General features: G+C 42.3%; 2 protein-coding genes and 1 non-coding gene across 3 annotated transcripts; 1 reads left to right on the forward strand and 2 right to left on the reverse strand.

Annotated features, from left to right (window-relative positions):
- The first annotated feature begins 74826 nt into the window (after window positions 1–74826).
- Window positions 74827–170891, forward strand: LOC149276094 (E3 ubiquitin-protein ligase MID2-like). The gene is made up of 9 exons (XM_089503896.1): window positions 74827–75486; window positions 115869–115964; window positions 124580–124687; window positions 126579–126727; window positions 129555–129682; window positions 131776–131919; window positions 145021–145182; window positions 148406–148613; window positions 170483–170891. Exons 1-9 carry the CDS (start codon window positions 74827–74829, stop codon window positions 170889–170891), a joined length of 2064 nt encoding a protein of 687 aa, XP_089360022.1.
- Window positions 93015–93144, reverse strand: LOC149276095 (small nucleolar RNA SNORA35). The gene has a single exon (XR_016279357.1). It is a non-coding gene; the product is annotated as a small nucleolar RNA SNORA35 (small nucleolar RNA).
- Window positions 170892–278883: 107992 nt separating the features above from the next.
- Window positions 278884–283318, reverse strand: LOC149276096 (uncharacterized). Its single transcript, XM_089503905.1, has 3 exons — window positions 282184–283318; window positions 280674–280877; window positions 278884–279041 (listed from the first exon to the last, which is right to left on the reverse strand). The coding sequence occupies exons 1-3, from the start codon at window positions 283316–283318 to the stop codon at window positions 278884–278886; spliced, it is 1497 nt and encodes a 498-aa protein (XP_089360031.1).
- Window positions 283319–288358: the final 5040 nt, after the last annotated feature.

Consider the following 288358-nt stretch of genomic DNA (forward strand, 5'->3'; position numbering starts at 1 on the left):
GGTATTATTAGCTCTTTTTAGCAATAATTTGCGGTATGGTGCGTAATAGACGACACTCTTCCACCCCTTCGGGGCCTGGGGAAGGTACCGGGTCCTCTGCGGCCTCCCTTCGGGAGTATTTTCGCACCCCGGCGGTGCTGGCCTCGCAGGCGCTTGGAGACCACGTGGAGACTTCGCCCGAGGATTCCCGTGATTCCGAGGACAGACATGATGACACGGGAATACCAGCGGTACCTACCTGTTCGGCGGATGTTCGCCAGCTTTTTTCCTCGGCTCCGTGGAAGGCGGACTTCAGCACGTTGCTGTCGGAGCTGAAACACACTGTGACCGATGCTGTGGCGGGCCTTCGTGCTGACCTTGAGGGTTTAGACCGTCGTCTTTCGCTCCGGGAGGAGGAATCCGCTCAGCAGGCTCAGAGGATATCTGCCTTGGAGTCCGCTTCTGCCCACCATGCCTACTATTTGGCCGAGTATCGGAGGAGATTGGAGGACCTTGATAATAGGGGCCGACGCCATAATGTGCGCATTCGGGGCCTTCCTGAGGAGACTACACATGCTCCTGAGGATGTGGGAGGTCTGGTGGTCCGTCTATTCAACAGCCTCTTGGGAAGACCTCCCGAAACTGTGATTTCTTTGGACCGTGCCCACAGGGCCCTGCGACCTAGGGGTTCCCCGACGGCACCACCGCGGGATATCATCTGTTGTGTTACAGATTTCCAGCTGAAAGAGCTGATCATGCGACGTGCGAGGGAGGTGGGATCCTGGAATTATAATGGCTCTACGGTCGCCCTGTTTCAGGACCTCTCTGATATTATGCTCCAGAATCGTAGGGTGCTGCGCCCTCTTACAACCGAGCTCCGGAGCCGTGGCATTCCCTATCATTGGGGATTTCCCTTTAGCCTGAATGTGCGCTCTGGTGGTTCTACTTACTCGCTCCGCTTCCATCGGGAGTTGTCGTCGTTCCTCCGAGATCTTCACCTACCTGCACTTCGGCTCCCAGATTGGAACTTACCTGCTGTCCCGGCGTCGTTCCGTGCTGGTGGTACACTGTGGTTCTGCTGTTCTGGAACTTCCAGTGTATCCTCTTCCAGCTGACGCCCTGGGTGTTTTTTTTGTTTGGAGGGTGGGGATTGGTTTTTCCCCCTCCTCGCTGTTTCTTTGTTTGTTCAGTTGTGTCTATTCCCTTTCATTGTCTTCGTCTCCCTCTCCTGGTCGTTGTCTCTCCCTCCCTCCCCTTCCTTGTTTGTCTGTCTCTTTGTCTGGTTGTCGGTTTGCTGTGTCCCTTCTCCCCTGTATATCTTGTTTTTGTCTTCGTTTTCCTGTGTCTGTCTCTCTTTCTCCCCCCCTTCTCCCCCCCCCTTTTTTGTATTTTTTTTTTTTTTTTTTTTGTTCTCCTCCTCTCCCTTTTCCCTTCTCTTTTTCCCTTGGGGGTTCTGATTTGAGCTTTAGGGGACGATCTCCCTCCCATTGCTCTCGCCCTATATTATGGCTTCTCGACCTGCCGATCTTGTTGTGCTCTCGATCAATGCCAAGGGGCTTAATGTCCCTGAGAAACGTTCCATTCTGCTTAGAGATTTAAAGCGTCAGCGTGCTTCGGTTGCGTTTATTCAGGAGACTCATTTTAGGGGCGGATTTTATCCTCATTTGAGGTCACGAGATTACCCTGTTGCCTATTTCAGTAACAATCCACAATCTAAATCGAAAGGGGTAGCTATTTTGTTTGCTACTCATGTCCCGCTTGCTGATGTCACCCATTTAGCGGATTCGGAGGGGAGATTCCTCTTTGTGAAGGGAAGATTAGCTGATACCTGGTACACGTTTGCTAATGTCTATGTTCCTAATACTGGACAGCACTTGTGGCTTTCTAGGACGTTTCGAGCCCTGCGCCGCTTTCAGGAAGGGCTGCTCATTTTCGGTGGGGATATTAATGTAGCTCTATCTCCTCGCTTGGATACGTCCGCGGGGGTGTCTCAGACCCCCTCTCATGTCTTGAAGCGTATCCATTCTTTGCTCACGTCCGAGCAATTGGTGGATTGTTGGAGAGCTCTTCACCCTTCTGATAAGGATTTCAGCTTTTACTCTGCTCCGCACAACAGGTATTCTCGCATTGACTGTCTGTTCGTTACTCACTATACCCTTCCTCTCCTGCTTGCTTCTGCCTATGGTCCCATTACGTGGTCTGACCATGCTCCCCTGTCTTTGACGCTGAAATCTCCCCTGTCTCGACCTACCCAGAGCTCTTGGCGATTGAACGAGTCTCTGCTCACTGATACCCTTGCCTCGGAGGATACTGCCGAGACTTTACGCAATTATTTTTTGTCCAATGTGACTCCCGATCTGCCTCTTCCTACAATCTGGGAAGCTCATAAATGTGTTGTCCGTGGTCAGCTTATTAAATTGGGGGCTGCTAGGAAAAGAGCTCATGCTCAAAAGCTTAGCGATCTATATTTGCAGATAGAGAGTTTGGAGAGGGTACATAAGGACACGATGATAGCTGCTGATTTTGCGCGTCTACTTGCGCTTCGCGCGGAACTCGCTGATATTCTTAATGCCCAAGCACAGAGGTCTTTTGTTCGTCTTAAGGCCCTTTTCTATGAACACGGGAACAAGCCGGGGAAATATTTAGCCCGCGCTTTGCGCAAGAGGAGGCAACTCTCCTATGTATCCAGGATTCGCTCCGCTGGGGGTGTCTTGCGATACCTGCCGTCTGAAATAGCGCACGACTTTGTAGCCTTCTATTCTAACCTCTACAACCACTCCCCTACACACGACTCTTCTGGTGATTCGGAGACTCGTCGATTGGCTATTGCTCGCTATTTATCCCGTTTTTTACCTCGTCGTCTGCCCAAATCAGACTCTGCGCAGTTGGAGGTGCTGATCTCTCTGGACGAGTTGTCTAGGGCGATCAAGCTTTCTAAATCGGGGAAATGTCCGGGTCCCGATGGTCTTTCTCTGGCTTATTATAAAAAGTTTTTTGATATTTTGGGTCCCCATTTGGTCTCTGTGTTTAATTCTATTCTGAAGGGGGAATGCTTCCATCCCCATACTTTGGCAGCCACGGTAGCTGTGGTCCCAAAGGAGGGGAGGGATGTTGATCTTTGCGGTAGCTACAGGCCTATCTCCCTGTTGAATGTGGATATAAAACTGTTTTCCAAAATACTGGCTTTGCGACTGGGTAGATTCCTCCCGGCTTTGATCCATCCTGATCAGTCAGGCTTTGTGCCTGGTAGGGAATGCAGGGATGGGACTATCCGTGCGATAAATCTCATCCACTTGGTTCAGCGTTCTGGGTTCCGGTCTATTTTGCTTTCTACAGATGCCGAGAAAGCTTTTGACCGGCTTGACGGGATGTTTATGCTCGCGGTGCTTCGGGAGGTAGGTCTTGGTCCTAATATGATGGGTTGGGTCTCTGCTCTGTACTCTCGACCTTCTGCCAGGGTTCGTATTAACGGTGCTCTTTCCCCCTCGTTCCCTATCTCCAACGGCACTAGGCAGGGTTGCCCGCTTTCCCCACTGCTCTTTGTCCTTTCCCTGGAACCCTTTTTAGAGGCGGTGCGTCTTAACCCGGATATTTCAGGGGTTGTATGTGGTGGTATACAGCATAAGACGGTGGCTTTTGCGGAAGACATGTTATTTGCGCTTACGACTCCCCGCGTCTCGCTTCCCGTGCTCCTCGAGGAATTTCGGCTTTATGGTAGTCTCTCTAATTTAAAAATTAACATTTAACATTGAACATTTCCTTGCCTAGAGCGGAGGTGGAATCTTTGACCTCCTCCTTCCCATTCCGTTGGTGCGCTCAGGCTCTGCGACACCTGGGGGTCTGGGTTGACTGCGGACCTCTCTCTTTTGTATCGGTTTAATTTCCCTCCGCTGCTTGATGCGATTCGCACAGACCTTCGCACATGGGGATCCTTGGTTATCTCTTGGGTTGGTAGGGTTAATGCCCTTAAAATGAATGTTCTTCCCCGCATATTATATCTTTTGCAGGCCTTACCTATAGTTCTACCGAGGACCTTTTTCTCGGTGGTGCGCTCGTTGTTCCTGTCCTTTATTTGGGCTAAGAAATCCCCTAGATTGGCCATGGCGTTATTGCAGAGACCTAAAGTGCAGGGTGGTCTGGGGCTGCCTTGCATCCGTACTTATTATTTTGCTTGCCATCTCTTGCGGTCTTTAGAATGGACGTTCCGCCCTTCACATAAGTTGTGGATACCTTTGGAGGCGGGCTCTTGTCTGGTGCCGATCCAGGCACTTACCTGGTTGGCTCCATGGGTGGCTCGGCGGCAGGTCGAGGGCAATCCCTTTGTGTTGGCCACCTTGCGAGTCTTACACGCTGTTTCTCGCAAGGGTCGGACGCTGACTTACCCTTCCCCATGACTCCTCTTCGTGGTAATCCGGACTTCCCCCGGGTGTTTCTGGAGGTGCTTTTTTGGGGTCCCCGTCACATGAGTCTCCTGCGCTGGGCTCCTTTATGCAGGGGCATAAACTTCGGCCCCTATCTGTCCTTCTCCCTGGGGTTACCCCTACAGCTCTTCAGGTTCTCCAGTACCTGCAGCTGAGAGATTATGTTGCTTCCATTCCGCAGAAACATCACCTTGTTAGGGACCTTACCCCCTTTGAGGCTTTGCACTCGAGAGATGACCTGCCTCCCCACGGCATTTCTTTGTTGTATCAGCTACTGTTGTGCGTCAATGATTCCTCTCTGCCAGCGTATGTGGGTAAATGGGAAACAGAACTTGCTATCTCGCTTACTGTGGAGCAGTGGGGTAAGATATTTGCCTTGACACATGGCTGTTCCCTCGGCTCTAGGTCCCAGGAGATGTCCTTCAAATTTTTATCGCGCTGGTATCGCACACCGGTTAGGTTACATGCTATGTTCCCAGAGAGCTCTAATAAGTGCTGGAGATGTGGGCGATCGCTGGGGACAGTGCTTCATGTCTGGTGGGAATGTCCTCTACTTGTTCCTTTTTGGGACGCTATCCGTGGTCTCCTTCCCCGTTTCACGGATTCCCCGCCTCCTTTCGCCCCCGCTAACTATTTACTACACCTTACTTCTCAACCCATTTCCGTGTATCGGCGCTCGGTAGTTCGACATCTGCTGAATGAAGCTAAAGCTCTGATTCCCCTCCATTGGGGTGAGTCATCTCCGCCCGCCATACGGGAATGGGTGATGCGGGTTGAACATGTTCGTGAAATGGAAGAGCTAGTGGCCAGGTCCGAGGGTCTTAGTGAGCGACACTGTCGCACCTGGTTTTACTGGTCCCAGTTCCTGGCGGATCCCTCCTCTAGGCTGCTGTTTGGCTGATGTTCTCTTTCTTAGTCTCAGAGCTGCTCTCTCTTGCGTCATTCTTGAGAGTTATGCTGTTATGTTTCATGTCATTCTTCTGCGCATTGTATTACGCATTTCCCTGCTGTGCAGGGATTTTTGTGATCTCTTATTGCTCTCATCAGAGATGTACACCCCCCCCTTTTTTTTTTTTTTTTGTTCCCTCATTTTTCCCTTCTGTATTGTATATTTGTTGTAAAACAATAAACTTTGATTTATTAAAAAAAAAAAAAAGAATAGGCAGTTAATAAGAGGCAGAATGAAAGATCATGCTCGATCTGTATTTGCTTGACTAAACATATGTAACCCCTCTATATGTCTAAGTATGTATGTTATTTATTCTTGTAATCCTTTTTATCTTTTTTGTATTTTGTTAATAAAAGAAAATAAATCCAAAGTCTTGTAAAATAAAATAAAAAAATAAAATGTTTTTTTTTAACCACAACATCCGGTACTTGTAACTGTGAGGCCATAGTTACATAGACATGCGTCCATCAAGTTCAGCCTTTACCATAGCTGTTAATTTATTGCTGTTGATCCAAAAGAAGGCAAAAAACCCAGTTGTGGCTCTTTCCAATATTACACAAACTAGGGGAAAAAAAATTTCTCGCCCCCAGAATGGCAGTCAGATCTCTCCTTGGGTCAAGAACCTGTTTCCCCATAATTTAAAAATTATATCCCTGAATATTATGTTTTTGCAAGTATTCATCCAGTTGTTGATAAAACTACCTCTGCAGGGAGAGCATTCCACATCCTTATTGTCCTTACTGTAAAAAAAAACCTTTCCTTTGCCTTAGACTATATCTCCTCTCTTCCAGTTTAAATGCGTGTCCACGTATCCTATGCATAGTCCTGTTCATGAATAGATTTCCACACAATGATTTGTATTGGCCCCGAATATATTTATATAATGCTATCATATCGCCTTCTGAGGCGCCGTTTTTCTAAAGTTAACAGATTTAAATTAATTAACATTTCTTCATAACTAAAGTGTTGCATTCCATCGGGTGCCTCTGCTATAATATCCTTCTTTAGTAGAGGTACCCAAAATTGCATAGCATGTTCAAGGTCTGGTCTTACCATTGATTTAGAAAGAGACAAAATTATATTTTTATCCCGCGAATTGAAGCCCCCTTTTTTTTCAAATAAAATTTTATTGAGATCCGAGATTGTAGCACAATATTGTTAGAACATTGCCATACAGCATTAGAAAAACAGTGCATCATAGCATATGACACAGATTAGAAGTATAGATATATAAAGTAACACGTATTTCATGAAGCCCCTTTTTTATGACAATACCTTACTGGCCTTAGCAACTGCTGACTGACGTTGCACATTGTTTCCTAGTTTGTTGTCTAACAATTCCCAAATCTTTCTCATATGTTGTTATCCCTAATTCACTACCACTTAGGGTGTAAGTTGCTTGTGCATTCCTTACCCCGAAGTGCATAACTTTGCATTTATCTATATTAAACTTCATCTGCCATTTGTGTGCCCAGTCCCCCTGTCTATCTAAATCCATCTGCAGCTGTCACATACCTGGCTGCCGGTGCCTCTGGGTCCTCGGACCGGCAGCCGCCGAGGAGAAGAGGGAGACCTCCCACCGTGCCGCGGCAGCCGCAACCACAGCGGAGAAGAGGGAGACCCCACGCCTTACCGCAGCAGCTGCAACAGCCGCGGAAAAGAGGGAGACCTCCTGCCTCGGCACAGCAGCCTCAGCCGCCACGGAGAAGGGGGAGACCTCCCGTCTTACCGCAGCAGCCGCAAGCGCCGAGGAAGAGAGGGAGACCTCCCGCCTCTGCGAGACAGCCTCCGCCGCCGCGAGGAAGGGGAAGACCTCGCAACTCCACACGTCAGCCGTCCACTGCTGGAGCCAGGTCCGGTCCTGCTGCGTGCACGCGGTCCTCTACCGCTCCTTTTAGGATTTTACGATCTTGCCAATCCCAGGATGGCCGCGAACCGGAAGTGACATAACGGCACTTTGAATTTTTGGTGGGAATTCGTTAATTGATGCCTGGACTTCCTCTGCCTATTTAAGAACCTCAGAAACCTTCCAGCTTTGCCTTCTGATGGTTGTACCTATCTTGCATAGTGTCTTCTCAGTACGCGTTCCCGTTGATTTCCCGTTACCGACCCGGCTTGTTCCTGTTTCCGATTTCCTGGAGTTTGACTCTGGCTTTCCTCACGACGATCCTGACTTCTGGCTTCCTGACCTCGGCTTACCCTGCAACGATCCTGACTTCTGGCTTCCTGACCTTGGCTTGCTCATTGGCTATTCTGTACTGGACTTTGGTGTTCTGTCTATTGAACTTGCATACGCTGCTCTACCTGATTACAGGTTCTACTTTACGCTGTGCGTGACAGAATCAGAAGGCCAATATGAGACCTGCATCGGTAGGACAGCAGAGCTCCACGGAGGATTGTTTGGATGGGATGGATCACCGTCTGGATCAGTTTGCCCAAGCTCTCCAGACGTTGTTGCAACGCACCGACCCAGCGCTACAAGGTCCTCCGGCAACTGCGGTTCATCCACCACCGCCTGCACCTATTCATTCTGTGCCCGCTCATCTACCTCCCCCCCAACGTTATGATGGCGAGCCAGCAGCATGCAGAGGGTTCCTGAACCAGTGCGAGATACATTTTGAACTTTCGCCTTCCCTACTGAACGGGCTAAGGTGGGCTATGTAATTTCGTTACTAACGGGCAAAGCACTGGCTTGGGCCTCTCCACTATGGGAAAGAAATGCTCCTCCATTTCGGTCCTACTCGGAATTCGTCTCAAGTCTGCGTTCGGTGTTTGACGTTCCTGGAAGGAGGAGTACGGCATCCGCATCCCTGTTCTCTATCCGCCAAGGTTCCCGTTCTCTTCAGGAGTATTCCATCGAATGCCGCACCCTGATGGCGGAGGTCAACTGGACCAATGAGGCTCTAGTCGCCGCATTCCTGAATGGACTATCTGAATCCCTCAAGGATGAGATCGCGGCTAGAGACCTTCCTACGGACCTGGATGCGGTAATACAGTACGTCTCCCAGGTGGACTTGCGTCTTCCTGAAAGACAAGCTCAATGTGAGAGCCTGAGACGACAGGAGAGGGGAGTGAGGGACACTGTACGTCATTTTTCCCAAGTTCCGTCCTCATCCACTTTGTCAGATTCTGCGGAGGAACCTATGCAGCTGGGGACAGCTAGACTCTCTGAGCATGAGAAGAGCAGGAGGAGAAGAGAAGGATTATGCCTGTATTGTGGTCTGTCGGGGCATTTTCTCAAGAACTGTTCTAAGAGGCCGGGAAACGCCCGCACCTAGGTAGGCTGAGGGGACCTACTATAGGTGTGATTAGACCATCCCCTGAAACCAAGATCACCCGCATGACTGTTCCTAGTCTGCTCTAGGTGTTCCGTGAACACCATGGCCTTTCTGGATTCCGGAGCCGCCGGCAACTTTATTGACTCTGAGTTTTGTAGCCGGTTTCTGGTCCCCACCCTCCCCCTACCCAATCCGTTATGCGTGGAGGCTATCGACGGGAGGCCTCTTCTTCAAGAGCACATAACTCTTCACATGACTCCACTTACCCTCTCTGTGGGAGTGGTTCACAGCGAACTGTTGCAGCTGTTGCTCATCCGTTCCCCATCTGTTCCGATTATATTGGGGTATCCTTGGCTGCGTAGTCACAACCCCTCTATTGACTGGCGTACCAACCAAATTACGGCTTGGAGCAGTTCCTGCAAGGATCATTGCCTTTCACCCCTGAGGACTACGTCAGTGACACTGAACTCCATCGGGACTTCGCTTCTGCCTGAGCCGTATCGGTGTTTCGCGGACGTTTTCGACAAGAAGGAGGCGGAGAAACTACTTCCGCACCGACCATATGACTGTCCCATCGATCTGCTGGTACCATGCCACCCAGAGGTCGGGTTTATCCGCTCTCTGTTCCTGAAACTAAAGCCATGGAGTCGTATATTGAGGAGAATCTTCATCTGGGATTTATTCGCTGATCTACGTCGCAGGAGCAGGATTTTTTTTTGTAAGGAAGAAGAATGGAGAGCTTCGCCCATGCATCGACTACAGGGGCCTTAACAGAATTACAAGACGTAACACGTACCCCATTCCATTGATCTCTGAACTGTTTGACCGTTTGCGCGGAGCTACCATCTATACCAAGCTGGATCTTCGGGGGGCCTACAACCTTGTTAGAATTCGTGCCGACGATGAGTGGAAGACGGCTTTTAATACACGGTCGGGACATTACGAGTATACAGTGATGCCTTTCGGGTTATGCAATGCGCCAGCTGTTTTCCAGGAGTTCATCAACGACTGTCTCAGAGACTTCCTGCAACAGTTTGTCGTGGTGTATTTAGATGACATTTTGATTTATTCTTTGGATCTCTCGACTCATCGCACGCAGGTAGCTAAAGTGCTACACCGACTACGGCAACATGGGCTCTACGCCAAGCTGGAGAAATGTGATTTTGAGGTCCGCAAGGTCATGTTTTTGGGGTATGTCATTTCCCCAGAGGGATTTGAGATGGACCCTTCCAAAGTACAGGCTGTCAAGGACTGGCCGCAGCCTGTGGGTCTGAAACCGTTACAACGCTTTCTGGGGTTTGCCAACTATCAGAGACTATTCTAAGATTGCTGCTCCTCTGACGGCCCTGACCAAGAAAGGGGCCAATACCATCGAATGGCCACCCGCTGCCATCTCCGCTTTTGACCAGTTGAGGGAGAGGTTTACTACTGCTCCGGTATTGCGACATCCGGATCCCCTTTTACCGTTTGTCCTGGAGGTGGATGCATCAGAGACGGGCGTGGGGGCTGTCCTATCCCAGAGGGCCTCGTATAGTGGGCCACTACACCCGTGTGGTTTTTTCTCCAGGAGATTTTCTTCTGCGGAGAAAAATTATGACATCGGCAACAAGGAACTGTTGGCGGTTATACTTGCCCTGGAGGAGTGGCGACATCTGCTGGAGGGGGTACAAGTTCCTACCTTGATCTTAACGGATCATAAGAACCTACAGTACATCGAGACCACAAAATGTCTCCATCCTCGGCAAGCAAGATGGTCCTTGTTCCTGTCACGATTTCCCTTTGTTTTGACCTACCGTCCAGGATCCAAGAATATCAAAGCTGATGCTCTCTCACGCATGCACACGTTTCCTGAAGAGGAGTGTCACGAACCCGAGGCGATCGATCCTGCGACCAAGGTCATGGCTGCTATCCGACTTACCTGTCGTACTCCCCTGTTGGATCGTATTGCCAGTATGCAGACTCAAGCTCCGGTGTCTCTACCTGTTGGCAAGTTGTTTGTTCCTGTTCGTTTCCGGTCTCGAGTCCTCCGTCTTTCTCATGGTTCCAGGATGGCGGGACATCCGGGAATTACACGCACTAAGGACACTCCTGTACCAAGTGTGCAGCTAACAAGTCTTCCAAGAGACTGCCTGCTGGCCTGTTGCATCCTCTGCCTCTTCCTTTGACTCCGTGGACGCACATAGCCATGGACTTTATTGTGGACTTACCGAACTCCAGAGGTCATACTGTTATCCTTATGGTTGTTGATCGCTTTTCCAAGATGGCTCATATGATCCCGTTGAAAAAATTGCCCTCTGCTGCCATGTTGGCCGAAGTTTTTATACGCGAGATCGTCCGTCTCCATGGATTACCCACCGAGATTGTCTCCGACCGAGGTTCACAATTCGTAGCACGCTTCTGGCGTGAATTCACTAAGGCCTTGGGTATTACTCTGGCATTCTCGTCCGCGTATCATCCACAGTCCAACGGAGCAGCGGAGAGGGCTAATCAACACTTGGAACAGTATTTACGCCTGTTTGTCAATAACCACCAGGACAATTGGGTTAATCTGCTACCTTTCGCTGAGTTTGCCCGTAACAACTCCGTACAGGAGTCCACAGGAGTGTCGTCTTTCTTCTGTTTGTATGGTCTGCATCCACAGTCCTTTCCCGAAACGTTTCCTGCCTCTGCGGTTCCTGAATTACAGGAGAGATTGGCTACCATACGGTCCACGTGGTCTTCAGTACTAGAGGCATTTCAATAGGCGGGCAGGCGTCAGGAGCATTAGGCAAACAAAAGACGCTCCAGTGCTCCTGCGTATTTGCCTGGAGAGAGGGTCTGGTTGTCTACCCGGTATCTCAACCTCAGGGTTCCTTCCATGAAATTGGCTCCACGTTTTATTGGTCCTTTTCCTATCATTCGCCGGATCAATCCAGTAGTTTACGAACTTCTCTTACCTCGTACCCTTCGGATTCCTCGAGTCTTTCACGTCTCGCTTCTGAAGCCTCTGGTGTGCAATCGTTTTACTACCACAAGACCTCCTGCTGCGGGGACTTCTGGTGCAGATAAGGGCTGCAACTAACGATTATTTTAATAATCGATTAGTTGGCCGATTATTTTTTCTATTAATCGGATAAAAAAATGTAATTTTTTTTCAATTTAAAATAATGTAATAAAAAACGTACAATTTACACTTTCATCTCTTTATCACAATGGCCTCTCTCTATTCACCTTCTTATTTTACTGACATAATAATAAAAGCTACAAGAACCCAAACACAGTGTTTCTCAAACTAGGTTTTAATACAAAGTTATTAGTAAATATTAATTCATATGTTAACTATTTTTCATATTTAATAAAAACTATGAGAAAAAAGCCTTGTTTAAATTTTTTTTATTTACCAAACTGCCCCCGGTTATGCACATCTGACCCCCAGCTTGCCACTCTGCCCCCATATATGCCTTATACCTCTTATATGCCAGTGATATGCAACTGAGCCCCCTGATATACCTTTTACCCCCAGATATGTTTTATGCCCCCCTGATATGCCTAATATCGATATGCCTTATACCTCCTATATGCCACTGAGCCCCCTGATATACCTTTTACCCCAGATATGTTTTATGCCCCCCTGATATGCCTAATATCGATATGCCTTATACCCCCTTTATGCCCTGAAATTCATAATACCCCCCATACACCACTATAACTCACCCATACACCACTCTGGCTCCTCCCCCTCCCATACACCACTCTGACTCCTCCCCCTCCCATACACCACTCTGGCTCCTCCCCTCCCATACACCACTCTGGCTCCTCCCCCTCCCATATACCACTTTGGCTCCTCCCCTCCCATACAGCACTTTGGCTCCTCCCATACACCACATTGGCTCCTCCCCTCCCATACTCCACTCTGCCTCCTCCCCCTCCCATACATCACTTTGCCTCCTCCCCCTCCCATATACCACTTTGCCCCCTCCCATACACCACTCTGCCTCCTCCCCCTCCCATACATCACTTTGGCTCCTCCCCCTCCCATACATCACTTTGCCTCCTCCCCCCTCCCATACTCCACTCTGCCTCCTCCCCCCTCCCATACTCCACTCTGCCTCCTGTCAGCCACGGAGGTTCACAAGACACCAGGGAGCCGGGTAGAGAGAAAGAGTGCTGTATGGGATGGGGAGGAGCCAGAGTGGTGTATGGGAGGGTGGCTCCCATACACCCCTCTGGCACCTCCCCCTCCCATACACCGCTCTGCTTCTCTACCTGGCTCCGTTACTAACAGGAAGGTGAGTAACGGAGGCTGTCTGTGCGATGCAGACCCCCACCGGCTGACAGGATGATCCTCTGTCAGCCGGTGGGGGTCTAAACGATGCGCACAGACAGCCTCCGTTACTGCCCTTCACTTACGCTGAGGCTTCTATGAAGTCAGTAACGGAGCCGGGTAGAGAGGCAGAGTGATGTATGGGAGGGGGGAGGAGTCAGAGGGGTGTATGGGAGGGGGAGAGAGACGGAAGGGAGAGACCCGGCCGACAGTGAGGGGAATCCAGGTCCCCTGCAGCGTTGCGGGGGATCTGGATTCTAGTGTTATAATCCGATCTCTGTTTGAGGTCGGATTATAATTTTTATAATCGATAATGAAAATCGTTGACAACGATTTTCATTATCGATTTTATCGATTAGTTGTTTCAGCCCTAGTGCAGATCCACTTCGGCGTTGTCCTCAGATGATTCTGGCCACTCGCAGACAACAAGGGAGCGTGCAGTATCTGATCCACTGGAGAGGACTTGGTCCGGAGAGTCGTTCCTGGTTACCCGCTGCTCGTCAAAACGCTCCTCGTCTGGTATGGGTCTTCCTCGCCAGGAGACGTGTTGGTCTTGCCAAGGGTCGTCCGGTGGCCGCCCCTTCGAGGGGGGGTACTGTCACATACCTGGCTGCCGGTGCCTCTGGGTCCTCGGACGGGCAGCCGCCGAGGAGAAGAGGGAGACCTCCCACCGTGCCGCGGCAGCCGCAACCACCGCGGAGAAGAGGGAGACCCCCGCCTTACCGCAGCAGCTGCAACCGCCGCGAAAAAGAGGGAGACCTTCCGCCTCGGCACAGCAGCCTCAGCCGCCACGGAGAAGACCTCCCGCCTTACCGCAGCAGCCGCAACCGCCGAGGAGGAGAGGGAGACCTCCCGCCTCTGCGAGACAGCCTCCGCCGCCGCGAGGAAGGGGAAGACCTCGCAACTCCATACGTCAGCCGTCCACTGCTGGAGCCAGGTCCAGTCCTGCTGCGTGCACGCGGTCCTCTGCACGCCACCTAGTGGCGCCAGCCGGTACTACCGCTCCTTTTAGGATTTTACGATCTCGCCAATCCCAAGATGGCCGCGAACCGGAAGTGACGTAACGGCACTTTGAATTTTTGGCGGGAATTCATTAATTGATGCCTGGACTTCCTCTGCCTATTTAAGAACCTCAGAAACCTTCCAGCTTTGCCTTCTGATGGTTGTACCTATCTTGCATAGTGTCTTCTCAGTACGCGTTCCCGTTGATTTCCCGTTACCGACCCGGCTTGTTCCTGTTTCCGATTTCCTGGCGTTTGACTCTGGCTTTCCTCACGACGATCCTGACTTCTGGCTTCCTGACCTCGGCTTACCCTGCAACGATCCTGACTTCTGGCTTCCTGACCTTGGCTTGCTCATTGGCTATTCTGTACTGGACTTTGGTGTTCTGTCTATTGAACTTGCATACGCTGCTCTACCTGATTACAGGTTCTACTTTACGCTGTGCATGACAGCAGCAAAGTAATATCCTGCTCACATTGTATTAATTTACAGAGTTTAGTGTCATCTGCAAACATGGAAACATGAAGGTCATTTATAAATAAATTGAATAAAAATTAGTCCCCAGAACAGAACCCTGATGGACACCACTTACTACTTTTGTCCAGCTTGAAATGTACTATGTATAACAACTCTCTGTGCTCTATAACTAAGTCAATGTTCAACCCAAGAATAAGAATTTGCATCTAGACCAATTTCTTTCAGTTTGAATACTAACCTATTGTGTGGAACGGTGTCAAACGCCTTGGCAAAATCCAAGTAGATTACATCCACTGCAACACTCTGATCTACGCTTCTACTTACTTCTTCGTAGAATGTTGTTAATAACACCGTTCTTCCCAATGAATTCCTGAATATTATCCATTAATAGCCCTTCAAATCCTTTCCCAGCCACAGAAGTTAAGTTCCCAGGTCTGTAATTTTCAGGCAAAGAGTTTGAACCCTTTTTGAATATAGGAACCACATCTGCCTTCCTCTAATCCTCTGGTACAAATCCTGAAAGAAAAGAATCCCGGAAGATTAGAAACAGAGGTTCACTTATTTCCAGACTTGGCTCCTTAAGTACTCATGGGTGAATACCGACAGGCCCCCGGAGCTTTGTTGATATTAACTTCCTTCAGTTGCTGCAGCATCTTGTCCTGAGTCATCCAATCAAAATTTGTCTGCAAATGTTTTGCAATAGTCATTTGCATATCCATCGCCATTGGTTCCTCCTTAATATATACGGAGGAAAAATAGTTACTTAAAGTTTCTGCATTTTCCTGGTCCTCGTTAACAAACACTCCTATCCCTGTTTTTAGTGTACCTACACTTTCATTTTTTGTTTTTTTAAGAATTCATGTACTTAAAATAACTTTTGGGGCTGGTTTTGCTCTCTTTGGCTATCACTCTCGTTTTCTAGTTTAGCCAATCTAATCACATTTTTGAATGCATTATTGGCTTCCTTATATCATAAATAGAATGCCTCTGATTTGTCTGATGTAAATGCTTTAAAAGCCTTTTTCTTATTTTTAATTTCTTGGTTTACTAAACAACATTGGGTTCAATCTTATCTTATTGAAATTGGCCTTTTTTTTTAATTTTTTTTATTTTTTATTTATTTTTTGCTCGGCTAATGGCCTCACGGCCTCATTATGATATCATATTCTTTTGTATAATTTGAATATGATACTCTTTAACCGTGGTAGGGGGTTATTACCACGGGATACAGATGGACATTCTATAATTATTATAGTGAGACATGATTTTTTATTTTTAATTATATGTAACGTTTATGGTCTAAATGTTTATTGTGTGTTATTTGAGATGAGTAAGGAAGGAATCCCTAAGAACCAAAGAAATAAGGAATATGGTTAAGATTATATCTATAAATACCCAGGGTCTAAACTCTCCCAATAAGCGTTCAATGTTATTTGACTACATTAGAAAGGAAAAGGCTCAGATTGTGTTTTTACAGGAAACACATTGGAAACAGTTTGATTCTAAGAGATTTATCCCTAAGAAATTTAGCCACGTGTTTTCCTCTTCGCTAGAGACTGATAAGAAAAGAGGGGTGGCACTCCTCATTAGTGATGAGCTAGACATAAAGATTATTTACCATGAAGCAGATGCAGAAGCCAGAGTTTTAATAGTGATAGCCGAGATTCAAGGTGAAATATATACTCTGATAAACGTATACGCCCCCAATGGTTCTTCTAACTTATTCTTTAATAATCTTTTTCGGAAAATAGATAGATTAAAACAAGGTAACTTACTTTTGGTAGGGGATTTTAACCGTATAATGGATCCGATATTGGATAAAAAAATCTCTACAGGGAAGCTTCTAGATAAAAATATAAAATCACAGGCGGCTCAATTTAAGAAACTCATTAGAAGCTATGGACTTTCGGACCTCTGGCGGATATACCATCCCGAGGAGAAGGATTTTACATGTTTTTCTAAAACTTTTCTCTCTTATTCTAGAATCGATTTATTCTTAGGGGATGATGAAATGATTAGGAAAGTGAAAAAGGTGCTGATTCAGGAGATAACTTGGTCAGACCATAACGCGATAGTCCTTGATATCATTCCCCAAATTTTTAAGAAAAGGATAAATTGGCGTCTAAATGAAAATATATTACTTAAAAAGGAGAATAGAGAGTATATAGCGAAAATATCGGAGAATTATTTTCTTGAAAATGAGAGGGAAGAAGTCACCTCCTCTGTTATTTGGTGCGCATATAAATGCATAATTAGGGGACATATAATTAAACTTGGTTCTATTCTAAAAAAAGCTAGAGGGGAATCCTTAGCAGATCTTTATTTGAAATATTATAGACTCTCATATGAAAATAAACTTTTACCAACTTATGATAAAACTGAACAATTAAGTAAGATTCAAAATAAAATTAATGAGTTACTTATTGAGGAAAAGAATAAAAATTTATATTACTTAAAAACTAAATGGTATTATAAAAACAATAGAGCAGACACTTTATTGTCAAATAAATTAAAAGGTAAGAAACAATCTAATAGAATTAACAGGATTAGATCTAATGGAGAGTTATGTCTTACCCCTGAGAAAATTGGTGCTGCTTTTAATAATTACTATAAAAGTCTTTATAATTTAACAAGTAAAGAACAAAGTCATCCTCAGGACTATTTCCTAAATAGGAAACTCCCTAAAATCTCAGAAAAGCAATTAAGGTCTATTAATAGACCTATCAACATAGTAGAAGTTAAAAATGTGATAAAGGAATTACAAATTAATAAAACGCCTGGACCTGATGGATTCAGTAATAAATTCTATAAAATATACAAAGATCTCCTGGCAGTTAAACTTACAAAAACTTTTAATGAGGCAATAGAAAAGGGGATTTTTCCTCCGGATATGTTAAGAACTAATATAATTCCTATTTTAAAACCTAATAAAAACCCGGAGACCCTCTCCAACTATAGACCAATTTCGCTATTAAACAGTGATATTAAAATCTATGCGGCTATATTAGCAAAAAGATTAAAAGAAGTGATAGTGGATCTTATTCATAGAGATCAATCAGGTTTTGTACCAGGTAGATCATCTAAAAATAATATTAGGAGAGTTATAGATATCTTAGATGTCTCCCAACGACTAGGTAACCCCATTCTGGCCCTGTCATTGGACGCCGAAAAGGCTTTTGACAGGGTCAGATGGGATTTCTTAGGGAATACATTACAGGCATTTGGCTTTGATGGCAATATATTTCAAGCTATTATGGCCCTTTATACCTGTCCTTCTGCTAGGACGATTGGCCCAGGCATAGATGCAGAATGGTTCGAAATTAAGAACGGTACGAGACAGGGCTGCCCTTTATCACCGTTGCTATATATACTGACAATTGAGCCTCTTGCCTGTGATATTCGGGAAAATTGTGACATACACGGTTTTAGACTGGAAACATTGGAGTGTAAGATTACTCTATATGCGGATGATATCTTAGTTTTTATAGACCAACCAAGAAAGTCACTACCCGCGTTAATTAAAGTAATTGGAAATTATTCAAAATATTCAAATTATAAATTGAATCTTGAAAAAACTACTGCGCTTCCATGTAATATGAGTCAGGTGGAAATAAAGTTCCTTTTAGACAACTTCAATCTTTCATGGGCTAAAGATAGTTTAGAATATCTAGGTATTAAGATAACTCAGGATCCGACTAAAGTTATACAGACAAATTTTTTACCTCTTTTGAAATCTACAAATAAATCTTTAAAAGACTGGATGAAAAAAGAAATATCTTGGATAGGTAGAATTAATACAATTAGATCCTATATACTACCTAAATGGACTTACCTTTTCCAAATGCTACCATTAAAGATCCCTAAAATTTGGTTAGGAATGGTACAAACGGCTTTTAATAAGTTTATTTGGTATGGTAAGAAGCCAAGATTGAGTCTGTCACTCCTATCTAGGAAGACAAATAATGGGGGACTTGGAGTACCAGATATTAAGGATTACTATGAAGCCTGTATGACTATGCATGTGATGTCTGCTCAAATTAAAGATATAAATGAGGAAGTTTGGTATAAGATTGAGGAAATAACAACAGGTTTGAAAACCTTAGCGCTAGCCCCATGGTATATTCGAGAACCAGTTGATAAGTCTCAGGAGGCTATAGGATCATTGGTGGTTACAAATACCTTAGAGGTATGGAAAAAAGTTAGGAAGAAATTAACTTTATATAAGTTTATTGGGGATTTCCTTCCTCTGGAATTTTTAGAGTCCTCCATGGAGAATATGAGTTTGCATATATGGAAACAGGCGGGCATTCGGGATATCCACGACCTCTGTCTGAATGATAAAGTAAAACCCTTTTCTCAGATACAACAGGATTACCTACTTTCTTCCAAAGAGATTTTTCCTTATCTTAGAATTAAAGGGTTTCTTTTGAATTATTGTATATTAAGCAGTGGAGAAAAGTGGGCCCTTCTTAATGTCTTACATAATGCGACAAATACTAAGGGAATGATTTCCAAGTGTTTAAACCTTATTAAAATTGATTATGAACATAAGCCAGTAAAGATAATTAAGACTTGGGAGAGAGAACTGGATAGAACTATCTCTTGGGACAGCTGGAAATCCACAATTCAACAGCTCAATAGCGAGATTCATTGCTTAAATATAAGGGAAAATTTTTATAAAATTTATTATAGGTGGTATCTTGTACCAACAAAGCTAGTTAAAATGTATCCACAGGCTAAAGGCGCTTGTTGGAGGTGTGAGAAAGATACTGGCAACTTTATGCATATTTGGTGGACATGCCAACGTATAGAGATTCTTTGGAAAGAGATATATAATTGGATTAAACAACTAACGGGTGTATACTTACCTTTCATACCCGATTGTTTCCTTTTACATTTAGACTGGCCGAAAACTACTAGATTATATAGAAGTTTAATAATCCATATTCTTGCATCTACCAAATTACATATAGCTAAAAACTGGAAAAATAAAAAACTGCCTAATTGGGAAGAGATTAAATCAACTACAATCTATCACTGTAAAATGGAATTGGGTATAACTAAATTAAATGGATTTAACCTTATAAAAATAAAAAAATGGGAAAAATTACTAAATATTTTAGAAGCTTGAATAAGAGTGATTTTGGGGCTTCCTCCCTCCTTATTTCATCTCAGAAAATGTAATACATATATCTTATACATTTTATGATCGATTTTTTTGTGTCTGTCTTTGTTTATGTTTTTGTCTTGTTCTGTTTATTCAATTGCAAAATTATCTTTGCTTTGTCTATTACATATATATATGTATTTCCTACTTGTTGTTAAAATCCAAATAAAAATTAATATTTAAAAAATAAAAAAAAAAGAAATTGGCCTTTTTAAAATTATGTTTTAGTATTCCCCATGTCCAATTTCTATTTTGGGTTTATTTCAAAAGACACCATATTGTGATCACTGTTACCCAAGTGTTTCCCTACTTGAATGTTTGACAATAGATCAACATTGTTTGTTAAAACAAGATCCAGACAAGAATCCTTTCTAGTTGGTGCTTGTACCAGTTGCGACATGAAGGTGTCATTTAACAGGTTGAAAAACCTGAATCCCCTTGCAGAACTACTAGACCCTCTGTCCTAATTTATGTCCGGGTAATTAAAATCTCCAATAATTAACGTGTTACCCAGATGTGTAGCTTTCTCAATTTGCTCTAACAGCTGTTCTTCCTCATCAGTATTAACATTAGGTGGTTTATAACATATCCCAACCAGTAGTTGATTTCCTTTTTTGATAGCTACGCATAAAGCTTCCACATTTTCCTTGTCACATTCAAGTTGCTTAATATTAGACTTTTGCTCATTGTTAACATACAAGCATACTCCACCTCCCTTCCTGCTTTTCCTTTCCTTCCTAGATAACATGTAACCATTAAAGTTAACTTCCCAGCCATACGTCTCATCCCACCATGTTTCCGTTATGCCCATTATGTCATATTGCTTAGTGTGTGCTAATGCCTCTAGTTACCCCATTTTTGTTGTTTAGGCTACTTGCATTAGCAAGCATACATTTAATATGTACACTAGTTTAAAATCCCCTCCAACCTTCTAGCCTCCCTGTCCCCCAGCAGAGCAGACCCTTTTCTGTTTAGGTGTAATCCATCACTGCTATAAAGATTGTACCCAAGCGCCAAATCAGCACAGTGCTCTAAAAAGCCAAAACACTCCTTCCTACACCATGACTTTAGCCATGCATTAACCTCCCTAATCTCCCGCTGCCTTTCTACTGTTTCTATTTCTGAAAATACTACCTTGGAGGTCCTTTTCTTCAGTTTACCTCCTAATTCCCTGAAATCATTCTTTAGGACCTTTCATTTTCCATTGACTTTGTCATTGGTACTGTCACCCGCTCCCGTGGATCCGCTGTCCCCCGTCGTCCTGCGTCCGTCCGTCCGGCTCCCGGCTCGCCGCTACACTTACCTCGTGGCGAGGTCAGGAGGAAGCGTCGGCCGGGTGTTCGGCATTGCGGTTGTGCTCCCCCTGCTGGACACGCGCGTTACTGCAGCTAGGTTTAGCTGACGTAAGCGTTGGGGGCGTGGTGGCTACCGGCGCCAAATGTAAAAATCCGGAAGCCCTGGCTCGTCTGACTCTGCGTTTGTTTTGCTCTCCTCCTACACTATTTCGGTGGAGATCTCTCCAGCTGTACCCAGAGACTATCTACCTCTCCATATCTACCTACTCCAGGGCCTCCTCACTGTTGGGATCATCGAATACCTGGGGGTTGCATCTCTGTGCACTCCTCCAGGAGAAGAACTTCCGCGGTGAGTGCTCTGGCTTGTGGTAGACATCACACCAGGGACATGGATCCCTCTGAGTACGGCAAGGTCCTCTCTGCCCAGGGGCAGGCGATTCAAGCTCACGAAGCACGCTTCACTAGCCTTGAGGACAAAATGGATCAGCTATCCCATGCTCTGCAAATCCTGTTGTCCCGGTCAGACCCTAACCCTACAGCTGCTTCCTCCACGTCTGCTGCTCAATCTTCGGTTTCAAGTCCTCCTGTGTCTGCTGACTCCCCTTCTGTTTCCATGAAACTACCTCCTCCAAGTCGATATGCAGGGGACCCTATGTCTTGTCGTGGCTTTTTGAACCAGTGCTCTATACAATTTGAGCTCTCTCCTCACATGTTTTCCTCCGAAAAGGCCAAAGTAGGATACATTATCTCCCTTCTGTCTGGCAAAGCTTTGGCATGGGCCTCTCCATTGTGGGAAAAGAATTCCCCACTTATCTACAATTGCGCGGCCTTCATCTCCACCTTTCGGAAGACGTTTGATGTTCCAGGGAAGGTGGCCACGGCCTCTCTTTCATTGCTGCATGTTTCTCAGGGCTATAAGACGGTGGCAGAATATGCCATCGAATTCAAGACTCTTGCTGCCGAGGTGAACTGGTCTCCGGAGGCGCTTATCGCAGCGTTCTACGATGGTTTATCGGAACGATTGAAAGATGAATTATCCACCAAAGATCTCCCTGTGGATTTTGAGGAATTCGTGGCTTTGGCCCTAAAGATTGACACACGCTTCCAGGAGAGACAGTCCCAAAAGACTAAAAGATGGACCAAATCATCGTATGAATCTCCTCGTACCTTCTCCAGCTCTAGTCCAAGTCCCCCCGTGGATGAACCTATGGAAGTGGGTGCTACTAAACTCACGTCTGAAGAAAGGTCTCGCAGGAGATCTTTGGCTCTTTGTTTCTACTGCGGACAGAAGGGTCACTTTGTCAGACTGTGTCCCTCGAGGCCGGGAAACTTCCGCACCTAGGCGCAGTTAAGGAGCCTGTCCTGGGTGAGCATTTTTCTGCTCCTCCGATTCCTGATGACCGATTCCTTATTTCTATTTCCGTGGGATGGAGCGGTCACCAGATTTGTACCACAGCTATGATTGACTCTGGGTCTGCTGGTTCATTCATCGATTCCAGCTTCGTTAAGCAATACCATGTTCCCTGTGCCCCTCTCGGTTCTCCCATTGCCATCTCTGCCATAGATGGTTTCCCGTTACACCCCGCTGCCGTCACTTTGCCTCTCCTGCTGCACGTTGGATTACTTCACCAAGAGACTATTTCCCTTATGGTCATCTCATCACCTAAGTGCCCCATTATCCTGGGGCTCCCGTGGTTGCGATTGCATAATCCTTCCATTCATTGGAGACTTAAAGATATCACAGCCTGGGGATTGCACTGCCAGAAGAATTGCCTCCTAAAACCTTCCCGTACCAAGGCTAACCTAGCCTCTGTCGCTGTTGCGCCGTTGCCTGCCTACTGTCTGGATTACGCAGATGTTTTTGATAAAAACAAAGCGGAGGTTCTTCCTCCCCATCGTCCCTATGACTGCCACATCGAATTATTTCCTGGTACCATGCCACCCTTGGGAAGAACGTATCCGCTGTCTCTTCCGGAATCTAAGGCTCTGGAAGCATATATCCAAGACAATCTTCAAAGGGGTTTCATTCGTAAATCCACCTCTCCGGCTGGTGCTGGGTTCTTTTTTGTTACTAAGAAAGATGGCAGTTTACGTCCTTGCATTGACTATAGGGGGCTCAATAATATTACTGTCAAAAACAAGTATCCCCTTCCTCTTATTCCTGAACTGTTTGACCGTTTGAGAGACTCTGTAATATTTACTAAATTAGACCTGAGAGGTGCTTATAACCTTATTCGCATTAGGGAGGGGGATGAATGGAAGACGGCCTTCAATACACGCATGGGACATTATGAATATACTGTTATGCCTTTTGGACTATGTAACACTCCCGCAGTTTTTCAAGAATTGATAAATGACATTTTTCGTGACATTGCACTTCAATTTGTTATTGTTTATCTTGACGACATATTGATTCACTCGCCGGATCTCGAAACTTATCAGAAGCACATCCGTATAGTCCTTCAGCATCTTCGGCAGAATAACTTATATGCTAAACTCGAGAAATGTCAATTTGCAGTTCCACGCATCTCATTTCTGGGATACATTATTTCTGCTTCAGGGTTCGAGATGGATCCAGCTAAACTCTCAGCCATAGCAGAATGGCCCCAACCGGTGGCCTTAAAACCTCTACAACGTTTTCTGGGTTTTGCAAACTATTACAGAAAATTCATAAAAAAATTTTCCAAGATCGTCGCTCCCCTTACCGCCCTTACCAAGAAAGGGGCCAATTGTAAAATTTGGTCCGAAGATGCCGAACGGGCGTTTTCTCTCCTGAAACAGGCATTTTCCTCTGCTCCTGTGTTAGTACACCCAGACGTCACTAAACCCTTTATTATCGAAGTCGATGCCTCCGAGATCGGGGTTGGGGCTGTACTTTCACAACGCAAAGAATTTCACAGTTGTCTACAGCCCTGCGCCTATTTTTCCCGGAAATTCTCCCCTACCGAAGCTAATTATGACGTCGGTAACCGGGAGTTGCTTGGTATTATTTGGGCTCTACAAGAATGGCGACATCTTCTCGAGGGGGCTCGTAATCCCATCACTAGGCTCACTGATCATAGGAACCTGGAATATCTCAGCACGGCCAAACGCCTAAACCCTAGACAAGCCCGATGGACTCTGTTCTTGTCTAGGTTTAATTTTCTTATCTCCTACAGACCGGGATCAAAAAATGTTAAGGCCGACGCACTTTCCAGACAGTTTATTTCTACCTCTGAGGACAATCCGGCTCCTGAACCCATTATCCCTCCAGCTCGTATAATTTCTGCTATTACCACGCAACTCGATTCTTCATTGACGAAACGCATATTGAAGGCTCAGTCTCGTTCTCCGGTTCACAGTGCTTGGCCCATGGGTACTCTATTTGTACCTGAATCCGAAAGGCGTAAAGTGCTATACTGGGCTCATTCATCACTTACTGCTGGACATCCCAATGCTCGGCGCACAGCAGACATCATCTCTAGGGACTTTTGGTGGCCTGAGCTTCGATCCGACTGTCATGATTTTGTAATCACGTGTCTTCAATGTACTACTGCCAAAGCTTCTCACTCCCGTCCTGCTGGATTGTTACTGCCTCTGCCTGTTCCTGTTCGTCCTTGGTCCCATATCGCTATGGATTTTATGGTGGACTTACCTGTTTCTGAAGGTTGTACCGTTATTTTTGTCGTCGTTGATAGGTTTTCGAAGATGGCACATTTCATCCCTTTGCCCAAACTCCCCTCTGCACCCAAATTGGTACCTGTTTTTGTACGAGAAATCGTTAGACTACATGGTCTCCCGACGCAGATTGTGTCTGATAGAGGAGTTCAGTTCACTGCCACCTTCTGGAGAACATTCTGTAAAGCACTAGGGATTTCTCTAGCCCTCTCATCTGCTTACCATCCTCAAACTAATGGGTGCACCGAGAGAACCAATCAATCCCTAGAACAGATCCTTCGCAGTTTTATTGGAGACCATCACTCCGACTGGGCCAGATTGCTCCCGTGGGCTGAATTTGCGAGAAATAATGTCACGCATGAAGCCTCTAAAGTTTCTCCTTTTTTTTGCAACTATGGCTTTCACCCTGCCACCTTGCCCTCAGTGTTTCCAGAGACTCCTATTCCCGCTGTTGATCATTATTTACTTCAACTCCCTTCCATTTGGGCCAAGGCACGGCAATGTTTATCTACAGCGTCTGAAACCTATAAACGCCAGGTCAATGGGCATCGTCGGTTGGGTCCGTCTTATATGGCAGGAGATCGTGTCTGGCTTTCCACAAAGAACATCAAGCTCAAAGTCGCCTCCTCCAAACTGGCTCCTCGTTTTATTGGTCCGATTCGTGTTCTTCGGAGAATTAATCCTGTTGCTTATGAACTTCAACTTCCCGCTAGTCTTCGCATTCCTAGAGTTTTTCATGTATCCTTACTAAAGCCCCTAGTTTGCAATCGCTATGCCAAGAGTATCCCGCATCCTCGTCCGGTATTAATTGATACTCACCTTGAATATGAGATCCAATCGATCCTGGATTCTCGTAGATTCCGGAATACTATTCCAGAGGAAAGGTCTTGGGTATCCGTCAGGGACATTCACGCTCCTCGCCTTTTACTGAATTTCCACAAGAAATTTCCTGATAAGCCAGTTAACTTTCGGCCTTCAGCCGGCCCTCGAGAAGGGGGTAATGTCACCCGCTCCCCTGGATCCGCTGTCCCCCATCGTCCTGCGTCCGTCCGTCCGGCTCCCGGCTCGCCGCTACACTTACCTCGTGGCGAGGTCAGGAGGAAGCGTCGGCCGGGTGTTCGGCATTGCGGTCGTGCTCCCCCTGCTGGACACACGCGTTACTGCAGCTAGGTTTAGCCGCAGCTGCCGCGTTTTGGCAGGTAGGGGGCGCGCGTGATGTCAGCGTTGGGGGCGTGGTGGCTACCGGCGCCAAATTTAAAAATCCGGAAGCCCTGTTACCGGTACCCTGGTGTGGTCTTTTGCTGGTTACCTGTCTAGTGCGTTCTATGAGTTATCTGACCCTTTGGCTTGTCCTGACTACCCTCTGCTCTGCGATTTGGCTGTGTTTGTTCCTCTACGTGTATGACCTGGATCGTCTGACTACCCGTCTTGGATCTGACCCACCTTCTGGCTGACTACCCGTCCTGTGTATGACCTGGATCGTCTGACTACCCGCTTTGGTTCTGACCCACCTTCTGGCTGACTACCCGTCCCGTGTATGACCCCTGGCTCGTCTGACTCTGCGTTTGTTTTGCTCTCCTCCTACACTATTTCGGTGGAGATCTCTCCAGCTGTACCCAGAGACTATCTACCTCTCCATATCTACCTACTCCAGGGCCTCCTCACTGTTGGGATCATCGAATACCTGGGGGTTGCGTCTCTGCGCACTCCTCCAGGAGAAGAACTTCCGCGGTGAGTGCTCTGGCTTGTGGTAGACGTGACAGGTACCAATATGGACCATGACAGCCGGGTCTTCCCCAGCCCCTCCCAATAATCCATCCACTCTGTCAGCAACATGCCGGACCTGAGGACCCGGGAGACAGCAAACTGTCCGGTTGAGCAGATCAGAGCGGCAGATTACCCTATGTACTCTCTTAATTATAGAGTCCCCTACCACCACAACCTGTCTAGCCTTTCTTATACTCTCAACCCCACCTCCAGGGATGATGATCAAATCAGTGTTCATCTTTGAAATCTGCTTTTTAACATTTGGGGTTAAATGTCCTCTGAATGCATCAAGAACATGAGAAAGTGATCATCAGAAAGGAGCCATGTGTTGTACTGCCTTCTTAAATGGTTTGTTAACCGCAACATCCAGTACTTGTAGCTGTAAGGTCATACCTCCAGGGAAATCAGTGTTCATCTTTGAAATCAGCTTTTTAACACTTGGGTTTAAATGTCCTCTGAAAGCGTCAATGCATTTTTTGTAATGGATATCTTGTTGTCTTCACCAAACAACTTTAAGCCAGTCTATAACTTTCTTCCATCCACCCCTTTTCTTGAACTTTGACTATCACTCCTAATGGCACTGTTTTTTTTGGCATGGTTTTCCTTTTCAGGATAACGTATGGCGGAAGCTTTGTTCCATCTGCTAGTGTTGCCAGCATAACGGTTATTCACAATTTTTTATTGCTAGTAGATTTTATGAGAACTGACTTCTCTCCCTTCTGCACTGTAACATTGCTTGGCATGTCAAAGAACGCCGGTGTTTGATCTGCATTACAGATTTGACTGAGGGAATACTCATGATTTTTCCTAAGTATTTTTTAAAGTCATTTTGTAGTGTTTGTGATAAAGTTGTGCGTCGACTCAAAGCTAAACCATTTCATAGCATCATCCTTCTACACCATCCCGTGCTGGCTGATAAAAAGTTCGCTCTGACAACCCACTTGTTACTGCTTTCTTCCTCTGGCAAGGGAACTCCGCCGCTGTGGTCTATGGGGTTCACGGGGGTCGAGATTACTTCTTGTAGTAGTTGGTCCAGGAGAGAGGTCTGAGTGTTGATTTTTTGGCAGAACCTTCTGAGGAAAGTTGCCAAGTCCTTGCGTGTGGGTGTGAGGGTTCCTCATCATCATTTGTTTCAAATCTCTGGGGATGGGTCAGTTCCTGATGAATCAAGGCAGGTCATTTTTTGGTCTCATTGCTTCCCAGAACCTTCCAGACCCTTGTTGAGATGAATGTCACGTAGAACAACCCTCTCATGAAGGACTGGACTCACAGTTTCTGCCACGGAGAAGCCTCTTGCTTCCTGGACTAACTTCTTGCTGAAGGTATTGACGTCTAGGTCTGGTCTGCGGACTTCATCTGCTTCAACCAGTGCTCTAGGGCTAGTGGGACCCCACAACATTCCCACTGCTGGGTTCCTCCCTTTGTTTGTAGGTGCTACCATCTTTCTTGATTGTTGATCTTTGCTGCGCTGGGAAAGGGTGGGGCTTTGCAAATTTGCTTGTGATGTGAACGCTGTCACAGTCTCGGGTCCCGAGAAGTGAGGCCGAGGCCTTACGTCGTCCAATTGTCACAGACCCGAGGATAATCTTAGCCAAAAGACTGAGAAGCAATGATTTGAATAGTATTTTTGTTGCAGTGAAACTCCCTCTTTCTTTAAAATAACCCTTATAGTATCTGTTATAAAAACAGGTCTGTATTTTATGGATCTTACTGTAATTATTGAATAACATTTACTGTATGAATATATATATATATATATATATATACACACACTATTATGCTATCAATAACCTCTAACTATTGAGTTAAAGAATGGTACAACAATATCGTAAAATAGACATTGCTATTCTGAATGAGTTACAGAGAAATGTAGTTGAAACCCAAAAGGCTTCATAGAACAAAACATCACATAAACACAGTGATAACAGTGTGCAATGATGGTATCCATGTGAGGAGAAATCGAAAGGGATAATCCATACATCCAACCAAATGATAATGTCATCGACAATGTTCCATCTAATTTTTCTTAGTTGGCGTGCGCATAAAATTTCTCTTGTGCAAAAATTTTCACAGAGCAAAAATATCCGCGCCGCATAACGTTTCCAAAAAATTATAATTTTTTTCTTTTTTTGGTAAAAACTGTTGTGCGCACAATTTTTGGACGTGTGCGCTCTCTAAAAAAGCTATGTGCGTGCGCACAAGCGCACAGCTTAGAGGGAACACTGGTCATGGATAAGAAAGGTATAGAAAGGGATACCTTGAGGCATATAAATGAAAAGATGTAACAAAAACGTAAAAATAACATGGACTAATTTCTGTGACCCGGTGTTGGACAGGGATACGTATCAAGACGGTTAAATTGGAATGTAGAGGTGTAAAATAAAAATATGCATGGATGAGATCTGTGAGCATAGGGGAATTATCCAAGTTCCATGCTAAAATTGAGATTAGGTGAAGAAATAACAGTGTTGGGTCTCTAAGGTGGAGACATAGGATCTCCAGTGGAACCATCTCAACTCATTCGTATGACCTAAGTCCTTGGCAGACCATGAGGGGGTTTCCATGTGGTAAATGAATTGCACATGATTGAACCACGCTGACATAGGAGGATTAGCGATTAGGGTCAGGGGAGGATTGTAATGGCTGCATTAAGTAAATGGTAAGTGATAGACTTTTTATATGATTTGTAGGGAATATCATTATGGTGAAGAAAAAAAGAGGCCGGGGATGCCCCGAAATCTTCGTTAGCCACCTCACAAATAACCCTTGACTACTGCATCCCCCAGGTCTTATGACTGGGCAGGTTCACCAAATGTGAAACAATGAGCCCGGATGAGAGTCACACCTCCAACACATAGGCGAAAGGTGAGGCAAAAATCTATTGAGGTCTAAGGGTACCCTATACCATTGTGTGATAACAATAAATCTAGTTTCCTGGACTCTGCTAGAAATTGTTCCCTTATGAGCTATTAGAAGGATTTTCTCCCAATCTTCCAATGAGAATGAGTCAATCCCAGGTCTCTCTCCCAGAGACTAAAATAATAAAGTTTGGAAATGGACGACTGAGAAAGTTGAAGGGTGTATAGTCTGGAAAGTAAATGAGGGGATTCCACTGTCTTGAGGCACAATCTCTCGAACTGAGTGACCTAAGACCTCCCTCCATGACTCCAGAAGTGGAAAGAAAATGTTTAATTTGGTGGTATAGAAAACTGATTTGAAAGGAATTAATCGCAGAGCCCGTTATCTCTGGCAGAGTTCTGAGTTACGTGGCACATTCATCTGCAAAGGTATTAGGGGGCAAGAAGGCCAAAAGACGTTCTGGAGAGTGACCAGGTGTAAAATTTGGGTGACCAGATATGGGGAACAATGGGTTGGGTGAGCACGAGACCACACCTTCTTTTAAAACTTTCTTAGAAGCTTTCAATGTTGGGGCTATCAAAGGGTGTGCTAGATAGGTGACACACTGCATGGGATGAGAGATCCATGGAAGAACAGTGATAGGGCAAGTAAGAAACGCTGCTTCCATAGAGAACTACTGTTTTTTAGGTCCAATAGACCACTCTATAATGCGACGTAGATGTGCGGCTGTGCAATATAACTCCAAATTAGGCAGGCCCGTACCCCCCGAGGTTTAGGCCTTGTTAAATAAGAGGACAGTCTCGCGGATTTACCCTTCCATATATAGCGAAGAAATGCACTATGGCATTTACGAAAGTATGTTCTTGGAAGCAGAATAGATAACGTTTGGAATTAGTATAGAAAACGTGTCAAAACATTCATTTTTATGACACTGATTCTGCCAAACCAAGAAACATGTGGGTATGCCCATTTGTGTAAATCAGATAGAAGGGAGCTTAATAGTGGATCAAAATTTAAACTTCTCAATCTAGAGAGATCTACGGGGATGAGGAGGCCCAAATATTTGATATGATCATCCTTCCACTTGAAAGGCAGTTTGGTCTGAATCTGCCGGGACAAGGTCGCTGAGAAATGGAAACCCATCACCTCAGATTTTGTTAAGGTAATCTTGTAGTTAGATAAGGAATAAAAGCAAGTTCAGACATCATCTGGGAGAGAGACCGAAACGGGTCAGTGAGGGTCACCACCACATCTGCAAATATTGACAAAACGTGGGGGTGCTTGTTAATCTCTGTGACGGGAACGACCTGTACCTCAGAGAGAAGGGGCTGCCTTACCACTGTGGCTAGCCGAAGCTGAGCTGCACCATGGGGCTATTGTCCTGAAAAGGACAATAAGGGATCATAGCAGAGGACTCATCTCTTCAGGAACCTCGGCGGCACTGTAGTATATGGAAGTATAACAATATCGCGCTCTACCGTCCTGATAAGGGCAGCTCCGAGGCTTACCTCAATAACAAGACAGGACTCGTAGTGAGGTAACACAGGGACTATTTATTTGGGAAACACACAGGCTTATATACAGATTAGGTGAGAAACAAACCATAAATCATGTCCACATCTTCTTGCCCTGCCCAGACAGTCACACTTACGCTACCGAGCCCCGCAATGTCCGTACAGCTTTAAAACGTCGTTTTTGGGGTGATCCCGAAGGCACGGCGGCAATCTCGGGGTCCTGAGGATATCCTGTCAAAAAAGCGACGCAATCGGTTGAAGAGACCCCGAGCGACCTGCGAGGTAGCCGTACGCACGTTCCGTAACCGTGCCGGCTAACCCCCGCTCTCCTGGAAGTCCCGTCAGTCAGGAATCTAAAGGCGGCTCCCTCCCCGAGCCACCCCTGGTCCGTACCCCCACCACCCGAAGGGTTATCTCCATACAATAGTGCTGTGGTCGAGCTGATGGTGTCCGGGCTACGAGGTGTTAAAGTGGGTGGGCAGGACATAGCAATAATCAAACATATACTGGGATATACAGAATTCAGACAATAACTACCACGGATGGCACCGATTTACCCGGGGCCGTCACAATCTCACCCCCTTTAATATCTGGGTTATTGGGGACAGCGCTTGCAAAGGGTTGAACTACGAGTAGGAATAAGAGGGGTGAGAGGGGACATCCCTGATGCTTGCCATTAGAGAGGGGCACCCGATCAGACTTGATTCCATTCAAAGCTCTATACATATAGAGCTTTGACACAAGTCAAGAATTTAGGACCGAAGACAGTTAACTTTAAACAAAAAAGGCCATGTGACACGTCGAATGCCTTCTCGGCATCCATAGAAGCAACTACAGTTGGAATCTTGTTATGTTGAGCATGGGAAATGATGTTAATTAATTTAATAGTGTTGTCCCTCACTTCTCTTCCAGGGACAAACCCAACCTGATCAGGGTGGATCATATTGGGGAGTTAAGGCTGGAGGAGATTCACAAGGACTTCCACAAAGAGTTTTTCTTCTACTTTAATTAAAGAAATTGGGCAGAAGCTACTACACAAGTTCAAATTTTTACCATGTTTGGGGATGACTACAATAGCTTTAAGTGATTGAGGGTCAAACGGAGTTCCCTGGGCTATGGCGTTAAACTGATGGACCATCTGTGGACCAAGAATAGAAAGGAATTTCTTATAGTAAGCGACAGTAAAACCATCGGGCCCGGGCATTTTCCTGCGGGGGAGTTCTTAACTGCATGTTCTATTTCAGACAAGGAGATAGGACTATATAAAAGTTTGCTGTCCTCTTCAGTCAAAGTTCTGTTAAGGTTTTTACGGAAATACTCGTCAGTGATCCACTCTGTATCTGGGCAGGATCCTGATGTGGGAGGCAAATTATATAAAGAGGAGTGATATTGCTGTAACATTCTGCAATCTTGTCCGACTGAAAATGCAACTTATTGTTGTGATCTCTAATGCGCAGAAGATAACTTTGTGCTCTCTTCGCACGTAGGGCTCTGGCTAATAGTTTGCCGGGTTTGTCTCCGAATACATAAAACTGATGTATCATCAGTAAAAAGTTACGCTTGGTGTCTAATAGAGATGCCAATCTAGATATAAGAGTCGATCGCAACTGTAACTCAAATAACCACTCATTACAACCACGGTATCCAGAATACAATCTCTGAATACACAACAGCAGAAGACCACACAGTGCCATTCCTGTCAGCTACGAACAGGAAACTGGGCTACAATTCGCCCAGGCTCTTCAAAATTGGACAATAAAAGACTGGAATAACGTTGCCTGGTCTGATGAGTCTCGACACCAGCTGCGACAATCAGATGGCAGGATCAGACTTTGGCGTTAACAACATGAAAGCATGGATCTATTCTGTCTTGTATCAAAGGTTCAGGCTGGTGGTGTAATGGTGTGGGGGACATTTTCTTGGCACACATTGGGCCCCTTAGTACCAATTGAGCATCGTTTAAACGCGACAGCCTACCTGAGTATTGTTGCTGATATGTCTATTCCTTTATGACTGCAGTGTACCCATGTTCTGATAGCTACTTCCAGCAGGATAATGCACCATGTCGCAAAGCTCACATTATCTTAAACTGGTTTCTTGAACATGACAATGAGTTCACAATGGCCTCCACAGTCACCAGATCTAAATCCAATAGAGCACCTTTGGGATGTGGTGGAAGATTTTAAGTAGATAAAGTGCAGCGCTTAATAATTTATAACAAATATATCATAAGTGAATAAATGAGATGTGAAGTGCAATCTTCAATAAAATTAATATATCTGGTGTTACATTGAAACAATAATGTGAATAAAGTGTAATTGAAAAATAAAAAATATATACTTAAATTCATTTGTCTCACCGAAGACATCCACAAAACTGAAAAATGTTTATTAAAGTTTAATGGGATCTCATAGTAACATAAGGTTGAAAAAAGACCAAAGTCCATCAAGTTCAACCTATATACCTATTGTGTGCCTACTGTCTTGATCCAGAGGAAGGCAAAAAACCCGTATGAAGCAGATGCCAATTGCCCCATACCAGGTGGAAAATTCCTTCCCGACTCCAACTATGGCAATCAGATTAAATCCCTGGATCAACATTCTGTCCCTATTAATCTAATATCCATAATTTGTAATATTATTGCTTTCAAGAAACACGCCCAGGCTCCTTTTGAACTCTTTTGTTGAGTTTACAGCTGATTGTGGTATCCACAACCTCTAATTGAATAAATACACAAAAACATATGTAAATACAGGAAAAATAAATCTAAATTGCATAATTTCCAATAAATAAGGTAAATGCTTCCAGATGTATGATTTTAGACCCTAAAATTGAAACAGAAAAAAATTGTATCAGGATAATTAAGCAATAAATAAATAGAGATAAACAGGAAATAATAATAATAAAAAAATATAAGAAACTAAACCCTAATAAATGTAAATAATATATTATTTTTATTTAACACAAGACAAAACATATATATACATACATACATACAGATACAGAGACATAAGAATACGACAGTATATAAGTGTTGGATAATTAAGATCATTCTTCTGAAAACCTATACATACAGCGCATTAAGACCTTCAAAAAGGTCATCTACACTATCTTATTATCTTATTACCCCAATAGCCAAGTGGTCTGTTATGGATCTAATCTAGCTCTACTCTATGGTAATAAGTCTGATATTCCATTACAGAAATGTGTTTCCCATTGCTTTAATGTTTCTTCTGCAACTTGCTCATGTTTACCTGCTAATAAACCTTTTTTCCATTTGTAATTGATATTGTACTTGAGTTTTATAAATTGTCCAATGGGGAAGTTCTTGTTTTTTCCAATTGCGCGCTATTAAAAGTTTTGCTGCCATCAATATATGTAGTGCTAAGTAGTTTTGAATGTGGTTCATGTTTGTCCATGAAGATAAATGAAAGAGAAAAGTTCCAGCAGTATATTGAGCTCCTCTGATTTCTAATATGTCTAACACCATTCTCCAAAAATCTTTTAATTTTACACAATTCCGCCATATATGATCATATGATCCCTTCTCTAACCTACATCTCCAACATACACTAGAGGCTTGGGGATACATTTTGTTCATTGAGATTTAGGCAGTGAATGTTTTTCTTGAGATTATTTAGCGTTTTATACCATTCTTCCTGGTTAAATTCATGTCCTATCTCTTTTTGCCATTTCAAGAGAGCTTTGGGTTTACCGTTTGATGGGTCCTCCTCTTCAAGTACTTCGCTTTTAATAATTTTTTTGACATTTATCTCTTTCTCAAATAGTGATATCAGCTTGAGTTTCTTTTCATTATGGGCCCTAAGTTCCACATTTATAAAGTTCTTAACTCGTAAATATGTATATAAATCATTTAGAGGGAGGGAGAATTCCTCTACTAAAAGGGCAAAAGGTTTGATTAAATCTCCTTTAATCAGCTGATTAAATTTGCTTAATCCTCTTTCAAGCCATTTACTTATGTCTAAATCCATGATGTTCAGTTCAAGTGATTTTAAAGAAGTATTTGGCAGTATAAAACAACCTAGCTTATTATCCTTCCTGAAAGATTTCCAAAATTTCAATAAATTATTCAAAATTAAGTTATCTATTTTTATATTTTTGTGGTTAGAGCATAAGTAGCTAAAATCATTAAAGTTTAAGCGTGAGGACTCAATTTTATACCACGTCTCTTCAGCTGATGTTTCTATCAGCCACCTTGAAAGATGTACAATCATTGTTGCATCATGGTATTTTTTAATTTTTGGTAGGGCTATCCCACCTCGATTCAATTTCTCTCAGCCAGCTATTTGGAAAGTGAAAAGGGATCAATCTAAACAGGTATATCCATTTTGGTAATATGTACGACTTAACGCTATTTAATCTACCCCACCATGAGATCTCTAGATTAGACCAGGAGTTTAAAGTTTCTAGTGTGTGTGCCAATAAGGATTTGAAATTTGTCTCTATTAACTTTTCTGGGTTTGTTGTAATTTTTATCCCTAGATATGGTACCTCTTTGTTTACCCATGTAAAACAATATTTGTTTCTTAATTCCTGCTTCAGAGTTCCAGATGAATTGGAAAGTATTGCACAAGTTTTAGCAACATTGAGTTTATAATTAGAGGTTTCACCATATAAGTGAATTTCTTTCAGTAGATGTTCTGCTGAATTAATCGGATCCGTTACCGTGATCACTATGTCGGCAGCGTATAAGGATATTTTCCCCCCTAAACCCTTATTTAGACATCCTTTAATTAATGGTTGGTCTCTTATTTTTTGGGCTAGGGGTTCCAAAGTAAGCACATATAATAGGGGAGATAACGGACAACCTTGCCTTGTGCCATTTCTAACTGGAAACCAAGGAGAAGATATCCCTGCACCAATGATTCTTGCAGAGGGTAGAATATATAATGTAAAAATTTCTCCAGTAAACCCATATTTCTCTAGATCGCCTTCATAAATTTCCAATTGACCCTATCGAAAGCCTTTTCTGCATCCAGGAATAGGGTCAGGATGGTTTTATTCCCCCTTTTATTTATATCCTGGATATGTACAAGGCGTCTAACATTGCTACTAGAGGATCTTCCTGTCACAAAGCCTACTTGATCATTGTTGACTAAATAAGGTATATCTTTAAATCTGTTTGCCAGCAGCGTCGAATACATTTTTGTATCTGTTTTTATCAGTGAGATATGTCTATAATTGGGTATCTGGGCCGGGTCTTTATCTTGTTTTAATATAGGGACTATATTTGCTTGCATCATTTCTACTGGAAATTGAGCTTGTTTCCCTATCGAGTTAAAAACCAAACAGAGCTTTTGGGCCAATCTCTCTTTTAACATTTTAAAGAATAAATTTGTAAAGCCATCTGGGCCAGGGGCAACATTATTTTTCAACTTGTCAATTGCTATTTGAACTTCCTCTAGCTTGAATAGTTGTTCTATATGTTCTTTAGAGAGGTTGGGCAGCTTAATTTCCTTTAGATAATTTTGTATAAATGACGTTTCTGTCTGATCTGGGATATTGTATAGATCATGGTAATATCTCCCAAAAGCAGCTCCTATGTCTTGTGGTTTGTAATGTGTTTTATCATTCTCCACTATTTTATAAATTCTACGAGTAGCTGCTTTCTTTTTTAATTTTGATGTGAGGAGTTAAAGGCAATTTGAAAAAATTGAAAAGATCAAAATCCTGGTTTAGTCCCATAGGATATAACGTATTGCTCTAACATGTTCATAAGTTCTTTTATGCACTAGTCTCACTGTCCTCCCATGTGCATTAGTGTGAAATGTTATTAATTCTTTTATATTGTATTGTCTGCCTGTTTTAAAACTCTTAAATGTTCTAATAGACACCCTACCAATGGGATTAGTCTCTTGGCAAGAGGTACATTGTCCACATATGTAGAACTCTATATTATTATGTATAAGTGTATTGCTTTTGTGTTGGGATTTTGTGAAACTGGAGGTCAAGTTTATGCTTAAACTTGGAGCTCCCCTGTATATTACTTTGGAAATTTTAGGAAGAACGGAAGGTTTGCATCATGGATGTGCAGCCGACAAATCTGCAGCAACTGTGAAGCCATCATGTCCATGTGGACCAAAATCTCTGAGGTATGTTTCCAGCACCTTGTAGAAAGTATGCCACGTAGAATGAAGGCAATTCTGAAGGCAAAAGGGGGTCCAACCCGGTACTAGCAAGGTGTAACTAATAAAGTAGGAGAACTAAAATAGATAGTAGGAGATGGGGAATGATCTATTTAATAAATTATGATCTGCTTTAGATATGTAAGGGTTAACTTTGTTACCAGAAGGATGAGTATCACCAATTGTAGCTAACGCTATGCACTTTGAGGAAGCCACAAGGCGAAATGCATTGTGCTCTTGGAGAATGAAAGATCATGTGAGACGCTGTGCGTGTCACATCACGAACCACCGCTCAATACCTGGAAGCAACTACTTTCATCACGAAACCACTCTACAAGGTTGTTTTTACTGTATTATCGGATAAAGGCTTGAAGATACCCTGGTATTCAGCTATTCGCCAATGAGGACTGACCCTTTATTAAGTGCGATTCGTGAGATTGGAGACATGCTCACGCAATGTTGGGTGAGAAGGCCTGGCTAGCAATCAGCATTCTAATTCCTCCCAAAGGTGTTAAGTGGGGTTAAGGCCAGTGCTCTGTGGAGGCTACTTGAGTTCCTCCACACCAGACTGATCAACCATGCCTTTTTGTGCACAGGGGCACAGTCATGATGGAATAAGAAAGAAGCATACAATCATATAAAATATCTTTGTATGGTATAAGATTAATATTACCCTTTCCTGAAACTAAAGGCCTAGCCCAAACCCTGAAAAAACAGCCCTGGATAGTTATCCCTCCACCAAATGTTACAGTAAGCACTATGCATTCCGGTAGGTAGCTTTCTCCTGTCGTCTGCCAAACCCAGATTTGTCCTTCAAACTTCCAGAGAGTGATGTGTGATTCATCACTCCACAGAACACATTCCCACACCTCCAGAGCCCAGTGGTAATGTGCTTTATCCACTTCAGCCAATGCTTGGCACTGTGCACAGTGATTTTGTGCAGCTGCTTGGCTATAGAAACCCAGTTCATGAAGCTTCCGAAGCCCAGTGATTGTGCTGATGTTGCTTCCAGAGGTAGTTTAGAAGCGAGTGATGCTACAGAGGAAATGTTATGCTTATGCAGTACACCCTTCAGCACTTAGTGACCCCACTCTGATTGTTTGTGGTCTAGTGCTCCGTGGCTGAGCTGTTGTTACTGGTAAATGCTTCCACTTCACAAAAATGGCCCTTACATTGGACAGGGGCAGTCCTATTAGGGCAAAAATGTCACAAACGGACTTGTGGCATCCTATGACTATTTAAAGTTCCTCGGTATTACCCGTTTTACTGCCATTGTTTGCATATATGCTTGCAATAGGTGTGGCTGAAACACATAACTATTCTTTACCCTTAGGAGTTATTTGTTTTCATTTACATCATTGTTTGACCTCTCAGCTTTGACCTCTGGCTTGTTTTCTGGATATCTTCTGTCAAGAGAAAAGAAGGAGATTCTGTACCCGGTAATACCAGCACTGCATAACAGTGGCCCCTCCATGGAGTCCCATTTTTGGGAGATTATAGGGACTGCAATTTTACATTCACTTGTAGGGGTTAAATTATTACATTTTGCGTTTTCAACCTGTGATTTAGATTTTTATGTGTATTAAAATGAAAACCTTTTCTCTCTTGCAAATAATTAGCTATTACTATGAGGAAATGGTTTGCGGGAGACATTGTATGCTGCTGACCTGATTCCAGGATGGAAAGTATTTGAAATTCGCTTTGAAGTAATCTGTTAGGAGGCAGCCTTTTTCCTACAGCACAAAGTCTCTTTGTCCTTGTAATCTTTGGTCAGCAACAACAGACAGGGGTATCGTATATAGCAACAGAAGACTACATCCTATACATGGGCTTTAAACCTAAACAGGATTATATACTAACAAGACTCAACGCACAAGAATGTCAGCATTTTACAGAGACAACACAGGAACACAGGACATGTTATTCATCCTTGTATCCAGGACACAGTTAACTTAAAAGAAAACTTTTATACCACACATGTTTTGTGTGGTATAACTGTGCAGTCAGTAGGGTGCCCAGTGTTGTGTACTTAGCTGGCAAGTGGTAGGTGAAGCCGCTTGAACCTGAAGTTTTCCATAGGTATCATTGGTTCCGGGTTCCTCCCTAGCCGTTGTTGCCGGGTTTCCCTCTGTTAAAAGGGGTAGCCATGTCAGTCCAAACCAGTGATCTTGCAGGAAATGGGAAACAAATGGGATTCTTGAGACCATCCGCATAGAAAAAACATACCAAGTAGGTATACAGGAGCACACACACACAACTTTTTTAGGGACAAAACCAAGTCTTCTATACACAGCAGAATAGATGAACCATAGATCAAAGTTTAAAGAGAGGTGCAGACAGGCTCTACTGTCACACATGCCTGTACCTGGAGCTACTGTTGAAGAGGAGTCTCCACTGCTTCATATCTCTGAACCTTGGGCTGCGCTGGGGTGAAGGCTCCAATGCCTTGCATCCCTGCATTTGTAGCTGCCCCTGGGGAGGGAGTTCCACAACATCACAACCCTGAACCTAAAAAGGAAAATCTCGATGAGGCTGCACCAAGCACCAGGTAAAAACAGTGGATAGACATTGAGAATCCAAATGGTACTGACAAATCTGTCAGAGTGTAAGAAATGAAGGTTGCCTTTAAAATGTGATACTACATGTTTTGGGGAAGATTTGGGTTTCTGTAAGGTGAGATATCTGATTTTACAATGTAAGGTCATTTGCATAGTGATGCATTACAATGGGTTTGGAACAAAGGCTCCAACATAGATGGGATACCCCACAAGAGGTCAGACAACTGAAACCAATGTATATTAACATAGCTGTGTGTATTTTTGCATAGACTATCTGTCTCCTCCATAATTGGGTCATACAGGAAATCTCTGGGAAGAGAGGTTGGGTGAACAACTTTCTGGGAGGTACAAGGAATTCTGGGATGACTAGTTAGGGGCTGCAATAGTCAGAAGATTCTGAGAAAGAAGAGCGCAGTAAACAGAAGTGTTCCAGGTCAGGAGACTCAGAACAAAGCTGCGCATGATGACATCCGGGAGAAGCCTGTGAGCTGAGAGGTTTTCCAAGAATTTGTTTAAGTATCCCTTTTGTTTTGTATTATTATCAAATGTTTTCTGTATGTTATATGTTTTATCACCTGTAACAGTGACCTAATTCAATATCAATATAATTTTTTCTATACGCTTGTATTTGTGCTTTATTCGTCACACATTCCCTAAAAGAATATCCCTGTAAGAGGGTCATAATTTCTTACAAGAGTGAGCCCTTAATGCCGCAACTGATAAGGACCAGGACAGAGGAGACACCTGAGGCAGAAACCAAAGGATGAACCACTGGCCATGGCCAACAACAGAAAGAGAGAGCAGTTGGAGTCTAAAACAGCTAAAATCCCAAAAAGGAAATCCTTTACTACGGCAGTGAAGGAGGCAGGTAATGAGGTCTCCTGATCTACCTAGTATTTCAATATATTATACATTAAGGGGAGTTCAGACTATAATGTAAAGTCCCCAAGGACAACAATTTTAGTTCAGATGGTGCTGAACATTTTGAGGCTGGTAATATAGAACAGGAAATAGACAAGTGATGTATAAATTGTTGTGTACAAGAATGCCATATCCCACATAGCCAGTGCTAAGAAAAGTATGAAAAAGACTGTGCACATGGACCATATGTATGGTCTGGCTATAATGAAAATAGATCTGCAGGGGTAACCATTCCTTTTAAGGGTAACATTCTTATTGATTTTACGCAGTTTTATTTGTCAGTGCTTTTATTGATGATTTTAAGTGGCCTTTTTGAAACATTTACAAGTCTCCTGATAGGAAACAAAGGGAGAAGTTGCTACTACTTTTTATGAAAGATACTTATCCCTTGAGTCTAGCAGGTGATTTTAATTGTGTATTTAAAGGACAAATATGTTTTGGCACATATGTCAGTCAAACTAAAGATAAAACATCTAATGTGTTAAAAAACATGGTGATGGATTTCAAGCTGACAGATGTGTTTGAAGAGTGTAACAGGGACAAGTCTGAGATTGAAGGAACCACCTGGATAGGGAAGTAGTGTACATCTAGGGTAGACATCTGCTTTTGCTCCCAGAGTTTACAGCCACTAAATTATGGTCATAACATTATGACCATGGACAGGTGAAGTGAATAACACTGATAATCTTGTTATCATGGCACCTGGCAGTGGGTGGGATATATTAGGCAGCACGTAAAAATTTTGTCTTTAAAGTTGATGTGTTACAAGGAAAAATGGGCAAGCGTAAGGATCTGAGCGACTTTGACAAGGGCCAATTTGTGATGGCTAGACGACTAGGTCAGAGCATCTCCAAAACTGCGGCTCTTGTGTGGTGTTCCCGGTCTGTACCTATCAGAAGCGGTCCAAGGAAGGTGTGATAAGATGCAGGGTGTTGTCACTGATAGCGTGTACATCCCCCCCTAGGTTTTGTAGAGAGTGGTATGATATGTAGCCCCAGGGTGAGTATTTGTTGTGTCACATAAGTATATATGGGCCCCTGGGGTGGAGCATACGGAGAGTAAGGTGGGCCGGTGCTCCACCCCGCAGTTTACATACACCTGGAGTGAAACAGAATCCAGGCCAGGAGTTCAGACTGACTCCAAAGCACTGGTCAGCTGCAGTGACTGCAATAAAACCTTGCCTGATGGATGGAAGAGGGGAGTTTTGCTTGAGGGCTGAAAGCAGCAAGCATTGCTATGCAACAAAGCAACAGTCTAAAAGGATGGTGAGGCCTGCGTTTTGTTTAGTTTAGACCCTGATTAGTAAGGGACATCTATGTTAGTAAAAGCTCAGATGAGCTAGGATTTTGTTTGCAGAGATTTTGTGATTTATGCATATGTTACTGAATGCTGACGTAAATTATACAATAAACTGTGGCTTATCATTAACTCACCAAGACTGTGCCTTTTTGAAACGACATGGTACCCTGTGTAGGTGCAGGATCACAAAAGAAAAGCGATGAACCGGCAACAGTCATGGCCAATGCTCAGCGATGCACGTGGGAGTGAAGGCTGGCCCATGTGGTCTAATCCAACAGACGAGCTTCTGTAGCTCAAATGCTGGAAAGGCGTAGCCGCAGACCAGTCAGGGTGCCCATGCTGACCCTTCTCCACCCACAATGGGCACGTGAGCCACGTAGCTAAGGGAAAATAAATTATTTTTAACTGTGTAAAAGGAGAACACTAATAAAAAGAGACATTATTAGTGAAATTGAAGGCTTAACAGCTATCCAAGGGATTTAAAAAATATGTACCATATTTGCTCGATTATAAGACGAGGTTTTTTTCAGAGCAAATGCTCTGAAAAATACCCCTCGTCTTATAATCGGGGTCGTCTTATAATCAGACCTCAAAGTCTGACTATGAGACGACTGTCTCAACCCCCCCGTCCCACTTACCGGTACTTCAGAGTCCCCGGGAAACTCTGATCTCTGACAGCCGGGGAATGTCTGCTCGATGCACGCAGACAACCCCCGCTGCTAGCCACGCCTCCTTCCGGCTGCAGCGTGAGTCTACACGCTGCCCCAGCTACATGACAAGAGACTCAGAAGTACCGGTAAGTGGGGCGGGGGGGGGAGTGTTAAATGGGGCCATAAGGCATTTCTGGAGGCAGGGTGCTCTGTGAAATGCCTTTTAACCCCCTTAATGCCACTCTGCCTCCAGAAATACCTTTTTAACCCTCTATACGCCACTCTGCCTCCTGAAATGCCTTAAACCTCCCTATATGCCACTCTTCCCCATAATATGCCTTTTAACCCTCTAAGTGCCAGAGTGGCATATAGGGTTAAAAGGCATATCATGGAGCACAGTGGCATATAGGGTTAAAAGGCATATCATGGGGCACAGTGGCATTTATAGGGTTAAAAGGCATATCATGGGGCACAGTGGCATATAGGGGGTATAAGGCAGATGTGCATAACTGGGGGGCAGGTTGGGAAATAGAAGGAAATAAAACCAAAATATTTTTCCCAATCATAGCTTTTATTAAAAAAAATTGTTTAAATGAATTAACATTTACTGGTAAAACTTTTTTCCTATAGGGTCGGCTTATATTCAGGCTTTTTCTTTTTTTTCTAAATAATATTCCTTAATATTAAGATTTGGGGGGTCGTCTTATAATCAGGGTCGAGCAAATACGGTATTTTATTTGGATTTCTTAGCTGGGTGTTGCAACGCCAGGAGGACCCGGTCCAGATTCCAAACGGCAACACAAAAACCGATAGTTGCTCCAGCCGACACCAGTATCACACAAGGATATCCATGCATGTATAAAAAAAAATTATTTATTGAGTGTCCGTGGACAATAAAATCAAAAGGAACAACAGAACGTGAACACAAACAAAAAGGCTAAACCGCTTGACGAGTTTTGCAAAAACTGTGCTTAGTTATAAGCTGACTCTCTCTGGAGAATCGCTTGGGATTGGGAACAGCACTCTCAGTATTGCTGCTAAACCTTTGGAGCCTGTCCCTCCCTCCCTTTTCTTAGTCCTAGGAGGAGGATCAATTTCAAGTTGTATGTTGTGTGTTGTATTTAACAGTAGGGGACTGGGGGAAATAGTTTATTAATGAAATTGAGAAAAATATGAATTGAAAAAAACAGAAAGAAAAGGAAAAAAATGGAAACCCCAAAAATTTGGAGGAAGTTTTTCTCTTCAGTGCTACTGATGAAAAACTATGCACAACTGCACTGTGCTGTCATGTGCAGCCTGCCAAAGTGCTGAAGTTATTTAACAGTTGTTTAACTTAAGCCACTAAATGGTGTTATTAACACAAGTTTAACTATTATAATACACTAACTACTAGCAATATTTATTTTAAATTTACACAGGCCTAAGAGCAAGATTGATCTATCAGTCTTTTTCTTCTACTACTAGGCTAAAGCTTTTTGCAGGCTATATTTCCTTCCTATTCTAAGTCTACCCCTAGGCAAGGACAGACACTCCCAAGCCCACTATGCTAAAGTGAGGTTATCTATATATTATATTTAATTAATATTATTAATTTATATAATATAGATTATAAATTTTAATTATACTATGGGTTTAAACCACTAACTTTAAATCAGATACGGAAGCAGACCGATATAGTTGTACTACTGCTAAGTCTACAAATATTAGCTATTTTTTTTTTTCTTTCTTACTACTAGTACTACAGCTACCTTAAAGCTTTGCTTAGTACAGTTGTTGTCACACAGTCAATCTTTCTTCAAAAAAAAAAAAAAGAAAAGAAAATGTAACAGCAAAACAGTTAGCTTCACTGCTTACTGAACAGCACTTATGTGGCTGGACTCACTAGCCCAACTAGTTCACTTCACTGATGGACTGAGGTGAGCACAACAAATGAAATGTAATAATTATTAATTAATATTAAGAAGAAAAATTTACTTTGTCTCTTGCTGTTGCTAACACAAAGCACAAACTAAAGCACTGTAGCACCACTAGTAAGATTAGCTTAACTTTAAAATGTAAAAATGATAAACTAAATTAATAATAATTAGGGATTTCTTATGTTAATATAATTAATAATTATCAACTTCTAGTTTAAGCTTAAGGGTAGTAGTGGACTGATTAATCTTTATGTGGGATAAATTCTACCTGACAGAATGGCTCAAGTACACTAAGCTAAAATATAACAGGTAATTTAGCTAAAATTATTATAATATTATTAATTAGAATTATTAACACACTAGTAGTCGTCTACTATGTGTCACGTTACAACGGGTATTGGAGACACCGGAAACAGGCAGGATCCAAGGAAACATTAAGTTCAGAAGAGCCGAGGACAGGATAAACGGTAAACACGAAGATCAGGAATGTATAAACGCAGTCTGTGGAAACTAGCACAAGGCATAGAAGACCATCAGAAGGCAAGGTTACTACAGTTTGAACTCCCGAACTGCAGGCATATATGAAGGGAGATTACGCCACACTCATGATGGCCGCGATTCCCAGATACCGGAAGTGAGGTCATGGCGGTTTGGCGGGAGATTCGAACTTCCCCTGCGGTTTCCTATTTAAACATCCTCAGTTCAACCAGACCTTGCCTTCTGATGGTTGTCTAAGCCTTGTGCTAGTACCCAGATAGCGTTTTGATTCTGTTTTCTCGTGTATGATCCCGGCTTGTCTGACTTCTTTGATTTCCTGTTACCTGACCTCGGCTACGTTTACGTTTATCCTGTTCTCCTGAATCCTGACCTCGGCTACGTTATATGACTATCCTGCTCTCTGGAATCCTGACCTCGGCTTGTCTGACCTGTTCTGTCCTGGAGTCCTACCTGACCACGGTGTCTCCTAAACTACTTGTACGTGACACTATTAAATTATATTTTTAATTACCAACAGTTCAGCTTAACTAACTAACCTTTTGACTGACTGACCTGAACTAAAATTACAAAATTAAGTTTTAAAAATGAATTTAAAAAACTAAGGGAAGACAGCAGGCAAGCAGTAGGCAGTGGGCACGGTCAGCCCAGGGCCAGGGCACTGCAGTGCCAGTGAGGCGCTGTGTGCAGCAAACTGTCAGCTCAACAGCACTAACACAGTTTCACAGACTTACTGGGAAAAAAATCCTACTTCAGTAAAGTACACTGTTAGAAATGGCAGGCTGAGGCTATTACCAGTCTCACACAGAACAATCTCTCCTCTCTCTGTAATCAATCCAGCACGGCAGTGTTGCAAAAGCAGTCACAGCGAAAATGAATAGATCTCATGCAAACTCTGCCCTTAAAGGCTGTTTCCTATTTTTAAAAAAAAGCAGCACAGACATTGGACGAGCCCTCAGCATGATGTCAGAAGAGTGAGCTGATTAGAAAAACGAAGATCAACTCACTTAATCAATGTCTTTCCTCTTCTTTGAAAAATCGCACTATTCATGTTTTGCTGTTTATGCCAGGCAGGTAAACAGCAACACACAAACCATTGTTAGGGACAAAACCAAATCTTTTATACACACCAAAACTATAGGAAGGTGATTAAATGATGGATAACAATGTAAATTAGGCTTTGGAACATATTAACTAATAAACAAGTGGATTTATACAAAAAACTAACATCATGGCACATCCTTGGGGTGGGGATAAGGTGGATCATGGCAGGATTGCCTCCTCCCTCCAGGCTGGAGGGTGACCAATTGTACCGCTGGCAACGGGGAAGGAACCCAGTATGCAGAAGATGGTGGTGAATAAACAGCTTTATTGGGAAGCAGGACTGAAGCCACTAGACAAGAAGGCTACAGCAAATCAAAGTCCAGAAGTACTCTGTTTAGTCACCCAGGCTTTAAGGAGAACAGGAACACTATGTAGTAGATCAGGCCCACTGATCAACAGGTAACCAGGTAGAACAAGGGGCGCCGTTTAGTATACCAGGCCCACAAAGGTACAGGTATGTCAGGTAGAGTAATGAGCACCGTGTAGTAAACCAGGCCCACTAATGAACAGGTACACCAAGTAGAATAATGAGCAACGTGTAGTTGACCAGACCCACAGGGTATAGGTATGCCAGGCAGCAGTGCGGGATACAGCAGTAGCAAGACAGCAGTTGAAATAACTAGATAATATCTGCTCACAGCAGTGAGCTCAGCATACACGATAACCGAGCACTGAATAGAAGTCAATGCTCGGTTTTAAACCTCCCGCTCTCTCTCGCCCCGCCCCCGGTTAGTGACATCACGCACTGTGAGTCCTTTCGTCGCCATGGAGGCAGGGGATAAGAGGGGGGCGTGGTGAGCGCGCCCGCCCTCTGTTCCCCTCCCGGCGAACGAAGAGGACACACAGAGGAGGAGCCTTCGTGAGGATTCACGATCCATGGTTTCAGGGGTGGCGTGTGGAACACAGGGTGCACCTTCAGAGAAGGGGGCAGCCGCAATTCTACAGCCACTGGAGAGAAGACTCGAGTCACTGTGTATGGTCTGACGAATTTGGGTCCCAGTTTCTTAGAGGGGCAACGCAACTTGAGGTGTCTGGTGGACAGCCAGACCTTGTCACCTGGACTGTAAGAGGGACCAACAGAACAAAGAGCTGGTCTTCATGGTAATAGAACCCGTCTTTCTGGTACATGTCAGAGGTTACGGACGGGGTCCAAGCAGAGGTACGGAGGGCTTCCCATAAGGGTTGTGTGAGTGTTAGGAAGTGTCCCGAAGACAACACCGTGTCTTGTTCCTGGGGATGTGACGTCAGTGTTTCGAACATGCGAGAAAGGGAGTCGGCTTTGATATTGCGGGAACTGGTGTTGTGGTCTGTACGCAATGTGGAGATGAAATCATGAAAAGAACAAAGACCATCTGGCGAGCCTGGGTTGAAGACACCTAGCTCCCTGAAGAACTCCAGGTTTTTGTGGTCCGTATAGATGGTGATGAGGAGTACCTTCCAATAAATGGTGCCACTCTTCCAACGCCAATTTCATAGCCAACAGCTCTTTCTCGCCCACGTTATAGTTTAGTTCAGCAGGGTTTAACGTACGGGAGAAGAAAGCAACAGGATGTAGTTGATTATCATGGTCATCCCTCTGGGATAATACGGCTCCTACTGCGGAGTCGGATGCATCTACATCGAGAACGTACGGTCTGTGTGGTACTGGGAGCATCAAAATAGGGGCTGTGGTGAATCTCTCTTTCAAGATAGGTTGGATAACCTTGGAGAAATTCCTGATGAATTTTCTATAGAAATTTGCCCAACGAACTGTTGGACACCTTTCCTGTCCGTAGGGGGTGGCTGTCATGATTGTCAAGTAGTCTTGACCGTGACAATGGCCACTGCAGGATGGTTGTCACCTTCTTGGGGTCCATCTCGACCTTTGTAGGAGAGAGGATAAAACCGAGGAAGTCCATTGATTCAGTCTCGAACACACATTTTTCGGGCTTAGCATATAATCCATTTTCCCTGAGACGCATCAGCACTTTGGTGACCTGTGCAGTGTGAGTGAAGGGGAGTAGACCAGTATGTCATCAAGGTAAACAACGACGAAGTTGTCCAACATGTCTATAAACACATCGCTCATGAAATGTTGGAAGGTTGCTGGAGCGTTGCACAGGCCATAGGGCATCACTAGATATTCAAAATGTCTATAGCGTGATCGAAACGCTCTTCTCCATTCATGCCCCTCCTTGATGCGGACAGGATTGTAGTCAATTTTAGTGAACACGGTAGCCGAGTGAAGGCGTTCCATCAGTTCTGAAATGAGAGGCAAAAGGTACCGTTTTTCACTGTTATGTTGTTCAGTGCTCTATAGTCGACACAAGGGCGCAAACCACCATCTTTTTTGGACACAAAGAAGATGCCTGCGCCTGCCGGGGACGTGAAAGGCCGTATGAAACCTTTGGCCAGGTTCTCATCTATATAGTCTTTTAATGTGGCCAGTTCTGGTTCCGACATAGGGTAGATTCGGCCAAAAGGAATAGGAGCACCTGGGTGTAGATCGATGGGACAGTCATATTCCCTGTGTGGTGGTAGTTGATTAGCGCCTTTCTTTTCAAAGACATCCGAGAAGCGGCTATAGTGAAGCGGTATCTGCGTCTTCGGGAGAGAACAGTAATCATGCGCAACATTAATGGACAAGGAGGATGTTTTAGGGTAACGAGAAGTTTTATTCTGTGGAAACTGGACGGACCCCGTCCTCCAATGAACAACTGGGTTGTGCTTCCTTAACCAGGGCAACCCCAAAATAACAGGAAATAAGGGTGAGGGGACCACGTCAAAAACAATACTTTCAGCATGGTTGGGTTTCATAGACATGTGCAGGGGTTCAGTCTCTGGTGATGGGTCCGGTCTTCAGGGGACGCCCGTCGACCAGGTGAATGGAAACGGGTGTTGCCTTGTCACGGATGGACATGTGCAAATGCTGTGCAAGTGCGGTATCCAGTACGTTGCGGCTTGCCCCGGAGTCAATCATCGTTGAGAGGGTGGTGGAGTCTCCCTTCCACTGTAACGAAATGGGAAGAGACACATGATTAGGGCGCTGCAGAGTGTGTTGTTTGTGCGAGGACAGGTGCTGGGTGGGTCGCTTACCCCTGGATGCTCGTGCCTTGCTGCGGCATTTCTTTGCATAGCGGCCTTTGTGACCACAATAGAGGCATAAGTCAAGAGTCCTGCAACGGTCCCTCTCCGCCACTGGTAACGGACCCCTAATGAGGCCTATTTGCATAGGTTCTTCTGCTGTGTCTTTTGGAGCGGGTTTAACGGTTTGTCGTACCGTGGACCAAGTGGACGGGGAAGCAGCATGGCTCTCATCCTTTCTCTCTCGTAGCCTCCGGTCTATTTGAATAGTCAGTCCTCCACTGACTCAGGGATGTGGGTGCGTGCTAGTTCATCTCTGAGTGCATCTGATAAGCCCAACCGGAACTGGTCGTGGAGCGCCGATTCAATCCACATGGTTTCCATGGACACTCTCCTAAAGTCAGCAATGTATTCTTCCACTGGCCTTTTCCCTTGTCTCAAAGCCCTTAACGTGCTTGTGGCAGAGGAGACCTTGTAGGGATCATCATAGAGTGAGTCCATAGCATGGCGGAAAGAATCCCGGGTCTCTAGAACTGGACTGTTGCTATGTAGCAAGTGATGTGCCCAGAGCTGTGGTTCGTCCGACAGCAATAAAATTACAGTGTGCATTTTGATGTAGTCGGATGAGTAAATCCTTGGTTTCAATCTGAACATGATTTGACACGAAGTATCAAATGTATTTCTGACGTTCTCCTGTGAATTTGTCAGGCAGGGGTATTGGTGGTTCAGGGGCGGTGGCCTGTTGGTTTCCCCCTGCAGCCATCTCAGGAGGTGCTTGGTAGAGCTCATCATGGACTGGTGGTGGTTCCACAGGGTTCCAAGCATCTTGAATTTAGGAAGCCTCAGTTGTTTCCCTCTCTTCATGTAATTTCAGCAAGACTTTTGAGATCATTGTCATACCATCTCTTGGTATGGTTGAGGTTGTCATGTTGCACTATACATTTGGGCCAATCAGATGCCGCCCTGATAGTATTGCATGATGGATAAAATCTGCCTGTACTTCTCAGCATTGAGGAGACCATTAGTTCTCACCAAATATCAAACTCCATTTGCAGAAATGCAGCCCCCAAACATGCAAGTATTGTACAGCCCTTCGGTGAACAAACTACCTTCTTGTACAACCAGATATTTAAAATTTTGACTTATCAGTCCAGAGCACCTTCTGACATTTTTCTGCACCCCAGTTCCTCTATTTTCGTGAATAGTTGAGTCGATTTGCCTTGTTTCTGAAGTGAGTTTGGTTGCTCCTCATCCAGTTTTTTCCTCCTACACAACTGTTACTGTTTCAGTTAATGATTGTATGTCAACCTACCTGTTTGGTATAGTTGTTCAATCATACACCTAACTATATGCCTACAAAATCCCTGACTTTGTACAAGTGTACCTGGAAGATTTGATGCTGTTCTGGACAATATTTGATAACACCAAATATTCATACACCTATAGAAAGAATTTCTCTTCTTGTTGCAGGTTTTTGGGTCCCTCACATAGGTATTATAGAATGAGTGCCACGTATCTTTTTCAGCATATCTGTAAAACATATTTTTGTGTAGCTGGTTGCTAAGGTGTTGGGTCATATTTTTCCTGTGAGAAGCTAGACCATTTTTTCTACTTTTGCAAACTAGTAATAGTTGAGTGACAACTATTCATAATGAGACATCCTTACGCCACATGCCCGGGGCAAGAAGCACAATATGTTGCTGGTCACATAAGAAAAAAATTTATGGTACAGGTCCGGCGAGTGACCCAACACGGACCTGCAATCACCATGATCTCAGGTGTTGTTGAGAGCCCCAGGGACAGCTGCTTTGGATGCAGGCCTGGCCCAAGACATTGTGCTACCTTGGTCCAAGGATGAAGTGCTGCCCTCCACATACATGTTTTTTTTAAATAAAAGTGAATTAAAGTCATGCAAATAAATTAAATCAAACAGTATTCTCTTATCTCATCTCTCCTCCTTTTTATCTTTATTTCTCTTTTTCTCCTTTTTTTCATTCTCTCCCCTTTCTCCCAATCTCTCTCCTTTCTCCTCATTTTTCATTATCTCTCTCCTTTCTCTATATATCATGTCTCCTTTCCTCCATCTCTGATCCTTCTCATTGTGACGGAACCCTCCATCACTGGGGCCACTGGAGAGCCCTGACTGCCAGCCTCCTCCCTATTGACTATGGGCCCTGGGTTTGTAAAGACTTCTGTGGCTACCCCCAGCAGTATATCATCCCATCACTAGTTGAGGGGATTATCTCCGGCAGATTGCCAGGATCTGCCACCAGGGAGTGACTGCCATTGTTTTAATTTAATATCAGACCCCTCCACCCCATGGTGCATTATTATGTTATATAAATCAGTCCCCCCCATTGTATTGTTAATCCTGTTACTGCCCCTGTTGTCTCTGAGAGGCAGATTAAGGGGGCGGTTTGTATCCCAATATCTTGTTTTATGTAAATGTGTGTTTTGCTGGATATATCCACCCCTGTGTGTCTATAATAAATCAGTCTTCGTTTGGTTTTACCCTACACTCGGCTAGTGACTGGGGAACTGGGGAAAGTGTGTTGTCCCAGGCTAAGGGAGCACAAGTCAGCGGAGGTAGCCGGTCAGACTAGCCAGATCCGTGACACTCATCATCTCACTCTCTCTCCCGTTGCTCCCCATCGCTCCTCTTTCTCATTATCTCCCCCTTCTTTTTTTTTCTTCCCTTTCTCTCTACGCCTCATGATCTCTCCCCATATATTTGTTTTTATCTTGCCATATTGGGCCTTACACACCAAATCTGCCATATGAGCATAAAAACCTATGTGCAGCATGTGCAGTCTGTCATATGCAACCAGGGGATGGATTAACAATGGGATATGTGGGATAAAATTGGGTATCTTGCCACCAGGACCCCCCACTTGCTGCTTACTTGTTACAGTATGTGTATTATGTATGTGTCTACACTGCACCAAATGCATACAGTAGTTATTGTGCTGGGTAATGTGGAAGCCCACATGGGGGCACACCTGGTGCATGGGGGCTCTCTCCTGCTGCAGGTGTATTTGCAGAGACACAGACTGTGGTGTTTAAACCAAATATAAAAATATAACACAAAGGTTCGTCTACATTTAACAGATATTTAATAAGAGACAGAAACACAGTAACATACAATAAATGAGTGACAGCCCAACATACAATGCAACACTTTCCAAGACTAACCTGCAACCTAAAGGTCCAACATAACCCAGCACACCACCGATTACCCCATCCATGCAGGATGGTGGGCAGAGAGAAACTGAACTAAGATTTTTCATTCCACAGGCATATTGAATCACTGTAGGTGTGCCCTCGTTAACATATCAAAAGACATGTAATACAGGAAGAGTTCAACTGGCTAAAACATTGACAACAATACTTATGTCACCACATTCCCCCACTTTATTTTCTCCTGTGTTGCACATTTTCTAAGTATCCCCCCTCTAATGCAGAAAGCCTAGTGGGAGCGAAAAACCCTTTGGGTAAAAATTCAGCCCACCGTCCCTCCGGAATAAATTCCCTCAGCGACGTAAGTTTTTCTGCAATTGACCTAGGACTGTCACTTTACATTAAAACATGCATATATCAACAAATTTACATTACAATCTTAAATACTTCCCCCTACCCAAATGCAAGAAAACCCAGTGGGAGCAAAAAAAAACCTTCTAGGTAAAAATTCAGCCCACCGTCCCTCCGGAATAAATTCCCTCAGCGACATGAGTTTTCCTGCAATGTATTTTACAATACCCATGACCCACAAATTACAGTACATTTATTATACAAAGCATAGGCATAAATTAAATGAAGTGATGGTAATGAAGTGGTGGTCCAGGATTATAGCTGTAAGCTCTTTCATGGTTCTATGGATTTAAAAGAATAAAAGAAATATTAAAATCAAAAAGTTATATTGTCTTTTTGGCAATCCCTCTTTTGGCCATCGAAATAAACTATTGCCAGAACACATTCTCCTCAGTTTTTCCAGTAACTAATTACTTTATGTTGGGATGAACATGTATTTCAGCATCCCACTCGCCCCCTTTAAAAAAACTTTTAACATTTAACCTAAACCATGATTTTCTTCTCTTTACAATAATACAATTTGATACAGTGTATACTTATCCACTGGTCCATCACCACTGTCTCTTAAGCTCTGAGATGTCCTGTAAGATCAAAAAATAATTGTTGTGGGGTAGGGTGGGGTTGATGGCAGGGTTAGTGTCTAGGTTGAGACCCAAAGAGAAGTTGATCTGCTGGGTTTGTTCTGTCTTGTGGAGATTGTTCTTCAGAATATCCTTCACAACCAGGCAATACTTCACTCATATAACTTTGTGACCCTGAGCTGGAGGAACAATCAGATAATCCATCGTCTAAGTCAGATGCAGGAACTGCCAATAATTCTGACTTCTTATGCTCTTCTTCCTGTTTCTTGATCCCCCTTCTTAACTCCCTAGCCTGTTCTCCCAATGTTTCTACACCACCCCTCATTCTCTCAGTTTGTTGTCTTGGTTCCCTATAGTTATTCACCCCTTCTTTCCTCCTCCAATTATCATTTTGCCTAGTGCTGTTTTCCCGAGGATCCCCCCATTTCTGATTTCTCCAGTTACCCTCTCTATCTCTTTTAGTGTCCCAGTTATTATCTTGCCAATAGTAGTTGTACCTTTGTGGCTCATCCCATCTGTTTCCCTAAATGATTACCTATCCTTCTTTTGGTATTCCAATTATAACTTCCCCAGTATCTAATGTCTTTCTCTGGCTCTTCCCATCTCAGATTTTTAAACTTATCTTCCTTTTCATTTCTCCTCCAGTTACCAGTCTCCCTGATTCTTCCATTATTATTACAGTCTCCAAATCTCTGGTTTCTCCAATTATTTCCTAATTTCCTCCTCCAATTCTGACTAAATCTATGTCTGTTTCCCTGAAGCTCCTCCCATTGCCGATTTCTCCAATTATTCTCCTTGCATGTCAAATCTCTAGGTTCTCTTTGAAACCGTCTCACTGCTGAGACAACAAACACATGTTCAGTGTGAAGATGATCAATCCACCACTTGTCTGCTCTAGTTAGCAGCAGTTCTAGGTCTGTGGGCCTTTGGTCAAACAGCCTCACAAACTCCTGACATTCATGGGGTAGAGCATCCAACACTCTGGATATATGTGCTGGTGAACCCAACACCATTGGCTGCTGTGGCTGGCGTAGTGTAGACCAGAATAATATTCGCTGAGCTACCTCTCTAGGACCATCTGTTTGTTTCATTGTAATATTAGCCAATTCTTTTTCTACACTGAGTAAATAGAATTGTTTTGCTGCAATTCTTCCTGCCTGTTTAGACACACTGTCATTAAATCCCAGTAAAAGACTAGCTATGGGGCCCATAGCATACTCTAACAGCTCCGTCCATTCCTCTAATTTAAGGCCTCCTTTACTAGCTCTTTCTGCTCCCCTCTGAAACCAATGTGTAAAATTGTTAAAACCATTGGTTGGCATGTTTCCCCACCATTTTTGGAAACTATCCTTCTCAGCCATAGACAAAGGACGTGTCTGAGTAGAAAAACCTATTGGCATTTGTTGCACATTAAAATTTTCTGAGACAATTATTGGGGCTTGTGGAAGATTAAGTTTTGGGCTATTATGTAAATCTTCCCTTGGGTTTTCAGGTTTTATTTTATTCTTATACTCCATTACCATGTTCTGGAGTTCAGTGATTTTAACCAAATATGTATCCCTCTGTTCCTCTATGTCTTTTAAATCCTTTTGTAAGTTATCCACGATAGTGGTGGTCTTTAAGGCAGCTATCATAATGCAGTCCTTTTTATTTTGTGCTTCCTCCATTTTGCCTGCTAATTCCATATTCTCTTTTTTTAATTTCTGTACCATGTCTGCCAAACCTCCAATTGTAGACAGTACAGATTGTGCAATTAAACTTTTTCTTTTCTTAGCACTTAGCTTTACTTTAATAATGTTTGTTAAAACATCCATAAATCCTTCATATTTCCCACAGTTTGAATCTATTGGTTCTGGGAGCATGTATGGACCATTATGCTTTTGAATATAATTTCTAAAATAATTGTGCACTTCTACAGAAAAATAGTTAGCACCTGGGAATGCCATTGTAAAACTGTTAATCTTCAAAAACAAATTCAAACCCCCTTTAAATAGTGCAGACAATGGTAACAATGCTTATATGTTAACTAAGGCGAATACAGAAAAGTTCCCCTTTGATGGCTTATCCTGAAATGAGAAACAAAGAAAATGGTGAGAAAACCAAACAAAACCCCACACACACACATAATTCAATTCACCATGAGGCAAAGGGTTTTTGTATTCAACTAGGCCTCACACATGCACCAGGCCTACCTCACGATCAATGGCAAAGATATTAAAACTGGTGTATAAAGAAAAAATTACAAATATTATGCACAAATGTAAGAACGAAATAAAACCATTTGCAATAAAGATGTTGAAGATATCTCCACCGTGAGGGATACTGTCTTACTATCACCAGGCCTCATACACAAATCAGGCCAAGATTTCAAACAAACAAGAAACCTTGAAACACCAAGATTATGCACAATATATATATATATATATTGAAATCAGTAATTCCACCCCTGTCTTGTAAAAATGCTGCACTGCAGTTGCGCTGTGCACTAAAAATGCAATTTAGTCACTGGCCTCATAAATATCTGCTGTAGAAGTCTGATATTCGTGGTCGCCAAATGTGGTGTTTAAACCAAATATAAAAATATAACACAAAGGTTCGTCTACATTTAACAGATATTTAATAAGAGACAGAAACACAGTAACATACAATAAATGAGTGACAGCCCAACATACAATGCAACACTTTCCAAGACTAACCTGCAACCTAAAGGTCCAACATAACCCAGCACACCACCGATTACCCCATCCATGCAGGATGGTGGGCAGAGAGAAACTGAACTAAGATTTTTCATTCCACAGGCATATTGAATCACTGTAGGTGTGCCCTCGTTAACATATCAAAAGACATGTAATACAGGAAGAGTTCAACTGGCTAAAACATTGACAACAATACTTATGTCACCACACAGACTCCATTACGGGCATCAGTGATAGCACAGTCAGCTTCCTGTTTCTTACTTCCTATCATGTGACATGGTCAGTCTGTTACAAGCTTTCTTTTTAGTCAGAGGCAGTCAGCATGGTTTTTTGCTTGTAAAGGAAGAATCATGATTGCTGTATGCATCAACCTGTAGCTACAGGAAAATAGATCCTGGCTCCTACCTGCAGAGTATTTATGTTTGTCACAACCCTGGGTTGTTTTAACTATTGTTTGTGGTTCTTGTTCTCCCTCACGTATTCCCCAGTATATCATATCCCCTTTTTCCCTGAGCAATTGCCCACGGATTTTAAACCCTCATAACCCGGACACCATTGATCCCACCAGAGCGTTTTTTTTTCGTGGAGTTAGCTCACAGATGGTGGGGTACAGACCAGGAGTGGTTTGGAGAGGGAGACTCTGATGGATCCCCAGGCGCTGTGACTTCCAGGAGAGCAGGGGTCAGCTGGCACGGTTACGGAAGACCCGGCCGGCTATATCGCGGTCCATCCCGGGGAAACATTAAACCGCTACAGCTCGGGGTCCCCATAGTGGTACCCCGGGATCACCGCCACTCCCTCAGGATCAACCCAAAACAGCGGATTGGGGTTATACAGACATTGCGGGGCTTGGTGGAAGAGACTCCTAGTTGGATATAAGATCTTATGTTTGTCAGTTGCTCTATGTATATAGCGAGGTGTTCGTTTATATAGATATGTTGCACTGTTATGTATGTATATTTTTACTTGAAGGTCTACTCACCTGTGTCATGCCACTCTCACCCTTCTCTGCTTCCCCCACTGCAGGCCTTGCAAAAGCTCTGTGACCACAGAGTAGGCCGAAGCCACGGCCTATAGTAGTGGGCGTCTACCTGCGTTCTTGATCGCGGTAGCACGTTAGGCCAAAACTGCGGTTATTTGAACATTGAGAGACAGAATAACAACAACAAAATCCAGAATAACACATTTTTAAATAAATTATAAATTGATTTGATCCCCCTATCAATCAGCAAGATATCTGGCTCCCAGGTGTCTTTTATACAGGTAACAAACTGAGACTAGGAGCACTCCCTTTAAGAGAGTGCTCCTAATCTCAGCTCGTTACCTGTATAAAAGACACCTGTCCACAGAAGCAATCAATCAATTAGATTCCAAATTCTCCACCATGGCCAAGACCAAGGATGTCAGGGACAAGATTATAGACCTACACAAGGCTGGAATGGGCTACAAGACCATAGCCAAGCAGCTTGGTGAAAAGGTGACAACAGTTGGTGCGATTATTCGCAAATGGAAGAAACACAAAATAACTGTCAATCTCCCTCGGTCTGGGGCTCCATGCAAGATCTCACCTCATGGAGTTTCAATGATTATGAGAACTGTGAAAAATCAGCCCAGAACTACACGGGAGGATCTTGTCAATGATCTCAAGGCAGCTGGGACCATAGTCACCAAGAAAGCAATTGGTAACACACTACGCCGTGAAGGACTGAAATCCTGCATTGCCCACAAGGTCCCCCTGCTCAAGAAAGCACATGTTCAGGCCCAGTCTGAAGTTTGCCAATGAACATCTGAATGATTCAGAGGAGAACTCTGGAGGAGGAATGCTGCCTATGACCCCAAGAACACCATCCCCATCGTCAAACATGGAGGTGGAAACATTATGCTTTGGGGGTGTTTTTCTGCTGAGTAACAGGACAACTTCACCATATAAAAAGGGACCATCAAATCTTGGGTGAGTACCTCTTTCCCTCAGCCAGGGCATTGAAATGGGTCGTAGATGGGTATTCTAGCATGACAATGACCCAAACACACGGCCAAGGCAACAAAGGAGTGGCTAAAGAAGAAGCACATTAAGGTCCTGGGGTGGCCTAGCCAGTCTCCAGACCTTAATCCCATAGAAAATCCGTGGAGGGAGCTGAATGTTCGAGTTCCCAAACGTCAGCCTCGAAAACGTAATGACTTGGAGAGGATCTGCAAAGAGGAGTGGGACAAAATCCCTCCCGAGATGTGTGCAAACCTGGTGCCCAGCTACAAGAAACATCTAACATCTGTGATTGCCAACAAGGGTTTTGCCACCAAGTACTAAGTGATGTTTCGCAAAGGGGTCAAATACTTATTTCACTGAGTGAAATGCAAATCAATTTATAACTTATTTGAAATGCGTTATTCTGTCTCTCACTGTTCAAATAAACCTACCATTAAAATTATAGACTGATCATATCTTTGTCAGTGGGCAAACGTACAAAATCAGCAGGGGATCAAATACTTTACTGTATCCACCAATAATGTTCACACACAGAAACAGTGAACCAGGTGCTGTGGAATAACTCCTCTCTGGCAACCAATCCAGTGAGGAGCTTGTTCAGCACAGGGGAGGAATAGACTGTGAGACTGTGACCACTTTACTCCACTGTTCCAGAACTTTAATTCCTGTAAGTCCTTGGATCACAAATTCCTGTTCTTCTCTGCTCCCTTGCTACAGACCCCCCATTGGATTCTCCGTTATTTGACCTTTGTTTCTCCTGTTGGACGATCCCGCTTGTCTGTTTCCTGACCCTAGCTTGGACTACCGTTTTCTCTGATAGCCACCGGTGATCTGACCTATTGGACTGTTCCTGACATTGTTGTGGACTATCCTATGCTCCAAACCCAATCCTGACACCCCGTGTTTGAAAATGTTGTATATTGGACATTGAAGGAGGCTTATTTGGTGGCGGTAAACCTTTTGGTAAGTATATTCATTTTTATTCACAAAATAATGTGAAAATAATATACAAAATGGACAATTAAACATTAAACCCTACTGGTACAGACAGAGAAGATGGCCCTGCCCTTGTGAGCTTAAAATCTATTTCTGGCTTCGGATGTTTGCTATCAGACCGCTTATGGAGGTTAAAGTAGCCGAAAGAGAGGAAGGCCATGAAATCAACATATTTTCTGCTTTACCTCTCTTCTTTATCTTAACATTAATGTGACTTTTAGGGCTATAAAACAAACTTATATACATATAACCAGTGTCTTGGAGCTTACCACCACAAAGGACATGTTGCAAAACTTTGTGCCATCAGCAAAAATACTTACCTTACCATAAAGACCTTCTGCAAGAATATTATAAAAAAAATATTAAAGAGAACAGGTCTAAGCAGGGGCGTACCTAGAGTATTTGGCACCCGGGGAGGATCCTATATGTGGCACCTCTCCTGTAAAAAGGAAGGCATGATTGACAACCAACTGTATGCCAATGAAGTGAAATGGTGTTATGATGCCGAGATCCAATGGGCAAAGCCTCTCTATACAATACCTTAAAATGGTCTCAAACATTAATGGAGATTCTTCTCTGCAGAGCACATGGCAAACTAGTTAGGACATTTGGTCACCTTCCACTCCCTCCCCCAGTGCAATGTCCTTTCCCTTTTCTATCACCTTGGTCTCTAAGGGTCACTGGAGAAGATGGGTTACCAGGGGAGTGTCCAGCAGAAGGAGGACTTATTGTGTTTATAAAGTCCTGCCATCTCTCTCTCTCTCTCTCTCTCTCTCTCTGAGTCTGCGTGGAGATGATCACAAGGGAGTGGTAATTGTATCACGTGTTTACAGGCTTATCCTGCTGTTTCTTTGTTATTTCCATTCAATCAATGAATATATAGTTTGGTAACAGCATAAACTAACTTATAGTAATTTGTATATGTATTGTTAGTTTGTTTAGCCTCTCTTAATAAATATTGTTAATTGCAGAAAACAAGGAGTGTGGACTCTAACTTTACACTCGATAGTTAGTGGTTATTGATAGCATAACAGTGTATATATATATATTCATACAGTAAATGTTATTCAATAATTACAGTAAGATTCATAAAATACAAACACGTTTTTCTTATTTATAACATTTGGCGAGCCAGCCAGGAGCGATTTAGTTTGAGTATATTTATAAGTGCATAATTTATAACATCTCCAAACACAAAAAAATTAATGTTGGCAAGAATATTTATTTCACAAAATGTAAACTGTATGTCAGCTTGAAAAAACTAGAAATCTGAAAAAATGAATTAACTTATAAATAAAGTTTAAATAAATACCATTTACTGAACAGATACGGTACAGCATAACTCCCATTACTATATACTGAGCCAGGCATTGACGGTAGTGCAGCATAATCCCGATCACTATACGATAAGCCAGACTTTGACGTGGTAGGCCTCTGCCCCTAAAACAGCCTGTCTGTGGCACAGCTGCCCCTAAAACAGCATCCCTGTGGCACAGCTGTCCTTAAAACCTGCCTGTGCCACATTTGCCCCTAAAACAACCTGTCTGTGCCACATTTGCCCCTAAAACAACCTGCCTGTGCCACAGCTGCCCAGAAGCAGCCTGGCTTTGCTGCCTCTGCCCCTGAAGCAGCCTGGTTTTGCCACCTCTGCCCCTAAAGCAGCCTGCCAGTGCCAACTCTGCCCCTAAAACAACCTGCCTGTGCCACAGCTGTCCTGAAGCAGCCTGGTTTTGCCACCTCTGCCCTGAAGAAGCCTGCATGTGCCACCTCTGCCCCTCTAAAACGCCTGTCTGTCCCTTTTTTGTCCCTAAACAGGCTGTTTCAGGGGCAGAGGTGGCAGAACCAGGCTGCTTTGCCTCCTTTGCCCCTCTAAACAGCCTGCCTGTCCCATTTCTGCCCCTAAACACTTCATTCATTCACTCTCCTGTGCCTCCTTATCTCTCATGCAGATATCACTGGTCCGGGTACCGTCCCCCTTTAGGTATGCTACTGGGTCAAAGTACAGAACCCTGAGGTACCCTGACGGTAACAAGACCTTTATCTAAATATATTACATTGACTACAATCATTTGTCATTCAGCCACTGCCTAATCTATTCAACAATATTGGAAACCATACTCAGAGATTGCAGTTTATGAATAAGTCTTTTAAGTTGGACAGCGTCAAAAGCCTTACTGAAATCTAGATAAGCAATGTCTACTGCACCACCTTCATATATTATTTATTTACCCAATAAAAAAAATCAAAAAGATTAGTTTGGTATGATCTTCCTGAAGTAAACCCATGTTGTTTCTGATCTTGAAATCCATGTTTAGTTGCTTAACCCCTTCAGTCCCCTATAGACGTACCAATACGTCCATAAAACGCATCTAAAGAAACCCCTATGGACATACCAGTACGTCCTGACCTTCTTGCAGTGGCAGGGCTGGCTTTCTGCTGCCCAATCTCATGTAACAGCTTCTGGTGTGAGAAGGGGATAAATGATAAGGTGAGTTTATTTCACACAGGCAACGTGAAAGACCTGTGTGTGTCGAAACATTGCCTGTGTTAAATACACTCACCTTACCATTTCAGTGCTGAGCCTCTGCTTCTCTATTTTGGATTTAATGTCACGGAGTAGTCAGAAGGAGGGAAGACTGCACTGACTCTCAAAGTCTTCCCCTAATGTACGGTCAGTGTGGCACGTATATTTTTTTTGGTGTGGGAGCGGAGGGAGTGATTGCATGCTAGGGAGCACGGCCAAATGCTTGCCTAGGGTCCATTTTTTCAATATTTTAAAAAATGTTTTTGTTACAAAGATTAGCTGTTTTTTCCTATATTTAATGTATTAAACATACATTATTTTTACCAGTGTTTCAAGTTATATATTACTGTACGTGTTTGCAAAAAAAGAGATGGGGAGAAAGTGGGGCTCTGATGGGGGAAAATGCTGCCCCCCCATGGGTTCCTATGCCCATGATGAAGGGATGGATATGACCCTCTTGAAAGAAAAAAACTAAGTAAGTGGGGTATCTCCGTAATCAGGAGATGCAGCTAAACAATTTTGGCCGGGTTTCTGTGCCGTAACACATACCCTGTGCAAAAAAATCTAAGCAACACAGAAGTGTTGGCGAAAAAAAGTGCAGGAAATAATTTCTGCGGGCACCTTTGACAGTGATTGGTGGCCAAATAGCTGCGTGAAGAGTGCCCAAATATCCCTGATACGATAGTCTTGGTTGTCTGCTTTACAGAAATATATACTTTTGTGGGTATTTTTGGGTTATTTGTTTAAAATTAGAGTTGCAGCCCCATCATACCTAATGTAAAAATTCTACGAATAATGTACACATTATAGTATGTTCCCTATAAGTGCTGGGAAAGTATGGAAATTCTATATAAATTAGGTATTCCTGAAATCAGGACACCTGAATTGATTTGAAGGGGATTTCCCATCACTTTACCTAATTTAGTCAGGATTCAGAGGAAGAATTTATATAAAAAAGCTTTTTCCCTAATTTTCACTAGTTCTTACTAAATTTCTCATCCTAAATTTTCAGCTAATCATCTAACTATGGTATATAAAAAAAGCTCTATATTGAAAAAACAATATATTGTTTACATGGGTACACTATTCGCAGGAAAGGCGAATAATCGCTGAACCGACATACCGCAAAAATGTCAAAATTGCTCCGGACTTTGAGGTACCAAAAACACCTTGGACTGACAATCCTGCGCTTTAACATAGTTTATATTAATTCACCATTACTAAGACTATAGTTACCCGATTCCTCCCTACTACCTTTCTTATCAATGGGCACAACATTCACTAATTGCCAATCTTCTGGGTTAAAAGTTAACTGTTTTGCTAGTATACCACTAAGCTCTTTTAATCTATATAGTCCACATCATGACTTTGTTGCAGTGGCAGGGGCATCACCGTATTGGCCCGAATATAGGCCGCTCTTTTTCCCCCCACTTTAAGTCTTTAAAGTGCGGGTGCGGCCTATATTCGGGGTCTAGCGCCCGACGCCCGGGACATGCAGTTCCGGGCGCCGGGCAGGCAGCAAGGTTAGGATACAGATCCCCCGCAGCGGTGCAGGGGACCTGCATCCTACTCTCTGTTACGCTCAGACAGCCTCCCCTGCCAGCATTTCCCAAGGGGGGAGTGCCGGCACGGGAGATTGTCTAAGCGCAACGTGCAGACGTTCACCGGCAGCGGAGATGCGAGCGCAAACAGCCTCCGCTGCCGGAACGTCTGCACGATGAGCTTTAACAATCTCCCTTGCCGGGAATTCCCACGGGGGGAATCCCGGCAAGGGAGATTTTTAAAGCACATCTTGCAGACGTGCGGGCAGCGGAGGTTGTTTATGCTCGCATCGCCGCTGCCAGTGAACATCTGCGCGAACAATCTTCCTTGCCGGTTCTTCCCACGGCAGAAGTGCCGGCACCGGAAGTTGAATACGCGTTATGCGTAGATGTCCCCCCGCCGGCCCCGCAAGACCCCGTGGAGTCTGCACAGGTAAGTCTGGTGGTGGGGGGGGGCATCTTGGGGACAGAGTGGCAGCATATCTCGGGGGGGTAGAGTGGCAGCATATCTCGGGGGGTACATCTTCGGGACAGAGTGGCAGCATATCTCGGGGGGGGGCAGAAACTTTTTTCTTTAAAAAAGCACCTAACTTTTAGGGTGCGGCCTATATCCGAGCCAATACGGTAATAGCCTGGACTCTCCCCTGCCGGCTGAAGCCAGGATCGCTGGCTTTGTGACGACTTATAATATGAAATGGCATTTCCTTATGGCACCCACCAGAAGTTCACTTTCTAGACCCCACTGGGCTCTCCAATTGTTTACCTTACTGGCTGATTGGAGCTTTGGAGCCCTGCTTGCTGATCACATTGTGATGAGCACAAACAGATCAAGAAGATAAATAAAAAAATATATAAACTTGATTGAATATAGAAAAGGGGAATCATAATTTAACAAACATATTGTAAAAAAGATTTTTGTCCTTTGGTTATGAAAACCCCCAGGACTGAAAGGGTTAATAACTTTGGATGTATCCCAGGCCCAATCAACTTATTTGTCTTTACATTTGTCATTACATCTTCCTAAATCCACATGTATCAAATGACTCATTGGTCATTTTTTCCCAACTGAGGTCCGTTTCTTTCATTTTCATTTGTAAAAACCGAAAAGAAATATTGATTTAGGCCATCAGCTAGACCTACTTTTGTTTTTAATCTAACTAATCCTTGCTTCTCTTTCCTTTTCTTATTTATTTATAATGTTTTTTAATGTTATTATTATTTATTTAATATTATTATTTACTTATAATGTATTTATAATGTTTACAAGAAATAGTGTTTATACCTGTAAAAATGTGTGAACCTTTATTATATATATATATATATATATAATCTCACACATGGACAGTTGAACACTACATATTTCATAAAGGCTATTGAGGCTGACTGTAGTGTTAGCTTCAAAAAGTAGAGGGAACCCTCTCCCCTTTAAACAGATTTGGTTTGACTTCTGTATGTTCCAGAGAGTGGGAAGTAAACCGCACAGCCTGTTAGTCTGAATGTCACCTCCTCCCAGGCAGAGATGTATTGACTCTTTCCCTTCACTCGCAGAGCAGACATCCTGGATCATTCTTGTTTCCTGGCACATAAGCTCATCGCTGATCTTGCTAGATCTGGATATATAACCACCTGAACAATCAGAATACAACCTTGATAACCCAATTATGACCACTGGCTGTTCACTGACTCCTTCAGTCCCTCCTACAATCAATGTAGTCTTTACCTGGTAGGTACTCTGCCTAATATGTTGAGTGATTGTGAGGACCTGTAGTATTGATATTGTATATGCCAGAGCCTCTTACTGTCAGGAGCCCCGATTTTATTATTACACTAAATACCCCCTTTTTCGTAACTGCTCGGAATGTGTGATTTGATATTATTTATAAACAAATGATATCTCTACTGTTCGATCGCAAGCACTGGATAAAGGATTTATGCAGTTATAATCACATCGGCAACACTCAGCCTAAAGCCCCCGACCGTAGAAAGAGCTGCACCTCTGATTAATTCCTGGTACACACCCTGGTTGGTGTTACATATTTTGCAGGACGTTGAGCCGCCCCGAGGGAGTATGCTGCGCTGGGAAAGTTAAGGGTAATTGCTGTACATGTCTGTTTTTGTATGTATTGGTGATTCATATATATGCAAATGGGTTTATGGGTACACCTGCTTTGCAACATCACAGATGGGAGCCTGGAACTGCAGGCTCCTTGGGTCTAAACATGCGATCCCACTACTTGATATAGTAAATAATATGTCTATGTTCATTTACAAAAATACTGTGCAAAAATGAAATCATGACATACACAAGGCTATACATAATTTTATCAACGTGCATGTATTTCATGTGTTTTCTGATTCACACCTGAATTCTAAGCCTCCTCCCTGTATGGAAAAAATTGACAAATGTTGGTTGTGTGTTCTGTCTGGTTAAGGACCTGTGTGTGTGTGTGTGTGTGTGTGTGTATATATATATATATATATATATATATATATATATATATATATATATTACACATTTTACAATTCCTGTATAGCTTATATTATGTTTACTTTTTCTGGGGAAGACTTTCAATACTAGAAAACAGGAACCAAATTTAAATAGTCAATCATTATCATATTTGCAGGATTCTCATGGTCATGGAATAGACTAACCTATTTTTTTAAGGTTCAATCACATAGTATATTGCCTCAGCTATGTAGTGGGCTACGTAGCTGGTAATCATGGATGCTTGTATTTATGATATATAATTAGACATCTACTATCACATTTTATGGGTCCTTATTTCCCAACAAATGTGTAGTACATATTAAGCAAATGGGCAGACTAGATGGGCCCAGTGGTTCTCATCTGCTTTCAAATTAGATGTTTTTGGGTTCAAATAAAATTGTGCAGTAATACAAATTTTTACATTTATAAAATGTATAATATCCAGTATTATTTGAGGAAAATTGAGACCTGTTTATTAATTAAATGCAACATTAGAAAAAAGTCTAGTACAGCTGAATACCTAAACCTTGTATTGTATAGGTTAATTGCTTGATCGTGTTGCATTTTTTTCAGGGAACTTTCTCAAGGAATGCTTAAAGGCAATGTGAGAAAAAAGGTTGCTGTTGTTCACGCCCCAAATTTCTGTCTGAGGATGTTGGTTCCTTCAATAGCAGGATTCGTCTGATATACCAATGGCCATTTTTCCTGTGTAATGGTACTAGCGAGCTTAAAGCTGGAACTTTAAAGTTGAGCTGAAACTCCCAGTAGACAAGCCTTTTATGTCTACAAACATATCAAATCCATCTGACTGCTACAGCCTGTGAAGGCTGAAATATACCTGTGTGGTTGTCACCTTCCTCTCAGCTTGCTTACTTTTGTTTGATCAGGAGGAAGCTCATTTTTGGTGTTTCAGTGGCTGTTAACAAGTATGTTCTGGTGCACCCTTGTCCTCACATGCTTCATGTGTGTTAATAAAACTTTTGTCATATCCTTGCGCTCATATTCAGTCAGTGAGCATTGATGGAGAGGACCCTGCTGGCAGTCTGTCATCTCTACCGGTTACAGGGACTGATCAAGGCAGCGGCTCGCCAGCCCAGTGATATGCCGGGCCTAGATGGCCCCTTCCTTGATTATCTTACACATTAACCCCTTAATGACAAAGGGCAATTGCATTGTTTTCAATGGGTTTAGGGACCGCCCATTGTCCTTAAGTGGTTAATATTACATTCACAATGTCCATGAAGCTAATATTTCAGTTAGTTTCAGTTAGTTAATATTTCTTCTACCTGTAGCCCCCTACATACATATTCAGAAAAATATAGTATACAACAAAGTACATGCGTGGTTTAACATATACAGTACGAATTACCCTTTGTCATATATAGTGTATTTATGGCCGCATTCCAATCCATAAAGTCAGGGCCGGACTGGGACTGAAAAGCAGCCCTGGAAAAATTTGGAGACCAGCCCCATATAGTTTATCTCACGGTGAAGCTCTTATACCCACACGCACCATTTATTCACACCCGAGTCACACTATGTGCCATTCTTTTTATCTCATTATTTGTATTAAAATGCCAGAAAGCAAAAGTGTTAAAAGGCCCTAATAAATGAAATACATTACACATAATAGGATCAAAACATTTACTACTGCGAACATTTTTAGATGAAAGAGTTCCATTTTATTTAGTGGAACAAAGCACTGATCACATTATTCTTCATGATATTCTGGTAAGAAACTTTTATTTCTTTATTAATTCATGTAGACTATTTTTTCCATATTTAATAAAAGCTATGATTGAGACATGTTTGGTTTTTATTTCCTTTCATTTGACAACCTACCCCCGAGTTATGCACCTCTGCCCCCAGGCTTGCCACTCTGCCCCCCTGATATGCCTTCTAACCCCCTATATGCCACTCTGTCCCATGATATGCCTTCTAACCCCCTATATGCCACTCTGCCATATAGGGGGTTAAAAGGCATATCATGGGGCACTCTGCCTCCAGAAAAGCCTTATGCCCCACTATATGCCACTCTGCCTCCCTGATATGCTTTATACCCTCTCTTTATACCCTCACTCTGCATCCAGAAATGCCTTATGCCCCCTATATGCCACTCTGCCTCCCCAATATGCTTTATACCCTCCTATATGCCCCTCTGCCCCATGACATCCCTTTTAACTCCCTTTATGCCACTCTGCCTCCAGATATGCCGTTGACCCCCTATATGTCACTCTGCATCCAAAAATGCCTTATACCCCTATATGCCACTCTGGCATATAGGGGGTTAAAAGGCATATCATGGGACAGAGTGGCATATAGGGGGGTATAAGGCATTTCTGGAGGCAGAGTGGCATAAAGGGGGTTAAAAGGCATATCATGGGGCACTCTGCCTCCAGAAAAGCCTTATACCCCCCCCTATATGCCACTCTGCCTCCCTGATATGCCTCAACCCTCCTATATGCCACTCTGTCCCATGATATGCCTTCTAACCCCCTATATGCCACTCTGCCATATAGGAGGTTAAAAGGCATATCATGGGACATTTTTGTTTACTTTATATGGCAAGCCGATCCAGCTTGCCATATTAAATAAAAAATAATATATGCCACTCTGCCCCATGATATGCCTTCTAACCCCCTAAATGCCACTCTGCCATATAGGGGGTTAAAAGGCATATCATGGGACAGAGTGGCATATAGGGGGTATAAGGCATTTCTGGAGGCAGAGTGGCATGAAGGGGGTTAAAAGGCATATCATGGGGCACTCTGCCTCCAGAAAAGCCTTATGCCCCCTATATGCCACTCTGCCTCCCCGATATGCTTTATACCCTCCTATATGCTCCTCTGCCCCATGATATACCTTTTAACCCCCTTTATGCCACTCTGCCTCCAGATATGCCTTTTGACCCCCTATATGTCACTCTGCATCCAGAAATGCCTTATACCCCTATATGCAACTCTGGCATATAGGGGGTTAAAAGGCATATCATGGGACAGAGTGGCATATAGGGGGGTATAAGGCATTTCTGGAGGCAGAGTGGCATATAGGGGGACACACTTACATACACACACATGCCGATTTTTTTTGTTTTTAACAAATACAAAAAACATTATACAGTACAAAAAATACATTATTTTACTCACCTTCTACTTCTCTTGACTTCCTGGTAGCTGCACACTGTTCTCCTCTATGCTGACAGGATGCCACTGACCTGACATCCGGTGCTGCAGCAGTCTGAGTGCGAGGGGGCGGAGCTTCCACCTCACGCTGCTCCCATCACTATGCAGCCATCAGACTGCTGGGAATGTAATCTAAACGGCCGGTGCGTGCTGATGCCGCCGGCCGGAGCTACTTTAACACTTTTTTTTTTATTTATATGGTAAGCTGGATCGGCTTGCCATATAAAGTAAAAAAAAGTATTAAAGCAGAGCCGGCCGGCGGCATCAGCGCGCATCGGCCGTTCAGATTACATTCCCAGCAGTCTGATGGCCGCATAGTGATGGGAGCAGCGTGAGGGGTGAAAGGTCAGTGCGAGGGGGCGGAGCTTTCCCCCCTCACACTGCTCCCATCACTAGACGGCCATCGCACACGGCTGCTGGGTGCTGATGCCGGCCGGCCGCATCAGCACCCAGCGGCCGCTTTGATTAGATTTCGGGAAGCCTGGGGGGCAATTGCCCCCCTGCCCAGCCCGCCCCTGGCACCGAGGGAGGCGTTCATTGCCATTTGCAGCAGCTCAGCGGCTGTCTTCATGGTAAGTCTGCCGGCCGCCCAGCCCACGGACCTTCCGGCCCACCGGGAAATTTCCCGGTATCCCGGTGGGCCAGTCCGGCCCTGCATAAAGTCAGTAAATACAGCCTAAATTAGTGGGGAGCTAAAAATGTGTTGGACCAATACTAAACTGAATACCCAACACATCAAGGAGACACTCTGTAATCCCTTTAAAACTTATGAGAGCCACCCGGTATGTTGAAAAGTGTTGAGGACGGTGACTTTTACCGCATTATACAGAATTGATCTAAACAGAGCCCATCTGTCAAAAAATTATTTAGCCTTTCTCTGAGACGCATCAATCCAGTCTATCTGAAAAAATGAACTTATCTAGAGAGTGCCATATCCAAGACTGGTGGCTGAGAATGAACCCACCTACAGCATTAGGCCACAGCAGACTGCATAATGAGAAGAGATTTTGCTTTTGCTGTAAGACACGGGCATTCTGACACAAGAACGATACTAAAATGGCCCAGGCAGCAGAAAGTTGAAAATGTAAACCCAATTTTTGAGTCGCAAAGTTAAGCACATCACCCCAAAGGACAAGACCAAAGGAGTCTGCGCCCCCATATTTACACTTTAAACAGTTAGAGTGGCTCTCACCAGTATGAAACCTGAGTTAAGCTCTATGCAAAATTATTTGGAACATCTCACTGTAATGTACAACACTTCTTAATTAACTAACAGACGTTACCTATCTACTTCCAAATGAAGTGTTATAGATTTAGAGATGATAAATGTGGGTGAAGCTCTACAAATGTTCACATGCTGATGTAAAATAATTTTTCCACAACAATACCCTCATTTTTTTTACTACATGAACAAGGTTTATGTTATAGAGATTGAATGAAGGAATATGAAATGTGCTTTAGTAAGGTACTTCAACAATGGTATTACTTTTTTTTATATTACATGATAACCATACATTTTTGGAAGACAAAGTTAAATGAGAAATCCTTTACGTGAAAATAATAAACAGGTGGGTCTGTTTTCAGAAGCCCCACGACCTGTGTGCACAGCATGCCTGCCTTTTCTTGGTTCACATTATTTCTAAGAACATTAATCCAGCCTGTTAGGGGTTGTGTCACTGACATATAGTCCTTTATTGGGACAGTGAATACATGTGGTGAATGATCTCACATTGAATGATTTGCAGGAGAAAGTACCATTTATGGTGTAGGCTGTTTGTTGTAGGGGTATTGTGTCTGTGGTGTATAGAGTGACCGTCATTGTAGTTGATAAGGAGCTCCCTAAACCAGCAGTTTCAAGCAATATAGTGATAGAATTGGTAGTGTTTTACATATGTTTGTAAGAAACATGGGAATAGTAGTAAGAAAAGGTTGATGTGGTCACCATAACCTACATGTGTGATAGTCCCACAAGCGTGTATGTATATGGAGAGGACCAGGTGGCCTAACTCAAGGAAGTACACGGGTATGCTGGGACACATGAGGGAACATAATGTCACACACAGTTTCACACCAAATACAAGGGTAGTGGTGTGATGTGATGTACTGCCCGCTCTCCATGTAGTTCTGCCCACTTCTTGCCCCATGTCTTATAAGAAATGCCTGTATGCATGATTGGCCCCACAACCTCGACCCAGCACAACACCCTCTGCAGCACCTTTATGAGGAGTTCCAGGTTTCTCTAGACCCAGCTGAGATTGTTGCCTGGAACATTAATTTACAAAAATAGTGCACATGCTACAGTATGTAAGTGTAAAAATGGTGTGTTATGGCTATTAATTGTAGGAACATGGTTTAAAACAATAATTTGTATATATAAACAAACACAGCCCTATTTAAGGTTATATTGGATATTGAGGCAGCTGGGGGAGGATTTAAACGACTCTGTAATTCATTCACTAAAGAATGTACGTGCCAATGTGCGTGCAGTAAAATGTACTCCATGGAACATGGACCCCAACATGCATTAAAAATGGGGACTAGTCTGCACCTCATCATGGAGCAAGAAAAGAGTGTTTTGTGCATCAAAAATAGTTGCAATTGTGTTTATATGCACAGCTGTTTGTGTTGCGCCTTTCAATAGAATGAAATGTACAGAGTACAGAAATATTGTATTTCCAAAATGACATCATTAGACCTATAATCTTTCTCTTGAATTAAATGAAAGAAAATCTAATTGACTCACACATGGTTTGAACTAAACATACCAGATTTATCTAATTAAAGCTTAGGACAATTGTCACAAAGCTGGATGACCCTTATGACAGTGTGTAATATATTATTATATATGTGTAATATGTTACTAACAGAATGGGAAGAACTTAAATTCTGTTTGGTATTACTACATAGGCTGTGCGTTCTGACTGGGCAGGAAAACATTTAATTAGTAGTCTTCAAATAAAATATACCAGAATCATGAACATTATTTTTCTTTTGCAGGAGAGCGGGCATACTTCATTAGAGGAAAGGAGCTTAATAACTATATGTGTCTTCAGTACTGCTGACATAATGAGTTCCAAAACAGGTAGGTGTGTGGTAATAGCCACTGCTAATGCTATCAACACATTTTATTTGCAGAACATCGGCAGATTCCTTAGCACTATTACAATGATGGGAGACTATAAAACTAAAAATAACTAATAAATTTACTGCACTCATACAAATTATACATCACTTTTTCAAGTGCAGATAGGGCTTTCTATTGATACCACTTCTACATGTATAGTCCAAAATTTTGTATGAATAATGAAAAATAAAATGAGAAGAGCATCACATTTTATTATAATTTTGCTATGATAATTGTTACTAAAGTAGAGTTGCCTTAAATTTAAGAATTACAATATCTTCATTTTAATTATAGGGCAAATATTAGACAACATACATTGCTGTTTCAAAGTACTTTTTAATCCTGTTATTTTCAGTTAGTAAATAGGTTTGTAAAGGTAATCACAAACAAATAAAACCGTAAATAACCACAAAGTGCATATATCTCGAAGTAGAAAACCCGTTCTTTCACTGAAAGCTTTTGTTATACAACCATTTGGCCACCAGTCTTTGCCAAATCTAGCCATTATTCTTTTTTTCGAAATACACTTTCACGTCGGTTACCATTTGTTGCACAGGTGATGTGCAAGTGTACACAATCACCAAAATTTATTCACCTGCCCCTCCAGATTACAGAAATACTCCACATGTATAGGTTATTGTATAATTTTTGAAAGGCGCACTACATGACAAGCTCACTGCGCAATGGCACACAGCATAGGGCAGGGAAGACACATAGAAAAAAAAGGGTCAATGGCATAATACACTACAGTTTAGAGTATAAAAAAAACCAGGGGCAGCAGGGTGTGCCAGTTCAAAGGTCTTCACAAAGAGTTGGTTCGACCTGGACCACCAAGTCCCATCACCTTCATCAGCAGTATGCCTAAGAGTGATGGTCCTTTTCCCATTTGTGAAAAAAATGTATTTGCTTAGAAAGTGGGTATAGGGTATTTATTATGTAATTTGTGTGTGTCGGTGATTGTGTCACAATGTCTGATCCCCTGCATGACAGCAGGGATCAGACAATGTGTGCAGTGTACCAGCCAGCTGATCTAACTATAGATCAGCTGGTAACATGTTGGAACACTTTTTTTCTTTTTTTTTTTTATACTTTTGGTAGAAGACGGTCATATTAGATTGCGGCAATTTTTTCCCCATATACTTTTTTACCAGTGGAGGTCTGTGCGATGCGCATACACATCCCCCATAGAAGACGGCACATCGCACAGACCATCACCGGCTGCCACCACTACACACCAAGGTATCTGAAGCACGAGGAGAAGTCTAAGGAAGCACTGGTAAGTCGGGGAGGGTAAGAGTGGCATATAGGGGGTTAAAAGGAATATCAGGGAGGCAGAGTGGCAAATACAGGGGTATATGGCATTTTTGGTGGGTAGAGTGGCATATAAGGGTATAAGGCATATCTGGGGTCAGATGTGCATAACTGGGGGCAAGTTGGCAAATAAAAGGAAATAAAAAATTCATTTTTTCATAAAATATGAAAAAATATTTTACAAGTGAATTAATATTTACTAGCAAAACTTTTTTCCTATAGGGTCTTATATTCAGGCTTTGTCTTTTTTCCTAAATTAATATTCAAATTTTGGGGGGCCGTCTTATAAGCAGCAAATACACCAAGTCTTGCATGATTGTTGAATTGAGTGAGACTTCTGGCATGGGGACCGTCAAGTACTTTATTCGTGACATTCCATGTCGTCATGAAGGGTTTTTGTGCGTATTATTTTATGATGGTATAGAATATCATAAAGGTTTTAAGGAGTTAAGAATACTAGACGTAGTGTAGCTAAAGAAGGAGTTGCATATTATAATATTATACTAATATAGTATATAATAACACAAAAGAATCCAACCACACTTTTCACAAATAACATAATGTTATAGATGTTGTGGCATGTATAAAGGATCTCATCCTCAAAACAGGGGAACTCCTGCAAACTTGTACACCTGACAGAAAAAAGGGGAGTTGTACACAAGCCCTTATATAAAATATATTATTTATTTTACAAGTATTCAATTCATAAAAAAAACATTACATTATATAGACAACAGAGATTATAATAGGAAAATAATCAGAGCATATGGAGGCAATATGGCTATGTATATATAAAGTGTCTTGAGTGCATGTAAACCATCATAAGAATCATAAAGTGCTGAATCATTTAAGTACAATTAAATTTTCCTCTATACAAAGTGCACCTATCTATTCTACAGTCATAATAAGTTTTACATGGTTCAAAATCTTCACTATAAAGTTGGTAAATATATTAGGCACTTATAGAGATTTATAATAAATATTTGAGCAAGTCCAAAAAATCAATAGCTACGAGCAATGTGCTCCTTACCCATATTGCCAACCACTTCCCCAACGCCGTTTCGGTTCTCCTTTTTCAAGTATAGTATATAGTAATATACTAATAAAATAATGCTAGAGTTGAAGATTTACAAACTAATGGATATTTAGGACATAAACATAATTTATTTTGTCCAATTTCAGTTTGGACTAAACCTCATCAACTTCACTAGTCATTATGGAGGCCAGCTTGTGAGCTTCCCAGGGTAGGCTACCTCTCTTCTGGGTGTGCTTTTTTTTTTACAGTGCTATCTGGGGCAGTGCTAGACCCAGTTAGATTTTACTGCAGAAGGACTAGGCATTAGTGGATGGGGAGTTGTGGGTAAAGCTGCCCCTGTCTTGAAATTGAAGAAACTCTGCAAATGCACTGGTATGTGCATAATCCATAGCCATGTACATGTGGAGAGATTTCTTAAATCTGTTCTCACCAATTTAAGGATGAATTGTATAGGGAAGCTCACCTCTTCTAGCAAGAGAAACCTACTGGGTTTGACCATTCATAATGCATTAGTCAGGGAGTTTAACTAACCAGCGATACCGCTAGTTATGATCTTAAGTGAATGTGACTTGTCTAAAAAAACATTGATATTTAAAATGTCTAATGCTTATCATATCTTTAATCATATCATCATGTCCAAGCATCCAAAAGAATTGGAACTGACAACACCTGTTGATTACAATAATCAGGGCTTCTAAACTTGATGCAGGGTCCAAAGTTGAAAATTGGTCTTATTTTACTTTAAAGGTATTGCAGATGAAAAATATAGTAAATAAAATATAGAATTAATATCACTTTATTGTGCAAGAAATCCCCACCACTTTGTCCCTGGTGTTATCTTGACTTGTTGATATAATAATTCTGCTCATCCTGAACCTACTTATACATATGTATTGTTTTCAGTTCTGCAGGATAAAATCCCACGCCAGTCGACATCCTGATGTTTTAACTAAACATGGAAACATTGGAGTCAGAACTAACCTGTCCAATATGCCTGGAATTGTTTGAGGACCCTCTCCTCCTTCCTTGTGCCCACAGCTTATGCTTTAGCTGTGCCCATCGAATACTAGTTAGTGGATGTGCAACCAGTGAAATAGTGGAACCTGTTACAGCTTTCCAGTGTCCAACCTGTAGATATGTCATATCTCTCAACCATCGTGGCTTGGATGGGCTGAAGCGTAACGTTACATTGCAGAACATTATCCATCGTTTTCAAAAGGCTTCTTTGAGTGTACCCACTTCCCCTAGTGACCACCATAAGGAAAAGATATATAAAAGTGTCCCAGTCATGGCTACTGAAAGGATCCCTTGTCAGTTTTGTGAAGCTGACCCACCAAGAGACGCAGTAAAGACATGTATAACATGTGAGGTCTCCTATTGTGACCGGTGTCTGCGTGCAACTCACCCGAACAAGAAACCTTTCACTAGTCATCGGTTAGTGGAGCCTGTGCCAGATGCTCATTTTCGAGGACTAGTTTGTATGGAACATGAGAATGAGAAGGTAAACATGTACTGTACAGCAGATGATCAACTTATCTGTGCCTTATGCAAACTGGTTGGTAGGCACAGAGAACATCAGGTGGCTTCACTGAGTGAACGATTTGAAAAAGTCAAGGTAAGATTATTGAGAAATAATGAAAATATGTTATTACTATTACTTCATAATATTTATTTTATTATTGGATAAAGGCAAACTCTAAACTTTTAGCTGATTACATATGTTCAAATAATAAAATGCCTAGATTATTCCCATTAATCCCAAAATTTGATGCATAAAATATATAAAATGAATTGTCTGGATTAATTATTATTTATTTTTCTTGTAGTGCTCAACCAAATTTTAATATTTGCATAAATACAGCATTCAAAATAGCACATTTAAATTCCCAAATTTGTTGAAATTCTTAACGAATGTATGTCAGCACAGAGATTGTTTTGATTTGTTCATTTAGCCCTTCTGCGGGGAAAGCAGCAGGGTTAGCATCCAAATGTCCCTGGACTCCCTGGTGTCTAGCGGGGGCAGCTGGTGGACATCTGCACGATGCGCATAGACAACCTCTGCAGCTGCTCGCCACTTCTGCCTGCACTTCATCATAGAAGCCCCGGCGGAAGTACCGACCAGCAGCAGCGGAGGTTGTCTGAGCGCATCACAGACGTTCACCGGCTGCCTGTATCCTCCTCTCTGGCAGCCAGTGAATGTCTGTGCGATGCGCAGACAACCTCCGTTGCTGCCGGCACTTCCAAGCCTGGGGATGCATTGGTCTGGGGGGGGGCAGAGTGGCATATGTGTGGGGCATAAAGCATATCAGGGGCAGAGTGGCAAATATTTTTTCATATCATATATTTTTGGGAGACATGGAAGTGACCACACTTCTTCCACCATACAATGGTTGTTAACATGGGGACATAATAATGCAAACGGCTAGGCCGGCTTACAGCTCCCCAGTGGGCAAGTCTGTGATCGTTATTGAGCCAGCGTATTTGGAACCTTGTACCCCTTGTGCACAAAAATGAAATGAGCAGCGGCAAAATCATTACACCTCTCTTGTGCATGTTTGAGTTTCCTGACTGTGTTAACATATATAACTATTGCTGAAAGGCTGTTCCATTTGCACACATTTCTCTCAGTGAAGTAATTTATGGTACAATCTCACATTTAGGCTAAAGCATCCAGCATTTCAGAACTACACATGCACAGTATATATGATTATGGCTGACAAGGAAGAATGGAGTGTAATTGTCACCAGAGCTGCTCTAATTTGAAAATTTAAGTAGGCTTAGTGCCTGGTGGCACTGCTTGAAGCCATTAGGCAGCCACCTTGAAAGTACATGCATTTGTAAATGAAACCCTGTTACAGGGACAGTATAAGAAAACTGACACAACTTGATAAGCTGTTTGTCTTTTACATGTTTTTGTTAAATATTAGAAATGTTAAAGTGCTTATCCTTCATCAACTCCCCAGAAATTAAAGGGACTCTCCAGTGTTCCATGTAGCCTCACCAACGAAGATTATATGTATTCTTCAACCTGTTAAAACAGGGGGAAAAAAAAGACCTTTTATGAGAAGTGCAATGCCCTCGCCCTCTCTGTTATCCCATTTTTGGCAGGAGAGCACTCCTATTAAAATCAGAGATTTCTGGGCATACGCATAGGGGGTCTCATTACCCACGCTCGGAACTTTTGCTGTACCAGCATTGGAGCTTACTGGCAGGGAGAATACCCTATGGATACAGGCAGCAATATATCTCTTTGAAGCCTAGGAGCTTGGGTTGGAAAAGGCAAATTCATATAGGGAGATTCTGCAGAATGCCTCCATGCATTTTCAAGGTGGCCACATGAAATTGTAAATTTAACACTCTCAATGGATTATTACCCAGCAGAATTTCTTTATTTACAGTATCACAAAAGTGAGTACACCCCTCACATTTTTGTAAATATTTTATTATATTTTTTCTTGTGACAACACTGAAGAAATTACACTCTGCTACAATGTAAAGTAGTGAGTGTACAGCCTGTATAACAGTGTAAATGTGCTGTCCCCTTAAAATAACGCAACACACAGCCATTAATGTCTAAACCTTGGCAACTAAAGTGAGTACACCCCTAAGTGGAAATGTCCAAATTGGGCCCAAAATGTCAATATTTTGTGTGGCCACCATTATTTTCCAGCACTGCCTTAACCATCTTGGGCATGTAGTTCCCCAGAACTTCACAGGTTGCCACTGGAGTCCTTTTCCACTCCTCCATGACCACATCACGGAGCTGGTGGATGCTTGAGACCTTGCGCTCCCCCACTTTCCGTTTGAGGATGCCTCACAGATGCTCAATAGGGTCTTGGTGTGTTTGGGGTCGTTATGTTGGAATACTGCCCTGCAGCCCAGTCTTTGAACGGAGGGGGATCATGCTCTGCTTCAGTATGTCAAAGTACATGTTGGCATTCATGGTTCCCTCAATGAACTGTAGCTCCCCAGTGCCGGCAGTACTCATGCAGGCCCAGAACATGACACTCCCACCACCATGCTTGACTGTAGGCAAGACACACTTGTCTTTGTACTCCTCACCTGGTTGCCGCCACACACGCTTGACACCATCTGAACCAAATAAGTTTATCATGGTCTCATCAGACCACAGGACATGGTTCCAGTAATACATGTCCTTAGTCTGCTTGTCTTCAGCAAACTGTTTGCGGGCTTTCTTGTGCATCATCTTTAGACGAGGCTTCCTTCTGGGACGACCAATTTGATGCAGTGTGCGGCGTAGGGTCTGAGCACTGACAGGCTGACCCCCCCCACCCCTTCAACCTCTGCAGCAATGCTGGCAGCACTCATACGTCTCTTTCCCAAAGACAACTTCTGGATATGACGCTGAGCATGTACACTCAACTTCTCTGGTCGACCATGGCAAGGCCTGTTCTGAGTGGAACCTGTCCTGTAAAACCACTGTATGGTCTTACCCACTGTGCTGCAGCTCAGTTTCAGGGTCTTGGCAATCTTCTTATATCTAATGCCATGTTGAATTTCCAGTGACCAGCATGAGAGAGTGTGAGAGCGATAACACCAAATTTAACACACCTGCTCCCCATTCACACCTGAGACCTTGTAACACTAACGAGTCACATGACATCGGGGAAGGGAAATGGCTAATTCGGCCCAATTTGGACATATCCACTTAGGGGTGTACTCGCATTTGTTGCCGAGCTTTAGGCGTTAATGGCTGTGTGCTATTTTGAGGGGGCAGCAAATTTATACTGGTATACAGGCTGTACACTCACTACTTTACACTGTAGCAGAGTGTCATTTCTTCAGTGTAGTCACATGAAAAGATATAAGAAAATATTTACAAAAATGTGAGGTGTGTACTTACTTTTGTGAGATACTGTATATATAATTTATGTATTTCTCTTTAATCAGCAAGCATGGCTCCATAGCCCTGCCTTGCTGATCTCAATGTGTATGATCAACCAGCAGGTAGAGCAATCAGAAATCCCAGCAGGGTCTCTCCCAAAAGCCCCACCTGCAATGCTGGGTTTTATAAATTGGAACATTTATAGAAAAGTTGTAGTATAATTTGTCTTTTGGATATTCTCTTCCATGTTAGACATGTAGGTTTCAAAAAATTAGCTGTGAAAGCTTAGTCCTCTGTTATGTAAAACTTATTATGTAGCAAATACGCTGAATGTTTTTTTGGACACTATATTGCTGATCACACATACAGCCTAATATATGTTCAGGAATCTTGCATTTAGAATGCTAAATATTTTTAAGTGTTTTTCGTTGGCTCCTACAATAATCAGATGGTCTACTGAATATAACTGTCTGCTTTTTAAATATAGAGCATCTGGTAGACCAGTTACAAAGAAGTCATTAAGCAGACATGGCCAAGCTAACCATCTTCTTCCTCTGGCAACTGTGTATATTTGCAGTAGATCCTGATTACATAAATAATATTGTCATGGGGAACTAAGAAATTAAAATCATACATACAGAGATGGCAGTAGCAAAATGGCCATTTTTTTTAGTCACCTTTTAGGACAGTTGTAGTAAATCATAAACTTTATTTAATTTCTTTACTGTTTGCCTGCACTATATCTACTGAAAGCTTATTACTGGTATTTGCTAATGTTCCACTTTCCTGTCTCAATTTTCCTCTCCATATGCATCATGCTGGCGTTGTTGAACAGAAAATGTTTATTTTGTTTTTAGCAGTGGCACCTATTTTGTGAGGATCTTAATTTTAACATCAAAGGCTTACATACATGTTAACACCGTACACTAATGTACACACTTACACCATACGCAAACGCATGCACACTCTGTTATACAGTGACACAAGCTCACACTAACACCATACAATGACGCACACTGTCTACCATCATATACTTACACACACTAACAACACCATAAACACACTCACTCTAACACCATACTCTTACAAAGATAGGGCACCAACAGTGCTGTCAAAATGTTTTCATAATAAGGTCCTTAGAAAAGCCCGCAAAGCTTCACTATATTTTCCAGGTGGCATTTAATAGGTACCAAACCTAAATGCACAGTTATTTAACATAAAATGACTACCTATAATTACTTGCCATGTAAGATTCAGTAGCATAGAGAGGATGTTTTGTATCCCACCTATACATTAAAATAGAAAATGCTGCAGAAACAATAGAACTTTAGGACGATTAATACCATCATATTAGCAAATTTTCAGTGAATTAAATATTGGGATCACTGGGTTAAACTAAAAAGACTAAAGTTAAATTATTTGATGGGGTCCCTCATATGAATATGGGTTGTTTGTAAAATAAAAAACTGTGTGTGTGTGTGTGTATATATTGTTGAAGAATGTGGAAGCTTGGTAATAACGAGTTATCTTTGCATGTAGCTGGGGTTGCCTAAAAAAAATGTTTTCCTAAAAAACCAAAAAACAAACCTGTCATAGTTGGGGACAGGTATGGGTGGAGCCGCTCAATGTTGCATAACCCTTACGTGATTGAGGTTCAGGCTCCTCGGTGCAGGTACTGGGTGCCAGGAGCTCGGTTCTCCTCAAGCATTGTGGATATCCTGAAGCACAGCAGTAGCCCAAAGAGTGGTTTGGATCACATTTGCATTTTAAAACCACACTCATAAATGGATAACCCTCCAAAAACTGTTTGGCTTAGTTCATTGGTAAAAATAAATCTGTTATAATAGAGGGATTTGTTGTCGTGTTGACACCATATCCCTCTTTTTTCCCACTCCATAAAAAGCTTTACATATGTTTTAAAGTTTATTTAAATAAAGTTTATCTGTCTAATTTATATGTTTAAAAGATATGTTCTTACCCCATTTTGTCTAACATACTTAATAAGGCTCCATCTTAATTTTTGTTTGCACTTTATTTGCTTTCCACATGCTCTCACATTCGTTCTTACCCACACTCTCTCACACTCTTACTCACTCTCAAACGCTCTCCCTCTTACGTTCTCTCACTCTCTCAATGTCTCCCTACCTTTGCTGCTGAATGCTTCCGTGTCCCAGTGCTCCAAAGGGTTGATAACCGGCTGGTGGCAACCCTACATGTTGCCTAACCTCCACTTTGTAGCAGTTAAAAGTGAGCTGAAAGTACAGATGACATTTAGAGCAAAAAATCCTACAGTGTTGGCACTCAGATGGTTAAGATTAAACACAAAAGCAAAGACAAGTACATATGGTATGTGTGTATATATATATTTATACCGTAATATATATAATATGTATAATCTGCTTACACAGCAAGTAGAACCACCTGTTTAATAATATACATTGGATCAACACTTGGCAGTACCAGTAGGGTTGCACCTAGTTAACACTGGAATTGTGTTTGGTTTAGAAACCAGGATGTGTTTGCTAGAATTCATGTGAGACAGACAGTTACTGTTGTTGAGTATCTGTACAGGCTGTGCTCTCCCTCTTTATAAACTATTACATTCCTGCATCTCCTACTGTCAAATCTCCTTTTATAGGATGAAATTCATTTTCACTCTTTAGAAACCTCTATGCTTTTCTCCAGATAATAAAGACCTATGAAGGGAAAATAGTCTAGGCCTGTGATTAGTAGTACTTTCGTGTTAATACTGTGTGTTTGTACTTTCTTTGTATAGAAATGATGGAAAGAAAGCAGCCTTACATTTCACTGCATTGTTTACAACCTGATATCAGCCACTGCTGTTGTTAAAACAGAAATTCTGTGCATGTGGTTGTGCAGTATATGAAACCAACCTACAGCAGCACATTAACATGAAATAAAGCACTATTATTGTAGTCTACTATTAGCCAGAAGGCCCAACTTGAATATTAACCAGTTCCCTTCAATGGAGACAACTGTCAACCCAATAAAAGCTATAGTAACATAGTAACATAGTTCATAAGGTTGAAAAAAGACCAAAGTCCATCAAGTTCAACCTATATACATATTGTGTCCCTACTGTGTTGATCCAGAGGAAGGCAAAAAAACCCTTATGAAGCAGATGCCAATTGCCCCATACCAGGGGGAAAATTCCTTCCCGACTCCAAATATGGCAATCAGAATAAATCCCTGGATCAACGTTCTGTCCCTATTAATCTAATATCCATAACTTGTAATATTATTGCTTTCAAGAAACACGTCCAGGCTCCTTTTGAACTCTTTTATTGAGTTTACCATCACCACTTCCTCTGGCAGAGAGTTCCATAATCTCACCGCTCTTACTGTAAAGAACCCCCGTCTGTGCTGGTGTAGAAACCTTCTTTCCTCCAACCGTAGAGGATGTCCCCTTGTTATAGATACAGTCCTGGGTATAAATAGGTCCTGGGAGTGATCTCTGTACTGTCCCCTTATATATTTATACATAGTTATTAAATCCCCCCTAAGCCGTCTTTTTTCCAAACTAAATAACCCTAATTGTGATAATCTTTCTGGGTACTGTAGTCCTCCCATTCCCCTTATTACTCTGGTTGCCCGTCTTTGAACCCTCTCCAGCTCCACTATATCTTTCTTGTACACTGGTGCCCAGTACTGTACACAGTATTCCATGTGTGGTCTGACTAGTGATTTGTACAGTGGTAGAATTATTTCCTTGTCGTGGGCATCTATGCCCCTTTTGATGCACCCCATGATTTTATTTGCCTTAGCAGCAGCTGCCTGACACTGGTCGCTACAGGTAAATTTACTGTTAACTAAAACTCCTAAGTCCTTTTCCATGTCAGTCGTCCCCAGTGTTTTCCCATTTAATACATATTCCCAGCCTGGATTTTTCTTCCCCATGTGCATAACCTTACATTTATCTGTGTTGAACCTCATCTGCCACATCCCAGCCCAAGCCTCCAACCTATGCAGATCCATTTGTAATCGTGCACTGTCCTCTATTGTGTTAACCACGTTACAGAGCTTAGTATCGTCTGCAAAGATTGATACTTTACTATACAATCCCTCTACAAGGTCATTAATATATTAAAAAGAATAGGACCCAAAACTGACCCCTGTGGTACCCCACTAGCAACAGTAACCCACTCAGAGTATGTACCATTAATAACCACCCTCTGTTTCCTATCACTGAGCCAGTTACTTACCCACATACACACATTCTCCCCCAGCCCAAGCATTCTCATTTTATGTACCAGCCTTTTATGTGGCACCGTATCAAATGCTTTGGAAAAATCAAGATATACGACATCCAGCGATTCACCCCGATCCAGTCTTGAGCTCACCTCCTCATAAAAGCTGATCAGGTTAGTTTGACAGGACCGATCCCTTGTAAACCCATGCTGATATGGAGTCATACACTTATTTTCATTGAGATACTCCAAAATAGCATCTCTTAGGAAACCCTCAAACAGTTTACACACAACAGAAGTTAAACTAACAGGCCTATAATTCCCCGGGTCACTTTTTGTCCCCTTTTTGAATATTGGCACAACATTTGCTATGCGCCAGTCCTGGGGAACAGACCCTGTCACTATAGAGTCCTTGAATATTAGAAATAGGGGTCTGTCTATTACATTACTTAACTCCCTTAGAACGCGGGGGTGAATGCCATCTGGACCTGGTGATTTGTCTATTTTGATTTTTTTTAGGCGGCACTGCACTTCTTCCTGGGTTAGACAGGCGACATGTACTGGGGCAGTTATCTCATCCTGCTGTATATTACCTGGCATTTCATTTTCCTCTGTGAATACAGCAGAGAAAAATATATTTAATAGATTAGCTTTTTCCTGATCCCCGTCTATAACTTCTCCCTCATTACTTTTTAAGGGGCCAACGCTTTCATTTTTAACCTTTTTACTATTTATATAGTTAAAGAACATTTTGGGGTTTGTCTTACTCTCTTTGGCAATGAGTCTTTCTGTCTCCACTTTTGCTGCTTTTATCAGATTTTTACATATTTTATTTTTTTCCCGATAGCTTTTTAGTGCTTCTTCACTGCCTTCCTGTTTTAGTAGCTTAAATGCCTTTTTTTTGCCATTTATTACCCCCTTTACATTTTTATTTATCCACATTGGTTTTCTCTTGTTCCTGACTCTTTTATTCCCATACGGTATGTACCTTTCACAGTGAGAATTTAAGATATCCTTAAAAATCTCCCATTGAGTGTCTGTACTCTTGTTTTTGAGGACATTTTCCCAATTTACAGTGTTAAGGGCTTCTCTTAGTTGATCAAACTTTGCCTTCCTAAAGTTCATGGTTCTTGTGGCTCCTCTAAGAGTTCCCTTATTGAAGGACAAGTTATAATGTATCATATTGTGATCACTATTTCCTAGATGCCCCCTGACCTGCACATTAGTTACTCTGTCAGGTCTGTTGGTTAATATTAAGTCCAGTAGGGCGCCCCCTCTGGTCGGGTCCTGTACCATTTGGGACAGATAATTATCCTTACTTATAGTCAGAAACCAGTTTCCTTTATGAGATTCACAGGTCTCTGTTTCCCAGTTTATGTCGGGATAGTTAAAGTCCCCCATAATAACCACCTCATTGTGATTTGCTGCCTTGTTTATTTGCTTTAATAATTGATCTTCTGCTGCTTCCATTATATTTGGTGGCTTATAGCAAACCCCGATCAGTATTTTATTATTTTTCTTTCCATATATTTCTACCCATAATGACTCCACATTATCATTTCCCTCACATATATTCTCCCGCAGTGTGGCCTTTAGGCTGGACTTTACATAAAGGCAAACTCCTCCCCCTTTTCGTTTTTTTCGATCCTTCCTGAATAGACTATAACCCTGTATGTTAACCGCCCAGTCATAGCTATCATCCAACCATGTCTCTGTTATACCCACTATGTCATAGTTTTCTTCAGACATTATTAACTCCAGTTCGTCAGTTTTATTGGTCAGACTTCTGGCATTAGTAAGCATACAATTTAGAGGTGTATGGTTTTTTTCCCTATGAAGCCTATCCCTATTGACTATTCTAACCCCTCCCTCCGCTCCACCCCCAGGTACATTTATAAGCCCCAGCTTTCTATCTACACTATCTTCCCCTTCTATATTGTAGTTTCCCTCCCCCCCTTTACCTAGTTTAAACACTCCTCCACCCTTCTGGCCATCTTCTCCCCGAGCACAGCTGCACCCTCCCCATTGAGGTGCAGCCCGTCCCTACCGTAGAGCCTGTATCCGACAGAGAAGTCGGCCCAGTTCTCCATGAACCCAAACCCCTCCTTCCTACACCAGCTTCTGAGCCACTTGTTTAGCTCCCTAATCTCCCGCTGCCTCTCTGGTGTGGCACGTGGTACAGGTAATATTTCAGAAAATACTACCTTGGAGGTCCTTGCCTTAAGCTTGCTACCTAAGTCCCTGAAATCATTTTTAAGGACACTCCGCCTACCTCTCACTTTGTCATTGGTGCCAATGTGCACCATGACTGCTGGGTCTTCTCCAGCCCCCCCCAGTAATCTGTCAACCCGATCCGCGATGTGCCGAACGCGAGCGCCAGGCAGACAACACACTGTTCGGCGATCCCGGTCTTTGTGACAGATCGCCCTGTCTGTCCCCCTAATAATTGAGTCCCCCACTACCAGCACCTGTCTGGCCTGCCCTGCGCTCCTCCTTCCCTCCTTACTGGAGCAGACACCCCTCTGGTGGTCAGAGGCAGTGACTTGCTGCAGTACTGCTAACTCTGAACTAACATCCCCCTCATCTGCCAACCGGGCAAACTTGTTGGGGTGTGCTAGATCAGGACTAGCCTCCCTGGCGCTTTTCCCCCTACCCCGCCTTCTAACTGTAACCCAGCTAGCTGCCTGACTGTCCTGTACCTCCATCCCGCTATCCTCCCCCACCTCTACCCCCGAGAGAGCTTGCTCAGTGAGCAGCAGACTCCTCTCCAAGTTGTCAATAGATCTCAGTGTTGCCAGTTGCTCCTCTAGACTCAGGATTTGTGCTTCCAAATGAGCAACCCGCACACATCTCGCACAGCAATATGCACCCTCGAAGCGCTGATCAAGGATTGCATACATTGAGCAAGATGTACACCTGACCGCATTGTCAAACATGGAGGACATCTTGGCAATGGGGATAGCTCAAATAACTGGCAAAAACAGACAGTAAGGTGCAATATATATATATATATATATAATTATATGGAATCACAAGGATTTATACTTTACCCTCCTTCTTGCTTTTTAACTCCTTCTTTGCTTGTAACTCCTCACTTAGAGATGTCACTTAGGAGATTCGCCCCAGCTCAGGATTCGCTTGTGTGTCCAAGCTAAATGCAACTGCAAAAGCCAAGCAGCACTCACAGAGACTTAATTACTTAATTAGCAACACACCTGAAATAGCCCTTACCCCTTTTTTGTTGCTTTTTTCAACAAAACTTTACACTGAACACAACACAAACAAACACAGTGCTCCCCCTTGCAATAGTAATGAATATACTCTCCTTCTTTGCTTGTAACTCCTCACTTAGAGATGTCACTTAGGAGATTCGCCCCAGCTCAGGATTCGCTTGTGTGTCCAAGCTAAATGCAACTGCAAAAGCCAAGCAGAACTCACAGAGACTTAATTACTTAATTAGCAACACACCTGAAATAGCCCTTACCCCTTTTTTTTTGCTTTTTTCAACAAAACTTTACACTGAACACAACACAAACAAACACAGTGCTCCCCCTTGCAATAGTAATGAATATACTCTCCTTCTTTGCTTGTAACTCCTCACTTAGAGATGTCACTTAGGAGATTCGCCCCAGCTCAGGATTCGCATGTGTGTCCAAGCTAAATGCAACTGCAAAAGCCAAGCAGAACTCAGAGACTTAATTACTTAATTAGCAACACACCTGAAATAGCCCTTACCCCTTTTTTTTTGCTTTTTTCAACAAAACTTTACACTGAACACAACACAAACAAACACAGTGCTCCCCCTTGCAATAGTAATGAATATACTCTCCTTCTTTGCTTGTAACTCCTCACTTAGAGATGTCACTTAGGAGATTCGCCCCAGCTCAGGATTCGCTTGTGTGTCCAAGCTAAATGCAACTGCAAAAGCCAAGCAGAACTCACAGAGACTTAATTACTTAATTAGCAACACACCTGAAATAGCCCTTACCCCTTTTTTTTTGCTTTTTTCAACAAAACTTTACACTGAACACAACACAAACAAACACAGTGCTCCCCCTTGCAATAGTAATGAATATACTCTCCTTCTTTGCTTGTAACTCCTCACTTAGAGATGTCACTTAGGAGATTCGCCCCAGCTCAGGATTCGCTTGTGTGTCCAAGCTAAATGCAACTGCAAAAGCCAAGCAGAACTCACAGAGACTAAGTATGACAAAGTATTTTTTTTTTTTTAAATATAAACCATTTTCTAAAATGTAATAAATATTAATTGAATGATATGCCTTTTCAGCTGCCCACTGCTCTCCTGTTTCACTGCTGTCAGTACAGACAGCTAACCATTTGCCTTGGGTACTGACTACACGCGCCACATATATTTATACATTAAAATCCCACCAGTAGTGTGGTGCGAGGGCAGCAGAAGAGCGCAAGCGAAATCCAGGGATTTCTCTTCTTTTTTTTAACTCCTTCCTATTCCCACAGCCCCATGTCGCCTTGTGGCAATGGCACAAGGTTTTCATTCCTGGGATTCCAGTGATTTAGTTTTTAACTAAAATTGTTCTTAGTTATAGAGACAAAAAAGACTAACGCCACCACCCCTTTGCCAAGAATGGCGTCACAGAGGGGAAGTGAATCCCAGAAACATCTTAACCAAAAAAGGCTAATTGTAAAAATGATGGAAAAGGTGTCAATTCTTAATGCAGGGCTGGACATTCTAATAGTAGTGGGAGCTAAATGCTGTGAGCTAATGCATTACTACACAGTCTACTCTTGTCTCATGGTCTCAATAGCCTATCCAGTATTGCTACCTAATCTGAACTCTTAGTTAGAGAACTCAGAAGACCCTTTATCCGAGACCAGCCAGTGTATGGGGTTTCAGTACAGAAATAAAACAAACAAAACAGTAATTAACCCCTTAATGACAAAGCCCGTAAATGTACGGGCTCAAAATGCATTGTTTTCAATGGGTTTAGGGACCTCCCATTGTCCTTAAGGGGTTAATGACTTTAAGTCATTAAGTTTTAAGGGCCTAGAAAGCTAATTCAAGATATATAGAGGTAGTAAAGTCATATATGAAAACCGTGCATCCTTTTCTAAATACTATGGAATGATGTTAGAGTTTACATGAAAAATAATCTAACTAGCATGCAATTAGCATTCAATTTAAAACACATGACGTTCCAAATTAAAATGATGGCTACCACAAACCAAGTTGCACTGCCAATTTTAGCCAATAGAAAAGTGTTTAATGGGTTAGATATTATGTCTATTAAAATGAAATTACCGTATGAGAGTTACAATGTAATGAGCTAGCGTCAATGTCACACAAAAGTGAATTAATGTAAGTGACATATTTAATGCATTAAAGATAATGTTCCACAGTGGGATTTCTAAACCCATGAAATATCACTATTTTAGCTTGGGTACTGACATTTTAAACATGACACTAAAATGATTTCAGGACAGAAGCAATGACAGATGTTGAGCTCAGACCTTTCTGTAGTAATATTAATCCACATACTGTAATTGTAGAAATGTTATGTCTCCACTGGGAGCTGTTTAACACCATTGTCCTTATGTATTGAGTAAAGTTCTGCCAGTGCTCTAACTATGATTTACACAAAATTTAATGTATACACAGAAGGAACATGTAGCATGAATAGAATAGTTGTATAACAGAACTGAAATCACTAAATATCACTGGATTAGCTGACCAGCTTTTTAAAGCAATTTCCAGGGACATTTTTTGTGCAATCATATATAACACATTTACATGCATTTTGTTCTAGATTATCCTAATGACCGGAGTAATTTTGTTTTATTCTCTGATCACTTAATCTTAATATGCTTCAATGTAATGTTTCTAATATTCTGTGTTATTGATATATTAACCCCTTAATGTTATTTTTTGCAACCTTTGTGACAATGGTTGTTTTAATATTTGTACGCTGCTCAGATTTGCTGTATTTTTCTTCTCTCTCATTTAGAATACCCACAAAAATTATACATATATTTTTTTTTTCAGGACGGACAAGAAGTTCTTTTTTTCTACCATCAAATCATCTAATTTACTATATAAAATGTATAAAATATGGTAAAAAATTGAAAAAAGGACTTTTACTGAATTTTATTTGAAATATATTTTACTCATCTACAAAGGCTAATGAAAAAACTTCTAAATAGATTCTAATATTTGTTGTGAGTTTACAAATACCAAATGTTTCTTGTTTTTTTATGTATGCAAAAGTAGCATATTGCTATTTCCAAACGGTTATGTTTTTTCCCCCTCAAAACTGTTTATTCTGCCCCTGTGTGTTATTTGGGGTATCTTTGAAGCCGGTTTATTTAATTTAACCAGTTAACCCGTCTTTTTTTAAAACTATACAACCCAGGGTATTTCAAATGCTGGTGTTAACTGTTTCCATGCACTTATTCTACCACCAGCCTTTGTCAGTGTTTGTGGTAGTATTTTTTTGTGTTTTTTTTTTTTTTTTATCATACCCTTTGTACTTCAAGTATAAATTTACATCTCCTAGTATATGTCACTGTCAAACAACCTCACAATATGTGTTCAGCAACATGCCCTGAGTACAGAGACACCACCCATATATATTTTAGCATGAATTTTTAGGTTGTTTGGGAGCTAAAGGAGCACATTTGGGAATTTTGACATTTGGTCATCTTGCCCCATGTGTTAGTTGGGACATTTTTGAAGCCGGCTTATTTAGTTTACCCAATCTAATCATACGTTTTTTTGGAAACTAGGCAACCCAGAGTATTTCAAATGCTACTGTTGTAACTATTTCCATGCACTAATTCTACCATCAGCCTTTGTTTGCGGTAGTATTTTTGTATGTGTTTTCTCCACGCACATTGTACTCAAGGGGTTAAGGGTGATATTCAATAAAGTAAATACAATAGTGTATATTATGTTATATTGTCATATTTGAAATTGATAATGGTAGATTTATCTATGGTATTTGAATACCTATTTCTAAAATATACTTACCAGCTTAATACAGTTTCAGAAGTCACTTTGCAGGGGAAATAGTAAAGGGGGATAGAAGCTTCAATCCAGGTACTGTCCAGGAAAATGGGGACAACCGGTCATTCATTGTGAGACTTTGTTGCTATTTACTGTATGTAACCAAGAAGGACTATGAAAAGAATAGAAATGCAGAGTGGGGTGAAATTGGTCCTGTCTACCTAAGGCCATAAAGCATAAGTTTACATTGACTACTAGATACACAACTTTCAAAACTTTTGCAGCATGTGGCCAGGTATACCCAGCTGTCAGTCGCACAGAAAAGGATGCACGATTCATGATGGTGGCAAGTTGCCAGTCTGGGTCTGCAATAATGTATTTTGTTTACACAATTTATTTGTGGAAAACGTAAACCCTTTTACATCAACCATCCTATGCTCCTAAAAATAGGGTTACCTCAGGGGAACAAAAATGAAACAGTATTATGAGTTTCAAAGATATTTGTTTGAAAGGAAAATGTGGAATATATGATAAGGGTTACTTTAGCCTTTTTAATCCCTTTGTGACAAAGGACATAATGGTAAATGCTCAAAAAACGTTACCTGATGACTAGGGCTGAAACAACGAATCGATAAAATCGATAATAATCGATAACGGAAATCGTTGTCGATGATTTCCGTTATCGATTAATCGAGTGATCGATTCGTTGTTGGAGCACTCGGCTCCTTTTACTTACCTCCGCGAGCGTTCCCCGCTTCCGCTACACGCGCCTTCTTTTAGTTGCGGTTCGCTCTGTGCGAGTGGCTCCGTTCGCACAGAGCGAACCGCTCTGTGCGAGTGGCTCCATTCGCACAGAGCGATTCGCGGGGGTGGGGGTGGGGTTTCAGGGGATGCAGGGCAGAGTGGGGGTGGGGGGGGCAGGCCAGGGTAGGAGACTGAGTGCAGGGCAGGGTGGGGGTGGGGATGCAGGGCAGGGTGTGAGTGTGGGGGCAGGGCAGGAGACTGGGTGCAGGGCAGAGTGGGGGTGGGGGTGCAGGGCAGAGTTGGAGACTGGGTGCAGGGCAGAGTGTGAGTGTGGGTGCAGAGCAGAGTGGGTGCAGGGTGTGAGTGTGGGGGCAGGGCAGAATGTGGGTGCAGGGCAGAGTTGGAGACTGGGTGCAGGGGCACAGTGCAAAGTGCCAGGGCTGGGTGCAAAGTGCCAGGGCTGGGTGCAAAGTGCCAGGGCTGGGTGCAAAGTTCTGGGTGCAAAGTGCCAGGGCTGGGTGCAAAGTGCTGGGTGCAAAGTGCCAGGGCTGGGTGCAAAGTGCCAGGGCTGGGTGCAAAGTGCCAGGGCTGGGTGCAAAGTGCCAGGGCTGGGTGCAAAGTGCCGGGTGCAAAGTGCTGGGTGCAAAGTGCCAGGGCTGGGTGCAAAGTGCCAGGGCTGGGTGCAAAGTGCCAGGGCTGGGTGCAAAGTGCCAGGGCTGGGTGCAAAGTTCTGGGTGCAAAGTGCCAGGGCTGGGTGCAAAGTGCTGGGTGCAAAGTGCCAGGGCTGGGTGCAAAGTGCCGGGTGCAAAGTGCCAGGGCTGGGTGCAAAGTGCCAGGGCTGGGTGCAAAGTTCTGGGTGCAAAGTGCCAGGGCTGGGTGCAAAGTTCTGGGTGCAAAGTGCCAGGGCTGGGGCAAAGTGCCGGGTGCAAAGTGCCGGGTGCAAAGTGCCAGGGGTGGGGCAAAGTGCTGGGTGCAAAGTGCCAGGGCTGGGTGCAAAGTGCCGGGTGCAAAGTGCTGGGTGCAAAGTTTCTTGAACAGTAATAGTCCACCTCTTTTCAGAATGTTTGGGGTTATTTTGTTTCATAAATATTGTGTTTGGGTTTTTGTACTTTGAAAATATTGTTTTTTTATTACATCATAACAAAATAAGAATGTTAATGTAAATTTTAAGTTGTTTTTTAACATCCAGTTCATTAAATTATTTTAAATAAACAAAAAATTTGTGTCACGGAGCTGGCTAGTCCGACCGACTGCCTCCGCTGTCTTGTGCTCCCTTAGCCTGGGACAACACACTTTCCCCGGTTCCCCAGTCACTAGCCGAGACTCAGTGTAGGGTAAAACCAAACGAAGACTGATTTATTTTAGACGCACAGAGCTGGATATATCCAGCAAAACACACATTAACATAAAACAAGATATTGGGACACAAACCGCCCCCTTAATCTGCCTCTCAGAGACAACAGGGGCAGTAACGGGATTAACAATACAATAGGGGGAGACTGATTTATACAACATTAACCCCTTCGTGACAAAGGCTGATTCTATTTTTTGTACCCTTCGTGACAATGGCTGTTTTATCGTTTCTGCGGTGTTTGTGTTTAGCTGTAGTTTTCTCTTAACCCATTTACTAAACCCACACAAGTTATATATTGTTTTTTTCAGGACAAGAAGGGCTTTCTTCAGACACCATAATTTTTTTCATATGATGTAATTTCCTATAATAAAAATAATAAAATATGACGAAAAATTGAAAAAATAAACACATTTTCTCACTTTTATTTGAAAAATCTTTTATTCATCATAAAAAACTACTGAAAAAACCTGCTAAATAGATTCTACTATTTGTCCCGAGTTTAGAAATACCCAATGTTTTTATGTTTTTTTGCTTTCTTCTACACGTTATGGGGCAATAAGTACAAGTAGAGTTTTGCTAATTCAAAACCATTTTTCTCTGAATCTGGTAATTCTGTCTCTATGTGGTATTTGGGGCATCTTTGAAGCCAGCAAATTAAATTTACCCCACCAAACCATATATTTTTGAAAACTAGACACCCCAGGGTATTTTAGATGCTGATAGTTTAACCCTTTCCATGCACAAATCCTACCACCAACCCTTGTCAAAGTTTGTGATAGTAATTGTTTTTGGTGTTTTTTTCACATACTTTGTACTTCAGGTGTGAAATTACAGCTCCTGGTATATGTTGCTGTCACACAACACCCCGATATGTGTTCAGCAACATCTCCTGAGTACATTGATACCCCACATGCATGGGTTTGTCAGATTGTTTGGGGGCAAAAGGGCCACATTTGGAACATGAGCAATTCAAATTCAGTAGGAATTTTACATCTGGGTAAAGAAAAATGCTTGTACCCAACTATCAGTAGGGACAGGTTACAAGAAAGCCTGGCCTATCTCCAAGAAGGGATTTGATCTAGCACCTTAAGTGGTCCCTCATGCCACGGAATGGACACAGGGTTCACTTGACAGTGCAAATAAAAACGCTTAAAAATGGAGGAGCAAATAAAAGCTAAAAAACTGTAAATGTAACAAAAAAAAAAAAAAAAAAATACAAAAATGGAGCAGGAACAAAAAAAAATCAAAAATGGGAAACTGTGTGATACAGCTTGAAGCAGTCACCGACACAGAGTGCAGGTTTTCCAGGGCAATCTGGACAGTAAAATGTGGTGTCCTTTCTTTGCCCCCTGCTGTAGCATACCCTGCATCTCTTTTGGGGATTCTGCTTCTTTGCTGTAGGGGGGATTTTAAAAATAAAATGGGTAGCCCCAATTCTGTTGGTTCCCATCACTACTTGGGGACCAGGTGCATCACGGTACAAGATACCTGAAATTACTTCGAGCTGAAACTGCAAAAAAGACAGCTTCAGCCCAGTGTCTGCTTTTTTGTGCAGCAAAAAAGCGTTATAGGTTGCAATTTGCATTAGGTAAATTGCAACCTTCTTGTACCAGGCCTTTGTCTTCCTCATAATGAGGTAGGGCTGTAGGAGTTGATCTGACAGATCAACTCCACCCATGTGCTTGTTATAGGCCCTGATGCACACTGGCTTTGTAGTGACCCCAGCTCTGCCACGGACAGAAACCTCCACGGTTCTTTCATCGTGGATGGTGCTCAGCATGCACACCTCTTTTCTGTCCCTGAACTTCAATGCCAAAAGCTCCTCTTGGCGTAGAGCTGAGGTCTCCCCCTTTCCTAGCCGGGTTCGTACCAGGTGTTGTGGGAAACCCAAGCGGTTCTTTTTTATAGTACCGCAAGCTACCGTATCGAAACAATACAGCAGCTTGAACAAAGGGACGCTTGTATAGAAGTTATCTACATACAAGTGGTAGCCTTTGTTCATAAGGGGGAATATTAGGTCCCAAACAATCTTGGCACTGGTGCCCAGATGGTCTGGGCAACCTGGAGGGTCAAGGTAGCTATCCTTACCCTCGTATACCCGGAAGGCATGAGTATATCCTGTCTCGCTCTCGCAGAGCTTATACACCTTCACTCCATACCTAGAGCGCTTGGAAGGAATATACTGCTTGAATCCCAACCTTCCTTTATATTTCATCAGGGATTCATCCACGCAGATATCCCTTCCAGGTGTATAAACCTCTGGAAACCTGGCAGCGAGATGGGTAATCAGGGGGCGGATTTTGTAGAGCCTATCAAACTGGGGGTGCTCCTTAGGGGGGCACAGGCTGTTGTCGCTAAAGTGCATGAAACGAAGAATCATTTCATACCTTTGCCTAGTTATAGTTTGGGCATAAATGGGGGTACTAAAGATGGGGCTGGTGCTCCAGTAGGAGCGGATGGAGGGCTTTTTTATAATGCCCATTAACATTGTGAGTGCCCAGAATTTAAGAAATTCTGGCACGTCAATGGGAGTCCATGGCTGTTTTGCCCAAAAAGAATTAGGGCTAGCAGCACGGTGCTGCTGGGCATAAATGTTTGTTTGTGTGACAATGTCTCCCAAGACATCGTCTCCCAAAAAAACCTGCACAAATTGCAGTGGAGTGAATCCTGTAACATCAATATTGATGCCAGGAATTCCAGAAAAAGGAGGGATAGCTGGCTTGTACCTATTAGGCGCTACCCATGCCTCTGGTGCACTGCCACGACTACGTGTGGCAGGCGTCCTAACAGCCACAGATACATCACTAGATGTATCTGTGAACTGACCAACGTCAAAATCTGACGCTGTATCAGTGGCCTCAGAATCTGTGGCCAAAAAGGCATACGCCTCCTCAGCCGTATACCGCTGCATGGTAACAATTGCAGCAAAAATAGTGGGGAAGGAAAGGGTTAATGGCTATAATAAAAACTAAAAAAAACCACTAAAAAAAGTAAAAAAAAATGTAAAAAAAAAAACAAACCCAAAAACAATTGCCACTATGCAAGATCACTGTTTATGCAGTGATCAATGGCAATGAAGGGGTTAATATTATATGGGTGGCTCTTATAAGAGCCTTTGGATCAATATATATATATTTTTTTATTAGAGAATACCTGAAATACCAGAAAACACACCGATCTGTCTCTCTCCCTCACTAGAAACAAGTGAAGGAGGGAGGCAGATCCAATACTGATCAAAGGCAATGTTTAGAAAACATTGCCTTTGATTTAGCAAATCATGATCACTCTTATGAGTGATCTGACCACTAGGGGTGTTATTCACTGGATGTCCATGACATCCAGCAACACCCCCCCCCGATGATGACAGCAGGCTCCGCCCCCCGGCTTCATGGGCGCCGCCATCTTGAAACACCGCGTGTGTTTCGAAGACGCCGGCACCGGGAAGGTAAGTTGAGCATTTAGGAAGCGATCGCGAGTCGCTTCCTTTGCTAAACAGGTGTTGCAAAGATGCCTCGATACTGAGGCATCTTAGCAACACCAGCTAAGCAAAGGAAGCGACTCGCGATCGCTTCCTAAACCCGTTTTTCGGCGGCGGGCGCCGCCATGTTTGAAAGACTTGCAGTCTTTCAAACATGTTTTTTTATTTGCTCCTAGGAGCGATCGGGGGGGGCCGGGAATGTTTTTTTTGGTGTTGCTCAATGCCTCGATGTCGAGGCATTAGAGCAACACCGTTTGAGTGAAAAAATCGATCACGGATCGATTTTTTCACCCGTTTAAAGACGTGCCGGTCCTGGCACGTCAATTGTCATAATCGTCACGATTTTCTGTGACGTGCCCGGACCGGCAATTGTCATCAAGGGGTTAAACATCAAAGAATGGTGGTCACTCCCTGGTGGCAGATCCTGGCTGTCTGCTGGAGATAATCCCCTCAGCCAGTGATGAGATGATACTGCTGGGGGTAGCCACAGAAGTCTTTACAAACCCAGGGCCCATAGTCAATAGGGAGGAGGCTGGCAGTCAGGCTTCTCCAGTTGCCCCAGTGATGGAGGCTTCCGTCACAATTCTCCCCCCTTCGAATTGGACTGACATAGGATGAGACCCCAAACGGGTTGACTCCGTAGTCAGTCAGTTTATTTGGCCCATTAATTCCCTCCCAAAATTGGTGCTCCTGCTGCTGCTGGGGAGATGGGCCGGCTGCGCCATCTCCCGGGTACCGCTGGGGAGTGATGCCGCCTGCATCCCCTCCCTGGTGCTCCTGTTGCCGTTGAGGAGAGAGTTCCGGTTGATCCGGTCCTGGAATTAGGTTCTGCCGCTGGGGAGATGGACCGGCTGTTCCACCTCCCTGTTTCTGCTGGGGGGGCAGGTCGGCCGCTGTATCTCCCTGAATTCCTGCAGCTTTGGTAGGTGCTGGGCAGAGGCCAGCGATGCTCTGCCCTGTTGCCAGCAGTTCAGCTGGGGTTAGGGCATCTTGTGGGTCGGCCTGCCGCTGGGGAGGGAGGGCCGCTTCCTCCGCTCCCGGACATGTGAGCTGCCGCTGGGGAGAAGGGCCGACTGCCGCATCTCCCTGGATCCCTGTAGTGATTGCAGGTGTGGGGCAGAAGCCAGCAGCGCTCTGCCCTGTTGCCAGCTCTTCAGCTGGGACTAAGAGATCTGGGCAGACTGCCCAGCATTCTGAGGACCCAGGTGTGGAGACTGCAGTGTTATCCACCCCTCTTGGGTTAACATCCTCAGACAATAAATCAAATAAATCCTCAGTCTCTGGTTGTGGTGTAAAGTCGCACAGCTCCAGTATTGGATCTGGATTAGCTGCCCAGCATCCCTGTGACTCAAGGGTGGAGACCGCAGTCCCATCCACCCCGCCTGGGTCAACATCCTCAGCTGACCACTCAATCACATCCACAAAATCCACACAATCCCTGGACACTGGGGCATTCTGTTGAACGCGTTCGAACAGTTTTTTATACGCCTTCTCCAGTTCCCGCTCCTGTGTAATTAAAAAGTCTAAATCACCTTTAAGTTCTAGTGCATCTGGGAGGTCCCACTCCCTGAAATCCCGGATGTCCTCAATCCGCCACTCCGCTGTGCTGCCGAAGTCCGGATCCTCCTGAAGACTATCCCATAATAATCTCAGGCCACCGAAGTCATAGCCCTCTGGAGAACATTCTTGCGCAGTTCCCCAATATGCTTGCTCTGTATACCACTGCAGAGCCCTATAGTGATCTTCCAGCTCTACCTCCTGTTGGACCAGCTTGTCCAATTCGGATACCCATTGCTCCTGGGGTTGCTGTCCCAGGAATGACATCCGTAGTTCCCGCTGGTCTCTAATCTTTTGTTCGGAGCTTGGAAGACACTGACCCCGGCATATAACAGCCCTCTGCCATACTGACCGTCGAACCACTTGCCTCAGGTTCTGGTATTGTTCTGTAGGCAGGGCAGTGGTGTAGCAGGAGAGGATGACCCGCAGCAGCCCCTGGAATTCTGATACCACATCCATGTCCTCGTCAAGGCGACCGAAGTCTGCCGTCCTGTCGGTTAATCCCGGTAGAAAGCAAGTGTCCCTCGGACTAAGAAGCAATCCCACCGCTTGCCACCAATGTGACGGGACCGACCTGTACCCCGACTGGGTACGCCCGCCGAACGTTGCTTCCTTCGCCCCATGGCCACCGGGGCACCAGAGACTAACCCCTTCGCTGTCTGTGGCTAGCCGAAACTGAGCTACACAGGGTGGCTATCGTCCTGAAAAGGACAATACGCGATCATAGCAGAGAACACAGCTCTTCAGGAACCTCGGCCGTACTGTAGTATACCGAAGTATAGCAATACAGCACCCTACCGCCCTAATAAGGGCAGCACCGAGGCTTACCTCAATAACAAGACAGGACTCGTAGTGAGGTAAAACAGGAACTCTCTTTATTTGGGAACACAGGGGCATTTAAACAGTACAAGGGATTGAGTTACGTCCAATAGACACACAAGGGAATTGCGTCCAATAGACACAAGGGAATTGCGTCCAATAGACACAAGGGAATTACATCCTGCCCTCCTTTGCATATGACTGAGCATTAGCCCTCAGCCCAGTAGGGGGTCTCTACTGTAGTCTGTGTAAGGAGGGAGGGGCAGGACATGTGGCACCTGGACAGGGTAGCAAACAAGGGGAACAAAAGCACACACCATAATCACAACATATACTGGGAAATGCAGGTATCACAAACAATAATTATTACAGACGGTACCGATTAACCCGGGGCCGTCACAATTTGCATATTGTTTTTTTTATCCGATTAATCGAAAAAATAATCGGCCAACTAATCGATTATTAAAATAATCGTTAGTTGCAGCCCTACTGATGACAAAGGACTTATTACTACGTCTTGATCTGTTTTGGTCCAGCAGTAAGATCTCTCTGTAGATGCATGGGAAATCAGTCTGTCTGATGACAACCCAATCTCTCTGTCAGCAGGAGCCAGCATGGCTTACTCTGACCTGACAGAGGCTGGGCTACTGCATTTAGCATTTAAATGCCCAAACAAAAGTTAATGATGACACTCCAAGAAAATAGTAGTTAGTTTAATATATAGAGAACTTTTATCTGCTTGATCTGTTCCACAGTATGTTCGTGGATACTCCTACCGACATAAGTTCTACCTTTTATGGTTTCTTCTGGAAAGTAGTTGAGGAGAACCAATATTTTTGTATGTGATATTTATCAATCTTGTGATTTATTTATTTTTTATTTTTTTTTTATTTGTGGGTGCTTTTTATTAGGTCATGTTGATTTGAAATATAGAAGCCCTCCTAAATGATGAAAAATGTTCCATTTGGCATTTTTCTCTAGTTAAATTTCTGATGTCGCAGTTTGTATACAACATGTAAATCTCTGCTTCCTGAAGTTAACCTTGCTTCTTGTTGAATCTTTAGGCATATACCCGTCGGTCCTACAGATTATCTAGTCCCATTTATTGGATTATTAACACATTTTTACTTTTCAATGTGTAGAAGCTGTTAAAACAGCTTCTAGAACTGTATTCTGTAAAAATGAATTGCCTCTCAGACTACAATATCACCGCTGTGCTACTTTTCAGTAGCTCCACATGACCTATGGGAGTAATAGTTTGTGTGTATATACATTTACAGATGTTCTAAAGGGAGCCTGCTTTCCCTCAGCATCTGTCTCTGTGCTTTCCTGTTGTGATAGATTGTTCTTATATCCCTCCCTATCTAAGTAATGAGATTTTATTACCACTTTAAATGAGAAATAAAATGGGTGAAAGATCCTGGAAATGTATTACGTTCTGAACCTACTCATTGCATGCATTTTGTTTTTACAATGGCTTGCATTTGAAGAAATATGATGCATTGGATGGGACAGGAGGCAAAGCCTTCTTGCTACCTTGCATCATTAGCATTACAAGGAGGCCGCGTAGGAGCTGCAATGGAGGTCTGTGCTGAAATGCAGAAATAACATAATTTTACATGTTTACATTGCTGTGCTGCATTTTGTAATCGGCCAAACACATCTCCTGCACACAAAATAGCCGGGGGAGGGGGAAATGCACTTGAATAGATTCTCAAAAGCGTATGCAGAAGAAACACCATGAAAATGTAAGGGGGTTATACGGATATTATATTCTTTGAGGTGCATGATGGCTGGAGAGTCCAAATAAATGATTGAACTTATTCTCAGGCTCTAGAATATTACATTTAAAAAAAAAATCTAATTTGAATAACTTGCCATGATGATCACTAAAAAATATTAAATGCTCTAGTTCTGTTTCTGTGTTGCACAGTTGAGGTTCATGTTCATTACAACGTGCTTCTTCTAATGACTCCTTTCAACATCAACAGTCGTACATCCCAATCTAGGACTACTTAAAGTATCAGGAAGACAGTCCTTCATAGACAAAGGAGGATGTCAAAATTTGTCATGGCTTAAATGAGGTGGTGTTAGGGAAATCATTAAATGAGAATAATTGTAGACAATAAATCCTGCCATGGTGTTCAATGCCAGTTAGCTGCCGCAAAGGCCAGTAAGGAGGGAGGAGGATGTCAAAATTTGTCATGGCTTAAATGAGGTGGTGTTAGGGAAATCATTAAATGAGAATAATTGTAGACAATAAATCCTGCCATGGTGTTCAATGCCAGTTAGCTGCCGCAAAGGCCAGTAAGATATTGTCATGTATAAAAAGATGTATTCACTCACTTTAGGAAAATATACCTTTTACCTCCTATATAGGTCAATGGTAAAACATATGCCTTTGTATAAGTTAATGATCTGACCCCCACCTTTAGTATGTAAGTCTGGGCACCTATGAGAGTTTTGCCTTCTTCTGGGCCTATGGGGAGTTTGAACTTGATATACTTGTGTCTTTTATATTATCACAGTAAAACAGGACATTCGCAACTATTCAATTGATAGCCTGTCGCGCTCTACCCAGGCTGCGGAGCTGCATGTCTCTGTTTGTTCATGTCTTGCTGCTGTTCCCCTGTCTTGCTGTGGTCCATTTCTGTCCTGAACCTCTGATTCCTGGATTCTAGTCCTGTTCTTGGCTTCAGCTTCTGTTTCCTTTATAAGGTGTGCCCCACCCATTATGTTTGTCTCAGTCTGTTGTCTACAGGTATGTCTCTCTGATATGTGTTTAGATTCCATGTTTAGTATGTTTAGTACGTCTGTAGGCAGGGTTTAGTGCTTGGACCCACCGAATATTGGAGTACTTTGGCGTAGTGGTGGGCTAAGCGTACTATGGCCATAAGATGTGACGGAATCTCCAATTGTTATCTTATAGTCCTAGGCTAGTCCTCTTTGGTCCTGTGGTTTCTGTGTACTCTTGTCATGTGTAGACTGGTCAGTCTTGTCAACTCTGTGCTTTGTTTTCCTGTCTTGTGTCTTGCCTTGAACCCCTGGTAGAGGGGTGCCCTGTCCTGTTCATGTCAGATCTTGTGTATTCCTTGTCTTGTTCCCTGTCCTTTGTGGTGTCCTGTGTCATGTATGTCTTGTCTGGCTATGTTTCTTGCTTGGTCTCCCTGTCCCTTGCTCGCTCTGTCCCCCTTGCTTGCTATGTTTTAGCTGTTACTCTGCTTAGCTTCCAATCTCCCAGCCTGCAGCATCCTACACATGATTCTAGTGCTATGTTCCATGCCTGCTTCAGGGTGCCTGCAGGATATCACTAAGTTTTGCTTTGTTCTGGACAACATCCGCTGCTATGTCAGGGCCCTAGTATGTGGCTGCACGACCCTAGATGCTCAAAACCCGGGTGAGTGTGGTTACCCTGCACCAGGCCCTGACCAACTCCGCATCTGCAATGGAACTCCTGCATCCCATCATCGGGCGCTGGGCCGTTAGTCGTCTGTATGGACCCCGTCCGTGATCCCTTACATAGCCTTCACTGAAGCTGCTGGAAATTGTACAATGGAATGTGGATTGACTAATCACTCAACTAAAGAGGAAGAATATACTCAGAAAGCCACACAATGTGTTTGTGCAAGAGATTGTGTCAGAGAGATTTTGAATTGAAGTGCTGCCGCTTTAAGAGGAGTGGAACTCGGCTGTAGATCTGTAGTAAACAAATAACGAGTTAGAGGCTTACTAAAAATTTAACACAGTTCATAGCATAGAGTCCTGTGTCTTTAAACCCAGAGCTGTGCAGTGGTGAATATGGAGAAGAATGCTAAATGAAGTAAGTAGCCCAACCAGTAAGAAATAAAAGTAAATAACTTTCATGTCACTGTCACAGTTCAGACAGGTTCAAGGGCAGCCATAGTGTCACAATCAGTATCGTGTCCAGGCCAAAAGAGCACAAACAAATGAGGATAATCAAAACAAAATACAAAGTCGGAATACAATAATCGGTTAACGGAGGTGAGTATAACTCAAAGCCAATAACCTAACAATGTATTTTGAAGAGGTGTCTCATTAAAAACACATTTCCTAGTTAGAGCCATGCATAATGGGAGGTGCTGACCAAACTGATACCACGCACGGCAGAAATTTTAACCATATAAACTCTTAAGGATGAATGGCATGATGAATTATCTAGATATCCAGGAGCACATGGATCAAGGAATGCATTGTGGCCGTATTTAGAAATAAAGCCAGGGTATGGCCATACTCTTCATTAAAACATTAGGCCATACCATCCAGGAGCAGAAAATTTACCCCAAACGATGTTAAAATACTTTTGGATGTGGTTATTCAGGTTTCTCCTTGAAGAGGTCTTCTGTACATGGTGTCACAGAAGCCTCCGTGCCATGGGCTGCTGGAAGAGCCTGAGTGCCAGCCTACTTCCTACAGACGATGGGTCCTGGTATGGAGTGTCACATTTCCCCAAGTACAAGAGACTCTAAAGCCTGTGGAGCTCGGACACAGATTTGCAGCACTTGCATTTTGGGAGGGGGTTTATGTGTGGTGTTACTCTCCATCGGGTCAGGACTTATAAGACAGAGACGTCTATGGCCAGTATTTACACCTGGATCTGATATCCAGCAGGTTTCAGCCAGAAATCAGGGAACCATCCTCCCCGCAGATTACAATAGTGACCCCCTACTGGGCTGAGGTGGGCTGAGTGCAAATACTGAGCCGTGTGTATTGGAGGACCTGATGGAAAACTGTGTATGGCTTGCTGTGTCTATTGTATGTAAATTACCCCTTGTACAGTTTAAATACCCCTGTGTTTCCAAATAAACTGAGTCCTGTTTTTACCTTAACATGAGTGTTGTCTGATGCTTAGGGCGGGCTGCTATGATCCTTTTTTGTCCTTTTCTGACAATAGCCACACTGTGTAGCTAAGCTTCAGCTAGCCACAGTGCCGCCACAGTGCCAACGCAGCTCTGGTGCAGCGACGTCCCCCTTTACACCGCTGGTTCTGTCTGGCGCTGAAGGGGTTAATCGTTGGTGTCCCTGCAGGAGGAAGCAACATTTGGCGGGAGTACCCAGTCGGGGTACAGGTCGTTCCCGTCACACGTGGATAGATCCAGACTTGGACAGGATAGGGGCAACTTAAACCCAGTCAAGATATGAATAGCACTGTTGTTCTACACATTAAATTTAGTTAACCGATGGAGGGTTCTGGACCGTACCTTCTGGTCACACAACACAGCCTCGTGTATATTTAAAAAAACGCTTATAGAATTGCGTTTAACTCTGTAGTGTAATCCTCTGTAAATCCCATATTGGTTTTTTTCCATACATCTGCTACGGAAGAAGATGTTAAACCGTTTTTAGAAATGAGCACCACAGTATGTATGTAAGGTCAAGTTAATAATATTCTATTTAAGCTACAGTTAGGCTGGAGAAATGGTAGGATACTTTAGAACATTACATACAAGGATGTAGTTAAACACTGCAAAAACAGTGGTTTTGATTTTTTCCTAAATATAAATTTAGATTTCTAGCAACAGCCCCTAATTGCATTAATACCCCACATATATTATAAGTGATGGAGGGCCACATTGTTCCCTTGTGTAGTACCATATGTATTTTTTGTTTAATACTTTTGGATTTTGGATACAGTAAAAAGTGTTTTCTTTTTAAATATATTTTTTGTGTGTTAAGAATACATAGTATAAGGGACATTTTATAGTTATTTTATTTATGTATTTATTTGCATTTTTTTCATTGCAGCATGGCTAGAGGAACATATGGCATATCTCTTACATTTGGGGAACCTCACTTAATTACTATGAGATATCTTTGGAAAATTTGCTGGGTTAGGCCATACATAAATCTGGTTACCCTTAGTGTTTTTAATTTGAAGAATACATATATAAATGGATAAAATGAATTTGATTAATACTTCATAGGGGTAAGCAGTGACAATTCCAGGCTAACGAGAGGCACTTGTATATTTGTTTGGGCTACATCTCCCTCTCCGTAATCCCTTGCATTTAGAGCACTAAAACATTGGATACCTCTATGGAATAGAGAGTAAAGCTTTTCCTTCCATGGGCTCTTTGTTTGTATACGGAGGGTGGTACTGTTTTTGAGTTCACTGATCACATTCCATCTTGTATACTTCAGACAGGACCAGCCTGTTAATAAGTTTGAGCAAATGTGCCAACCGATGGGGGTATTCTACTAGTACTGTGATGACAGCCTCTGCAATTAGTGGATACTTTACTGTACACACTTATTTTTATTTGGAACTCCACTTTTCTATCCCTTCCTTTTCATAAAGATGCTTAATTTTCACTACAAGAAAAATGCGACGGGAGTCTCTTCTTTTTTAATCTGTTTTGTCTTTAAACTCCTACTGACCAAGGGTATTCTGTGTACTAAAGATTGATCCCCAGCCTCAAGTTGTACAGATGCCGCTTTTGGTGATGTAGCGGCCTGGCCTCCGGTTATACATATGCTGCATTCCCCTCCGCTCGGGCCTCTAGCTGGTTTCAGTGTATGGGAATGCACACATAAGTGCTGAATGTTAAAATATGCTTGATATAAGGTGCTTATCCATAAAGTGCTATTATTTAACCCCTTCATGACAAAGCCCATACATGTACAGGCATTGTTACGAATGCCCATACATGTAACTGAACAAATAAAAAGCTGAAGAGTTCACAGATGGTTTGTCCCTGCTCCCCCTTCAGGTTAGATACAGGTACTGCATTTAACCATGCAAATCAATAAAGCAGAGCATACAAGATTAGTAAAAAATACTAATACTCAGATGCGTAGCTAGGATATGGCACCTATGGCTGTAACTTGCAAAAAATACTGGCATTTGAAATTCCGATGTGATGTCTAGTTAAAAAAAAATGTATGGTTTAATTGGGGAAAATTGAATTGGCTGGGTTCAAAGATTTCTGACCAGATTTCAAAATGAAAGAAAAAAAAATGCTTACCTCCCTTTGAGCCCCAAACAACCCAACAAACCTATGCATTGTATCACTGTGCTCAAGAGATGTGGAACACATATTGAGATGTTGTTGAGGCATAGGAAGGGCTGTAAATTCATACCTAAAGTACAACGTGTGTGAAAAAAGGCACAAAAAATGATTACCACAAACATTGAGAAAGGCTGGTGGCAGAATTAGTGCATGAAATAGTTAAAATATCACCATTTGAAATACGGTGTCTAGTTTTCAAAAATATATGGTTTGATGGGGGTAACTTGAATTGGCTTGCTTTAAAGACATCCCAAATAGGACAGGGGACAGAAGGACCGGATGTCAGAATTGTAAGTTGAACTACTGCGCATGCCCCAAATGTGGCCCTTTAGCCCCTAAATAACCTGACAAGGCCATGCATAGGTGGTATCACTGTACTCGGGAGATGTTACTGAACACTTATTGGGGTGTTTGGAAGTGACATACCAGGTGCTGAACGCTAAACAGCAACATTGCACACATGTTTTATCATTGAGGTTAAAAAACCTAAATACAAAAAAATGTGAATTCATCCATAAATATAATATTAAAATAAATTAAGTGAACATATAAATAACTTAATTTGGTGAATACATAGAATAAATAAATCAATTGATCCCTAAATTCTCAATAGTGAATTTCCAAATATATATATTTTATAAGAATAAATAATTTAAGTAAATCAATTGATCCCTAAATCAAATAACAAATAAGAATAAATAGACTTTAATAAATACATTGATTAGTCCCTGAATCCTCAATAATGAATAAATAGATCAATTAATCAATTTCTAATAAATAATGAATATCCAATAAATAATTAAATAGATCAATATAAATAAGTCCCAGAATGCATATTCAAAATACGTGTATAAATAGATATCTCCCCAAAAAATTCCATTCAACCAGGTCATTTTCCTGCAGGTTTTTGTATCCTCGCTTGCTGAAATCCGTACGCACAGCTGAGACCATACCTGGGATACAATCTTTGTTCCGAGAATGCATTGCTGTACAGAAATGTTAAGCTCTTTGTACCGATTAAAGCCAGATATGCTTTTCTTCAGTCCATACATGACCATACATTAGTGGGTCAGGGAGGGGATTAAAAGATCTAAGGGTTGGCACAGTGATACTTTTGGTGTCCTGGGATGAGAGAGGACATAACTAGCGCATTTTTACCATTTGTGTTTTTTTTTTATATGTTTATGTGATAAACGGTATCACAGTTCGGATTGCAGCTTCACTATCATTTAAGAGCTGTAGACTCACTTTGTTTTTTCTCAGGACATAACTACGTTCCTTCGTGTGACGTATTTGCCCGCACCGAGAGTAATACCTTCAAACCCACAGGACTCCTACAACCATTACCAGTACCTGAGCAACCATGGGGTGACATCACAGTACATTTTATAGTTGACTGACACAATAACATCATGGTGGTTGTACATCGCTTGACCAAAATGGCCCATTTTATCCCATCTCTCCATTTACCTTCTGTAGCTGAGACTGCTGTTATGAAGTCAATACTTTATGCTACCTTCCATTGCCAAGATAACAGCTCTACGTCTTCTCCTATAATGCCTGATGAGGTTGGGGAATACATAGTTAGGGATTTGAGACAATTCTTCCTTACAGAATCTCAAGATCCTTCAAATTTAGAAGTCGACACTGATGGGCTCTCCTCTTAAGTTCACCCCACAGGTTTTCTGAGTTCAAGTCAGGAGACTGGGATGGCCATAGTAGGACCTTGATTTTGTTGTCAGTAAACCATTTTTGTGTTGATTTTGATGTAGGTTTTGGACCATTGTCCTGCTGAAAGATCCAACCACAGCCCATTTTAAGCTTTCTGACAGATGCTGTTGGATGTTAATTTAATATCTGTTGATATTTGATAGAGTCCATGATGTCATGTATCCTAAAAGAATGTCTAGGTCCCAAAACATTAATTAGCAACCACCATATTTAACCACGGACATGAATTACTTCTATATATGGCTATTTCTCTGTGTACGACAAAAGTTTGGTGCCAAAAAGCTCTGTTTTGGTTTCATGTGACCATAGAACCCATTTGTAGTTCTAGTGGTTTCTGGCAAACTGAAGATGGTTAAGTTGGTTTTTGGATGAGAGTAGAGGCTTTTTTCTTGAAACCCAAACAACTTGTGGACACAGCTAACTTCTGCAATTCTCCAACTGTGATTTTTTTGGGCCTCTCTTACCATTGTGATGAATGACTAAGGAGATTTGGCCCGTGTGTTATCTAGTATTTAAGCCCCTTTCAGTTTGGGAGTTCTAATACATTGAATGTCTGACATAGTGACACATTCTAATGGAGAATTGGAAATGCAAGTAAATGTATTATTGTGCTCAGTGATTCCATTTAAATATAACCATTTAATACATGATTTTATTTATTTTACTGAGAGAAGAGGAAAAATATGGACATACACTGACTACAAAATTAGTTAATTATTGTTGGTTGCACCTTGGAGTGATTGTTTTATAAAAAATATGTGGAGTAGACCATTATCAACCTAACATTCCACAAAAATATTCTGAGTGCGTGTAAAATTACAATCCCAGGAAGGTAGTAGATATGTTTGCAAATTGCTATATGCATTCACATTTTATGATGTTTCTGCATGCTCAGTAAGTAATGCATAGTAGACTTGTGCCTTCGTTTTCGTACAAACTTTATTTTTCATGAAAATTACTGGTTTCGTAACGAAAACGAGGGTGAAACTAATGAAAAATAACAGACTAATGAGAGTTAGCATGAGACAGTGACAGTTTAGCAGAGACTGAGTTTAATGCTCATTGCTCACCTACCATACTGCCAGTTAATTAGGGCTGAAACAACGAATCGATAAAATCGATAACGGAAATCGTTGTCCACGATTTCCGTTATCGATTTAATCGAGTGATCGATTCATTGTTGGAGCACTCGGCTCCTTTTACTTACCTCCGCGAGCGTTCCCCGCTTCTGCTACATGCTCTGCAGTCTCCGCCTTCTTTTAGTTGCGTGACGGATGTGACGCGTTCCGGAGGTAAGTATTCTTCATGTCTGTGCGAATCGCTCTGTGCGAGTGGCTCCATTCGCACAGAGCGGTTCGCGGGGGTGGGGGTGGGGTTTCAGGGGATGCAGGGCAGAGTGGGGGTGGGGATGCAGGGCAGAGTGGGGGTGGGGGGGCAGGCCAGGGTAGGAGACTGAGTGCAGGGCAGAGTGGGGGTGGGGATGCAGGGCAGGGTGTGAGTGTGGGGGCAGGGCAGGAGACTGGGTGCAGGGCAGAGTGGGGGTGGGGATGCAGGGTGTGAGTGTGGGTGCAGGGCAGAGTGGGAGACTGGGTGCAGGGCAGGGTGGGGATGCAGGGCAGGGTGTGAGTGTGGGTGCAGGGCAGAGTGGGGGCAGGGTGTGAGTGTGGGGGCAGGGTGTGAGTGTGGGGGCAGGGCAGAATGTGGGGGCAGGGCTGGGTGCAGGGCAGAGTTGGAGACTGGGTGCAGGGGCACAGTGCAAAGTGCTGGGTGCAAAGTGCCAGGGCTGGGTGCAAAGTGCCAGGGCAAAGTGCTGGGTGCAAAGTGCTGGGTGCAAAGTTCTGGGTGCAAAGTGCCAGGGCTGGGTGCAAAGTGCTGGGTGCAAAGTGCCAGGGCTGGGGCAAAGTGCTGGGTGCAAAGTGCCAGGGCTGGGTGCAAAGTGTTGGGTGCAGAGTGCTGGGTGCAAAGTGCTGAGTGCTGGGTGCAAAGTGCTGGGTGCAAAGTGCCAGGGCTGGGGCAAAGTTTCTTGAACAGTAATAGTCCACCTCTTTTCAGAATGTTTGGGGTTATTTTGTTTCAAAAATATTATATTTGGGTTCTTGTACTTTGAAAATATTGTTTTTTATTACATCATAACAAAATAAGAATGTTAATGTAAATTTTAAGTTGTTTTTTAACATCCAGTTCATTAAATTATTTTAAATAAACGAAAAATTTATCGGCCAACTAATCGATTATTAAAATAATCGTTAGTTGCAGCCCTACAGTTAATGAATAGTTTATTTTAGTGCAGAAAATGTCCTTTTGTAGGATGGATTTGAGAGGCTGTAGTGACTTTTATACTGCAACAGACATTTTTTCCCCTGTTCCTGAGTGGAGTTTAATTAAGACAGTTGCTTGCCCATTTATGCAACTAGCCAAACCTCTAATAAATCCATTTTTTATTATCTCTATTATTCTTCATTGATAAATATTGGTGACAAAACCATGCATTATAATTAGGGCTGCTGCTAACAATTATTTTCATAATCGATTAGTTGGTCGATTATTTTTTCGATTAATCGGATGAAAAAATTTAAATGTTTCATTTATTTAAAATAATTGAATAAAGTAACATAGGATGTTAAAAACAAACAGCAGAATAAAAAAACTTTGATAAAAATGCATTTCTTGTTTTTATTTCCCAACCTGCCCCCCCCAGTTATGCACATTTGAGCCCAGGCATGCCGCACTGCCCTCCCAGACATGCCACACTGCCCTCCCAGACATGACACACTGCCCTCCCAGACATGACACACTGCCTTATATACCCCAGTATGCCTTATACCCCCAGATATGTCACTCCGTCCTCCCCAGGTATGCCGTATACCATAGTGCACTCATAGATTTGCAGACTCGTTCTCAGCAAACTGACACAATACTTTTATAAAGAAATACAGGATTAATCTTCACTGCCCCCAGGATTTAGATTCCCCTTAGTTTGCCCCTCTTTACATGTAACTGCACCTTAAGTTAACCTTATTAAATTAACCCTAAGGACCCCATTAACCATAACTGCCCCTAAATTAATCCTGAAGATCCCGTCAATCACAACTGCCCCTAAATTAATCCTGAAGACCCCGTCAACCACAACTGCCCCTAAATTAACCCTGAAGACCCCGTCAACCACAACTGCCCCTAAATTAACCCTAAACACCTCATCAACCACAACTGCCCCTAAATTAACCCTAAACACCCCATCAACCACAACTGCCCCTAAATTAACCCCAAACACCCCACTAACTATAACTGCCCCTAAATTAACCCTAAACACCCCACTAACTATAACTGCCCCTAAATGAACCCTAAACAACCCATTAACTATAACTGCCCCTAACTTTCAGCAGCCCAAATATTAATTTTATACGCCAGTTAGACGAGTTCTTGAGCCATGTGATCGCTTTAGGAAATGGGCGGGGCTAACTGACACTTTGGCCCCACCCCTTTCTTTATCCCTGTCCCTCCCTGCAATCACTGCCAATTGGCCCCGCCCTTTTCTCCCTGTCCCTCCTTGCAGCCAATCGGCAGTGACTGCAGGGAGGGACTGGAAGAAGGAAGTGGGCGGGCCAATCGGCAGTGACTGCAGGGAGGAATTGTAAGTAGGAACTGCTGCTGTGAGTCAGACTTAAACAGATTATAAAATGAGGGGTATGTTAGGGAGCATTTGCTCTGAAAAAACCCTCATTTTATAATCGATAAAAATCGATTCAACTAATCGATAATGAAATTCGTTGGCAATGATTTTCATAATCTATTTTATCAATTAGTTGTTGCAGCCCTAATTATAATATATAATATTGAGGAAATTGTCCTGCTTCATGGGGCTGCATGGGCCCATGATGTGCCAGCGTCTGCCTGCCCAGGCCCCACACTCTACTACTACTGCTGCACCTCTTTGACTATCCTAACTTTTAAAAATTTCTGTAATGAAAGGGGAGTCCACCCTTTTGGGAATGCCCATGAATGGCATTCCGAATCAAAAAAGACCTTAATTTTTGTCCGAAATTACCAGCTTAAGCGATTTTTGCTCCCTGTGGACATGTCTAATAAATAGGACCAAGCACATGCATTATTACGGGGACCAGTAAACTAGGACATGTTGATGATCGCATTAAGATGTGTACTTTTGTCAGAGACTGGGTCCATACAAACTACTGTAATGACCCAGAGCGCCCAAAGATTGTGTTCAGGAGTTATTGTTAAGTTGGACAGGGCCTGGTGCAGGGCGACTGCACTCTCCCAGTGGGCATCTAGCGTTGTGCAGCCACATACCAGGACCCTGACATAGCAGCAGTCCAGAATGAAACTAAACTAAACTTGGCTGGATTTGGAAATCTGAACAAAACTTGGAGATGTCCAGCAGGCACCCTGGAGCAGGTATGAAACATAGCATTAGAATAACGTGTAGGATGCTGCAGGCTGGGAGTATGGAAGCTAAGCAGAGTAACAGCAGAAATGTAGCAAGCAAGGGGGACAGAGCGAGGAACAAAGAGACCGAGAAAGGAACATAGGAAGACAGGACGTACCTGGTACAGAACACAACTAAGGACAGGGAACAAGGCAAGGAACACAGGGGATGGAGCGTGGAGCTAGAATACTCGGACGCTTCTCCTTTAGGCAAGGATAGGACATCTTAACTGGGGCATGGGGAGAGGAGAGAGGAACCGAAATCCTGAGATGATTGAGGGAAAGGAGGGCAAAGGTTCATAAGAGACAAACATGAATATAGGAACTAGCCTAGGACTATGATAACAATTGGAGATTCCATCACATTATATGGCCATAGTATGCTTAGCCCACCACAATTTTCGGTGGGTCCTAACGCTAAACTCTGCCTACTGAATCACTAATAAGCTGAAACCAAAAATTGAAACTACCGTATTTGCTCGATTATAAGACGAGATTTTTTCCCCAGAGCATTTGCTCTGAAAAATGCCCCTTGTTTTATAATTGGGATCGTCTTATAATCAGACCTCAAATAGGTCTGACTAAGATCCAGATCCCCCGCAGCTCTGCTTATGCCCCCCCAACTTACCGGTGCTTCTGGGACCCCTGGTGTGTAGCCGGGCAGCGTGTAGACGTCTACGCGATTTGCGTAGGCAACTTCCGCTGCAGCCAGAAGGAGGTGTGTTTAGCAGTGGGGGTTGTCTGTGTCCATCGCGCAGACCTTCCCCGGCTGTCAGCGAGGAGAGTTCCGGTGCGGCGGCAGAGTGGCATATAGGGGAGTATAAGGCATTTCTGGGGCAGATGTGCATAACTGGGGGCAAAGTGGCAAATAAAATGAAATAAAAAACAAAAAAATCATTTTTCTCAATCATAGTTTATGTGAATTAATATTTACTAGTAAAACTTTTTTTCCTAAAAGTCTTAAAATATAATATAATATAATAATATAATATTCAAATTTTGGGGGGTTGTCTTATAATTGAGCAAATACGGTATATGTATATATATGCATGTAAGGGACACAGTGTTTGTGTTCTTCTGCTCTTGCTCTACTTTTAGTTAATTCCAGTATCAATTATATTACCAGCACCTGGGGATTTTAGACAATTAATCTGCAATATGTCACTTTTCTTATTCCTGCTGTCTTCATTTTAAGTCTTAAAATCTTAACAGCCATGAATTTGCTTCCTGAAAGCTTTAAACTATTAATAAGGTATCATTTACATTATGGGTAAAGCAGCCTCTCCTTTACGAAACCTTTCCTTTTAGCAGAAATCATATCATTTAATGGGAATTCAATGTCACTTGAATTATTGATGTGTTATATAGTCCACTGTGTTCAGAAATCTCAAAATACTTCCAAATGGATTATCTTTAGCTCTGCTAAGCTCTTTTCTGCCTTTATAAATATTGCATAATGCACAGTGGACAGATAAACAGTGTATAATGTGGCGTGCACTATGCTAAATGACAGCTCAGTTGAAAAGGACCCAATTTTATTTAAATATATTCATACATTTATGCATTTTCAGAAAGTAAACATTTCGGTTTGAGTGATTTTCATTTCACAAGACAGATGTGTACTCTAAGGAGATCGTATAACTAACCTGTTCAATAATGACGTTACCATGCATGTTATTAAATTGGTCTGCTGGTTATTACATCTCTTGCATGTCATTGCATAGCTGTATGGCATATCTATCTCCGCTTTATTAATTCTTTGTACACATGCTTCTATATTGTTTTCCAAGCCATTTGAACCAAGTCTATTATCATGCCTCTCCTTGTCTAACTATTTCCTCACTGTGTATCTCTTCCTCTGTTAATATACTATTTAAAAACATTTGCATTTAATTATTATTATGCACTTAAATATCTTGTCTAAAACAACAGATTTTTTTGTGTCTTTAAAAGTAATTAACAACATTTTGGTAGGTAATAGGCCTCATTTGATAAAATTATATACTGTACTTTACGTTTAATATTTTAACCCTTTGAGTGCTGTGGATTGTGGGGGGATTTTTCCCTCATGGGAGGCCAGGCAGATTTTCATAGGTTTGCTATACTTTATACTATAGGTTTGGTAACAGTTCTATAAACAGTTTATTTAGGAAATATGGTTTTTTTCTCCCATGGAAAGTTAATTTTTATAGATACCTAGTTTTAGGCAAACCATGCAAGATCAATAACAAAGGGGGAACCAATGAAATTGTTGTATTCCACCCCCCATAATTTTGCATAAATTACAAACTAAATAATAAAAGTAATAAACGAAATAATTGTATGTACATTGAACACAGTGCATATAGGTTACATAACAAAACATAGTTTACACATAACAAAGGGTTGAATTCCATAATCATGCTAAAGAAACAAAATAAAATTAGAAAACACATGTCCATGTGTAAAATCTTTTTGAACCTCTACTGCATTAGCGTTTGGAAGCTAGAACGCTCTTTGTTCTCATCATTTTTCTGGATTGTCAGTACATTTGTTGTATATAGATCTATCCATCTAGGTGTGTATTTTTTGCTTTTACAAGTGTATGAGCGAGGACACCTGTGGCACCACAATCCTAGATCTTTGAAAGGTAGCAGATTTCTGCCGGCTTGTTTCCCATGGTAGCAAGCAGCCGTATTTGGATCTTCATTTTACACTTTTTATTGTTAGAGAAGTTGCTGAAAGGTATTTTCAGTACAGAGGAAGCTTCCCCATCTTACAGTAAACGTGAGGCTTTCCTCTTTAATGTAATTCTTCTATGTACTATTAAATTTGAATTAGGAATTCATTTGCAGTGATCGTGAATAGGAGTGCTAAAAATATGAATCATTTGTTGGTGGGGCTGTATAGGACATTACGCTTTCTCTATGGACTATGGCAATATCATTTAATGGCATATGAAATCTATGTCTTTTTGCTCTTGTTCAATTAAGATACTACAGCTATTTTCTTTTTATAATCTGAGTTTTATTGTTGTTTAGTATTAGGTTAGTGGGTGGATTTGAGAATTGTCAGGGGTTTTAGTGGATTTTGTGTTAAGTAGGGAGAAAAAAAAGTAAAAAATAAGTTAATTTCCTTATTGGGAAACTTGGGACCTCTGTGTGCCTGGTGTGAGTAAGAGAGTGAGAGTGTGGGTGTTTTTACATTTTAATGTGGGGGGGGCAAATATAGGATCCACCTTAAGTGCCAGTTAGGTATGCCCCTGCATATGGGTGCTATTTTTGAACAGTCTCTTTATTATTTATTGTGAACCCTGACATTAAATGAGGCCCGTAATTCTTTGTTAGTCTGGGTTTTTTGTGACCTCCTGGTGATAAGGCGATTGATGCTTGTTTGAGGAATTTTCGTAGACCGGTGATTACTGGGAAGGTTTACCACTGTTCCAATTATGCTCCGTACAGTCCTTTTGAACTAAGGATTTATATTCGTTATACATACACTGCATGTATACCTAAATATATATCCTTTTTGTGTCATGACTGGTGGTACGGTTTTATGGGTGACCTTTTTTGCCTGGAGGAGCACCTTAACTCTGTGAACCGGAACAGCTACACATCTTGGAAGGCGGCAACAATGTCCAGGAACATCCCACTAGCCCACCTGGTTTCTGTTACCCTCGGCTGTAGGGTCATGTAACAATGTATCAGAATAGGATGGGGGTTTAGATTCTGTGAAAGATATACCGTATTTGCTCGATTATAAGAAAAGGTTTTTTTCAAATGCTCTGAAAAATACCCCTCGTCTTATAATCGGGGTCGTCTTCTAATCAGACCTCAAATAGGTCTGACTATGAGACAACTAAGTTCCAGATCCCCCGCAGCTGCAGGGGACCTGGATCCTCCTGTCTCCCCCCCCCACACTTACCGGTGCTTCTGAGTCCATGGTGTGTAGCCGGGGCAGCGTGTAGATGTCTACGCGATTTGCGTAGACATCTTACGCTGAAGCCGGAAGGAGCTGTGGCTAGCAGCGGGGGTTGTCTGCGTCCATCGCGCAGACCTTGCCCGGCTGTCAGAGATCAGAGTTCCCCGCACCGGTACCAGTGCGGGGAACTCTGATCTCTGACAGCCGGGGAAGGTCTGCGCAATGGACGCAGACAACCCCCGCTGCTAGCCACACCTCCTACACGCTGCCCCGGCTACATGACAGGGGACTCAGAAGCACTGGTAAGTTTGGGGGGGGGGGCGGGGAGTGATAAATGGGGGGCATAAGGCATTTCTGGAGGCAGAGTGCTCTATGAAATGCCTTTTAACCCCCTTAATGCCACTTTGCCTCCAGAAATGCCTCTTCAACTCTCTATACACCACTCTGCCTCCAGAAATGCCTTAAACCTCCCTATATGCCACTCTGCCCCATAATATGCCTTTTAACCCCCTTAATGCCAGAGTGGCATATAGGGGTATAAGGCCTTTCTGGAGGCAGAGTGGCACATAGGGGGTCAAAAGGCATATCATGGGGCACAGTGGCATTTAGAGGGTTAAAAGGCATATCATGGGGCACAGTGGCATATAGGGGGTATAAGGGGCATAACTGGGGGGGCAGGTTGGAAAATAGAAGGAAATAAAACCAAAATATTTTTCTCAATCATAGCTTTTAGTAAAAAAATTGTTTACATGAATTAACATTTACTGGTAAAACTTTTTTCCTATAGGGTCGTCTTATATTCAGGCTTTTTCTTTTTTTCCTAAATTAATATTCAGATTTGGGGGGTCGTCTTATAATCGAGCAAATACGGTAATACAATTGACCCTCATTCTCTCTTGACTTTCAGCAAACTTTGGAGTCATATCTGTCTAATTTGGTCAAGCACAGCAGTGAACTTGAAACCCAGATGGCCAAACTTATTCAAATCTGCCAACAAGTTGAGGTAAGAGGACATGTTTGGTATCACTTTATTTGTGGTGATATTAAGAAAACATGCACCGAGCTCACGTTACTTACAGAGTATAAACAATAATTGTATTGTTTATGTATTGTAGGAGCAGATTTAGACCCCTCTTCTGTGACATCTGACCAAATCTGACCATAAAAAGTATTGGCTGTATTTTAGTTGTTATGTACCCCCCCCCCTTTGTGAAGAATGCTTTTTCAGATTCACCGTATATCTTACTTTAAGATTTTTTTGTATGTGCTGAAAATATTACTAATTACATGTTTCCTAAGGTCCCCACATGGGAAAACAGAGAATTAATGCTTCCTGTCCAGACGGTTTTTACACATTCTAACTATGTGGTGCATTCAGTACATATTGTGACTTCCAGAATGTTGCTTTATGTACTTTAAGGGACCATTTGCACTCAATGTCGTTTTTTTGAACTTTCCCAATGTTTCATATCATGATCGAAGAGCACTACATTATATCAGCTGGGAACCATCATACAATGCCACACAGAGCATCATAAATAAACACAAAGTTAATTCCACTCATGTAACATAATATTATCTAATAAAACTAAGCACACGCGTCAATATTAATATGTGACAAATACACTCACTGACCACTTTATTAGGTACACCTTGTTAGTACTGGGTTGGATCCTCTTTTGCCTTCACTGTTTGTGGCATACTTTCTACAATGTGCTGGAAACATCACCATATGGTCCAAATGAACATGATGACATCAAGCAGTTGCTGCAGATTTGTTGCCTGCACATCCATGATACGAATCTTCCGTTCCACCACATCCTAAAGGTTCTCTATATGATTGAGATCTGGTGACTGTGGAGGTCATTGGAGTACAGTGAACGCATTGTCATGTTCAAGAAACGAGTTTGAGATTATGTGAGCTTGTGTCCCCCACACCATTACACCACAACCAGCAGCCTGAACCGTTGATACAAGGCAGGATGGATCCATGCTTTCATGTTGTTTACGCCAAAGTCTGACCCTGCCATCTGAATGTCCCAGCTGGAATTGAGACTCATCAGACCAGGCAACATTCTTCCAGTCTTTCATTGTCCAATTTTGGTGAGCCTTAGCTGACAGGAGTGGTCTTCTGCTGCTGTAGCCCATCTGCTTTAAGGTTCGACGTGTTGTGCATTCAGAGATAGTATTCTGCATACCTTGGTTGTAACGAGTGGTTATTTGAGTAACTGTTGCCTTTCTGTCTCTCGAACCTGTCTGCCCATTATCCTCGTCCACACAACTGCCGCTCACTGGATATTTTCTCTTTTTCTGACCATTTTTAAACCCTAGAGATGGTTGTGCGTGAAAATCCCAGTAGATCAGCAGTTTCTGAAATACTCAGACCAGCCCGTCTGGCACCAACAACCATGCCACGTTCACTTAAATCCCCTTTCTTCCCCATTCTGATGTTTGAACTTCAGCAAGTTGTCTTGACCATGCCTGCATGCCTAAATGCATTGAGTTGCTGCCATGCGATTTGCTGATTAGCTATTTGTGTTAACAAGCAATTGAACAGGTGTACCTAATAAAGCGTCCAGTGAGTGTATATCTGCCTTAAATATCACCAGTTCAGACCAAAACAAACCTGTTTCAAGACAGCCTTCAGAAAGAAAAACTGCATTAAAGGAGACCCAGTGATCACTAAAGCAAAGGAGAGGCATATAAAACAGGGTCAATCAGCAGACTAGCGCCCCTGAAAATGGGCAGACTAGATGCTACTTTTCTGCTGTAAAATCCTGCATCTCTCGCGGTCTCTTGCCTTTCATGTTGAAAGGCAACATCTTTTCATGTTGAAAAAATGCTCCTGAACTTTATCAGTGGCTGCTGGGTGTTATTTGTATGCATTCACACCCATTGGGAACACACATTCATGTGCTTCTAAACATTCTCCTCTAGTGACCCGGTACATAATTTAATCTAGCCGTGATCAGTTTGTTCCGCTGACATGCTAGACAGCTAAATCAATTAATACATACAGCAGATTTAAACATTCTACTCTCCAAATAAACGCTCAGCACGTCAGAAAATGTGAAAAGTGGGTATTTATTGCAACACAAGTGGAAACGTTTCAGTTTACCAAGAGCCTTTGTAGTGCAGTGCAGTGTAAGAAAAACAAGTGTTTTTATATGCACAACTACATAGTGATTTTATAAGGATACAATAATTATACATAGGATCAACGTCTCATAATAACACACTATACAATTTTTAACAATGTGGCAAATATTAAAAAAATCACGTATAAATTGAGCAATCTCATAATGAAACATGTTATAGTGGATAAAAAAATGTGTAAAAAAATGTGTAGGAGTGGTTAAACTACACACACATCTAAAACCAAAGCATTTGCAACAGTGTATATCTTATGTATAACTGAAGAATCTTATGTCAATCACATGTTTAACAACTGATAATCTTCATAATACAGTTGTTCCAGTAGGTAACTATATATATACAAATATGATAAGGTAAATATATATTTCCAATAACCTTATCTGAAGAATGCAGGAACAGCTGCATCTTAAGGCAATTGTTTTCATAATCCATACGCGAAAAATCTTTTGTGGAAGAAACCGAAGAAACTAGATTAACATATCATAAATATGAGACTAAATAGAGTTATTTATTCATCCCCTTAGAGGTTAAGCAGTCAAGCGCATAAGTCCACCATGGTTCCCGTTTTTTAAGGAGTTACTCTCTATCCCCTCCTCTAATCCGTCTAGGGATGAAATCAATAATACGGTAGCAAAACCCTGCAAGTGTGTGGCCCTTTTCATGTAAATGTTCTGAAACAGGCAAATCCAATTTTTGGGTTTTAATTGTCGGTTCATGTTAGTAGAAACAATTTTTTTTTTTTGTAGTCTCTCCAACATAGATCAAATCACACAGACAAACTATTATGCTGTTATGGCTTGACAAATACCCTTGGTGAGCTGAAACATTGCCAGTGGTATTGCAATAAATACCTCATTTTCACATTTTCTGGGGTGCTGAGCATTTATTTGTCCTGGGGAATGTTTGCAGCTCCTGCTACAGTACCTAACTTGTAGAGTGCAACCCTACAGTAAAGTATTTTGATTTAAACATGAAGGTTACATAATGAAATATGGTTGTACTACAGAGTCAATATTTTAGCCTTAGTTTCTTACAGATGTAGTTTTCCTTTGACATATAGTTTGTAGGCCACAATCCATAAATGAAAGGCAGCGGAAATAAATCTCAGATATATATATTTTTTTAAAAAAATAGGAGAAATAGAAAATATATTCATACATTAAAACTTATTTTTAATTTTTTAAAAAAAACTTATCGGGGGGACCTCAAAATTCACTTTTTTAGCTGCCCCCGGTCTATTGCTACTGACACCCAGGACTGAGGTCTAGATACTTCTTGATATTTTAGCTCAGGTGCAGAGTTCCAGCACTTAGAAGCTGGTATAGCTTGTTGGAAGAACTTGGTCTGTATTTTTAAGAATTGGAGCTACTAAGCAAATAGCAGCAAGTAAGGAGGAATAGTCATGCACATCATGTATGCATGAAAATAGGCAGTGGCGTCCCCAGGTTTCATATTTAGGGGGGGCACATGGGGGGCCAGGGACCAAAGTAGGGGGGCCAATTATAAAACGGTACATATACACTATATATATATATATATATATATATATATATATATATATATACACACGTTAGACGTGCATTTTTAACTACATAATATGCACTTATCTCTTTGAAGTAAAGACTGTGATTAAAATATGATTTCAAAATAACAGCTAAAGTGACAGTTATTTTTCATTCTTTAATATTAGCCCCTGCTGACAATATATATAAATATTAGACCCTGCTGCAGATATATAGAAATATTACACCCTGCTTCCGATATATATTAATATTAACCCCTGCTGCGGATATATATTAATATTAGCCCCTGCTGCGGATACATACTTATATTATACCCTGCTGCCGATATACATAGAAATTATACCCTGCTGCCAACATATATTAATATTAGCCCCTACTGCCGATATATAGTATTAGTCCCTGCAGCCAATATATATAAATATTAGCCCCTGCAGCCAATATTTATTGATAATAGGCCCTGCAGCCAATATATATTAATATTAGCCCCTGCTGCCGATATATATATAAACATTAGTCCCAGCTTCTGATATATATTAATATTAGCCCCTGCAGCCAATATATATTAATATTAGACCCTGCTGCCAATATATTTGCCACACTGACTGCAGATCAGGGGAAGACAGTGAGAGTCAGTGCAGTGTTCCCTCCTTCTGACTGCACTGTGACATTGAGAGGTCCTCTCCCCTGTAATCATCCCCAGAGTCCCTTTGTCCCCTCATTCACTAAACCATAGCGCTCTTTTACTTACACCCTGTAGTTCAGGTATAGATCAAATAAACAACACATGGAAACAGCACATGCAACTGAATGAGATTAAAAATAACCTTGTATTTGCAGGTATACATAAATAATGTATGGAAACATAGCATTGCAGGTATAAACCAACAGAACACACAAACCCAGCGTTGCAGGTATATATCAACTGGAAATCACATGTACACTCAGCACTGAAGGTTTAGATCAAATAATCAACACATGGAAACAGCACGCCAGGTATTGATCAACTGAATAAGACATGCAAATCCTATATTTGCAGGTAAACATTAATAATGTATGGAAATATAGCCGATACAGATGAACAGAATGACACAAAACCCAGCTTTGCAGATATAAATCAATTGGAAATTACATATACACTCTGCATTAAAGGTATAGATAAAACCCCCTAAATTACAGGCATAGATCACTGGTCACACACCCCAAAGCCAGCCCTGGTGTCCACACTGCCCACATAGAACCTGACCAGCACCTAAGTTACACATTATGTCAACTTTGTCCCCAAGCAGCTGAACGTACGCCGTTTTTGTCCCATAAAGACCTCTCCCTCCCAATCTATCCTATCTACCCCCTCTCCCTCCCAATCTATCCTATCTACCCCCTCTCCCTCCCAATCTATCCTATCTACCCCCTCCCCCTCCCTATCTACCACATCTTCCTCTCTATCTACCACATCTGCCTCCCAATCTATCCTGTGTACCCCCCTCTCCCTCCCAATCTATCCTATCTACCCCCCTCTCCCTCCCAATCAATCCTAACTATCCCCTCTCCCTCCCAATGTATCCCATCCACCCCCATCTCCCTCCCAATCTACCCCCTCTCCCTCCCAATCTATCCCATCTACCCCCCTCTCCCTCCCAATCTACCCCCTCTCCCTCCCAATCTATCCCATCTACCCCCCTCTCCCTCCCAATCTACCCCCTCTCCCTCCCAATCTATCCCATCTACCCCCCTCTCCCTCCCAATCTACCCCCTCTCCCTCCCAATCTATCCCATCTACCCCCCTCTCCCTCCCAATCTATCCTATCTACCCCCTCTCCCTCCCAATCTATCCTATCTACCCCCTCTCCCTCCCAATCTATCCTTATCTACCCCTTCTCACTTCCTATCTACCTCTTCTGACTCTCTAACCCCCTCCTAACTTTCTAACCCCCCCTTTGAAGTTCACTTACCTTGGGCTTGTCCAGCGGTGAGATCGCGAGGTCTCTGTATCCCTAGTTCTGCCGGCTTCACTGCTGGGCGCCGGATATGACGACACTCTCACTCTCTCCTCCGGGTCTATTAAAAAAAAAAAAAGACGCGTTTCAATTGGGGGGGCACACCGGGGGGCACAGCATGATGTAGGGGGGGCCATGGCCCCCTCTGGCCCCCCCCTGCCGACGCCACTGAAAATAGGTTAAGCTCAATAGACCCTTTATACATACATGCATCTTCTTATTTTAATCCGTACACACGATAACATAATATAGGTCTCCTGGAATGTGAAATTAAGGTTTTGTAAAATGTAGCATATTTAAACACTATATGGGAAAAACTGGCACTTCATTTGAATATCTGTTACCTGGTTGCAACAGCAGAAAGCCACCTAAAAAAGTGAAAAATAAATACACAAATTAAAAGAGAATGGGAGAAATGGAGTTATACGCTAGAAGTGGCTAATCTAATCAGCAAGTGAAGAGCTAGTGCATAATTATCTGACGAGTATAATATCCGTTTTCTATCCCTAAACTCCCTTAATTACATCAATAGCAAATACCGTAAGGTAACATAGCAGAAATGCTGTTGATTTAGCCTTAATGCATAAGATGTCTCACTGTGGGCTGCAGTCCTAGAGAGGTGAGACAATTAAGTGGCCTCTTATTGACAAGTAAGCTGACTTGTAAAGTACAATTGATTGGAGTGCATTTTAGAAGCAACAGCAATTTATCAACCAATTCAAAAAGGATTTAGCACTGGACAGTGACCTTTTTTGTGTGTGGGCAAAGAAGTGAAAAGATTTAAATGCCAACACATTGAAAGTGTGATCAGTATGAAAATGCATCGTACATGGATTGGCTTGTTCTAACATAAAATAAACGTTTTGCTGTTTATCAGTTTTGCATTGATCCGTAAGCACACCGTGCATGTGATATACTGTCTGCAGTGGCCCCTCTAATGGCCCCTTTCCCGCTGCTGTCGTTACTGGTGTTGAACAGTGGTGCTATAGGGGCTGCTGCTCCCTAAACTACCACCCTAGGCCAGAATACACCACTGGAAGTCAGCATTACTCAGGGCCACCATCAGAAATCTTGGGGTGCAATACAGGGTTAAAGCTTTGGCCTCCATGCCCCTTAAATTAGCCTGCCCCATGTCCATATAATTGCCCTGCCTATTGCGTGACCCATGTTCCCCTCTTGATCGTAATGATGCTTCCATAAACAAACCTTATGAGACCAAGCATGAGCCTGGGGTTAGTGACGCTTGGGTGTCTCAATAACACACAAACATGCTTTAATACACATTGACACCTTACACTTACATAGACACCCTACCTCACCCAGGAGCCACTAACCCTAGGCTCATCTTTAGACACTCGTATACACACACATGCCAACACCAAATACTAACAAACAGACATGCACTCATGGTAATTTCCTACGCTAACATACACTTGCACACCTTACGGTAACACACATGCTAACACCATACAGAAATACACTACATTCTCACATGCACACTCACGCTAATGTAATAAGGTAAGACACACCAGTACCTGTTGTAGTGCCTTGATAGTGGCTCTGGCATTGCGTATGTCAAACAAATAAGATACACTTGCACATAAAGATACAACAGGAGTTGAGGAACCTACCCTGTGAGCTTGTGGTTTAGTCTCATGACGCTTTCATACAAAGTTCTTGACAAGAATGGTGGGCTTATGACAGCCTCACTCATAAGCTTACATTCTAAAAGTGGTTTGAATCTAGGAGCCATCTCAAAAAAATATAGGAGCCGTTTTTTTTTCTGCAATCATGTTTTTGTTTTCATAGATGCTCCACTAACACAAAATCCCCTAATATAAAACAATATATTTCTCATAATTAAGAAATATGTATTAAACATAATTAATAGATAAATAGAAAATAAAATATTGATCAATATATCAAAAATTTGGCAAATACATATCAATGGTAATCCATTTTATTGAGGATTGATAAATTAAATGCATTAAATCATTAGTAAATCAAGTTTATAATTAATCAATAAAAAATAAATTGCTAAATAAATTGTTACTTAGCTACGCTTAAACATTCTAACACCATACACTAATAAACACAAACTCTAACACTATATGCTGACATACTCACAATAACGTCATACAGCACACACCATCGTACACTCTCATAAACATGAACACGCTGTCCAACGCCATACAATAACAAGCACTATTCATACAGTCACACACATACCGCCTCTAGCACTATACATATACTGACATAAACACTGATGCGCTAACACTGTACATACACATTGACTCTAACACTACAGTACAATACGCACACACTGACTCTCGCATTATACATATGCAAACACACTGACTCTAATACTATACACACACACACACCAGGAGAATAGCAGTAGCAGGCGCCCTAGAGGCTCATAATCCAGCACAGAATTTAACACTCTATTTATGGACATGTCTGCACCAAAATATATGCAAGCCTGGGTTTTCCTTGCAAGCTGCAGAATTTAGAGCACAGCATGAATCTCAGGATCAGTATGGAATCTCTGGGCGATGAGAGTGGTGCTTGAACATGAATGCTCCCCACACTTTTCAAGTCTATTGGTGGCTAGCACTGCCCCAACCCTGATGCAGCCAACCCCCATCCCCAGGTTTGAATACATGACCAAATTGAAAGAAATGCTTTTTTTCCTTGCCATTGGTACCAAGGCATTCAGGTCATTATTTTTGGGAATATTGACAAATCGTGATTTTCTTCAGTAAAAGAAAATAAGTTTACTGTCACGTTGAGATTAGATCACTTTGATGTTAGATGCTATTTGATGAGTCTAACAATTTACCAGTAATTACTATGACAGGTCACTATCTTCAGAAGTTATTTAACTATTGAAATAAATGGTATATATTAATGCTGAGCAGTCTGACTATGCTGTCTTTGTATAGGTTAATACCAGTATGCATGAAGCAAAGCTCAATGAGGAATGTGATGAATTAATGGACATTATACAAAGAAGAAAGCAGATGATTGCTGTCAAAATTAAAGAGACAAAAGTAAGAATAAATTATAATTGTAATGATCCAGTGCATTTAAAAACTCACCCAAAATTAAGCAGAAATTGTTTTGTAAACCATACATTGAGCCTAACCCTTGTGAATGCAATATTGATTCTAGGTACAATTTCCCATATTTGGTAGAGCTATTACAATGAAGAGAGAATATGAGTTTAACATGATAAAAAGGTTTTGTACCGTGTTAGCCGTTGAGAAAACAGGAGAAAAGTATAGTTAAAATGATACCATTTATTGGCTAACTGAGAGTTTAATTGCAAGCTTTCGAGACCAAGTTGTTAGGTCCCTTGCTCAGGCATTAATGAAGCTAACACAGACTTTTCTAAATACAAAAGCACAATTCACACATTAACAAAGACTTTAGATAAACACAGAGGTATTGGGGAATTTGTTCAGCAGTAAATTAGCTCGACTAGCAGAGATCCGATGGACAGATATGGTTCAATCAAAGCATCCTTGGTCAGTTCACTCCCTGGTTAGAGGGGCCATAAAACCATTTGACATATGCCAGATCCATGAAGGTGTCAAATGTTCCCAGGAATAAGTTGTTTGTAGTTAATTCGAATTGTGAGAGGATTAATGGTTTGTAATTAATGGTTTGTAATGGGAGATTAATTCTCTGCCTCTGTTGAGGCCAGTTAGTAGGGTATTAAAACGGTATATTAGTTTGATCTCCCATGAGTTTAACAGTAACTTTAACGTTAACATTAACAAGAACATACATGAGACATACTGACAGAGAAGGGGAAGCAGGCACTGGTATTGGAAGCCTACAATCTATCAGTAGGTTAAGGGGAATGAGACAGAAGGTAGGTGACTGATTTGAATGTAACCACAGTCACATGCAGATGTTAGTGTGTTAGTGTCTGAGGATCTTGAAGGTGTGGTTTAATTGTGAGAGAATGAAGGAGCACAGAGATAAAATTAGGTGGGAAACACTGTAGAAATGCAGAGCTTATTAGAACAAATAGGTAAACAAAGTACTTGGTGAGGGCAAATGGAGATGCTGCTGCTGCTGCAGTTTTCATCCAGTCTAGGTCCATCTGTTAATTTATGATGAGTTAATTTTAAATTAATGATCTGCACTGCTGTAACAACCAAAGGCCCGTAACTTGCAGCGCTGCATCACAAGTGACTACATTAGTTGATTACATAGAAGCAGCCAATGTTTAACACCTAGCCTACAACAATTACAAGCATACTGGAGAAGAAGGCTCCAAAAGTTTACCATTTGAAACCAAAAAACCAGGAGAGCAAGAAAACAGAGTGTGATTATCCATAGAAACTGAATAGAATAGAACATGAGTGAAGCAATCTCTTTATATTCTAACATTTGTGCAAGAATTGCATCAGATGTGTTGAGGGAGATGGGTTTGGTTCATGTTTTAAATTTGGAATTTTAATATAATCCAGTATGGCAAGCTGCCTCTGAAATTTTTAGAAAATAGACTGTTTCTAGGAAATGGAGAACTGATTTTATCATTACTTAAAGAACCACTTGTTTCTAGCAAGTTCTGCTTAATTGATTTTCATCTCTAAACTGTAAGAGCGAACCATAAATGTCATACTCTGGCTATTGTAATCCTTTTCTGGAGTCCCTATTTGGACTCATTGTAATTATATTCGATATTGTACAATCAAATCATGTGGTCATTGAAAAATGATTGCATAATACCCATTTGCCAGAAGTGCATGAACTCTGAAGTGATGCTGAAGTACAATATGCAAAATCTATTTTTTTTCCTTAAGATTATCCTGGGTTGTAAATTTAGTATGCTATACAGGTAATCTACTTTTGCTTACGACCCTTTCTATCTTAAATGTATTTTTATTTTTACTAGTTTGATGTCAATTTTGATGCAATGTCTTTAAGGTGATGAAGTTAAGAAAGCTTGCTCAGCAAATAGCCAATTGCAGACAGAGACTCGAACGTTCTACAGTATTAATCAATCAGTCAGATCATATTCTTAAGGAGAATGATCCTGCAAGGTTCCTACAAGCTGCGAAAACTGTAGTGGAAAGGTATGAGCCACATTATTATTATTAATCTTTGTGCTGTGATCTAGTTGAGCTTTCTTTGCAGATTGATGCTGGACAAGAGTTGTAGCTATTTTCACTGCCATTTGTGTCCAAGTCATCGGGCTTCCATTTGATTAAGACAATGGATAAGGAAGAAAATTGATATATGATTACATTTTTTTTTATGGTTGAGCACATGTTATACCAGTGAAGCATACTGATAATTAATTTAATTGGCACTGTATTGATTGAATTAAAATGTAGGTATATTTCACTGACATCCATGATTCATTACCAGAATACTCACACCAAACAAAATACCATTTATATCTAGTGTGAGCCATTCTATAAAAACGGTCCTACAACTTCTGTATTATATTGCTGTTTGTTTGAGAAACTAGCCAGATCACTTTATGACATTATACATCTACTTATATAAATATGTATTTTTACTTATATAATATAAATAATACATATTAAAAAAAATCTTTACATATGCTGTTTGGTGCACATCCTTGTGATCATATATGTATGGCTAACAGCTAAAAAGGTCCGAAAAAATACAATGCAGTACAGTACTACTTTATGCATTGAAAGGTGGCTATTGCATATTACGTTTGCGCTGTCCTGTTTTCGGAAACACCTCATTTGCCTTTTATTTTCATTTATTTTGGCACTTACAGGGTTAAATATGAATGATGTGCATCGCTGTTTCTAAACAAGATTTTTTAAAAAATGTGATATCCTGGGAGTTGCGCCCCAATAGCGGCCAGAAAAAGAAAAACTGCTCAACAAAAGTATATATTTTTTGAAAGATGACATCCTAACATATTTTACTTGGGGCATTTTAACACTTTTTATTTAACCAGTAAAATGTCACTGGTCATTTTTTTTTTTCCATTTTTAACAAACCCATTCAATCCGAACACAGTATTTCAGTATTTTTTTCCGGATACATAAAATTACTGAAACAACTTGTGATTTGTATTTAGAAATACCCCCCGAGTACAGGAGTACCCCATATACATGGGTAGAGTATGTCTCTTTGGCGCTGCGGGTTCAAAATTGGAACAGTTTTCAGTTGGAATTATGACAGATCAGTTTGCTGGGTCCATGTCATATCTGAGACACTTAGACGTCCCATATTTCATTTTACCCCCTAAAACTAGACAGCTCAGGGAATCTAGTTAGGGGCAAATTGGCCTGTCTCATGCAGCTGATTCCACACCGGGGACTTCCAAATTTAGTCTAACAAAAAAAGAAAACATTTTTCACATCCACTTTGCGGTCACACCATTGATCAGTAATCAGTGACTTAAAATGTCACTGACAAGCGATCAGGTAATAATTATGTATTTTTTTTTTATTAATAATTTGTGTTTTTTCATAATTACCCTAGGTGACCCTTCTCTCTTCTAGGGCAGGGTCATCCAGGGCCTGCCATAATGATCAGATCACTCCTATTGGCCAGGAGTGATCTGATCATCATCAGCCCACTTTGATTGTTTCTGCAGCATTTGACCTGGAAGCACCCTGGACTTTCAGGTCAGTGCTGTTATTTATTTTTTAAATTTTTTTTTTAACTCTTTCAATGCTGATGCTCCATTGAAGCACAGCATTGACTGATATTTAGTCTCCACAAGCTTGTGCAATGCTGCAATGGGGTCATAAACAATCGTTGAAGGGGTTAACACTCCAAGCAGAGGAGGGTTGGGGTGGTCTCCACACTCATGTGGAAACTGATGAACCCTTTCTCCCTGTCCCTGAAGCTGCTGGTAGACTGGCGATTGCTGTTGGAGTGATCAAAGACCACAGCAGCAGAGTCCGGTACAAAACGGGTATTAATCCCTAAAATGCCGCGATCATGAAGGGGTTAATGCTGCACTGACGCTCTCATGGAGAGATATATGACATTGTCTTGTCTGGAGAAAAAACCCCTGCATTTTAAATTTAAAATATAACCATATACCTGTTAAATGGACACTTCAGCGATAATATGCTTTTTAATACATATCATATGTGCGTGATCCGTTCAAATTATTTTCCAGTCTGTTTCGCGGCAAATATGGCACAAACAAGCTGTCTGGGGAAAAAATGGCACTGACAAGCTGTTTTGGGGGAAAGCTGGCACAAACATGTGTTTTGGCAAGGATGGCATTGACATGCTGTTTGGGGGCAAAGATCACTCTGACAAGATGTTTTGAGGAGAAAGGAGGCACTGTGGGATATGTTGCTTGGGAAGTCAGGGCAATTTTCACACCAGGGCTCTGGTGTTTCGAGTTTGGCCCCTGTGCATTCTTTTAAACTGCTGCTTTAATGTATTGAGGACCATTGTTTCAGTGAAAATGTATTACCATGAGTGGTTGTGTATGGAGGTATATAAGTTGCATTAAAAATAGTTCTTTATTCCGTCCCTATGATTATTCCGCATTTAATTAACATAATATTTAATTAACAAAACAATAGTAAGGCAATAATTAAGTGTGCATCAAAGAGTCAGTCATGTTTAATTTTTGTAAGAGATACAAACAGGTGCTACAAAGGAAGTAATTATTTTTCACAACTAAAAGAAATACTCCCTGAATAAATTGGTTATCAGTGCATAATTAACCTATGCTATGATTAAATGGAGCCTACCCATACACTAGTTGAGGTGAGAATTTGGGTCGCTATGTTTACATCACATAAATAAATGCATTACCAATTTTTTTAGACGTCACTGAGGCATACTGCATTTAAAAAAAACAAAACCTTTCTTTGAAATCAAAAACAGTTTGTTAAAAATCACAGAACAACCCAGATGCTTAATAATGCTGTCATTTTATGGCAGGGTCTCTATGGGAACTACATCGTCTCAGGTTCTAATCCCTGATGCCAATTTAAACGATGCCTTCGAAAACTTTGCTCTGGATTTCTCCAGAGAGAAGAAATTATTAGAAGGACTTGACTACGTAACAGGTAAGAAAAGAAAACCGAATGTCCATCTGACAATTGAATATAATTTAATACAAATGTTGTTTCTGTTATGATGCCATGGTAAAAAAGCAAAATACCTGATTTTAACATATTACAGAATAAAGATTGAGAAAATTGAGATGCTGAATCAAAGCTTATTTTAGTGAAAACCTAATGGTCATAAAAAGTTCACAATTTCAAACTGGAATGTGGAACTCAGTTCAGATCTCTATATTGCATGACTGTAGTCATATTTAGAATAGATATTTGCCTTCATGTTTGCATGATGGCTAAAAGAAATAAGATTGCATTTGTGCTCCTGTACAACACTAAAAAAGAATAATTCAGTTATTCAGTGTCACTGAGATAACTATGCATTGTATGAGGTCAACTGGGTTCTTATTTAGGAGAGACTTTCCATGGGGGTCCTTAAGAGAAAGTAAGTAGAAAAACTAGGAATATTACATTACACCACTCCATTTTCTATCAGGTCCCCCTTTCCCTGCAGCATAAGAAAGTGCTGACAGAGATCTGCTGCAAGCACAGCTCTCTACTCCCTTACGTAAACTGTAGAGGTAATCACTTCTCGGCCTTTTGGCCAAGATCAAATGAGTACCTATGAGAGAGGGAAAGCCTGGTCCTCTGTCTTTAAGACCGAGTGGCTTGGATCCCCAAGGTATTTTCAGAACCCTCTATGCTCTGGTCCAGCCAGGCACGTATTCGCTTTTTTGGTGCGTGGGGTTAGCACATCACAGTTTATGTTGAGCACATCAGTAAGCACACTGATCACTTCTGGACCCCTGAAGTACCTTTTATTTTTGTATACACTAGCCCTTATAAAAAAAAAAAATATCACATCAGCATAAAGGCTTGGGGCTTCCATGGTGGTACTGTATATATACCAGAGAAGGGTGGAACAGGACACCAAAAAAATGCCATGGTGGAGCTGAGTCCCCTCAAAGATCCCAGCTTTTCTGATGAGGGGAGGAGCTATGTATTTCCTATGAGTGCCCTCCCCTTATGTGAATTTCAGTGGCCCTAACCCTTGTGGGGAAAGAGTTAATAAGATGCAGGCCTTCTGGCTTCTCTGCCTTTCTGGCTAAGATCAGGTGAGTACCTGTGAGAGAGGAAAAGCGTCGTCCTCTAGCCTTAAGGCCTGGATTTGTATCAGTGAGCCCAAGGTTGTTATAGTATCCCCTGGCATGGATAGGCTGGGGCACTCGGCAATTGAGTGGTGTGTGGGGGCACATTTTTTTTTATTCACAGTGCACAGGATCCCTTCAATTGATGCACCTTTTATTTTTACCCACTCTTAAAATTGCCCTGGCCTATGGCTGGTGGTGGAGGGGGATTTTTCTTACTTACCAGACATGTGGCTGGGGCCTGTGGATAACACTCGCACCACTTATTGCAACTTCAGCTTTTGTTTTTCAGTGCACAGATTTTGTTTTGTGCAGCCCCAGAAGATGAAGATTGGGGCCCTACCACTTTTGAAGAACTGATCACCCTTTTTTTTTACTGAGCTTAGTAGATGGATGAAGAGCATGATTCGCCAAAAAATAGGAAATAGGAATAGTTTATGAAATATTGCATCAATTCATCTTATGAGTTATTTACCAATGAAACAACTTTTGAATGAATGGGTGAATTGGCAATTTATTTAATTGATGCAAAATGAATATTTTTATGTATTAGATATATTGTTCCATTGATACAAACCTTATATAAACTTCTCAAAAGAACGAAATGCACTATGCAACTCTCATGCAAAACTAACCAAATTGTTTTGTATACAAAGAATGGAAACATAATTAATTATTTAAGCAGCCAAGCAACATTTAAAATCACTAAACCATTTATGTCAGTGTATGTAAATGTTTTGAATTTATATATTTATGAAAGTAAATAGCAAAGTATAGCAGAGTTTCTGTCCCCTTATCCTCATCCCATAGTCTAATGGGCCCACATGACATAATTTGCCTTGTTGCATTCCTTAGATCCACCCCTTATTTTGAGTTTAGTTAAATAACTGTATATTTGTGCTTCTTGGTATTTCCTTTTCTATTTTAGTTGTTTAATTGTTGTTTTGTTTGCAGCACCAAACCCACCTTCCATTAGAGAAGAGCTGTGCACTGCCTCTCATGACACAATCACAGTTCACTGGATGTCAGATGATGAATTCAGTGTTGGCTGCTATGAGCTTCAGTACACCATCTATACCGGGCAAGCAAATTTCATAAGTAAGTTGTTACTTTTAAATAAAAAAATATATTGTGAGCTAAAGGAGTATTTAATGTGTATATCATGGTTTATTTGTGATTCTCCATCCTTCTAAGTTTTTAATGCGTCTTAGTGATAGGAAATGGGTCAGTTGACAGTGGAATTTTCAATGAAGTTGTGGTTCTACCTTCTAACTCCTTGGCCTCAACATGCGTAATGAAGGTCCAACCTCAGTGATTGCTTGCTGTAGGAAGAGCTTGGATTGCCCTCTATAATGTGAAATTAGTAAGATTTATTTGGTCTCTTCCCATTAAATTATACATTGGCAGGGTCAGCTCATTTCTTTGTAGAAGTCTGCCAGTGTTGGCCCCTTTTTTTTTTTAAGCAAGGAGATGAAAATACCACTCTCCTGCAAACTTTCCTGTCAACTGAATAAGTTCCATGGTGTGTGTGTATTACAGTAAGTCCAAATTTCAGTTGACATAATTGGTACTATAAACCTTCATAAATTCACTCAGCTAGGCAACCGAACAATGTGTGATGCCTAGTGCATGTATAGAACGGCAGTCCACTAATGTTGCCATCTGCTGACACATTATCAGTGCTCAGTCTTCCTCAAATTGACAAATAACTCCCATTCCCGATTAATCCTTGAATACCTACTCACAGAAATAATAAATTAAATAAAACTAGCCCAAAATAAATAATCCTGATGAAATATTGTATGCAATTACAAGATATAAAATGCACAAAATACTGCAAAGATATTGACAATTAACAATCTGCAAAAAAAATATACAATTTAGTTTTAAATGCAGATTGTTAATTTTCAATACTGTTATGGAACATTATCCTGTTGAATCCATTTTGTATTTTAATTGTATTCTAATGTTTTGCTTTATTGGTGCTATTTTGTCTGGTTACAACATTGCTATTATATTAACTTGTTAAATTTCTTGCAGTTCGTGCTTATATTGCTATGGAATTATAAATAGCCTCCTTTCTTTTACTTCACTTATAGCTTTTCATTTTTTTGTTTCCCTTTGTACATCATAGGATATATATATCTTCTGATATTTCATACTGTGCCTAACATTCTTTAATCCTATTATTACAGTACCATGTGAACAGAAAAAACCCTCACCTGTTATGTATGTTGGTTGCTTGGTAGGAATCAAAGGGCATGTATTCTGTATTTGCTTAATAGACACATCTGCCTAGCTTTTTTTGGTGTGGTATGAGTGAAAATACCTTTTTATATGAACTCGGAGTGTTACATTTGTGTAACATGAAAATCATAATCAATATGCTTTGATCAGCACGAATTCCTTAAATGACATTTCACTTGCCTTCTGTTTCCCCACTGAAAACTGGAAAATATTATTGTACATTATGATGACATATATGATATAAATTAATAAGTAATAACTTGTGTGTGCTAGGATTGTTTGTGATTTACTGGGTTGGTAAATTAAGGCACAAATTAAGTGATTTAGCAGATTAGAACTGTGGATACATATAACATACACCAAACATATCAGGCGCTCAAAGCTGGACACCTTTATTGGGGGTGTGGTTAGGGGTGGGGCTAGAGTGTGATCACAGACAGGTCCTTAAAATAGTACAGACTTGATGCTCCAGCAGATCAGTGGCCTGGGCATAGTAATGGTACTTTGAGAAGGAGATAGTATAGTGAAAAGTGTGGGACATCTTAATTGCAGAACTTTAACAGATTACCTGTGTGATATGTTGAATATTTAAGTGATGCTTTTCACATTGTAAAGATGTGGTCTGCATGAAGAATGGGCTGTTTTCACAAACTATGTCAGTTCTTATCAGTTTGAAACAGAGAGTGGGGAGAACCAAATGTCCCTCAGCCCAAAAGCTGCCTTGCAGAACTGGTAATCAACCAAGCCCTGCATATAGTGCTTAACATACTCATGCATAATGTATGGTGCTGATACTTTCTGAAGGAGATGGTATAGTGAAATGTGTAGGGTTTCTTGATTGCATAACTTCAACTGATTACCTGTATGATATGTTAATATTCAAGTGATGCTTGTCAAACTGGGTACAATGTGGTCTGCATGAAGAATGAACTGTTTTGTGTGAAACAAAACAGACTCTTTTACATGACAAAGTTGATAATGTATTTTGCATTTATTTTTGTTTCAAATAAACAGTTTGTTGCTTTCTGTTAACATAAATATTTTTCAGTGCAATTTCAATTTTATAAGAGACCAAGTTAAAGTAATTCTTAGATGTGGTTTGTAACATTTCTGAATTATATTCTCTATTTTGCGTTTAAGACCCCTGTGAAAAAGGTGACATTTTAAAATAATAATAAATGCTAAAACCAAAGTATGTGCAATTTGATCTCCTCCAGTGCCATTTTTAGTTATTACATTAATTATTATTAGCTAGGCTTACAAACTGTAAGGCAATGAAACACTTAAAAAAATAACATTATTTGCAGACTATTAGGTAACCTGGCCTCTGTACATTGTTGTGCAAAATAAACGGCAGTTAAAGTGACAGGTTCATGGGTATTGTTGAAATTTTTACAAAGATATAAAGTCAGAACTGCACTCTAATTATAAGTAACACACACAGATCAGTAGTGATAAAGCCTACAGGCGCCCTCCAAGCACCTTAAGTAGCAATCGTGTAAAAAGAGTAAGGCTAGCACTCAAACCACATGAAAAATGAAAAATAACCCAGTGTGAGATCCAACAACATTTCGGCTCCTTTGTCAAGGGTAGGATCTAAAACCCAATAGTCATAGAGAGGTATAAATGCCTAGTGACATGTCTTTCAAGTGAAGGAAATGGACGACCTGTTCAGATCAATGTGACACGCTGCGTGCAAACGTTCATGCGCATAAATCGCACTTAAATCATTCAAAAAACATTATTGAGACTATAGTCTATAAACAACATAGGAGTAGACAGAACAGTTCAGGGGGATCTTATATGAGCATAATATAGTAGCAAATGAGCGTGACAATGTCACACTTCCATGAACAATGCGACTGCACGTTTCCTTAATTTGAAAGACAAGCTAGGTATTTTTACCTCTCTATCACTATTGGGTTTTAGATCCTATCCTTGACAATGTTGGGGGATCTCACACTGGGTGTCAGTCTGTTCTGCCCTTGCTTTGTTTATGCATTACACTATGTTAAAAACCCTTTTTTGTACATTGTATTTTGGTGATATTACACCCTGTAAACATTGTTTGTATCAGCATATATGTCTATTATTTTTCATTTTACATTATCCGTTGAAAATTTCTCAGGTAGTGAGGAACACCAGAATCAGTCATTACATATTTTCTTCCCATCCATTTTCCTTACTTTGACTTTTCATAATCAGTTACATGATATTCATTTTCCAATCTTTTTATTTAATTTGTTATATTTGACTAGTGGCTTTCCTCGACAATTGGAATCGCTATCTAGGGTGTTACTTCTGTGGGAAAAATTCCAGGCCCGGTCTATGGACACCCATTTAGCCTCTTAAATGCCAGCCATCTCTTGCTTATTTTCTGCCCAACTCTAATGTTCGGTCAATTTTCAAGTATGTTAAAAACATTGCTGTTACTTCTTATGAGAATAGTGATGTGAGTTGATTGAAGCCACAGCTCTCCTTTTAGTGAATAAATCCCTTTTGTGTCCATCTTTGTTGAGGCATAGTGAAAGTGGATGCCACAGTTCTCCTGTTGTACCCAGAGCCTCAGAGCTGGTTGAGACATAGTGTAAATTACTGCAGATGCGTTAGAATGTGTATTAACAGCCATGTAATTCTGTGTTGTAGAGTAGTGTTATGCCCATGACAGCTAGTCGTTGGGGAATTCAGTGCTTTGCTTAATATGTAATGCATGTAACTGCCGGTTGGAAGCATTGGAAAAAGTGTTTATGCTGAAGTCTTTTTATTAAAAAAAACCCCCAAAGCCTTAAAAAAGATTGCTGTGTCAAATGAGGTTAATAGTAGAACATTGCATCTCTTTAAACAAATCACTGAGCAATTCTTTGTTTAGGATTAGCCCAGCTGAGAAAGGTATATTTATGAAATATATTAGAAAATGATTTCAGAATGGCTTAAATTGTCATCTGGGTAGTGCATGGAAAAGAAAATATAGGCTGGGCTTTTTATACTAGACATCTGCAGCTGTCTGCAGTGATTGGTTTATTTATGAGTTATGGTCAACCAGAGAGGAACGAAGAGGGGAGAAAAACGCAAGAAGATGTCTATGAGGAAGCGAGAGACAATAGCTTGAGGGGGTAAAAGGCAGACGTAAAGTTGTTTGTTCATTCATGTTTGTATCAGCTAGAGGAAAGGCTTACTATGAGGGGAAAATATGCATGTGACATGCAGTGGACAGCAAGTGAAGGAAAGATGTATGTAAAATATGACACATAGGTAGCTGTAGTCTTAAATAAGTGAGGAAGGGTGGGGTGTCTGGAGGGGAAAGAAAGATGTGAAAGAATAGGAGAGGGCATCAAACGGAGTGAAAGCTTCCAGAGAAAAAAAGAATGATCTAATGAGAGAAAAAACAGCTGCAGTGTTGCTAGGGGTTAAGCAAGAGAAAAATAAGACTGGATCTTGTAAAATATACAGGATATGTGTTAAGAAACCTAATAAAGAGATAGCGTATCGAGAGAGGATACCACAGAATAATTTAAATTGAATATTGAGCAGTTTTTAGCCTTTTCACAGCAGCTGCAGAACAATTCCCTTCACCCTGATGATTAGTTCATAGTACTGATAGGAATAACAATAAAAAAAGTGATTACTGTAACTTGTCCAACCTAAGGATCATGTTGAAGGTCTGTTTGATCAGAAGTTAAAAATAGGTGGTATTAAACATAGAAGCACATAATAGAGATTAGCAAAAAAAAAACAGCTGTTCAGAAAATGAATGAGAATGCAGCAAAATGAAAGCGATGAGGTTAGAAACTCAAAGCAGGGAGAAGAGTGGATATAAAGAGATGCTTCATTATTCTTCCCCTTAGCTACCAATCTGCTTATTACTATTCACATTGTGTCACTCATATCAGCACACAGCAAAATCTGTAATTGTGTGAATCGACTATGGTTTAAATACTCAACCTGTTCCCTTCCATGAAGATGGCAACATATTTCCCATATGAATTAGAGACCCCTGAGGTCCTAAGAGCGTATGCAACATATTTAGAACTGATAAAAGGCATCACCTTTAAGTATAGACTCCATGATCCTTACTTGTTTAAAATATTACGTGTTCTTCACAATTTATATACATGTTGCAGTGTTTAAGTGTCGTAAAATTGTTTATACTTTAGAATGATATCATATATACAATCTGTTCAAAGTGGAAATCTGCCTTTCTTGTTTTGTTTTCACATCAGCAAAGTACAACTGTCCTTTAAAAATAGGTTTAAATATTGCCAGATATTAAGCTTTTGGTAAACTAACGTCAATAATCAATTAATATTGTGTATCAAACCGCAAAAGTAAAACGTGTCATCCCGATTGGTCAAGTGCTAGCAATTCACCATATATAACACACCTTATGTTCAGCTATGTTTTAAATAAAGCAAACATTTAAGGATTTCAACGGTCAGCCTGTTGGTCAGCAGTTTACATGTGCATTATTCTGCAGTGGGTTACATATCCCGTGTTTAGGGGAACAGTTTTGTATATTAAAATTTCTGATAGACTGGGGAATGTTAAAATATTAGAAAAAACTCTATATTGTTGTAAACATTCACGACAGTAACAAACTTCGTGTCTTATACAAAGCAAAACACCAGCAGTAAGAGATGGCTCCCAAATGGAGACAATATTGTGAGCAAACAGTGGACAGCCTTGAGCATCAAAAAAATGATGCCACTAATTTCACTATTCCATTCCCCTCCCACAGTCCATGGTAATGTTTTGTCATTGCTGCTGTTGATCAGCAAGGACAGGAAAAAGACTTACAGAAATACACACAGACCAGACTATTGCTTGTGCTGCTACACTAGGAAGACTGGCGACATTTTTTGTAGACCCCTTGCAGAGGTAGTGTTGAAGATCTATTGCTTCACTGAATCAGAAGGGGGCAGCCTTATTAGGAAAAACAATATAGCAAATAAACATAGCCCTTTCTTTGTTTCATTACTTAAATATATTTGATACTATTTGGTAGTATCTTTTGTTTTTGTTTTCTGTTCAGTTGTATTTTTTTTTTATGGAAATTAAAAACCGGTTAATTGTTTTGTATGATTCACTGTTTTTATTCTTTGGCATATGCTCTGTGTTGTGTCCTGGGGATATGAGTCTATTTTAGTCACAACAGCCCATTCTTACTAAGCCACAAGGAAGCCTTCTGTTTATGGGGGATGTGTCTTGGGAATGGAGTAACCCATATTCTAACTATAGTCTGGGAAATAGTAACTGACATTCTAAAATAGTTTTAATCAATGGGAGTTTTGTTAAATAGTCCTTGTGTGCAGGGAGTTTGTAGAAATACTGTGATACAGCCTTGATAACTGACATGTTTATGACTTTATACCATGACATATTCAGTTCAAAAACTCCTTTCAACACATTTCATTTAACCCCTTCTTGATATTTTATATCCCCTTGCTCACTTTCATCAAAATGTTGAAGCTGACTCTCTAATTATACAAATATATCCTGTATGTGAGTATTAGGCTTTGCTGTGATCAACACAATGACAAATATCACAATGTATTTTTGCTTTAACCTATGTATAGGTATGAAGATGGATTTGATCTTTGATTTTTTCCGACCTTGAAATAATCACACAGTAGACACAGGTCACACAGGCGGAAACAAAGTATTCCTGTTATTGTAACTAAGAAGGAATTCCATGCAGTTGAATTATCAGAACAGGTTAATGGCCACAAGTAGGGCAATTTTGCCGTTGAAGTATTTCCACTTTGTAGAAAGCATTGCCATTGCAGAATGAGAGTCAGAATCTTGTTGACCACCTAAAGTGTCAGCAAATGAAATATAAGCATTCCTACAGTGTAAATTGTCACCACTTTTTTAACCTATGATGCTTTGTTCTGTTAGATTTTCTTAACGTTGCTGTATGTGTATCACAGAAATAGAATCCTTTGTGCTGGGGCTGGTCTAGTTGAACTGCAATCAGTGCAGATATGTTACAATATTACAAAGGTAAGACAAGTCTTTAATGCATTAAACCTTCTCCTCCAGATGAGACAATAATCATGACTGGTCCGACTAACCAGGGTTTAGGCAGACAGAGAGCAACATAGACCAGTTACACTATGCAAACACACTAGGATCATAAATGATCTGGGGAGGAGAACAGGTTTATATAACTGGCAATTGAAGTAGGTGATATGATAATTAGTAGAGTCAGAAATAATGTGCTTATCTCTGGAAAGGGGCAGAAAAAAGTCATGTGGAAACTGTTTCTGGATAATGGAACTGTCAGGTGAGGTTATAATGTCTGGTTATTCTGTTGTGTAGTGAGGGATAAAAAAAAAACACAAAAAATAATAATAATAATAATACAATTGGTACTCAGCATATTTTAAAAAGGTTGGTGTGCCACAGCAAAATGTCTTAACCCTGCATTATATTCAAATCAAATGAAACTACAGGTAAGGTCCTGAAGAGACAAAGTAACTTTAAAGGGTACTTGGTTTAAATGATCTAGGATCTGATACTGAGTATGTATAAGGGTTGTGTAGTAAGCAGGATGTTTTTATTTAAAACAATTTACTAAATTGTTAAAAAAATATATATAATTTTTTTGCCATAGCATAATCTAATTGATCATTGCACCAATTTTGGTATTAGGATTCATTTGAATATAAAATACAATCAGAAGAAAAAGATAAGATTTAATGATTGTAAGCACATATAAGCAGGGCACTCATCATAAGTACAAAATATTATTAGAGTTTACCCACTGTACAACAGTGCGCAATATGATAGTGCTGTATTAATCATAAAAAATCATATTGTCTCCTCCATATCGAAAAATTTTTCCACCATCAGGATAATTGCTGAATAATTAAGGTATTTTATAATTTTGCAAATAGATGTCTCGGGTGAACCCCTTCACCACCAATGATGTGCTAGGTACATCAAGAAAAGATAATCCCTAGGGGAAATAAAAAAAATTTAGAAACCTAAACCAAATGAAAATTATATAGGAATATACATTTGGGTGTTTTTATATAAGGGCACGCTAAATATACTTTTTTTTACATTATATCTAGCTGTAGATGTTTTTCATACCTGTAAACAGTGAATACATATATTTTAAAAATCCTTTTTTTTTTTTTAAACTTTTTCTTTAAAAATAATATCTTTACCACATGTTTTTTTTTTTAAATAAAATATTATTTGTAGACTTCCTATTCGTAAGAAACGTACTGAATTTTGTTAAATTCAGCAGTTCGTACAAAGCCACAAAAACGTACAAAGCCACAAAAATTAAGCAAAATGCTCAGAATTTCGTCCGAAATACGTGGGCCCATATTCTTTCACATTCACTTACATTCACTCTTTCATTCTTGTTCACGCTGTCTCACACTCCCTAAATGTTTCCCTACTTTCTCTGCATACCGCCTCCACTTCTGCTGACCACTTCTTTCTTTTATCTTCTCTCGTCTATCTTCAATGTGCTATTTTCAATCTTCGTCCACATCTGCGTGGACATAACCCAGCGGGACCTTCAGCCAAAATGGGGGCACTTTTGATGACGTCCTCTCCTCAATCTTATAGTCAGGGGAGAGGATGTCATCAAAAGCGCCGTCATATTGCCCTAACTTGAACTCAGAGCAATATGGCGGTGCTTTTGGCGTCGCCATTTTAGCGGAAGTTGCTACTTGGTCATGTTTGCAGAGATGCGGATGAAGATAGAAGAGATAAGATTGAAGTTAGGAGATTGACTATTGAAGAGAGAAGAATCGGAAACAGTGGACAGGAGCAGAATTGGTCTGCAGAGAAGGTAGGGAAACGTGTAGAGAGTGTTAGAGAGAGTAAATGAGAATGAGAGTGTGAGACAGTGAGAGTGAATGTGGACACCAGGCAACTAGTTTTGTGCCTGAACCAAATGGGCAGGGAATGAAATCGAATGGCCCAAAGATAAACTGAAAAATCTGTCCGATCATTTTTGCCCATTTGCTCCTGTCTAATAATTTGTGTAGGTACCCATTAATGTGAATAATGGAAATGATGGTAGAAGAAAGACAAAGCAAAAACACAAAAGTTGCTCTGGCCTTATAGCATAAAAAAAAACAACTTTTCCATAAGTGGTTAAATCACCAAGGTACCCGTTTCCACAAAATTAATCCTGAAGCTTTCCCATTACTTAAAAATGTTTTCTTTGTGTAATCTTGACACCAAGTGCAGTGGAAACAAACTAACTTAAGGAGGACATTTTACAGTCTTAGGGGGTGAACTTTGGACATTTAAAACAAATTAGAGACACAGCACCATCCAAACAATCTGTTTGCTATAGTTATCAGGTTAGTGAAGTGAGGTCATGGGAATTGTTTGCATTATCATGTGAGCCCTTGCTTGCATTACCTGGTTACTGGAGTTGGGTATCCATGGTGTGTCCCCTTCCCCTCTGCCCTTCTCTGTTTGGAGCCTTTTTTATTTATTATTATTTATTATTTCTTTCCCCCTTTCTTTTTTCTCACTTTTTTCCCCAATAATTTTTATTTTGCTATCTTCCCCTTTATTTCTACTCAAACAATGTGTCATGGTGTGGGGGGGCTACTACTACTACTTCTTCTTCTTCCATGCCATGGTTCCCTCATGACTTATAGCCCGTTGCTATGTCATTAACATTTTTATCAAATTGTGTTGGCAAAATAACATAGCTCTGGCTTGATTTTGGGCTGTCAAGAATAGGGCTTGCCGTGCTCAACCAGTATTTTCTGTACACCTGAACCTGTCTTGCTCCCCTCACGTTCTTCTACTGTCTTGAGAAGTCTGGTCAGAAGTGGTCTTCATGGAAGACTTGAGGCCAAAAAGCCATACTTCCAGCATGGAAACAAAGCCAAGCAAACTATTTACACAAACACAGGAACTGGGGTGCAGATAAATAGTAGCAGGTGCTCTGGACTGATGAGTCAAAATTTGAATTATTTGGATGTAGCCGGTGGAGTTTTGTTTGCCGAAGGGCTGGAAACGGGGATTCTTTGGTGCATCACTCCAAAATAGTAGATGACTAAATTACAGCAGAGAGTCTTTTGGCTCTCATTAAAGTAAGCTGTCTACATTTGTGTGTCATAACTTTCTAAAGGATTAGAAAAACAAGGAGCCCTGATCTCAACATCTAGTCTGTCTGAGATTACATGAAAAGAGAGAGAAGCAAATGAGGCTACTTAAATCCACAGAAGAACTGTGGTTAGTTCTCCAAGATGTTTGGAATGATCTAGCTGCCAAGTTCCTTAAAAAAAAACCAAAAAAAACTGTGTGCACGTGAACCTAGAAGAATTGATGCTGTTTTGAAGACAAAAAGTGGTCACACCAAATATCAATTTGATTTCGATTTTTCTTCTGTTCACTAACGTGGCCGTGCTGGGTTTAAAATTGCATCACATACATCAATTTTTCAAACTTTTTTAGTTTATTAAGATATGCCCCTCTCCCAACCCCAAATGTTAAAAAAACAAACCTTCTGATCACTATGTAATAGAGTGATCTAGCTGTTAAAATACAATTTGTTTAAAAAAATAGTTTTGCATTTAAATATTAAAAAGGTTCCCAAAAAGGGTCAGCTGTTTATCAATCAACTCCACCCCCTCATCATAATGATTAGTTGCATTCCAAAACATCAATTTGTTCACGATCCTATAGAGATACTATTACATCATGAAAAAGTAATCACAATGACCAACAAATGGCTTTGCTATTTTGCATCATCTGGTAGATTTGCCCTGTTGAATCCCCTTATTGGGGATCTAATTGTCTGCTGACATCCTAACCTTCCTTCCATCAGCAGGAACTTTAACAGTTGGCCTTGAGCTGACACAGATAACGTAAATGTGTTTAAATGCCAGAATGATGTCAATGGTGGCAAAGTAGGAACGTTCTGGCAGCATGTCATGACAACAAAAAAAACATAAAGGAAATGACAAATGTGTAAAGAGAAAAAATACCTTATACCCCTCTCAGCAGGATAAAACGCTAATCCAAAATAATTGTAAAAATAAATAGTAAACAGTAAGTGAACTCCTTAACTACTATATCTTTATGTAAGTATTGAAACCCTGATTAATCAAGCTCTACCTCTAAGAGAAAGATAAAGAAATATCTCAACTGAAAAATAAAAAGTAAAGTTTTATTATTGCAAGATTAAGAGTCTCATAAATGCTTTCTCTGTACTCTCACAAAAGTATGACCCATTTCCCTTACCTGAATACCAGCATTACCTCAAGTGTATCATTAATAAGAATGAATAACAAATGTAATTTAATTTTATAGTTTAAATATGTGAGTAATGCAATACAAGTGCCTTGATAATAAATTTGAAACCTAGAATGTACTTTTCATGTTTTTTTATATATATAATGTTTGTTTTACTGGCTTGAGGTTTTGTTCTTGTTGCCAGATTGTTTTTGTACACAGAGGTAGACATCAAAATATTTTCACATCCGAAGAACCATTTGTTTACACACTGTGCGTATTCCCCAGTTTAAAATGTGTTTATTAAAAAAAAATGTTTATTATTAGAATCGGTAGACATATAAAACCTGCTATTTTCCTAATCTCTAATAAGTAAATTATTTAAATATGGCAGTGTTTGTTAGATTTCCAGTCATATAGCACATGCTGTGACATGTCACTGTGATTGGGAGTAGTGAGTGTATTTGAGTTTTCATCAGTGTGTGAGCATGATCAGAGTAAGTGCGCACATAATTAAGATTTGTGGGATTTGCTGCACACCAACATTTAAGAGGTAAATAGCTACATTCACCTACACACTGTGTATATGTATATTTATTTTTTAAAAAAAGGGGACTAGAACCCCGCAAATATGTGCCATGCAATTATGACACTATGAAATTTGGGGCCAATTATTGGTTCAATTATTTCTAGAAGTGTTTTTTATTCTTATTCTGACCGTACAATATCCATAATTTTCTGGTCATGAACAGAATGTCATCTACTGAACCATTTCACACAGGGGCCTCATTCTGCAACAGGACAAAATGTTCAACCTTTAGGAAAACCACTTTCTGAAAGGCCCACCACAGAGCTGTTAAATAAATAAAAATCTAACTACGTGATGTATCTCACACAATGCAAGAAATCACCCAATATTAAAATACGTTCGGGAAACTAAGCAACTCTTGAACAAAAGACTTAACCACTATGAACATTCTATCCAACCTGAGTAGGAGGACCAAGGTTGGCCAACATTTCTCAATGCATGATCACACTTTATAGGACCTCGCTGTGTTAATCTTAAATGACAACTTGACTGAGAAACATGAAATATATCAGTATATTGACTGAAAGGGATTCTCCAACCATCAAATACACTTGAATGCTTATTAAAGCCAAGAGGTCCCTTTAAATTTAGATGGTGCCCCCTTGCAAATACACAAGGTGTGAAAATGTTTCGCCCCTCTTATGGGGGACACCTCTCTTGAGCCGAAAGCCTCCTGGGAGCTCTTGAGTAAATCTGCAGAACCTTCAGCGTGGCAAGCGCAGATATCTGGGAGAAGTAAATAATTCAGACACACACAAGGTGTTCGTTCTCAGTCACTTCTCAATTTATTCATTGTTGCGAGCGGGTTTAAATACTATTTCAGGGAGACTGCTACAAAACCATTCACAAAGAAAAATGTAACACTCGGCATATAGTGGGTATACTAATCCACATCAAACATAGACTAAGGTAAAAAGTTCTTATTTACACAAGAGTAAATATCTTCCTAGCATCCAGACAGGTAAACATATGTTATCTCGTTACTTAAGGATGACAAAGAAATCATTAACAAGACTTGTCTACATTGGCAAAAGCGTCTACAACAACATGTATATTTAATACAAAATGGTGTTAATTTAAATTTCGTATTTACAAGGTGGTTCTGCAGAATCTTAGTATATTCCATTTTTATCACAATGCAGGTCTGTACAGTTCAATGGACAGTTGGATGATTGTACCTAACATCAAACAGAACCATTATACTGTGCATGGACTCCAGAGTGGAACACGGTACATCTTCTTGGTCAAAGCCATTAACCAAGCTGGGAGCAGACACAGTGACCCTGCAAGGCTCAAGACTAATAGTGAGTATCTAAGCTAAGTGTTTAGATGTAGTTCTTCCACTATAGTGCACTATAGAGCACTGCTTAAAAAATATTTCACCCACTGGCACAAAAAGTAATATATAACCTTTATGAACCACTGGACATTTTGGTCCAACAGACCTAATTATACCTAAAGTGCATCACGATATCTGTATATTAAATACGTACCCAAAAAGGGTCACCTGTTTATCAATCATCCTCACATAGGAAGGTTCTGAAAAGTCCATGCCTGTCATGAGAGCAGTGCAAAAACTAATAATAAAATGGGAATAGAGGGACTGTAGATATTGAAACCCTGAGTTAGTCAATATGCACTACTAAGAAAATATAAAAAGAAAGAGGACACAGTGGATATAAAAAGTCTACACACCCCTGTTAAAATACCAGGTTCTTGTGATTTTAAAGAATGAGACAAAGATAAATCATGTCAGAACTTTTTCCACCTTTAATGTGACCTATAACGTGAACAATTCAAATGCAAAACAAGCTGATCCCTCTCCCCTACCTAAATACCAGCTAATAGTGCTATCTACACGTAATCATTAACTAGAAAATGTTTTGTAAAATAAATATTTTATTTGATATGTTGAAACGTTTTTGTTTCAGAAATCCGATTCAGTAGCATTCAAATGACATTTTAAATTAATTGCTAAAATACAGTATGCTGTAGAGCAGTGATGGCGAACCTTTTTGAGCCCAAGTGCCCAAACTGCAAACCAAAACGACTTATTTTTTTCAAAGTGCCAACACTGCAATTAAACCTGAATAACGAGGTTTTAGTTTAGAAAAAAACGCACATATACACAGCTGCCCTATACACACACACATATGCCTGCCCAAGTGCCCATACATATGCCTTACCATATGTATATGCACACACAAATCTACCATCAGACCCCCCCACCCACCTTCATTCTCCACATCAGACCCCCCCAACCCACCTTTGTTCTCCACATCAGACCCCCCCACAACCTTTGTTCTCCACATCAGACCCCCCACAACCTTTGTTCTCCACATCAGACCCCCCACAACCTTTGTTCTCCACATCAGACCCACCCACCTTGGTTCTCCACAAATCTTACCTTTTCTTCCTCCTTTCTGCTTCCTCCTTTCTGCTTCTTCCTGTCTGCTTCTTCCGTTCTAACTGTCCTTGCCGCTCGCAGTCTGTGCAGTGCGGCTGCGCACAGCTGTTTATGCTGAGCGCCGGGGCTGGATATAAACGTCATATCCAGTCGCCCGGCGCTCAGCACTGAGAACTGTGGGAGATGTAGTTCCGCGGGACGCCGTGACTACAGTGTATGACTGTAGTCACGGCGTGCCCACAGAGACGGCTCGGCGTGCCAACAGCGGCACGCGTGCCACGCGTTCGCCATCACTGCTGTAGAGCTTAATAAATCAGTGCATTTCTACTGTTAACAACATGACTTCATTTCTTATTGTAGATTATGATGCTCAAAAAATAAATCACTACTTAGACTGGTATTCACAATGTCAGAAGGACAAAAGAATGCAGAGTTCCTATTAAAATCTAATTCCTTGGCACTAGTAAGAAATACATCTGCTATTCACAAGGGGTTTCTGGATTTAATGTTATCTCGTAGCAGTTAACTGACAATGTCCTGGCAGGATGTAACAATTCATTGCATCCATGCACAATTCTCTATGAACCTTGGCTTTTCCAAAGCCTGGGAAATAAACTGCTTTTAAAAGCAGTAAAGCTCACTGAGGATTTAAAATCAGGTGCGTGTGAGCAAACGTAAAGGGTGATAGATCTGATTTTAAATTTTATTATCTTAGACTTAAGATGCAGTCTATGTGTACGCACTTAAAGATGCTACCTCTGCCAATTTTGATACTTATAACAAAATGAAGCATTATAGAAACATTATTCTTAGTACTGCTGAATATCCAATTGGTATCAGAAATTGTAATCTCTAAAACATAACATTTAATAGATAATAATTTAAATGGTCATAGGAGAATATAAATAAAATATAAATACCCAACATCAAATACATATACCCTGATCTCGCAAAGCGGCTGTAGGGCAAGGGAGAATTGAAATAATTTATTGAATACATAAACTAAAAACTACAAACCCTACAGTAAAGCCTCCCACACTAAGCTCCAACTAGGAGACAATGCTAGCTAATTTCTATATTCTAAATATCTTCAGTAACTGTAATTCTAACACTCAAACTAACTAAAGCTGCAGAGAAATTATATTTAGTGTTTCTGTGGGAATTCTGTCATGCTGACATAGAAAAGGGCCTTCTCCAAACTTTTCCCACAAGGTTGGGAGCATAGCATTGTCCAAAATGTCTTTATATACTGAAGGGGGCACACACACACATTTTGGACAATGCTATGCTTCCAAGTTTGTGGAAACCGTTTGGGGAAAGCCCTTTTCGATACCAGCTTGACTGTGCCCCAGTGTACAAAGCATGGTCCATAAATACAGGGATGGATGAGTTTGGTGTAGAAGAACATGACTGGCCTGCACAGAGCCCTGGCCTTAACCTCATCAAACACTTTTGGGATGAAATAAGAAGGAGATTGAGCGCTAGGGCTTTTCGTCCAATGTTTGACCTCACAAATGCTCTACTGGATGAATGGGCAAGAATTCCCACAGAAACACTCCAAAATATTGTGGAAAACCTTCCCAGAAGAGTGGAAGCTCTTATAGCTGCAAAGAGGGGACCAACTGCATATTAATGTCTATGTATTTAGAATGCAATGTCAAACGTCTCAAGTATGATTGATTTATCTTAATAAATAGAAATGTAATCAAGAAAAGCTTATAAACTTTAAAAACTATACAATGTATCCCCTTCATTCTTGTCTAGATGCAACTCATTTCTGGATGGTGTTACTCCACATTAATATTTCTTCAAAACTAAATACAAATGCAAATACTTAGAATTCGTCTTCTCCCTGTTTCTCTTCCCTCTATAAAGAAACATTTTTTGGATTATCATCACATATTTACTATAATGGACTTCTAGGATATATGTAATTATTGGTCTTAAAGGGGGATGCATCCAAAAGGTGAAGTTTGATTTTATTTTAACACATGGTATCATGGCCCAGTTATCTAAATCATCTTTTTACACATGTTTAAGTACGTATGTCTATAACTTCTACTTGTCAAGCCCTAATTACAGTTCTTACAGCTGCAGTAATTTAACTACTATAATTGTAGGTCAGCCTTTTAAACTTGACCCAAAATTTGCTCACAAGAAGCTAAAAATATCAAATGATGGAATGCAGATGGAAAAGGAAGAGAGTTCTCTGAAAAAGAGCCACACACCTGAAAGGTTCAGCGGAGCTGGTTGCTATGGAGCTTCTGGAAATGTATTTATCGATAGTGGATGTCACTATTGGGAGGTAGCCGTGGGGAACTCTACATGGTAAGTTCATAGTCATATAATGCTGTTTTTCTGGAAAGAAAGAGCCACAAACACATTTTTAATGTTAATTTTTTGTTTTTCCGAAATAAAGATTGATGTGTGATGCATCTGTTGCTGAACATCCTAAGGAAATTTTGATGTAATTAATAAAACAAGTGTTCAGAAGACATATATGTCTTGAGGAATCATCCTTTGTGTCTAAGGGTCTGCTGAAATTGTTATGCGTTATTGCTTGCACAAGCTCAAATTTTCACATTTCTTACTGTATGTTTCCTCAGTAAAATATTTTCTCTTGTTTGCATCAGTACAAGATAGGTTTCCAGCCTTACTAACAGGAATTACTTTATAATCTGACAAATCAATAAATCAATCTCTGAAATGGAGGCTGATAGCACTAGCTGATGAATGTGCTGACTGGTAATATTGTCTGCTGCAATATTGTAGGATCTAAATGACTTCTAAGAAACCTTTATGAGCTCTGAATGTTTTACATGAAAAGAGAAATATCTTAAAATGAAATGCTTTATATTAAACTGGTATGTTACTCATAAAACAGAAAACAATTGTATTGATATTTGCATCTTTTATTTAAATTTGCACTACTATTTCTAAAATTGCATTATAATTTTTTTCTCAGTTTCTAACTCTTACCTGTACCTCACCACAATTTTACAATGAATCAGGTAGGGCTGCAACTAACTATTATTTTTATAATCGATTAGTTGGTTGATTATGTTTTCTATTAATTGGATAAAAAAATACCGTATTTGCTCGATTATAAGACGACCCCCCAAATCTGAATATTAATTTAGGAAAAAAAGAAAAAGCCTGAATATAAGACTACCCTATAGGAAAAAAGTTTTACCCGTAAATGTTAATTCATCTAAACTATTTTTTTTAAATAAAAGCTATGATTGAGAAAAGTATTTTGGTTTTATTTCACAGAGCACTCTTCCTCCAGAAATGCCTTATGCCCCCCATTTAACACTTCCTCTCCCTCCCTCCTCCAAACTTACCGGTGCTTCTGACTTCCCTGTCATGTAGCCGGGGCAGCGTGTAGATCCCACACACCTACGCTGCAGACAGGGGGCGGCGTGGCTAGAAGCGGAGGTTGTCTGCGTCCATCGCGCAGACCTTCCCCGACTGTCAGAGATCAGAGTTCCACGCACCGGCACGGAGAACTCTGATCTCTGACAGCCGGGGAAGGTCTGCGCGATGGACGCAGACAACCCCCGCTGCTAGCCACACCACCTTCCTGCTGCAGCAGAACTTGTCTACGCGAATCGCGTAGACATCTACACGCTGCCCCAGCTACACACCGGGGACTCAGAAGTACCGGTAAGTGGGGTGCGGGGGGTGGGGAGACAGGAGGATCCAGGTCCCCTGCAGCTGCGGGGGATCTGGATCTTAGTCGTCTCATAGTCAGACCTATTTGAGGTCTGATTATAAGACGACCCCGATTATAAGACGAGGGGTATTTTTCAGAGCATTTGCTCTGAAAAAAACCTCGTCTTATAATCGAGCAAATACGGTAAATGTAACTTGTTTGTTTATTTAAAATAATTTAGTGGACAAACTGGATGTTAAAAACAAATAAAAAAAACTTTGTTTTTATTTCCCAACCTCCAGTTATGCACATCTGAGCCCAGGCTTGCCACACTGCCTTATGCCCCCTCCAGATATGCCTCTCTGCCCCTCCAGATATGCCCCTCTGCCCCCAGATATGCCTTATACCCCGTATATGCCACTCTGCCCCCAAGGCACAGACCCCCACCGGCTGCCAGAGAGGAAGAATATAAAGGTCATGTCACGCTGGTGGTCCATCATAGAAGGTCATGTCACGCTGGTGCTCCATCATAGAAGCCCCGGCGGAAATGGAGGACAGTAGCGGAGGATGTCTGTGCGCATTGCACAGACGTCTGCCGGCTGTCAGAGAGGAGGATCCAGGTCCCCTGCAGGGCTGTGGGGGATCTGGATCTTAGTGTTATTATGCAACCTCTGATCGGATTATAAAATGAAGGGTATTTTTCAAAGCATTTGTTCTGAAAAACCCCTCCTCTTATATTCGATAGAATCGATTCAACTAATCGATAATGAAATTCTTGGCAACGATTTTCATTATCTATTATTATCGATTGTATCAATTAGTTGTTGCAGCCCTAGAATCAGGGTTATGTAACCCCAGAGGGGTTCATCACAGATGTTTCTCTTCAAGAGATTCCGTGTTTCTTGGCTGTTTGCATTGTGGGCTAGCTGCTGTGAAGACTGTCATGATCAATAGGAAGTCTGGTGTCATGCATCGGAGTCCAATATGCAGAGGTATACATGTGCTGAGACAGATCCAGATGGCAAACAGGCATGGCAAACTGAAGTAAAGGACAGGGATACAGGCAAGCATCAAACAAAGATACAAAACAATCACAAAAGCTAGCTCCAGGACCTCACTCATGTAAAAAGTCGGTTTATCCTATGGCCGTAAGATACAAGCTTGTCACAGCTTCATATTACTTCACAGAATGCAAGAACACTAGCCCTACACAAAAAAGCAAAACACCAAAACTAAAATAGGAGAAAAAAACAAGGTGCTTACCTGTAGCAGGTAGGACAGAAACAAAGGAATAAGGTAGGGGCAGGCAGGTGCGTAGCTAGAAACCACAGGGCCCTGGTGCGAAAATAGCCTAGGGGCAACTTCAGCAACTGGTCTGTGCCCCCAAACAACTTGTCTGTGCACTCTGGCACACATATATAAAGGCATTCTAACACATTTCACCCTGCTTACACATACATGGTTACACACAAACCCCTACAAATCCGTGCTCACACACACAATTACACATGTATGCTCACACACACACAAATACAAATCCATGTTCACACACACAATTACACATCCCTTTCTAAACAATTTTGAAACCGTATGAGGAGACAGGAAAAGAGGTCACACCGGCCCCCTACAAGCACAGGCCCCGTTGCTGCTGCAACCCCTGTAGCTATGCCACTGGGGGCAGGTTTTACACAAAAAAATCTGAGAAACAGAAACTTAGGCACAGACATACAGAGAACTGTAGCAGCACTCAAAACATGGAACCTCACACCCAGAGCCGGCCTTAGGCGTTGTGGCGCCCTGTGCGGACTACTCCTCTGGCGCCCCCCTCCAAACGACCCCCCCTTCTGCGCCTTCAAACTACACCCCCCCTTCTGCCCCTTCAAACTACACCCCCCCTTCTGCCCCTTCAAACTACCCCCCGCCCCTTCAAACTACACCCTCCCTCTGCCCCTTCAAACTACGCCTTCAAACTACACCCCCCCCACTTACCTTGTTGCCGGAGTCCTGTGGTGAGAGCGGGAGGCATCCGTCTTCTCGCTCTGCCGCGGTGCTGGCATTTCATGATCAGTTTTATAAAATATAAAAAAAAACATTTGTGTGATTATAAATGTAGAGCATTGAGTAAGGTGGAAAAGAACACTCATATACTTTGACCCACTTAATGTTATGTCCCTTCTGTTGATAACAACCATAACAATATGGTGGTGAAGTACTGAAATCCTTAAGATCCTTCCCACTCCCAGCGTTGCATGATTAAAATAAATTCAGACCAGGATGGTACAATATTTGAAGCAAGTGATTTAATAGAAATATTTATGAGCTTCTAAAACCGCAAGGAATATTTTGATAAAAAAAAGACTCATTTTAGATATTATAAATGCTTCCCAATTACCAAATTCAATAGTCAATACAGACTAATTTGAGGTTGCACTGCACATGTTGAAGGTATTCCATTTACCAGTTTGTGCATGCCTGTGTATAATAACCCAGAAACTTAAAAATAGGTCCATGCTTATGTATCTAGTGAGACTTCTACTTCAAACAATAAGCTAGGTGTGCACAAAGTAGTTAATGTTGACTTCCCATGCAATCCCTGTCCTTCCTTTCTTTTGTTTGTATGCATAATATTTTTAGTGGAGAAAGGCAGGGGCATACCTAGAGTATTTGGCACCCGGGGCGGATCCTGTAAGTGGCACCCCCCCCCCCACCAAATGTAAAGACATCTACAAAATTATGTAAAGAATATTTATTGGGGGGGTGTGGCCAACCGAGTTCCAAAATGGACGCGTGAGCTCTGAGCTCCGTCTACCCTCGTCCTTTATACTCACCGAACGGATAATTTTCGCCGATGATGGGCAAATCTAACAGGGCTGCGGCCACCCTGAAGACACACGGCACGAGGGAGAAGCAACCACTCACCTCTGTCCGTTCCTACTTTCTCGAGGGACTCCCTCCCTAGGCCTCTCTCAGCTCCTGGCAGCCCGCAGAGCGGTGTTTCGGAGGATGTGGTCTCCACACTCCCTCCTGATGATCGGGGGATGCCTACCCTGGACTCTTCTTGGCAGAATGCTCTCAAGCTTCTGCCCACGAAAGCGGACCTCATGTCAGTTGTTGATCGTGCGACACGTGGCATCCACGAGGTCCTTACTGAGATCAAATCGGACATGAAACACATCGGGGACCGCGTGGCAACGCTTGAGGCAGACACCACTAAAATCTCATCGACGGTGGACCTTCTCTCTGCCCAACTTCAAGATCAGGCAGGTACCATTGTGGGCATTACCCGGCGCCTCGACGTTATTGATAATAGGGGCCGTAGAAACAATCTACGAGTCCGTGGTGTCCCAGAGACGGTCGAGCTACCCGATATCGTACCTACTTTGTGTACGATCTTTAATTCGTTGCTGCAGAGGCCCTTGGATGCTCCGATTAAATTTGACCGTGCACATAGGGCACTGAGGCCTCGATCGGCTGACACCCAACCACCTCGTGATATTATCTGTCGGATACACGACTACTCTACCAAGGAGGCTATTTTGGCGCGCTATCGCCCGACGAATTCGGTCGCTTGGGAGGGCCACAAGATCTTGCTCTTCCCCGATCTCTCGCCGCAGACTTTGCAGTTTCAGCGCTCTCTTCGTCCCATCACGGAACTCTTACGCCGTTCCACGATCCCAGTGGGGTTTTCCCGCGGCTTTACTGGTCAGGCGAGACGGACGTACCTTTTCGATTCGTCAAGTGTCCGATATTCCGGACTTTCTCGATCGTCTTGATCTCCCTAAGGTACATGTTGACGACTGGGAATACAATTTCACTGCACCACCGCGACTTTCTGATCCTGCCCTGGCTTGGACTCCGGGTCCGCAGCGCCGCAAACGTCAACGCAATACGAAGGATCTGCCTGCCGCTTAGGCAACGCACTCTACCTGTCCATCATCCCATATCTGAGGTTCCTCCTGTATAAACATCTACACCGTCTCTTTGCTCACCTTCCTCCGGGATATTGTGGTTTACGCCTGGATCGCCCTTCTCTCTGCGTACTCACCTTGCTGGGTTTCCTACACGTGTCTCCTTCGCGGCTTTCGGGCTTGGATTGGATGCTCCTCTCGGGGACTGACTGTTCGTCTTCTCCTTTTCGCCGGAGGATAAGTTGTGGGCATTGTTGTACTGATGTTTCTCCTCTCCTTCTTCTCCCCCCCCCCTTTTTTTTTTTCTTTCTTCTTTTTCTCACCTTTTTGATGTCTTTCCTTTCCTCTGTCTCTATCTGCGGCGTGGTGGGTTGGAGTTCCTTTTTGGGACCTACTTTTCTGCACCACGCATTTGTTTTATATTTTCCCGGGGGGAGTCTCCCATTCACATTTTCCATTCTCTATCCCCCCCTCTTCTACTTCTGTTTTGTTCGGTGACCTTTATCCCCTTTTCTTATACTTTAAACATAGAGGGTATACTTGTTCTGCCTGATGTCTATTGATTCACTGTTTCCTGTTGGCCTATGCTGCCCTGCCAGAGCCAGAGGCGCTTTGCTTGGTGGTCCTGGTCTTAGATCGTCTTCTCGATCTGCTGGCTCACCTTTCAATGCTTTGGCATTTGACGATTGCTTCGTCTTGTTTTTGTGTTTTATTGTTATGGTTTTTGTTCTTTTTCATTTTATTGAGCGGTATCATTTGTGCTCCTAAGGGGTTCCTGCCATCCTCTCGATGTCTCCTGATTTGATCCATTTTACCTCTCTCAACATTAGGGGACTTAATAAACCCCAGCGACGCTCCAAGTTGCTGTATGTTTTGCGCTCTTTGAAAGCTAAGATTGCATACATTCAAGAAACACACTTTCTGGCTACTAGACAGTTTAGTTTGTCTGATAGATACTTTCATACTGTGTATTGTGCCAGTTGTTCAGATTCTAAAACCAAGGGGGTTGCTATTTTGATTCATAAGGACATCCCCTTTAAGGAGCTTGAGGTATGGCGGGACCCTGAGGGACGTTACCTCTTTCTTAAATGTTATATTGGTCAACAGAAGGTCACTATGGTTAATCTCTATGCCCCCAATAGGAACCAAGTTCTTTTTTTGGTGCGTGTTCTGGCTAAGTTATCAGTCTTTCAGGAAGGCCTTACGGTCTTGGGGGGAGACTTTAACATGGTTCTAAATCCCACCTTGGACTGTTCTGCCTCGTCCTCACATATCTCTTATTCCAATATCAACAGAGTGAAGAGGCAATTACACCTTAATCAGTTAGTTGATGTGTGGAGGGCGCAGCACCCTAGGGACAGGGACTATACATACTTCTCATCTCTCCATAACAGGTACACTAGAATTGATATGTTCTTTCTCTCCCATCACCACTTACCTTTCCTTCTCAAAACTGATATAGGTGTCCAAACTTTCAGTGATCACGCCCCTGTACACCTCTCCCTCGCCCTCCCTGATCTCCCTGCCCGGCTGTGGTCCTGGCGCTTAAATGAGAATCTTTTGGGTAACCCCCAAAACAACGTGGAAGCCCTGTCTGGTTGCCTCCGTACTTACTTTCAGGAGAATTCATCTCCGGAGACCCCGTTTTCCACTGTGTGGGAAGCCCACAAATCAGTCATTCGGGGACACCTGATTCAACTGGGCTCTCAGAACAAAAAATTGGAATTGTCCGCTATTGTTAATCTCACCCAACGGATTGCTCAGTTGGAACTGCGGCATAAGCATACTGGAGATGGAACTGTCCTTCTCCAGTTGCAGACTCTTAGGGACCAGTTGGCTTCCCTTTTGGATGCGAAGGTGAAACGCAATTTCCTGCTCCTTAGAAAACACTTTTACGAACTGGGTGATAAACCCGGTAAGTCTTTGGCCAGGGCCCTTTGTCATAAACGTTCGGCTACGTACATTCCTAAAATACGAGATGCACGGGGTTCTTTACACCATCGCTCTGAACACATTGCACATTGTTTCCAGTCTTTTTATCAAAATTTGTACAATTTACCTTTCTCGTCGGGCGATTCTATGCGGACCGCTGTAGACGCTTACTTATCTAAATACCAAAAGGCTAGTATCTCCAGGGTGGATAGAGATGCGCTGGACGCTCCCGTCACCATGGACGAAATTGATCAGGCCCTGAAACTTCTCCCTCGGGGCAAATGCCCGGGCCCGGATGGGTTCACTCCGCTCTATTATAGGAGGTTCTTTCCGGTTCTGGGCCCCCAATTACTGACACTTTTTGGTGCCCTCTCCTGTGGTACCCCACTCCACCCTTCCTCCAATTCCGCTGTGATTACTGTAGTCCCCAAACCTGGTAGGGACGCTGAAAGTTGTGGTAGTTATCGGCCTATCTCGCTGATAAACACGGACTTGAAGCTCCTAGCTAAAATTCTAGCGCTCAGGTTACAACCGTTGATTCCTTCCCTTGTCCACCCGGATCAGGTGGGCTTTGTCCCTGGCCGGGAGGCAAGGGATAACACTATTCGTCTCCTTGATTTGATTAATTACTCTCAGTTTCATAAACTTCCCTCGGTGCTGTTGTCAATGGATGCCGAGAAGGCTTTCGACAGGGTGTCCTGGCCCTTCATGTTCTCAGTTCTGTCGCGGGTGTGATTGGGTCCTGCTTATGTTTCTCTTGTCCAATCCTTGTATTCCGGCCCGTCTGCTCAGATCCGGGTGAATGGGATACTATCGGGTCGGGTTGCCCTGTCGAATGGCACCCGTCAGGGCTGTCCCCTCTCCCCTTTATTGTTTATTTTGTCCCTGGAGCCGTTCCTTAATGCCGTCCGCCTCAATCCTTCCATCACCGGTTTACGAGTCGGGGACACGGACCACAAGGTATTGGCTTATGCTGATGATGTGCTCTGCGTTTTGCAGAACCCGATAGATTCCATCTCTCATTTACTTCGAGAACTCCGTGCATTTCAGGTCATTTCCAACTATAAAATTAATCTCCAAAAGTCGGAGATCCTTGGGCTTGGCATAGCTGACTCGCTCCGTGTTCAGTGTGCTAATTCTTTCCCCTTCCAGTGGCGTTCGGACGCCATTAAGTACCTGGGCCTTTATATTTCTCCCTGCCTGTCTGAGCTCGCCAACCTCAATTTCACCAGGCTCCTCCGCTCCATTGATTATGATTTGAAAAAATGGTCCTTCCCCCATCTCTCCTGGTTTGGGAGGATGAGTGTGCTCAAAATGAACATCCTCCCCAGACTGTTATATCCCATTCAGACCCTCCCTATTTTCTTACCGAAGGCCTTTTTTAAGTCCTGTCATAGGACCTTCACGCGCTACGTTTGGGGAGGTAGGAAGCCTAGGCTCTCTTACTCCCATTTAACTAGGCCGAAATTGAAGGGGGGTATGGGGCTTCCTGACATCGAGCTTTATTGGATGGCCTCCCATCTTAGGCGCCTGGTGGAATGGTCCCTCTTTGTTCCCAAGCAGTGGGTTCATATTGAACACTCGTTATTCTCTCACCATATCTCTACTGTCCCATGGGTCCCTGAATCGCGGCGACTTCCGCTTATCCCACGCCATCCGACTATTTCGCCTACCCTGAGGGTTCTTAAGCGGGTCTTATCTAGGGGGCACCTCCTTTCTCACCCTAGTCCTCTTACGCCCATTTCACACAACCCCGCTTTTGGTCCAGGCCTGTCCTCTGCATTGTCTGGCCCTCTGCTGCCAGCTGGTGCCCACGTACTCCGTCTTCATCATGTGCTTCAAGGTTCCTCTGTGCGTCCCCTCCAGGATCTCTGTAAACTTCGTCCCATTCCTAAGCATTTCACCTTCTTTCATTTTCAACTTCAACACTTTGTTTCTGACCTCCTCAGGGATTCCCGGGTACTGCGCCCTCTTATGCCCTTTGAATCCTTATGTGCTGTGGGTAGGGAGACCCCGCATCTTCTATCTGACCTTTATTCAGCTGTTTTGGACGCCACTTGTAAGCTTAAACCCTACTACTATAGTTTATGGGAACATGAATTAGGGGTACAATTCTCGGATCGGGAGTGGAGCGATATCGCCTACCTGACTCATAGAGGGGTCATCTCCAGCAGGGCTCAGGAGTTAGCTTTTAAGATACTCACCCGTTGGTACAGGGTTCCGGCGGAACTACACAGGTTCCTTCCTCAGGTATCTCCACTATGTTGGCGCTGTGAATCCCATACGGGCTCCTACGTCCATATATGGTGGGACTGTCCACTGGTGCGTCCCTTTTGGTCCAGGGTGACGGCGGTGATCAGGGAGGTTTGCGACCCTGACTATCAATTGTCGCCCCAATTGGTTTTATTACAAGCCCCCCCCGTCCCGATAGGCGGTTATAAACGTTCTCTTGTTGTGCACTTTCTTAATGCGGCCAGGGCCTTAATCCCTCAATTTTGGAAATCTCATTCCACTCCTCCGATTCAGGTTTGGTTTCAGAAGCTAGTTTTCATTTGTCACATGGAATATCTGGTGATGTCCTCCAGGGGCCTGGCGCATAAGCATGATTTGCGCTGGTTCCACTGGAAGGTTTTCCTTCTCTCCTCGCGTTTTTCCTCCATTGTGGGTGTTGATGCTCCCCCATCCATTTCATGATTTTGTACTGCCCCCCCCCCTTTTTAATTTTTTTTGTGAGCCTATCGGACCTCTGTGGCAAGTGACTTTTATTTTGTTTTCTCTCTATTTTTTTCATCATGTCGTTGATACCGCTCATGTGCTGTTTTGTTGTGTTTGGTCGTATTCTGATCTCTGTGACTCTACATACTGAGGCAGTAAGCATACATTCACTGCCGGTACTTACCTGATCTTTACGTACCTTCATACTTGCTATTTTTGTTTCTTTCTTGAACCATGCTCTCTTACACTTACCTGTGTGTGATGGCTTTTGTGATTCTGCATATCTGTGTATTTGGGGTTTTGTCTCCTTCTGTCGCGCGGCCGTGTCTTCCACATTACATGTATTGTATTCATTGCATATGTTTCCAGTGACATTTCCTATCTACCATTCATTCCTGTATTTACTGTTTGGTTCTCTGTCATTGTGGTTCGTTTCACAATAAACAGAATTGATAAAAAAAAAATATTTATTGCACCAATTAGTAAACTGTATGTCAACTGTAAACAACAAGAAATCTGAAAAAAATAAATTTAATAAATAAAATAAATTAATAGTGCTTTCTTTAATAACTCTCCAAAAAAAACAGCGTCCACATTGCCCACATAGAACCTGACCAGCACCCAAATTACACACACATAGGATGTGCCATCTTTGCCCCCAAACACCCCAGCATGAGTCAGCATTGTTCCCAAACAGCCGAGTGTACGCCATCTTTGTCCCATGAACACACTACCTGTGCCATCTTTGTCCCATAAACACCCTGCCTGTGCCATTTTTGTCCCATAAACACCCTGCTTATACCATCTTTGCCTTTTTGACAAATCAACTATACACCTATGATTAACACAAACACTTTTACAGTCACTCACTAATTCACTTTCATTCACACAATCATTTATTCTTCACACAAATTATTTACACATTTATTGATGCATTCTCACAAATTCATTAATTCTCATTAATCCATTGATTTTCGCTCTCTCATTCTGACTCTTTATTTCAATATTCTTGCTACCCTCCTTTCTCCCTACCTACCCCATTCTCACTCCCTTCTCCCTATCTACCCCCTATCCCCCCGTCTCACTCCCTTCTCCCTATCTACCCCCTCCTAACTATCTACCCTCTGCCCCCTTTGAAGTTCACTTATCTTTCAGGAGTCCTGCGGTGGGGGTGCAAGGCCTCTGTCTCCCAGCTCTGCCACTGTATGGAACCGGCTTAAAATCACTCAAGGGAGCCGGAGGTCTGTTAAAGACCTCCGATACCGCTCTCTTGCGAGCCTGCTCCTCCAGCGGCGGACATTACTGTCCGTCTCTGGAGGGGTGCCGGCAAGTTGGCACCCCCCTGATGAGCGGCACCCGGTGCGGACCGCCCGCCCCCCGCTAGGTACGCTACTGGAGAAAGGTGCTCTTTTTATGTTTATTATTGCAATGACAGATTTTTCTGTATATAAAATACATCAACCCCAGACTCCAATCTCCAATTCCAAAACCCATATGCTGTTATTTTAAAACACCAGTGTTGGCATGCTCATATCAGCACTAAATGGAACTTCTTTTTAGATAGAGTAGATGGACGCACATATGTTTTTGTAAAGATCACAGCAATAACAGATGTCACTGTTATATGTGGAATTAAATCTGTTCATAAACAGTATTAAGTACAAAGCTTTATCCCTTTTTATCTATTACCTAATGACTTTGTGGTCTTTTTGTGAAAAGGGGTAAATTACCTACCTCATGTACCAGTTGTTAGTCAAATTAAATACGGATGTATGCCAAGCTCTAGCCCGGTATAGTAAGTTTTTTTTTTTCATACATGGTATCCACCACACTATGCCTTTTAGTGTCATAGGCCACATAAATGGCTTTTGTTCAGCTTAAAGGGACAGCTGGCTTTCACTGTAAGCCCCACTAGAAAAAGAATGCATATCTGCCATTCAATATGTGTGGCAGTGCTTAGTTACACCTGTCTTTCCTCAGGAAAGAGGACTGACAGCTTACCCTCAGGAGTAGTATGGACTGTTGTCTTGTATGTTCATGATTCTTTCTACGATTGGAGAAGAAAGTATGGTGTGGGTGGCTGCAGTGAGTTTCCCCACTTCAATAGCAACCTTGGACATTCTGAAAAAGGCATCAGCCTTCCCACTTTTGGAGTGCGCTTAAGTAAGTTATTAGTATCCACAATTTATTGGCTTTAAGGGAACAGGCAAAAGCGTAGTGAACAAACAATCCAAAGTTCGGTACTTAACACGAAGGTTTAGGAGCATATATCATGCAATACCATCAGAGAGGCATCCAATTGGCTCCAAATGTATCCTGCATGCCAGTGACCCCAAACATAACATTAAGAGCTATCTTCAGCACAAAGAAGAACAAGGAGTCCTGGAAGTGATGGTTTAGACTTCACAAAATCATGTGCAACTGAGGCTGCCTAGCTCCACAGAAGAACTTCCCTGTCGAGTTCCTTAAAACTGTATGCAAGTGTACTTAGAACAGTTAATCCTGATGCAGAAGGCAAAGGGTAGTCACACCAAATATTGATTTCATTTAGATTTTTCTTCTGTTGACTCATTTTGCATTGTTTTAATGATAAAATTAAAAACATGTCTAGTTTTGAAAATACCACATACTTTACAAAATCTTTTTACAGCTGCCTCACAGTTTTGCACAGTAGCGTATGTGGTATCCATGTCTTCAAAAGAAGTGGGAGATTATTTTGTTTGTCCTGTCCCAGGCATCCCAGTGTGCAGCATATATCCCAAAATGTGCCCTACGTGTGAAAAGGCAGAGAAAAAATATTTGTGCTTGTGGTGGGCCACATAGAAAGGTAAGTAGGATGTTACCCAGCATATCACATTAATAAAAATCTAGTCTGGAAACAATGATGACCAACTTTTATATTTAACCTTGTAGCAACCAAAATAGATGTAAATATCATGCCTATAGGGTGTTTTCCAAAACCAGGACAAATACTTTTTCTTTCATATGATGGTTTATATATTATCATTCCTAAAGTAAGCCCTACCTTTTCCGGGGAAAAAAACATGTGGGACTAATAAACAAAATGAGTAAGTGGGCAATCACAGTTGAATAAAGATATAGCAAAAACATGAAAATTGCTCTGGTCCTGTAGCACAAACATTGTAAAATAACCAGGATCATTAAGAGGTTAGTGTTTTAATTAAACTATTCTACAAAATTCTACAATTGTTTGGCTAGTCCACCTCTAATATTTTCTCCAACCTCTTCAACTTTTTTTCCTTTAAGTCCAAATTATGTCCTGATTGACCATTGTGAAAACTGTAGAAGATGAAGGTCCTTTATAAATCAGTAATAATATTTATAACAGCAATGCTGTCCTAGGTAAAGAAGATGATAGGTTACTTGACAAATCTTTGCTTATAGTAAAAGTGCTGGATAGTATTTTTTAACTGTCCTCTGAACTGCCTCAACCCCTTCCTTGGTAATTTTGTCAAGTTTTCTTATTATGTTTAGTAAAGAAAACTAAAATTAGGACAATTGTACCATCTGAGAATTATTCTGCTTATGGGACCTCGTATATCAACTGTTATATTCTGTGAATGAATAAACAGGTTTTTAAGAAAACTAAAATTAAGACTATGCTGTTGTAGAACATAACTGGCAGGGCGGTAAGAAGGGTGAGGCGAGTGAGCCAAGTGAGACACTCACCTCGGGTGCAGCTCCGAGGGTGCGCACAGCCGCCTTATCAGCAGCTGCGGCCTGCAGGACTGGTTGGGGAGATCACGTGAGCGTGCAACAGTGCATGGACATACAGAAACTATCTCCTGGGGAAGCTAAGAGCGAAACGCGTCGAGAGAGCAGTTTTAAAAGACATTTTCTACCATGCTGTGGACTCTGAGGATCAAGGAACATTAAATCTACTGTACACGGTTATTGCCATTTGCGCTTAACCCAATTGTAAGTGCAATTCAACTTCCTATGGATTCCATGATCAGAGTTACTATCACTATTGCGGTCTGTTTTATCAATTTTTAATAGTTTTAAGACAATATTAAAGAGATTTTTCCAAAGAATCATCAGATGGGCTTGATATTTCTACTTTATTTGTGAGTGGTACTTACACCTCTACATATTCATTGTTTTACTTAATTATATTACGCTATTTTAATTTTTTTTTCCCTTCCATGTTATTGTGCCCCAACTTTGGATCTATTCGTATTGTTGCACTCTGAGGAAGAGTGATATTTGGGCAGACGCAGACACTGGGAAGTATAATATATTTATAGCACTTCTGTACACGTGTTGGTGGGGATCTGGGTGCTTTCTGAAAAAGAATTGTTGCACTACATAAAGATGGCCTAGGCTATAAGAAAATTGCCAAGCCCCTGAAACTGAGCTGCAGCACGGTGGGCAAGACGATACAGCGGTTTTACAGGACATGTTCCACTCAGAACAGACCTCGCCATGGTCGACCAAAGAAGTTGAGTGCATGTGTTCAGCATCGTATCCAGATGTTGACTTTTGGAAAAAGACTTATGAGTGCTGATAGCATTGCTGCAGAGGTTGAAAGGGTCACCCTGTCAGTGCTCAGACCATACGCCGCATACTGCATCAAATTGGTCTGCATTGCTGTCGCCCCAGAAGGAAGATGATGTACAAGAAAGATGATGCACAAGAAATCCCGCAAACAGTTTGCTGAAGACAAGCAGACTAAGGACATGGATTACTGGAACTGTGTCCTGTGGTCCAATGAGACCAAGATAAACTTATTTGGTTCAGATGGTGTCAAGCGTGTGTGGCGGCAACCAGGTGAGGAGTACAAAGACAAGTGTGTCTTGCCTACAGTTAAGCATGGTGGTGGGAGTGTCATGATCCCCTCCCTTCGGAGACTGGGCCGCAGGGCAGTATTCCAACATAAGGACCCCAAACACACCTCCAAGACGACCACTGCCTTGTTAAAGAAGCTGAGGGTAAAGGTGATGGACTGGCCAAGCATGTCTCCAGACCTAAACCTATTGAGCATCTGTGGGGCATCCTCAAACAGGGGAGCGCAAGGTCTCTAACATCCACCAGCTCTGTGGTGTCGTAATGGAGGAGTGGAAGATGACTCCAGTGGCAAGCTGTGAAGCTCTGGGGAACTCCGTTCCCAAGAGGGTTAAGCCAGTGCTGGAAAATAATGGTGACCACACAAAATATTGACACTTTGGGCCCAGTTTGGGGTGTACTCACTTTTGTTGCCAAGGTTTAGACATTAATGGCTGTGTTGAGTTATTTTAAGGGTACAGCAAATTTACACTGTTATATAGGATGTATACTCGCTACTTTACAATGTAGCAGAGTGTCATTTCTTCAGTGTCACATTTAAAATATTTAGAAAAATGTGAGGGGTGTACTCACTTTTGTGTATATGGGCAATGTTTATGTGTGTATGGGCAGGCATATGTGTGTGTGTGTATAGGGTAGGTGTGTATAAAAGCATTGTGTATGTGTGTGTGTAAAAGGGCAGTATATGTGTCTGTGTAGGCATGTGCAAGGGCAGTGTATATGTATGTTTATGGGGAGCCATGTATGTGCTGCTGCATACCTTGTGAACAGCCTTTCCCCTGTTCCTCCAATCAGGGGAGACGGTTAATAAAGATAGTGATGGCACTTTCTCAGATGGCACAGGAAAGCTGTGAGACAAACATGATACAGAGACAAGCTTTTTTATGGGCACAGATGGCCCATACAAGCTGTTTGGGGTCACAGACGGAGTGTTTGAGGGCAAAGATGTCACAGGAAAGCTGCTTGGGGCACTGATGAGGTGGTTGAAGACACAGACGTTGTGGGAGACTAGCAACACCTCTATTAGGGGTGGCTAGGGTGACCACATTTTATTTCTGCCATTCAGGGACAAAGTATAGAGCTGATTGGATTAGACAAGTAGGAGTATTTGATATAGCTCACATACACACTGATTCACATATGCACACACCATCACATGCACATAAAATACATTTTATATTATATAAATCATTAGGAAGTTATGGTGTACCATCTTCAATGTTTGGCTCAGCATATAGTGATGGGAGTTATAGTGTACCACTGTAAGTCCCTGGCTCACTATATAACGACGTTGTACCACTGTCAGGGTCAGCATATAATGACCGCCCTCATTATCTGGCCTACTGTTTAATGATGGGAGTTATGCAGTACAACTAAGTGTCTGGCTCAATATATAGTAACATGATTTATGCTGTAGCACATGTACACTATTAGCTGTGCTGTATCATATCTCTGTCTGTATACTGATGATGGCTTCAGGAATGCCAAAGGTTACTTTACTGTCCATATTCCATTAGGTTCATGCAAAACACTTGCTCAGGCCTCAACCAAACCAAAATGTGAATAAATCACTGCGTTTGGGAAAGTGTATATTATTATTTTTAACCCCTTAACGACAAAGCCTGTACATGTACAGGGTCACGATGCAATGCATTGGTGACAAAGCCAATGCTGTTAAATACCTGCATTGCCGCACAAGTGAGGCTGGCCGTGGATTATGGGTGGAAACCCCTCCCCGAAAAAAACCCCGTTTTAATGAGCAAGTCCTACAATTAGCGCTATATCTTCACAAAACTTGTTGCATAGAAAGAGTTAAAATATTGGCCTTTTAAATGCCCTTGGGGTGCCTAGTTTAAAAAAAATTATGATTTGATGGGGTAAATTGAATTGGCCGTCTTCAAAGATGTCCCAGATATGGGACATGGGTACAGACTGACCAGATGTCCAAATACCAAAAAATGCACACCTCACAAAGGTGGCCTTTTACCTCCCAAATAACCAAACACATGTATGGGGTGTATAGCTTTATTCAGGAGATGTTATTGAACACATATTGAGATGTTGTTTGACAGGGACATATACCAGGAGCGGTAAATTCATACCTGAAGTAAAATGCGTGTCTAAAAAAACACACAATAAAATACTACAGCAAACAGTAACAAAGGCTGCTGCTAAAATGTGTGCATGGAAAAAGTTAAAATACCAGCATTTGATATTACCAGGGGTGTATATTTAAAAAAAATATATGGTTTGATGGGGTAAACTGAATTGGCCTGGTTCAAAGATATCCTAAATAAGATATGTGGGCAGAATTTTTAACATGTCAAAATTCCAATTTGAAAAATGCACACCTCCAAATTGTGGCGTTTGGAAAGCAAACGTAGATCGCTTTCTGCACCCGGTCCGGGCCGTCAATTGTCATTAAGGGGTTGAATGCATTACATCATTGATTTACAAATATTTATAGGCTTTGAAGCTAAATATTTGTAGGCCAAGCAAAGAAATTCAAGATCCAGGAAATGGTACTTCCATATAGTTCTATTTAAAATAATCCATAAATGAACCAGCATCTCATGGTTTACTAGCTCCTGAAATCGTAGGGGATCTTATTCACCATGGCTCCTGGAATTTTTCAAATCCTTAGAAAAATTGGCAGGTTGTATTTTTCATTGATAGATTTATGTTTTAGAATTAGGTGTATTTTATTTACAAACACCAATGAATGAATACTATAGCCGTTGCTGCCGCCCAAGAGTGATGGGAGTTTGAGCGCAGGGCTTTCTTCTGTCTGTATTTCAATTTTGTATTTCACAGCTAGGTTACTATTGCTGCCGCCCACCCCATGTGGTCCCTATTAAGGGCTAATAAATGTGTAGGGGTTTAGAGAATACCCCTCTTTGTCTCATTAGAGATTTTTACCTTTAGCTCACAGCAGCGAGGTGAATTGTGTAGTGTAGGACTTGCCTAAGAGGTTTGCCGTAACGTGGCAGGCGAGCTTCCATTTTAATGGCCATTGGAGTGAAACTAAAAACCTCCATTTTGTCTAAATAAGCACAGGTGTTTGGGATAGTGCGCAGGTAACTATTTTTTGGTGTTTGTTCTATGTATTTTGAGCTGATGAATACTATAGCCGTTGCTGCCGCCCAAGAGTGATGGGAGTTTGAGCGCAGGGCTTTCTTCTGTGTGTTTGTATTTTATTTACATACTAGTATTTTTATTGTTGTATTCGTTCATATACTATACTATATGGACAAAAGTATTGGGCCCCCTGACCACTACCACAGCAAGGACTTTTAAGATATCTAAATGCATAGACATTAATATGAAGTTGGTCCCCCTTTGCAGCTATAACAGCTTCCACTCTTCTGGGAAGGCTTTCCACAAGATTTTGGAGAGTTTCTGTGGGAATTTTCGCCCATTTAGCCCCTTGATGACAATTGACGGTCCGGACACGTCACGTGAAAAAAAACTGTTAACGTCAATTGACGTGCCAGGACCGTCATGACTTCAAACGGGTGCAGAAAGCAATCTACATTCGCTTTCTGCACCCAAACAGTGTTGCTGTAATACCTCGATGTTGAGGCATTCAGCAACACCGAGCGTCAACATCCGCCATACACTGTATGGCGGCGGACCCCCATTCTCAATGGTGTTGCTGAAATGCCTCGATAGCAAGGCATTCAGCAACACCGAACACCCACCCCAGGACTCCAGAGAGCCACTGCGGAATTTTGCCACTTTCAAGATGGTGGCGCATCCTTTCAAAAAATGAAAAGAGGTACTGCATTCAACCATGCAAGTTAATGGACCCCAGCTTTCTAATCACAATGTGATTAGTAAAATAAATGTAAAAATAAAATGGTAACATGTAAAAAATGTCACCATCAGGGGAACCTTCCACTTCCAAAAAATGTTTTTAAAGAAGGCCAAACAAATATTTTTTATGAGCAAGTCCTAAAATTAGCGCTTTTTATCACATGGAAAGAGTTAAAATACTGTCATGTTAAATGCCCATGGAGCGTCTACTTTTAAAAACGGAATGATTTGATGGGGTAAATTGAATTGGCCGGTTTCAACAATGTCCCAGTTAACACACAGGGAAGGATGACCACATGTCTAATTTCCAATTTAAAAAAAGACATACCTCCCAAATGTGGATTTTTAGCCCCCAAACAACCCGACAAACCCATGCATGGGTGGTATCACTGTACTCACGAGATGTTGCTGAACACATATTGGGGTTACGGCACTATTCGGCTACGCCTTGGCGAGCTGCGGTGCCACGAAGTTAAAGACACCGGACCAGTTCCTGAGCCCTTCCTCGCTAGTGTCGGCTAGCGCTAGAAGCGATTAAACATTTCGGTCCCGGCAGGAAGCATCGTAGAACCGACGGGTATACCCAGTCGGGATACAAGGCGTGCACCTCACAGAATATAGTAGTTTTTTTCATTAGCTTTTATAGATGAATAAATTTATCAAGTACATTTCAGAAAAAAAGTCGTTTTTTTCAAAATGTTTAACCGTATGCTTTTTTTTAAAGTAAGTGATATGATACCATCAAAATAATGACCTATAAAGAAAGCCCTCCTTGTCCTAAAAAAAAAATATACTTGTGTGGGTTCAGTAAACGGGAAAGAAGAAAATTACAGCTAAACACGAGTACCGCAGAAATGTTAAAACAGCCATTGCCACAAAGGGTACAAAAAATAAAATCAGCCATTGTCACAAAGGGGTTAATCAGTAGAGCTGAAGTGGACATATCAAGACGTTTTGGACAATGCTATGCTTCCAACTTTGTGGGAACAGTTTGGGGAAGTCCCTTTTACTACTCTAGAATGACTGTGCCCCAGCACACAAAACAAGGGCCATAAAGACATGCTTGAAAAAATCACCACAGGAACGCTCCAAAATCCAGTGGAAAGCCTTCTCAGAAGAGTGGAAGCTGTTATAGCTGCAAATAAGAGGATCAGCTACATATTAATGTCTATGTATTTAAAAGTCCCTGTTGGTGTAATGGGCAGGTGTCCATATAGTGTTCTCATAAAAGAGGTAACCCTCTTTAAACACTCATTGCTCACTTAAAATGTGCTTTATTTTTAAATCTTTATTTACCCAACATTATTGCAATCATTTGTTTTTCTTTTTTCAAAAATGGTTACTTCTCCGGGCGATGAATTAACATGAAAAACACTTTAATTCTATAACTTAAAGATTGTATAAAATCTTAATAAATACAGATTAATACCGAGAGCACTTTATTTTTGTGTAAATTCATGCTAAGTAACATATCTTTATAAATCTGTTCTAATATTATTAATGTCCTTATTTTTTTTTATCTACTTTCCTCAAAATAACCTTTGTAAAAGGAGGCACAATTTTCTGTTCCTGCCTCAGGTACAAAAGAAGCTAACTACGGCTCTGATAACTGGTAATATGTTCATTTACTGTCTCCTGTATAACTTAGTTAAATCTGTGGCTTAGTGGATAGAGTCTAATATCAATGACTGATGATTGTTTAATGCACTCATTTAAGTATCATTTATTTCTTTGCCAAGCTGCTGATACACACTAGATAACACACTAGACAAAAGGACATGTTAGCTATTACTGTTTGTGCGTTGTGTGGCTTCTCTTGCTTACTCTGAAAATGCCTTTTGAAACTGTGTAAAAACTGTGTAAAACTTTATTTCTTTGACTTGAACTAATTGATGGAGACTGTTTTATGGTACTCCCACAAAGCTGTTTACTTACAATAATGTTATTAGTGTACGTTTGTGAAGGAACACCTGTGCACATGTCTTTTTTATTCTCAATGTGCAGTGTTTAGTTTACCTTAAGCCTTCAGTAGATGGCTTGCACAACAACCTATGGTTTTTATGTTCGTTTGGTCCCTTTTTTATCTTTTCGTTTTGAAAATGTTCATTGAATGCATGTCTAAGCAAGTTATTATAACTTCTAATGGCTCTGTGTGATCTCTGCACTCTGCTTCTCCCCCTGGGTCACACACTACGTGGTCAGTTCGTTCCTGACAACTCCAATTATGGTGATGCTGTCAACTCTGCTTAAAAATTTCACACAGTCTGTTTAACATGCAGTGTGCAGTCCTCGAACATTCATTTTTAATAAGGTACATTGCTCTTTAGGCTTTCGAAGCACAAAAAAATGCACTCCTTTCCGCAGAGGTGTTCATAATGTTTAGATTTCAGCACTGTGGAAAACTGTTTTGCCAAGTTATTAAAGAAAACCCGCAAGCAAAATCACTGCTCAATGTCGGCATATTACCCAGAATCCTAGAGTAGTAACAATCTGCAGTTAATACATTTTTAACATTGTTGTGCATTAGTCTGTGAATAGGCACTGAAAATGCTAGGTTCAGATGTTGACGTCTTGCTTCTGTTAAGTAAAAGGTCGCTTAGAGAAAACTTCAAAGATACTTTTTATGTTTTGGGCAACAAAAAAAAAACTAAGCCGTTATTAAATTACATTTATTAAAAAGTGTCAGCAGATTTTATAGCACTATCACAACAAAGACAAGATTACAATTGACAATAACATAAACACACATTAAGACATACTGATTGAAAAGGAGAAGAAGTCCCTGCTCTTGCGTGCTTACATTTTCTTAGTAGGTTGAGGAGGAATGAGACAAAAGGAGAGGACTGCTTTGGTGAAAATTATTTCATTGTAGCGAGGTTGATGTATAAAAATTGAAAATTGCAATAATCCAGGCTGAATATGACAGGGAAATTGATTAGTATTGCAGTAGCCCCTTGCGTGAAAAAAGAATGTAAGTGTTAAGAGGAGATTTGAGTTAAGTGTAACATAAAGGTAGCAAATAAAGTTCAGTTAGTGAGGCAAGTTACAAGGGAGGGTGAGAGGACAGGAGAAGAAAGATAAATTAGCATACATTTGCTACTGGAATCCAAAAGAACAGATTACTTGTCAGGGAGAAGCTATAGATAGAGGAGAGTAGGGTATACCAATTTATAGCAGTAAAGGAGACAAAACGAGTGCTAGAGAAGAAATGGCCATAGAGGTAGCATTTGAGCTAAGAGGGAGCTATGCTATTGGTGCCACCAGAGTGAAGCATTTGCAGGAGAAAGTTGTGGTCAACTATGTCGAAGGCATCACGGTGTCAAAACAGCAAAATGTTTATAAATGTTTATTTTTTTTGTCCTCAGGTATGCAATAGGAATTGCTTATAAGTCTGCCCCAAGGAATGAATGGATTGGAAAGAACACCTCTTCATGGGTCTTCTCTCGTTGCAACAATAACTTTCTCGTGAGACACAATAACAAAGAAATTATTTTGGATGTTCATCCACAGCTTAAGCGCTTAGGTGTTCTTCTTGACTATGACAACAACACATTTTCTTTCTACGATCCAGCCAATTCCCTTCATCTATATACTTTTGAGATCTCTTTTATTCTTCCTGTATGCCCCACCTTCACTATATGGAACAAGTCTTTGATGATCCTCTCAGGACTCCCGGCACCTGATTTTATGGACCCATTCACACCTCAGCAACAAGAGTGTATTGGTAGACTGCAAGAATCACCATATGTTTCTGGACTAAAGGCTTGTCAATAAATCCCAAACTAGTATCCTATGGCTCTGTAACATTAACCTAACACTGTTTGCTAACCTTTAATATAAAGAGGAGGTCCAGGAAGGATCATTTTAATTTAGCACAGTAAGCCAAAAACTATTAAATGCTCCTCCCTCTTACAAGAACTTCTCACCTACCTTAAACTGTAGATATTCTAAAGGTGGATTGTTAAATCATTTAGCTTAGTATTCAAATTATAGCTATCACAATGATATTTATGTAGCGGTCTCTTAATTCAGCCCCATGTTTGCTAAATATGCTGTATTTCACAAGATACAATGGTTACTTGAGCAAACTACAAAATGTCTTCCAGGAGTAGATTTACTTTATGTATAGAAATATTTAATCTGCCTGACTTGGTTTAAAGATAATGTGCTATGATTAGTATCCAATGTATTGAAGAAATATGAAGGTGATTGTGTTTGTCTTACTGTTTAAATTTGTATTCTTAAAAGCACAAAGTGTATTAAAATGTTGGGCTGAATTGCTTTTAAGAGTTTAATACTAAAATATTTATTTAAAAAAGATTGATATACAAAAGTTTTTTTTTTTACTAATTGATTGTAAAAAAAATATGTAAAAGAGTAGACCAAATTGAACTACATAGTGAAAGGTACAAAGGACTGAAGCATAATGCAACATTATATCACTGTACACTAAAAAAAATAGATCCACCGAACCTTTTTTATTTTTTATTTTTAGAAAAAAACAGCTCCCTGTCTATACTATAGATTTATACTGATGTCAGCATACATAGATCACCTGTATACACATTTATGATATACTGTATATGCTATGCGCTATTTCTTGCAAATAGTTCCATAACCTTGTTGTCAAATATTTGCATACTCTCATTACTCATTATTAGGCAGATGTTATTGCCAATAACCTCACATATATATTATCCACAAACGAACAATACATCCAGTAGGACTATTCTGGTAAACATTGATAATATCTGTTACACAAAATAGATGAAAATACTCTTGCAGGTATATAGTGTAACATTGGAGTAATATGTGGTGAGAAATCGGTACAATATGTTTGAGTTGCTGGGGAATTACTGGACAGACTTAGGTAAGAAAAGAGGAGACCATGAAAGACAACAGGGTGTATTCAATAAAAAGAGTTAGCAGTATACTTGCAGTGGCGTACCTGGGGGGGTGCCCCCAGGCCGGCATTGGGTGCGCACACCTCCAGAGACTGACTAGAATGTCCACATCTAGAGGAGCAGGCTCGGTTGGGGAGATCAAAGATCTCCCTCGAACACTCTTAAAATCAGTCAAGGGAGCGTTAGGTCTGTTAATGCAGACCCCCAATCCTGCTCCGTTGCAATGTGTGCAACTGCTGCTGTGTGTTGGGATTTGGTATCATATCTTGGCACACAACACTAAAGCCACACCCACCACTCACTGCACCGGAAGGACACAGAAGAAGAAGAGCCAAGAGAAAGAACGAAGAGGAGGAGGAAAAAGTGACAGGGACAAGGTAGGAAGACATTGAGAGAGAGGGGGGAAAGAGATAGGGAGGTAAGAAAGCATTAGTAAGTATGAGAGTGATGGGAGTTATACTGCACTATTTTCAATGTCTTGTTCAGCGTATAGTGGTGGGATTTATGCTGTACTCCATCAGTGCCTGGCTCAGTATATATGGGGGTATCCTCTAAAGTAGATCATAACGCCCATCACTTTATACTGAGCCAGACATTACATTATATGAATGTACAGTATTTGCTCGATTATAAGACCCCCCAAAATCTGAAAATTTAGGGGAAAAAAGCCTGAATATAAGACTACCCTATAGGAAAACAGTTTTACTAGTAAATATTAATTAATGTAAACTGTGTTCATATTTAATAAAAGCTATGATTGAGAAGAATATTATACTCCCCTATATGCCATTCTGCCTCCCTGAAATGTCTTATACCTTCCTATATGCCACTCTGCCCCATGATATGCCTTTTAACCCCTATATGCCACTCTGCCTCCAGAAATGCCTTATACCCTCTTAAATGCCACTGTGCCCCATGATATGCCTTTTAACCCCCTATATGCCACTCTGCCTCCAGAAATGCCTTATACCCTCCTAAATGCCACTGTGCCCCATGATATGCCTTTTAACCCCCTATATGCTACTCTGCCTCCAGAAATACCACTTTGACATATAGGGGGTTAAAAGGCATATCATGGGGCAGAGTGGCATTAAAGGGGGGATATGAGGCATTTCAGGAGGCAGAGTGGCATATAGGGGGTTAAAAGGCATTTCTAGAGGCAGAGTGGCATAAAGGGGGTTAAAAAGCATATCATGGGGCACTCTGCCTCCAGAAAAGCCTTTTAACCACATATATGCCACTCTGCCTCCAGAAGTGCCTTTTAACCCCCTATGTACCACTCTGCCCCCTGAAATGCCTCATGCCCCCCTATATGCCATTCTGCCCCATGATATGCCAGTGCTTCTGACTCCCTGGTGTCTAGTGGGGGCAGTGGGTGGAGGCCGGCGTTAGTTCCGGCGGCGCTGCTATGACGGAACACCGAAAGGTCATGTGACGCCGGAAGTGCCAGCAGCAGCGGGGGTTGTCTGCGTCTACTGCAGCGCTGCGCGGGATCTGGATCCTAGTCTTGTAGTCAGACCTCTATTTGAGGTCTGATTATAAGATGACCTCGATTAAAAGACGATGGGTATTTTTAAGAGCATTTGCTCTGAAAAAAACCTTGTCTTATAATTGAGCAAATATGGTATATAGCGCCAGCCGATTCTGTAGCGCTGTTACATTGTCAGTAAAATAAAAAATACGTAAACCAACACAAAAGAGGGCCCTGCTCTTGCAAGCTTACAATCTAGTTGACTGTGGTACAGCATAAGTCCTATCTCTATATACCGCCGTCAATGTCTGCCTCAGGGTGACCAGGACATGTAAACGTTTTTCATATTGATGACCAGCCCAGATAAAATGCTGCCCTGCAGTATGTGGAATGTATAGACTCATGGAAGGGAACCAATGAGTTGGTTATACATTATCCATACTGCAGAGCAGCACGTTATATGGTCTGGTGTCCTGGAAAACATGGCTGATGTAGTCACCCTACTCTCAGTAAATAATGATAGCAGTTATGCTGTACCACCATCAATGTCTGGCTCAGTGTATAATGATAGTAGTTATGCCCTTTTTAAGTGTATTGTATGTGTGGGGGGTTGCCACATTCAGCATCCGCCCCAGGTGCCAAATACTCTAGGTACGCCCCTGTATACTTGCGGTAAGACACTTTCGCTTCGATGTTCATTACAAAGGGCCAACACTAACATTTTTTTCCAGAGTGAAATGCTGAGCTGGCCCAGTGCAATGCATAATTAAATGTGTAAGAAGACCCTTTGATTTAACTATACATTGTATAGGGCCACCTAAGTTCTGCCTGCATCAGAAGCTCACTGGGGCTGGACCTTTGTGATGTATAGTGAAGTGAAGGAGCTGAAGCACAACTAACACAAGTATGTTAAAACATATCGAAAGGGGTAAAATATATGTATAACACCTGCATTTTGTGGTAGTGTCTCCTTACTCTATATCTCTCAACAAATGGTAAATTAAAATGGTGTTAAGTAATACAAATTCTGTTCGGGATGTTCTTTGAGAGTTGCAGTAAAGGCCGATTTTGCAGAGAGGCTTATGTTAATTCTATATAGGTAAGTGTGACCTTTGTTTTTGTAATAGTAGATAAGGTTGGTTTAGTGTAAAATAAGTTTTGAAGGTATATTAAGATATAAATCACACATTTCGAATAAACATGTAAATACCTTCATATCCTTCGTAACAGGACATATATAGCAAGGGTATACAAATACTCGACTGCTGTCTAAGTTTTATATATATATATATATATATATATATATATATATATATATATATAATATACACACACGCTTAGCAGTGTTTACTCAGGCAACTCAATAATAATAATAACTATGTAAATTCAGATAGCATGGCATTGTTGGTATAGCTTCTGCAATACTATTTATTTTGTGGATGTAAATGGGGTATATGTTATCTATAAGATTTGTTTTAAAATAGGTATGCTTATGCTGGTAACAATTGACCTAACCTATTTCGCCTTTTGGATTCATCACTGACTCAGGTATGGGTAATACAAATTTATAATAGCCTTATCCATACAGATAAAAACAGAACGAAGGTGGGAAGAGAAAAAGAGGAGATAAAAGAAAATAGATGTGATGCCGATTTTTTTGTAAATATTGTAGATTTTGTGAAATGTTTTTATTCTATCTATTGGCAATCAATTAACAATTGTTTTTTTCTTATCCGTAATGTTAACTGATATTTATTTATTATGTGTAATATTATTTTACTTGACGTGTTTCTTATAAATTAAATTAATAAACCAAATACATTTTAATTGTGTAGGTGTTATTTTCCTTCTTAGTATCAGTAGTGATGTATGATTGTAAGTGTGTGTTATATGATTCAACTTACCTATTTTGGATGTTTTTACACACAAAAGTGTAGGTTATTTTTTCTATACTGAAAGTTTGGAATGTACAGGAGAAGAAAAACAATCCAGGGCATCTCCATCTTCCCTAAGTCCTTTACATGGTCTCCTTTACATGGATCTGCAAATGAAAAACCGTAGCCCCCTCTAGAATTAACCCTTTCAGTCCCAGGGGTTTTTGGTACCTCAAGTCCCGGAACAATTTTGCCATTTTTGCGGTATGTCAGTTCAGCGATTATTCCCTTTTCTTGCGAATAGTGTACCCATGTAAACTACCGTATTTGCTCGATTATAAGACAAGGTTTTTTCCAGAGCAAATGCCCCAAAAACGTCTCAAAAAGGTCTGATTATGAGACTAAGATCCAGATCCCCCGCAGCGATGCAGGGGACCTGGATCCTCCTGTGTTATGCCCCTCCAATTTACCGGTGCTTTTGAGTCCCCGGTGCTTAGTCCGGGCTGCGTGTAGAGCTCTACGCGATACAATCGCGTAGAGCTCTACACGCTTCCCGGACTAAGCACTGGGGACCCAGATGCAGGGGACCTGGATCCTCCTGTGTAATGCCCCCCTCCCAACTTACCGGTGCTTCTGAGTCCCCGGTGCTAAGTCTGGGCAGCGTGTAGAGCTCTACGCGATTCGCGTGGAGCTCTACATGCTGCCCGGACTAAGCACCGGGGGCTCAGATGCAGGGGACCTGGATCCTCCTGTGTTATGCACCCCCCCAACTCAGAAGCACCGGTAAGTTTGAAGGAGGGAGGGGGAGTGTTAAATGGGGGGTGTAAGGAATTTCTGGAGGCAGAGTGCCCTGTGAAATGCCTTTTAACCCCTTTAATGCCACTCTGCCTCCTGAAATGCCCTTTACCTCCCTATATGCCACTCTGCCCCATAATATGCCTTTTAACCCCCTAAATGCCAGAGTGGCATATAGGGGTATAAGGCATTTCTGGAGGCAGAGAGGCACATAGGGGGTCAAAAGGCATATCATGGGGCACAGTGGCATATAAAGGGTTAAAAGGCGTATCATGGGGCACAGTGGCATTTAGAGGGTTAAAAGGCATATCATGGGGCACAGTGGCATATATGGGGTATAAGGCATTTCTGGGGCAGAGTGGCAAGCCTGGGGGCAGATCTGCATAACTGGGGGGGCAGGTTGAAAAAAAAAAAAGGAACTAAAAACAAAATATTTTTCTCAATCATAGCTTTTATTAACAAACAATTGTTCACATAGTTTACATGAACTAACATTTACTGGTAAAACTTTTTTCCTATAGGGTCGTCTTATATTCAGGCTTTTTCTTTTTTCATAAGTTAATATTCAGATTTTGGGGGGTCGTTTTATAATCAGGGTCGTCTTATAATCGAGCAAATACGGTATATTGTCAGGAACCGGGTAAGCAGGTCGGGTAGGAGCCCAGTGCCAGGGGATACTTGGGGTGCATGGCAGGGAGCCCTCTGTAGGGGCGCACGGCAGGAATCCCTCTGGCAGGACACACAACAGGAAGCCCTCTGGAGGGGCATAACTTATAAAGGAAACAGAAGCTGAAACAAAGAGCAGGACTAGAATCAAAGAATCAGAAGATTAGAACAGAGCATAAGGAAATCCAGGAATGGATTATAGAAAAAGAGGGGAAAACCAGAGACATGCAGCTCCGCAGCGTGGATGGGGCATGACATATATATATTGTTTTTTCAAAGATAGCTAGAGCTTTCTTTTGATACCATAGTTGATTAGCTGAAAATTTAGGTTGAGAAATTTAGTAAAAACTAGCGAAAATTAGAAGAAAAAACACCTAATATTTTTTAAATTTTCTCTCTGAATCCTCTCAAAATTAGGTAACCTGATGGAAAATTCCCTCCAAGTTTATCAATTCAGGTGTTTTCAGAAAGACCTAAATTATATAGATTTCCATACTTTCCCAGCAAGGTGTACATTATTCGTAGAATTTTTATGCTTATGGCTTAACGGGTTTGGGGGCAGGAGGATTATACTGTTTAGATGTTGTTTTAGGGCAATGAGATGTAAGGGTTTTTTTTGGTTTTTTTTACTATTTTCTTTTTTAGATATTTTTTTTAGATTTTTGTGTATTTTTTATATGTTTAAAATAATAAAAATGGTTAGAGGTCCTCGTAGGGACCTCTTGAACATGTTATTAATGCCAGTGATGTTCCAACCTTATCTCAACCATCCAAGAACAGTTTGGTGACGGAAAATGCCTTTTCCAGCATGATGGCGCACCTTGACATAAGGCAAAAGTGCTAATTAAGTGGCTTGGGGAACAAAACACTTAAATTTTGGGTCTATGACCAGGAAACTCCCCAGACCTTAATCCCATTGAGAACTTGTGGTCAATCCTCAAAAGGCGGGTGAACAAACAAAAACCCACAAATTCTGAGAAACTCCAAGCATTGATTATGTAAGAATGGGCTGCCATCAGTCAGGATGTGGCCCAGACATTAATTGACAGCATGCTAAGGGCGGATTGCAGAGGTCTTGAACTTAATGTAATTGTCAATAAAAGCATTTGACACTTATGAAATACTTGTAATTATACTTCAGTATACCATATAACATCTAAAAAATATATCTAAGAACACTGAAGCAGCAAACTTTGTGAAGACCAATATTTGTGTAATTCTCAAAACGTTTGGCCACGACCGTAGTATTGGCAACATTCAAAACTTTGTACAGAAAAAATAACCTTCACCTTTGTGTGCAAAAGCATCCAAAATAAGTAAGCTGAATCACAGAACATACACCTACAATAATATACGCAGTAACAACTGATACTAAGAAATAAAATTTGCACGATTATAAGACAGGGTTTTATTCAGAGCAAATGCTCTGAAAAATACCCCTCTTTTTATATTCAAGGCTATATTATAATCAGACCTCAAATAGAGGTCTGACTACAAGACTAAGATCCAGATCCCCCGCAGACCTGCAGGGGACCTGGATCCTCCTCTCTGGAAGCCTGTGAACGTGTGTGATGTGCGCAGACAACCTCCACTGCTATCTGACACTTCCGCAGGGGCTTCTATGACGGAGCACCAACGTGACGTGACCTTCCGGTGCTCAGTCATAGACAGGGGAGGGCTGGCATCCTAAGGCCTGTGAGGAAAGTCTACTCAAGTGGCCCATTGGGCCATCGAATCAGTCCACCATCCATGCCCATTGTTTCCTGATTTTCTAATGCATATTGATGTAATGTCATCATACACGGGCCACCTGAAGCCACAATTTAGTGCCAATAATCCTTTTCAATAAAATATGCAGATTGAAATAGAGTAAATAACACAAAACATGTACTTTTCCTCTCACTGATTTCTGGGCCTAGAGAGTTTTGTCCTCTGAAGTGACTACAAATTCAGGAGGTCGCTTTATCTATGGATAAAAAAAAATGAAATAGTTCTATTTATTCCTACAGTAAGTAAAGTGCTAGGAACCAGACAACCAAATACACACACCAGAACAGGCTCTGCCACACCGACACCCAGACACACACACCAGGACAGGCTCTGCCACACTGACACCCAGACACACACCAGGACAGGCTCTGCCACACCAACACCTAAACACACACCAGGATGGGCTCTGCTACTCCGACACCCAAACACACACACCAGGACAGGCTCTGTCACACTGACGCCCAAACACACACACACACACCAGGACAGGCTCTGCCACACCGAGATACCAACACACACACACACTAGGACAGGCTCTGCCACACCGACACCCAAACACACACACCAGGACAGGCTCTGCCACACCGACACCCAGGCACACAGACACCAGGACAGGCTCTGCTACTCTGACATCCACACACACACCAGGACGGGCTCTGTCACAACGACACACCAAGCACACACACACACAGGACAGGCTCTGCCACACCGACACCCAACCTCACACACTAGGACAGGCTCTGCCACACCGAGACACCAAACACACACCAGGACAGGCTCTGCCACACAGACACCCAAACATATACACTAGGACAGGCTCTGCTATACCGACTCTGAAACACACACACCAAGACAGGCTCTGCCACACTCACACCCAAACACACACACCAGGACAGGCTCTGCTACACCGACATCCGCATCAGTACGGGTTAATCTACACAAAGTATAAAAAATGCTTTCCACACTGGTTTGTTTTTTGTGTGTTTCCCCCCTTGTGTATTGATGCCCCAGCCAGCCCCTCCCATTTGGTTTTAATGTATCCCCCCACACCCTTGTGTGCCCCTAGCCAGCCCTCTTTGTGCATGTATGCCCCAACACCCTTGTGTATTAATTTATGTGATGTTCTCAGCCAGCCCCCCTCCCTTGTGTATTGATGCCCCCTTTTGTACTGGTTAATGTACCCATGTATATTGCCCCCAACCACCCAACCCCTTTTGTGTATTGATTTATGTGATGCCCCAACCACCCTGTTGTGTACTTAGACCCCCACCCACCCACTTTTTGTATTTTATTGTTGACCCATTGAATATGGGTCCCCTTCCACCTGTCACCAGAAACTGATAAAAGTATGAATTGGTTTAAAGTATACAAACATTAACAGTATAAGTACACTAGGTGTTTTTGAATGAATTTATAGTAGTTTTATGGTGTTTATGCAGCCATTCTCAATGAGAATTATTGTATTTTCAGGAGGCTAGCTTCAATGTATTGAATGATATACAATCTGTAGTGGGTCAGACTCTAATTGGTAAAGTTGTAATTGGTGAAACGTAAATATTTATGCATGAGGTTGTACACAAAAGACGCAATTTCGGTATTGTCATTAAACCGCGGGCCTTCTCTCTCTTTCGCTTTAAAAAAAAGGGCTTCGGGCCGCCTGGAGCGGTTGCCCCACTCAGCTCCATTGTCGGGCCGGCCCTGGCCAGATCCTGCCATAGATCTTATTGTTGGACCTGCCCTCATCTGAGGTCACACTACAATCCTTGCGATAGTGGACCGTTTCACCAAAATGGTATGCTTTACAATCACAAGGGGGCCAATCCTGTGCCATCAAGACTGCAACACTGTTTATAAGGACTGTATACTGTTTACATGGCATCCCAGACTCCATCACCTCTGACCGTGGTAGATCCTGGAACACTCTTTGTGCTGCTTTGTCACGCATTTGGAGGACGATTGGATTCATCTACTTCCCACAGCCGAGTTCACATACAATAACCAGGTCCAGCACTATATGGGTATAACTATCATTTTATCCAGTGCTCCTGTTCCCAGCAAACTACCTGAAGCCACATCCCGGGTCCAAAAACCTGTTCCTTTGGCCATCTCTGTCGCAACCTAACCAAAGCCTTAAGTCAGATGCAGACATCAGCACCTACCTACAAACCTGGTGACAAGGTGTGGCTCTTTACTTCACACCTACGCCGGACTTGCTCAAACAAGAAACTGAATACATTGGTCCCTTTCCCATACTTCAACTGGTGGTTCTTCCGCTGTCTGTGTCAGGCCCCATTTAGGCTGCGGAGCTGCTTATCTCTAGTTTCCCCTGTCTCGCTACAGTTCCCCTGTGTTGCTACAGTTTCCCTGTCTCGCTACAGTTCCCCCTTTGCTGTAATAAATTCCTGAATTTCCTTGTGCTCTGCCATTTACTTTTGATAATTTGTTTGAGTCCTGCTCTTAGCTTCAGCTGGGTGCCAGGGCTGGCCTTTGGGGTGTGCGACCTGTGATATCTGCCTGTAAGTTAGGGTTTCCATACATTATTTATTTGATCTATACCTTCAATTCTGAGTTTGCTTGTGAGTTTTCAATTGATCTATAACTGCAAGGCTCTGTCTGATCCTGGTTGAGTACTGCTTGACAAATTAACAAGCAGGTCCTCTAAAACCATTTATCAAGCAGTACTCAGCCAGGACTATACAGAGGTTGGAGTTAGTTGGTAAGAGACTCCTATGACCACTACTTCAAATAGTTTATTGACTGCGGGTTATCTCAGCAATGGATTTATTTTTTTATTTTGGCTATATTTTAGTGGGTTATCCATTAAAAGTTAAGTTTTACAATATGATTCCTTTTGTTTTGTTTACATTGTTTTATGGCTTAGGGTTTTATTACCACAGGGAATATTTAATATATAGCAATATATTGATGAGCCTAAAAAAAAGGGGAAAGATGTCAGCAAGTGTGGTGTAAAAGAAATTGCAAAAGAGGGAGGAAAGAATAAAATGGCAGGAAAAATATCTGCAAGGGGCCGAAAGCAGAGAAAAAGGGGGGAAAGGGTTGCTAAAGGCAGGAAATCCAGAAAAGGGACCTTTCTTGTGTAATTGCTCCAAGGTCCAAAGCTCCTTAATCCAGCATTGTGTTCAAGGACAGTGATTTGTAAATTCAACAAACTTTAATGCACACAAATCTAATCTAATAGATGAGCACAATCTCACAAAATAAAACACCAAACAGAATGTATTACATGACATTTAATATATTTATGATGCATAATTTAAAATAGAGAAAAAGTACTCCCTTAGGGATTATAAAACAAGCATAAAAAGCTATCAACTCCACAACTGTAATTCTAATATTTTAATGTAGTTTTCCACAAAGATCCAATAATTTATTTAAAACATCTCATAACCAGATACACCACATGCATCTGTATACATTGTAAATTCGTTTTTCACAATTGCTAACCAACATTATATGTAATTCACACACTGCCAAAATTAAATACACTCCTCTGATATGAAATGTGTTAGATAGAATTACTTCAAGATCTTTTGTTAGCTTCCTCTCGAGACAGAACAAAAATAACAGAATTTGATGCCTCATACAGCAACCCTGCTGTGTATTATTGATGTCTTACTACACACTCACTTTGTAAGGTTTTTTGTGCATTATATACACGTATTTCTTAGCAGAATTGCTATGTTTCTATGTTTCTATGTTGCTGGAACATTTTAACAATTATGTACCATTTACCTATTCCACCACTATGATGTTTTGAGAAGTCAATGTAAACTCACAGAGTGACCCAAAGTAACATTGTCTCAGCAAGCATACTAACTTTGTAATAAGGGAAGACACATGTATAAAGTAACAGCTAAAAATAATTTTGGTCTGAATTCACAGAAATAATTAAATGTTGTTAAGAGCTAAACTGAGACCTCAAAAATGTTGCTTATTTTCATAGAAAACTAATGAAAGACCAAACGCATGTTTAACACCTTCACAGCCAAAATGCCTTTTTGGGAATTTTTGCCATGTTTGTTTTTCCATGACACAATTACAAATTACAATGATAAATATGTCCATAAGATCATAAAGGGGTTAAGGGTAACTGTTTTAACCCCATCAGTACCAAGGTTTTTTTTACCCTAAATACCATACTTTTGCCATTTTTATATGTTGGTTTAATCAAGATTCCTCTTGTTTGATGTCCCTACACAAATTATAAAAGTAGGGCTTTCTTTTGAACCCATAGAAAAACACAAAACAATAATTTGTGTGCTAATATATATATATATATAAAATATTGTTTTTGCAATTCTGCTTAGAATTTCCTCTATACAGTAGGTACTAGACATGGGCGCTGGCCAACTCTTCGTGTTCGTTTTCGTGGGGGAAAAAATCTTTGCGAATCATATTTGCGAATATTCGCCCGTTCCTGTGGTTGGTTCGGACGAATATTCGTGTACATTCTTTGTGTTCGTTTTTTTCTTAGTTTTTTGTAAAGGGGTTAATACGGGGTTAACGCAGCACGGACTATGCAGCAACTTTGGTGCCAGGATTTTAAATGTCCGTACGAGCAACTCTATTGGTCGCCTGCAAGGGCCTCCTCTGCCATCAATGATGATGGCAGACAAGCCCCCTGCTGGCGACCAATAGAGTCGGTCGTACAGACTTTTAAAATCCTGGTGCAGCAACTTGGCCGGCAGAGACCACTGGTCTCCCTGCTCCAACAGTTAAAGGTCTGTTGTCAGGAGCCGGGCTAGATGGTCGGGTAGGAGCCCAGTCGCAGGGGACACGCAGGGCCTGGTCTGTACCCTGTGATGCATTATGACGCAAAGAAACTCACCACGGGCAGAATACTCTGAAATGCTTTGTATTGAAGAAACCAGCATGACAGGCAAGAACAGGTAGTGAGTTACTTGACAGGAAACCTGATATACGGCAGGGCACGGGGACACACGGCAGGGAGCCCACTTGGCAGGGCATAAGGCAGGAAGCCTACTTGATAGGGCACAAGGCAGGAAGCCCACTTGACAGAGCACAGAGGCAGCTGTGCGTTCGCCTACAGGGTACTGTGTACACACAGGCAGCCTCTAGGGCCTGCCGCAGATATGACACTAAGTTTTGTCTGACAAGGTTGAATCCTGATATCTGTACAAGCGACTTTATTGGTTGTTCGTACAGACTTTTAACTGTTGTAGCAGGGAGACCAGTGGTCTCTGTCGGCCAATTTGCACCAAGTTAACCCCTGATGGCGAACCTACGGATTTCCGCTCCCGTTATCTACGCAGCATTGCAGGGGTTCACGGGAGTAGAAATCCACAGGTTTGCCGTCAGGAGTTAAAAAGGGCGTGCGATTGAACCTGCAGGGTCCAATTGTGGGCGACCAATAGAGTCGTTTGCACGGCCCCTTAACACCATACATAGTTTTTGTACGTGTTCTAGAGGACCAGATCCATCTCTTACATACTGTCAAGCTCTGTTCAGGCTGCAGAACTGCTTCTCTTGTTCCCCCTGTCTCACTAGAGTTTCCCCTTTGCTGTAATCCGTTCCTGGATTTCCATATGCTCTGTTCTGTGCTTCTGATTCCTTGATTCCGGTTTTGCTCTTTGCTTCAGCTCTGTTTCCTTTATAAGTCAGCAGTCTAAAGGTATGTCCTCCTTGGTTTTGTGTTTAGATTCAATGTTTAGTTTCAGTTTATTAGGATTTCAGTAGGCAGGGTTTAGTGTTAGGACCAACCGAATATTGGAGCACTTTGGCGTAGTGGTGGGCTAAGCATACTATGGCCATCAGATGTGACGGAATCTCCAAGTGTTATCTTATAGTCCTAGGCTAGCCCTGTTTGGTCCTGTGGTATCTGTGTAGTCTTGTAGAGGTAGAGGGGTGTCCTGTCCTGAATCCCCGGTAGAGGGGTGTCCTGTCCTGAATACCATGTATGTATTGTCTGGCTATGTTTTTTGCTCGATCTCCCTGTCCCTTGCTCGCTCTGTCTCCCTTGCTTCCTATGTTTCAGCTGCTACTCTGCTTAGCTTCCATACTCCCAGCCTGCAGCATCCTGCACATGATTCCAGTGCTATGTCTCATGCCTCCTCCAGGATGCTTGCAGGTAATCACTTTGTTTTGTTCTGGACAACATCTGCTGCTGTGTCAGGGCCCTGGTATGTGGCTGCACAACCCTAGATGCCCACCTGGGAGAGTGCAGTCGCCCTGCAAAAAGGCCCTGTCCAGCTCCACTACTGTGCAATAACTCCTGAACTCCATCTTTGGGCGCTCTGGGTCATTACAGTCGTCTGTATGGACCCAGTTCCTGACACATACTGTATTTGCTCGATTATAAGATGACCCCCCACAATTTGAATATTAATTTAGGAAAGAGAGAAAAAGCCTGAATATAAGACTACCTTATACGAAAAACCTTTTATTAGTAAATATTAATTCACATGTAAACTATTTTTTATATTTATAACATATTAAAAAAATTGTTTTGTTTTTATTTCCTTTCATTTGCCAACCTGCCCCCAGTTATGCACATCTGACCCCAGGCTTGCCACTCTGCCCCCAGATATGCCTCGTACCCCCTTATATGCCACTTTGACCCCAGATATGCCTTATACCTGCCTATATCCCACTCTGCCCCCCAGATATGCCTTTTAATCCCCTATATGCCACTCTAACCCCCCAAAATGCCTTTTAACCCCATATATGCCACTCTGCCTACAGGAATACCTTATGTCCCCCCCATATGCCACTTTACCCCTCCCCCGACTTACCAATGCTTCCCATGACTCGTACCAGATAGGAGGATCCAGGTCCCCTGCAGCGCTGCGGAGGATCTGAATCTTAGTCTTATGGTCAAACCTCTATATAAGGTCTGATTAAAAGACGGCCTCAAATATAAGACGAGTGGTATTTTTCAGAGCTCTGAACTAAACCTTGTCTTATAATCAAGCAAATACGGTATTATTGTCAAGCTGAGCATAGAATACCGGAACCCAGGAGCAGAGACTGGACAGCAGAATAGAAATAGAATGCGAATAGCGGTAAATTAGGATTCAAACACAAGGTCAACGAGTTCAGCAACAGGAACAGTATAATCAGTGGGCAAATCGTATTTAGGAGCAAACCAGGTTGAGAACCATCGGCATATGAGACCGGGGGGTAACTAGAAACCACAGGGCCCTGGTGTGGGAATTGTCCCGTGGCCCCCAACATTAACAGCTTGTCTTTGCCATCATTGCCCCCAAACAACTGGTCTGTGCCTTCCTAACCCCTTGCCCCTCCTTCCAACACACACTCTGGCCACATATGTAAACACACTTACACGAATTACACACACTTTCATACTCACTTACACATGCATGTACACATTCATTCTAACACACACTCTATCTCACCCCACTTGTACATACATGCTCACACACAAACACCTCAGGGGTGTGGAAATTAAAAAAAAATCAAAGCTATTAGTAAAGGCATATGTATTAACAGCTAAATAATGTTATATTAAAGTTATATTAATAACACTAATGTAAGCAGATGTCAACCAGCATAACAGCACTCCTCATAAAGAGCCCATCATTCTGGAGGAGACTTCCCCTCCTGAGTTTCTCCTCACATCCACCAAATTGTGGAAGATCTGCTCCCGGACTACTTCCTCCCCCAAGCTCTGGTTCACGCAGCCAGAAACAAACAGGACTACGTGTGGGGTTGGACATCGCATTGGATATGAAATGACATCATATCCAGCGCAGCCACAACACAGCATGGGGGAAGAGGCTTCAGTGACGACCTGCCACTAATTGGAGAATATCCGTGCTGTCTGCAAGGAGGATACACAGGGCCAGATTAAGAGCATTATGGACCTGTTGCTGAGGTTTTGGGTGGGCCTTTTTATAGAAATAAATAAAACAGACAGAATATTAACTCCTTGGCATCCATGTGTATTGGATAAAGATGACATCAGTGACAGGCAGAAACTTATGTGATGGGATTCGGAGTACATCAGTACACCCAAAAAAAAAGTCATCATACGGGACAATTCAGTGCGACTAATTCTCTTTAATAAAATACGCAGATTGAAATAGCGTAAATAACACAATACTTTTACTTATCCTCTTACTGAAGAGTCTGAAGCGACTACAAATTCAGGAGGGTGTAAAAATTAATTAGTTCCATTTATTCCTAAAGTAAGTAAAGTGCCAGGAAACAGATCCCCAAACACACACAACAGGACAGGCTCTGCCACACCGACACCCAAACACACACACCAGGACGGGCTCTGCCACACCCACACCCACACCCAAACACAAATACCAGGACACGCTCTGCCACACTGTCAGTGTAGAAGGTTTAGGTAATGGATACCCAAAGCAGGAACAATACGTAGGCTGATAATGCAGACATGGGTAAGGGCAGGCGGCAACACTCTCGTAAATGTATACAGGCACGGGTCCGGACAGGCGGCGACAATCTCGTAAATGGTAAACGGGCACGGGTCAGGCCTGCTAAGATTGCCGAGCTAGGCTAACACTACAAGAGGACAGAACCTCGAACGGTGACTAATTTAGAAAGGTAATGGATATTTATTAAACTGCTGAATTTGCCATTTATTCACGACCAACTTATTTACTCTAAAATCACTGGGGGCCGATTGGGAGGTGACAATGGGGCTGAATGGGGGACAGAGATGACACTGGGGGGCTTGAATGGGGACAGAGATGACACTGAGGGCTGAATGGGGACTGGTTTGACACTGGGGGGCTGAATCAGGGACAGAGATGACACTGGGGAGGCTGAAAGGGTTGTTGTGGGGGGACACTATTATATTATTTTGCCCAGGGCCCACCAGAGCCCCTTTTAACCCCATGCTAGGCACGTCCTCAGTCCCTATCTTTATGGTTTTTTTGTGATGTGCCTGGAATGTCGTTTGTCGTTAAGAGGTTAATTTGCACTGTTCTATTATCTGGTTGTTTGAGAACATCATAATAGACAAGAGTACTTCAGTGTGATGGTGTTTTACATCCATTTTAATTATGCTTCTGTCTCTTAAATGAGATGAGTTTTCTACTCATGATGAGTTGTGCCCATGTTTAAAAAGGGATCAAGATCTCAACCAGGCAATTAAAGGCCAGTAAGCTTGTAGGTAGTGGGGAAATTATTTGAAGGGTTGCTAAAGGTATATATTTAAGAACATATGTTCATCCAGAATCCAATTAGTACCGTATTTGCTCGATTATAAGACGACCCCCCAAAATCTGAATATTAATTTATGAGAAAAAATAAAAAGCCTGAATATAAGACGACCCTATAGGGAAAAAAGTTTTACCAGTAAATGTTAATTCATGTAAACTATGTGAACAATTGTTTGTTAATAAAAGCTACGATTGAGAAAAATATTTTGTTTTTATTTCCTTTTCCAACCTGCCCCCTCCAGTTATGCACATCTGCCCCCAGGCTTGCCACTCTGCCCCAGGAATGCCTTATACCCCTCTAAATGCCACTTTGCCCCATGATATGCCTTTCAACCCTCTATATGCCACTGTGCCCCATGATATGCCTTTTGACCCCCTATGTGCCACTCTGTCTCCAGAAATGCCTTATACCCCTACATGCCACTCTGGCATTTAGGGGGTTAAAAGGCATATTATGGGGCAGAGTGGCATATAGGGAGGTATAGGGCATTTCTGGAGGGAGTGTGGCATTAAGGGGGTTAAAAGGCATTTCAAAGAGCACTCCAGAAATGCCTTATGCCTCCAAACTTACCGGTGCTTCTGAGTCCCCCGGTGCTTACTCCGGGCAGCGTGTAGAGCTCTACGCGATTCGCGTAGACAACTTCCGCTCTACGCGAATCGCGTATAGCTCTACATGCTGCCCGGACTAAGCACCGCGGACTCAGAAGCACTGGTAAGTTGGGGCATAACACAGAAGGATCCAGGTCCCCTGCATCTGAGTCCCCGGTACTTAGTCCGGGCAGTGTGTAGAACTCTACGCGATTCGCGTAGACAACTTCCGCTCTACGCGAATCGCGTAGAGCTCTACACGCTGCCCGGACTAAGCACCGGGGACTCAGAAGCACCGGTAAGTTGGGGGGGGCATAACACAGGAGCATCGCTGCAGGGGATCTGGAGATCTGGATCTTAGCCTCATAGTCAGACCTATTTGAGGTCTGATTATAAGACGACCCCGATTATAAGCATTTGCTCTGGAAAAAACTCGTCTTATAATCGAGCAAATACGGTATAAGTCAACATGGATTTGTGAAAGACAGGTCTTGTCAAACCAACTTATTAGCATTCTATGAAGAAGTCAGTAAAAATACAGATCTGGGTGTGGTCATAGATATGATTTATCTGGACTTTGCTAAGGCATTTGATACAGTGCCACATAAAAGGTTACTATACAAATTAACAGAAATAGGCTTAGGGGCAAATGTCTGTATTTGGATCGGAAATTGGCTAAAAGATAGAATGCAGAGTTGTTGTGAATGGATGTTTCTCTGACTGTACACATGTATTAAGTGGAGTGCCTCAGGGGTCTGTCCTGGGCCCTCTTCGTTTTAATATTTGTTTGTAAATTATTTCCCAAGCTGCATTGAGAGCTAGGTTACAATTTTCGCTGATGACACAAAATTAGGCAGGGTAACTCATCTTAATGTTTCTTCTTTGCAGGATTTAGTTGGGGACTAGACATGCAAGTGGCAGATGAGGTTCAACATAGATAAATGCAAAGTTATGCATTATGGTAAAAACAATAACAATGCAATCTATACTAGGATCGGAATATCCTAGGGGAAAACTACCTATAAGAAGGACTTGGGAATAATGGTAGACAACAAACTTGACAACAGTGTGCACTGCCAGCAAGCAGCTGCAAAGGCCAATAAGGTTGTGGCATGCATAAACAAGGTATTAATTCATGGGAGGAGGATAACATCTTGCCTCTTTACAGGTCAATGGTAAGACCTGACCTTGAATATGTGGTACAATTCTGGGCACCTGTCCTCAAAAAGGACATTATGGAACTAGAAAAAGTGCAAAGGAGAGATACAAAATTAATAAGGGGATTGGAAGATACTAGTTATGAAGAGAGACTAAAAAAGTTTAAATTATTTACACTAGAAAAAGGCATCTTAGAGGGGATGATAACATTATATAAATATATGCAGGGCCAATATCAAGAGCTCTTCAGTGACCTATTCATAGACAACAAAGGAAGAGATTCTTTACAGTAAGGACAATAAACAGGGGCGGGCTGGGCCGGGGGGCAGGGGGGCAATTGCCCCCCAGGCCGCCCTGAATCCGGGCCGGCAGGCTGGCAGGGGTTGCCGGCAGACGACCATTCATGGCAGCCACAAAGTTAAAAACTAAGCGGCTGCCACCGGGACTGTCCGCCGTGCCGGTAGCGTACCTGGTGGGGGGCGGTCCGCCTGGAGTGCCGCTCACTGAGGGGTTATGCTGTAGTGTATGATGAATGTTTGTGAATGAGGGTTTCAGATTGCATGGAAGTGTGGGGGGATAGCATGGCATAGGGAGGCTGTCTAGGCATGATAGGAGTGTGATTGCTGTTATCAAATTTTTTTGTTTTCGTCCTATAATTCAATAACAGTATTAATAGATATATATGGTTGCAAACAGCAATCAGCCAGTCAGCCAGTACATGCTAGAACCTGGGCATGATAGGATTGTGATTGCTGTTAATTATATGTATATATATATATATATATTAATATTGTTATTGATTTATTTTTTTTGTCTAATTTTGGTGTGTTACTTTTAATAAAGTATTTTAAACGTTTTTTTTCGGTTTTGTCCAAATTAATGCTGAATTTTCAGTTTAGGTCCAGAATTTTAATTTCGGTGCATCCCTACTATATACTAAGCCAGTCACTGAAGTGGTAGGCCTATACCACATCAATGTTTGGCTTAGTATATAGTGATAGGGGTTGTACTGCAGTATTGTCAGTGTCTGGCTCAATGTATAGGCACACATTGACAGTGGTACAGCGTAATCCCTAAGTATATAATGAAAACAGTTATGCTGTACCACCGTCAATGTGTGCCTCAGTATATAATGATAACAATGTTGCTGTACCCCTGTCAATGTTTGCCTAACCATAGAAACTATGCAGTTTTCAAGTGTGTGTGTGGGGGTGCCACATACAGGATCTGCCACAGGTGCCAAATACTCTAGGTACGCCCCTCCATCATGCAGCAGTCAGACCCAATGGCCATTCCTCAGCTCTACGTCCCACGTCTTAAAAGGGGTGGGATAAAGAGCTGAGGCACGGCTATTGGGCGGCACGGTGCGTGCACGCCGGCCGCTTTAATTTCATTAGGCGCCGGTGGAGTGACCGCTATCAATGTCGCTCGCAGCCGCTTTGGTGGTGCAATGGGCCACTTGACTAGACTTGCCCCTCAGGCCTTAGGCTGCCAGCCCTCCCATGACAATAAAGGTATGGAATTCACTGCCAAAGGAGGTGGTGTTATCAAATACATTAGATGCCTTCATAAGGGGTCTGGATATTTATTTATTTATTTAGAAAGGCCTGACATACAGGGCTATAAATAAATGTCAAAAAGGATCCTTTCCCCCTGATGGCAGAATTCAAAGTAGTTTAATTATGTTTTTATGCCTTCTTTTGGATCAAGAGTAGGAAGGTTAGGTAGAAGGGTTAAACTTGATGGACTTAGGTCTTTTTTCCACCTTATGTAGTATGTAACTATGTACTTCTATACTTCCTAACCATGTGACCACAAGCTGTAGGGTACCAGGAAAGGTTAAATGATCTCAACACTTATAGCCTGGAAGAAAGATGAGACATCATGGGGGCTATGATAGAAACGTTTAAATACTTAAAGGGAGTCAACATGATAAAGGAAGAGAGTTTATTTAAAAGCAGAAATACTACCTCAACAAGAGGACACAGTCTAACCATTTTTCCCATAGCATATAATTTGTTCAGAATGAGACCATTCTTATGCCATCTTGCTGAAAATCAGTACTTGATATTATGACAAAGCAATTATGAAACTAATGGAGATATAAATAATATAAAAGCGAATAAAGACATTTTAAGTATCTTGTTTGCTGAGTGCACTGTGGTGTCTTTTACATGACCTTGTTTCTTGATCGGTTTTGTTGGAATGCACAGATGGGTCTGTAAGAATAACATACTATGCCGGGTATGACATTTCCTGACACCTCTGCACTGTATGATTGATGGAGTGATTATAGAAGGATTATTAACTACGCAGTAATCAATTCCTCATGTATTAACACAGGGCAATTTTTTGCTTCAAAGTCAGAACTCTTAATTAATGTTAATTAATTGTGAGAGATTCATTTAACTACGCTGCACAATTCAAGTCATTTTTCCATATTTCATTGTATCCAATATTTAAAGTCTACAAGATTGTGTTGCTGAAACACTGGTTTTGTTAACACAAATATACATGATACAAATTCACACATACTCAGACTCAGTAGGGACTGCTGGACCTTGAGGGCAGACATGAATATTTAGCTAGGTTGCTAAAAATCATTAATCCTGTTAAATACAGCATCAGGATGTCTACCTTGTGTGACCTTAGAAAAATCAACAATGTTATAAACTGCATGGTACTGCTTGCTTAGGAAACCATTCCGTTGGCTGACTGTTATTAGTCTTAATAGACAAAGGGGCTACAAGCCCCATGTCATTTTTCCACCATTGCGACCACAAGTTATACAGAGAGCAATATTGTTCCCAAATCTATTATTTAGTGTATGTAAGCATGAGAATGGGCAAAGAAAAATACACAGAGCTTTAGAACCCTGGCCCTTAGCCTTTCACTAAGCACCATGCATGAAACGTTGTGAAATGTCTGCAAATTTCTAAAGTTGCACCCTAAACACAAGAGCTGGGACAATATCCGCTAATCCACGGACATTATTTTGGTAAAAAGCCTGGAGAGGTGGTCTCAGACCCAAATGGATTTGCTTATTCAAATACATTGTTTGGCAAGAGCAGGAGTGTGCAAGGGTCTAGATGTTTATTAAAACAGGGATAAAACACAGGACTTCAAGTCACTAACAAATGCCAAGAAGGTTAGAGTAGCATGTATTCCTGGGGAAATAAATGTAGTTTTCAAGACGTAAACAGTGAGAGACACCATTAAACATGGGGCTGTGAACATAATAGGAACATCATATTGACAGAACCCTGACAGTTCAAAGTGATCTGTGACCTTCTTCTGTTTGCAGTCTTTTTAAAGCCTAGAAGACGAGTAAAATATTGATTCAGCGGCTTGCAAATATAGCTATTGTCCCTCCCCTGACCGCACGCACAATGCATGTTTGTAAGACATGTAAAATTAAAACATTGCTACAGCGGTTTCTTGTATGCCTTATTATAGCAGATACAAAATATTTGTATCCAAGAAAAACATATAGGCCAGAAATGCAAACAATGTCATGCTATAACCGATCTATCGCTTCATATATGTCTATCTACCAGTACTTATGTAACTACCGGTATAATAGACCCCCTCTCCCTCTGTCGGTTACTTTCCTCATCTGTCTCCTGTAATATACTCCCACTTTCCTGCACTCTCATTTTTCAAAAACAGTACCTGGTTTCTCTTTTCATCTTCTTTGCCTGTCACCCTCTTCTGCCCTATCTATCTCTTACCCCACCCATTCCTTGCTATTAATCTTGATACATTTTATCTTATTATGAGCTGTAAGACTACTGTCACATATTCTTTTTTTCATGCTTCTCTCATATTTAGCTTCCACTACTCTCCCCTTCTTTTAGCCACTGGCGCCTCTTTCACACTGTCATACAGCATGCTTTGATACAGACAGATAACCTCTATCTTGGTTGTTAGACTCTGTGACTTGCCTGAGTTTTATCAGACTGTGACTGACTGTGTCTGTTAAAAGCTTCTCGTTCTTTCTGACCTCCTCTCTGTCACTGATGCATCTAGAGACCTGTTCGGTGATGTTTCTGTTTATTTACAAGTCTTTTTCTTGTTGCTGTGCATTAATATTCTTTTTTGTTTTCCTAGCTTTTGCCCTTTGTTTCATCCCTATTCTCATATATCTTTCTCTTGTGCTGTTTTCACGGTCCTAACATATAGCTAAACAATATTACTAAATGTAACTTCATTAAAAAGTGTTTTTAAAAATGCATTGGTGTAACTAAGATTCTGAGGTATGTCTCATTTAATTTCTGTGATTAATACTATAGTTCTCGCAAATTTGAAAAAGAACAATTTACATGCTCAAAAATAGCACAATGCATATGGTCTAAAATTTATTCAAATGCATTAAAGGTGTTGTCCCACCTTTATAAGTTTATAATGTAATTTCATTTTTTATTCACAAGCCCTGTCCCATACAACTAGCAGTAGGTCAATACATTTACCAGTGTTGATCAGCAATCAAGTCCTGCCCTGTATGTTGTACTACCTAAAGTGATGGCAGAAATCAATGATTTGAACAGCAGCGTGTTTTAAAAAAGGGATAAGCTCATTTAGCATGCATACAAGAGAAGGATATAATCATTTAAGTGGGTTAAAAACAAAATGATCCTTGAACTTGTCTGAGACTCTGAATAACTTTATATCTATCTTTATACCTACCCCATGTATGTTTCAAAAAAAATCCCCTTACACTGGAAAGCTGTTCCATTTATTTACCATTCTCTCAGTAAAACTTCCTTACATCACATCTGAGCTTGATTCATTTTAGATTATGACCTCTTGTTCTAAGTGCATTATTTTACATTTATCAACATTAAACTGCAGTTGCTACACTCTCATTTTTCTAGTTTGCTTAAATCATTTACCATTTGGTTTGTTCCACCAGGAATGTCTACCCTGCCATATCTTGCCAGTAAGACCTTTTGTAATACCGCTGTTAACAATATTAAAAAGGTATGGGTCACGCTATTGAACCCTTAAATTACCCTATCACTAACAAGACTTTACTCTGAATATAACTAAAACATTCTGTATAATGTCACTTAACTGTTACATATCCATTAAACAATTTTATAATCCAAACACTGCAATTTCCGTATGAGTCTTTTATGATGGTCAATGTCAAATGCCTTTCTAAAATCTATACAGGCTGTATCTACTGTCAATTATTTTAGCTATCTGTCAGGGTCCTTCCAGGCTGCGGAGCTGCATATCTCTGTTTTTCCCTGCCTTGCCTCAGTTCCCATGTTTTGCTGTGGTCCACTCCTGGATTTCCATAGGCTCTGTCCTGAACCTCTGATTCCTTGATTCTAGTTCTTCTCTTTGCTTCAGCTCGGTTTCCTTTATAAGTTGTGCCCCACCTGTGTGTTCTGTTTCTCAGTCTGTAGTCTAAAGGTATGTCTCAGTGCTATGTGTTTGGGTTTCATGTTTGTTTGTTTAGTTTATCAGTACTTTCGTACTTTAGCGTTAGGACCCACTGTCATTGGAGTACTTTGGCGTAGTGGTGGGCTAAGCATACTATGGCCATATGATGTGACGGAATATCCAATTGTTATTTCATAGTCCTAGGCTAGTTCCTGTATTCATGTTTGTCTGTCTCTTATGTACCTTTACCCTCCTTCCCTGAATCATCTGACGATTTCGGTTCCTCTCTCCTCTCCCCATGTCCCAGTTAATATGTCCTATCCTTGCTTAAAGGAGAAGTGTCCGAGGATTCCGGCTCCTCACTCCTTCCCCTGTGTTCCTTGCCTTGTTCCCTGTCCTTTCTTGTGCCCTGTATCATGTATGTCTTGTCTGGTTATTTTCCTTGCCTGGTCTCCCTATCCAGGCCCGGACTGGTCATCGGGCACACCGGGCATTTGCCCGGTGGGCCGGGCAGCGGCAGGGCCGGATTGACTTAGGGGCTGATGGAGCTGCAGCTCCAGGCTCCTACCTTAAAATAGGCCCATTAACGCATGGCATAAGGGGCACCTGCCCCTTAAGCCCGCCGCAACTGAGACCGGGTCTGCCACTCTAAGGGGCTGGGAAGCCCCCACCAGAGCACAGGGTTTAAGTTAAACATCGGGGTTTTTTTTTTTTACTTTATTTAACATCCTCCATGTTAAATAAAGTTTTTGTTAACTTTATTTAACATGGAGGATGTTAAATAAAGTTAACACCCCCCCCCCGATGTTTTAATTTAAGCCCTGTGCGGCCGCACACCCCTAAGGCCGGCCCTGGTGGGGGCTTTCCGGCCCCTTAGAGTGGCGGACCCGGTCGCAGTTGCGGCGAGCTTAAGGGGCCCTGCGTTAATGCGGCCGTATAAATAAATAAATAAATAAATAAAAATGGGCTGCTCTGGCTTAAATGCCCGGGCCTATTTTTTGTCCCAGTCCGGGCCTGTCCCTATCCCTTGCTTGTTATGTTTCTTCTATAACCTCTGCTTAGCTTCCATACTCCCTGCCTGCAGCATCCTGCACATGATTCCAGTGCTACGTTTCATGCCTGCTCCAGGGTGCCTGCAGGATATCTCCAAGTTCTGTTTGTTTTGTCAGATCCAAGTTTTGTTCGGATTTCCACATCCAGCCAAGTTTCATTCTGCTCTGTTCTGGACTACATCCACTGCTATGTCAGGGCGCTGGTATGTGGCTGCACAACACTAGGTGCTCAACACCCGGGTGAGTGCGGTCGCCCTGCACCAGGCCCTGTCCTACTCCACTCCTGCGCAATACCTCCTGAACACAATCTTTGGGCGCTCTGGGTCTTTACAGTCGTCTGTATTGACCCAGTTTCCTGACACTATCCAGTCAAAAAAAATTTGTTTGACAAGATCTCCCTGCAGTAAACCCATGTCATTTCTGATCTTACAAACCATTTACATGCAGATATTTAACAATACTTTTCTGTAGCATGGTTCCCATTAATGTCCCAACTACTGATGAAAGACTTATTGGCCTGTAGCTAGCTGAGTCTTCCCTGCTAGCTTTCTTATAAAGCTTGCAATCTTCTAGAACTACTCCTGGCAACAGTGACCAGTTAAATCGGCTACTGCTTTTGCCAATATACTCCAAAGTTTTTTTTAACCCCTTAACGTCCATTGCCGGGTCAGGCACGTCATGCAAAACGGTCACTTAACCACCTATGACGTGCCTGACACGTCATGAGACTTAAACAAGCTTAGAAAGTGATCAACGATGTCGAGGCATTCAGCAACACCGAGATTGGCATCATGGGCCATGTCTTGCCCCTCCCCGGGGCGTCAACAACCGCCATACATTGTATGGCGGCGGACGCCCGTTTTAAAAGCGTTTAGGAGGCGATCAACGATCACCTCCTAAACTTCAATGGTGTCGCTGGAATGCCTTGATCAGGAGGCATCCAGCGACACCAAACACTTACCCCAGGACGGGCTGTGACCGCTCCGGAGAGCGGTCACAGCTGCAGCTGCACGCAGTCTTCACCATCTGCAAGATGGCGGCGGCCCGGGAAAAAAAATAATAAAGTTTAAAAAGGTCGCTAGATGGTCTTCAGACCCTCTAGAGAACTCTGGCTCCACTTGCAGGTTGAATACAGGTACTGCATTCAACCATACAAGTCAATGGAGCCCAGCTTTCTAATCACTATGTGATTAGTAAAATATAAAAAAAAAAAATGAAAAAAAAAAATAAAAAGCTTAAAAAAAACATGGTAACATTTAAAAATTATTATGCATCAGAGGAACTATCCAGTTCCAGCAAAATGTAAAAAAAAAAGTTCAAAAAGAATAAAATAAATAAAATAAAAAAATAAAGTTTATTATTATGAGCAAATGCTAAAATTAACGCTGTATCTTCCCAGAAATCCTGACATGGAAGAATTTAAATAAAAGCATTTCAAATACCCAAGGGGTGTCTAATTTAAAAAAAGTAATGGTTTGATGGGGTAAATTGGAGTGGCCGGGCTCAAAGATAGGGCATAGGCACAGACTGACCGAAATGGGGGGAAAAAAGCGCACTTCCAAAATGTGGCATTTTAACCCCAAACACCAGACAAACCCATACATGTGGGGTATGACTGCACTCGGGAGATGTTCCTGAACACACATTGGGGTGTTGTTTGATAATGATGTATGCCTGGAGCTATAAATTTATACCTAAAGTACAATTTGTGTGAAAAAAATACCAAAAAAAAATACTACCACAAAGTGTGGCAAAGGCTGGTGGTAGAATCTGATGCATGGGAAGGGTTAAATACTACCATTTTAAGTACCTTGGGGTGTCTAGTTTTCAAAAATATATGGCTTGATGGGGTAAATTGTAGTGGCCGGGCTCAAAGATAGGGCATAGGCACAGACTGACCAAAATAGGAGAAAAAAAGCGCACTTCCCAAATGTGTCCTTTTAACCCCAAACAGCAGTCAAACCCATACATGGGTGGTATCACTGTACTCGAGAGATGTTGTTGAACACATATTAGGGTGTTGTTTGATAGTGACGTATACCTGGAGCTATAAATTTATACCCAAAGTACAACTTGTGTAAAAAAAAATACCAAAAAAATACTACCCCAAAGTGTGGCAAAGGCTGGTGGTAGAACCTCATGCATGGAAAGGGTTAAAATACTAGCATTTGAAATACCTTGGGGTGTCTAGTTTTCAAAAATATATGGTATGATGGGGTAAATTGAATTAGCCGGCTTCAAAGATGGTCCTATTAGGACATGGGGCAGAATGACCAGATGTAAAAGTTCCAAGTTAAAAAATGTGCACTTCCTAAATGTGGCGTTTTACCTCCCAAACAACTCGACAAACCCATGCATGGGGGGTATGACTGTACTCGGGAGATGTTGCTGAACACATATTGGGGTGTTGTTTGAAAGTGTTGTATACCAGGAGCTGTAAATCCATACCTGAAGAGCAATTTTAGCGATAAAAAACACAAAATAAATTACTACCACAAAGTTTAACAAAGACTGGTGGTGGAATTAGTGCATGGAAAGAGTTACAATTCTAGCATTTAAAATACCTTGGGGTGTCTAGTTTTCAAAAATATATGATTTGATGGGGTAAATTGCGTTGGCCGGCTTCAACGATACCCGAAATGGCACATAGGGGGAAGAATTACCAGATTTGGAAAAAATGGTTTTGAAATAGCAAAACGCTACTTGTACTTAATGCTCCATAACGTGCAGAAAAAAGCAAAAAAACATAAAAACATTGGGTATTTCTAAACTCAGGACAAATAGTAGAATATATTTAGTAAGTTTTTTCATTAGCTTTTTGGATGAGTAAAAGATTTTTGGGGTAAAAGTCAGAAAAAATGGGGTTTTTTTTAAAATTTTTCATCATATTTTATTATTTTTTTTAATGGGAAATTAGATAATATGATCAAAACAATGGTATCTGAAGAAAGCCCTTCTTGTCCTGAAAAAACAACATATAATTTATGTGGGTTCACTAAATGAGTGAGGAGAAAATTACATCTTCAGTATTTTGATCGTATCATCTTATTTACTATAAAAAAAATAAAAAAAACATGGTGAAAAATTGAAAAAAAAACACATTTTATGACTTTTATTTGAAAAATCTTTTACTCACCTAAAAAATCAAGTAAAAAAACTAGCTAAATAGATTCTACTACTTGTCCTGAGTTTAGAAATACCCAATGTTTTTATGTTTTTTTGCTGTTTTTTGTAAGTTATAGGGCAATAAGTACAAGCAGCGTTTTATGATTTCCAAATCTTTTTTAACAAATCTGGTCAGTCTGCCTCCATCTCCTCTTTGGAATATCTTTGAAGCCGGTTAACTCAATTTAACCCATTCAAACCATATATTTTTGAAAACTAGACACCCCAGGGTATTCCAAATGCTGTAATTTTAACCCTTTCCATGCACCAATTATAGAACTACACTTTGTCAAACTTTGTAATAGTAATTTTTTTTATTTTTTTTTCCACACAAATTGTACTTTAGTTATAGATATACAGGTCCTGGTATATGTCACTGTCAAACAACACCCCAATGTGTGTTCAGGAACATCTCCTGAGTACAGCGATACCCCACATGCATGGGTTTGTCGGGTTGTTTGAGATTTAAAATGCCACATTTGGGAAGTGCGCTTTTTTCTCCATTTTGGTCAGTCTGTACCTATGCCCTATCTTTGAGCTCGGCCACTCCAATTTACCCCATCAGCCATTTTTTTTATATATTATACACCCCTTGGGTATTTGAAGTGCTTTTATTTTAACTCTTTGTTGAGATTTTTGAGAAATTTTAGCACTTGCTCAAAATAATAAACTTTATTTTTTTATGTTATTTTTTTAATACTTTTTTTATATTTTATTTTTTTACACATTTTGCTGGTACTGGATGGTTCATCAAGTGACATCACTGCATAATTATTTTTAAATGTTAGCACTTTTTTTTTTCTTTTTCTGAATATTTTACTAATCACATAGTGATTAGAAAGCTGGGTTCCATTGACTTGCTTGGTTGAATGCAGTACCTGTATTCAACCTGCAAGTGGAGCCAGAGTTCTCTAGAGGGTCTGGAGACCGTCTAGCGAACTCTTTCTTCTTTATTGTTTTTTTTCCCGGGCCGCCGCCATCTTGCTGATGGCGAAGATCACTGGCAGCTGCGGCTATCCAAAGGTAAGTGTTTGGTGTCGCTGGATGCCTCCTGATCGTTGATCGCCTCCTAAACGCTTTTAAAACGGGCGTCCGCCGCCATACAATGTATGGCAGCTGTTGACACCCCGGGGAGGGGCCAGACATGCCGATCTCGGCGTTACTGAATGCCTCGACATCGAGGCATTACAGTAACGCCGTTTAAGCGAAGAAAGTGATCGTTGATTTTTTGACGGTTCAGGACCGTCAAAGGTCATTTAGTGACCTTCTTGTCATGACGGTCCTGAACCGGCAAAGGTCACGAAGGGGTTAAACAGCCTCGGTCCCAATGGTACAAAAGTTAAAACACAGCCTGGTCCTTAAGGGGTTAATGGGTGTTGTCCACTGGGTTTATATGTTTTTACATTGGAGTGTTCAAGTAAAACGTCTTCCTCTGTAAACACGTTATACATGTACTCCTATTTCTCTTTTCTCACTGAGGTCTTTTTTCTTCATCTACCTCTGAACAAAAGTATCTGGACTAATTAAGTAATTTATTTAATCACTCTCCACATTGAGCTGAGGAGTGAAAAGTTGATTGATACTAAGAAGCTACATCTGAAGAATGCATTATGACTGAAAGCTGACACTTCTGTTTCTTCTTGCAATGGCAAGTTTTTCATCTTTTGTGTGTTTTATAGACAAAACAATTATATTTTTTTACATTTCCCTATCATTGTATCCTATGTGTGCTCCTAAATGTGTTTTGGCCCACTGCATTCCTCCACCATTGAAATTGGCAAAAATGATGAACTGCGAGTATAACTGTCTTGCAAATCACTGCATTAGTGAACAAACCCTATTTGAACAGAATGTCTTATTTTTTACTTTTAGTACTCTAGCCTTACACAGACGGATGAAAACTTTGCCAACCAGCTATTGTTATGCTGTAGTAGAAATTTAGAAAACATTTCTTAAACAAATTTGAACAATAGCACACACACAAATAATTATGGAAAAATCCTCCCAAGTCAGTAACTGTGCATCTATATATCATATATACCATTTGCTATATGTGACTGTAGCATGCCCCGAGCCTTGTGTATCAATGACATGTCTAATTGTGTTATATAATGATTGAGTATTGTAAAGTTTACCAAGAGTAAGACAGAATGTTCCTGTATATACACTGCCATTTTTTTTGTCTTTTTAATACTATGCTTAATGAAGATAACAGTGAGTGTCAGTGTTGTAATTTTATGTTTTTCAAAATACTATGCTGATGCAAATGTAGAGTTGCAAAATAATATAACAGGTAAAGAAATACTCTTACAAACAGTATGCCATGCTGTGTCAATTCAATGTATGAGAGAAAAATGGTACTACAAAAAACGAAACACTATATATTGAAGGCATAACATTTCATTGTTTTTAATACAAAAAAGTTTTTTTTTTTAACTTACCGTAAATTATTTTTTCCTTAATACAGTGGCAGTACCAGAGGGATGTATCAAGATCTGCGCAGAAGGGAGGGTAGACCACAGACTGGAGCACCTTACGCCCGAAATCCGCCGCAGAGGAGTAAGACATCTAGCCGATAATGTTGTATGAAGGTACTAAATGAGGACCAAGTAGCAGCTCTACAGATTTCTTCTGGGGTAGCAGCCGCCTTTTCAGCCCATGAAACCGACATGGCCCTGGTGGAGTGCGCCGTGACTGCAAACTGCAGAGTTAGATTACTGGCCTGGTAAGACATACGAATGGTCTCTGTTGGCCATCTTGAAAGGGTAGCTTTCGAATCTGCTTTTCCTGAAGATCGACCAAAGACATTGACAAACAGGTGATCAGTGTGTCGGATGGAAGCAGTACGAGAAATATATATCTCCAAAGCTCTTTTGACATCCAACATATGCCATTTACATTCTTCCGGGGAGATGGAAAAAAGGAAGGCAGTATCAATGGTTGATTAATATTCGACCTGGATACGACTATAGGAATTTGTTAGTTATAGAATTATTATAGTTATTTCTGTATACTCTATTATATTTTATACAGGAAGAAATGAGGGCTTTAAATGAAAAAGAACAACCTTGTCTTGATGAAAAATAGTCAATTCGCTTGAGGAAGACAATGCTTGAATTTCACCCACTCTTCTGGCAGACGTAATCGCCACCAGAGGATAGTATCTTTAAGGAAACATCCTCCAACGGTTTGAAAGGAGCTGAGCACAGAGTCTGCAGGACAATAGTCAGATCCCAGGAAGGAAAGTGAGATCTTCTTGGAGGGCGTTCAATGGTCGCCACCTTAAAAAAAACATCTGATGAGTAAATGGGATGCCAAGTCCGAAAGTAAAAAAAATGATTAAGGTACGAAATCTGACCCTTAAGGGTCGATACACTGAGACCTGAAGCAAAACCGTCTTGTAAAAACAGAAGAATGGAGTTTATAGCTGGAGGGAAGATATCAAAGCCCTTGACGGAACACCATAGAAGGAACTTCTTCCAAATATGCAAATAAATTCTGGATGTAGATCCTCTGACAGATCGCAACAGAAGATTAGACATTTCTTCATCAACTCCTTGATAACTCAAAATCAGCCTTGCAATAGCCAGGCCGTCAATTTGAACATCTGAAAAAGCTCCGGACGAAGATCTGTGTTGTCCAGCAGATGAGCCGAAGCTGGAAGTTCCCAACAGGCTAAGGTCATGTTTGTGAGCGTTGAAAACCAACTGCAGTTTGGCCAGTAGGGGCCCGGGCTTTGTCTGTTCATATCTTTCGCAGGATCCGGGGAATCAGTGCCACCGGAGGGAAGATGTATGCCAAACTGAAATTCCACCTTATAGAAAGGCCGTCCAGGAATTGAGGCCAGTCCCGCTTGTTGAGGGATGCAAATACTGGAATCTTCCTGTTCCATCTGGTCGCCATAAAGTCTACCTCCAGAAGGCCGAATCTTTTCACCAAGCCGGAGAAGATTTTTTGGTTCAAAGACCACTCTGTCTGAGACCACCTGGATCTGCTGAGATCGTCCGCAATCCAATTGTCACAGCCTCTGATATAGGTGGCCACAATATCTTCTAGATGTCGTTGGGCCCACATAATCAACTCTGCGCATAGATCCTGAAGCTTTCTTATCCGTGTCCCTCCTTGTTTGTTTAGGTAGGAAACAGTAGTCATGTTGTCCAACTGTATTCTCACGGCTTGACCTACTACCTGGGGTTTGAAAACTTTTAGAGCCTGAAGTACTGCCTTCAGTTCCTGGTAATTGGAGGACTGCAGAGAGTCTTCTGGAGACCAACTCCCTTGTCCGAAGAGGCAGCCCAAATGTGCTCCCCAACCCCTTCTTGAAGCACCCGTCATAAGAGTGACCCAGTTTCTCTGTTGGAATGACCTTTGGAGAGATGGGCTGATTTCCTCCACCAGTTTAGTTGGGATAAAACCTCCTCTGGAATTGTGAAGACCGAATCCAGGTCTTCTTCTCGTCTTGACCAACTCAACAGGATGTGCCATTGCAGGGATTTTAGCCGTGCCTTTGCCCAACTGACTGCTGGGATGGATGCTGTAAGAAGTCCCAAGACGCTCATAGCCCTTCGGAAAGAACAGGTAGGATTTCTTTGCAGTCTTTGGGTTGGAAGTAGAAGGGAACGGGAAACCGAGCCCACCACCAACCCCAAGTACTGGATCCTGGTGGAGGGAATAAGGTTGGACTTTTTCCAGTTGATGATCCAGCAGTATCTTTCTAAAAACTGTATTGTAGCAGAAAGATCTGACTGCAGTCTTTTTGAGGATGAGGCCTTGATGAGCCAATCGTCTAAGTATGGGACAACCAAAATCCTCCTTTCTATCAGGTTTGCTGTTAAAGAACACAATATTTTGGTAAAAACAATTTCTTCCTTTTAAAAGGCAATTCACACAATGCAGCTTTGGACGTGCAATCTGCTGTCCAGGTTCTCAACCACAGAGCTCTCCGAGCCACCGAGGCTAACCCCATACTTCTAGATGATAATTTGAGTAATTTGAGCAATTCTAGTGAAGAATCTGTTAAAAAAAAAACTGTTAGAGAGCCTCAAGTTTCTCATGAGACTTGTTATCTCTGGATCTGAGTCAATTGAAAGGCAGTCTTCTAGTGTCTGGATCCAAAAACTATATGCCCTCACCACAGCTGAGCTGGATACCGCCACCTTACTTTGAAAACCAGATGCTTCAAAAATACGCTTGCAAGGTGTCTCCACTCTCCTATCCATGGGATCTTTGAGCCTGGAAACTTCCCCAATGGGAATAGTAGTTTTTTGTTTTTTTAGATAGCTGAGCGACCTGGAAATCCACCTTGGGTGGATCCTCCCATCTGTCTTCTCCTTGGAGCCTGCACAGTTGCTTGAATTGCTTGGAAATAAAGGCCCTTTTACCCGAGTTTTTCCATTCCCTCAATAAGCTCATTCAATTTTGGCAAAATAGGAATCTTAGCCAGATCCCCATCTAGCAAAAGCCAAGCCACCTCCTTCGTGAACTTGCACAGCTCTTGAGGAGGAAAAACAGACTCATCCTTCGAACTATCACCTGAAGAAGAAAATGACGATTGAGAGGTCTGACCGTGAAGAGGACATGGAACTCTTGCGTTTACGTGAAGTCTTCACCTTCTCCTTCACCTGAGGTTGAGAAGCAGACACCTTAAATGTCTGGGTCAAATTCTCCTGGAACCAAATCAGAAAGGATTGCATATCCTTATGCTTTTCCTTAGTGATCTGTTCTGCTGAGCAGGAATTACAAAGCTTTTTCTTGCAACAATCTGGAAGAGGGGTGGCACATTCAGTACAAGCAACATGCTTGGATTGGAAAGAGGCTTTTTTGGAAGCAGGTGCGGGCATTTTATCTTTCTCCAAAATTTCCGGAGAGACCGGACTAGACATCTTAAACTCCTCTGAACCGTGGAGGGGGGGGGGGCTGGTGACACAGATCTCCTGTACTGACAAGCGCTGCTGCCGTCAGACAGGAACAAAAAGCTTTTAAATACCTTGAATTTGGCGCCCTCTAGAAGATCTGATTCACGCATGCACAGAAGTGCGATCGGATCTTCAGTGGAACGCAACACCACATTCCAGTCCCTCCGTAACGTGAAACGCTACAGATGGAAGCCTCACTCTGCTCACCACCCGGGGAGCAATCGGAGGATGGATCTCCTAGGCAGCAACCCGTGCGCCTCAACAGACTTCCTCTTCTTCGCTGGCTTTCCAAAACCGTCCGTCTCTGAAAGGGACAAGAAAGAACTGGGTTCCCTTGGTTTGGAGCATATTTATGGGTAAGGAGGAGGGGCTTGGGGCTCAACTAACAACATTGTATTCGCAGGCTTCTTGTCCCTAAGAAAGAGCACCACCCTCTGGTACTGCCACTGTATGTGGATTTTAGTTAAACAATTTATTATGAATCATCCCTTGATTGAAGTCATTAAAATATATATTTTGGAACAGCTACAATAGTTTTTTTGTTTTTGTTTTTGTTTTTTTTTAAAGGCTATTTCCCTGGTATTTGTTACACAGGGAATTTCTAGAGGGGCCTGTAGATATGCTCACAGCAATATATTAATTCTGCATCATAGAAATATACCCCCTTGATTCTAATAAATATCAGCCCTGGCCTTTAATAAATGTCATTGAACAAGCAGATATTGTTTACTGCTCATCTGCAACAAAGTTTCAAGCAAAACACATCATTTTCAAAGAGTTATCTGTCAGTATTACTTAAGACAATATCTGAAAATGTAGTTATGAAGCCTGAGGGAAGACTTACCTGTGCATCAAAATGAATTAATGAATAAGGTGTACATTATGGTAGACTGACCTAGGTAACCTCCATATCTCAAAATATAAATAGAGTAAGAAGTTAGCAAATAACATTATATGGCGCAATAATCAATTGTATATTATAATATATATATAGATATTATATATATTGCAATGATCTTTTGTTGACTTGTCATTAAAAACATAAAAATCATAGGTACTGTATTTATTGGTTGAACAAATTGGATAACACAAAACAGAACTAGGATATTCTACTTGGCAAAGTAACCCGTTCAGACAATAATATGCACCTATTTATTTATATTTATATTCATGCCTTCTTCACATGCCGAAAAGCTGCATAAAAAAGAATCCAAGTCCTGCACTCCAAGGTAAGTTGCTCAACAGTGTGTATGTTTTATATAATATATATATAAGCCTACCCTATAGGAAAAAAAGAGTTTTACTAGTAAATATTAGTTCACATGTAAACGATTTTTTCATTTTTAATAAAAACTATGATTGAGAAAAACACATTTCTTGTTTTTATTTCCTTTTATTTGCCAACCTGCCCCCCAGATAAGCACATATGTCCCGCTGCTTGCCACTGTGCTCCCCAGATATGCCACTCTGCCCCCTCAAGACTTGCCAATGCATCCCCAGACTTGTCCACCATGCTTCAGACACCCTGGTGTCTTGTGAGGGCAGCCGGTGAACGTCTGTGTGATGTGCTTAGACAATATTCAAGGACTCTATAGTGACAGGGTCTGTTCCCCAGGACTGGCGCATAGCAAATGTTGTGCCAATATTCAAAAAGGGGACAAAAAGTGACCCGGGGAATTATAGGCCTGTTAGTTTAACTTCTGTTGTGTGTAAACTGTTTGAGGGTTTCCTAAGAGATGCTATTTTGGAGTATCTCAATGAAAATAAGTGTATGACTCCATATCAGCATGGGTTTACAAGGGATCGGTCCTGTCAAACTAACCTGATCAGCTTTTATGAGGAGGTGAGCTCAAGACTGGATCGGGGTGAATCGCTGGATGTCGTATATCTTGATTTTTCCAAAGCATTTGATACGGTGCCACATAAAAGGCTCGTACATAAAATGAGAATGCTTGGGCTGGGGGAGAATGTGTGTATGTGGGTAAGTAACTGGCTCAGTGATAGGAAACAGAGGGTGGTTATTAATGGTACATACTCTGAGTGGGTGACTGTTGCTAGTGGGGTACCACAGGGGTCAGTTTTGGGTCCTATTCTTTTTAATATATTTATTAATGACCTTGTAGAGGGATTGCATAGTAAAGTATCAATCTTTGCAGACGATACTAAGCTCTGTAACGTGGTTAACACAATAGAGGACAGCGCACGATTACAAATGGATCTGCATAGGTTGGAGGCTTGGGCTGGGATGTGGCAGATGAGGTTCAACACAGATAAATGTAAGGTTATGCACATGGGGAAGAAAAATCCAGGCTGGGAATATGTATTAAATGGGAAAACACTGGGGACGACTGACATGGAAAAGGACTTAGGAGTTTTAGTTAACAGTAAATTTACCTGTAGCGACCAGTGTCAGGCAGCTGCTGCTAAGGCAAATAAAATCATGGGGTGCATCAAAAGGGGCATAGATGCCCACGACAAGGAAATAATTCTACCCCTGTACAAGTCACTAGTCAGACCACACATGGAATACTGTGTACAGTACTGGGCACCAGTGTACAAGAAAGATATAGTGGAGCTGGAGAGGGTTCAAAGACGGGCAACCAGAGTAATAAGGGGAATGGGAGGACTACAGTACCCAGAAAGATTATCAGAATTGGGGTTATTTAGTTTGGAAAAAAGACGGCTTAGGGGGGACTTAATAACTATGTATAAATATATAAGGGGACAGTACAGAGATCACTCCCAGGACCTATTTATACCCAGGACTGTATCTATAACAAGGGGACATCCTCTACGGCTGGAGGAAAGAAGGTTTCTACACCAGCACAGACGGGGGTTCTTTACAGTAAGAGCGGTGAGATTATGGAACTCTCTGCCAGAGGAAGTGGTGATGGTAAACTCAATAAAAGAGTTCAAAAGGAGCCTGGACGTGTTTCTTGAAAGCAATAATATTACAAGTTATGGATATTAGATTAATAGGGACAGAATGTTGATCCAGGGATTTATTCTGATTGCCATATTTGGAGTCGGGAAGGAATTTTCCCCCTGGTATGGGGCAATTGGCATCTGCTTCATAAGGGTTTTTTGCCTTCCTCTGGATCAACACAGTAGGGACACAATATGTATATAGGTTGAACTTGATGGACTTTGGTCTTTTTTCAACCTTATGAACTATGTTACTATGTTACTAACTGTAGCCCCAGCGGAAGTGCCGGTTAGCAGCGGAAGTTGTCTGCACACAATAAAAATAACAGCACTGACCTGAAAGTCAAGGGTGCTTCCAGGTCAATTGCTGTGAACTAAGAATCTGCAGCAGTTTTTGGAAATATATAGTATGGGGGGGGGCTCTACTGTGTCTCAAATGAGACCTGGACCCAACAAACGGATCTGTCAAAATCCCATGTATGAAAACTGTAATGCGCATGTTTCAATTTTGAACCCTCAGTGCCGAAGAGACATGCCATAACCATGCATATGGGGTATTCCTTTACTTGGGGGTGTTTCTGAATACAAATCACAAGTTGTTTTAGTAATTCCAGGTACCCAGGGGAAAAAAAAATCACTGAAATACTGTGTTTGGATAGAAAAAATATTAAAAAAATAAAATTTTACTGCAATGTTTAAGACAGATTGGCCTAATATGTCACCTTTCAAAAAGTTTATAAGTTTTTTTTAAGCAGTTTTTCTTTTTCTCGCTGCAATTGGGGCACAACTCCCAGCATACCATATTTTTAAAATAATAGTAACAGTAGCATACTGCCCGGGGGCGCGGGGGGGGGGCTAAGGGCAGTTCACGACCTGGATGATACGGGTGTTGACCCGAAGAGTTCCCAGGTATGACAATAATATTTATCCAAGCATTACTGTCCACTGATCAGGCAAGTTAGATGAGAAACAGGCCAAATCAGGAAAGGAAGAAAGTACCACAAAAAAAGTACTTGCTGCATTGACTCTACATGTTAGGAGGAGACTGTCAGTGTTGGTATGGTCTTCCCTCATTCTAAACCCTAATGCAGGGCAAGGGAAAAGCACACAACTATGCTGATCACATAGCAGATGAATGGTGCGGGTCCCGGTGAGTGACTGAAATGGCAATCAGGGCTGGCCTAAGGTGTTCAGACACCCTGTGCAGGCCACCCCGTTGGTGCCCTCTACCCTGTTTTCACCTCCAGAGTACATTTGTCCCCACCTTTACTGCACCACACCTCTTTTCCTTCCTCATGTAGTTCAGGTATAGATCAAATAAACACCACATGTACACACACACAGCACTGCAGACATAGATCAACTGAATAAGACATAAACCCCTGTATTTGCAGGTATTCATGAATAACACTTGAAACGTATTGCAGGTCAACAGCAACTAGACTTGGGCACCAGGGGGCTCTTCGTGTTCGTCTTCGTGCTCGTCTTCGGGGGGAAAAAAACCTTCGTATTCCGCGAATATTCGCCCGTTCCTGTCTTCTCTTCGGGCGAATATTCGCGGACATTCTTCGTGCTCGTTTAATCTTCGTTTCCTTCCCGGTTGCCTAGCAGGGGTTAATACGGGGTTAACAACACATCGGAGCAGCAGCAGCTGCCGTGAAGGAACGTGTGTGCAACTCTATTGGTCGTTTCGGCAGGGGGCTGGTCTGGCATCAACTAGTGAATTGCAGAACGCACTTCATTCGTTGATGGCAGGCCAGCCCCCTGCCGAAACGACCAATAGAGTTGCACACACGTACTGAGGTGTACTGTACACAAAATGACCTAGAGACAAATGCTCCAAGGAACTTGGCCTCCGTTTATCATACACAGTCACACATCCATAGATGTTTAATAAAAGAATAGGGATTATTTTACATTTTTAAATTGATTTTGGACCACTTGTAATACATGCCTAACATTTGCTACCTATTCACAATGGCATACTTTGCAACAACCCAACTTTTACTGGACAGGACTGGAAAAAAGCAGGACTGTCCACCAAAATCTTAGGTGTGTTAGGCAGGTATGCGGATGGAAAAATGTTGGACAAGAACTAAAAAATAGCTTAGGGTTAATGTACGGTTATGTTTAAGATTAGTAGCAGTGCACTGGTTTGGTTAAAGATGTATTATGTCTAAATAATAATTTTAATTTTAATGGGTTTTAAAAAATTAAGGGGTTTATTTAAATGTATTTTAAAGTTAAATTTATTATTTAGTACTTTATTATATTTATTTAATGTTTATACTAGTGCTACCTACCGAGCTATAACTACCAATGTGTATTTGCATACCTAGATAGCTAAATTAGATGGGACAGGACTGGAAAAAAGCAGGACTGTCCCTGAAAAAGTTGGGTCTGTTGGCAGGTATGTGGATGGAAAAATGTTATAGTATGAAGTGTGAGTTATAGCGTTAATGCTAGTGAGTGTAGAAGTGAAGGCCAGGACAAATAACAAGAGGAAAGGTCCTTGTGATTTGTGCATTGTACGTGTATGTGTTATGTGTGTTATGTGTGTTGTCACTGTGTGTTATATGTGTTATGTATTATGTCACTGTGTTATTTGTGTTATTGTGTTATGTTTGGTTGGTTGGTTGTGTATCAGAAGGAAAATAATGAAATGGAAATGGAAAAGGAAATGGAAAAGGCGAATGAGTGGGCAATTGGCGACCCACTCACCTGTTTCACCCCAGAGCAAAGCATCCAAACACTGTCAGTCCTAGACGTTTGGCAGCGGACTTCCAGAGCTCAGACACAAGGCCCTAGCGTAAGCTGGCCACTCCGGCGGAGGTAGCAGGCGTTGCCACACCGCAAACAGACGCAGCCAGGGGGGAGAAACTGCCCTTACCGTTAGGGACATTTTGGGCATGACTCTAGCCAGGAAGCAAACTGGCACGGAAGAGATGCTGGCACCACCACCACAACCACCACCAGCAGCGGCAGTGAAAAATGGGAAAGGCGAATGAGTGGGCAATTGGCGACCCACTCACCTGTTTCACCCCAGGGCAAAGCACCCAAACACTGTCAGTCTTAGACGTTTGGCAGCAGACTTCCAGAGCTCAGACACTAGGCCCTAGCGTAAGCTGGCCACTCTGGCGGAGGTAGCAGGCGTTGCCACACCGCAGACAGAGGCAGCCAGGGGGGAGAAACTGCCCTTACCGTTAGGGACATTTTGGGCATGACTCTAGCCAGGAAGCAAACTGGCACGGAAGAGATGCTGGCACCACCACCACAACCACCACCAGCAGCAGCAGTGAAAAATGGGAAAGGCGAATGAGTGGGCAATTGGCGACCCACTCACCTGTTTCACCCCAGGGCAAAGCACCCAAACACTGTCAGTCTTAGACGTTTGGCAGCAGACTTCCAGAGCTCAGACACTAGGCCCTAGCGTAAGCTGGACACTCCGGCGGAGGTAGCAGGCGTTGCCACACTGCAAACAGACGCAGCCAGGGGAGAGAAACTGCCCTTACCATTAGGGACATTTTGGGCATGACTCTAGCCAGGAAGCGAACTGGCACAGAAGAGATGCTGGCACCACCACAACCACCACCAGCAGCAGCATTGAAAAATGGGAAAGGCGAATGAGTGGGCAATTGGCGACCCACTCACCTGTTTCACCCCAGGGCAAAGCACCCAAACACTGTCAGTCTTAGACGTTTGGCAGCAGACTTCCAGAGCTCAGACACTAGGCCCTAGCGTAAGCTGGCCACTCCGGCGGAGGTAGCAGGCGTTGCCACACCGCAGACAGAGGCAGCCAGGGGGGAGAAACTGCCCTTACCGTTAGGGACATTTTGGGCATGACTCTAGCCAGGAAGCAAACTGGCACGGAAGAGATGCTGGCACCACCACCACAACCACCACCAGCAGCAGCAGTGAAAAATGGGAAAGGCGAATGAGTGGGCAATTGGCGACCCACTCACCTGTTTCACCCCAGGGCAAAGCACCCAAACACTGTCAGTCTTAGACAATTGGCAGCAGACTTCCAGAGCTCAGACACTAGGCCCTAGCGTAAGCTGGCCACTCCGGCGGAGGTAGCAGGCGTTGCCACACTGCAAACAGACGCAGCCAGGGGGGAGAAACTGCCCTTACCATTAGGGACATTTTGGGCATGACTCTAGCCAGGAAGCGAACTGGCACAGAAGAGATGCTGGCACCACCACAACCACCACCAGCAGCAGCATTGAAAAATGGGAAAGGCGAATGAGTGGGCAATTGGCGACCCACTCACCTGTTTCACCCCAGGGCAAAGCACCCAAACACTGTCAGTCTTAGACGTTTGGCAGCAGACTTCCAGAGCTCAGACACTAGGCCCTAGCGTAAGCTGGCCACTCCGGCGGAGGTAGCAGGCGTTGCCACACCGCAGACAGAGGCAGCCAGGGGGGAGAAACTGCCCTTACCGTTAGGGACATTTTGGGCATGACTCTAGCCAGGAAGCAAACTGGCATGGAAGAGATGCTGGCACCACCACCACAACCACCACCAGCAGCAGCAGTGAAAAATGGGAAAGGCGAATGAGTGGGCAATTGGCGACCCACTCACCTGTTTCACCCCAGGGCAAAGCATCCAAAGACTGTCAGTCCTTGGCGTTTAGGAGCGGACTTCCAGAACTCAGACACTAGGCCCTAGCGTAAATTGGCTACACTGGCGGAGGTAGCAGGCATTGCCACACCGCAGCAAGTGCAACCAGGGGGAGAAACTACCCTCTCCATTAGGGACATTTGAGGCATGATTTCAGCCAGGAAGCGAACTGGCAAAAGATACTGGCACCACCACCAGCAGCAGCGTTGGAAACGGAAAAAGGTGAATGAGTGGGCAATTGACGACCCGCTCACCTGTTTCACCCCAGGGCAAAGCATCCGAAGACTGTTAGTCCTTGGCGTTTGGGAGCGGACTTCCAGAACTCAGACACTAGGCCCTAGCGTAAATTGGCTACACCGGCGGAGGTAGCAGGCATTGCCACACCGCAGCAAGTGCAACCAGGGGGAGAAACTACCCTCTCCATTAGGGACATTTGAGGCATGATTTCAGCCAGGAAGCGAACTGGCAAAAGATACTGGCACCACCACCAGCAGCAGCGTTGGAAACGGAAAAAGGTGAATGAGTGGGCAATTGACGACCCGCTCACCTGTTTCACCCCAGGGCAAAGCATGAAAGTCTGTCAGTCCATGGCGTTTGGGAGCGGACTTCCAGAACTCAGACACTAGGCCCTAGCGTAAATTGGCTACACCGGCGGAGGTAGCAGACGTTGCCACACCACAAACACGTGCAACCAGGGGGAGAAACTACCTTAAACATTACAGAGAAAAAAAATTAACTTTCCAAGCTAAGAGCTGGGTAACCCAACTTGGGCAGATTGAATTTAAGAAAGGCAATCTGCTCCATCAGGTGAGGTGCCATGCGTGAGCGCTGTGGACTCAGTATGTTTCCAGTCATAGAAAACACGCGCTCACTTTGAACAGTGGTTGGCGGACATGATAGTAGCTGCTGCGCAACCCATGAGAGTGCAGGCCACACACTCTTCTTTTCATCCCAGTAGCTAAGAGGATCAACATTAGGCGCAGAAGGAACTTCACAGAGGTAAAGTTTGACCATTTCAGCAGCACTACTCTCCTTTCTGCTGCTAGCTCTGTCAGATGGTCCAACTATACTCCCAAGTGCCTCTTCCCAAAACGCAGCTGCTCCACTCAGCTGTGTTGTGCTGCTTGTGGCACTGCTGCTGATGCTGCTGCTAGGAGTAGCAGACCACATCATCTCTTCCTCCTCCTGCACCTCTCCCTCCTCGGACAGCATTCCCATTTTACGTTGCCAGTCACGCACCTTGTTGACCAATTGCTCCCGGTAGCTACTGAGAACATTAAATTTCAAAGCTAGCTTTCCCTTAATTCTTGGATCGCAAAGGCACGCTAGCATCATTTCGGGACTCTCTTCCATTCGTTTGCGAAGGTGTACTTTTAGCAGATCCTTCAGCTTCCTGGCTATGGCTGCTACGTCAGGATGTAGAGTGCCACCTTGAACAGCCTCACGGTTTCCAAGGAACACATCCATCTTGCTGCCTAGATGGGAGAACACTGGGATTACCTGGGCCAGACTGGCAGTGTTTGAGCTTAAATTTTCTGTGGCATCCCTGAATGGTTTAAGGACTGCCATTAGCTGGGCGATCACTGTCCAATCCTCCCTATTCAATGGAGAGGTAATCCCAATATTGTGCTCTGAGGCAAGATTATGGATTGCCCTCTGCTGCTCCAAAATCCTCTCCAGCATGTCTAACGTGGAGTTCCACCGTGTACTGACATCCTGGCGTAGGCAGTGTACGGGAAGACCTGACCTCTCTTGCTCTTCCCTCAAAAGTTGGCTAGCCTTAACACTATGGTGAAAGTGCCCAGCGATCTTTCTGCAGCGCGACAGAACTACTGCTGCCACATTAGTTCCTTCTGACATTGCTGCCTTCACTACAAGATGGATGATGTGGGCTGCACAGCGCACACCAACAATATGACCATCTCGCAGCGCTTTCACCATATTGGCACCTCCGTCAGTTACCACAAAACCAACTTCAACATTGGTGCCCGCCTCTGCTCCCACCCAAAGGCTAAACATTTTCCTCATTGCATGCAGAATATTTTGGGAAGTGTGCTTTTCATCCATCACTTCTGCATGGAGAAGGAAAGATCGGTAGCCTGCTGCAGCAGCTTCCTTAGACACACCGGGCTGCCACCAGTGTGCTGTCAAAGAAAGAAAGGCATGCTGGCCGCTAGGTGCACTCCACAAATCTGTAGTGAAATGAACACACTGACCAGCAGCCTTGGAAAGCTCCTCTTTCACTGCTGCAACACAGGACCGATACAATGAGGGGACAATGTTCCTGCTGAAAGTGGAACGTGACGGAACTGTATATTGTGGAGCCACAGCCGCCATCAATTGTTTGAAAGGCTCCCCTTCGATCATAGAGAAGGATGCCCCTCCAACAGCAATGAACTGACCAATCAGTCGCGTTATTTTATTGGCCTGCTGTTTGGGCATTGACCTTTTGGATTGGAATGCCACAAATTGTTCCAGGGTGGGTTGGACATGCAGTGCTCCAACCTGCCTTGGTCTCTGGCTGCCAGCACTAGCTGCTGCTGCTGCTGCTGCTGCTATTGGCTCAGAAGAAGAAGCTGTTGGGGTTTTTCCACGGCCACCAGCTATGCTGCCTGCACTAAGTTTTACTTCTGCATCTTTCCCCAATAGCACAGCGTTGTGTTGAGTGCTGAGGTGATGCTTCATGCTAGCACTGGTAAAATGGCCAGACACTTTCCCTCTGCTTATTAGCTTCCCACAATGTTTGCACTTTCCATAGCGCCCTTCTTCAACATTTTCAAAGTGCTTCCAAATTGGGGCGCGCATAGCCTTGGAGTGTGCCTTGGGTGCTGCTCCTACTGCTCGGGGTGGATGAACAGAGGCAGAACTAGTGGTGGTGGGACTGGTGGTAACAGTACTGGCCATAGTGGGACTGCTAAATGCTTTAGATTTGCTAGGTTTTGCTGCTGCTGCTGCTGGTGGTGGTGGTGATGGTGATGATCGTAGCGGAGAAGGTGGAGGCTCAGGGGAAAATTGTGCACTAGTCATTTGGACACTGCTCCCTGAGGAATCTGATTCCTGACCACTCATCTCCTCTACTTCCTCTGGCTCATAGTCTAGCTCTTCATTAGCCAGATCGAATGGAATTCCTGCTAGGCTGGAGCTAAGACTGATATCGTCGTGAGACTCGTGACTAGTAGTAGTGCGAGCAGGAAGAATAGACTCTGCACTTGGCCTCTCAGTCTCAGGCTCCTCTGCTACCTCGCTAGGTGGAGTCCCACTATGTGTAGCCCTCTCTTTAACTGTCTTTACAAAAATTTTGTAAGGACTTGGTGGCTTGCTAGAGGTACTAGGAGGACATGGCGTGGCGGTACCAGTGGGAACAGTAGGCGCAGCACTAGTGGTGGTAGAGGCGGTGGGGGTGGTGGTGGTGGTGGTTTTCCCTACAAAGGAATGAGATCGCTTTTGTTTGGGACCCCTCTGAGTCTTGCTGCTAATTTGGCTCTGCTTGGTACCTTGCATGCTGCTTGTGGATGGGGAAGATGCTGCTTGGGGCAAAAGGCACTTCTTTTTAGTCACTGGGCTGGTACTACTTGTGCTACCCTTTAACTTTGAACGTGCTTCTGGTGCTTTAGGCTTTCCGTAAAAAACCATAGAGCTTGTGGGCCTAGCCGCACTACTACTGCCTGCTTTTGGTGCCTTTACTTTACTTGATGATCCTTCAAGCAATGCTTCCCCAAATGATAAGCGAGAGCTTGGCCTACTTGGCCGACTAGACTGACGCAAAGGCTGCATCTTAGAACTGGTGGTGGTGCTGATGGTGGTGGTAGATGGAGCTTGTCCCTCCTTAGTCCCAAAAGGAGGATCCATTTCAAATTTTGTGTAGTGTAGTGTTTAAAAAACTATAAAAAAAAAAAAAATAGGAAAAACGAATTAAAGACAAAAAAATTAGAGGAAGTTCTCTTCAGTGCTACTGCTTAAAAAGTAAAACTATGCACTACTGCACTGTGCTGTTGTGTGCAATCTGGCAAAGTGCTAAAGTTATTTAAATTATTAACTCAAGATTAACTATTTAATAACTAGCAGTATTTTATTTTTAATTTGAATTGACACGGGCCTAAGAGCTTAGCCTACTACTATGCTAGCCTAAAGCTATATTTCCTTACTATAAGTCTACCTCTAGGCAGACGCTCTCAAACCCACTAAGCTAAAGTGAGGTTAAATCAGATTCAGTATGATTTATTAATTAATATTAAGTTATATAATATTAATAGATTAGAAATAATTTACTTATATATTATGTATTATAGATAGAAGAATATAGATTATGAATTAGAATTACTTATATTATAGATTATGAATTAGAATTTATATTGTTATATATTATTTATAATATATTATAGATTAAGATTAAAGAAGATTATAATTATTTTAGTACTACAGCTAGTAGCTTGAAGCTTTGCTTAGTACAGCTCGTCACAGTCAATTTTTCTTGAAAAGAATTAGAAATAAAATAAAATGTCACAGCAAAACAGTTAGCTTCACTGCTTGCTGAACAAAAACACACAGCACTAATGCGGCTGCACTCACTAGCCCAACAAGTTCACTTCACTGATGGACTGAGGTGAGCAAAACACTAAGGGTACTTTTAATAAAATTGAAATAAAATGTAAAATAAATGAGAAAATCTTTGCAAAACAGTTAACGTCACTGCTTGCTGATCAAAAAAAAACACAGCACTTATGCGGCTGCACTCACTAGCCCAACAAGTTCACTTCACTGATGGACTGAGGTGAGCAAAACAAATGAAATAAAATGAAAGATTATTAATTAAGAAAAATTGACTTGGTCTCTTGCTGTTGCTAAAACAAAGCACAAACTATAGAGCTGCAGCACCAGTACTAATAAGATTAGCTGAACTATACGCTAGTAGTAATTAATTAATATTATTACTTTTATTTATAGCTAATTTAATTAACTATTAAGATAAGAAAGAATTATAGAATTATTGATATTACTGATTTTAGATTAGACACTAGTAGATGTCTTGAATGTCTACAGTACACTCTACACTAGTATACTATTACTAACTATAACTGACAAATATATATATAATTTTATAATGAATTCAATTATTAATTATATTAATTAATATTACTGATTTTAAATTAGACACTAGTAGATGAATGTCTACAGTACACTCTACACTAGTATACTATAGTATATATATATATGACTGACAAATATATATATATATAATATTATAATGAACTATTAAATTATAGACTCTATTAAATTATTATTTATAAATTCTATTTAATTTATTTAAGCAGGACAGGCAGTAGGCACTAGTGCCAGCCCAGGGCAAGGGCACCCCAGTGCCACTGAGACACTGGGTGCACTGTCAACTCAACAGCACTTACACTACAGTTGATGACAAATTAAATAAAAATTAAATTAATCAAATTATTATTATTAATTATATTAAGTAGCACTGAAGTGAGGATGAAGTACACTGTGAGAAATGGCAGGCTAAGGCTTACCAGTCTCACACAGAACAGAACAATCTCTCTGTAACGCTCGGATGCAGCACAGCAGTGTTGCCAAAGCAGTCACAGCGAAAAATGAATGGATCTCTCAGGCAAGCTCTGGTCTTATAAAGGCGCCTTCAGAATTCAAAAAACAGCAGCACAGGCATTGGACGAGACCCTTAGCGTGACGTCACAAGAGTGAGCTGATTGGACAGACGAGATCAGCTCACTCCTGTTTGAAATTTTGGCGGCTGCCCGGCAAAAACGAAGACGATCACGAAGAATCTTTGATTCTTCGTGGTTGTGAGCCTTCGTCTTCTCCTACGTTTTGCCGGCACTCTATTCTCTTCGGCGTGTCTTCGGAACGAACAAAAAAACGGCCTCTTCGTGCTCGTTTTCATGTTCGCCCGAAGACGAATGCGCAAGTCTAACAGCAACTAAATAACACACAAACCCACCCTTGCAGGTATAGATCAAATACATTATGCAGGGAAACCCTAAATTGCAGACAGAGATCACAGGTCACAAACCCTAAAGGCCAGTCCTAACACTCAGATTGCATCCACAGGACCTGCCCATCACCCAGATTATATGCATAGGACTTGCCATCTTTGTCCCCAACCAGCTTGTTGTGTGCTATCCTTTCCACAAACAGCCTCCCTGTCACACACTGGGTAAGGTTAGTGAGGGGCCTTGGTGCAGGGATAGTGTTGTCTGTTTGTACACTGTGATTCATGGTACAAGGTAGACAGGCACACAGCAAACAGAAAAGCAGGACTGGGACTGGCAAGGCTGATGTTGAGACAGAACTAGGCAAAGACCGAAACCCACGGGCAGGGCAAACAATTGAACAGGTAGGTGATACTGGTGTTACTGAGACTGATGGCTCTCAGGCATGAACCGGTGTACTGTAGCAATATGACCCACTGTCAGGGCACAGGTAAGCAGGTCAGGTAGGAGCCCAGTTGCAGGGAATATCAGAGACTCAGTTTGTACTCCACGATGCATCATTACCAGGAGGAAAGTACAGGCAGGCAAAATGAAACACACAGCAGGCTGGATCTTAATAAGAGATGGTCTGTATTGAAAGAGCCGGCAAGACAGACAAGTACAGGCTGGAAGCCCTCAGGCAGTGCACACGGCTGCAAGCCCTCTGGCAGGGCACGGGACACACGGCTGCAAGCCCTCTGGCAGGGCACGGGACACACGGCTGCAAGCCCTCTGGCAGGGCACGGGACACACGGCTGCAAGCCCTCTGGCAGGGCACGGGACACACGGCTGCAAGCCCTCTGGCAGGGCACGGGACAAACGGCGGCAAGCCCTCAGGCAGGGCACGGGACACACGGCGGCAAGCCCTCAGGCAGGGCACGGGACACACGGCGGCAAGCCCTCAGGCAGGGCACGGGACACACGGCCGCAAGCCCTCAGGCAGGGCACGGGACACACAGCCGCAAGCCCTCAGGCAGGGCACGGGACACACGGCCGCAAGCCCTCAGGCAGGGCAGACACAGTCAGACAGGCCAGGTCAGAACCAGAAGGACGAAATTAATGCAAAATCAGAATCCAAGAGAAAAGTCAGAACAAGCCGGGTCAACACGGGTAGAGGAAGAGCCAAAACAGGAACCAAAGAACAAAGTCAGAAGCAAGCCAGGTCACAATGGGTTAAGCCAAATCAGAACACTGCTAGCACGAGCGCAAGGCCAGACAGAAAGCAGATACACCACAATTCAAAGGCCCAGAATGGCGGAATAAACAGGTATTTAAGGGGAGGGCTGTACCCAGGTGAGCAGATGCAGCTGGTCAGGTCGTTAGCAAACACAGTACTGCGATCTGACAGGTGACCTCCAGAGGCTGCAATGGACAAGACACGTATTAAATAAATACAGAGCCCAGACTGACAGGGTGGAACCCTGGCACCCACACATACTCACTCTCCTGACTATAGAGGCTAATGCCCTACCAGCTGTGCCCCAAAGGTTGAGCCCAGGAGTTTTAGCCGGCTAGGTACTTGCAGGATACCTAATGGAGAGTGAGAGCGCAGGGTATTGCACAGGGATATCCAGACGAAGCAGAGAATAGTCAGGTACAAGCCGGGTTCAGGATACAAAAGGGTATAGTCAGACAGGCCAAAGGGTACACAGAACGGGTTTGCAGACAAGCCAAGGTTTGATACACAAAGGATAGTCTGGGACACAAAGCTGGATCGTGAACATAGCCGAGGTCATACAGAGGAGATCAGAACGAAGTACACAGAACATTAGCTACAAGCAGACTAAAAGGAACCAAAGCCGAACAATGCAAAAGCTTTGTTTGCAGGAAGCTAATGGCCTTTATACTGCTGGGCTGCATGTAACGAGGCTAGGTGACAACGACTGGAGGAGAGCAGAAAGAGAGGCAGGGCGGCCACTAGAGGCTGAACTAGGAACAGCCCAAAAACCTGAATGCACAATATAGGTGCCTGGAAACCAGGGCAGAGTGTCACACTCCCTGTGCCATATTTGCCCACAAACAGCCACCTGTACCATCTTTGCCCCCCCTACTTACACATCCATGCTATCACACACATACTCATTCCCTGATACTCATTCACTAATACTCATATATTCACTCAACTGCACTCATACCTCATCTGCAAAGTTGCCTGTGGCGCTCGCAGACTGCTTACCTCTCTGCTGCTCGTACATTATGTGAACAACTTCTCTTTTACTGCCCAGGGGTAGCAGGAATTAAGCAGAGTCACATGACATAACGTGCCTCTGCTGGGTTCTTGCATCCACTGGGCAGTACAAGAGATGTTGCTGGCCTAGGCCTGTGCGGAAATGATTGCCGGGGGCACCCAGGCCCCCTAGAATGGCGGGCCCTGCGACCATGGCTCCTGTGGGCTCAAAGAGCAGCTGCTATGGGCCCCCAGGAATAACTGGGGACGAGGCAGCTGCCTGTTTTTCCCCATGTTAAAGACGGCTCTGCAGCAAATGTATCCATACATTTACCCTCGGGCTAAAATTTGACTATGTACTGCAGTACCACAGTAAGTGGGTGACTAGGTGAAGGAGCTGCTGTGACCAATTCGGTGCTGTAAACTGGCTTGGTCCATCTGCGCAGAACCTCTTAGCAGCAAATTGTTATACGTGTTCCTCAGATTAAGTCACAACTGCTGTGGCACCCTGTAACCCAGTTAAGAATATGCCCTGTTGGCTAAATTTATTTACACAATTTTCTGTGTATTTTGTATACCAGTAGCAGGTGTCAGAGCAGTTGTAAATCTATTAGCACAGAGGCAGTGAACACACAATGTTCCATCCTGGGTAATTAAATTGCCTGGCTCCGTTCAGCTGAACATAAGAATTTTTTTACTATTAACCATGGTAGTTTGCAGAGTTGTATTGAATTTTTACTTATGTTGAGTACATGATTTATCTGAACGTATGTTTACATACAATCATGTATTGATTTACAATGACGCAGAGTAGGTCTGGGCCTATTGTGGTATATGGAGGTATTTGTTTACATGGGGACACCTGTTGTGTTGTGTGGCTAGAGGTGAAGAGGGGCATAGCCATGCCTTAGAGATGAGGGTTGGGACTACATGAACACCACACCCAGAGACAGCCCTTACATTGGTCCCGGTGGGTTCATACAAACTGGGCAGCACTTTTACAGGGACAGTTGCCTCTCATTGAACTTTGACAAAAAGTTCCTCCAATTGTGGGAGAGGGTGTGACTGGAAGCTACGCTTTTTGTAGAAGTATACCGGGAGGCCAGGTTCACCGAGAGGCCAAGAAGAAAACAAAAGAACGAAAAGCAGAGCTACAGGAAAGGACAGTGTGAGTGAGAGAGCAGGGCCGCAATCAGAAATTTTAGGGCCCCCTCCCCAGAAGACCCACACCACAAGGATTTTCTTTTCTACTCATCTGGGGCAAAGATGGCACATGCTGTTTGGGGCACCTTATCTTACCTTATTTGCAGCATTTTTCAGCCACCTTACTGCTACTTTCGAATCACCTCTGAAAATAACACCCAGTCCCCAGACGTCATTGAGGTGTGGCAAAGCCTCTGCCAGTGAGGACTCCTCAATTTACTTATGTATTTAGAAATGTGTTTGGTTTAGGGTGCACATATGCCGCCATTTTTAGGGTGCTATGTACTGAATGAGACTTCTGTCCGCAATTTCTATTTGTCCCTTAAAATCCTCCTCAATCTAAAAGGTGAATAATATTTCAAATGTAACGTTTGCCTTAAAAGCCATTTTAATTGGCATTGTAAAATTTTACATTATACAAATTATTTGGCGGATGAAAATGTTTTTCACTTAAGCAGGTTTTTCACTTAAGCGTCTGATTTTTTTTCAAGGAAATTAGATCACAAATACAATGAAATGCACACAGTGAAAATTAATAGGCCAAATGGAAATTGTGTCAACATGGTGGATTACCCACAGGCTATAATTAATTATAAAAAGGAAATTTATGTAGGAAGGAAATGGGTGAACAATGTGTGAACTACAAATTCATAAAAAAAAAAAAAAAAGCTATTTCTAAGGTTTAGATATGTTACATAAATACATTTGGTGAAAAGGTAAGACAAAGGTTACCATATGTTCACATATGAAAAATATAATTCAGAATACACAATAAACTATAAAATGTAGCAATGCATGCTATCTAGAGATAGATTTGTTGTGAATCTAGCCCCATGAAGTCCAACTCGATGTTTACTCATCTCCCATGTAAGGACTCGGACAAGCAGGTCATGTAGGAGCCCAGTTGCAGTTACCAGGTGCTCTGGTAAAAAAAAACCACACAAGGCTGGATATATATTTATAGGTAACAGTCTATACTGGAGTGGGCTTGCAGAACAGGTGAAACGGGACTGGTTAACACAACGAATAGATATGTACTTCAGATAACAGACCATGGAACAGGTGGGATACAGACTTCGGATAGGGGACTTTGAAGCAGAATTTGGATAGGGGACCTTGGAGAAGACTTTGGATATGGGACTTTGGAACAGATTGGGTACACAGAGATAGGAAAGTCCATGGACCTCTAGAACTCGGCTGGAGCTCCCTGGCAGGGCACAAGGCTGGAACTCCTCAGACAGGGCACAGGGCTGAAATATGGGTGGAAAGACTAGGCAGGGCACACAACAGGAACACAGCTGGAAGCCCACAGACGGGGCACTGGACTCACGGCAGGGCACTGGACTCACAGCAAGGAGTCCTCATGCAGGGAGCCCTCAGGCAGGGCACAAGTGATGAGGCATGCTGGGTCAGAACCAGAACATAACAGGAATCAGAAGCGGAGAGCAAGGTCAAGACAAACCGGGTCAGCATCAAGAGATCAAAAGCAAGAGCCAAATCGGAAGCTGAGATCAAAGTCAGGACAAGCAGGGTCAAAACAGGTAGAATTTGACAAAACACTGCTACAAACAGCACAGGGCCAGGAAGCAGAGAAACAGTAGAGCGGTATACACCACTATGCAAAGGCCCAGACTGAAAGCCAGATCAGGTATTTAAAGGCAGGGCTAACTCCCAGGTATCGTGGCTCAGCTTTACCAAATAATTAGAAACAGGGGAGAAGGTTTGTACAGAGGCTCTGCCCTCTATGCGGAAGTGCACCTGGAGGCCTGGTTCACGAAGAAGTGGGCGAAGAAAGAAAGAAAACAAGCAGAGAATACATTGTGAGAGAGAGAGTCAGAGAGTGTGAATGAGTGTGAGAGAAAAAATAGTGAAAAACAAACGAAATGCGGAGCTTACATATTAATTGACGAAACTGGCAAATGTCTTTAAAATGGAAATTCATACAAATCCAGATGCACATGACTAATTTATAATAATCTTCACAATAAAATTCATGGAAGCAGGCGGCAATCTTGGATGTTTCATGATGTAAGGTGCCTCGGGAATCTCGTATCTTAGGTATAAAGGTGGCGGAGCGTTTAGCACGCAAGGCCCTAGCCAGTAGCTTCCCAGGTTTGTCGCCCAGCTGATAGAAAAGACTGCTAGTGAGTAGAAAGTTCCGCTTGACGCGGGAGTCAAGGAGGGTAGAGAGGCGGTGTCTAAGAGCCGTCAATTGCTCCAGAATCTCTGGGGCCAAAGAAAATTTATGTTGGAGTTCGAGTTCCGCAAACTGACGATTGAGCGAGACCAGGGTCAATTGGTCCGCTCGCTTCAATTTTGCCCCAAGCTGGATAAAGTGGCCACGTATGACAACCTTATGGGCTTCCCAGAGCGTCTGTATAGGAATATTACCCAGGTCGTTTTCAGCAAAATAATGTTTTAAATGAGAAGAAAAGTCATCAATATGCGTGGGGTTATCAATAAGGTTCTCATTCAGTCACCAACACCAATGCTTTTTAGGGGAGGAAGGCACGCGAAGAGTCATATGAACAGGAGCATGGTCGCTAAGCGTCTGAGAGCCAATAGAGGAGGAAGAGAGATATGAGAGGTGGTGATGCGACACAAATAGAGCATCTATTCGCGTGTAACGGTTATGTAATGCGGAAAAAAAAGTATAGTCCAGGAGTCCGCCAACTGATTCAACAACAGCATACGTTTAACCCGCTTAATTTTGGCATAAGGTATATGGGAGCGGCCACAGAGCAATCCAATTTGGGGTCGAGCACCATATTCAAGTCCCCCCCGAAGATAGTTAGGCCCTCCTGGAAACTAGCCAATCTAGAGAGAGTGTTAGCTAAGAAGGAGGCTTGGTCTTTGTTAGGAGCGTATATATTAGCCAAAGTAATCCTGTGCAGACCAATGTACCCCTTCAACAATAGGATCCTGCCCTCCGGGTCTCTCCAAACATCGGTACACTGAAACGGAGTGGATTTGTGTATTAATATCGCAACTCCCTTGGACTTAGACGTGGAAGAGCTAGCAAAGTAAGCGGTCTGATAAAATTTATTGGTCATTGTAAATTGTTTCGAACTAATGAAGTGAGTCTCCTGTATAAATGCAATATTAGTCTTAAAGGATTGTAAGGTAAACAACAATTTGGAGCGTTGTTGGGGTTTGTTGAGGCCCCTAACATTCAGGGACGTAACTTTAATATGGTCAAGGGCCATGAAAGAGTATGGGCCGAGGTCTACGAATAGAAGAAAAAGCGGAGCATATACCCAACTGGACAGTGATCACAGAACTAGAATGAAAGTCAACATAGTAAAACATAACATAAAAAAACAGGGTAAAAGAGTTGCCCGATGCTGTGGCATCCGGTATTGAGCCAATGAACCAAACAAGTGGTTGATAACCCATCTCCTAGCCCAGTAGGGATAGGTGGGTAGACTCTGATGGGGGTGATTGTACAAAAAGAGAAGAGGCACGCATCACGAAAAGACAACATGAGCGTGAGCGAGGGTCGAAACATGCCTCGCAGCCTCTCCGCTGGGCACATAAACGTGCCGGCTAAAGCATAAAATAAAACAGGAAAACAATAAAGTACGACATAGTAACAAAAACATGCATGATGGGAAGGACGGTGAGTCATAGTGGAGCTCACAGGGGTACAGTACGTCTGCGCCCGCAACGTGATAAGCTCAGTGTAAAAAACCCACACAGAACCGTTATCATAACGTGCAGTAATTACAAAACAATAGACCCATTGTAAGAGATATGTATAAGGTAAGACCCGTCCTAGGAAACTGTGTAGGTCTAACAAATAATACACGTAGTGTGAGGGAGCGACACAGCCACGAAAGCGTGAGTGTAGTAGTAGAGTATATCTGAGTGTGTATCAGGAAGCAAGAAGACTCCCCGAAGAAACGTGTCAGTATGTGTGCATGTAAAAAAGGCAATAAGAGCATAAACAATAAGCAAAAAGAACAAAACATAAGAGGACCATCTCTGAGGTTGAGAAGGTGAAAAAGGAGCAGGAGCCAGCCCAAAGGGGCACTGCTTACGTAACATGGGTCGCTGTGCGGTCGAGAAGGAGTCCACCAAGAGTGTCCCGTGGATGGAGGGTAACCGAAGGCATGGGCGACCCCTAGAGTGGAGAGTCTGTGACCGAGAATCCCGCAAGACGAACCGGAACAGCGGAGTATGTCCAGGCGAAGGAGTGAGGCACCCAGACCAAGAAAAGCAGGGTCGCAGCGAGGTAGAGGGGAGCTCACGCAGGAGGCATCTTCTGACGTTTGCGTCGGCGAGATGAGGTGGTCCACTCCGAGGACGAATCTCTGAGAGGAGCTGGTGCAAGGAAGGATGTCTCCCAGTCTGGGATATGCATCCTTGGGAGGCCCAGAGCTTCCAGGAACGTTGGGGCATCAGAAGCTTGTCTCAGAACGTAGGTCTTAGAGTTCTTGCGAGCGATCAGGGCAAAGGGGAAGCCCCACTGATATGGGATAGAAGCTTCCCGCAAAACCGCAGTCGGGGGCTTCAGTGCTCGTCTCGTCTGTAGCATTATAGGCGACAGATCAGGAAAGAGGGAGATGTCCGACTCTTGCCACTTAATGGAGGAGCAGGAACGACATCCACGCAGGATCTGCTTCTTCATCGGGTAGTCGTGTAAACGGCAGATGACGTCTCTTGGCGGACCGTCCGGGTCACCTCGGGGTCTCAGGGCTCGGTGTGCTCTATCAAGCTTAATGGAGGTGGCAGGGTCTCGTTGAAGTATGGTATTGAAGATGTGTTGTAAAGTAGAGTGTAAATCTTCAGGCAGAATCGATTCAGGAATGCCGCGGACTCGCAGGTTGTTCCTGCGACCCCTATTGTCCAGATCTTCCAGGCGGCGGGAAAGCTGCTTAACTGCATCTGCCTGGGTAGAGACCTGCTGAGTCAGTTGGTCCACCGTATCCTTAATCTTGACGGTGTCTTCTTCCATGGCAGTGACTCGGTCTCCCAGCTGTCGGACATCCAATTTAATTTCGGACAGCGTGGCCTTTTCAATCAGAGGAATCATCTCCTCTTTTGTAGGCAATAGTTATAGAGCATGGCGTATGGCCGGGTCGAGCAGTTGAGAGGCCTCAGGGCCTCTCTCCTCCATACAGACCTCATGGGAGCTGGCAGGAGAAGGCGCCATCTTGGAGAGAGCGTCTCCGGAGTCCGGGTCTACAGTCCCCTGGAAATACGAGCGGACAGAGGTAAGTGCTGTCCTTTCTCGCTCCGGTTGTGACCGGGGGTCCCAGGTGGTCTGTTGGTTTTCCCCATCTCAGCAGGGAGTTGAAAAAGTCGCACTTTAAGTTTAATAAAGCGGAGAGGCGCTGCAGAGCACAAGGCTTAAGCAGCCATCTTGGTGAGCAGCAGGCCACGCCCCCCCAATTTATAATAATCTGAATTTCTTTCTTATTTCTCTCTTACAATTTTATAATAAAATACAATTAAATTGCCTCCTATCCATTTCATGTCTAACAATTAGCAGAAGTCAAGTAGTGAAGAAATCTAAAAAAAATTTATATAAATATAAGGGCAACTGACTTGGCCAGGTTTAAACAAATGAAGCATCATTCATCTGCTAAGGAAATCTCCATATCATCTGTGTAATTTCATTTGACTCAGATGTTATTCTGAATAACCCATCAAGCAGTGAAAGGCAATTGGCAATATTGTAAAGTGCCACAACCAATTACATAACAGAAATAAAGAATTTAGAAAAGAAAAATAATTAGAAGCCTAAATTCTGCTAAAGGCAAGATTATTATCTACCTTAAAAACTTACAATTACTGGTACATTATGAATAAAAAATGGAGAATACAATGAAATCATGAAATCTTACAGGGTTTGTCTGTTGTTGGAGCAAAATAACCTCATACCACTTGTGTAGCTAAAAAGGGTGCTTATTGCATTGATTGTAGCATAGTTATAGTCATTTGCGGGCCAATAAAAAGTAACAGAAAAGTGACCTAATAAGTACTGATCGGTAATTGCAGATTAACCTATACTGGCTACATTCTAACATCAAGGCATATACTTATCAGAGATATTCTTAAAGAGGTTTATAAGGTTAAGGCTGAAATTTTGGAAGGTCCTTAGTTTTAGCAAGATAAAGGGATGGGCTGAATGGCATTAGAAATAAGCATGCACACTCTTTCACCTTACCAAAGAGTAATCTAATGACACTGAACTGCAGGCATAGTGAGTGGGCTATGATGGAGTTGCAATGGACACCTGCAAGCTGCAACATCATTGGTTTTACAGCTCCTTGGAGGAAGGGAAGATTACAGGGTATTTCCAACTAGATGAATATATAAAACAGGGGATGTACCTTCCAAATTAGTCTCATACTCCGCACCTGGAACAGGAGAAACCATCTGCATCCCACCCTAACATAAACACATAGGAGGTGGGTTCTAACACAAGCCTTTGTCAAATATTGTGGTCGTCATTTTTTGTGGGGTTTTTTTAACACACATTGTACTTCAGGTATGAACTTATAGCTCCTGGTATATGTCACTGACAACCAACACCCCAAAATGTCTTCAGCAACGTCCCCAGAGTACAGTCAAACCATCCATGTATGGGCTTGTCTGGTTGTTTGGGAGCTAAAAGGCCACATTTAGGAGGTGAGCTTTTATTTTGTTTCATTTTGACATCTGGTCACCTTTCACCTTTGCTCTATTTGGGACATCTTTGAACCTGCCCAATTCAATCAATTTACCCCATCAAACCATATTTTTTTTTTAAACTAGACACCTCATGGGTATTTAAAATGCTAGTACTTTAGCTGTTTTAATGCCAGGATTGTTGGGAAGATACAGTGCTAATTTTAGCACTTGCTCATAAAAGTAAACATTTAATTTATTTTTATATAATTTTTTATATTTTTGGACTTTTTTACATTTTGTTAGAACTAGATTGTTCCCCCGGTGGTGACATTGCTGCATAATTATTTTTAAATGTTACCAAATTTTTATTTCTTTTTTAAATAATTTTAATTTTTTCCAATATGTTTTAAATTTGTTTTTATATTTTATTAATTAGATTGTGATTAGAAAGCTGGGCTCCATTGACTTGCATGGTTGACTGCAGTACTCTTGGAATTTTTTTTTTTTTTTTCATGGGTGGCGCCATCTTGTGAGAGAAGAAAATCTTTTGCAGTCGCTCTTGTGACCACTCTCTGGAACGGTCACAGTGCATCCTGGGGTGGGTTTTCAGTATCACTGAATGCATCACTATCGTTGATCAACCATTTAAGCAATGATTTTTAGATCGCTTTCTAAGCTTATTTAATGCCATGATGTGCTAGGCATATTGGTCTTTAAGGTGCTAAAAAACACAGGAGGGTATAGGTCAATTGAGGCTTAATGCATTTTGCATTTACTAGGAGCTTACATTTAAGCCCCGTTGAATTTCAAGCCTGGGTTACAGCATTAACCTCCACCAAGGCTGGAGCCAGGTCTATTTGTTTACATAACAGTGGTAACATGGCTGTGGTCTGCATATGTCTGTAGCTTTAAATGGCAGGGTGCTAGGAGATGTTGCATTTTCATTGGCAAAGAAGGGATTTTAACCCCTTCCTTACAACTTATCACTGCACAGGCACTGATTGTCCACAGCAGCACTTTTTTGCAATCTGTGCATTGTTTAATGGTTTATTTTTTCTGTAATTTTGTATTAAATAAATGAAATAATATTATATATATAAATATATATTTAAATAAAACCTTTAAGATTAGTGAAATAATTAAAACAATGTAAATAATTTGTTAATTTCAGATAAACATTTCAAATGGTGGTATTTCTGTTATTTTTACACTTTCCATGCACTAATTCAAATTTTTTTTGTGTTTTTTGACACTCGTACTGCAGGTATGAATTTACAGCTCCTGGTATATGTCACTGCGTAACAACATAACATCCCAATATGTGATCAGCAACATCTCCTGAGAACAGTGATACCAGCCATGCATACGTTTGTTGAATTGTTTGGAGGCTAAAAGGCCAAATGTCAGGGTCCACTCTCTGCTGCCTGAACCATGGCTGAATTATACTTCAGGCTAATACTTACCACTAGTGGCCACCCTCTTCCCTCTGGAGTGATCTGAACCTGATTATCAGGTACAGCTGCGCCTCATGAATTGAGTGAAGCCCTGCCTTTAAAAGACCGGCCCTGCCCTTCAGTCAGGGCCTTGGCATTGTAGTTGTAGGACTGCCTTTGCTCTGAGCCGCTACCCGTGCCTGAAGCCGTGCCTGTGCCCGTGCCCGAACCCGTGCCTGAGCCTGAACCCGTGCCTGAGCCCGTTCCTGTACCCGTGCCTGAGCCGGTACTCGTGCATGATCCAGTACCCGAGCATAAGTCCGTACCCATGCATGAACCTGTACACGTGCCTGGCCCGGTAGTACTCCGTTCCCGGCCGCCCTGCCAGTGGGCCTCCGTTCCCGGCCGCCCTGCCAGTGGGCCTCCGTTCCCGGCCGCCCTGCCAGTGGGCCTCCGTTCCCGGCCGCCCTGCCAGTGGGCCTCCGTTCCCAGCCGCCCTGCCAGTGGGCCGGACCTGTACCTGTACCTGCACCCGAGCCTGTACCTGCACCCGAGCCTGTACCTGTACCCGCACCCGAGCCTGTACCTGTGCCTGAACCTGCCTGTGGGCTTACCTTTCAGTGGGCCCGCACCCGAGCCTGTACCTGTGCCTGAACCTGCCTGTGGGCTTACCTGCCAGTGGGCCCGCACCCGAGCCTGTACCTGTGCCTGAACCTGCCTGTGGGCCCGCACCCGAGCCTGTACCTGTGCCTGAACCTGCCTGTGGGCTTACCTGCCAGTGGGCCCGCACCCGAGCCTGCACCTGCACCCGAGCCTGTGCCTGCACCTGCACCCGAGCCTGTGCCTGCACCTGCACCCGAGCCTGTGCCTGCACCTGCACCCGAGCCTGTGCCCGAGCCGGTACCTGCACCTGCACCCGAGCCTGTACCTGTACCTGCACCTGCACCTGAGCCTGTACCTGCCTCAGCTCCTGTCTCTCGTCCTATCCAGTCCTGCTACTCTGTCTGTACATCTCAGTGTCACCATGCATAAAGGGGTACAGACAGAGTTCCCCGTATCCCCTGCACATGGAGTCCTACCCGACCTGCTCGCCCGGGTCCTGACAGAATGCCAAGGCCATGCCAAGGAGTCCGCGGGGATGACTGCAGTTCTGGAGGTACTGGCGGAGTGTCTTCTGCAGCTGTGCAAATCTGTAAGGTCTGTGTTGGAACGCGATAGCACTAAACAAAAGCCTATGACCAAGACCAAGGGCAAGAAAGCTCCACAGAAGAGCTTTAAGCGTGAGCCTCTCACCAAAGAAGAGAAACAAAAACGGCGAGAGGACAACTTGTGTTATTATTGCGGTGAGACCGGTCATAGGATAACATATTGTCCGTGGAAACCTGCTAAGCCACCCGCAACCCACACAGACCAACCCCGTGCCCAGGAACCAGTATATGACACCAGCAACCTGTCACAGCTGGAGCACACCCCGTCTCCTCAGCCGGGAGAACCAGAGGTTTCTTATGTCACGGCACCAGGTGAACCTACGCCTTCTGAAGCCATGTCAGAGGAACCCCAGACCATGTCTGACGACCCTGACTGGTCTGACATGGACGATGCTTCTTCAGAGGATGATATGGCATACACACCTGAGCTCCAACATACCACGGGTGTTTGTGCGGTTGGGACTACCACTCCCATCACTCCTAGGAACCAGAACAAGGAACCCCAGACCGCTAGACACTCCCTTGGGGCCTCCGGTAACGTCCTGACACCAAATTTGGAAGATGCTCATTTTTCAATCTGGAATTTTGACATATGGTCATCCAGCGCCCATGTCCTATGAAACCAGCCAATTTAATTAATCACCATCAAACCATAGATTTTTTTAAACTAGACACCTCGTGGTAAAAAGAAAATCAGAAAAGGTTTAGCTTTTTTTATTTTACAGGATATTTTATTATTTTATGGTAAATTAGATGATATGATCAAAATAATGGTGCCTGAAGAAAGAACTTCTTGTTCTGAAAAAATAAATAAACAGCCACTATCATGAAGGGTACAATTTTTTTTAAACAGTACAGTCACAAAGGGGTTAAACAGGCTACAGATTAAGGGGAACAAAAGCAGCCTGGCATATGCCTAGACACCGCATGAATATTCTTAAGTAGACTCTTAATTTGTCTCTCACTTGTAAGCGCTCACTTCTACTACTAGACACGATTTTAACAAAATACTGTTACGTACCTGGCAGGGAGATTCTCCGGTTCTCCTGGTCAGCAACCACAGCCGCTGTGAGGAAGGGGGAGACCCCCCGCTTTGTACCAGCAGCAGCCGCCGCGAAGAAGGGGGAGACCCCCCGCCTCAGCACGGCAACCACAGCCGTTCCTCTTCACTCCACTACATCGACTTATATTGGGCGATTACGAAATCGCCACAAACAAGATGGCCGCGCAGGAAGTGACGTAACAGCACTTTGAAAACGTGGCGGGAAATCTCCAATTAGTGCCTATTTAAGAGACTCGGTAGTGCCTTTCTCAGTACGCATTCCTGTTGTTTTCCTGTTATTGACCTCGGCTTACTCCACGACATTCCTGCTCTCCGGTATCCTGACCTTGGCTATATCCCACGACGTTCCTGCTCTCCGGTATCCTGACCTCGGCTCTCTGGACCATCCCTTACCAGTCCTACCTGACTTCGGTGTCTCCTTCTTACGCTGTGACGTGACAGAATCAGAAGGCCATCATGAGACCCGCTGAGACTCGATGAGATGGATCACCGTCTGGATCAATTTGCTCAAGCCCTCCAGACCTTGCTTCAGCGTACTGATCCTGCACAACGGGCTTAAACGGTGGTGGCTCCTACTCCGCCGCCTTTGCCCATAGCTACGGTTCCAGTTCACCTACCTCCACCGCAAAGCTACAATGGTGACCCTGCAACTTGTCGAGGTTTTTTGAACCAGTGCAAGATACATTTTGAACTGTCTCCATATGCCTTCCCTACTGAGCGTGCAAAGGTGGGATACATAATTTCGCTCCTTACGGATAAAGCCTTGGCATGGGCTTCGCCGCTCTGGGAGAAAATGCTTCTACGGTGCGCTCCTATGCTAAATTTATCTCTAGCCTACGAGCCGTATTTGACGTTCCGGGAAAAAGGACCACTGCTTCAACTTCGCTTTTTACCATCCGTCAGGGTTTCCGTCCACTCCTGGAGTATGCTATTGAGTTCCGGACCCTGATGGTAGAGGTGAACTGGACTAACGAGGCATTAGCGGCTGCCATCCTTAATGGACTTTCCGAGACCCTTAAAGACGAAACTGCTGCCAGAGATTTGCCCACGGATCAAGACTCAAATTGATCTTCGTCTCCGCGAAAGACAAGTACAACGTGAAAGTCTGAGGTTACGTGACAGAGGTGGAAGACCTACTACATGCATTATGCCACAGTTTTCTCCTGCTGCTACCTCCTATGACCCTCCTGAGGAACCGATGCAGTTGGGAGCCGCTCGGATATCTGAACGTGAGAGGAACAGGCGGAGACGGGAAGGATTATGTTTTTACTGTGGCCTCTCGGGTCACCTCATCGGACACTGTCCCAGCAGGCCGGGTAACGCCCGCACCTAGGTAGGCCAGGGGAACCTACCATAGGTATAGTGAATCCTTCCCCTAACGTTTTCACCTACTCGTATGACAGTTCCGGTTCGTCTGGCCTGGGCCACTGGATTCGTTGATACGGAGGCCTTTCTGGAATCCGGCGCTGCCGGCAACTTCATTGACTCAGTTTTTTGTGATCAGCAACACATTCCCACCCTATCCCTGCCTGTACCATTGTCTGTGGAGGCCATCGATGGTAGACCGCTTTTTCCTGATCGGATTTCCCTCTCTACGACGAATGGAAGACCACCTTCAATACTCGTTCTGGACATTATGAATATACTGTGATGCCGTTTGGGCTGTGCAACGCCCAGGCAGTCTTCCAAGAATTTATTAATGATTGCCTTCGGGACTTTCTCCAACAGTTTGTCGTGGTGTATCTGGATGACATTTTGATCTACTCTTCCGATTTACAGTCACACCACGCTCATGTTGCTCGCGTTTTGTCCTGAATGCGGCTCCATGGACTATATGCCAAGCTCGAGAAATGTGCGTTTGAGGTTCGCAAAGTGACGTTTCTGGGATACGTCATTATGCCCACAGGATTCGAGATAGATCCATCCAAGGTGCAAGCCATTAGAGACTGGCCACAACCACTGGGCTTGAAACCCCTGCAGCGTTTTTTGGGGTTTGCCAATTATTACAGACGTTTCATCCGCGACTACTCTAAGATTGCTGCTCCTTTGACGGCGCTTATTAAGAAAGGTGCCAATACCCTGGAATGTTCTTCTGAGGCCATTTCCGCCTTCTCTCAACTCAAGACCAAATTTACCACCGCTCCTGTGTTACGTCACCCTGATCCTCAACTACCGCTTGTTCTGGAGGTCGACGCATCCGAATCTGGGGTTGGTGCTGTTCTTTCACAAAGGATCTCCTACAGTGGGCCTCTCCATCCATGCGGTTACTTTTCCAGGAGATTCTCCCCAGCGGAGAGGAACTATGATATCGGGAACAAGGAACTTCTGGCTGTCATCCTCGCGCTGGAGGAGTGGCGTCATCTTCTGGAGGGCATCCAAATTCCCACGTTGATTCTGACGGATCACAAGAATCTACAGTATATCGAAACCGCCAAGTGTCTGAACCCTCGACAGACCAGATGGGCCTTGTTTCTCTCCCGATTCTCGTTTGTCTTGACTTATCATCCGTGTTCCAAGAATGTCAAGGCTGACGCCCTCTCCCTGATGCATGCGTTCCCAGAGGAGGAGGGTCGTGCGCCGGAGCCTATTGTACCAGCTACCAAGGTCCTCGCTGCTCTGCACCTCCGCTGTCATTCTCCCTTAATGGACCGCATCTCTGGATTACAAGCCCGAGCTCCAGCCTCCTTGCCAACTGGTAAACTATTTGTTCCTTCGTACCCGCGTGCTTCATCTGTCTCATGGTTCCAGAACAGTGGGCCACCCAGGGCTAACACACACTAAGGACCTCGTGTCCAGGACATTTTGGTGGCCGGAATGGACTAAGGATACTGCCCTGTTCGTTCGCTCCTGTGTCAAGTGCGCTGTCAACAAGTCTTCCAGGAGGCACCCCGCTGGGATGCTCCACCCATTGCTTCGTCCTTCGAGGCCCTGGACTCACATTGCCATGGACTTTATTGTGGACTTACCCAACTCCAAGGGATACACTGTAATCCTTATGGCCCACATGATACCATTGAGGAGACTTCCCATGGCTTCTACGTTGGCTGACATATTCTTGCGGGAGATTGTCCGTCTTCATGGAGTCCCCACCGAGATCGTCTCCGACCGTGGCACCCAATTCATTGCACGTTTTTGGCCCGAGTTCACGAGAGCGTTGGGTGTCGCTCTAGCATTCTCTTCTGCGTATCACCCACAGTCCACAACGGTGCAGCAGAGAGGTCTAACCAGCATCTTGAGCAATACCTGCGCATCTTTATCAACCACCATCAGGACTATGGACGATGCTCATAATAATGCTGTACAAGAGTCTACGGGAGAGTCCGTCTTCTACTGTGTTTTTACGGCCTTCATCCGCAACCCTTCCCTGGAGCTTTTCCGAATCCTCCTGACCCAGCGCTGGAGGTGCGGCTGGCTAATATCCAGTCCACTTGGGCTTCGGTGCAGAGGGCTTTGGAGCTGGCTGGTGGGCGACAGGAACTCCAAGGCGTTCTGGTACTCCTGCTTATTCTTCTGGGGACAGAGTATGGTTGTCTACCAGATACCAGCATGAAGCTGGCGCCACGTTTCATCGGCCCTTTTTCTATTGTCCGCCGGGTGAATCCTGTCGCCTATGAACTTTCTCTCCCAAGGACACTCCGTATTCCTCGAGTTTTTCATGTCTCTCTATTGAAGCCATTGGTTTGCAACCGTTTCTCTACTAGGTCCTCTGCCTCTGAGACTTCTGCCGGAGAGACTGGGCGTATTCCTCAAGCTATCCTGGACTCTTGCAGGCAACAAGGGAGTCTCCAATATCTGGTCCATTGGAGGGGACTTGGCCCAGAGGATCGTTCCTGGGTTCCTGAGGCTCGATTTCATGCTCCTCATCTCGTGCGTGCATTCCTTGCTAGAGGTCGGAGTTGCTCTGGCAGGGGTCACCCTGAAGTCGCCCCTTTGAGGAGGGGTAATGTTACGTACCTGGCAGGGAGATCCTCTGGTTCTCCTGGTCAGCAACCGCAGCCGCGGCGACGAAGGGGGAGACCCCCTGCTTCGGTCCGGCAGCCGCAGCTGCCGCGAAGAAGAGGGAGACCCCCGCTTCAGACCAGCAGCAGCAGCCGCGGCGAGGAAGGGGGAGACCCACCGCCTCAGCACGGCAACCTAGTGGCGCCGGCATCGACTTATATTGGGAGATTACGAAATCGCCACACACAAGATGGCCGTGCAGGAAGTGACGTAACGGCACTTTGAAAACTTGGCGGGAAATCTCCAATTAGTGCCTAAACTCCTGTGCCTATTTAAGAGACTCTCTAACTCATAGCCATTTCCTTCTGATGGTCGTGCCTATCTCGGTAGTGCCTTTCTCAGTACGTGTTCCTGTTATTGACCTCAGATTACTCCACGGCATTCCTGCTCTCCGGTATCCTGACCTCGGCTATATCCCACGACGTTCCTGCTCTCCGGTATCCTGACCTCGGCTATCCCACGACATTCCTGCTCTCTGGTATCCTGACCTCGGCTCTCTGGACCATCCCTTACCAGTCCTACCTGACTTCGGTGTCTCCTTCTTACGCTGTGACGTGACAAATACACATTGTTTTGCATGTTCAGATTTAAAACTGTTTACTCTGCTAGTGTTGCACTGTACCAATATAGTGATTGGTATAACTACTTTTTATTTACACTGTAGTATAGCCACTACTTTTATTTACACCCCTGCAGTGTAATTCCTGTTATATATTTACCTATCTAGTTACGTTTCTCACAGCCCCATTTAGTCATACTCTGCTCTAAACAGATACCTTGATAATCAGTCTAATAATACGGTTCTATTTGCAATTCTTCAGGCTATGGAATAATTGGATATAAAACTCCAGCAAGGACCGAAATCCCACTGTCTTTATCTTGCTGCTAATTAAGGAGCTCGTTAGTATCACAGTTTTTTTTCCTGCAGCCCAGCAGATCTTATGTCCTATGGGAAACTGAGCGATGTCTTTTAAGTTTTTATTTAGCAGAGATATATTCTGCAGAGCACAGCAGGGTAAGGATGGAGAATCCCAGTTTCAGAAATGTTTTGCCTCTTCACTCTGTGAGGTGAGATACCGACCCTGTTGTTTCTCTTACCTCCTTTCTCTTATTTCTGAAGAATAAATCCTGGTCAGTCTCTTTGAATTTTTGTCCACATGCTTCTTTCACCTCATTGTTTTTGCAAAGAGAAAAAATAACTAATGGGTCAATCTTTTAACCAAAATAGTCGCAATGGTCAGCCCTACCTAAATTTACTTAAATGGATGCTCCAGTGCAATATGCAAATAATGCAGATTAAAGTATTTTGTAAGAACTGTAATATGCATTCTTTGTGCCTGAAAAAAATAAAGTACATTCCTCTGAGGATTTACAAAAAGTACTCTCATTGAAATCAGACCTGTAGCTAGCTCCTTTTTGCTCGAGGCAAGAATGGAAAATTGTGCCCTTACACACACATGTCCATAAACACACATTTACACATACACTGCCCTTACACTTGACTGCCCTTTCACACACCTGCCCATTAACACGCATATACACATACACTGCCCTTACAGAACCCTGCCTTAAACTGCGCATACACACTGCCTTTGCAGTGATTGAACAGCTAAACTGGCAGTTGGGTTTCATTATTTAATATTAGATCCTGCTGCTGATGTATATTAATATTAGCCCCTGCTGACAATATATACTAATATTAGCCCCTGCTGTCAGTTTTATATTGAAATAATTGAACCCTATGCAAGAATTTCTTTGGACCCCACTCCACACTCCCTAGAATAATTCCCTCCACTACTACACTTTTAAAAGATTTGCCATACTGACTATAGATTAGGGGAAGACTGTGAGAGTCAGTGCAGTCTTCCTTCCTTCTGACCCTACCGTGACATTGAGAGGTCCTCTCCCACATAATCATCCCCAGAATCCCTTTGTCCCCTCATTCACTAAGCCATGCCTCTCTTTTACTTACTCCCTGTAGTTCAGGTATAGATCAAATAAACACATAAAACAGCACTTGCATGTATAGATCATCTGAATAAGACATGCAAACCCTATAATTGCAGGCATACATAAATAATGTATGGAAACATAGCCGGTGATCAACACATGAACTCACAAACCCAGCTTTGCATGTATAGATCAATTGAAATTCTCATGTGAACTCGACATTTAAGGTATAGATCAAATAAACAGAATCAGACATACAAATCCTATATTTGCAGGTATACAATAATAATGTATGGAAACATAGCATTTTGATCAATAGAACACACAAACCCAGCATTGCAGGTGTATATCAACTGGAAATCACATGTAAACTCAGCATTGCGGGTATAGATCAAGTGAAAAACACACGGAAACAGCTTTGCAGGTATTGATCAACTTAATAAGACATACAAAGCCTGTATTTGCCTGTATATATATATACATATTGCACAAATCAATTATAGATCTATGATACACACAAACACTTTTACAGTCACTAACTTTCACTAATTCACACAATTCATTCACACAATCATTTATTCTCTCACTCTTTCACACAAAATATTTACACATATTCATTAATGCATTCTCACAAATTCATTTTCTCACTCATTTACACAATTCATCCACACATTAATTCGTTCATACTCTCGCTCATTCACACAATTCATTCACATAATTCATATACACATTAATTCATTTATTTTCTCACTCATTCACACAATGCATCCACACATTAATTAATTCATTCTCATACTCATTTTAATCTGTATTTATTTCAATATAGTTTAATTTAATATATATTAGTACCCTCCTTTCTCATCTACCCCCTCTCCCCCTTTTCTTCCTATCTACCCCATTCCCCCTTTTTTCACTATCTAACTCATCTCCCCCCTTTCTCCCTATCTACCCCTACCCCCCCTTTTTTAATTATCTACCCCCCTCTCCCCCCTTTTCTCACTATCTACCCCCTCTCCTCCTTTTTAGTTCACTTACCTTGCAGAAGTCCTGTGGTGGGAGCCGGAGGCCTCTGTCCTGCTGCTCTGCCTCGGTGCGCGCTGCTTCACTGCTGAGCACCGGTATATGACGTCATATTCCGGTGCTCATCATGAAATGCAGGCACTGCGACCAAGACATTGAAGACAGAGGCTTCATGGAGGAGAGTGAGGGGCACAGAGCAGTGGCTGAAAACCTATTCCTGAGCGACCACTTGAGATAGTCACATCTGGTACCTGGAGCCCAGGATTCACAGAGTAAGTCTCTAGCTGATTCTGATGGCCCGATAAATTTCAGGAACCCCTGAAATCAACCAGGCCACCAGAGACAGAGGGTGTAGAGGATGAGGGGATCCCTGTGGGGCATTTCCAAGAGAGCTGAGAACCATGGCTGAGCTGGCCAAAGGGGCAACACTATCACAAGAGAAATCATCTGTCGACGCACCTGGTGAAATCATTGAAAAAGGAGGGAACGCGTCTGACAGTCTGAGAAGAAGCATTCGTCGCTGTTGATTCCGAATCCTGGAGCCAGCTGAAGAAGGTTGGAAGCTGGAAGTTCCATCTGGACGCAAATAGGTCCATTGAGAACGAACCTCGACGATGAGAGATTATCGGGAGAACCAGTCCGCCTTCAAGTTGTTTGCTCCTGGAAGATACTGTGCTGAAAGAGAGATTTTCCTGTGAAGACAAAAGGTAAAGTGGTCCCTGGTCAAATTGAACAGACGTATGTTGATATAGCGCACCCTTGAGACATTGTCCATGCGTAGTAAAATACAGCAATGAGAAAACTTCTTAGAAAAACTGCAGACCACAAATGATCCAGCTATAAGCTCCAGGTACTTGATGTGTAAGTGTGAGGCTGCGAGGCAGGTACAATGGTGGAGTCCGGTATGCAGGTACGTAACCCCAGGAATCAACAAACAGGGCAGGCGAGAATAAGCCGAAGTCAGGAACGAAGCCATGGTCAGGGAAATAGCGAGCTGCGAGGTCGAAATCCAAAGCCAGAGTCAGGAAACCAAAAATATCAGGAACGCCGTTTAGTAGCCAAGGGTCGGGATATAGAGAGCAGCAGAGTCGAGGGCAAGCCAGGGTCGGTACACAGAAATCGTTAGGATAAGCATAAATGCACTGGAGCTCAATAGGAAGAACAATCACTGAGCACTGAGCTCATCTCAGTGCTCAGTTTTTAAACTTGCCGCCTGGGGGAAGCCTCGCCCCCAGCCGTGACGTCATCCGTGCGCGTACCCCGGCGACTCCATTCGGGGACGCATAAAGTTTGTTGAGGGCGCGCCTGCCTAGCAGCAGACATGCTGGCAGAGGAGGAGGAAACTGGAGACGCACCGCGGGATTCGGTACCCGCGGGCATCGGGTATTCGGGTGAGTCGCTTCGGCGGACCCGGAGTTGCGGACCCTGACAGATCCTCCTCCCGACGAGAGGTCTCCGGACTCTTTCAGGACCTGGACGATCAGGGTGTTGATTGTGAAAAGACGTGAGAAACTCTGGAGCATGTACGATGTTGGCAGGCTCCCAAGAATCTTCGTCCGGGGCATAACCCCTCCAGCGGATAAGGTACTGTAATTTTCTATGATAGTACCTAGAGTCCAGTATCTTCTCAACCTCGTATTCAGGGATATTGTCTACTAGAACCGGAGGAGGTGGGTTAGGAAGACAGCCTGGGAACAGATTAATTCTCCACGGTTTGAGCAACGATACATGGAACATGGGATGGATGGACATGGAGTCGGGCAGCTTTAATTCTACTGCTGTTGAGGAAACCAAATCTTGTCACCAGTTTGATAGAGTGGCGTGATGCTGCGATGACGATCCGCAAAATTCTTGTAACGACGTTCAGCCGTCACTAGGGTTTCGTGAAGAAGGGAAAAAGTTTTGGTCAGTCTATTAGTGTGTTCAGAAACCGAGGGGACAACACTGGGTATAGGAGCTCCAGGTAGCATTGTAGGATGATATCCATAATTGGCAAAGAACGGTGACATATTGATGGAGCGATGAATATGATTATTATACGCGAACTCCGCTAATGGTAAGAAGAGAGACCAATCGTCCTGCAAGTAGGCTGTGTAACACCGAAGATATTGTTCGAGCGTCTGATTGGTACGCTCCATCTGACCGTTGCTCTGAGGATGGAAGGCAGAGGAGAGAAAACGCTGAATATGGAGTTGTTGGCAGAACGCTTTCCAAAAAGGGAGGTAAACTGCGAGCCCCGATCAGATGTGATGTCATCAGGTAGGCCATGTAAGCGAAATATATTTTTAACAAAAAGCGTAGCTGTCTCGGAGGCGGATGGAAGATGTCCATAGGGAATAAAATGTGCCATTTTTGTAAAGCGATCAACAACCACGAGAAGCGTAGTGAAGTGATTGGATGGTGGAAGGTCGGTGATGAAATCCATCGATATGCTTGTCCATGGTTTAGATGGGGCAGGAAGAGGCTGTAGGAGGCATGCGGGATGCTTAGGTATCTCCTTGGCTCGAACACACGTAGAGCAGGATGACACAAAGGCCTTCACGTCTTCCTTAAGTGTCGGCCACCAGAAAGATCGCTGGATCAAATCTGATGTTTGTAGGATACCTCCATGTCGGGCAATGGGTGTATCGTGAAAGGCTTGTAGAACTTGTAACCGAACCTCTGGAGGGACAAAAAACGAGGTCATTGTGATAGTAGAGACCATGCTGGTATTGTAGTTCAGGAACCTCTGGTAAGTGGTTGCGTGAAGAGTACTGTCGGATCGAGTCCCAGATGGTGCGGGTCATGGCAAGAAACTGTGTAGGGATAAAATGGTGTTTCAGGAGTCTTCATGGTAGGAACGTCATGCATACGGGAGAGCGAGTCGGCTTTGGTATTACGGGACCCTGGACGGTAGGTAATGTGAAGTTGAAACCGTGTGAAGAATAAGGCCCACCTCGCCAACCGTGGTTGAAGGCGTTTGGCCGAGCGCAAATATTCTAAATTCTTTTGGTCGGAAAACACGGTGATGGGGTATAGAGCTCCTTCCAGCAAATGACGCCACTCCTCCAGAGCTAGTTTAATCGCCAACAATTCTCGTTCTCCTACACCATAATTTCTTTCCGCTGGAGAGAGAGTTCGGGAAAAATAAGCCACTGGATGTAATTGTCCGTCAGATTCTTGCCTTTGAGAGAGTACTGCTCCTACAGCGGTATCTGAGGCATCGACCTCCAAGGTATAGGGATTTTGGGGGTCAGGCATCCGGAGGATGGGAGCAGAGATGAATCTGTTTTTAAGGTAGTCGAAAGCCCTTTGTGCGGCCTCGGACCAGACAAACTTGGAATTCTTGGAGGTAAGAGCGGTTATGGGTTGGGCAAGTTTGGAAAAGTCTCTGATAAATTTACGATAGTAATTCGCAAATCCTATGAATCTTTGAACTCCTTTCCGGTCTGTGGGAGGAGGCCAGTGGAGAATAGCATCGACTTTCTTCTTATCCATCTGGATGCTGGTAGGGGTGGGAACATAACCCAGGAAATCAATGATTTGCACTTCAAACATACGTTTCTCTGGTTTAGCAAAAAGTCCATTCTTTCTGAGTCTATAGAGCACTTGACTGACATGTTCCCTGTGTGTCTCTATGTTTGGGGAAAACACCAGGATGTCATCTAAATACACTATGATGTATTGGTCCAGAATGTCGCGAAAGATGTCATTGACGAAGTATTGGAAGGTGGCGGGTGCTTTGCATAAACCGAAAAGGCATGACAAGATACTCAAAATGGCCATAACGGCATCTGAAAGCTGTCTTCCATTCATCATCCTTGCGTACTCTCACCAAGTTATAAGCTCCCTGTAAATCTATTTTGGTGAATATCTTGGCTCCACGAACATGTTCCATTAGTTCAGGAATGAGGGGAAGAGGGTATCTGTTTTTCACAGTAATATTGTTTAATTCTCGGTAATCAACGCAAGGTCGGAGTCCGCCGTCTTTTTTATGAAGAAAAAAGATTCCAGCCCCTGCTGGGGAGGTAGAAGGTCTAATAAACCCTTTAGCGAGATTTTCATCGATATAGTCTTTTAATACGGTAAGTTCAGATAGTGGGTATATGCGACCGAAAGGGATGGCAGATCCTGGGTATAGTTCAATGGGACAATCATAAGATCGATGAGGAGGAAGTTTGTCTGCCCCCTTCTTCTCAAAAACATCTTTGAAGTGGGCATAAGGAGGAGGTATGTCTTGGGATGATCGGGACAGGAGAGAGACACAGACCGACGTTTTCTTGAGACAACCTTGGGTGCAGTGGTTGGATGCAAAACGAAAGGTTTCGGTCTCCCGGTTAATAGAGGGATTATGAGTTCTCAGCCATGGGAGACCAAGGATCACCGGAGAGATGGGGGAATTCATAATGTCAAATCGAATGTTCTCTGATTGTCCATCCCCGATTTTAAGTAGTAGAGTAGTGGTCTCTCGAATGATGGGCCCAGTTTTCAGAGGGCTGCCGTCCACCAGTTGTATAGCCATAGGGTTCTTCTTATGACGAGTGGGGATGGAGAGCGAGCGTGCCAAATCAAAGTCCAGAAAGTTGCCACTGGCTCCGGAGTCCACCATGGCAGAAAGGTTGACGGAACCGCTACTCCACTGTAAGGATACGGGGAGAGAAAGGTGAGCTGCAAAACTAGGCATTTGTCCAGTAGATATTTGATGATGATGGATAAATTCCTGTTAGGGATATTAATGAGACAAAATAGGCAAAACTAATATTTCGTCACACACACAAAATAACGACGCTACCAAACATTGCAGTACCACATCCACAATATTAATTTAAGGAGATACCCTATATTTTATCTCCGATCCTAAATTCTTTCAGATCGCCGAAAATTATAATTCAAATTAGATAGATATCGCCACGATAGTCAATCAAAAATATTTATTTATTGTGAATACAATTTATAAAATCTATGTATGAGTCACACAGTGCATAATATAAAACACAAAGTTCTTAAAACATGTCAAAATTGAATCAATTTAAATACAATATATTATCGATAGTTATCAATATGAATTAGTACTATATGAGTCTAACACACAATTAATTTCCAGTCCACTCAGCAACCAAAAATTTATAATAATCTGGGCAGTAATAAAAATATCACTATCTCTCTAATATTAGTTCAACTAATATAACAAATTAAAAATAATTTAATTGTGTCTGAGTATTAGTGAAATTCCTAATAGATGCAAATAATGTCAAACTTCATCTATAGGTAAAAATACCTTTTCATTATTGTTATTATCACGGGTTATAAGCTGCAGTCTCACAAGCCGCCATATACAATAATGCAATATAGTACTTCCCAGAAACAGGGAATTCTATACGAAGAGGACAAAATTCATCTCTATTCAGAATAAAAAAACAATTATATTTACCACCACTTGTTGCTGTTGTCCCACCGGTCCTTGTGGAAATTAATCCAGGTTCATTGGCAAGAAATTAAGTGGAAAAGAATATAACTTTCTACCAGTTATATAGGTTAGAACTCAAAGTAACTCCAAGAGTGACATATGGTGCCAGAATCTTAAGATTCCAATTCTCTGGGGTAAATTTGGTGAATAAGTCCGTCCGGGTCTGTCTGTTTCAGGGTGCGATTTTTTTTTTAAGGTCCGTTCTTTTTTTTCTAATTATCCAAGACATAAGCTTAAAAACAGAGCTTATTATCATAGCCTCCACCTCTTGATTGGAATTCTCCAATCATAACGGTGGGTTTTACCCATTAAAATTAGGATTTCTACTCATATTTACACCGTTGTAATTTCTTAATTTACCTGTGAGAGACGCTCTGGTCTAAGAATTAACTTAAAACCATTAAATATGTGTTTGGAATTTATCCTTGGTTACCCTAATCGCCAGGTGTTACCTCCTAGATAGTAACTCAGGCCTTGGTAGTCTTACCATGTATCCCCCATTCCAAGTTACATTTCTAAAGATATGCAGCGTCTACTCCTTAACTTTCTCATGGAAGATAACATTAATTGTATCATGTATACGCTGAAACATCATTATACATGAATACTCCTTTGTTCTCAATTATAGAGGGAACAAGGACAAAAAGAAATAATCACTACATGATTAAATAAAATAAAATGGCTCTGACTCCATTTTGTATTCATGTAAAGTACAGAATATATGGAATACATGTTTTCTATGATAAAATATCTGACATTCCTTACCCTTACGGAATCGGGCGCGTGTTCTGCAGTCCTGGAAGGAATGGCCAGCTCTGCCGCAGAATAAGCAGAGTCCCAACGATCTTCGACATTCCCTTTCGACAGGAGACAGTGGTCCACGGAAAATACCTATTACCTATACCATCTCAGTGCTCAGTTTTTAAACTTGCCGCCTGGGGAAGCCTCGCCCCCAGCCGTGACGTCATCCGTGCGCGTACCCCGGCGTCTCCATTCGGGGACGCATAAAGTTTGTTGAGGGCGCGTGCGCGCACGCCTAGCAGCAGACATGCTGGCAGAGGAGGAGGAAGCTGGAGACGCGCCGCGGGATTCGGTACCCGCGGGCATCGGGTATTCGGGTGAGTCGCTTCGGCAGACCCGGAGTTGCGGACCCTGACAGTAAGTGACTCTTGTCCCGTGACCAGCGCCCTCCGGTTGCGGAATCTGTTGATCATAAGATTGGTGAGCTTGAAGGTGTCTGCCTTTCAGGCATTGCATGGCCCGACAGTAAAGGGGACCCAGGGAAATTGCTTGAATCGAAGAAGATAGAAGGCCTACTATTCTGGCAAGGTGTCTCAACAAGATATACTCCAGACGAATAACCTTCCTGATCCCCTTTTTAATGTATGCTATTTTTAGGACGGGAGCTTGGGAAGTGCCAAAAAATCGCGAGATTAAAGATGGTGGCCCCGAGCTCCAAGATGGCCACCAGAGTCTCAGAATTCGTCTGAAACACTGTAAAAGAGCTGAGAGGCCTGGCCAGAGGCGGGAGAGACGGGCAGCAAAGCATAAGGAGGCAAATATTAACGGTACAAAGAAAAAACGAATAACAGTATAACAAAGAAATAGCGAAATAATGTTGTAAAGGTTTTAACTGTAATGAATATTGCCACAAGTAACGATTTCAGAGGAGTGGGTAGTAAAATATATCAGGGATCAAAAAGACCATAGAAAGACCGCCCACTGGATAAAGATTAGGAATGTGACCACATGAGGAGCAGCAAAGGAAGAGGAGGCAGTTTTAAAGAATTTGACTTATATATATGCCTACACTATCCCTAATTGGTCGTTTTTTTTGTTTGTTTTGTTTACAATGTTTTTTTCCTATGCTGCTGTGAGGTTTGAGTAAAGGAAGATATGCAAATTATGAGCCTCCTGTCATGCTATAAAATTTGAGTATTTGCATTTTAACCCTTGCTGAGGGTTTAACGCTTTAAACAACTTTGCAAGCAGAATAGGGGGTGTCTTCCAAAAACACTAAGCATCTAAACACTATTCTATAATAAATAATAAATTATCTACAGTACTACTCTGTAAGTAGTTTAATCAGTAGAGTTACCTAATGAATAAAAAATTTAAAAGGCACTGATTTTGTATTATTTTTAAATTATTCAAATGCAGCCTGCAGCAAAGTGACTCACAGATGTAACATTTGCCAAAATTACCAAATTAATTAAATATAATCACAGTAAGTAACTGTGAAGAACTAAAAGCTATTCTAGATTAAACTGCCATGTCTGTTCACAAAATTTGAGGACCACTCCAGCCCTATTTTCAATACAGATGGTCTTGATGGAAAGGTATGTTTATTTGCTGACGACACAAAAATTTGCAACTGGTCAGACCTGTGGCAATTGCTATTTAATGTAGATAAATGCAAAGTAATGCACCTGGGGCATAAAAACCCAAGGGCAGAGTATAGAATATTTGATACTGTCCTAACCTCAACAGGTGAGGAAAGGGATTTAGGGGTAATTATTTCTGCGGATTTAAAGGTAGGCAGACAATGCAGTAGAGCAGCAGGTAATGCTAGCAGAATGCTTGGTTGTATAGCAAGAGGTATTAGCAGTAGAAAGAGGGAAGTGCTCATGCCGTTGTACAGATCACTGGTGAGACCTCACTTGGAGTATTGTGTACAGTACTGGAGACCGTATCTCCACAAGGATATAGAAATGTTGGAGTGCAGAGAAGGGCTACTAAAATGGTTTATGGATTACAAGATAAACCTTACCAGGACAGGTTAAAGGATCTTAACCTATATAGCCTGAAAAAAAGACGTGACAGGGGGGATATGATAGAAACATTTAAATACTTAAAGGGAATCAACAAGGTAAAGGAAGATGGTTTATTTAAAAGGAGAAATACTACCACAACAAGAGGACATAACCATAAACTAGAGGGGCAAAGGTTTAATGGTAACATCAGAATATATTACTTTACGGAAAGGGTAGGCATAAGGCCAAGCTAGATATAGGATAAGGGCAAATACCAAAGGAAAGTACTCAGAGGTTGGGCAGACTGGATGGGCCTACTGGTTCTTATCTGCCGTCACTTCCTATGTTTCTATGTTTACTCAAACCTGGGAACTCTCAGGGTTTGACCCGGAGTGTCTGGGTGAAGACTGCTACTTTTACATCATTTTATGATTCCCCTGGTCTCTACTGAAAGCAACATACTGTACATACTTAAATATGCTTCATAAACATGCTGAGTTCCCACTGAAATATAGAGGTGTAGCTGCAACCAATTTCATGCATGCTAGCAAATGGGCCAAAAACGAACACTCTCTAAAAGTTTCCATACCTTCTCTGCCAACCGTTTCCGCATCTTCATCCGAATCTTCTTCGTCCTCTATCTTCTCTCTTCTGCCGACAGAATAGACTGACCTCTGAGACTGGGTGCAAGGACAAACAGGCAAGAACAACAAATGTAGGGGACAGCAAAGCTATGGGTTATAATCGGACCAGCAACTGAAAGCACCCTAGACTGGAACCAGGACAAATAAACAAGGCAATCCAGGTCAGGAACAAAGGCACACTGGACACGAACTAATACATTTAAACCATTTGAAGGTATTAGTGTTTTGCTAGTTCCCATACAATTCTGTGCTAAGCATTAGTTTTAAATTCTGACAACCATGCATAGTGCTAAAGGTTCCAGTATTTCAACTAAAAACTTATGATTTCAGAAAACTTGGAAATGGAAAATAAAGCTTCCTCATTAAAAGATGACCTCATAAACAATTAATTATCTGCCAGACTTCAACATTTGTATCCAATAAATTTACCAGCTGAGGAAAAACATAATTCTCAATTGAGATTTATAAGAGAAAAAGCACTCCCTTTCAGATGAGGGGACCATAAGTAATGCAGACCAATAATGACTGGTTGTGCTTGTCACATATCCTAACCAAACCAATTTTTTGCTCTGTTGAGAAAGATGTGCATCCATTTATCAGGGGAAAGTGACATTAATTAGGGACTGCAAGATTAATTGGGATGTCTTGTGTATTTGCAGAAGAATTTGCTCCTAATACATGTTAATGTTGTATAACTGGATAATGACTCATCAGGCTAGACAGTAGAACTGGGTTGCGGATTAATTGTATCTCATTTTTGTGCTGCTTGCTCTGAATAGACATATATTGATGTTTGTTAACTTTATAAATGAGCAGCGCTACAGACCCTTGAAGATATTGATTGAAAGTGTACCCTATCATATGAATTAAAGACTTCTAATGGTTTTTAACTACAAAAGCTCAATAATTATGACTTTGGAGTTTAGCACTAAAAAAAATCAGGAGTTGTTAGTCCAGTTAAGAGTTAATGCGAATGGTGGGGCATCATGCAGTCACTTCATTAATATGGAGATTTATGCCAGTGCATGCTAGGGCTGACCAATAGAAGTAAGAGAGGCCCCTGAACCAAGCTCTCTCCATCAGCATTCCCTCAGTCGCAGCATGCAGGGTCTAAACGGCAGGATATGGTGTCAAGTGTGAAAGAAAACAGACGTAACACATTTATATATAAAAAAAAATAAACCACTTCTGTGCCCAGGGGCGGGCTGGGCCGGGGGGCAATTGCCCCCCAGGCCGCCCTGAATCTACATTAAACGGCCGTGCAGCCGCCCATTTAAGCGGACGATTCGGCCACACCAGGGCCGTCTTTAACACCCGCAGCATCCACGGTAGGCCGGCCGAACTTGCTGGCACACCGAAATGCCATTGCAGCCGATGTGGCTGTGACTCTTAAAGCGGCTAGCGTGTCTTACGACCGCTTTAAGAGTCACAGCCACATTGGCTGCAATGGTTAATCATTAAGCGGCCGTTAGACACGCTGGCCGCTTTAAAATCATTAAGCGGCCAGCGTGCCTGCACAGTGCTGCCCAGTGTCCTGTGTGACTCCGCCCCCTTGAGTGACACGTCACATCGTCAATGTAATGGGCCGCTCAAGGGGGCGGAGTCACACGGAACAGCTCCTCGTGACAGCTAGAAGAGCACGTTGGAGCACAGCAGCAGTGAAGGATGGCAGCAAAAACGTAAGTATTAAAAAAATAAAAAAAAATAGTTGGGGTAATAGGCGGAAGGGGAGCCATATTCAAAGGAGGGGGCTGCATTGGGACAACAATTAAATGCAAAATGGGGGTGGCTAGGGGGTGGCTAAGTACACAACAGGGTGGTTGGGACATCACATAAATCAATACACAAGGGAGGGGGCTGGCTGGATGTACAAAGGGGGCTGGCTGTGGGCACAAAGCCTGTCAGACACCACTAGGTGTCTGTGTTCAGTTCAGAGAAGGAGCCCAATATGCAGGACGACCAAAGGAATAGGGACGCAAAAACAGGTGTAGTTCAGACTCACTTTACTAGGTAAAGTCCAGGGGTCTGGATCAAGCACAGGTACAGGTGACAGTACAGGTGACGGTACAGGCGCAGGCACAGGTGCAGGTGACGGTACAGGCACAGGTATAGGCGCAGGCACAGGCACAGGTGCAGGTATAGGCGCAGGCGCAGGTAAAGGCACAGGCACAGGTGCAGGTATAGGCACAGGTATAGGCGCAGGCACAGGTGCAGGTATAGGCACAGGTATAGGCGCAGGCACAGGTAAGGCACAGGTGCAGGTATAGGCACAGGTATAGGCACAGGTAGCAATACAGGTGCAGGCACAGGTTCAAGCACAGGTTCAGGCACAGGTTCAAAATAGGGCAAGGAGCACAGCACTTGGGACGCTATGTAACATACAGAGCGTCTCAGAATATCTGAGCACTGCTGAGAGGGTGCTTGGGGCTTTTATAGGGATCACAGGTGTGCTGTATGACGTCACGCCTGTAGATCCCGCCCTATTACCGCCCACTATGTGAACTCTAGAGGGAGACGGCGCTGGAAGCGCCGCCCCTCTAGCAACAGCCTCCTCGGCTTCACCTCCCACCCTCTCCTGCACACAGACGGCAGAAGGGGGAGGTACCGGGGCGGCATGAAGAAGCGCCGCCCCTCTCTTGGCACCCGACGCCGCTCCGTCGCCATCTTCCCCAGCTCCCCACGTGGATGTGGGGAGTGAAGAAGCCGCCGGCCGAGACGACGCCGGCACCAGGGATCCGGGAGAAAGCCGGCGCCGACCCTGCGTGCCGGTACGTACGTGACAAAGCCACATGGGGCAATACACAAGGGGCATAATGTACAAAGGGGTCTGGCTGGGGGCACAAATCCACATGGGGCAATACACAAGGGTGTGGGGGGGAAATACATTAAAACCAAAGGGGGGGCTGGCTGGGCATCAATACACAAGGGGGAAAAACAAACCATTGTGGAAAGCATTTTGGATGTGGGTGTCAGTGTCGCAGAGCCTGTACTGGTGTGTGTGTGTGTGTGTTTGGATATCGGTGTGGCAGAGCCTAACCTGGTGTCTGTGTGTTTGGCTGTCTGTGTGGCAGAGCCTGTCCGTGTGTGTGTGTGTGTGTGTGTGTGTGTGTGTGTGTGTGTGTGTTTGGGTGTCGGTGTGGCAGAGCCTGTCCTGGTGTGTGTTTGGATGTTGATGTGGCAGAGCCTGTCCTGGTGTCTGTGTGTTTGGCTGTCTGTGTGGCAGGGCCTGTCATGGTGTGTATGTGTTTGGGTGTCAGTGTGGCAGAGCCTGTCCTGGTGTGTGTGTCTGGATGTCGGTGTGGCAGAGCTTGTCCTGGTGTGTGTGTTTGGGTGTCGGTGTGGCAGAGCTTGTCCTGGTGTGTGTGTTTGGGTGTCGGTGTTGCAGAGCTTGTACTGGTGTGTGTGTTTGGGTGTCGGTGTTGCAGAGCTTGTACTGGTGTCAGGGCAGGCTGTTTGGGGACAAAATTGGCTCACCCTGGGCTGTTTGGGGACAAAGTTGGCTCACTCTGGACTGTAATTTGTTAATGTTATCTTGGTGCTGGTCGGGTTCTATGTGGGCAGTGTGGACACCAGGGCTGGCTTTGGGGGTGTGCATCCTGTGATCTATGCCTGTAATTTAGGGGGTTTTATCTATACCTTTAATGCTTAGTTGTTATGTGATTTCCAGTTGATCTGTACCTGCAAAGCTGGGTTTGTGTGTTATTCTGCTATGCTATGCTTGCATACATTATTTATGTGTACCTGCAAATACAGAGTTTGTATTTCTTATTCAGTTGATCTATACATGCACGTGCTGTTTACATGTGTTGTTTATTTGATCTAAGTAAAACAAAGGTGTGGCTTAGTGAATGAGGGACAAAGGGACTCTGGGGATAATTACAGGCAGGGGCCCAAGGAAATGCCTAGGGTCCAATTTTTCCATATTTAAATTTTATTTTGTTACAAAGATTAGCTGTTTTTTAATGTATTAAACATCATTTTTTTTTACTCCCAGTCCCATCACATTACATCAATATGCGTTAGAAAATCAGGAAAAGATGGGCATGTATAGTAGAGTCAGTGGCGCAACGGGCCACTTGACTAGACTTGCCCCCCAGGCCTTAGGCTGCCAGCCCTCCCCTGTCTGTGCCCTTTGGTTAAGATCAAGCGAGTTTACTGCAACGGGAGAAGATTGATCCGCTAGCCTTAAGGGCGAAAGTGTCTGAAGCCCCAAAGTGTGTTTGATTTTGCACCCAGATTAGTTTTTCTATTAGCCTAAGCCCAAGGCATTTCTTACACATCACATTAGCATGTCCTGCACCTCAAAACCTTTCCGACACTATTGGTTTTTCCTATTACCAGCCCCATCAATTTTGGCCAGGTGGCAGCATAGAAATTTTTATGACAACTAGCCTACACTATATGGATAGAGATCATTCTGGGGATAACATAACTTAGCTAATTTTATTGTTCATTTTTTTATTTACTTTATTATTTTTAGTGACTTTTTTAAAATAAACAAAACTTTTTTTTTTACTTTTCCACTTGTGGGAAGAGGGAGAAACATTACTTCTCACTCTCTTCCCTGCGATCCCCCTGCAATGCACACACTGTGATTACCAAGCAAATCTCCACAGACTTGCATTTGTGATTGCAATGTGTGTGATTGGCCAGTAGGATCAAAGATCTAACCAGGATCTAGACAGACCCTGTTGGGGATATCCTGTCCTCTGATGACCTTCAGCAGTGATGTCTCCCAGAAGAGAATGCCCAATTCTGTGATCATGCATTCCTTATGCAACTGCTTACCAGCACTCGCAGCGGCACCTGTTACAAACGATCGGTCAGTAGGGAGGCAGCTAGATCTCCGTGCAGCGACATGGAGATGTCCCTGATGCTGCATGAATATCATGATGTACCCGTACATCCTATATGGCTTTATTGGATGCATTTTTAGGACATACCGGTAGGTCCATAGGCTAGCAACGGGTTACATCACTGAAAATGGCCACAATAGAACAAGATCCCCCCCAAATAAATTTTTTTGTGAGAGGGTTGTGGTAGCCTTCCGCTACCATCTCTCCGGCCCTCCCGTAGACCTTTTGGCCAGGGACTGAAGGAACGGGTCGTAAATGCCTTCAGGGAGTGTAACCCCCAAAGGCCAGGGGAATCTAGTGGCTGCTGTAGCAGTTATGGGCACTAGCACCATTTTCACTTGTTAAAAAACATGTACAGTATATAAATAAATTAATATTTTTACCGTGTTCTGGAATTAAATAGTTATATACATGTGTGTGTGTGTGCATGTGTGTATACGTTTGCATAAAATAATGTAAGCAAAGAAAAAGTGTAAAAGACAGTAATAAACAGAAGCTTAGCCCAGGTGGATGCCCATTGGGCTACTATCGTGTGAATTCCCCCAGTCTAGCCGATTCCATCACTCCCTTGTTGATCTACAACTTTACAAGGTGCTTTAAAATGCATTCTTTATTGGTTGTGCTGTCTGGAGCACTGGTGTTTCTCTTTTATGCCCTAACACCAAAGAGCTTTAAACTCTTTGAAGTGATATTAGCCTATGGTATTCTAAGGAGGACAATAAGTAGACTTGAAATGGCAGAAATTATTTTGTAATGTATGGAATAATGATACAGAAATTGGATAAGAAATTCTGATTTGTTCATGCAGATGATTAGATCATTATAGAAACTGCCTGTGTTTGCAAGGTTTAAATGTGCAGATATGAGACATGCCTACTCAATTACATATAAAAGCTCTTTTATTCAAATTTCACAGCCCAAAGCAATTCAAAGAATTCTGATTTTCTCTGCAGGATTTAAACTCTCAAAAAAGTTTGTGAACAAAATTGCTGTTATTTAAGATTTCCTTCTGTTAAAGTGCCAATGCTAGATAGAAGTATAGGAACAATATGACCCATCAGTTGTTGACCTGGAGAACCGGTGAAGCGGTACTTCACCCAGAGATCTCCAGGTCAAACCCGGAGAGTTCCCAGGTATGTTCATCTGTTACTTTACAGATCTCTGATCAGACCTCACCTAGAGTATTATGTATACTTCTAACAGCTCTTGATGGATTACAGACTCATATTATGTGAAAAGCCACAAAAATGGTGGTCCAATTTCAGTGCCATAAATTGAGGGACATTTAGGGAGTCAAATGAATTAAAAGGCTGCAGAGACAAGCCAGGTCTCCGCAACGACTGAACCCTGGTGTTCCGACCAAGAGGGGGCTAAAGATCCATCCACGGGAGGCAGCCAGATGAGCCACAGGCGTGGAAGCCCTCACTTCCTTAGTGCAGGAGTCCCGAGGGGGAGTGGTGTCTCAGGGGGAAGACGTCGCCGGACCCAGAATGGGTGGAGTTTAGGCAGGTCTTTGAGGCCCAGAGGTGGATGACGGGGATGTGGATGCCAAAGGAGATGGCCGTGGCTGCCCATCTTGGAAGGGCTCTCCTTGGATAGTTTCCCTGGGGATGTGGAGGGGTAGCCATGGGGGCTATGTCTGGGGGGTTTAGCGTAGGATGGCTCGGCGTCGTTCGGGTAGTGGGAGTAGCGCTAGCTCAGGTTTTATCCCAGTTGCCGAAGGTGTTCTCTCTCCTTCCCCGCAGCGTGGGTAGTCCCCACGTGGGTGCCATTTTTTTGCGCCCCAGTTCTTGTGTTTTATTGAATAGTTGACTGCCTTGAAATTTCTGCATAGGACAGACCTTGTTGATGCCGTATAACTACCTTGTATCTTGTTGTCTTGCCATGGTTGCCATGGTGTATGGCTTTTGACATTAAACTTCAACAACCACACCTTGTTTGTAACAACAAAATGACTTTGTGTCTACCTAAAAGAATTGATGCACCATAGTTTACAGTGACTTCACCACTGGTAGTCCTACATGGGGGAAGACAATATTAAAATATTTAGTTATTTATTCAGTTGATGTTTACAGTTCTCTATCAATATATGAAGTTTCATATTATAACAGGGCAAAACATGTAATCCATCAAGAGCTGTTAGAAGTATACATAATACTCTAGGTGAGGTCTGATCAGAGATCTGTAAAGTAACAGATGAACATACCTGGGAACTCTCCGGGTTTGACCTGGAGATCTCTGGGTGAAGTACCGCTTCACCGGTTCTCCAGGTCAACAACTGAATCCTCTGGGTTGTGGGAGCAGGGTCTTGACACACCCCACTCCCCGCCCATTTGCCCTTTAAATGGGGTGTTTCCCATTTCCACCGACGTCGTGGGACCACCCACCGACAGTGGGTAGTCCTGCCCGCATCCCGCGAGGAAAGGCTCCGGGTAGCCGGAGTGAAGAATTTCCCAGTTATGCAGATGAAGAAAGCAAAAAGTGGTAAACAAAGAAAAAGAACCCCCTTAGTGGAAGAGCAACAAAATTGTTGTTTGCGAGGGGGGTTAAAGGTTATAGGGGGGCAAAGAAATAGGCTTACAGACAAAAAGGGGGACGAACCTAAGGATGAAGAAACATTTATGACATGGACAAGAAACACTAGGAAGGCTTACTGTTTACGACCCTAAAGTATTATTCAACATCAGGCGACTGCAAAGGAAGAGAAGGATTAATACAATTTAAGCGGAAAGACTGTTATGAGGGTGGAACAGAAGCTCAAGAGATCAAAAGTTGGGTAGAAAATAGACATGAATGGCTAAGGTAGACAAAGAAGTTGAGACCAGAACAATAGACACTGGAAGGGATAAATGCATAAGAGGGAGGGTAAATGGAAAAAAAGAAGACATGACAATTAAAAAATGTAATAAAGGATTGTTAAAGACAGAAGCATGCCAAGAAGAAAGCATAACAATTGCATTTTGTCCAGATATTAGGTTAGATATCACAATATATGTTACAATAAACACAATGGAGCACACTGGTTTCACTGGTCCTTGGCACATGCTTCTATAATCATCCTCTTCTGCCATCTAGTGGTATTTTATTTATTTTAAGCTGGAGAGCAAATTTACCGCAGGGGAATGACTTCTTACATGTAATTGAAAACACTTTATGAAAATCAGTCTCACACAGAGCTAAACTTTATGACCAAAAGTACACTGTATGGACAAATGTATGGGACACCTGACCATTATACCAACAGGGACTTTTATGACATTGCATTCTAAATACATAGACATTTATATATAGTTGCCCCCCTCCTCCTTGTCAGCAATAACAGCTTCCCCTCTTCTGGGGAGCCTTTCCACAAGAATGTGGAGTGTTTCTGGGAATATTTGCCCATTCACCCATTAGAGCATTTGTGAGATCAGACACTAATTGAACGAGAAGGCCTGGCTCTCAATCTCTGTCCCAGTTCATTTCATAGGTGTGTGATGGTGTTGAGGTCAGGGTTCTGTGATGGGCATACCTGGGAACTCTCCGTGTTTGACCCAGAGATTGCTGGTTGAAGCACCGGTTCTCTTTTCTCTGGGTCAAGACCCGAATCCTCTGGGTCGCGGGAGCTGGGTTTTGACATGCCCCGCTCCCCGCCCATTTTCCCTTTAAATGGGAGTGTTTCCCACTGATGTCAGCAGGACGGCCCACCGATGTCACGGGACCACCTGCTGACATCAGTGGGCAGTCCTGGCCTCGTCCCGCAAGGATAGCCGGAGCCTAGAAGTTCCCAGGTATGGTGATGGGCCAGTCAAGTTCTTCTACACCGATCTCATCCAACCATGCCTTTATGGACCTTGCTTTGTGCACAGGAGCAATCATGCTGGAATAGAAAAGAGAGTTCCTCAAACTGTTCCCACAAAGTTGGAAGCATAACATTGTCCAAAATGTCTTGGTATGCTGAAGCATTAAGATTTATTTTAACTGGAAGGGGCCTAGCCCAACCCCTGAAGAACAGGCCCATACCATTATCCTTCCATGCTTCCACTGCTCCAGAGTTGTGTGGTGGTGTGTTTTACACCACTCATTGCATTAATTGATGTGAGGCTTGCATGGAAGCCCATTCCATAAAGCTTTCGCCGCACAGTTGTTTGCTGATATCAATGACAGTGTAAGTTTAAAACTCTTCAGCTATGAAATCAGCAGAGCATTGGCGATTTTTATGCAACATGTGCCTCAGCACTCGGTAATCCTGCTCTGTGACTTTACATGGTCTTCTTCTTTGTGGTGGAGTTACTGCTGTTCCTAAATGCTTCCACTTTCCAAATATGCCACTTATAATTAATATCTGGAATGTCTACCAGGGATGAAATTTTCTTCTGGCTTTCAACAGAATTTTTGAGTATATCTGTGGGAATTTGTGCCCATTCAGCCAAAAACACATTTGTGAGGTCAATCACTGATCTTGGACAAAAAGGCCTGGCTTGCAATCAATGTTCCAATTTATCCCAAAGGTGTTCACAGGGGTTACGGTCAAGGCGCAAAGTGCCTGTGTGCAGTTTTAAACCCATTTCATGAAGCTCACAATGCACAGTGCTTGCGCTGATGTTGCTTCCAGAGACTGTTGTACGCTACAGAACAGACGGTTTTTATACAATACGTACTTCAGCACTCGCCAACCTTGTCTGGGAGTTTGTGTGGTAAGCTGCAGCCAGCACCAGGTATGTGTGTTTGTCTATTTGTGTGGCTGTTTGTCACTGTGGTTGTCTGTTTGTCACTGTGTTTGTCTGTTTGTGTGGCTGTGTGTGTAATGTCTGGTAATAGAGGAGTTAATTCTCTGAATGTACTCAAGCCTGGTATTAGAGGGGTTAACATTCTATATCTACACATGTCTGCGTGAGTGTATGTATATTATTAAATCTGAAATCAACATGGTTTTGAAGACTTCATAATAATTAATATATAATAGTATATGTGAATCAATGTGTATGTGAGATATATATATATGAAGGTGTGCATATGTGAATCAGTGTATACATATATATATGTGTGTGTGTAATCTCATCTGCTTCATAGTGTGTCCCTGAATGGCAGAAAAAAATGTGGTCACCCTAGTATTGCCTCATGAGAAAACTATCATTTTGCCTCTGTATAAATGGATAGTAAGCCACCACCTTGTATATGCAGTTCAAGTCTGGGCACCTGTTCTTAAAAAGGACATTAGGAATGGAACACATCTAATTATAGAGAAATTGAATTTGTTTACATTAGAAAGATAGTCATCTTAGAGGGGATATGATATTACACAAATACACATGGAGACAATACCAACCACTCTCTGATGACATTAAAACGGGTGTGCAAAAAAAAACAAAACAAGAGATTATGCATTCAGACTTGAAGAAATTAACCCCTTCAGTCCCCTATGGACGTACCGGTACATCCAAAAAACGTATCCCGAGAATCCCCTATGGACGTACTGGTACATCCTGCCCTTCTTGTAGCAGCAGGGACACATCGTCAGTCGTCAGGACACCCCCTGACAGCCGAAGCCAGTATCGCCAGCTTCTGCTGTCCGATCTGATATCTCCTGCAGGCACAGACACTGTGATCTCTATCCAAGTCTGTGGGGACATGCATAGAGATCACAGTGTAATCGGTGCAGGGAATCGCGGGGAGGAGAGTGAGAAACCATGTTTCTCACCCTCATCCCATGCTGAAAAACGAAAGGGAGAAAGAAAAAAAAGGTTAGTGATTTAAAAAAAATGAAAAAAATCACTAAAATACAATAAACAATAATTAAAAAAACAATAAAGTGAGCTAAGTGATGTTATTGTGATATCACTGGCATTAATAACATGTACAAGAGGTCCTCTAACCATTTTTTAACACACACACACAAAAAAAGAAAAAGAGAAAAAAAAAATATATATATATACAAAAATTACGAAAAAAATACAAACGTACCTGCAAATGCGGCGCACCTCTTCCATGTCTTCTCCTCCTCACAGCCATCACAAAAACAGCAGCCTCCACGGAGAAGGGGGAGAGCTTTCTCTACTCCGCAGCCGCCACTACTGGTCTCAGCTGCGCAGGAGAGGGAGACCTCCCTCAGGTCAGGTCATGAAACTGAGGATTCTGTGTTTGCTCCTGTGGTCAACTCCAGAACTGCAGGTCTTTATATTGGAAGATTACACCACATATAAGATGGCCACAGATCCTGACACTAGAAGTGATGTTTTGACTGATTTTGGCGGAAAAAAAAATTGATTTCCACACCCCTTGCTTCAGGCCCCTATTTAAACCTCTCAGTTTCCAATGATCCTTGCCTTCTGGTGGTCACCTATGCTTATAATGGTTGTCCTCAGTGTGCGTAATCCATGACAGTCCTTTCGACAGTCCCATATGCAGGGTCGCCCTTTGGAAATTTTGGAACTCAGTACCACCCTGCGTCCATCCCGTTGTCTCACCCATTGCTCCACCCATCTTTACCATCTTCCCATAAGCATATCTTATGAGAGCAGAAGCGAGCTTAGGGCTAGTGGTGCCTGAATGCAGTATTTCTTTAGGGCCTCTGATAACTAACACAGTATAATACATACTAACATGATAACATGGTAGATAGTGACAAAAGAGGGTTGGGAGAGGGTAGATAGTGAGAAGGGGTAGGGTGAGGGTAGATAGTGAGAAGGGGGGATAGGGAGAGGGTAGATAGTGAGAAAGAGGCCTCACGCTCCCACCACAGGACTTCAGCACGGTAAGTGAACTACAAAGGGGGGTAGGGAGAGGGTAGATAGTGAGAAGGGGGGGTAGGGAGAGGGTAGATAGTGAGACGGGGCAGGGAGAGGGTAGATAGTGAGAGGCTATGAGAGGGGGTAGATAGTGTGAGAATCGAAATGAGAGATGGATTTTATCATGACGTATCATTATAAAGGGCTTTAAGCCCTTTATAGAAACATAGAAAGTGACTGGATGGGTCAAATGGTTATTATCTGCCGTCACTTTCTTTGTTTCTATAAAGTGCTTTAAGCCCACTACTATCATGACTGCATGGTGGGTGGCAGAATGGGTTAAATAACATTAATTTTTAAATTACATAAATGGTGGCGTAGCCACTCTACTATATGTGACACATGAACCACAAGTTAGAAATGGCATACAAGTATCACTGAGGAGCTCTCTTTCAGCTATTGAAGTTTCCCAGAGAAAATAATTTGTCAGAAATGTAAAAAACAAAAGAAACACTACAGCAAAATAATTTTAATTGTAAAAAAAGTACATGCCTTTAAAGCGCAACCTGTGATGTTAAGCTTATGTCAATTGTCTAATTTATCACATTTGGTATGAGGAGACACCCTTTCTTTTTCTGATAACTATTATTAATTCCTGCAAGATTCATCAAGCTCGTATATTAAGTATACGAGTGTATACTTAATTTACAATGTTCATTCAGGACAAGAATACAGAAACAATTCTTTTGATTCAAAGCTCTGAGGGAGAACTCTCTTTAAAGCAAAATTTACTCAGCCACAGACATGTTTTTTAATGTTTGTTATTATTGTTTGGAATTATGATATTTTTGGTATCCCTGGAATTGTGGTTGCTCGTCTACTAGTGCTTGTCCATGCACTTGTACCCTATGACCTACTTTGAGGTAACAGATATGGCTTTATGTGTCTTTCTTCAACAACTTGCATTACCAGAACTGAACAATGACTTACTAATTTAAGTATGGTTAATTATAATATTTCACAAATGAACCACATGTCTATAGATTCCTTTTCATCAAAACCGGAAGTTAAAGTATTGGAGTTTTTAATATGTTGTCTTGACCACCTCTACGATACTCTCAATGTATGTATGTATCTTTTTATAAAGTGCTAACAGATATCTACAGATATCTTGATCAGACTACAATAGGTATGAACACATTAAGAAATAAGGTACCTGCTCCATAAAACTTAAAACACAAAAAAATATTTAAATGAACCAATGTTCAGTTTATTAGTCACCTAATAAACAAACCAGAAGAAGATGCAGAAATGTCAGTTTCCTGGTGGTAAAATGTGGGTTATTTCACATCATGTGTCTCAACAGTACAGTCGATGTCCTACTTTTTTTTCTAATGCAATGAAGACTGCTGATGGTCTGTGGCATTATAGCAATCTTTAAAACAATATCGCAGAAACTCTGCAGATCTACAGATGGTAAGTATATTGATTCTTCCATGTTGGAATATGACCTTTAAAACACTAGCAGGAAAATGGTTAACAAGTAAGCCCTCCATGTTCTAGCAATAGGTTCATCTTTAAGTTCTCCAATCAAACTATCTGCTCTTCCAAATGTAACTTCACTTTAAATCTATTTTTTATTTTTAGGATAAGGTTGTATTACAAATTATATGGACCTCATAGGCAAACTAAAATTCCATCTTCAAGTGAAAATTTTTCAATGAGCTTACATTGGACAAGGTTTTACTTTGCTTTTAAGACTCATAATGATGAAAACATGAAAAATCAATGATCATCAAGAGCGTAAAGTTACTATATTGATTCTGATTATTTGTCCACAGTTGAAGCCATTTCAACAGATTTAAGACTCTCCTCTTTGTGTAACCTCTGATGGGTCTTGAGATGAGCATGTTCAGGAAAGCTCTCCCCACAGTCACTGCACACATACAAGATCTCTGTTGTGTGGATCTTCTGATGAATGATGAGATAGGACTTGCGGGTGTACCTTTTGCCACACTCGTTACATGCAAATGGCCTCTCTCCTGTGTGAATCCTCTTGTGCAAGACAAGTTGCAACTTGCGGGTAAAACCTTTCCCACACTCAACACACACAAATGGTTTGTCTGCTAAGTGGGTTTTTTGATGACTAGCAAAAGTTAGTCTATTACTGAGGCTTTTTCCACATTGGTTACAGATGTAGATTGTGTTTTCTGTGTGGAGTTTATGATGAGCTACAAGGTTTGAGTTACTACTGAAGCTTTTACCGCATTTAGTACAAGTGTATGGTTTCTCCCCTGTGTGTGTCCGTTGATGTATGATAAAATGTGATCGGTCACTAAAACATTTTCCACACTCCTTACATGAATAGGGTTTGTGTCCTGTATGAATTCTTTGATGTAAAACAAGATGTGAACTCTGGATAAAGCTCTTTCCACATTCTATACAGGTATACGGTCTTTCGCCAGTGTGAATTCTTTGGTGTGTAGCTAGGGTAGAACTTCTGGTGAAGCTCTTTCCACAGTCAGAACATGCATAGGGCTTCTCGCCCGTGTGTGTCCTCTGGTGCGTAGCAAGAGTTGAGCTGTGAGTGAAGCATTTCCCACAATCTAGACATGCATATTGTCTGTGTCCAGCCCAAGTTCTGTACTTCATCCTCTGCATTGATTTTTTAGTACTCCCAGAAAATTGATTGCTGCATTTGTATTGTTTGGCCAGCACATCATCAACTATAAAGGTTTCAATGTTTAGTTCACTAGTGGCTGTATTGGTAGGTGTCACAGAAATTTCTTGAGGATCCTTTGATGGGGATACAGCTAAATGATCCTTTTCAAACTGATTGATTTGCGCAGGTGTGTCTACTGTAGAGGTACTCCACTCTCTGATGTCAACATTTGTATGTATCAAACTTGCTTTATTAGGATCACACCGCAAAGGGTTATCTTCCATAATCCAGAAAAAATTGGTTATAAATATTTATTTTTATTCACCCTGAAGCCAAAAGCAGAGACATAAATAACTGTTATATAAAACAGGTTTACCAATGTAGAGCTATTCTTCGAAAACATAGAAAAAAAGATCTAATAAGCTTTTGTTGTTATCCTCTTAAGAATAAAAACATCTCAAGGAGAGAAACACTTTTGCTATGTCTTTGTTCAACCATATTTATACCTATCACATTTAGGTTGCACACAAATGATCTATAGATCTATAGTGCTGGAGTCAATCTGTGTGTATACTGTAGTAATTTATACAGTATAGCAAGGTGCACTCATTATTCTTCAGTAAGTAAGGTACTCTAAAGGTTTTTTGGAGAGCCTAACCCTGTACAAAGTAACCATAACCATGTAAAATACAACATAAAAAGCAAGTTCAGGGTTGTTCACTCTGTGGACTGCAATAGTGAAATATATAAGTTCAATGAAACTCCAAAACTTGAGTAAAATGAGAAAGCCAGACCTGACTGCATAAATAGAAAACGAAAGCGTACCTTGATAAAAACCATGTATTCAAATAATCAAATATACTGCACAACTGATTCAACTAATGAAGGCCAGCAGAGAGTGTAGTCAGTTAGAAAAATCAAAAGGGGTAAATCCAACCTTGCTATATATATTTATTTTAGATTTTTTTGTACAAGTGAGGCGCTGACACATTTTTTCTGCAAGTGTGCCCAAACTGGCTGCAATGGAATAGAGATCTGTGTTGCAACAGCACTGATCTCCATTGATTTAACCCCTTCCTGGGCTCTGGGAGGAGATCACAGGATCAGAGAAGCTTGGTAGTGCAATGCCCAAAATTAGTACCGTCAGCTGGGAGGTATGCATTACCTATGTTTACCACTGGCACATTAACCTACAGCCTAGAAGGATGGCTTTGTTAGTACTAATAATGACATAGGAAATTATGTTTGGTTGTACAAATCTATGACACACAGGCAGGAGTACATTGGTAATCATAGATGATTAAAGAGGACATATTAACAGATAAGCAAATGTGATGGCATTTTATGATTCAGTGGGATTAAAAGCCCAACACAAAAAAATGGGAACCCCAGTTAGACTAAACTGTTGGGAGATTGTCTGTGTAACGTAATATTAATCTACTCTGCCAGCATCAACATAAAATTACATCAGTAAAAAATGAAAAAGAATGTTTTGGGCAGACTACAGCTGTTGTATTCTTCTTATGTACTTCAGTGTACATTTTAAAAGGGACAAGCACAGTGAGATTCTCCCAGCTCAAGGACCATGTAAGGACAGAGTAATGAGTAAATAATCTGGAGCCTTTAATTGAAAGTGATACCTTTTACTGGACCAACATAGGGAGAGCTGTGGAGTCCCAGATGTTCTGGATCTCAGAGTTCTTTTCTTCATTTGATGTGACTACAAGGGGCAAAGTACATCAATGAGAGTTAAAATTATTTAAGAACAGAAATGGTTATTTACAGATAAGAAGTAGAACATAACATATTAAGGAGCACTAAACGTTTGCCAAAACAAAATAAATTGTCACAATTGGGTAGAATACTTTGTTTTCAGGTAGAGCTTAGAGGGTTAAGATCCAAAAATTTAAAGTAAACAGACGCACAATATTGATCTTTTGCTAATTTTTACTGGGGTCTTTGAGCCCAGAAAGGCATTTTGAACAGCTTAACATAATAACATACCTATGAAGCAATGAAAACCAATGCAAAATAGAGATCTAATAGTACAGCCAAAATTTAGGAGCCTGTTTTTTTCTGCGTAAAATGTGACCTCAGAACTGAGAAAAGTTTTTTGAAAGTTGAAACTATATTTTTTTTTTATATAGACAACTGCATAGAAGGTTACGGGAGCAACATACCCATTTCCCTATTACTAAAACCTCACATGTACTCTTTAAAAATATTGTTATTTCCATGCCATTTCCGTTTGCTATGCGGCGTTGCTGGACTGTGCGCCCGACGTTAAGCTCCCGTATATGGAGGCTTGGGAAAAAGAGCTTCAATGTTCCTTCGATGTTCAGGATTGGTATACGGCCTTGGAACAGATTAAAGGTGTGTCCAGAAACGCTACCCATTTTGAAACGAAGCGTAAAGTCATATTCCGTTGGTATTATGTCCCCACCGAGCTCTCCAAGATTTTCCCGTCTACCTCCCCTTTGTGTTGGAGATTGTGTGGCCAGAGAGGGACGATTGCTCATGTCTGGTGTCCTCTATTGTCTACTTTTTGGTCCGAAGTTTTCGCGCTCATTAACCATTTGCTTCCAGTCTCGATTGTCTCCTCTGTCTCGGTCGCCCTCCTACGACCTCGATTCACCATGTCGTAAACTCCTCATGCTTTTCCTCCTGGCTGCTAAGGGTTGTATTGCTAGGTGGAAGAACCCTACACCTCCATCCATACGTGAGGTGCTCTACTCTGTGGCCACTACCCGTACGTACGAATGTATGGCCCACTCGGCGATGGGTACCTCTCATGTTTTCCAGGCTACTTGGGATAGATGGGATGACTTCTATTTTACCTCTTTTCGTGACTCATCTCCTGGTTTTCTGCTCCATGACATGCGTACCCCATGGAGCTTGAAGGCCGTTCGTTCGTTCTAGGCTTCTCTCTCTCTTTTCTTTTTTTTTTTCCCCTGTCCCTCCCTTCCATGGACAGGTCGTACGTTGTCATTATTCAGACGCAGCATGCCACTGATTGTGTACTTCTCTCGTGTATATGGCTACTTTGATGTTCACTGCATTTCCTTTTGCTCCTCTGATTATTTGACCATGTACTTATATTATGTTATGTTTTACTAGCTACCTGGCCGGGTTCTGTTACTCCGCTCTGTGGCACATTGTACTGCATTGGTCTGATGTTTGCCGACTTCGGTACCGTCTTTCTCGCTTGTTTTTGTCCATGCATTTATTGTTACAAAAACCAATAAAATTTCAAGTGACAAAAAAAATAAATATTGTTATTTCCAGTAGAGATAACATTTTCCGCCACCAGTACAAGCAGATTAGGGTTTAAAGGGACATTCCTGCAATTGTATGCACTTTAATGCATATGACAGTTAGAGGGTCCCTTTAAATTTATGTGGGATCCCCCCTGCAAATGCTTATGGCTGTACGAAGTCACAGGGGGTGTCTAATGAGACCCCCTGTGCGCACGCGTGGAAAAAGCTCACATTAGTTTCCACGGGAGCGCTTTCCTCTCATTGAAGAGTTCTTCAAGCAAACGGTGGTGGAAAGAATTGTAGGACCACTGAGGAGACAGATAGCTGGAGCTTCTACAAATATAAGTGCTTTTGGTTTTTATTTCTTTCTTTTTCATTTGAAAGAGCGCATACTGACAAAGTACTTTAGCAGGGCTGTCAGGGACTGTAAACTGCCTCTTTAATGTGACACTTTGAAACCCAAATCGAACTGCACAGTGATTATAGTCATGCAGTTACATTAGTATGATCCACTTACTGTAATTATACCAATGCACACACACACATATATATATATATTATCCATTTAAGTGTGCGTACATATGTCTGAATTCTGGATGGCTTGTATATTGTCTAAATAACATGCATGTACAGCATGCTCATAAAGATATAAATACTTGCATTATTATATAAAATTAGTTACTTAATATACATCTGTGAATACAAAGAAATGGATCAATTTCGCTATTACGCACACATTTATACATATATATGTATATACTATATGTGGTTTGCCTGAAATTAAGCCAGATGTATACCTGGCTTCATTTCAGGCAAACCACGTATATTATATACCTATATATACCGTATATATTGAACATTAACCCAACCCCAGCTCACCTCTTACCTGCCGCAGATGGGCCCTTTGTGTGAGCGGGGATCTGACTGGAGGCTTCAGACAGCCACTGACAGAACGGACCCGCGGGGCATATCGGGACTTGTAGTGTTGTTTCACGATAGCGTTTATACAAGCTTACGAATAGAACTACAAATCCCAACCTGCGTAGTAAAGAAGGAGTTGGGGGGTCGAGCTACACGTCCAAGGCCATGTTCGTCGTTTTTGCCGCAGTTCTAAATTGTATTATCAACGACACGGACTTCAAACGGACGTTAGCACGAGCAGGTTTCCAAACGGTCTTATTTCTTTGATGTAAACACCTTTAGTAAATAACGGATGTTATTCAAGGAATGAAATCGTGCGTTTCGTGTGTGCAAAGTTATGGTGTTTACTGATTTCTCTACCGTCACAGATCTGATCTTGCCAGACCAAATAAATAAACGTCTTCATCGTGGCTATGATTCCTAAATTAAAGAAACAAAAATATAGAATACCACATCACAATCTGTTATATATGTATCTTGCGGTCCTATTAAGCTCATCACTTAAACTCAAGGTGGTCTTATAAGAAGAACATAGTATATGCCAATCTGGACCTAACTGTCCTTTAGTGTTTTTTGGTCAGTGCAAATTAGACGTTTTACCAACTGGCTGTACTAATATACTCGTAAATGAATGTATTGTTAAAAGTAGTTACCAGGCCCAGCCAGGAATGGAATTGGCTTCATCCTGCAACCTTTCCAAACTGTACATGTTCAGGATGGATGGATCTATCTTGCCCTGAAACTCCTCTTGCTGTTGTTCGAGGGGCCAGCAGAGGTTGCTACCTAGATAAATATCTCACTGCTCCTTCTCCAGCTCCCATCTGATCCTCCTAGCCCCTTCCTGTCCCCACTGATCTGACCTGTCCCCTCCCCTCCCGATACCCCTCCTGCCCCGCACTGCTCTGATCTGCCCCCTCACTGGGCACCCAGCATGGTCACATAACATGCATGTGACCACACAGTAGAAGGGCAGCAGTGTGGTATGCCACAGGATTTAACCTACATTGAAATGCATCAGAAAGTCTGCCAAATGAAAGCTCGCAGAGCGAGGTGTACCTCTCATCTCTAGCATCAACAATGTTGAACACCAAAAACAATATCTTCATCTTGTGGACCTAAATAGGAAGCAGGTCCCCAATGCTTCAAGATCCAACATCAAGTTACACACATCATCCCTAACTATTCAAACACTTCTTCATAAACAGACAAAAATATCAATTAAATCCAACAGTCAAGTTTGCATTACATTCATGTTCAAAAATGTTTTTTAATAGTGAAAATGCCTAGTAATCAACTATGTTTGTTTATCTCAATACCACTTGAGTAGTAGAGTTTTTGTCATCCACACTAGCGCTTGCAGACTGGCACAAGGTCTTTTGGTGTTTCATAAAACAAGCATAATCAGAAAAAACATTGAGAGCTTGTGGGTCTTCAAATGTTTATCAAGTGATAGTCTACGTGAAAACCTCCTTCCTGGTCGGTCTGTGACATGTATTTCCTGGTGTTTTAATAAACTTGCACTGTCAATAAAATTATTCCCACATAAAGGACAGATTTAGATTGTCTCTGTGTTGTTGCTATCCTGGTGGGGCACAATAAGGCTATCTTCTACTGCATCCTCATGGTTTGAAAGACTATACCCTATCTGTTTTGTGTTGGTTCTCTCTGGTATGAAACTACTGGAGCTGTCCAAATCTTTTAACTGAGTAGAAACATCTATGGAAATCTCCCTACTTTCACCGGAGCAAGGTTGCTCTTCTGTATGAGTTTTCTGGTGTCGGGCAAGTGATCCACCACTGACAAAGCGTTTCCCACACCTTTCACAAATGTGGAGTACATATCCTGTATGTATTTGTTGGTGCTGAAGTAGGTAGCTATGACGTGTAAAAGTCAGTCCACATGTGTTGCAATCATAGGACATTTCTTCACAGCTGTACGGGTTTAGCAATTTAGTTGGTTTCTTATTCAATATATTGGTCTCATAGAATTCCACATGAGTCTTTTGGTGAGACTGTAGACGTGAGGGTGCATTAAATCCTTTGCCGCACACACTACAATGAAACAGACTTCTTCTCTTATGAATCCACTCATGCCTCACAAAATTTGATTTGCAAGCAAATCGTTTGTTACAAACTGAACAAGAAAACGGCCTCTCTCCTGAGTGGGCCTTTTGGTGAGTGGCAACCAGAGATGGAATCCTAAACATTTTGTTACATATATTACATTTGTAACCTAAACCAGGCACATGGATTATATCTTCTAACCGTTTACAGTTTTCATTCACTGGAGATCTTCTTTTTGTATCAATTATTTGTGTTATTTCTTTGCTCTGCGCGCTAGGCCCGTTGAGGAATTTTGCATGCTGCGCACTTCCATCTTCTTTTAGGTGGTGTTCTGCATTTGTATTTTGAGAATTGTATTTGCCTGTCTCTTCAGAGCTCTGTGGTGACACAACAGTCTTGTTCTTCTGTATGAGTTTTCTGGTGTCGGGCAAGTGATCCACCACTGACAAAGCGTTTCCCACACCTTTCACAAACGTGGAGTACATATCCTGTATGTATTTGTTGGTGCTCAAGTAGATAGCTATGACGTGTAAAAGTCAGTCCACATGTGTTGCAATCATAGGACATTTCTTTCTCACACTCAATATTGTACTGATTTTCGATGTGAACCTGCTGATGTCTTATTAAGGACCAGTAATAGGAGAACGCCTTCCCACATTCTTCACAGCGGTACAGGTTTAGCAATTTAGTTGGTTTCTTATTCAATATATTGGTCTCGTAGACTTCCACATGAGTCTTCTGGTGAGACTGTAGACGTGAGGGTGCATTAAATCCTTTGCCACACACACTACAATGAAACAGACTTCTTCTCTTATGAATCCACTCATGCCTCACAACATCTGATTTGCGAGCAAATCGTTTGTTACAAACTGAACAAGAAAACGGCCTCTCTCCTGAGTGGGACTTTTGGTGAGTAGCAACCAGAGATGGAATCCTAAACATTTTGTTACATATATTACATTTGTAACCTAAACCAGGCACATGGATTATATCTGCTAAACGTTTACAGTTTTCATTCACTGGAGGTCTTCTTTTTGTATCAATTATTTGTGTTATTTCTTTGATCTGCGCGCTAGGCCCGTTGAGGAATTTTGCATGCTGCGCATCTCCATCTTCTTTTAGGTGGTGTTCTGCATTTGTATTTTGAGAATTGTATTTGCCTGTCTCTTCAGAGCTCTGTGGTGACACAACAAAGTCTTTTACATCCCGGGAACATAAAACAACATTATCTTTTATGGTCCAGCTGAGAGGGACATTAAACTTTTCAGGATCTTCAGCCATCTCCAGTTCTGTCAGCAATTAACAAAAACAAACAAAAGTTTGGTTACATTATTCTTGACAAAAGTACAAGACAATGTGCATTTCCCCACAGGCATGTTTTTTTATATGTTCCAAAGTAATGAAATAGAAAAGTTTTTCTGGGTTAAATGGGTATGTCTGTGTAGGTGTGCTAACTCCCTTGAGTATATGGATCAAGATTTGACACACCCTTTATAGAGATGAGGAAGAAAATTACAACCGAGACAGTAAAATTCAAATGTTTGGATTTTATAATATCTAATTGAGTCTGCCTCCCTGCATATGCTTCTGAAATGTATAAGCCTCCCTACCGTTGAAAACTTAAACAAAAAATACTTAAGTAAAAAAAGCATTCAGCTTAATATAAACTTTGCAGCCTACACAGTTTTTAGCACTGTTAAGATTTTATGAAATTTCACTACAACGTGCATGTGGTTGTAAGGAATATTTAACAAAGAAACTAATAACTGACTTAATAAATGAAACACATGACACCGAGATGGATGGATGTGGTCTTTTATTAAGTTTTACAATGTAACAATACAAATTAAATGTAACTAAAAACATCAACTAACAATATATACAAAGCTCTTGGCCAAACCACACTCACCTTAAGCCAGAAGACAAACGTAACAATTAACAAGTTCACAGCTTTTAAGGGGGAGGCAACAACAAAGAAAAATCTTATTATTTATATTTATTAAAAAAACAAAATTATCCACAGGATAATAATTTCAGTAGCTCTTCTATTCCGCCACCCACGGCTCTCCTGATTCGCTGCTGCTTGCTACACTCTTAAGCAGTTCCCAAAGCCCAAACCAGAAATTGCTAACTACAAATTTTTTTATATTATATACACACACACACTCACTGGCCACTTTATTAGGTACACCTGTTCAATTGCTTGTTAACACAAATAGCTAATCAGCCAATCACATGGCAGCAACTCATGCATTTAGGCATGTAGACGTGGTCAAGACAACTTGCTGAAGTCCAAACCTAGCATCAGAATCGCGAAGAAAGGGGATTTAAGTGATTTTGAACGTAGCATGGTTGTTGGTGCCAGACGGGCTGGTCTGAGTACTTCAGAAACTGCTGATCTACTGAGATTTACATGCACAACCATCGCTAGGGTTTACAGAGAATGGTCCGAAAAAGAGAAAATATCAAGTGAGCGGCATTTATGTGGATGAAAATGCCTTGTTGATGTCAGAGGTCAGAAGAGAATGGGCAGACTGGTTCGAGATGACAAAGGCAACAGTAACTCACGTAACCACTTGTTATATCCAAGGTATGCAGAATACCATATCTGAACGAGCAACTGAAACTTGAAGCAGATGGGCTACAGCAGCAGAAGACCACACCGGGTACCACTCCTGTAAGCTAAGAACAGGAAACTGAGGCTACAATTTGCACAGGCTCACCAAAATAGGGCAATGGAAGACTAGAAGAACCTTGCCTGGTCTGATGAGTCTCGATTCCAGATGTAAACATGCAAGCATAGATCCATCATATTCTGATGGCTACTCCCAGCAGGATAATGCACCATGTCACAAAGCTCACATCATCTCAAACTGGTTTTTTGAACATGACAATGAGTTTACTGTACTCTAACGGCCTCCACAGTCACCACATGTGCAGCCGACAAATCTGCAGCAACTGCGTGATGCCATCATCTCAATATGGACCAAAATCTCTGAGGAATGTTTCCAGCACCTTGTAGAAAGTATTCCATGAAGACTGAAGCAAAATGGGGTCCAACCTGGTACTAACAAGGTGTTCCTAATAAAGTGGCCAGTGAGTGTATATATATATATTTTTTTATTTTTTGATCCGCACACACTCACCAGTCCTTGGATATACAGCATTGTCTTTCCATGTACTGTCTTCCTTCTCAACCAAACGCTGCTCAGAATCTCCTGTTACTTTTACCTATTGCAAATATGTAACAGTATTATATATTAACAGTATCTCAATACTGTAATTTTTGCCATGAACAAGTATTAATGTTCATCTTTACCTGGCCAGTCTTATTTTAGCATGTAATGCTAACCTGTATTATAGTGTGTAATTACAAAACCATTTATGAAATGCAGGTTTTAAAGATGTCACAAACACCTAATCTCTGTGGATATACAGTACTGTGCAAGAGTTTTAGGCATTCTGTAAAGTAGACTTGTATATTTGGATTCGTACAAACTTGTTCTTTTAAAGAAAATTGACTTTCATACAGTTGTGTGAATCTCCGAAAACAAGGGCGATCCTCAATGAAACTAACAAAAAAAGAACTGCAAAACCGCCAAAATTTTGGTAAATTCGTTCATTCGTTTGCCTGATATAGATGAGTTCTCTCTCACACATTTTCTGGGGCGGTTGCTAATAATTACAAGATTTTGCTTTATCTGGGTTTATACAGGCTTAAACAAGCTATGAGTAGCATTTCGGCAGCATTCCCTGAAAACATGTTTAACATTCAAAGTGGGTACATGTGTTAAGCAATAAATCCAATAGGTGCTGCTTATTAAGATTAGCAAATGCAAACTCCACAGGAAACAATGAAGGATAGAGAGCAAATGGTTACCTGCAGCAAAAGAAAAAAACCTTTTGTAAACCATTGCAATGCCAGATATACTTTATCTATACTGAACAAAAACCAAATTCAGATCACTCTAAAATTAAACTTAATAATATCCTTAAAAATCCCAGCCAAAACACTACTTATTTTAGAGAGGCGCAAAAGAAAAATAAACATATCAGGGGTTCTGTGCACCTCAAGTTACTATTCCACAACTCCACCACACCTACGGTAAAGTAAATCTACCATACATTAAATAACTCTTTATTACATTAAATAAAAGTAGAAATCTTAGGGGTCCTGTGGAGCTCAAGGATCTTCTGTTGGGAGGCTGTTCCACATGCCCACCACCCTCTCATTAAAGTCTTCCTTACATTAAGTAAAACTTTACTACATTAAATAAAAGTACAAATTTCAAGAGGAGCATAATTATTATGCAAATGTCAATTGACCATTTCAGTGTCTGTAAGGAAAACTGTGCATTAAATTTACCTCTACAGTCAAGCAAGGATTGTATTATATTTTAGAGCAGCTTCTATAGCAGGCACTGCGTGACAGTGTCTCACATACTGACTCTGCACTACCTGTCAGCATGGTCTCGCATATGCCAAGAAATCTGTGAAGATAAGAAAACAGCTAGAGAAGGTAAGTGAGCAGGTGGGGGGGGGACAGATACAAGGCAGGGGGAGGGTGCAGGGGCACAGACAGGATTCGGGGGATAGAGGGACCCCTGAGAAAGAGAGGCCCCCGAGTTTCATTTCTTAATTTAAAAAAGCCTCTGAATTTAATCCATCAGGAAAGCATAAGAAACCAAATTCCTTGCCTGAAAACAAATTACTAAATGATACAAGAAACGTGTCTGAAATGATATAGGACAGCAATCACACTCCTATCATGGCCAGGCAGCCAACACACGCTAGAACCTGGGCATGATAGGAGTGTGAATACAGGCTCCCTTTGCCATGCCACCCCCCACACACATACACTCATTCATTTACAGATACTCATTCATTCCCTTAATCACACATACTTGCTCCCCCACCCTCTAACCTGAACTGCAGATCTCTTACTCGCAGACTAATGCAGGGGCCCTGCTGCTTCCTCTTGAACAACTTCTCTGGCCACGCCCCCAGGGGAAGAAGGAACGGAGCAGAGTCATGTGGTATGCATTCACGTGACTCTGCTGGGTTCCTGCTTTTCCTGGCCGAGATGCTGCTCGCATCTGTGCGATCAACCTTAAGGTAAGCAGCCCAGCCCCTGCGGACGATTATTTCCGGACATTTTTATTTTGGCATTTTGTCGATAATGCCCTTTTCGCCCGATATATTTCGGCCACTTGTACTCCTCTCCAGCCCTACGGTGAACAAATTTTCAGTCCAAGTGCCTTTTCAGTCCAAGGTACCTGCTGCCATTTTTCAGTTCCTGTGTTTTTGCAAATAGTTGAATTGCTTGGCCTTGTTTCCACATTGGCTTTTCGGCCAAAAGTCTTCTAAGGCCACTTCTGTCCAGACTTCTCCGGACAGTAGATGGGTGTACCTGGGTCCCGCTGCTTTCTGCCAATGCGGAGCTAATGGCACTGCTGTACATCTCCTGATTGCAAAGAGAAGTAAGCATGACGTTCCCTACATCTGCTGCACTAAGTTTCCTTGGCCGACCACTGCATCTATGGTCCTCAACATTGCCTTTGCTGGTGCAGCATGTGTTTAGTACCTTGTTTGCCATGGTGTATGACTTTTGACATTAAAGTTCAGCAACGTCCCCCTTGTTAGTGAGTTTGGCTGTTCCTCGCCCAGTTTTATTTCTCCAGCACATCTGTTTCTATTTCAATTAATGATTGTGTTTCAACGCAGGGCTTGACAAATTTGTTTTGAATCTAGGAGCCAGGATTTTGTTTAAACTAACAAAGTTTTATTATATTTAGCCACCACACATCCCAACTCACTCCTATCACACACCCCAACTCACTTCTATCACACCAAGCCACCACACATCCCAACTCACTTCTATCACACCCAGCCACCACACATCCTAACTCACTCCTATCACACCAAGCCACTACACGTCACAGCTCACCCCTATCACACCCAGGCATCACGTATCAGGCCCATCTATTACATATTACACCTCACTCCCAGACAGCTTTCTTCCCCCTCCTTCTTACCTTGAGCGGAGCTAGAAACTCCAGAAGATGCAAAACGGGGCGAGCCAGACGAGCAGTAGTGGGCCAGGAACGGAAAGGAGGGGCGTGTCAAGACAGAGACACTTGGGGGAGTGGCTGGGAGAATGAGAGAGGTGGTAGATGGCAAGATAGTCCCTCCCCTGTCTCTCTATTGGTGCTGGCTGCTGCAGGGGAAGCTCCTCCCTTTTGAGTAATTCGGTTGCCGGTTCCCCGTCACAAAAGCACGGTGTGCACATACCGTGCTGCACCGTGAGCAGGGCCAGTCCAGCCCTGCTTACGCGGGCTGCACATCGAAGTCCGCACATTGGACGCCCCTGACCTAGGCGCCAGGACAAAATTCTCAGTCGCCATGGCGACCTGGGATTTGTCGAGCCCTGACCACATTTTAAGAAGCGCATGAGATTACAGACACAGGTATATAAAAAATATATATATATACGTTAGACATGAATTTTTTACTACATAATATGTACTTATCTCTTTGAAGTACAGACCGTGATTGAAATATGATTTCAAAATAACAGCTGAACTGGCAGTTTCTTTAATATTAGCCCCTGCTTCCGATATATACCGTATTTGTTCGATTATAAGACAACCCCCCAAAATCTGAATATTTATATATATAAAAAAGGAAAAAGCCTGAATATAAGACGACCCTATAGGAAAAAAGGTTTTACCAGTAAATGTTAATTCATGTAAACTATGTGAACTATTTTTTTTTTTTTAATAAAAGCTATGATTGAGAAAAATATTTTGTTTTTATTTCCTTTTTTCCCCCCCAACCTGCCCCCCAGTTATGCACATCCGCCCCCAGGCTTGCACTCTGCCCCAGAAATGCCTTATACCCCCTACAGGCCACTGTGCCCCATGATATGCCTTTTGCCCCCCGATGTGCCACTCTGCCTCCAGAAATGCCTTATACCCCTATATGCCACTCTGGCATTTAGGGGGTTTAAAGACATATTATGGGGCAGAGTGGCATTTCAGGAGGCATAAGGCATTTCAGGAGGCAGAATGGCATATAGAGGGTTAAAAGGCATTTCTGAAGGCAGAGTGGCATTAAGGGGGTTAAAAGGCATTTCATAGAGCACTCTGCCTACAGAAATGCTTTATTTAACACCCTCCCTCCTCCAAACTTACTCTCCTCACTGAAAGCCGGGGAAGGTCTGCGCAATGGACGCAGACAACCCCTGCTGCTAACCGCACCTCCTTCCGGCTGCAGCGGAAGTTGTCTACGCAATTAGACATGTCTGTTTTTGAAAGCATTCTTACTTTACAGTATTTTTCACACCTGCCTAAAACATTTGCACAGTGCTGTATATGAACATTTTACCAATGTTTTGTTTATTGTGTACACTACGTGGTGCCCGAATACACAAGTACCAGTGTTTTTTGTGTTATTATTTACTTATAGTGAAATCTTTCCTCTTATTTTTTTCAGTTCTGCTGCGAGAGCCCATCATGCTTTTAGATGTGTATCTTCTTATATATTTGTGACAGTAGCTTTACAGAATAACAGCAACACTTTACAGATCATTACATGCCTTACCTTTATAAACACATGATGTTCAGTCTGAAAGGTACTCTTTGGTGAGTTCATTGGTGTTGGATATAAACTCCAGGTGACCCTGAGAGGGAATGACATTGTGAATGTATGTCCTGTTACCTAAATCAGTGGATTTGGAAATTGTTTTTTAGAGGATCACAAAAAAAAACTAGTGAGGTCACTGGTATTGTGTAAACAACATTTTAGCACAAATAACTAAAATCCATTAGCATTTTTATTACATCATCAAAACAGGACCACTTGCAAAGCAAAAAATGTAAATCAGTGTTTACGAGTTCTGTGTAGTGTGATATTTGTGCAAGCAAATATGTTTTAATTTAAGAACTAACAAGCAATACATATTTAGCCAACACTGAGAACCTCTGAATTCAAAGTCTCTGACGCTCTATTGGGGACTGGGTGGGCTAATCTCAGACAGCTGGTTGCTATCTTTACATGCAGCTCTTCGACTGAAACGCACAACTCTGTTAAACTAAGAGCTTCAGTGGAAACATATCGCCCATCCGAGATTATACAGCACATACCGAAAAGCACACGCACCTCAGAGCTCCCGTTTCTGGACGATCCCGGAAGTCTGCTCAAACTCCTCCCCGCTTTGCGGAAAATGGTTTATTCTGTTATAAGGATTGCTCGCTCGGTGATTGGATGTTTGCAGGTGACAACGGCCACTAGTGGTAAGGCGGGTGGTAGTCTGAAATCTTCCAAAAGCTCAGCAGAGAGATACAACCGTAAGGCGCCAGTCGGTGTTAAAGAGGGTGTTTAATGCCATTATTTAAAGAAAAGGCGCATTGTAGCGTTTTAAGATGTTTGCATTTGAAATGTCTGTCACGTGTACCTGTAAAATATCTTAGGAGGCGGAACGACTATAACGTTCTTAACTTTTGAGGTAGCGCCGTACAGCTCGGAGTGCGTGTGGCTCTTCAATGTAGGTCGTCGGCATTGCTATGGCAGCTTTCCGAGGGCCCGTCTAGCTGAGGTAAAACTAATCGCCTGTGCGGTAAGGATATCGGATAATCCGGAGGTTTGGGCTCTGCCCTACTTCCTGGTCCTCCCTCACACTTCCGTCTAGCGGAGGCCTGTGCTGCTTGCCTTGCATGATATTAAGCGCTGCTGGCGCTGTGTTCTGTTTATTATTATTATTCACGTACTTTTCTCGGGTTTAGTTGTAATTCTGTTTCCTGTCGCCTTCACCCGGTAACAGGCTGCATGTACTACTTACTTTCAATGCCTGTACGCCCCGAATCATCAACACGCGTCAGCCTAAATTACATGTAGTTTCAGTTGACTTTTTTTTTTTTTTAAATCCCGGTTACATGATTCAACTCCACCCTTTTCCTTATTGTACATTTGCTCCTAACACTTAAAGTATTGCTAGCAGAATTACAAATTCATGTTCTCAGAGGTCTCTCAGATGCTCGGAGCTGATGGTGTATGAGGCCCTAAAAGCCTATTTGGCTCATCTTTTTCTGTGGTTTTCTGAAATACCTGAGCAATAAATAAACGTACTATATGTGTTTACACTACACAGTCCCAATACGCTACAGCAAAGTCCTTGGCCACCGAGCACTATTCCTTACTACTTGGCTAATAGTCCCCATGTTTTCATGGTGGCAGACACCTAGGAACATAGAAATCTATGTTTTGTGGGCTAACATTTTTACATGCATCAGACAGCACTGCTTGCCTTCCATCACAGACCTCCATGTTCCATTTGAAAAAGTGAGGCCCTAAAAGCTAATGTGGCTCTAAATATGTCTTTCTGTGTTGAACCAAAAAGGCTTCCATCTGATGTTTTAGGCAGACATGAGCAACAAATAAACCTTCCAAAAAATTACAAACACTAATAAACTATATTGTTCTGATCCATTATGTCCTTGTTTACTGAACAACCGTGCATACATCTTTATTACGTAACTAATAAGCCCTATGTTTTCAGAGGTGGACATATTTAAAAACCCAATAATCTATGTTCTGTTGGTTTTTCCAATATGTTAACTTTTAACCTGCGCTGGGCACCCATCACACGCACTGTTGCATTTCATCTAATTCCTGCCTTCATTAGCACAATTGGAAACATTTACACAAACACATGTGAAATGATTGTATAAGCAAGATTTGACATTCTACATTTTAATTTATTAACATTAAGAGGCTAATCGCTGTGAGTGTGTCTTACAAGCTCGTTGGGAAATTCTTATTTAACAATAAATTCCAATGTTTTTCCACCAAAATATTGGTGTCTTGATAATTGACTACTTTGAAGCAATCCAGGAAGGGATATTTCTAAACATAAAACTTGTTTCTGTGACTAGCATTAAATTGACCCCTGACTTATTACAATCCATGTTTTGAAACGGTTCCATATACAAAATATAATGATCTATCCTAAACACACTGCAGTATTCTTTGTTCTGTGTCTATACAGCCTCCACAAATACCTGTCAAGATCAAAATGGTGTTGGATATTTTTGTACAATGTTTAGTGTCTCTTACTGAAGTGGAACTATAATAAAGGTCATGTTGAATATGGTCTTTACCAGTAACCACAAGTTGAAGCAGCCAAATGGGTTAAATACAGACCTTCTTACTTAAAAATCACTTAAACTGCATGGAAATGTATGGCCTACATTCTTGAATTGCGACTTCTGTGGGCGGCACCAAGCTTCCTCAAAAAAATAGTTTTTAGTGGTCATGAGGGTGCCTCTTGGTCCATGTTGAAGAGGATATAGCAGGTTTCAAGCCTGTCTGGTCCCATCTTGTGTTCAAACTGGGGCTGGAGATCTTTGGGTGTCAAGCCTTTTAGAAAATGGTTTGAGATCTCATCATACAGAGTCTGTCCAACATCTCCTATTAAAAGAGAAAATCTTTTCACGTAAGGTAAGGGGCACTGATTCTGCTCTGTTTACAGTTCCCTTGTGATGACCCACAAAATAATTCAGCCACATGTAGAGATAGGCATGTTTACCTGCTTCCAGAACTTGCAACATACGTCTACATAGGCTGTTAATCTCTCCCGTTTCGGCTTCTTGAAAAGTATGTGAGGCTTTATGTAGGCACACAATCTAGTGCACTACCCTTGCATGAACATAAATCCCTCCACAGTATACATTTTAGGAATCTGGTTTTGTATACATAGATCAATGAGTTAATCACATTTACTTTTTCAAAAGGGAAGACTCTTACCTTAGGTTACAGTTTATAGAGTGTCAGTAGATTATTATTAGGGCTGCAACTAACGATTATTTTAATAATCGATTAGTTGGCCGATTTATTTTTTCGATTAATCGGATAAAAAAATTAAATTTTTTTAAATTTAAAATAATGTAATAAAAAATGTACAATTTACACTTTCATCTCTTTATTGCAATGGCCTCTCTCTCTATTCGCCTTCTTATTTTACTGACATAATAATAAAAGCTACGAGAACCCAAACAGTGTTTCTCAAACTAGGTTTTAATACAAAGTTATTAGTAAATATTAATTCATATGTTAACTATTTTTCATATTTAATAAGAACTATGAGAAAAAAGCCGTGTTTATATTTTCTTTTATTTACCAAACTGCCCCCAGTTATGCACACCTGACCTCCAGCTTGCCACTCTGCCCCCATATATATGCCTTATACCTCCTAAATGCCAGAGATTCCACTGTGCCCCCTGATATGCCTTATACTCCTTATATGCCAGTGATATCCAACTGAGCCCCCTGATATACCTTTTACCCCCAGATATGTCTTATGCCCCCCTGATATGCCTAAAATCGATATGCCTTATACCCCCTATATGCCCTGAAATTCATAATACCCCCCCATACACCACTCAGGCTCCTCCCCCTCCCATACACCACTTTGCCTCCTCCCATACATCACGTTGGCTCCTCCCCCTCCCATACTCCACTCTGCCTCCTCCCATACTCCACTCTGCCTCCTGTCAGCAACGGAGGTTCACAAGACACCAGGGAGCCGGGTAGAGAGGCGTATGGGAGGGGGAGGAGACAGAGTGGTGTATGGGAGGGTGGCTCCCAGGATTGCGGCATTGAAGGGGTTAACGCTGCACTGACGCTCTCATGGAGCGATCAGGCAGCAGGGGGGTGTTGGATCAGGTCCCCACACTTGTGTGGTGACCCATTCAATACCCCCCCCCTTCCCTGAAGTTGCCTGTGGCAGCTGAAACAGCGATTGCAGAGTGATCGTGGGCTTGGGGGCGGGCTTAGACAGGCTGTGCTGTCTGCCCAGGACTCCTGGGCAGACAGCAGCAGCAGCGCCCCCACGATCACCGCGATTGTGGTGATGTGGGGGCGTTTTTTGGAGGAGACGTACCTGGTACGTCCCGGTCTACCGGTGACTGTTAACCAGGAAGTACCAGGTACGTCCCGGTACTGAAGAGGTTAAGTAAAATTATGAGCAAAGAAGCAGACGTCAACACAAAACTTACCGTTGTAACTCATGACTTCTGCTACCTAATGGATATCATCTCTTACCTATATACTGTTGGCGAATTGTTTTGAGTGTTTTTGATAAGGAGCTGCCTTCCTGGTCTTCAGTGTCATCTTGGAAGGTTTCGTTCTCTGGGCGAACATCCATAGCTGACCGGGCATGGCTTACAACCATCTCTAGGGTATTTCCCTCAGACTCCTCAAAGTCATCAGGGTAATCCGAAACATCATTATCATCCATATTTAAACCTGGAAGGGTGTAAAATAGGACACTTAAACCTGATACCATCTACTATAGAATTTTTATTAGACTGTAAGTAATCTTCCTAAAATGCGTAAAATGTTTTTTTTCAATGGAAGAAAAAAAATAAACCCCCCACAACCTGACATTAGGTGAAGGCATTGGCCAGACATTGCATTGCACATCAAAATGCAGGTCTTATTTTAAAATATTTAAAATCTTTTAAAATTTATGAGAAAAAAAAAATGGCTCTGATAATGTCTGGATTTACTGTATTGGCCCAATTATAGGCCGCGCCCCCCCTAATTTAAGTCTTTAAAGTGGGGGTTCAGCCTATAATTGGGGTTTAGCGAAGGGATGCACAATTTGTGCCGCCTGGGACATGCAGTTCCGGGCAGGTGTGTGTTTCTTTTTCATTTAGTCCTGCTGCAGGCAAGCAGCAGGTTAGCATCCCCGCAGTGCTGCAGTGGACCTGGATCCTCCTCTCTGGCAGCCGGTGAACGTCTGTGCAACGCAGTCAACCCCTGCTGCTGCAGGCACTTCCGCCGGGCTTCTACGAAGGAGTGCCGGCGTTACATGACCATCTGGAGCTCCAGCATAGAAGCCCTAGCGGAAGTACCGCCTGCAGCAGCGGAGGTTGTCCAAGCGCATTGTGCAGACGTTCACCAGCTGCCAGAGAGGAGGATCCTCTGCAGTGTTGCAGTTGACCTGGATCCTCCTCTCTGGCAGCCGGTGAACGTCTGTGCGATGTGCGCAGACAACTTCCGCCGCTGCTACCACTTCCGCTGGGGTTTCTATGATAGCGCACCGGCTGCCCCGCTAGACACCAGGGAGTCTGGGGATGCATTGGTAAGCCGGGGGGAGGGCATAAAGCATATCTGGGAGGCAGTGTCATATCTGGGGGCAGATATAACTAAGGTGCATTATGAATTAAGGGGGGGATCTTTAAATGGCTATTGGCTTTCCAAATTTCTGTTTGTATATAACTTATGCGGACCAACTGCATAATAGATACCAAAAATGTTAAAATACATGTATTCCTGTTAATTAGATAAAACTGTTTTACCATTCCACTTGTGTATTATTTCTTTAAAAATATTTTTTTCTTTAAAATAACAGCAAACTTTAAAGGTGCGGCATATAATGGAGCCTCTTTACGGTATATATGTTTGGCATTGTATCATCTGTTGCGAAACTCTGTATTATCAAAAAAAAATCCCAGTATTTCCTTTTTGCGCAATTACATAACATGTAATAAATATTTTTAAATGAATCCACGAAAGGCTGTGAATGTATTTTCTCTTGTACTCTCACCTATGTTTTCAGGGATATCCTCATTCTGGCATGGATGATAATGTTCCTCCTCTAGGTCTTCCTCTACTGATGACAGACTGTCATTGTCAAAGTCCTCAGAATAGTCTGATTTGTCTCCAGTACTGGACATCTCTCCCTGTTCCCACAGTTCACATGAGCTGACGTTAGGTGTATAGGAATTTGGTGGAGCAGACTTACACCTAAAGTTGTCTTTAGTTATATCATCTTGAGCTAGTGAAGTTTTGCTCAGAATTTCTGATAAACTAACATTATCTTTGTAGTCTTTCTTTTCCAGAATTTGCTTAAACAATTGCGATTCATGCTTTTCTATAAATTGTTTCAAATGTTCCTGAACGAAAGAAAAGTTCAGGATGCAATTTGCACTAGGTCTGGATTCAGGACACTTTTCCAGAATTACTTTAACTAAGTTATGCAAGTCTGGTGAGTAACATTCTGGCAAAGGAAAATACTCCCCTTTTACAATTTTGTAGAAGAGACTTATTAAGTTGGTAGCATCAAAAGCTGGTTTTAAAGCACATATCTCATAAAGGAGGCATCCAAGGGCCCATATATCTGATTTCGAACTGTAAGGGATATCCTGGCAAAGCTCTGGGCTTAGGTAATATGGTGTTCCAACACATGTACTTGCCATGTCCACAGTGCTACTCATTATCTTAGAAATTCCGAAGTCTCCAAGCCGAACCAAGCCCTTTTTGGTGAGAAAGACATTAGATGTTTTAATATCTCTGTGAAGAATTTTCATTGAATGGATATACTGGACAGCCATGGTCAACTGAATAAACCAATGCATAATGGTGCCTTCTGGGAAAAGTGTGCCTTTTCTTTCTTTGATGTGATCATCCAGTGTCCCACCATCACAGTAGTCCTGAACAATGAATACATGCTCATCTTCTAGGTCACAAAAGTATTCATGGCATGTTACCACATGGGGGTGGACAATTTTGCTCAAAATAGTAGCTTCTTGAAGAACAGACTCTTTGGTTCTCATTTGCTTGGAAGCATCTATCTTGATCTTTTTTACAGCATACAGCTTCCTGGTTTTCAAATTTCTCATGAGAAAGACTTCAGCTGTTGCCCCTCTACCAATCTTCAGTATTTTCTCATAGTTTTCCATTGTGTTTCCTCAAGCTGTGATGTAAAAAAAAAAAAAAGTACTAGAGTGAGATCATTTTATTTGTAATTGCCACTAAACTTTCTTTTATTGTAAAAATTATAATTACCATGGGTTTACGGAGGAGCTACATATTATATAATATTAAAGGAGACAATGAGGTCCAGCAATACCCAAAAAAAAGTTGGGGGCCCCCGTACGATTGCTCCTAGGAGTGATCGTTTAACTATATATATATATATATATATATATATATATATATATATATATATATATATATACCTTTTCAATGTGGTGCCCAAGGGGTAAAAAAGTACCAGTGTTGCGGAAGTGCACCTCCCTAAAATTAGTGCATGGAAATGGTTAAAATATCAGCATTTGAAATACCCTGGGGTGTCTAGTTTTAAAAATATGTTTCATTGGATATGTTGAATTGGCTGTGTTCAAAGATGCCCCAAATAGGGCATGGGCACAGGATCACCAAATTTCAAAGTTCAATATTGAAAAATATGCACCTCATAAATGTGGTCCTTGGCCCCCAAACAACCAGAATCTATTTAGCAGGTTTTTTCATTAGCTTTTGTAGATGAGCAAAAATTCTTCAAATAAAAGTAAGAAAAAGTGTTTTGTTTTAAAAATTTCTATTTTATATATATATTTTTTATGTTTTATGGTAAATTAGATGATATGATCAAAATAATAGACGGAACGTACAGCTAAACCCGAGCACCGCAGCAATGTTAAAATCATTTCTTCAACCGTTTCTTAAAAAATGATCAGTTTGCGCAAAGTGTGCAGCTACTGGCCGGATACACCGTGCCATATGATATGCGAGCATAAAAATCTGTGTATAACAAGCTGTTGGCCGCACTTATGTCATCAGGCGGCCGCTGGCCTTAAGATGCCAGGGTCACCAAGTCATCTGCATCTTGGCCCTGCTGCTGATGAAGTCTTAATTCCCTCAATGGTCCTGAAACTAGTATAAAGTGTATACATTTTTACGTGTGGTAATTAACACTTAAAAAAGGATTAGATACAGGAACAAACACAAATAACGTGCAAATTCTACATGTGCTGATGGAATGGCCATACTTTATATCCCATAAGACAGAGCAGTATGTCATGTTAACAATAAATAAATGACAAAACCGGCTGTATGCGTTTCTTACAAGTACGTTCTAACGAGGGAGCGTGACAGTAGGTGTCTTGCAGTGTACTTGCACAACCAAACGGCTTGTACACCCAGTAATTTCAGAAATACCGTCCCCAACCCCGAATCGCCATCATGGCACCCGACCCGATGTACACTGCACACTCCGTCACAATATTCTCTATAACTACGTGCAAGCGTATACTTAATAATCAGCGTTAGAAGCGATACCTTTTGCACGTCGGTGCCCGAGTGTGTTTGTGTCCTGCGACTCCCTCTACAGTCTTAAGAAGATCAGGTTTCACCGACCAATGAGGCGGTTACACCGACATGACTATTGTTTTTGTTCCGTCTGGGCCGGGGGCTGTTTTCTATCACCAAGGAAACAGAGTCATGTGTGCGCGCCAGCTTCAAGGCCTTCCGTTATAGAGAAGTCTTGCATTTAGATATATCGATACAGGCGCGTACAGCCACCTAACGACTTATCACATTAAAGCAACCTTCATACTGTATATATATATATATATATATATATATATATATATATATATATATATATATATATATATGTGTGTCAAGAATGATTTCCGCACAAACCCCGTTATAGCCGCCAAGTGCCCGCTTTCTTGCAATACTGACCAAGTGTTACACGGTGTTGTAAATATCTCTTTGAATTAAATCGTGTAAATAAACTATTATTCTTCCTCTAAGTGCTTCATATATATATATTCATATATATATATATATACTCATATATATATATATATATATATACTCATCTATACATTTATATATATATAAAATACTTATATATATATATATTATATATATATCAGTAGTTCATGAGATTGCATAATCCCTGCTCCTAGTCACTTCTAACCACACTCATATAGGTATGCTACTAGATGATCAGTACCCACGAAACGGTAGTTATTATCACAGCATATAGTTAATATTGTAATATACAAATAAAATATTCTTAATAAATTAAAAAACTAAATCAATAGAGAAATGTCATCATACAAAGCAGAAAAGGTAGCCACCTTTGCTTGCATTGCTGTATTTTACAGATGCCCGTATAAAAAATGCTGTCATTTAACAAGAAACTTCACCTGTTTTGATACTTTATTATAATACTAGTATTATTTTAATACTAAACTGTTAGCGCTACCACACAATTCTGTGCACGTGCAGAATGCATTCCTAATTAAATCAGGACTGAAAATACCGCTATACTGCGGGAGTGGCAAAATCAGGACTGTCCCACACCAAGCTTTTGGCAGCTTTCTGCTGATGAGCGCAGGGATGTCTCTTGTGAGCCAGTGATGGCTGGAGTGTACCTTTAAAACAAAACCTACATTTTCTGAAATATATCACCCTAGTCCCCAAATTCCTATGTGCACAAACAGTATGGAGCTTCTGGGTGTGATCGTTCCTTTAATTCTTTTTGTGCTTACTAGGCATGTGATATCCGGTTGGCAAAGTGGGAAAAGGTGTCTTAGTTGTGATTAGCAGTCAATGGGGTCCCTTTACCTGGGTCTAATACTGTAAATATACCGTATTTGCTCAATTATAAGACAAGGTTTTTTCCAGAGCAAATGCTCTGAAAAATACCCCTCGTCTTATAACCGGGGTTGTCTTATAATCAGACCTCAACTAGGTCTGACTATGAGACTAAGATCCAGATCCCCTGCAGTGCTGCAGGGAACCTGGATCCTTCTGTCTTATGCCCCCCCAACTTACCGGTGCTTCTGAGTCCCTGGTGTGTAGCCGGGGCAGCGTGTAGACAACACACTGGGAGTCAGAAGCACCGGTAAGTTTTTTTTGGGGGTGGGAGTGTAAGGCATTTCTGTAGGCATAGTGCTCTATGAAATGCCTATTAACCCCCTTAATGCTTCTCTGCCTCCAGAAATCCCTTTTAACCCTCTAAACGCCACTCTGCCTCCTGAAATGCCTTATACCTCCCTAGGCATAATATGCCTTTTAACCACCTAAATGCCAGAGTGGCATATAGGGGTATAAGGCATTTCTGGAGGCAGAGTGGCACATAGGGGGTCAAAAGGCATATCATGGGGCACAGTGGCATTTAGAGGGTTAAAAGGCATACCATGTGGCACTGTGGCATATAGGGGGTATAAGGCATTTCTGGGGCAGAGTGGCAAGCCTGGGGGCAGATGTGCAAAACTGGGGGGGGGCAGGTTGGAAAATAAAAGGAAATAAAAACTAAATATTTTTCTCAATCATAGCTTTTATTTAAAAAAAAGTTTACATAGTTTACATGAATTAACATTTACTGCTAAAACTTTTTTCCTATAGGGTTGTCTTATATTCAGGCTTTTTCTTTTTTTCCCCCTAAATTAAGATTCAGATTTTGGGGGGTCGTCTTATAATCAGGGTCATGTTATAATTTATCAAATACGGTAGTTTTTATTTGAAAAGTGAGTTCATTGGAATATGTCTTGGGAAAGAGACATCACAACCCAGTAGTTTAGTACCTCTGAAAATTCTTTGTTTAGAAAACTAGCTAAAGTGCATACTTAAAGATCTGCAATAAATGCTTTATTATTTAGAACATGTCCCTAGCGTCGTACAGTATATACAGGTTATAACTGAACTGCTGCAATACCAAAGAACATCTCATATTAAGGAATGTTTGTGCTCAAAAGGATCCTTTAGAATTTATTCTTTTCAAATACACAATTATTTTGTCATAATGATTAGAAATTCATTACCCACCACTAGATGACACTGAAGCTGAATAGAAATGAACGAAAATCAACCAACTACCACAAGATGGTGCTGCAATTGCACAGATGGACACGGATATTAATGTGTCATGAAGAGCTTCTTCTGCAAAAAGCGCTTGGTTGGACTACATAAGTCACCTCACCATTTAAATTATGCCTTATACAGGGTCAATCAAGAGAAACATTTTAGGGTTAGCATTTCATAATGAAGGCTGAAACTGCGACTCCCTTGCAAAATCACCATCAATCATGATAGCTGGCCTGTCTATAACATTATGACATGTAAAATGGTATTTTTCATAGCATTGTTATCACTGCCTGATAAAATTTTTACGCCGTTGATCATTGCAGGAAGGTGACCTGTGGATATGTATCCAGAAGACAAAACTTTGTGACTTAGGAGGGCCATATTTTCATCTAAGTAGCAAACATGAAGATTCCCATTGCATTGTCTCTCACAGTAGGTTTGCAGAAATAAGGACCCCGTTTTATGACCATATATAAGAAACATTCAGGTTGAATGTTGATATGGGGATGTATCAACTATGGTCAAATACTGTATCCATGTGTTATATTCCATATTACTACTACTATTACAACTATTGTTCATGATATTGTATATGTGGGTATATCTTATATCATGACACTATGTAAATCATAACAAAAATCTAGAATAAATATCTGTTTATTTTGAATTATAATTTACCTTTAGGTTTTAGAGTAGTTTATGGAACATTTCTGGGCATTATAATCGGAGACAGAAGTCTCATTCGCTATGCTGTCCCTTGCCACCCTGCTATAGAGTGCAGACAGTATTAGCAACATATATGTGTGGATGCCTAGATGAATGACAGGGACAGCTCTTGGTTTAAAGGGACAGTTTATTCAACAGAATTCCCCACCATGCAGTTACAAGAGGGCATTATAACAATTTAAAGGAATGATGCATATGATCGCCGTAGTCTCACTTTAATATGGAATTGCTCCATAGAAGTTAGGGTTTGATGGTTCCTTTAAAATATACATTGAACAAAATTTAGGATTGAACACAGCTATATAATGCAACGTAACATTCCCCTTCATGCACATACTTGTACATTCTGTGTATACAGGAGTTTAATAATTTGAAAAATCTCAGTGCGCACC

The sequence above is a fragment of the Sceloporus occidentalis genome, unplaced genomic scaffold, assembly GCF_023333645.1.
Source record: "Sceloporus occidentalis isolate IW3139 unplaced genomic scaffold, rSceOcc1.0.p SCAF_247, whole genome shotgun sequence".
Taxonomy (NCBI): domain Eukaryota; kingdom Metazoa; phylum Chordata; class Lepidosauria; order Squamata; family Phrynosomatidae; genus Sceloporus; species Sceloporus occidentalis.

Bases quoted from the DNA above. Each gene is read 5' to 3' on its own strand.
- LOC149276094 (XM_089503896.1), top strand. From the start codon at position 74,827: ATGGAAACATTGGAGTCAGAACTAACCTGTCCAATATGCCTGGAATTG. The intron at 129,683-131,775 runs GTAAGAAAAGAA...TTTTGTTTGCAG, and splicing joins AGGACTTGACTACGTAACAG to CACCAAACCCACCTTCCATT. The intron at 148,614-170,482 runs GTAAGTTCATAG...TTTTGTCCTCAG, and splicing joins GCCGTGGGGAACTCTACATG to GTATGCAATAGGAATTGCTT.
- LOC149276096 (XM_089503905.1), bottom strand. From the start codon at position 283,318: ATGGAAAACTATGAGAAAATACTGAAGATTGGTAGAGGGGCAACAGCT. The intron at 280,878-282,183 runs GTGAGAGTACAA...ACACCCTTCCAG, and splicing joins GGATATCCCTGAAAACATAG to GTTTAAATATGGATGATAAT. The intron at 279,042-280,673 runs GTAAGAGATGAT...CTCTTTTAATAG, and splicing joins AATTCGCCAACAGTATATAG to GAGATGTTGGACAGACTCTG.